Raw genomic sequence first — 286,108 nt, 5'->3', positions numbered from 1 at the left:
TTGCCTAATGAGCCTCATGTGTAGAATGGGGGCAGTGTGGTACCTTGTAACTTTGTTGTGAGAACTAGATGAGTTAATACCTGCAAAGCATTATTTTAAAAAGCCTGAAGCAGGGGTGCCTGGATGGTGAATTGGTTAAGTGTCCAGTTCTTGATCTCAGCTCAAGAGATCTTCACAGCTCAAGACGTTCTTCACAGGCTCTGCACTGATGGTGCAGAGCCTGCTTGGGATTCTGTCTCTCCTTCTCTCTGCCCCTCCCCTGCTTGTGTGAGCTCTCTCTCTTTCTCTCAAAATAAGTAAATAAGCTTTACAAAAAATCTAAAAAGCCTAAAGCATAGTTAATGGTCTCTAGGCTTTTATTTTACTTTATTTTATTCTATTCTATTATGTATTTATGAAAAGACTTTTATGTATCTGTCATAGGTGAATCCTGGGAACCTACCAGATTAAAAAACTCCTAGTCTGAGTTTCAAAATTTTGCAGGCTTTCTCTGAGAAAGACCCTCCCACACTTTGGAAGGAAGACATTAAGTTTTCTTTTCCACTTCTTGTTCATATGCATCAGGAATCCAAATCTGAGATGATGAGAATGTGCTAGGGATAGAAATGAGAGGAGCTGAACTACAAGGACTCTAGAGTACAGAGCTCAAGTTCTAGTCATCCCTCTGCTGTGAGCTATATGAATCCTTGGACAAGACAGGTAGGTCTTGTTCTTTTCTAGCCCTATTAGAGGAGGAGAGCTCTTTTTTACTACCGTGAATATTCTAGAAGTGTGTACTTCTACACGAGGTAGCCCACCACTTGAGGAAGACCACAGGGCTGCATACTGACATAAAATTAAGACGCCATAAGAATTAATACCATTTCGAGGAAAGCTGTGGGAGTTTCTGGGATAAAAGCAAAGAATTGTGCAACAGCTGAGGTATTTTCCAGGACAATATCTCTCCATAACATGTCTCTCCCAGGTGAGGCATCCTGGTTTAATCTCTCGGGGGGAAATATATATATATATATATATATATATATATATATACATATATATATATACATATACATATATATGTGTGTGTGTATATATAATGTAGAAATGATATGTAATCATATATATGTATATGAAATATACATGTATATAAAATACTATATATGTAGTACATATATATGTAGTATATATATATACTGTATATATATACATATATATGTGTGTATATATATATACAGCTCCTCTCATATATATATATATATATATATATGTATACATATATATGCAGAAAATTAAGAAAAACAAAGATAAAGGAAATCTGGTAAAGGATCTTATGATTGATTACACAAATAAATTTGAAATCTTTCTATTCTTCATATACACTGATTCAAAGTTTTCTAAGAAATTCCATATAAATTGCCTCTTTTGACTTCTACAGTCTTATGTAATAGGCAGAGCGAACATTATTAGTTATAGTTTACAGGTAAGAGCTGAGGCTCTGAGAGGTCACATCCATGTCCAAGTTCACAAAGCTAGGTAGGGGTAAAGCCAAGGGTTACACCAAGTCCTTCATTCCATTTCAGAGTAGTAGATGGTACTACTATCTCTAAATTAGCAAATAATTTTTCAGTGGATCACTCCTCTTGGGAGGAACACAAACACACATCCAGAAAGCAGATGCCTGTGGTCTTGTGCTAGGCAGTTCCAGAATCTGTCACCCCCCAGGCTATCTCCAATGCACCCAGATCCCTTAGTGGAGGGAGAACCCTTCAACTGCTGGCCATTGCTGATAAGATAAAGCCCATCTACAGTCCGCCACTCGTTCACTCTTCAAGTCTAATGTCATCCAACCAATTCTGCCTATACCACTTTCCCTGCTAGAATGTAATTTGACTAGACAGGCTTCTGTGTGTTGTTCACTGATGAACCTCAAAACACTAGTCACTTGAGAACTATAAAATGAAAAGACAATCTTTGAATTTTCATGCTTCTGTGCCTTGATACACTATTCTTTCCAATAGAATGCATTGACCTCACTCTCACTCATCTCCTTATCTATCTTTAAGATGACCCAGCTTTCAAGATTAACTCTTGAAACATCACCTCCACAACCAAGCTTCATTGATTATCCGCCATAGGTATGACTCTGTAGCCCTGGCTTATATTCCTGTTTCTGTGACACAGTTCAGACGACCTCTGCTATTCATTTTGATTTTTGGCAGGGGATTGTTTCTGACCACTAGAAAGCATTATAGTTGTTGTGATGTAGAACATAACACTTCTCTTACTCTCGGGGGAAAAAAAAGAGAAAGTAAAAAGTGAAATAGAAAACAAAACAAATAGAATAGATGGCTGCCAACTACACTGTCAAAAATGCCTTTAAAACCCAGATACTCCTTGATGCAAGAATGATCCTTCCTGCCTCAGAACAGTTAACATTAATTTTTTTAGGGCAGGCACCCATTCTCGGTCAGTGTGTACATTCTGAGAGGTCTGTGCACATTCGGTATGGCTGGATAAATGGTTTGAATATCACCCCTGCTTCTATGGGTGTTACCACAATGTGGTTGTGGTTGTTGTTGTTTGGGTTTTGGTGGCCATGTATCTCTTGAAAGTGTTTCCTGCACAGTGATCGTTTTATAGTTTTCTATCTCAACTTCTAAGTAAAGTGTTGAAAACATACTAAGTATTTGGGAAAGATTTGATGGATTTCTTTCAGTTATAATACACAGGAAAAACAGTTCTTATGTTGTTCTTTCCCTAAATGGCTTTCAGAAAAAGGAAGGAAAAAGGTGAAGAGATTCAAAGCTACATGGCATATTCAAAGTTTATCTTCATACACATATTGAAGGTTGTCTTTTCAAACACACTACACAATGCAATAGCTACTGTTTGGCTCCTGTCTATTATAGAAAGGAAAGAGCTGTGATGGTTGGGGGTTCCAATCCCCAGCTGGGGTATAACCCTCAGATTTCAGATCTCACCTGCTCTTTCCATCTTCCTCTGGATTTCTTCCCAGAGCTTGAAACTCCACTGACACCTACTCTAGCTTCTCCTTGATTGGCCACTGGCTTACCAGAGATATGCTTCCTATTAAGGAAAAAAAAAATACTTAGTATCAACAGAGAATACCTTAAGCCTTATGGTGTGCATAGAAGTGAGCTTTATTTTTCTTTTTTATCATACATAGTATTTGTACTTTTAAAAGTATGAAAAAATTTAAAAGTAGTGTGATACCTGTCCATGTAACTACACCACAGAAATTATGATTGTTAACATTTTTTTCATAATTGCTACAAACCACTGTGTGTGTATACTTATAAATCAAACATTTTAACAAAGTTAAGGCTCCCATGTTTACCTCTCATCTACAAACATCTTTCTCTGTGACATATTCTCATTACCTTGGGCCAGGAAAAAAAATCCGTATCACAAATTTAGATCCAATCCATTTTTATATCACTTTCCACAGTACAGATAGGTGCATTCCATAGAGACAAATAATAGTCATAAACATAATCATAACATCGGCTACTATTTCTTGAGGCTTATTTTTACAACAGATTTTTCTGCCCTCATGCAGTCCTGTCAAGTTAAGGGATGACATTGCCATGTTACGGGTTCAATTCAAATTTGTTACAGAGGTCTGAATATTTGAACTAATTTGAACAAGCCCATGCAGAGAGTAAGTAGAAGGACCAGGAGTGAAATACCACTTTCCCGACTCTAAAATCTTTGCTCTTTCCTCTGATTCGTGCTGCCTCTTCTGAAATGGTTGAATAAAACCGGTGTCAATGCTTGAAAGGCCATCATTTCTAATGTGTTCTGGGCTCAAGGATCAATATAGGTGTAAGACTTAGCCCTTGTCCTTCAGGTGCATATAGTCTAGAATTTAGGGAGAAGGTAGTAGAAGATGAAGAAACAAACAAATGTCAGTAAGGCCTTGCAGGGAGAGATTACGGTATGAATTACTTAGGAGAGTAGAGAGTAGAGAGATGCTTTTGATTAGAGAGACCTAAGGCATTGTTGGAGAAGCAGCATTTGGACTCTCTTGTGGGATACGTGTCACAAGCAAAATCGTAATAGCCTAATAATATAGGGAGACTGCCAATAAGTGGCTTTCATCAAGGGGTCCTGCATGAACGGGTCCTGCAATGTCACATTTATATATGACCAGGAAAGAGAGGCCACTACATCTACTTCAGGAAACTGTTGCCCCTGAAAGATAATAGAATTTTAAAAAAAGTCTGTTTTCCTGCTGCTCCATAGCTTAAACATTTAAAAACTGCTAATGGGAGAGCACCTGGCTGGCTCAGTCAGTAGAGCATGTGGCTCTTCATCCTGGGGTCATGAGTTTGAGCCCCACATTCAACGAAGAGCTTACTGTTTTAAATCTTTTTTTTTTATGTGTATTTATTTTTGAGAGAGAGAGTGAGAGACAGAGTTTGAGCAAGGGAGAGGCCAAGAGAGAGGGAGACACAGAATCTGAAGCGGGCTCCAGGCTCAGAGCTGTCAGCACAGGGCCCAACATGGGGCTCAAACCCACAAACGGTGAGTCACCCAGGCACCCCCAATGTAGAGCTTACTTTAAAAAAACATTGCCAGTGGGGTAGCCACCCTTCAGAACATTTGGACAGTTGCTCAGTGACTCTTGGATCAGCTTGCAGTCTTTCCACTTTCCAAGATACGGGGCAAGGAGCAGGAAAGCTCTATGCCCTGGGGAGAATGCCACGTGAGGAATCACCAGTCTTCTGCACCAAGGCTAGCCGATACAGGAAACACCCAATGTCTGTACTAACACTGAATACCGCTGAAAGAAAGACAAAATCATAGAAAACTGACAATGGTGAGCTGGTAGAGACCACCTCATTCTACAGTAGGGACACACCATTGCCCAGGTAACTTGAGTCAATCTCCCAAGGTGACACAACCAGTCAGTGATCAACCTAGAGCAACTTACCAGGGGTCTTCTTCATGTCCACTGCAGTACTCTTTCTATCACTCCATGGTAAGAACATTCCTAACTGCTTCTCTGACTTTCTTATGCAAAGCATGCCCCAGTTTGGCTTAAGCCAAACAATGGCACTCTATCAAGACCCTGAGAATTACAACGCAGGGTATTAGATGAGGGCAATCTTTCCTCAGTGTTCCTGTCTTCCATGGTAAAGAGGCAAGTTTGTTCTTTCCTAAACTTTCTTGATGTTTGGGAACCCTATCTGGGCAAGAGAGAAGGCCTGGCCCAGTTATCTGATGAAGTTAGCTTCTGTCACTGCATCCATATACTGCTGCTCCTATATTTCGGTTGCAGGCACAGAGATGACACAGGAGAAGGTCAGTTCTATGGACCCAACTGGAAAGACAGTTCACTCAGAACTAGAAAATATCTGCATTGTTCAAAGGCTTTAAGTATTCATGCTGTTCTAATACAGCCAAAGGCCTGCCTTGAAAGGAGACCCAGAATGCTTTTTTTGTAGCAAAGTTAATCCCACTGAATGTTTCTTCAATTAAAGTAAGCTCTAAGGGCAAAGAAATAGACAAGTGAATTAAGCCTCAGTGACTCAGCCCTTCTTTCCTCCCCTGTACTTGTCTACTAGCCAGGAACGTGGGGAGGAAATGAGTTAGGTCAAATCTATGCTTGAGCTCCAGGAAGCAAAGAACTAGGATCTATACACGCCCAAGGTGATTCTTCTATAAAATGCTATTTCTTTACAGTGGATCTTCCCTAGCATTTGGCTCCAATGAGTAAGAATCTCACCTTTACAAGTTTGGGAAGAACATGAGTGGTGAGAAAAGTATGGATGTCTAGGGAAAGGCAATTTAGGTGTGGCCAAAGTAGTCTCATTTGCACTAGGGGGGAATTGGGTGAATCACTATCTTAGGTTAGATTCTCTGCTATCAAAGCCAGAACCGAAAAAATTTTAACATACGAGTGATTTGTTGACAAAGTGCTCCGAGGGAAAATGGCAAGAGAGTGAGAGAAGCAGGAAAGGAAAGGGGAAAAAGCCAACCAGGCAAGGGTGCAGTATTAGGCAAAGTCTCGGGCAGAGCAGCTTTAGCTTGAACTTGGAGGTGAACTCTGGAATGTTAGGTTGTCTCAAAGAAGTCCCAACCTGAGGCCATAGATTTTGAGTTTCATAATCTTGTACTTATCAGTTACTGGTAAAGGGCAATCCAAGGAGTATATAAACTTCCAGGCCCTTCCAGCTACCCATGTTTTTTAATTAAGGGCCCCATAATCAGAGTAGTACTCCCAAAACGGCCACAGTTTCAGGCTGTTGGAAGTGAAATATTCCAAAGGCCAGGGCATACATTTAAGAAAATAGGAATCTTTTTTTGAGTTTATTTATTTTGAGAGACAGAGTGCAAGCGGGGAAGGGGCAAAGAGATGGGGGGAGAGAGAATCCCAAGAGGCTCCGTGCTGTCAGTGCAGGGCCCAGTGTGGGGCTCAAACCCACAAACCGTGAGATTGTAACCTGAGCTGAAATCAAGAGTTGGAGCTTAACCCCCTGAGCCACCCTGGTGCTCCAAGAAAAAGCGCCATTTTTTTAAGTCTGCAAACAAACGACGAACAATAATGCTATATGTTAACTAACTAGAATTTAAATAAAAACTTGAAGTATAAATGAAATAAAATACCATTGGTAATTCTGGGTGCCCAAAACAAAACAAAACAACAACAGCAAAACATTGTGCTTAGGGTATCGAGACCTTAAACCAATGGCATGCTGCCAGCTACATTCCCCGAAGTTTTCTTTTGACTTAGAGATTTTTGTCCAAGAGAGTTAGTTGCTTTCAGTTACTAATTTGCAGGCACTGAACTAATGCTCGCACACATACACTTGTACAGCATGGTGGTTCCCACATATAGCATATGATAAAACAAGACTACTGGAGCTTGGCAGTCCCGGGTTTAATTCTTGATTCATCCTTTTGCTAGCTGAGTAACTTTACAAAAGTTACCTCACTGCTAAGTGATTCAGGGACGAGGGAAGTGGTTATGAGGAATAACCAAGTACAACATTTAATCACCCAGTCATAGCACGTGGGTAAGATCTCAGTCAATATTGGTTCTTAAGAATGATAGCAATAGTATAGAATTGTTGAGTTGCCATATTATACAACTGAAACTAATATCACAATATATGGTAACTATACTGAAATTGGAATTTAAAAAAAACAGAATGATGATAGCAATAATGATATATTTTTCATTTATTTATTCATTTATACAACAAGTACCAACAGGCGTCAGAGCGTCTTCCAGGCCAGGACTTAACAGAGGTATTAGACAAAGGCTTTGACCTCACAGAGCTTACATTCTAGTAAGAGAAATTAATAATAAGCACACAAATAAGTTACTACTACAGTGTCAGTTACTAATCAATGCAATAAAAAATACTGAAGCTAGACAAAAATAAAGAGGAGTGGTGGGGTGGGAGATGGAGGTGATTATTTGATGCCGTGGTCAAGGAACATGTCTTGGGGAAGAACAATTGAGCAGGGACCTGAATGAGTCAAAGCGCTGAGACGAAGAAAGATCTGAGGACAGGTGTTTTGGGAAGAGACCACAATAAGAGCAAAGTCCATGGATGGGATATAGTTGTCTTGTTAAAGAAATAGGAAGAATCCAGTGTGGCTGCAGTGGGGTGAAGCAGGCCAGGAGTACTAGGAAATCAAATCAGACAGTGGCAAGGACCAGGCCAGATCATATAGAGCCAAGTAACCCATGGTAAGAAGTGTGATTTTTATTTATTCTGACTGTAATAAGAAATCAGTGTAGGGTCACAGTGACACAGACAGTGACAAATCTGAGTTACATTTCTATTATTTTTTAATACTTTTACATTTTTATTTATTTTAGAGAGAGGCAGAGCACAAGCAGGGAAGGGGCAGAGAGAGAGGGAGACACAGAATCCAGAGCAGGCTCCAGGCTGTGAGCTGTCAACACGTAGCCCCGACGCAGAGCTTGAACCCACGAACCGTGAGATCATGACCTGAGCTGAAGTGGGCAGCTTAACTGACTGAGCCACCCAGGCCCTCTCCTGATTTACATTTCTATAAGGGTACTCTTTTCTCCATATGCCCACATAGGGCACAGGAGCATCTATGCAAATCACTTCCTAGGGACAGCACTGGACCTCACACAATCCCCAAGATCAGTGAGTAAACTAAACTCTAATAGATGTAAACATGGGTCACTCATTCATTTGTGTGTTGCTATATTGCGTTTCAGACAATAATAGTAATGATGTGTAATATTTGCAAAGCAAGTCTACATAGACAATCTCTAACATCAAGATAAGGCTGCACCATCAGAGCATCTTTAATGTTTAGCTCCTCTTATGTTTCTGGTTTCCAGCTTGTACCTCTAGTTTCTCTGCCTTTTTGGAGTATAGTCTCTCCTATCCAACCGCTTTAGTTTGATCTTATGTAATAAGGCTGTTTGGTTTGCTACAAGGAAAATTGCACACTGTTGGAAATTAATTTTTTGATGCATTCCATTTGACAGAAATTCCCTCTATCCAGACACTTGTGATGGCTCCTCACTGATTACAGATTGAAGTTCAGTCTTTAGCTGAGTGTTCTACACCTGGACCAGATGGATGTCTCCAATGTGCCTTAGCTAGCTATGTTCTAACACACCTGCCATAATATAGCTATTCTCCAGTTTCTCAAACACAACACACATAGTTTTACTACCACATCATTGTTTGTATCTATTATTTGTCTCAGTCTTATGCTTCTCTCATGGCCAATTTCAAGTCCCACGCCTCTGTTGTATGGCCTTTCCTGACAACCAACCTTCACTAGTTATTCCCTCATCTGAATTTCTGCAGTGGCTACACTTAGCATATAATCCCTTGGATTACTTCTGATATTCTAAAGAACACATTTATCTCTACAGGCCATCTGTGATCTTCTTGAAGATGAGATCACATTTTACATGTCTTTGTACACCAAGCCCTCTGCGTATATCACTTGACTTTCCCACCAAACTCATCATTTTTCAGTCATGCTAATTTCACACCTCTTTCCACTGTCAGCACACCTGCACTTTTTTATTTCCCTTTTGTAGAATGTACGAATCTAAGCCCACAAACCTAAATGTGTAAGGAATTTATTTTCCTTTCTTGTTATTAAACTTTGACTTAATTTCTACTTCAAGCTCTACTTTTGCCAGTATAGAACAGTCTCAGAAAATTCAGGCTTTGTTCTTCCTTTACCTGGTGCTTAGTCTAAGTTGTAGTGGTGGGGACGGGAAGGTGTGGTACTCAGGTGCATTCAGTCAACTATCCAGTCAGATATTCACTAAGGATTCCATGATCCCATTTGGCCCTTACTCAACCATCCATGAGTTACTTATGAGAGGTTTCTTTCTGTCATGTCAGTGTCCACCCCTGACCCACAGCTGTCTCCATACCAGGCTTAGAAACATGGTAACCTTTCTCATGCTGTTTAGCGCTCCACCTACCAGACTCATGCACAGCATTCATACTGAAGTCTTGCTACTTTCCCAGGGCTCTGTTCTTAGAGCAGGAAGTACAGCTCCTTTCTTCAGTGCCCACCAACGCCTATATTCTCATCTCTTGCACCTCATTAAGTATGATTGGGGAAAGCCTCTCACAGAAGAACAATAGAATAGAGACTTGAATGAGTCGAAGGGCTGAGCCCCAGAGAGATCTGAGCAGTAGTGTTCTGGGAAGAAGCCATAGTCAGAGAAAAGGCTCTGGATGGGAATATATTCTTGATCTCTTGGTGAAGAAAACTGCTATGGTCTGAAGGAAGCCAAATCTTATTGTTTTTCAAATATTTTGTCCCTGTCCAAAATCTCTAAGTTACTCTTAGAGATTTATAACCCGAATCCAGGAAAACACTAACACATCATTTCTAATTCTACCTTGAAACTTCTCTATCTTAAGTCAGCAAGACTAGAAAACCTATTGTTTTGATTAGGTAGGTATGTGAACATATGGATGAACTGCTGGGAAAAAAAAATGATTGTGGGTATAAAATGTTATGTTATCACAATTATTTTAATAAGTACAACACATTTATCTTCCACTTAACCCATCAATTTGGGCGTTAAGTTAGACTTTTTCCTCTTACCCAACATTGGTCTTGTGCATAAATCCAATACCAAAGATAGCTCTGTGGCCTAAAATTAGGTCCAATATTGACACTAAGCCCCCAGAAGATTCTGCTTGAGAGAAAGGTGTGAATAATACATGTATTATACATGTACATAATTCAAAGTAGACGGAGATAAACTTTAAACAGAGAAGACATAGTATGATCTAGACATTCATATGAGGAAGAAATTAATCCCGTAGCATAGCTTCTTGTCTTCCATAAGGCAGACACAACTGCCTACATATTCAGTAGGCATTTGTTGTTCATGATGATAATGACCTTGGTGTCCATTTGAAGATGAACTTGTAATTTTCTATTTTTTCTTAAAGCAGGAATCTGGTGTTGTTTATAGTGCGGAGCATAGTATCTTTTCAAAAGCCCACTGCCTAGAGTTCTACAGATCTAGCACTGAACATGGGCACAGCATTCATATCCTTGTCTATAGATATCATACACCTGTATATTTTTCACAGCAATTGTAGACAGCGGGAAAAATAAAGTGCTTTTAAAAAAATGTTTTATTCTTATTTTTTATTTTAGAGAGAGAAAGAAAGACCACAAGCCGGGGAGGGAGAGAGAAAAAGAGAAAGAGAGAAGGAGAGAGAATCTTAAGCAGGCTCCACTCCACACTCAGCACAGGGCTTGATCCCATTATCCTGGGATCATGACCTGAGCCCAAACAAGAGTTGGGCGCTCAACTGAGTCACCCAGGCACCCCAAAAGGTCTTTGTTCTAACAAAACTCACATATAATAATTCTTCAACAGGTAGAAGTAAAGCGTCTTGAGAAAAGGACAGCATGTTATAATTTACACAGTTGCCGTATGGTCTGAGGGCTACTCTTCCTCCTAAGCATCAAAGCTCTCTAGTTTGACCCTCAAAATTTACTTTTAACAACCACCTGAGCTCTTGATTTTATTCCTACCAGCAGACATTAAGAATACACCATGAGCCATAATTTAGTTATAAATTAAAAACTAACAGAAACAGACACCAGGGACCCCTCATTTTTTCTCTCCTTCCACAATCATATATTAATCTATTTAAGGGGCGCCTGGGTGACTCAGAGGGTCAAGCGTCTGACTCTTGATTTCGGCTCAGGTCATCTCACAGTTTGTGAGTTTGAGCCCCACGTGGAGCTCTGCTCTGACAGTGTGGAGCCTACTTGGGATTGGATTCTCTCTCTCTCCCTCTTTCTCTGCCTATCCCCTGCTTGCACTCTATCTCTAAATAAATAAAAAAACAAAACAAAATAAAATAAAATAAATAAAATAAAATAGAATTATACAAAACATGGTATTAGGTAACTACCCAAAGGAGCCAAAGTGAGATTCTAGAACTGCATCAGACCTTGTATTCACCCCCAGAACATTCATAATCTGATTTACAAAATAACCAAAGACAAATAGAGCACTATGTGATGAAAGGAATAACTAGTGCAGTCTGCTTGGGAAGCACCGGGAAAGAAGTGACTAGCTCTGCCTGAGGAGGTGGGAGAAAGCTTTGGTAAGGAAGTCACATTTGCCCTAGATACTATGGAATGAGTGGGGACTTTCCAGGCAAAAAAGGGAGGGAATGCTTCCCAGAAGAAGAAAACAGAACCTGCCTCTCTCAGGGAAGTGAATGTTGCCGCGACAAACACTGAGGCTGGATCTTGGGGTGCGTGGGTGTGGACAAGAGTGACAGAAGGCAAATCTGGTGAAGCTGGTTGAAGGCCGCTAAGATCACAGAGGGGCCTGTCCGCCAGGCCCTCGAATTCGCTATGAATAGAGAGCAGCGGAATGTAAGCCTGTAAAGGAGAATCTTCGGAAGCTACTGGAAGGAGTGAGGCCCTCTTGGAGCCGAGTGTGAGAAATGTCTCTCTGACAGCCTTGTGGAGACAGAGTGGAGGAGAAGAGGGGACTGGTGAAGGTACTAGTCGAGGGGGGAGAAGAGGGACAAACCTAATTTCAGGAACCTCCTAAGAACCTCTGCCCTTGCAGGACGTGGTGGGAAAGCCCTAAGTGTCTTAACAAGAATCTCACTCTGACCCTCGTTCTATCCATAGCACCAAGCAGCTCAGGGTAACCGTTTCCTGTATGCCATCCACTTCTGATGTCCACAAACAGTAGAGATGTTTATGGACCATCTCTTCGTTACTGGCTTTTGTAGGATTGTGCTTTTTTTTTCTTTCCAGCATTTTCCTCATATTTGGAATTATTCTTTCACATGTGTGCTTATTTGACCACTGTCTAATGATCCTCCCTAGACTCTAATCTCAGCAAGATCAGCAGTTTATGCCTGTATTTGGTCATCACTGTCTGTGCAGGTGAACAGGAAGCCTGGCATGTAGTAGACACTCAATAAATGTTTGTTGATAGAATATTGACTGAAATATTGAGAAACGGTTGAACTGACAGCATTCTGCTTGGGAACATGTTTGGCTTTTCTTGTTTTTCAAAATGTTAAGCAAAACATTCAGTCTGTGATTTAATTACTTTTGAATCAATTTTTCCCCTTCAGATCCCAAATTTCCCTTCAACACTGCATGTGAGCACTAGTTCAGTACATTAAATTCTCACTCTGAGACTCACTTGAAATGAGAAGCAAATGTGACCAAATTATTTTATTCTCTGGACTTAAAATTCCCAAATAAAATTATACCAATGGCATAGCCTGCCTTTGATTATCAGTATTTCCTTTTCTTTCTTTCTTTTTTAATTTTATTTTCTTTTATAACTAAAGAGGACTTTTTTTTTAACCTAGGGCAAGCAATTTTTCAATCATGACTTTAAATTTGATGCAGTTCCATTAAGAAACTCCATGCATGTCCTACATCTAACAGGCATACACATAAAGAGACAGTCAAAGCACTTCATTAAAGGCAGAAAGATTAAGGCAAAGGATTACACAACAAAACCACCCACATTCAGTTTTGCAAATCTAACAGCTTGAATCATCACCCGACAGCAGCCTGCATTCCGTTCCAACTCGTGGCTTCAGCTTACCGCTCAAGACCCAAGAAAGTAAAATATTAGTATTGGTGACCAAAAAGGCAGGTGTGTTTCTCTTTCCTTGGTTATTCTTAGCGCTGGAGGCACCGATTATTTCTTGTTTTTGATTTAGTAACACATCTCTTGGGAGGTAATTAAAGAACTGGCACTAATCTTAAGATCACCAAAGAAGAACACTCGATCCTATCGCTGGCTTGAGTCTCAGAAATGAGGGTTTCAACCAGCCTTACCCGACCCCGCTGACTCAAATCAACAGTACCCTCCACGATGTTCATCTCATTCTTTACCAGACTCTTCTCTCAAATACATTTTTCTCCTCTTCTACCTTTATTCATGTTGTTGCCTTAGCAGTGGTGCTCTCCTGGAAATCTAACTCGTTCTTTACCTGCTCCCTCAAATACTACCTTCGTGTTCTCCAATATCATTCTAGGCAAACTGTGTTATTCCTTTGTCTTCTTTCCTATAGCACATGGTTTATGCACTGTTAGCCAGTCTTCCTACTCTCAAGCATTCCACTCATCTGTTCGTTATTTACCTGCTATTAGACTGCAAGCCTCTTTAAGTCAGAAAAAGTCCATATGCATGGCCCTACCTACAATCCAGTTAGTGCCCTAAATAATGTTGACAGGTGATACTAAGTGATGAATGAATGGATTCTAAAAGATATTTGAGGGGCACCTGTGTGGCTCAGTCGGTTGAGTGTCCGACTTCGGCTCAGGTCATGATCTCGCAGTTTGTGAGCTCGAGTCCTGCATCGGGCTCTTTGCTGACAGCTCAGAGTCTGGAGCCTGCTTCAGATTCTGTGTTTCCCTCTCTGTCCCTCCCCGCTCATGCTCTCTCTCTCTCAAAAATAAATAAACATGAAAAATTTTTTCTTAAAAAGTATTTGAGAATCTTTACAATACTAGATAAAGGTACAAGAAGATAATTAAATTAAAAACAAGAAATATTTGCTATAAGAAGAAATAAAATACAGAGCAAGGTCAATATAGTTATTGTACTTGAACATTAAGTGAACATGAACTTCCTGGTGACCAGTGGAAAAAGAGAACTAAGGATTACATTACTCACATGACTTGCTTAGGAGTCAGAGGAAATTGGAATTAGACCAGTCCTCACAAAGATTGAAATTGAGCCTCAAGTTATCACAATCCCTCAGAGACTTGAAATAATCTACCTAACATCTATCTATGAGCTAAAAGAAAATAAATATCCTTCAGAATAAAAAATATATATACAGAGACACAATAATTTTAACACACAATGTCAAGCAATCAATTCAAAATTACTAGTCAGTCCAGGAATATGGTAAAATAATGGGGAGAGGGGGAAAAAAACACTGTAAAAAAATTGCCAACAGGTGAATCACATTTAAAAAAAGTATTTTCTTAAAAAAATTAAACAGATTAAAAAAGGATTTTCCAAAACTGACAAAAGGAATTAGCCACAAACTCAAAAAGCTCTGTTTTTTTAGTCAGGATAAGTACAAAAAGCAATCACCCTCAATCACATTAGAGGAAAACAACTAAAGAAAAACAAATAAAAATCAGAAAGAAAATTTTAAGAGCTTCCAAACAGACACATTTCTTTCAAAGAAGTAAAAAACTGATAAGGTAGCTCTTCAAAGGAAATGAAGAAAGCCAGAAGACCAGAGAATGATTAGTACTGGAAACAAACTAACAGTCTAAAATTTTACACCAATGAAAGTACCTTTAAAAAGTACATTAAAAACAGAAAAACAAATTTCAAATAAATACTGCAAAAATTCACTGGCAGCAGACATGCACTAAAAGATACACTAACAGGCCTCCTGTGGGCAGAAGGAAAACAATCATAAACTCAAGTGCAGGAAGGAAATTATCCTAGAGAGAAATGTAAAGAAGAGAAAATAAAAACACTGGGAAAAGTAACTATGTAGGTACGTAGAAATGAATACCATCATATAAAACAATACTGGTAATATAAGGAGGGGTTTAAAATATATTAAAATACTTGACATGTATATTTAAAAAGGCTTAATGGGGAAAATAGAATGTTAGTGGCCTCAGTTTCTCACATTTTCTGGAAATGGACAAAACACAAATTTTGAGTAGGCACTAATAATTCAGAAGTTCATGTTGTAATCCCTAGGGTAGGCACTAAAAGAATAGAAAGATAATTTGTAACTCAGAAGTTAATGGAGGAGAAAATAAAATGATAACTTTAAAAACGATTAATCAGAAAGACGACAGGCAAAAAGAAAAAAAAGGAACAGATGGGGCAAACAAAAAAACAAATAGCAAGATGGTAGATTTAAACTTAAAAATATCAGTGATAAATTGTCTGTAAACAAACCACATATTTCAGATCTGATAAAAATAAAGATCCACATTCAATTTATGAGTCACACCTTACACATAAATATGTAGAGAGGTTAAAAATATAAAAAGTGGAAAAAGATATAGTATGCAAATATTAACCAAAATTTACCTAATCTTATTCTATTACTATCAGACAAATCAGGCTTTAAGGCAAAAAGCATTATTGGAAGTAATAAGACATAAAAATTGTAACAATTATACACCTGTCTATACCCAAGAGCAGTAAGACTACAAACTACAAACTATAAAACTACCATCAATGTGAAAGATTTAAAACCTTTTCTCAGTAACTGATAGATAAGCAGACAAAAGTCAGTCCAAATAGAGGTTTGAACCATATAATTAACAAACTTGACCTTAATATCTCAAAGTATTAAAATTATAATATAGGATATGTTCACTAAGAAAAGATACTGCATAGTATATGGTTCTATATTAATTGATGTCCTTCTCACACAACTCATGGACTAAATGAATAAATCATGATGTAAATTACAAAATTCTTTAATGGTGTACAAAAATTCAGCATATTACAACTTGTACGCAGCTAACACTGACAAAAGAAAAAAAATGGCTTTAAAGGCATGCACTAAAAAAGAAGAAAGGCTGTACATCATAATTTAAATTTTCATCTTAGGACACTAGGAATATAACAATATGTACAAATGCCAAGATGCCATATGAAAAGGGGTTTTCCGAGAAATACAAGTTTGGTTGAAGATATTTAATCAGTATAATTCATATTATACACAGAATAAATGAGAAAAGATTATCATTTAAACAGATTCAGAGGTAGCATTCAACAAATCCCACACCCATTCATGACAGACTCTTCTCAAATTAGCAATAGAAGACAATTTCTTTAATTTGATGAAGGGCGTCCAATGGAAATAGAAGATAATTTTATACTTTATGGTAAAGGAGAAACTGACAAAACTGTACTGGTTATAAAATATTTGAAGAAACCTTTTTTTAAATTTCTGCATATAAATTGGCAACAATGAGCTTCTGTTGTAGTTAAAGCCAAATGAACACTTTACTTCACTGGGAATATAAACTGATGTAAATCAATCAGGAAATCAGCTAACCAACATGTTCGAGGAGACTGAAAATGATCATTCCCCTTGACCTAGAATTTTCACATCCTAGAATCTACTAGAGGATCTTATCATAGTTATAGGCAAATATTTATGTGTAGGAAAGTTCACTGAATCATTTGTTTTTATTCATAGAACCATATATTGAACCTGAACTTTAAAACTGTGGTAATTAAGGTTCCTTTAAACTTCCCTTCAGAGAACACAATTTACCTCCAAAATTATTTAGAAACTCAGTTATTCCCTCCTCCTTCCACAGACAGAAAGGAAAGGTGTATAACAATTTTCTTACTTGTCATTTTGTTGTTGCTGTTGTTTATTTTTTTAAATTTATTTAATATCATTTAGTGTCAAATTGGTTTCCATACAACACCCAGTGCTCATCTTAACAAGTGCCCTCCGCCATGCCCATCACCCCCTTTCCACTCTCCCCCACCCCCCCATCAACCCTCAGTTAGTTCTTTGTATTTAAGAGTCTCTTAAGGTTTGCCTCCCTCCCTCTCTGTAACTTTTTTTTACCCCTTCCCTTCCTCCATGGTCTTCTGTTAAGTTTCTTAAGATCCACATATGAGTGAAAATATATGGTACCTGTCTTTCTCTGATTGACTTACTTCACTTAGCATAATACCCTCCAGTTCATCCTTATACTGACAAAGAAAGTTCCCTCTAGGTGGCAAGACTGGTCCAGGGAGGCTCACAGCTCCTAAGCAGAAGGACAAGTATGCTTCTCCAGGAGTTTCAAAGAGAACCATCTTCTATGAAAGTAGAAGTAGCTTGGAGTAGCTTGATCAAAGTTTTTGTCCATTCAGTTCAGTTAAAGCATTGATGTGACAAGTGCTAACCAGAAGCTAAGATCTAGATTTTACCAGTTGCACTTTCTTGGTTAACATGAGGGTCCTTTTCTCTCCATATGCTCTTGGGACCATTTTGTCTCACTTCTTTAAATTCTGGGCACTATCTCAACATAGTGGCTTACATTTTTAACTAATGATTTTCTTTCCATCATCTTAGGGTGTTTACAGATATGTATAGTCTATTGAATAAAATAACTTTATAATTTTATAATATCAAATAATATATCACATACATACGTTAATTTTATAGCATTGCTTATCACTTAATGTGAGCTGTAGGCTCAAAGGACTCAGTATCTATCCTCGGAGGTATTAAAATCTTTCTGGAAATCTTACTCTAAAATTATAGCAACAACAAATGCTAGTAATCAAAATAGTTACTAAGGAGATGTTGGTCAAATTGCAGTATTATTGTAGAATGGAATATTTTTCATACAACAGTTATGTTTATGAACAAAGACTGGGAGAAATTTTCGCTATTTTGTATGGTAGATGCTCAAAAATATTTGATTTTTTATTTCATGTATCTTCTAATATCGGCATAATACTACATACACAATTTGTATGCTGTTTTTTTCCGTTAATCGCCTTGAGTATATCTGTAAACATTCTTTGAAAACATGACTGTCAAGGGACTATATGATATTTCATTATATGTTAGTAAAGAAATTAAGACTAACTACAATAAAATATATCATGCTGGTCTCAGGTTAAATAGATAGCCAATGTTTTTCCAGATTCTACCATATTGTTAAAAAGTATCAAAAGGATTTTCTCTCAAAATTCACATCTGTCTTGAAAGAAAGAAAAAAAGAAAGAAAGAAAGAGAGAGAGAGAAAGGAAAAAAAACCCACTGGGAAGCAAATCTCTAACTCTCCAAGGCCACCAAAGAAGACTCCACTGTCTCTATTATAAAATAATCGTATTTGCACAGAATTAATTGTACAGAATGAATTTACAATGCCCTTTTCTACTGAGCATATTGTTAGAAACTTACAATAACCTTGTTTCATTGGTGTGATAGTAATTAATCCCACTTTAGAAATGAAAAACTGAGATCAGAGAAGTGACTTACCCAAAGTCACATGGATAATTAATGGTAGAAACATGGCTCCCTTCCTCTGACGATAAAATTCAATAGATGTTTTTTTTTTCACTATTATCTTGTGATTTGCTATGGTATTGTTCTATATTAAATAGAAAACACCAATAATGGTTTTGCATAAGAAGCATAGAGCATTTCTTGACTATACAGAACCAGTACTTGTATATCAACGTAAAGACTTATGGTTTTGAGGCAGTTCTGGTTTTTACCAAGTTTGTGTAGCTGATCCTCAGACATATTGAAATTCTAGGGGGAATATTTCTAATGCCTCAACTGCCATACTTTCAGGAGTGTTGTAGGTTCTTGCTTTACAACAGAACTGGTAGAAAAGCTTTAACAGATTGCTGAATCATATTCTAAGTCTCAGTGCAAGAAGTCACTACATTGCCAATCCGACGATGGACAGCACTTTGAAAATTACACTATGCGATGCTTCTCTAGCTTCAATGGGTATAAGAATCACCTTAAAGAGCTCTGAAATGCAGATTCAAATGTACCATCTCTGATTGACCATATCAGATTCTCTTCGGTTTGGGTTTAGAATCTGCATTTTAACAAGATCTCCAGATGGATTTAATGCAGGTAGTCATTAGAAACAGTTCTCTGCTAGATTTATTTTTAATACGGAATGTTTGACAAAGTAGGAAAAAGGCTTCAGAGTTCGAGCGTTCACCCACAAAGATTAACTTTCGCATAATCATGTCCTTTTAAGCATGGACACCACTGTCTAACTGCTGTCCATCATTCACCTCAGGGAGAGCATTAGCTTAAATAGAATAAGGTGTCCACTTAAAAAGAGGATGTTGGCTGCAGACTAGCTGTGTGACCTTGATACCTTCAGTAAAATGAAGGGAATCATCTACCTGGACCAGTGCACACAGCAGTTATGGCAATGAGATTGGATAATAGAAGTGAAAAAGCTTTGAAAACCAATTCCTACAATGAAAGCTTATTCATTGAATTAGTTCTCAAACTCTGCTTCAACCTGGGAAATCTTTCAGTTTCTGGCGTGTAGGCATTAGTAATTTTTAAAAAGTCCCTAGGTGGTTTCAAAGTGCAGCCAAGATCAAGGAGAGTAGATTAGATCAATCTTGCATTTTTACCTTCTTGCACGGTTCAAATTCATTAGAAATTATCAAGCATTGATAAATTACTGCTATAAAATCAATTCATTGGATTCGTGGGACCAACTCCATTCTTACCACAAATCAGCGATGTTTTATGATGGGCACGGGCACAGCTGCCAAACAGCCCATTTTCTCATTGTCTTTTCTCATAGTTTTAGGTACTGACTGAAGTTGGATTAAGGAAATTGGCAACCAAGTCAGTGGAGTCTTAGGAAAACAGCTGCCATACTGTATATTGCCACAGGGGAGAAGATCAACCCTTCATTTCTGGGAACGCTTAGTCACAAACCACATGTCATCAGCCTTACCAACCGCTCAGTTCCATTTCCCTTCAGGTGAGACTGAGTCACTTTTCTAGAATGATGACAGCAATAGAAGATGGCGGTAAGAAGAAATGTGTTACCAACACGAGGATAAGGATAGCTTATCTCACTTAATTTATTCAATGTACATGCCTCTGGGTACAATTAGTTCAGAAAACCATTAAATTATTCAGGCACCAGCCTAGATAAGGTCCTTTACCTCATAAAAGATTCATTTAAGTTTAAAGGAGGGAATGGTTTGTTTCTGATAGAGATCAACACATAATCCCCAGCCCTATCTTGAAATTAAAAAGAAGTACCATGTGACTGAAGGAGCGTGTCCAACCAGAATGACCTGGCAGGAGAATTTGGTCAGCCTTCTGAGAGTTTCAAAGACCAGTAGGACTTGCAGCATTGCTCCAACCTCCTTTGTGTTCACCCTCACCAGAGCATCAATTTTACAATCCACCACGCTTGCTGTTCTGGAAGCTTGCAAACATCCCCAACCCCTTCTATCACCACCACCACCACCATTAATTTTCATTGCAGCATCACAAAATGGCCACTTTCTTTTCCATATTCTTTTAAAATTTAATCCCTTACTAGGAATGTGAAGAGCTGACATTGAGTATAGTCTTAATCCAGCTACATAACTGTTAGTAGTTTACATACTGTCTCTGAGTCTCATTTTCCTCATCTGTAAAATGGACCCAGCAATTCTGATTCAGTAAGGTATTGGGAGCCTTGACTGTCATGCTAAAGTGAGGAAGCCACTTTCTAAACAATAAAACTTTCCAAATGAGCTGATTATTATCACTATCAAGACATCCAGATGCCCAAGGAGTTTCTCTCTCCATTTGGAATATTATCCTTTCATCTTGTCTCCTAAAGAGGCCCCGGTGTGTCAGGATCTGAAATAGAATGACACTTGTCTTCAGAACCCTATGGCTCCTTTCGTGCAAGGTGAAGTTAGTGCCCTGTAGAACAAGAACTCTGGATAATGTCAGAAGATCTGTGACTTACTCTTTGTTGTTATTACTAATTTAAGTTTTCTGACTTCCTATCTTCTCACCTGAGAAAATGGGGATTAAAAGATCTATCTGAACCACCTGTTTTAGGATTTACATGGGAAAATGTATATGAAAGTGCTCATAAATAATACTTTAAAACTATGCAAACATCAGATTACCATGCAGGATAATGGTTCTTAAGCATGATGGTTCTGCTTAAGGATGACCAGACCAATCTCTGAGATAATCATTTCAACTATTTGGATTTGGGTGATTATAATATTGAAATTTTAGGATCCAGATCTGGGGTGGTGTAGAATCAAAGTCAGTCACCCTTGAATAGTTCCAAACCCACCTTCATGGACTGACATGCATACCTTCTGTCTTCACCAAGTCTGGGTTTCTCCTTCTTCCCTTGCTTCTAAGACACACTCCTCATTCTCCATCATCTCTGTTAATCTCTTCTTCTCTGACATTATTTTTGTTTTTTCTCCATGAAAGTAATTTTTAACACAAGCTTTTGTCTTTAATCTTTTTATTCTTCTCTTTCTACACTTTTTAAAAAGAGATGCTTACTTAGTTTCATAGCTTTGACCAAATATGCATCTATTAGGAAGATAACAGCCCTTGTGCAATATACAAGTAACTTCTAATTCCCCGTCTTTAGTATTTTAATTTCTCCTTATTTCTACTCCCACAATTTAAACTCCCTGGTAGACATCTAGAATTTCTGTTAGCACTAAAATAAATAAGTAAATGAAAGCGTAAAACAACGCTCAGGATGCCTAACCCAAATCTTCTCCCACCCTGACTTTTTTCACCTCTTGCTCTTCTGTTAGTGCTCCTACAGTTTTCCAGGCTGTAAATGCATTTTTAATTTAAGTGGTTGCCAAATTTTGACAATGTCTCCTCCATGATATTTCCCAGACACATTCTTTCCTCTGTACTCCCCCTGGAAAAAACTTAATTATATCATCGCTACCTCTCCCTCAGATTACTGCATAGACACAGTTAGATCTCCCTGGCTCCAGAATCTTTCCATCTTATTCATCCTAGTCAGATGCTGTCAGAGCACTGTTCACAGCAAACTGGGGATAAAAGTATGATGATTTGATTTGCTGATATTATCTCGAAATTTTTTGCATCTTCGTTCATGAATTTTAACTACCTTTTGATACATAAATTTGAAACTGCAGTTGTAACTATACCACGAAATTATTTCAAGTAGTTTGCAACTCATTGTGGATGTGTTTATCCACTAGCCTGTGAATAACTCAGGAAATTAACTCTCATGCTTGTCTTGGATTACTCCAGAATGCAGCAAAATGTGTGACGTAGAGTAATACATTAATAGATATTCATTCAGTCAATTGACCAACTGAATGATTTATCATATTATAATTAAGTACATTTAGACCTCATTCTATGCCTAGAACTGGGTTAGCTAATGGGGACTCAAAGGTGAATAAATCTGGACTCTGTCCTAATGGACATCACCTGATATTGTATGAGTCACAATAACTTAGAATTATTATAAATGTGAAAAATATCCTAATTTCAGAGTATTATAAAAACGGGCCAATCAGCAAAATCCTTGTTTCAAAGCTAATCCTCTACAATAAAATAGCAAGTTTTCCAGTAGGTATTCAGGTTATTCAAATAGCACAAATTATAAGTGATTATATGTATCTACTCCAGAAATAAAAGGATTAGAGAGTGAAGTTAGTAGGGGAAATGAGTGTGGGATTTTTCTTTACATTTGTCATCACTCATTTCAATTTAGTTCTTTCCCAATCTCCCCACTTCATCACTGACTTTCCTCTGAACTCTATAGGAAACAATGACAGGGATACTCACAATATGGGTAAAGTTCTGATAAGTATTTGCAGCAACAAAGGTATGACAAATGTCCATTGTTGGTTTTTGTAATTCAAGGGCAATAAAGAGCCTTGTCACGGAAATCTGAAGAATAGAGGCAGAAAGAAAGTAGTTACTTAAGAATTAAAAAGATAATGGGTGGAGCTAGCTGGTTATAAAGATATGCCTTCATTCAGGATGTCATTTGCCGAACAAATGTTTACCAACTTCTTAGTGTGTGCTAGGCCTTATGCTAAGTACATCAGAGATGAATAAACCATGGCCTTCACGCCTTCATGGAACACACAGTCAGTGGAAAAGTGTAGGTATACACATAGACAGCTAGCAGTATCTAGCATCACAGAGGTGCTCTGTCAATACTTATTGATTGAGCATCCGTCACTTGCCAGATACTGTTCTAGGTGCTTGGGATATAGCATTAAAGCAAACAGACAAAAGTCCCAGCCTCCAAATTACTTCTCTTCTGACAGGGGAAAATTTTAATGGTACTGAGAGAGAGAAATTCTAATGCAGATAAAATGGGAAATACAGGTAAAATATTACTCGTGTCCTAGGAATGAGAGTGCAGTTACGTTGAATTAGGGAGAGTCAAGGAGGATGAGCCAACACTTACAGTCCCAATTTGTGTTGTTTTCTTTTCTTTCTTGGAGATTCAAAGGAAATGCAATTCAAGCAGAAAAGAACAGTGAGTCACAGCCTCCATGAGGCAGGCAGGTGCGTGTGTCGAGGATTGTCAAGCCTTTATTGTGGCTGGGTGGGTTGGGTATGTGGCTGGGAATATGGAGACACAAAGTTGCAGAGTTACCTGAGAACCTAGGGACATGAAGTGCATGACTATATAGCTTGGATTTTGTCTTAAAGGCAGAAGAAGGCTATCACTTCTCGGCCTTTTGACTAAGGCCAAGTGTAAAGGCAGAAGAAAGCTAATGGAGATTTTGAAACAGAAAAATAATGTTATCAGAATAGTGTTTTCAGAAAGATGGATATGCTATTGTCACTGAGAACAAGAGAAAGGAATTGGAAGCCAAGGTATCTGTCTGTTCATTTAAAACACCAAAGGGGTGCCTGGGGGGCTCAGTCAGTTAAGCGTCCGACTTTGGCTCAGGTCATGATCTCACAGTTCATGGGTTCGAGCCCCGCATCGGGCTCTGTGCTGACAGCTTAGAGCCTGGAGCCTGCTTCAGATTCTGTGTCTCCCTCTCTTTCTGTCCCTCCCCCACTCTCTCTCTCCAAAAATAAATAAACATTAAAAAAAATAAAACAGTGAATAAACGTGTATGTGGGCCTGTTCTAATCTAAGAACCAAAGTTGATGTTGGCCTCCATGGGCTATGCCTCAAAGCTTGTGATCTTGGAAAAGGCACCAAGATACTGGAGAAGAATATTCTGGAAAAGTATCAATGCCTACTTTGACCTTTATAAAGTTCTACTTTCTCTAGGCAATAAAGTAATCATTTAGGAAGATGACTTCAGAGTCCCCACCATTACTGAGTCATGGGCAGCAATGGGTCCATGCCCAGAAGAATGTGTTAATATGATGACTCTACCTCTCTGCTCATATCTGCCTCAGAGAAAAGGGAGGGCATTGTGATCTCCCAAGTATCTAGCTCCTTTTCATCTCAGCAGTTGTTTCTGCACCTTATTATTATTATTTTTTATCTCTTTAGGCTGAAAAAATAAGAGGGAAGCATGGGGAATGAGTAGAAGAGATCACAACTCTGCTCATGATGGTTATTCTCAGGAGAGAGAGAAATGGAATGGAGGGAATATAGACAAAGTAGTGACAAGCATTTAACTATCTCCCAAGATGGCAAACAGGAAAGTTTACACCTCCTTACATACGCAAGGCCAGAGTAAGTGGGGAAATAAGAAAAACAAAAACAAAAGATAAAACACAAAGAATAACAACATTAAAAAACACACAAACACACAGATGGCTGTTGAGTGGTTCCCAGCCAGCGTAGTGTAAAACTCTACCAAATAATTAAGTTGGCAGATGGAGTGGAAGAATCACCCAAAGCCAGCTTAGGCTAGGCTTCTGACAGCCTTGAAGAAAGAGCATTCTAGAGCCTTGACTGAAAGGATATGGATGGAGTTTTTTGGGGGGGTACCTCATATTGTTCAATTCCTACTTTTTCCCCCCTTTCTTTCTCTCAGTTCACTGGACTACTTTACGAATACCACTCTTCCGGTGGGGTTTAGGTGCAGAGAAACTTCCATGACAATTTTAGAGAATGAGATGGCCATGGAGTGCTATAGACTATTTAGGAAACAGTAGTAACTTTCAAAAGCTGGATCATGTACTCTGTCTTTGTTGTTCCTATCTATTTATGCACATTGTCTTTCTGGTATGCTTTTCAGTGTGTGGTGAACTTATAGTCATTCTGTTAAGACCCAATTCAGCTTTAACTCCCATGTGAAGTTTTCCTTTTTGCTCTCAGCCTAAACCTCCTCTGATGTTGTAATTCCTTGACTTTTGTATATATTTTCATTTCTAAAATTGTAAGGCATTTTACTATTTTATGGTCTATCTTTCCCTCTAACTAGACCTGAGGGCTAGGGCTATCTGATTCATCTCTGTTTTCCCCATAACAAATAACACAGCCCTTGATACATTAGAGGCAGACAATATACACTAATAAAATAAACAAATGAGTAAATGAGCTGATTGATCTCTTCCCTTCTCTTTCTGTCACTGTACATGTAACTAGTACTTTCTTGAGCGCTTTGAGGACCTGCCACTCCCGTGCACTATTTTTGTGGCTGGTCCCGTGGGAATTGGCCTGGCCTTTGCCAGATACATCTTCCCTTTATTTTTTTGGCTGGAGAGTGATCAGACCTGGGTGTTGGAAGTCAGCTCTACCACTGAGTCACAATGCCTCTGGGCACTGTGGTTCTACTCCGTGTGAAAGGTCTTTCTGCAGCATTCTTACAAGGTGAGTTTTCTAATTAGCTTTCCCTTATAAGGTGCCAGAGGGGACGATTGGTCAGCATTGGGGCCCACAGATGGAGAAACAGTGGCCAACAGACTTTGCCTGAGGCTAATGGGTGGGCTGAGGCCTCGCAGTTAACACGTGGTGAGAATGGAATGACTCAGTGCTCTGTTTCCCACCCTGGGTGTCCTCACCCAGGAGCTCTCTTCATTTGGCCAGGAATGAACCTCAGGAACATGGAACAGAGTGATGTGAGTCTATGACTGAGCTGTTGGCTACATTCTGCATTAGTACAGGGATATGCAGGCTAAATGACTTTGTCTTTAAATGGCTAGAAGGGTACACTATGCTTACTGAGTAGCCTCTGAGTCCCCTAGATTCTTTGCTTGGGACTACTCCCCAGGAAAAGGGTACCGCAAGGCCTAAGAATCTATAAAATGGTAGAGAAGCTGAGTAATAACTGAATAATCTAACTATTGTTATAGCACAACTCTTATGCATTATACAGCCTTATGAAATATGATGTTTAACTAATATCTCTTTAGCATAAAATTAATAAGTTGTTTGGAGTGTCTGGGTGGCTCAGTCAGTTAAGTGTCTGACTCTGGACTTCAGCTCAGGTCATGATCTCATGGTTGGTGAGTTCAAGCCTTGAGTCAGGCTCTGCACTGGCAGTGAGGAGCCTGCCTATGATTCTCTCTCCCTCTCTCTCTCTCTGTACCTCCCTTGCTCATGCTCTCTCTTTCTCTCTCTCTTTGTCAAAATAAATAAAGTTAAAAAAATACGTTGTTTTGTGCTAAAAACTGCAAAACATGAAAAAAAAAAACAAAAAATAAGTTTACTTATAATCCCACCATTTAAAAATAACTACTGATGGAAGCCGAGTTGGCCCAGTTGTTTCAGTATCTGACTCTTGATTTTGGCTCAGGTCATGATCCCAGGGTTGTAGGATTGAGCCTCGAGTCAGGCTCTGCACTGAGCATGGAACCTGCTTAAGATTCTCTCTCCCTTTGCCCCTTTCCCCTACTCTCTCTCTCTCTAAAGTAAAATAAAATAAAATAAAATAAAATAAAATAAAATAAAGTAAAATAAAAAAACTACTGTTGAATTTAGAGATTTCTACTTTAGATATTTTTGGCGTATTTCTTCATAGCCTAGAAAATGGATAATTATAATCTTCATTTTATGGGTGAGGAACTAAGCCTGTAAGGTCCCTGGAAGAGTAGTTTTAAGAATGGAAAGATTAAGTCATGTGATTATTTACTGTGATACTGGCTATATCTGAAAATTTCTTTTGATCCTCAGTTTTTCTCTCCAAAGAAGATAAGAGATTTCAAAGCCAATGTCAGTACTAGCTCAAAGCCCTAAGATGAAAGCTGATTTTTATTTTTTTAATGTTTATTTATTTTGAGAGAGAGAGAGGGAGGGAGGGAGGGGCAGAGAGAGAGAGGGAGAGAGAATCCTAAGCAGGCTCTGAGCTATCAGCACAGAGCCTGATGCAGGGCTTAATCTCATGAACCGTGAGGTCATGACCTGAGCTGATACCAAAAGTTGGACACTTCACCAATTAAGCCACCCAGGCATCCTGGAAAGTTGATCTTCAAATTCTGAATATTAGTGTGATGGAAAGTTCATATATATTCAATGGACAAAGACACAAGCTAAATTCACCTTTAACTTTAGACATGTTACCAGGGAAACTATGAATTAGGGGGTTGTTTTATGGATTAATTATTTACCTGATCCACGTCTTTTTTTCATTTGGTCCCAAATTTTTAGATCTAAAAAGAGGAGGCAGGAGGTACCTCAAAAGACAGTGAAAGGAGGGTATCGGCTATCATTTTGATCCAGGAAATAGCCAATGAATGGATCATGACATCATTAGCCCCGCACTAATACCTCTAGTGTTAAAGGTAGTTTTCTGCATTCAAATGACCTGACATCTCATGACTTGAACCCCTGTATTCTGTGGGGCTCACACCCTCTCCTCTGATGCCCAGACATCATTGCAAAGGAACACCCCCTGAAATAGGCAAAGTGTTAAGGAGATAGGAGGATGTCCACTCTCAATCAGAGGAATGACGCCCAACTTCAGTGCATAGGTCTCCAGACTGGGAAAGTGGCAGACGTAGGAAAAGAAGAGGATTCCCATTCTCTTCTTTTCATTGCTGGTCTGTGATCTCTTGAGATTTTTTTTTCTTTTACCAAGTATTTATTTTGGCTAGAAGTTGCATCCTATTTAGGAGGAGCTTTGATTCTGAGGTTGGGGTAGTGGTGGGGTGGGGGGCGCAGAAGAACCAGGGTAGGATGTGGAAGCAGAGGGCCAAGCCTGGCAGTGTTGGCTTAGTCCTGGGCTCTGGGCTCTGGGCCCAGGGAGAGAGAAAACTTTTCCATCTACTACTTGGTGTATATCCAAGTTTAAGGTGAAACGCAACAGGCTCTCAGGGCAGAAGTTCCATTCAGTAATAAAGGCCAGGCGTTAGCTGGGACGTTCCTCATGTTGTATCATATTGCGGATTGGTAGCAAAAGACCGAGAACACATCAAGTATATAATTTACAAAAATACCCAAACACCGTTGTTTTAAACCAAACTCTGTGTAGGAACAGTGATGATGATGATGGGGGTGATTATAATTACTACTATCCAGCGTGTTCTGTATGCACTTGACATGCACTATTCTGTCTACAGCCCTACAAGGATCAGTATCACTTATACTGTTGCACAGGCGAGGAAGATGATGTTCATAGAGAAGGTGAGCAACTCTTCCAAGATCACCCAGCCAGCAGGTAACTTGGCCAGAAGGTGGGGTTTTCATAGCCTGTGAACTTCCTTCCATTACTTGCCGTCCCTGGTTTTGTGTGTGAGCCTAGCGTTTTGGTCTGTTGTTGCTGGAGCCTCTCAGCAGAGAACACAGGGTGCAAAGGCTGGGGTCTCTGGAGGCTTCCACACCTAAAGCACCAGGGCTACTTATCTCCAAAGCCCTCAGGAGCAGATCCAGCTTCATCGGGTGGCAGAGATGGATGGCGTTTTGCAGCACAGGCTTGCAGCCTGAGGGAGAGCAGGAGCCCCAGTAAATTACAAATTATTTCCTAAGGTATCCAGGGAGGGAAGAAAGGCAGGGGCGGGGTCCCAGACTGAAGGGAAGCAGTTGGCGGGGGTGGGGGGATGGGGTGGGGGGGGGGACTGGGTTAAATGCTGGAGGCCCACAGCTATTTCCTGTATCTGTCAGGGCAGATCAGAACTCACTTATCTTCCTTCAGCCCAAAACAAGTACTTGTTCTATTATTATTTAGAAAAGAGATTATCTTTAGACAAAAGTGGCACCAATATCCTGCCACCCTGATTAAAAGCAGGATGAACATGAAATGATTTCTCGATCCCTTAGGTCCCATGAAGCCAGCGTCCCCAAGGGAAATGGCCCTCTCCCAGCTGTAGTCCAGCTCTCCGCTTTTGAAGCCGCCTCTAAACCTGTTTGCATTCAGAGCTCCGGCAAGATGCGTGCCCACGCCGCAGGCTGGCCCAGGGAGGCCGCTCAAGCTGAGACCGTGGCTGGCTTCCCAGGGGCACAACCGCGACAGTTAATTACATCAGCCCAATTAGCAGCGGCACCCACCTTGTGCAAGCAAGGCTCACCTGCAGTCCGATCCACGTCTGGAAAAGGGCCCTGGGGCCTTGGTGGGGAGGTAAATGTTTAGCAGTGACCTTCCCTCAGAACCCTCTTGTCTTGGAGATAAGTGAGGGAACTGGAAAAAGACCAATCTCTTACACCACAGTCGGCTAAGCAGCCTGCTGATCATAATGGTTTTCAGATCATTCCATTGGGTAGGAACACAGTCTTCCCTCAGAACCTACTGAATGATCAGAGGTGGAGCTTTATCAGATTTCTGCCTTCTGTAATGAGGCCATGTTTGCCCTGCCTCCGTGGAACACGGACCAAGGACAGGGCCCTGTCGGTGGAGGTGGGAGGTGGGCCAGGGAATAGCACAGCTGTTTTCCTTGGAGCCGAGCTTCCACTTTCCACCCTCACAGGGAATCAGAATCCTGGGCTCAAAGACAAAACCTAATCGCCCACTAGCTGCTCACTTTGAGTGAGTTGCTTCAATTCTCGGATTGTAAGCAAACTACAATGATGGAGAACACAGCCAGGCTTGGCAGGGAGCTGGATGGGGGTGCGGTGGGGAGGGCATGGCTACAAAAGGCAGCATGTGGAGGGCCGTGGAACAGTTCTGTATCGCAATCGAGGTGGCAGCGGTATAACCGGATGCATCTGTCAGGACCCATAGAACTGTACGCTGAAACGAGTGTGTAAATTGACAACATACATTAATTTCTTTTTTAAGTTTTTACTTACTTTTGAGAGAGAGTGAGACAGAGCGCGAGTGGGAGAGGGGCAGAGAGAGAAGGAGACACAGGATCTGAAGCAGGCTCCAGGCTCTGAGCTGTCAGCACAGATCCCAACGTGGGGCTCAAATTCAGGAACTGGGAGATCATGACCTGAACCAAAGTTGGATGCTTAACTGACTGCGCCCCCCAGGCGCCCCAACATAAATTTTTAAAATGTGATGAAGTCTTCACAGGTCAGGTACGAGGATAAAAATGATAAAAGTTTTGAGAGTACCTAGCACAATGAATGGCCCATATATATTCTAAATATATATAGTGTTTTTTTTTTCTCTTCTTTCAGAGGATTTTTTTTCCTCATCCATAAAATGGGAATTAAAATATTACTTCTTATAAACCTAACAAGTCTTTTCTTCTTCATAAGTCTGGTGCAATGATCATATTCATGAATGCAAATACTTTACCAGGGCTCAAGTTGTAGCAATTCATTCATTAATTCATTCCTTCCTTCACATTTTTTAAATTTATTTATTTATTTGAGAGATAGAGAGAAAGGGGGATGGTGCAGAGAAAAAGAATCCCAAGCAGGTTCTGTGTGGTCAGCACAGAACCCAATGCGGGGCTCAATCTCATGATCATGACACGAGTTGAAATCGAGTTGGATGCTTAACCGCCTGAGCCACCCAGGCGCCCCCATTCATATTTTGTAATGCCTTTGTTGTGCTAGGTCCTGTTGGAGGTACTGCTAGATCAGCATAATAGAGCCAATCCCTGCCCTCATGCAGTTCACAGTCTAGGGAGGGAGACAGAGATGAAAACATCCGTGTAGTGAGTGCGACATGTGTGAAATTCCAGTGGCTGTGGAAACATTTCTAAAGGACAGCTAATACAGACCTTACTTAAATATTTTCTGAAATGAGATTTAGAAGACAAGAAGGAGATGGGCCCAAGAAGCATCAGGGGAAGAGGAGGGGAAATGTAGGCTGAGGAGACTGTATGTAGAAAGATCTGGAAGTGAGGGAAACCAAGGCTCATTTAGGAAAAGCGCATCTTTCAGTCTGGCTGGGACTGGTCCAGTTTGAAGATTCAAGTCTGGGCCCAGGAATGGGGTGGGGGTGGGGAGCACTAGATGACTATTAAGGAGACTTCTAATCCCATGAGTATATGTTTCTATGACCATCTTTGGCTCCCTCTTTGCACCCACTTGTAGGCAACCAGGGCCTTCATCCCCTTTTCCCTTTAGGCGTCTGGATCAGAACCTAAGAGAAGTCTCTCCCTTGAGGAGTATGACATTGTAGTTTCCCTGCATCTGCCTTTGCATATCATGAGCTCCCAGCCGGAGGTTTTCACCACCAGGTGGGAGGTGGAAGGAGTCATGGGAGGGATTCAAATCCTCTAAGGCTGCAAGATGATGTCAACCCAATTACCAGAGATGGCACTATCTGCTTGGAGATGGCCCTCAGGTATCTGCACCTGTGTGGATCTGGGTGGAATGCTTTGATGTGACACTTGGCTGGCAGAAGTTCTGTTCCTCTCTGCCTCTTCTTTCCTCTCCTGGAAAGGAAGCAGCATCAGCACTGGGACAAAGTCACAGTTACCTTAATAGCAGCTGCAAGGAAATCGTGCAGCTTTGGGTATTCTTCTGAATTAATGCATGAAGGCAAGGACTGTTGTTCCGCTATATCGTACCATGATGGATAGACTAGTCGCTAAATAATTCTGGGTCATTTGTAAGAAGCCTCTTCCCCCAGCCCAGCCCCTAGACCATCTCAAACTTCGCTGCCCTGGTGCCCTCAATCCTTCCTCTAGAACCCCTGTGGCAGCCTCACAGTCTAACAATTGATGGGTTAAAAGCTGCCATGGTGGGCCTCCCTCAGCATGTTATTTGTTCTGATTGCTTAAGGGACACTAGTTGCCATATATTGTAAATGTCACCTCTCTAAAAGACAAGACAACTGGACAAGTGACTGACTGACTTCCCTGGGCAAATCATTTCTTCTTTCTAGGCTTCTTTCTGGGCTTTAAATAAAACAAAAAATTATTATCTTATTATTAGGTATGTGGGGTTTTTAGACTTGCTGATTTCTATGCTTTTCCCTCTATGACATTCTATGCTTTTGTAAACTTATGTAAACTCCTGAAGAAATTCAGCATCCTGTATCTGTGGTCTGGCTAGTTGCAGTAGTCATCCAGAGGAAGGAGTTGATAGTCTGCATCTGATCTGAGTAAGAACTTCTCAGAATCATAGATTCATAGCACTTTCAAGCTGGGAGCAACTTGGAGTTCACCCAGCAGGCTATTTGGAATGTGCCCCACACAGCTCTAGGGAGACCACAGAGAAGGATGAGGGGGGCAGGTGGACAGGGCTCCAAAGTCCAGACTCCTGCTTCAACCCAAGAAGCCTGATTTTTCCTGTTTTATACAGTCATGTTCCTCTTAAGATTTTATTTTTATTTTACTTCATACAATTTTAAACTGTATCAAGGCAGTCCTGGGTGGATCAGTCAGTTAAGCATCCAGCTCTTGATTTCAGCTCAGGTTGTGATCCCAGTTGTCGGGAGACTGAGCCCCGTGTCAGGCTCCATGCTCAGTATGAAGCCTGCTTAGGATTCTCTCTCTCTATCCCTCTGCCCTTCTCCCCTGCTGGTGTTCTCTATTTCTCTCTATCTCTCTCTCTCTCTCTCTCAAAAAAAAAAAAAAAAAATGTTTCCATGTCTAGGGAACAAATCCTAAAATCCTTAACTCCAGGCTTAGCAAACTGCTCTCACTATGGTTTTAACCTCTTTGAGCCTCAATTTCCTTGTCTGTAAAATGGAACCAAAGGTACTAGCTTAAAAAGTTTGAGAGCACAAGGAAACATTCAACACAATCTCTGGCATTATCTATCAGTTGGATATAAATCCAATCCACGGTTACTTCCTTGAGGTGGAATCCAAGTTCCCAGACTGCTCTGAGAAGACTGAGGAAAATGGTAGATACACACACACACACACACACAGACACACACACCACATAGAGGTACACCACCAGGAACTGCCAAGAGGGCATTTCAGAAGTAATAATTACACTTGCAACACTTGCTATCTCGGTGTTACCAAACAAGATGACAACAGCAAAATCTTATTCAACCACAACTTTAGAGGGCGATCCTGCTGATAAGCACCGCAACATGGTGGATTCGGTTACTGCAGAGTAACTGGCTGACCTTCCTGGGCTCAGGTTTGTATCCACAAGGTAGCTGTACAGGAGAAGCTGAATAACCGGTTTGGTCCCCCACACGCAGGGTGTGGTGGCTGTAGCACTCTAAGTGTCTCCTTTACATGAACTGCTCCAGCCCTTTCCACCGTCTTTCCAAGTGCCCTAAGATGGCGGCCGACTTGTTTGTCCCACCCGAGGCAGTGTAGCAATAGAGAGAAAATATGTGCATCTTGAATTACTTCCCATTTCTGAAGGGCTGATGCATTTGAAAATGGAACAGCCTAGAACCTCCTAGAATCCCTCTTCTGTTAAACCCTCTGTTCTCATATGACTAATTTGAGAATCCACCCACTCTGGGGGCCATTTGGTGGGTGTGAGGAAAGATTTGCAAGCAGTGCTCTAATCACAAATTGTATCAGTGCCGGGCTTGGTAATCTGATGGGGATTGGCCCGCCCTTGGTGTCATTTTCCAGGCTGCTAGGGCAATTTGTCCCTGGGGTGAGGTACAATGCTAGCCCCATAATAAATTGTCTGTGTCAGCTCAGCTCCATCACTCGTCTTCTTGACAATTTCCTCACGTATGGAATCCTCCTGTCTCTCGTATCTATATTTTTATCACTTGTAACGTGCACAACGCTTCTGTTTGCCTGTTAATGTTTCCTTGCTTTCAAGCCCAGGTTGATAACAACATTGGAGTCTGCTGCTTCCCTAGCACTGACTGGTAGGTTGGGAGAATACCACTATTTGTGGTGTCCTTAAAGAGCACCGAGTCCAAATCCTTCATTCCGCAGTTGGAGAAAATAAGAGCTAGAGGGAAAAAGTACCCAAACCAGTTGGAGAAAATAAGAGCTAGAGGGAAAAAGCACCCAAACCCAGAGTGGCTACACTAAAACTCTGAGGCTCCAGCAGCTGCCCTCTCCACTGTGTTCATTGATTCCTTCACTGAATCACGTATGCACGCTTTCAATAAATATTTCTCAAGTTCTGCTCTGTGCCACGTACTGTTTTAAAGTCTGGAAATACCATAACGAATACAGTTCCCGCCCTAGAAACTACATTTGGAGAGGAGGGAGATAGGCAGATAAATTAAATGAGGTGAAATGTAAATAGGTTGTAAGTGCTGTGAAAACAAACCAGAGAGGGGATTTCAGCTGTAGGAATTCAAGCATAAAGCAAGGTCATGTAACACCTCCCTAAGAACGTGAGCTTTGATCCTGATTGCTGGACATGAGGGATGAGCCCTGCGAACACCTGAAGGGAGGAAGGTACAAGCATCAACAATGTATGCAAAGGCCCTGAGGCAGGAGCATCCCGCTCAAGGTCTAGGACAGTAAGGGGGCCAGTGCCACTGAAGCTAAGTAAGCAGGGAGTGTAAAGGAGGTGAGGGCAGAGAGGTAACTGGCTCAGTCTTGTGGGCCATTGTAAAGGCTCAGCCAGTGAGATGGAAAACAAGTGAAAGATTTGGAGCAGAGGAGAGACACAATCTGGCTTACGTTTTGAAAGGATGACTGTATTTTTTCATGGCGAATACACTGACAGGGGGACAATGGTGGGAGTAGAGAAGTAGTGGGAGTTAGGAAGCTGCTGTATTCCTTCAGCAGAGAGACAAAGGTTGCTTGGACCAGCGCGGGGAGAGACGAGGTGGCACTTTGACAGCCGCTGTGGAAAGCAGGGAAGATGGCCACTTAGTAATTAGGAAAGTGAGAAGGCAACAAAGGTCAGAGCCGGACTCCTCAGCAGGGAGACTGAACTTAGCCCAGGGCTATGGCAGGTCAGAGGAGGCTTCCTGGAGGAAGAAGCATCCAACACTAGAGCAGACTGTCCAGGTTTGTCTGGGGCCATCCTGGTTTTAGCCTCAGCTTCTCCCCCAGGAACGGGTGACACTGGCCCACAATGAGAGTTTCCTGGTGAAGCTGGGGGAGTTGGGAGTTTGAGAGTGCTCCATGTAGAGAGAAAAGACGGCAAACATCTGAGAGGCAAAGGGGGGGACTGTGTTTGGGATGAGATAACCAGGAAGAGAGGGTGTAGACAGGGGCCCCGATGTGCACAGTTCTGTGAGCCCTAAGAATAAAAAGGCCATAGGCTTTGTTTTGATGTCAGCAGAAGGGTTTTGCACAAGGAGTGGTAACACTAATAACTTGGCAGTTCTATCCCTCATTTCCCTACTTGTAAAAGACTTTTTTAAAAAAATCATTTCTAAGTTTTTACTCAAAAGTGAAAAGCAATGGGGCGCCTGTGTGGCTCAGTTCGTTAAGCATCCGACTTCAGCTCAAATCACGATCTCACGGTTCATGAGTTCGAGCCCTGTGTTGGGCTCTGTGCTGACAGCTCAGAGCCTGGAGCCTGCTTCAGATTCTGTGTCTCGGCCTCTCTCTGCCCCTCCTCTGCCTGTGCTCTGTCTCTGTCTCAAAAATAAATAAACGTTAGAAAAATTTAAAAAAAAAAGTGAAAAGCAAGAAATCAATAAACAGAGTAGGAAATAAGTTTGTACTTAGCTGAGTGTCCAGCAGCTACTAGGAGTCCTCATGTCCAATAAGGTCATGCTCTCTATGGAACCAGTTTACTTTTCCCCCTCATCTCTCTATTTGCATCAATGGCATTCTTTTCCTAGGCTCGAGAGCTCAGACTCATGATTTTAATCTTCTTTCCTTGGTGACTCTGTTAGCCACCAAGTCCTTATTTCTTTTTTCTTCAATATGTTCTCCTTAGTCATTTTCCCTCTTGTCCCATGGTCCCCAGCCTGATTGGGGCTGTCCTCATGGTATGCCTTGGCAGGTGTGGGCTCAGGTGTGTGTGTGTGTGTGTGTGTGTGTGTGTGTGTGGTAGAGAGGAGTGGGATTAGACCTCTCTGGGTGCAGGAAGTAAGGGGACATGATGTCTATAGGGAATTCAAAACCACCATTTTAAAGTCAGTCTGCTTTGTTTTACTTCTACAAGAGAAGAATTAATGACAATAACAAAATCTCCCTGCTGGAACAGAGCACTCCCATTTACTCCCCAGCCCCAGCCTTGATTTCTGTAACAATTTCTTTGCTCGTCTCCCTGATTCCTGTCCTTTTTCTTCCATTGCCTCGTATGCAGCTGCAGCATGTAACATCCGTGTCTAGCTTCCCCAAACCTCAGAATCCTTCCTGAGGTTTACAGGATCAGCCCCACACCACACAGTCTAGTCTAGCTCTTGGTCAAGCCCTCAGTAACCCGAACCCAGACTGACAGCTGAAACTGATCTGCTCTGCGTCCCAAGCTCTCTCTGCTGTGATGGCCTGTGTCACAAGAGCCTTGGTTTTCTGCTTCATGAGCTGGGATGCAATCCAGTTTTGGATCCCAGCACTGCCAGAGGCTGCTGTGTGACTTTAAGCAAGTCACTTTCCCTCTGAGGGACTCAATTTTCTTATTAATCAAATTAGGATAACAATGTGGGTAAAGCTAAAGTCATAGGATTGCAGTAAGAGTCAAATGGCATCATGGTTGTGAGAGCGGCCACCCATGTGAGCCATGAGGATTTCATTTTTTCTTTTTTTCTTATATCTTTTTAATATTTTTATTTGAGAAGGGGGGGGGAGGAGAGGGGCAGAGGGAGAGAGAGAGAGGATCTCAGGCAGGCTCCGTGCTCAGCACAGAGTCTGACACAGGGTTCGATCCCACAACCCTGGGATCATGACCTGGACTGAAATCAAGAGTTGGTTCCTCAACTAACTGAGCCACCCAGGTGCCCCGAGCCATGAGGATTTCTGTAAGCCATAGGGGTCAGACTTGGGACAGCAGCTGCCAGGGATATAGTGCTGTTGATGGTCAGGACAGCGGGTAACTCTGCTTTGACAGTTTGTTTCACGTACCCCCTTTCATTTTTGCCATTCTATATTCTACTCATCCTTGAAGAAACAGCTCTAGACCAATTCCCTCAAAAAATTCTACCTTTGCTGTTTAAGCCTGCCGCCATCTTGTTCTCTTCAAAAACCACCAGAACATACATCCTCTGTGTTCACACAGGTTCCCCTGCGTATCCTCTCATATCACATCGTCTTCCCCCCGAACTTTAAGGGCCACCTCTTATGTTTGTTTAGCATCCCTCTCAATATTGAACACATATTCTATGTTAAATTGAGACTTGTCAAAATGAATGAATGAATGAATGAATGAAGGCATCCTACTTTTTTTTTCTTTTCTTTTTTTTTTTTTTTTTTTTTTTTTACCCCTTAATGCAAAGTATGCTGATAGTGCCATCTGCTGCTAAGCTTTGATTCTGTGTTTTCTACACCATGGAAATGAAAGTGAGAGAATGCTTAGTAAAAGGACTAGAAAAAAAATTGTGCCTCCCAACGAGCTGGAACAGGGACAACTAAGAAACGTTGCTGAAATATCCCAGTGCAGGAGGCTAGGGCATCAGAGGACCAGATGAGGTGGGCAGGGAAGCCAGGATCTCCTTCTAGACTGGGGGCTGACAACTAGTTTGGAATTAAAACAGCCTCTCAATATTGTATAACCAGTTTCTCCTCCCCTGTGCCCCTGCCCCCAGCAAGAAGTGTGCTGTTCATGGCCAGAGATAATTTTTAAATCTAACTGTATGAAAATTAACTTAGAAGATTTCGAGATGCTTCATGGGAGCATCATTAAAAACAAATCGTGAGATCTGAGAAAGCACTGCTAGCGAAATCATAATCATATTCATTTTTCTTCTTTTTACAAAACTGTTCTCCGGTAGTAAAAACAACGGTTACCTTCTAACGTTTGCCTGCTGTGTGTTTGACATTTTCCTTCTATTGTCCCAATTAAATCTGATCACTCAACAGATCATTATTACTACTTATTTTATGGATGAAGGCATCGAATATGAGGGGACAAGAAATGTGTCCATAATCAGAGAGCTGGTAAAAGGCTGCAAATATTCCAAGTCTGGGTGGCACAAAGCCTGCGTTCTTCCCAGCTATTCTCCCCTGACTCTGTTGAGAGTGCTCTGGATGGACCAGGAGTCAGGCGACCTGGGTTTAAGTCCAGTTTCTACCAGCAGCTTTTGGAGTAAAGTCAGATAAATCAATTTCTTCTCTAGGCCTCAGTTTCCCCAACTCTGAAAGAAGGGTTGTAGGACCAGATGCTCTCCAAACCCCTTCCAACCTGGAGCTGGCTATTTGCAGTGGCCTTTATTTGCTGAATTATAATTACAGAACTTTATTGTGTCTGTGATTCTCCCTTGAGTTTCCACCACAGGCTTGCTTGATCTTCCCAGTCTAAATAGCTCTGGACAGTTCAATGTGGACTTGAGAAAAACAATGACCCAAAGAACTCTGTGCTGACCTCTGCAGGCCACTCCAATCTCAGTCTCGTTTTCTGTAGTTTGTAAATCACACTGCATGTAAATGACACTTTTCTCCCCGCACAGAGTTCGAAGCATGATGTACATTCTATGCTTATTCTGAAGGCAGTGCGGTTTGAAGCTTTCAGTATGCCAATTTGTCACCTGTGACATATTTGACAACCGGTCTTTAGTTGTAAGTGCCTCAGTAGGCAATGTGTCCCAGGTTGATGGGCACACCTCGACAGAGCAGAGTCCCCAGGAACAGAATCTCCGCATGGTGCCGAGCCTTTGAAGTGTCTCGCTGGCACTTCAAAGCAAAGTTCATGGTACAGGGAGCAGCATCTGATGTACTTGTATTACCCGTAGAGACAAAAATCATTACACAGATGCCAAATGTCTGGAAGAGAAATCTGTACCCTGTGCTCAGCCCTGCGGCCTGGAAGTTCAGAGGAGGCTCAAAGAGCTCCCTGCGAGGAACCCAGAGCATGTCTGAGCAGAGCTTTCATCACACCTGGCACACTCAGAGTAGTCGTGGCAACCATCTGGCTGAGGACAGTAGCCTCCTTCCAGATTCCCACTGGGGTGTGAGGAGCGGTGAGTCCTGGGGTCAGATAGGCTCGTTACAATTCCGCCTCCCTCCCACCTCTTCAAAAGAATGGCCAGAACTGCAGCGTGTCCTTAGAGAATCCAACCACTTAGTTTTCACTCAGGAAGCTGACGTCTTTGTGACTTTGACTTAAGGCAAAGTATTCATCTATTCTGGGCTTCCTTTTCCCTGTATGTGAATAACGACCTTGTCTACTGGGATGTTGCAAAATAGTGACCACAATGCTATAAACGATGAAGGAAAATGGAACATTCCTCCAGGAATCCAGTCAAGGGAGGTCCAACAATGCCTTCACGCCCGTTTTTCACTTGTACAAAGTACCTAAAAGCAGAATACATTTCAAAAGAAGACCACTCAGAACCCAATTTGCTAAAACATATTGTCACATCTTTATCTTAGATGGGGGGGGGGGGCAAAATAGTTTTTATTTACTTACCAATATGAACTTTAAAGAAGTATAATTCTAATTCATATGATCTTGTGAGAATATCATGTCCTGAAACTCTCAACTTCAAATCCAGTAGAAATACTGGTGTCTGTTCAGTAAATGTGGCTAAACACTGGAGTATCAGGAGACCCCAGCATATTCCTCTGACCAGAAACCTTGAAGTTAGCTTCTAAGCCTCGGGGCTCTATAATTTATTTTAAATCTAAGCAGTATAATTACCTAAGACCTTCAAAGGCATTTGCAAAGGTGAATAAACCAAAAACAGGTACAGAGAACAAACACAGTAAGTATGATTGAACACTTATTGAAGAAGGTCCTATCGCAGCCCTTGGGTTTGAAATGAGGCAAATGGGTCCCATTAACTCCTGTTGGAAATGATTTGCTTCCAAGGATTCCCAAAGCCTCTGAAACCCTGTGCCCTGCTTGTCATTGGAAGAGATGTCCTTACTAAAGCATTGCACAGCTTTCTGGTTTTGCTAACACCTTGACTAATTTTACCAAATGCTTGAGGCTTTTCAGACAACACACCTGACTGTGCTCAGGTGGGCTGGGATATGCTCATTATTCCCATTTCTAAGATGAAAGGTTAAGAATTTGAGTGAGTGGATTGGCTCCAGGGCATGTGAGATCAGATGCATGGGAGTCCAGATTCGTGGACTCATGGGCAGAAGGAAAGGCCACTGGAAGAGCTCACTGAAGGAGGGGGTTTACTTCAGCTCCCCCTGACACTCACTGCTCCTCTGCTTTTCAGGAAGAGGCATGGTCCCAGGCGGCTTCACCCCACCCACTTAAATATACCTCCTCACAGGGTAATAAGAAACAACTTCCTTATAAAGTGGTATTTATTCGGATTTTCACAGCATTCATTAAAGTGCTTTCCCAGGGCAAACTGCAATAAAGATCCCATTCCGTGCCCCCTCCAGAACACCAGCTTTTACGTGAACTCTTTTTCTGACAGTTTAACATTTCAGAACCCAAGAAATCATCCAGGCGACACCCTGTGCTTTTTCAGTGGAGGATACTGTGCTGTGATGAGAGGTCACGTGGTTCATTTCTGCTTATCCGTGGCAGAGTCAGTGTCCTCTGAACTGGTGCCTTTATGGTGAAAAAAGGTCTCTGCAACCACTCCCTTCTCTCAACTCACATGGCCTTTTTTGTCCCTGTTTCTATTGAAACTTTTTATCTTATTTTCTGTTTTTAATGTTTATTTATTTTTGAGAGACAGAGAGAGACAGAGCACAAGCTGGGGAGGGGCAGAGAAAGAGAGGGAGACACAGAATCTGAAACAGGCTCCGAGCTATCAGCACAGAGCCCGACGCAGGGCTCAAACCCACGAACTGTGAGATCATGACCTGAGCCAAAGTTGGAGGCTCAACCAACTGAGCCACCCAGGTGTCCTCTATTGTAACTCTTTATCACAGCACTTCCTTCATTTGCATTGTTTCATTTGTTTACATCTTTTTTTTTTTCCACTTTGCTTTGAAATCCTTAAAGGAAGGGATGGGATCTTAGTAATTTTTTTTTTGAATAACTCCTTAAACCCACCATGGAGCAGCCACTCAAAACTGTCTGATTAATGAATTCAGGGGCGACCAGAGCTCTACTCCAACCCTCCCCCGCAACTGTTCATTTTCCCTGTTTACAAAATGAAGATTGCACTGATGTGTCTCTCAAGATAATTGTGTAGTTATGTATGATTGCCAAGTGCTTCGAGTCCATAAAAAAGCTTTATAAATGCCAGCCATGATTACAACCCTTTGAAACAATGGCATATGTGATTTACAAGTGGAAAAAGATGAGACATAGCAGGTAATGTGTCTTCCTTAGTCCTCTTTTCTACCCCCGCCCACCATGAGGTAGTAATTCCGAGGTCGAAGCACCAACTTGGGAGAAGAAGGGAAGGTTTAACTAGAAGCTGAATAGGGTTTCCAAAGCCTAGGCCATCACACTACCATCGAGAAAGGAGGCACCTAAATCTAACCAAAGGGGTCAAGGGCAAGAGTCCCCACATAGATGAATGACACCCAGTTCATTGTTGGAGACTGGAATGAAGAAAGCAGGTGGGTGGCCCTTCCAGAACAGACGCCTGAGGAGAAGGACAGATAGAGTGGAATGGCTGTTAAAGTCTGCTCTTGTTACCTTCGGTTCCCCTTCCTCTCAGGTGTATCCTATCAAGTGGCTAGAAAAGGTATGTTGTAGAGTGAATGAAAGGAGCATTCAGACGTTCCTCCTGGCAAATATGTGACAGGAAAAGAGAGGGCAGGGACATCTTGTTTGGTTATTTTTCTTGTGGGCCCTTAACAAGATTTTTGAGGGCAGAGGTGACTCCCATGCCAACTTTTCACATGGCTGATGCCATCCATTGCGAAGCAAGCCAAGATCCATGATCAGATTGTTCCAGACTTGACGTTGTTTGGCTTCAAAGGTCGGTAGGGGGCACAGAGAACGTGGTGATTTTCCGTGGATAGGCTGTAAGGGGAAGCTCTGACAGCATCAGTCTGCAGCTCCAACCCAGCAGTGAGCTCAAAGAGTGCTTGACGTTACCTGTCTCAGTGGGTCTGGGGAAATCAACCAGGTTGATCAACCAAACAAACAGCCCTATGTCTCATGCTGGAAACATCAAATTATCTGGGAGTAGGGAATTTGCGGGTGGGCTGTGGGACTAGGTGAGGAGGTCACTTCACATTGCAGGCTTCTTGGCAAGAGGAAGAGAGGGATCGTTACCATGGGCCCAATCTAACCTGTGGTCTGGAGTGTTTGCCAAATGGCTCCTGTTTCCCTGAAGAGTTCTGGATGTGGGAACAGTTCAACTTTCTCCCACTTCTCAGCCACACCACTGTCAGTCACCCCAGAATGTTTAATTATTTGGCAGAAGGGACTGGTGAGGTGGCCCCCATCATCTCCTTCCTTGACGTCAGTTCTTCCCTGTGGCAGTCTTATGTGAAATCATTCAGCATTTGTACTTCAATTAAAATTCACAGGTATATATTATTAAACGGTAGTGACTCATTCTGTGGCTTTTCCTCAGCTGAATAAGCGCCAAAAAGTGCTATGTACGCAGGAATGATGAAGACTGCGTTAACACTAAAATTTCTTGTCAAATAATTTTTATTCAGGGCTCTGAAGAAAGCACCTTGCACATCCAAGAATATCGCTCTGTCTCGTGTCAGTGTTTTCTCAAGAAGAAATTGACCTTCCAGGTTCTTTGTGCCTTGGAGGAAGAGGAAAATGACCCCTGACTGAAAGAACCCTCTCTGTGAGCTTCATGAAGGCAGTGCCTGGTACATAGTGTTTTTTTCAAAAGTGGGGCTGATCTAATCGAATTATGCAACGTGCATTCGATGTATCTCTGAGGAGAGAAGGGGAACATACATCACTCAGCAGGAAAATAGGAGAGGAGCAAAAGTTCAGATTTTCTAAACATTTTACTTTTCTCTTCACGCTAATGTATTATTTTATATTTAATACACCTGGAAGAATGGCCAAGGGAGCAAACAACCCCGTTAATTTTTCTCCCCTACTGTTAAATTTTTTTAATGTTTATTTATTTATTTTAAAATTTTTTTTGACTTATTTTTGAAGGAGAGAGAGAGAGGCAGGGGAGGAGCAGAGAGAGAGGGAGACACAGAATCTGAAGCAGGCTCCAGGCTGTAAGCTGTCAGCACAGAGCCCGATGCAGGGCTCGAACCCACGAACTGCGAGATCATGACCTGAGCTGAAGCCAGACGCTCAAGCGACTGAGCCACCCAGGCGCCCCAATGTTTATTTATATTTGTGTGAGAGAGAGACAGAGTGTGAGTGGGAGCAGGCAGAGAGAGAGGGAGACACAGAATCTGAAGCAGGCTCCAGGCTCCGAGCTGTCAGCACAGAGCCTGACACAGGGCTCGAGCTCACGAACAGCGAGATCGCGACCTGAGCCGAAGTAGGACACTTGCCCGACTGAGCCACCCAGGCGCCCCTCTCCCCTCCGGTTCAAAAGGCTGTGATTCTACCTGAGACACAGACATTCCAAGCTAAGTGATCACGGCCTCCAGTTTCCCTCCACTGCCGTCGATTTCCTCATCTGGGAAGTGGCATAATGATCTGTACCCAGAACACGTCCTGGGGTGCTAGTGTGTGAGCAAGCTCTGCTTAGAAGCATCCAATGCAATAATACGGTGAAAATAAAAGCTTTGTGAAACTGCAGGCTTTTCACCCAAAGGAGGGATGGTCATCAGACCAGTGGTAGTTCCCCAAGAGGTGTAGCCGCAGAGGCCCGGACATGAAGTCATAATAAGTGGGCGGGACTTCCAGCCGGGGCTGTCTCCAGCACATACAGCATTTCTGAGTGAATCAGAAAAAGGCACCGCTTCTGGATCGACACAGCCGTCCAGGTCCATAGACTGGGGAGTAAGTACCATCTCGGGCTAAATCGAAAAAGGCACCCCTCCCTGTAGTGGACGCCATCCAGCGCCAGCATTCAAGAGTCCGCACGCCCTGGCCGGGCATCCTCACATCACTCGACTCAGCAGCCCCGGCTCAGGTTTGTCTCCAGTCATCTGATGACACTCCCTAACTATCTGAAGAAAATCGTGTGTGGTTTGATGCGGAGCAGATTAAACAGTAAACGCTTTAGTGGATACATGATGTCCCAGGTGTAAAACGACATGGGCAACCTGAAAAACAGGAATCACTCCTCCGTGCAGTCAGCACATGGCTCGCGACGTGGATCCACACGACATCTATGGAGGCCATCACCCACTTTCTGCGGGGCGGCGTCTCAGCATCAGCGCCCAAGTCCCTGCCCCTCCTGGGGCTCCCGCAGCACCCAGGAAGTGGGAGCTACGAGGAGCCAAAGACTGTTTTCTTTGTTGATGCCTTGTTGCCAGAAAACAGAAATTAGATCTTGCCCAGATTCTCCTATCAGCAAATCAGAGTGCCAACACATGCTTCTCAGCGAGACAGCAAGCAAACAGAAATCTACCTTTTCAAAGCTCAGGACGTTTTAGCCCTAAAGTTGGGTTTAAAGTTTTTGAAATCAGATGTGTACATAATGAACCCATTCCCGATTCTCCGAGTGTTTGTCGAAGTGAATCTGATTGTATTTGCACACATTTCTAAGATCGTCTTGTTTTTGTCTTTTATCTGCTTTGTAGTTTGAGTGAGAGAGTGGAGGGCATTTGGAAACGATTAGAACCAATTATGTCGCTGTCAGAAAAGGCAACTGAGGCCCAGAAAGGGAAAGACAGTAGCTCCAGGTCACATAGGTATACTTGATCCAGCTGGGATTATAATCTAATGCTCCTTGGGCTCTCCCAACTGGAGCTTGGGTGGGAAACAGACGGCACATAACTCACTATGACTCAGTTTTTCAGTCTCAAAGGATGAATATGCTTATTGTCAACCACGATCATAAACGGCAAAAGAGTAAATGTGATTTTCAGAAAACGTTTTGATCTGCTGGCTCACTTAAGAACTACTCCTCTACCAGTGCCCATCACAGAGGCAGAGAATCTCCCACTGGTTAGCGGCACAGGCTCCCCCAGGCCGGAACCACCCAGGGCTCCACCCCAAACAGTGTCTCTGAAGAGCTTCCCAAGAATTCTGGCCGCGGACCAGTGGTTCTCTGGACTAACACCGCTGCTAACCATTTCTGTTCCTTCAAAAATAGTGCTTCCACTTTCCTTGTGGCCCCAAAGCACCTGCCAGCACAACTAGTCATGGCCCAATGGTGTCCCTGGGCTGTCCGCAAAGCCACAAAGCCATTCCCTGAAGACAAACCAAACATTTGGGAGAAGACAAATAAATGCCAGATGTTAGAATAAGGCTCCCTGTATTAAACAATCAGACACAAGCACAAATCTGTGAACTGGATAGCAGCAAAGATGAGGGGACACCGAAATACATGCAGGTGAATATTGGAATCAGTCAGAAATCCATCTTTCTTCGAAATGCCCCTTCTGGACAAAGGACCCCACACTCAGGCAATGTGTGGGCGGTGCCCTGATTCAGGCAGGATTGAAGATTTTCTTCCTAAGTCACCGGGGTGAAGAGTCCCTCTACTTCAACCCACTGAACCACCTTTTAAAAGACGCAAGTCTGAGGGCAGTCCTTTCTGGAGCACTGTGGAGGATGAATCGAAGCTTCCTGTGTCACTTTGTTCTCAGGTGAAAATACCAGAGCCAATTAACTCCACCAAGGCCCTGCGAAGGCTGGGGCCCTCCGTCTTCTGCCATGCTTTTCAGAGCCAGTCAGTGACGCATGAGGCAGTGCAGACCCCATTGGGGGCTCCTCAGACTCCAGCTCATGGCTGCCAGGACCGGGAGAGGGTGTTGCTCAAGGGCACAGGGCCAGAAAGGCTTCGCGTCCAAATCACACGCTAACTTTAGAACTGGAGCACGCATGAGAGGTGTAGTTTCGCCAAGAATGTGCTTATTCTTTCTGCTTCAGCTTTCGCATGTGCAACAAACGAGGTGCGTGTGTGTATGCACATGTGTGGGGGTTGGGGTGGGGGAGGGTTGATGACCCGATGAAAAACCAAGATACACAGACGGAGTGAGGCAAAGCAAGCATCCTCGAGAACAAAACGGGGCTCTGGTGACTCGGATTAACCTGTTAATTTATACCATGGCTCTGTACAAAAATAAAAAGGTTCTCATAAGATTAACAATTTAAATAAATATCTGATAGAACTTTTTCTTTCCTCATTTTTATAGCTCATCTTTGGGGTTGATATTCAGTTCATGCTTCCCTTGTTGTTCTTGATCCAGAATTGCGATCACTTCATCGGCCTGTATTCGCTCCTACAAAAAAAAGATAATTTACACATTTCTATTACAAGAATCAGAATCAGCCCCAGTGGCAGGTGCTTCCCAAACACTTCCAGGCATCCATCTGTGCATAGATTGGTGCTAGATCCAGCTAAAGACTAAACCTCATCTCCGTCCCTCGGCTGGTGCCTTCTGCTGACTGCCTCATGCCCTAAGCAATTACTTTCCAAGATTTCTCTTTGGCCAAGAAGTCTTGTGTATTCAACTGATCCATACCCTTTCTACTCTGTGGTTCCATAGATGTCTCCCACTCAGTTCTCAATCCAGTGTTCAGGCTGGAGTCAGCGTTTTCTGCCCCACACACCTATGCTGGTCCTCCACACAAGTTCTCTCTGTCAGTAAAGACTGCCCCTCCTCACCATTTGCCCTAAAAGCCCAGCCATGGTTCCTTGGATCTGATAAATCACCTACTCCCCTCTGTTCTACCTCCTGTTTCCACTCCTTTTCAGTGCACATTACTGCTGCCTTAGTTTAGAGCAGGATTTCTCAACTGTGGCACTCCTGACATTTTGGAGCAGATGATTCTTTGGTGGTGGTGGTAGGCTTGTGCCCTGTAGAATGTTTAGCAGCATCCCTGGCCTCTGCCCACTCCAGGTACCCAGCAGCACCTCCCTCCCATCTCTAGACATTGCTGAATGTGCCCTGGGAGGCAAACTTGCTCCCACCTCAGAACCACAGGTTTAGGCTCTCTTCATCGAACTCAGCTTCCAAATCATAGTCCCATTTCACACCCACTCACACATGCTTCTAATGGGCCTTCTGCACTTTAATTCGGACCCTGTCACTATCTGGTTCACAGCTCACAACCTTTACTTGGGTTCTTTTTACTTGAATTTTCAGGCCCAATCTTCTTGATGTGCTTATAAGGAGTTGCCCGAGTCAGAAGTTTCTCTCTTCATTGGTTCTCCTTGCCTTCTCTTTTCACCTCACCTTGTTCTGTAACTTCCTGAGTTACCTCAAAGTCCCCGAATGCAGCACTCTCCAAGAAATCCCTTGCCTTAGTCTAGGTTAAAGGTATTTCTGGATGCTTCCATCATATCCTAGGCATTCCCTTCCCCATCCATCAAACCGTCAACAGGCCCAGTTGGTATACTTCCAAATGGCACCTGCAGCCTTCCATGTTCATTCACCTTCTCTATCACTATTCTAGCCCACAACATGTAGGCCAGATGCTTCCTTTCCTGTACGTACTAGAGTATGACAATGTCTTTCCTATTCTGTAACTTCCTAGGTTGGGGGGTAAGTGGGGAGCAGAGGAGGGCACATGGCTTCCCCACCCCAGTTAGAATAGAATTCATGATTCTTAACTAGTTTGTCATGTCTGACTCCTCCTCCTCTGTGTCCCCTTTTCAGACCACTGTCCATCTTGCATTTGCCTACCATGTTCTGGCCACTCTGGATTTCTTGGTGTGTTAACCACTCCAAGCCACCTCTGATCTCTGGGCCTTTGCAACCTGGTCTCTACCTGGAATACTCTTCCCAGGACCTTTATCACAGTTGGCTTCTTCTTGTCACTCAGATGCCAACTCACGTGTCACTTGTCTGGAGCACCCTCATGATTTGTCACCTCCCCTTTAGTCTCAAACCAGTTACCTTGCTCCCTCTTCCACACATCATTTATCAACACCTGGACATCTCTCAATTATTTCCTCTTTTCCTTATTTTCTTTTTCCACTAGAAGCTAAGTGCCATGAAAGCAGGAGAGCTTGTCCTTTTGGTCATTCTTGTATTTCAGGTGCCCAGAAAACACACTGACATTTGGCAAGGGCTCCATTATGTTTGATGAGTAAACACATGAGTGGATGAAGGGTCCCTTCTCTGCTTCAAGTATGTCTCACTCAGCTGCATGCTAAATGCCATCTTTTCAACAAAGCTTTTCTCATTTCCTCTTTATGTCCCCTAACATGTGCAACTGCCCCTAATAATTCTTACTGAACTTTACCTGGTGTTTTAATTACTTTAGCTCTTGCACTCAATCTTCATTCTGACCTCCAGCTCCTTGAAAACAGGAGTATGTCTTATGTAGTCCACGTTGCCTATTGCTGGCCCCTAGCACAACGCCTTGCACAGTAAGTTACGGGAAAACTATTTGGTGGCTTGAAAACAAAGTCCTTTTTCCATTCAAGACCTCCGAATTGAAAATGACGCTTACATGAAATCAACCCAAAGGACCCAATGTACTAAATAACAGACACTAAACCGCTGTGATGCTAAGATGCCTGAGCGCTACTTTATGAACGTGGAAACAATAACTTGCTGCTTAAACTGATGTACAAAAATGGCACAGACTCTCAAATCTGACTGCCATGAGAGACATCTCAAATCATATCTCTCTTGAACGGAAAGAAGTTCGTGAGCTGGAACTGCGTGTGCAGGGAACTGAAGCTTCTGATATTGTACATCCTTAAGAATTTATGATGCTATCCACTCCTTGGGAATTGATACCTTCAAAACAATCTAGAGCACGTGCAGAGATCTGCAAGCTCTGACGACTCCTCCATAGGCTCTCCCTGCTCGGGGATTTAGTCTGAGAAGATGCACCGAACTCAGGACTCTCAAACTTTGTTGCATGTTAGAATTGCCCGGGGAGTTTTAAAGCTCCCCACACCCAGATCACATTCTGTATCAGTAAATGATCCCCAGATCCCCAGAATGTCTGAGGATGGAAGACAGATGCCAGTAGTTTGTAAAGCTTTCCGGGTGGTTCCAGTGCGGAGCAGAGCCTGAGAATCCCCTAGGCTAAATTTTCTAGTAGTTGCTCAAGAGGTTCTGGTCATTCCCTCCTGTGACCACTAGATGCCGCTACTGCCTGGGTTCTGGAGAAGTTTCCCAAAGCTCTCTGGATTAGGAAGGAGCCACAAGAATTTTCTTTGTATTAGTTTATTTTGATAGAAAATACCTTGGAAGAGAGGGCTGGGATACTCAGGAATGAAACAGACTGAATGTCTGTTCAATTGAACACTAAAGAAAGGAAGGAGTGTGATGATGTTCCAATAACATACGACCCTCCCTGTCTACTCATCTGTCTAGATTCCCTGGTGCAGGAGTCTAGTGGCGGTGGAGTGAAGGGAGGGGGAGGGCGGTGTTGGCATTTCGGAGTGGAGAAGCACGAGCAAAGAATCACACCTGAGGGAGACTGTTCGATGCCCCCTTGTAGTCTTCAGAACTAGGTGCTCTGCCTCCCAACCCTGTCAGGACCACTCTTTTTCCTTTCAGTGCCTGGCTGATGGCTATCATATCGGTCAGGAGTAAGCTTCTTGATGCTCCCTACAAAACCCACACTGCTGTCTTCGATCTACTTCCTCGTTGACTTCTCCAAGCTCCTCACGGTCACAGACTATGTTCTGTCACCCTTGCACCCCCAGGGCCCCTAACAGAGTTTCCCGGGCACAAAGTAGATCTTCTGTAAATGGAGTATGTGAAAGAACGCTTACAGAACGTGGCCTAAAAACCGTGTGAGTCAGACTTGATGGCAAAAAGTATGAGGCAGAGGAATTAATTTTAAACAGTTTCTGACTAAAGTGGATCCAAGCAAGGTCTCTAAAGAGAAAGTTGGACAGAATGCCATTTTAAAGACTAGAATTTCAGAGCCTGTCAGTACTCGGGGCTGGAGGGGATGGAAGACTACGAAGTTTCTGTTTCCATTTCAGCATCCCATGGCAAGCTATTGCCGAGGCTTGGGCTGGAGCCAGTTAGTGACAAGAAGCTTGGTGCTTCCGAAGCATGCGACTCCACCAAAAGGTCGTGACAATTTGAAAGTCATTCCTATGTTGAGCCAACATTTTCCTCTCGTGGGCTTTTACCCATTGGTCTCATTCCTCTGAAGCCTCACAGATAGAGACTATTACCTCTGGTCAGGGCATCCAGAAGGATGGGATCACGGTCCCTTATTCAGATTGTCTCCTTCCAATGTAATAATAATATTTTAATAGGTAATGTTTAAGTTAATAGTAAATAATAATAAACTTCCAGGTTCACTCATCATCTTCCACACGTGTCTCATAAATTGTTCAGTGCTCTTTTTAACGATTTGTTGAGAAAACAAATCAGTTTTCTGGTGCTCAGCAGAAAGCGGTTCCTTTCTCCTGAAGCCACAGTTTGTAACTAAGCTCAAGACTAACTAGAGACTGCCAGCTATCACTCTGATGTCTATTTCCACAAACATTCACTTATTAGAACCCATCTGATCAAGAAATGCCGCCTGAGCCCCTCATCTTTCTCTCAACCTCACACTACAGGCATCAGAGGTATAATTGCTTCGTCATGGATCTGAACAAGAAAATTTGAGCTTGCTTGGAAAACAGAGGCAGTGTTGGAAACCAGAAATAAAAGACTCTGTAATAACCTGGTTGGTTGATTGATTGATTTTTATGATCTCTAAGATCCCTAATGGGTATGGAACAATGAAAGAACTTTCCAGAGAAACCAATCCAGGAAGCAGGTCTTCGGGCATCTAGTTGGCCTTCTGAGTGGATCACATACTCACCAATTCTCTATAAAGTGGATCCAAGGTAAACCACAGAGCCACAGCGCACCTCTGGCCCTTGGTGACTGCCTTCACTCCATGCGGATTCTCTCCTCCGGAAGAGAAACTGATCATGCGCCCACACTTTGGTTTGATAGAGGCCTGAGTAGGAAAGTGAAAATTAGACTCTCAATTCCGGATCATGGGAATTCTACGACCCCTTTCTCTACCCTTCTATGGGATTATTTAGGTCAAGTTTTGCATCAAAGTAATGGGATCCTGGGGTTGAAATAGACATGGATTGGTTCAATTTCCTCATCTGTAAAGCAAAGATGAGTTCAAAATAATATCTAATTGAGTCACAAAATTATTCAGGGAGAATGGCTGGCATAGTCCATGGCACAGAGCAAGTGTTCAATACATGCTATCCGATGGCCGGCAAACTCCACGAAAACAAAGTCTCTTTTATTCCTCCCCACCCTTACCCCCACCCCGCACCCCCGCCTTGAGTGCTAGCACAGTATCTGGCATAACATAGATGTCTATTTCATATTTGTGGAATTGTGGGATGACAAAAACAAATCAAGGGGACATCTAGAGTGTGGTAGATTTTTATTATTGATCTAGGTAGGCTTTCCACGGGTGCGCTCCTCCTCTGTCCTTACTTGTACATTAATGGTTTGTGAACTTTTCACAATACAAAGATTTTTAAAAGGGAAGTCTAATTTCATATGATGCTTTAATTGTCATTACAATATGCCTGTCCAATGGTCCTCAGCACGTGCTTTAATTCTTCCAGTGATGAGAACACTCTGCCCCTTGAGGAGACCTAGTCCATGGCCTCCAGGGCTCTGAAATGATCGACATAGTCCTTCCAAGCTTGTGCGTCACTCAGGCGAAACTGTTCACTAATGTTTAAGTAGAAGAGGGTAGGGAGAAAAGGGACACTGCTAGGGGAGCCTAAATGTTAGATCAAATGAGCAGGCTCTCCAAATCGAGTGAACTTAACCAACAGAATATAAGGGGCCTTGCTTCTGTATTTTAAGAAGTGCCTGGGGGCGCCTGGGTGGCGCAGTCGGTTAAGCGTCCGACTTCAGCCAGGTCACGATCTCGCGGTCTGTGAGTTCGAGCCCCGCGTCGGGCTCTGGGCTGATGGCTCAGAGCCTGGAGCCTGTTTCTGATTCTGTGTCTCCCTCTCTCTCTGCCCCTCCCCCGTTCATGCTGTGTCTCTCTCTGTCCCAAAAATAAATAAACGTTGAAAAAAAAATTAAAAAAAAAAAAAAAAAAAGAAGTGCCTGATGTCAGTAGAATTCATTTTTCTTTTTTGAGAAACACAGAAATATTACTCATTCCATACTACAGCTTAGAAAAGTAAAGTAGGGGTGCCTGGGTGGCTCAGCAGTCAGTTAAGTGTCTGACATTGGCTCAGGTCATGATCTCATGATTCACAAGTTCGAGCCCCACATCAGCCTCTGTGCTGACAGCTCAGAGCCTGGAGCCTGCTTCAGATTCTGTCTCTCTCTCTCTCTCTCTCTCTCTCTGCCCCTCCTCCACTCTCTCTCTCTCTCAAAAATAAATTAATAAAAAACATTAAAAAAATTAAAGTAAAAGAAAAAAATGTTACCATTCTACTATTGGATAAGAGGGGCTCATTTTAACTAGTTATTTTCTGAATACATGCCCATTAGAAGAACTTTTGGTTTCCTTCACCTTAAAATGGGAGGCTATATTTTTTCACTGCCAGCTTCAGGAGGAATATTTGCAAAACTTCCTGAATCCCTTGGATACTACCTAACACAGGTACCCCTAGACTATAACCTACATATGAAAAGGTGGAGGGAGGTGTATTAAGGAGTCAGAAAGTCTGAGGTGTGTGTGTGTGTGTGTGTGTGTGTGTGTGTGTGTGTGTGTGTGTTAAAGGGGAGAGCAGAGAAAAGCAGTTGCTGGTTACTCTTCTATTCACAGTAATTGAGGAGTGATTTGTTTTTCCTGGAGAGAGCTGATTTCTTAAAATGCATTAAAAATTTTTTTTAATATTTATTTTGAGAGAGGAGAGAGAGAGAGGGAGAGGGAGAGGCGAGCAGAGGAGGGGCAGAGAGAGAGAGAGAGAGATACAGAATCCGAAGCAGGCTCCAGGCTCCAAGCTGTCAGCACAGAGCCCAGCCCGATATCAGGCTCAGACTCACAAACTGTGAGATCATGATCTGAGCCGAAGTTGGACACTCAACTGACTGAGCCACCCAGTCGCCCCGAGAGAGTTGATTCCTTATGCAGCTTCATCAAGGTGACTTTTCTGAGGTAAATCTAGAGAGTTTGCTAGGTATTGGTGCCCTTGGCATCAACCTGATTTCATTTTTCTGGAGAAAGAATGTGTTTTACACATAGAAACAGCAACATAAATGATACTTGGAACATATGAAGTCCAGTGGAAAGCCTTTGTAGACACACCGCTTTGAGATCTAGTTTCCAGTTTTCTGAGTGGCTTATGCCCTGGCGCTGGTAAGGATTCACTCAACCACACGTGGTTGCCAATGCTTCTGTGTGATTATCAAATGTCAGCAGTAACATTTTACAATATTGAAGAAAGTGTGTGGGGACAATTTAATGCTTTCTCCCTGATGTAATTGGGTGAATTGAAAGTACTTTTATACATGAAGAACTTGGGAAAGTGTAGGAAAAGAAGCTATCAGCTGCCTGAAGCATTTGGAATTGATTATAGGTGTGTAGGCTCACAGAAGTCTCTACAACTAATTTTCTCAAATGGAGAGCGTCACCTGCTATATATCAGCCACATAAAGGAATAAATAATCTTCATTTATGACATTACTTCTACAGGAAAATATGTTCAGAAATTTAGATGACTGTAAACATACTTTTGGCACATAGTTTTCTATTGAATTTAACTTTTCACAAAGCAAATAGAACTTATTAAATTTCATCTCTTTCAAACTTGCAGAGAAACCCAACATGCTGCTGTTGAAAATAATCCATGTATCTTCCAAGTATGATAAAAGAAAATTCCTTTTGCTTTCCATCTAACTGATGATTAAAAGTCAGAGAAGCCTTTGTGTCGTGCTTGTAGATGTAAACCTTTAGCCACCATTTAGTTATTCATGCAGTTCCCAGACTTTTCCAAAGTAAAAAACTTAGAAGACTTTTCTTCCTTATAAAGCCCTAAGTTGGGCCATTTCTCTGCTTCATTTTTCCCTTCAGAGTCAAAGAAACAAAAAGTAACACTATCCATTTCTCTTTATTTGGGCTGATTACCTAAGAATTTTAATTCCTCACAAAATGCCTTAAAAACTCCACCATATGTGTTCATCTGAAGTAGAGTTAATCTGTGAAAATGAATCTGTCAACTTGGAGCTTTTGAATCAAAACATTGTTTAAATCGATTTCTCTTCTTTTTTGGGGGGGGGTAGTGGTGGTTAGATTCAGTACTTTTTAAAATAGTTACAACTTTCTGTTAAAAGTATAGCTACATTAAACAGCAGTATTATCTGCTTTCACATCTTTAAAAGGCAGAATTACAGGGGCGCCTGGGTGGCTCAGTCAGTTGAGTGTCCAACTTCGGCTCAGGTCATGATCTTGCGGTCTGTGAGTTCGAGCCCCACGTCGGGCTCTGTGCTGACAGCTCAGAGCCTGGAGCCTGCTTCGGATTCTGTGTCTCCCTCTCTCTCTGCCCCTCCCCTGCTCATGCTCTGTCTCTCTCTCTGTCCAAAGTAAATAAACATTAATTTTTTTTTTAAATAAAGGGCAGAATTACAGTTAACCTTGCATTCGATAATTAATGAATGACTGATTCTCACATTGTAGTCCAGGCATCACTTACTTTCAAACATTGAGCATTTCCAAATATGGCCACTAGATGGAGGAGAAGTAAAGAAATCTTTTCAACCACCTGTCTGATGTTCTTTCCAACTGTGTGAGATGCAAGCATTTAAAAATTTGTTTTAGTGTTAGCAGAGCTCAGAAAACAAATGCTTTCTGCACAGAAGCTTTTCAAAAAAAAAAAAAGATAATTTTGTGTCAGGATTATAAACAACCCGGATCATCAATTTTGATTTAATTTCCCAGATCATGAAGCATTAAAATACTCTGTTGATACTTAAGCTGTTACAAAAAAGTGTGAGTCATGATAGCCTTTTAGATATACATCATTGCATGAAACAGTATGAAATAATTTTTCTTAATTATTCCAATGTTTCTGGACAACCTTAACCACAATTTCCATAGGGTTCCCCCTCATCTGCTTATACCCCAGTAGGTATGCCATGAATGATATATGGATGTTTCACTATGAGTAAAGGGTACAAAATAGGAAAGGAAAAACATAAAACTCAGAAAAAGTTGTGGGAATAGCTTGAATAATGCAAAATCCTTGAAGTTTGTCAGATACATGCCTCAACTATTTAGATTTTTGTATGGAAGAAAGATATCATTTACATAATCCATTTACAATTCAATTATCTCTTCCCTTGGAAAACATGTTTTCCTACCATGGTGTATGTGCTCTGGCTTAAAGTCCAAAGGATGCTGGCTATATGGCCTATTAACTCAGTAGACTGCTTTTCCAGAGGCATTGATTTGCTTAGGAAGACGGTGATGGAAATTAACTGTTGATTTTTACCTATGAAGGCGTATTTAGAATCTCATCCAAAGTGTGTGTGTATGAATGTATATATATATCAATTTTCAGGTATAGGTTTACTTACAGTCAATCATATATATACATATGTGAGTGTGTACACACATACACACACACACACACACACATTTTGATAACTAAAGGTCTAGAGCCCAATGCTCAATCCAAGCATATAGAACACCACGTTGCTTGAAAGCTATTCTGTAGAATCATTTGTCTAGCCCTAGGCATGGATGACTTAGAAATTGGTGTTTTTTGGGGCGCCTGGGTGGCTCAGTTGGTTAAGCGTCCGACTTTGGCTCAGGTCATGATCCCACCGCTTGTGAGTTCAAGCCCCATGTCGGGCTTTGTGCTGACAGGTCAGCCTGGAGCCTGCTTCAGATTCTGTGTCTCCCTCTCTCTTGGCCACTCCCTCACTCATGCTCCCTCTCTCTCTCTCTCTCTCAAGAATAAATAAAACATTAAAAAATTAAAAAAAAAAGAAATAGATGTTTTTATGCTTCCATCAGACTAATATATATAATATATATACTATCTATAATATATACATATATGTATATATAATATATATAGTATATATGTGTGTATATATAATATATATGATATATATATGTGTGTGTATATATATCTTCTAGTCCATTTTACAGATGGGCAATTTAAAGAATATATATGATTGGTGATTCCATTTCTTTTTTTTTTATTAAAAATTTTTTTAAATGTTTTTATTTATTTTTGAGACAGATGGAGACAAAGCATGAGCAGGGGAGGGGTAGAGAGAGAGGGAGACAAAGAATCTGAAGCAGGCTCCAGGCTCTGAGCTGTCAGCATGGAGCCTGACACGAGGCTCGAACTCATGAACTGTGAGATCATGACCTGAGCTGAAGTCAGATGCCCAAGTGACTGAGCCACCCAGGCACCCCAGATGGTGATTCCATTTCTAACATTTTATGATGTATACATTTATTGGGTCCCTTTATACCTCTTGAATTCTCAAGCTCAGATATTTGAAATCCAATAGTCTGTGAGTCCTCGGAAAATGGCAAGATTGAGATAAATACTACATAAATGTGACTGCATAGGTTTACTTACAGTCACAGTCTTGGCATCCATCTCAGTGAATATGAATTCTCCTCCTTCAAAGTCATCATTCATATATAGGAGAGCGCTATAAGAAAAAAAAAAAAGAAAAAATGTATACTATTATATGTTTACAAAAGCATCATCACAGAATACTGACAAATGGTTGTAAACTGACAAGCCTGATTGGTAAGTTTCTTTTGAACTAGACATTGGAATAACTGACTTTCCTAACCCTAAAAAGTAAGTAAGGACAGATATAGTTTGGGCCCTACCCCCGAAGTATTTATTTGTTTCACTTATGCTAAAATTTTAATTCTATTTTAAACTTCAACTCACATTTCACTTTTTCCCAAGAACACCTAACTAGATTTAATCTACCCCTTTGCACCTGCCCACACTACTTACAACTCTCTTCTTCCCTTTTATGCTTGTAACTCTAAAGGATGCATTTTTCCCCTAAGTAGCTACAGAACTCCAGGAGGTGTGGTCTTGCCTTGAAGATAGGGGGTGCTCAAGAAATGTTTTTGTCTGGAGCACGCTGCAGTTAATAATTAACACACTACTATATACATGAGGACTGTAACTCCTGACAATTCTCTTTACACACTTACATAACATCCCATTTCTTCCTCTGACTTTCCAGTTTCTTATGTATAAAAGGCTGACCTAGGTAAGTGGCATTGTAAGATCCCTTTGTGCATTGAGACAGCATATCCCTGTCTTCTCAGACTGAACTATACATACGACAAGGGATATGTTTCGGTGAAAGCCAAACGATCAAATAAACAAAACAAAACAAAACAAAACAAAAACCCTTTAGTTTTTACATTAAAACAAAATGGGCACGTTGTGGATTAAGATGAAACAAAACGTGCTTGGAATTTTGTGGCAAAAATATGAGATGATCACGTCGCTTCCTGGTTGTGGCAGCTGCTTCGGGAGCTTATTTGAGAATCTCTGCCTCACAGAGATGGATATGATGACAAGCAAAACAGATCAGTTTTCTAGTTTCCATGGGTTTTTGATAACTGTTGGGCAGAAGCTTGCTTTAGAAGTTTGTGCTGGTTGTACCTGTAGTCCCGGAATGTGTAGGCGGGAGGCTCCTTCCAGCATTCATTGGCCTCAGGATCCAACAGGCAATTGTCAGCATGGATGGGATGACTGAGGTCAGTTCTTCTCTCCTGCTGACCTGCCAGAAAATGGAAGGAGAGAATGGCAGGAGAGCAGTAACCTCTAACAGCAGAGCTGACAACCAGACTGTCTTCTCCTATCGCTGGCACCTTTTGGAAATTTTTGGAGACATAAGTAGACCCAGATAGATTTAAGAACCAGACAGGGAGTCAAGAGACTGGTCTTGGTTTGGTGCAAACTTGATGTAAAACCTTGGGAAAGTCACATCTGCCTGTTCTGCTATAAAAGTTTCCTGACATAAACATACATAATTGAATTGCCCTGCATTCCATGGGTTGTACTTCATGTAGGGCAGAAAAAGGGGAGGGGTGAAATGAAAATGTAAAAAAAAAAAAAAAAAAAAGATTCAGCTGAAAGTTCACATGTGAAAGTCTTAAAGTCTTCTCCCATGACACTGTCCCTTCCCTCCTACTCAGGAGGGTGTGGAAGAGAAGATCTAGGGACGAAATAATGACAGCAGGGAGTGAGGCAGTCTCTGCCTTTTTAAGAACATATCTTTCAACAGTCCCTTCATCTTCCATGCTTCTACTTAATGCTTTTGGATGCGAAGGGGGACCGTGATTTCCAGGTTCCTGATTCCCTGGAAGGTAAAGCCTAAAGCAGAAAAGTATTTCTCTGTGTGACTTTAAGCTACTTGCTTAAATGGACTTGAAAGGAAAGATAGGCAGAGCAATGGTCGTTTGGAACTTTAGGTGACCAAAAAGGAGTAAAAGAAGGAAGGGAAAAATAAGGATTAGCAAGCTTCTTCTGTTTTAGGAATCTGGAACTTTGCTAAACCATTAGTCTAAAATGTAATAGAGCTTTGTGTTACATTGTTTTCTTTCTCATGTCACTGTGGGTGGAAGAGAACAAGTTCACACTCTGGAATCTTACCAGACAGGGCTGTTCGGCAGACCATGTGTGTATAGGAAAAATACAGGGTTGAGTTCAGCATGAAATAGGATTCTACAATCTTTCGAGCCTTCTCGCTGATGTCATAAAACAGACGGGCACTCTTCAGTGGGACTCGGCCTTCATAACCAAACTGAAGAAAAATAAGAACACTAAATAGCACTGGGTTGATTGGAAGACTTGAGAAAAACAGACACCAGGTTTCAGTAAGGCAACAGAGGGATGGCATGTCTGCGTTGACTAGTGGGAATACGATTACATGCTTGTGGATTTGGGTTAGTAAAATGAACCACTGAAAGTCACCCTTCCTAGTCACAGAGGGAACACTGAAAGCTAATCTCTTCATCCTCTCTCCTTTAGAGAACTTTCCTATTTCTCCCCAGTGATGCCTGTTGAGGTACAGGATAATCATGTGGTTCAGTATGATTTCACCATTGGACCAGGAGCTCCCTGAAGACAGGGGGGGTTGTATAATATCTGTCAGTTGCAAGTTGATGAGATATAAAGTTTGATAAATTGGTGACTACATGAAGGCATCTAACACAGAAGGCTCCGGGTTGACACTTAGGAACCGAAGCCCAAAAGAAGCTATGACTGTACCTTGAGTGCTTTCAGGACAGTGGCACCTTCAAACTTTTCATTGGGTGTATGGGGTGAAGTTTTCCCTCTGTATCCATCACCAACGAGCATGATTCCCTGGAAGCAATACACAAGAAGATGCTTTATTAATAACAACTATGAGTTAATCAGGTCTCCATTTTTTTCCTTGACTGCCAGGAAGCTAAGGACCAAAGTCAATACTCAGAACCATCCCTATTTTGTATCACAATGCTGGTATCATTAATTCTTCCAATCAAAAGAGATATCTTTATTTAAACTTAACTCTACATTTTCCTTACAAAATATCACTTTTTGTAGAAATGGGTAGAATATAAAGGATTAATATATTTGTTTATTGTCGATTAAAATAAAGAGATTCTCCCAGTGACTTTATATGGTAGCCAGGGCATGTGCTGAATGGCTCTTGTTCTAGGTATGAAGCCACTAACTACCCCAGATCCATTCTGTGTCCAGATCTAGACAAAAGTAAGATAATTCCAAACAAGGCTATGAAAATGCTCCCACAGTCAATGTCCCTGTCCTAAAGAAAGTGGTATTTCAGATCTGGTTCCTGACTCCAAGTGAGCCCAGGACCAGACAACTCCAGGGTTCATGCCAGGCCAGCCCAATATCAGGCTCCCCTCCCTCTCTGGTCCTCACACTGGCCACGCTGTGGAGCTCCCGGCACTGTTCTTCCGACAGGACGTTATCCAGGAGAACCCGCTGGGTCCCGTTCAGCTGCTCTGAGTTATAGACAAACGTGATGTTCTCGTAGAGCAGAGGACCACCTGAAGGGACAGAACACATTGTCTTCTCTGTTACCTCTGTTCCCAAGGGGGTGAGCACACAGCACCCAACAGTTTTCAATGTGAAATTCATGAGACTCCATTGTCCATGAATGCTTAAGAAGGCAAAGACAAATTGGAAGCCTGATAAATTCAATATGGATTCAGGAAAAAAGACAGATGTCCGACTGTCAGGCTTCTCCATGGCATCACAATAATATTAACACATTTGTTAGTATTTGGGGTTTGATAAGCCATCTTTTCACCTGATTCCAGTGATGAGCCTGTAAAGTAGACTCTGAATCTCACAGGATTCTCTGTGATGACTCTGAGAAGACCTTCCAGAATTCTCTGGGCAACAGCACCCACCCTTCTCCACAACCCTTGGTCCATAATTCTGTTACAACATCACATGCAATTACTTGATTACATGTTTGTGCACCCACACATGAGATACACACCTCAGTCTCACTTGTTTGTAGAGAAATGTCTTCACTCCACAACTCAGCTGGTAAATCCATCACCAGAACAGTCACACCCAAGCCAGCCAACTCCTTCCCCGTCTTCTTCCACCACTTAACTGACTCTAGATGGTCTTATTTTTGGAATATTTGCTTTTCTCTGTTCTCTGGGAAAATCTTTATATCATTTTCTTTGCACAGGAAGGTTTCCTATAGCCACCTGCTCTCTCCATGAATAGAGCCCACATCTTTATGAAATTAGCCCATATAGGCTTTTCAGAAGGTGATGCTCTGGGGTCATGTTTTAGGTGGTAACTTACAAAATCTAGACCTGACAAAGCCCTTTCCTCACAGACATTACGACTGAAGGACAAAGCCTCTGCTGGTGAGGAAATCTTCAGATGTAACAGAGTACAACCCTCTTGACCAGAAAACCGAACAGAAAAGAAAAACAGGTTTTTGCTCTTTATAGTACTCCAAAGGGACCTGACGCAGGTGCTGTCAGTAACAACAGTTTGGCCTGGATGGAGGCACTGGGGGGTGGGGGAGCGGGGGCACAGCTTCTCCCTTCTTCCCCCAGTCAAGCAACAGTCACCAACACACTGGCCTAAAACACATCAGTTGAAGAAGGAAGAAACCAGTCGAAGTTTCTGTCTATTCTATTTCTTGAAAACAAAACCAGTCGAAGTTGGGAAAACAACAAATTCATTAGTCTAGTTAGGATGAAAGAGTCCCCACAGCCCACAATTAGTGAAGAGACAGTGTTTCTCAATCTTCGGTAATACACAGTTATCTGTTAAGGAAACGTCCCCTAAGGAGGGGCAGGGCTGACACATTAGTTTGCCACAATTTTGCTTCCGTGCTTACAATATGATAGAACTATGAATGGTATATTTATCCTCAGAGTTTCCAATAACTATAATTCCAAAACTGATTCACAACATTAAATAAAAGCAAGACCATAAAACCAACTACATTCAAGTTAATGATCTTAATGAAACAGTTAATGTTATTTTGCAGAAACAAGAAAGCTACCTTCCATGTGAATATTCTACTAACTGATCTGGCCCAGGTTCTTTTCAGCCAGCATTCTTCAGAGTATTTTTGGTGTGTAATGACTCATTCCACTGCAACTTTTCTCTGTTGAAATTACTATGAAATTGTAGTGTTCCATGATGAATTTGGGCCTTTATCTGGTCCTAATACATTACTTACCAGTTTGTTCTACTTCATTTCTTGTCAGTCTTCAACCTCTGAAGTATTACGAACTGGTGTTGATGTAACAGTAACTGCACCCAATGCGGTATGAAATCTCACGGTAGTACTTGGCTATAAGGTCGTTATTTACATGACCCACTAGGGGCCACATCAAACCTTATAAATACAGAATTTCTTGGATTCCAGGAATATAACCACAAGTTATAATTTCAATACCAATTTTTTGGATGAGTTAAAAAAATACGCATACATACACAATTCAGTGCCTTTGTTTCGCAGGAAGTTTTTGATGAAAAAAGAGTTTCTTGATCAAATGTGTTTGGGAGCACTAGGTTACATAAGATTTAAGAGAGGTTCTTAGAACTTTTAGTATCTACACAGGCATTATGAATATCCTGAGTATCAAAACAATGTGAAGCAGTTCTCACCATTAATCTTACCCTGCCTTCCTTCCCTCCCTCCCTCCCTACTTTTCTTTCTCCCTTCCTCCCTCCCTCCTTTTCTTCCTTCCTTCCTTCCTCCCTCCCTCCCTCCCTCCCTCCCTCCTTCCTTCCTTCCTTCCTTCCTTCCTTCCTTCCTTCCTTCCTTCCTTCCTTCCTTCCTTCTTTCCTTCCTTCCTTCCTTCCTTCCTTCAGGCAGAAAGGCTCTAAGATGGACCCCTAATGATGACTGCCTCCTGGAATTCATGGGTTTGCATAATTTGCTTTCCTCAAGTGTGGGTGGGGCCTTGAACTTGCCTCTAAGCAACAGAATATAGAAAAAGTGATGGGATGTCACTTCTGTGACTGCATTGCATGAGAATGCAACTTCTATCCTGCTAGCAGACTCAGTTTATTGCCTTCTCCACTTGCAGTTTGATGAGGCATGTGGCTGCATTAGACAGACTCACGTGGCAAGGAATGAGGCAACCCCCAGTCAACAATCAACTAGGAACTGCACACCTCCATCCACTAAGACTTTTAGAACCAAATTCTATCATCTGAGCTTGGAAGATCATTCCCTAGTCAAGCCTTAAAGAGACCCCAGCCCTGATCAACTACTTGACAGACCCTATGACAGACCCTGAAGCAAGGGACCCAACTAGGCTATCCCCATATTCCTGACCTCAGAAACGGTGGGAACTATGGCATAGTTAATGCATGTTATTGTAAGCTGCTACATTTGTGTTATTTTTTTGTAGCAATAAAAAAACAGTAGACCCCCCACACTCCCCGGCAGAACCTCTTAACATAAAACACAGGTTGTTTGAGAAAGGCTGCTCCAATCTCTACAGCTGATTAACATTTGTTGCCAAATTGAGGCAGTTTCTCAAATATCTGGGAAAGTAAACTGGGTATTCCACTCCCATTTAGAAATGTAAAAGAGATGTTCTGTCAACAAGCAAGACAAGATACTTGTAGGTTTGCTGAAAAGCATTTTCTGATATAAAACCCAAATAAAAATGGATGACTGAATACGGGTTTAGTGAGCTCAGTTGCTTTGTACTTTGTCCTATTTTTTTTTCCTTTTCTATGCTGAGAGTGTATTACTTTAAATATAATTACCTTATTTTCAAATATGGCTTTAACAGTTACTAAAACTAAAACATTTAGAAAAATGTCCACCATTATCAAGTGCTCTATAAGTATTTGGTATAATTATGTTGATTATTATAGTATTATCATCAAATATGTCTGGTATATTGTATTATGTTTTGACTGAGGCATCTTAATAAGCATAAAAGAGTATATTTTAAAAAGTGCTACTGGGATATCGACAATTCCCCCAGTCCTGCCACATGGAACACACAAAAATCAGGTGAAGAGACAAAATGCAGCATAGAGTCTTAACTCCCTACACACCAATAGGTTCAGGCAGAATCTGTTCTAGATATCTGCTTTTCATGTAGTTAACAGAATCACCACTAAGCAGAGAGTTTTATACAGAGCTTTCCTACACATGCATGTAACAGAAAAACAACCAACTACCCAACTATTAACCAAAAGGAAAAAAAAATAGGCAAAACAAACCCTGCTATCCAAAAATGCATCTAGCAGCCTACAAATGACTAGTAGCACACCAGACAGAGGAAAACATTGAAATAAAAATAAAAATGTGGTCCAATAAGTTGTGGTTCCTGGGGCCTGATTTGATGGCTTCAGCCAACTCTTAACCACAGCTCAAGGAGATTTAGTTAAACAACTTAATTCTTCTCTCATTCATAAAGTATGTGCCTGGCTCTGACTCTCTGGTTGCAATAAAGAGGGATCGTCTAGGAAAATATTCCTTTGTGCTCACTGCCTGTGGCTCACATGGCAGGAAGAAGCATTTGACCGTAAATATTACAACATCATACAAGTCACAACAGGGATGTGCTGAGTAACAAGCCCTTATATGAGCATAGCCCTTTACGGTTTACAAAAGACTTTTCACACTGGTCTTCTGCAAAAAGTTGCAAGGCTTCTTTCACAGCCAAGGGTCATACAGCCCAGAGACACCAAGTCTTTAGTCATCCATCACAGCACAGCACATCAGACTAGTCGATCCTGGAAAGTGGGACTCCTGATTCCAAGTTCAGTGTTATTTCTACTATACTGACTGGGATTATTATGGAGCAAGACCTTTGGAGACTGGTATTGAAAGGAGAATGGGTAAGTGACAGATGGTTTTAGTGAGAGGAGAGGCACGTTCCATGGAGTGGTGTCACTCTCGGATGTCGTCCTGGGTCACTCCTGCAGTGTTTAAGAGCCATCCAGTTGGAATACTACTAAAAACTGTTAGGTAACCAGAGTAGATGATGATGGCTTTGTGGACGATGAGAAAAGCTGAAACGTATTCTACACGGTGAAGCATGCATCCTTTCTCGCCTCCCTGACATCTTTCAGCCAGACTAAGATATGTAAGTGTTTTCTGGTTGGGAACTTTGCCTCTGTCTACCACTACCACTGATTTAGAAACTATTTAGATCTCCAGTGATTACACAGAAGGCTTTCCAGTGGTTTCCCAGAGAACATCGTAAGAAGCGGTAGCCCGTTCAACTAAGCAAATTCTAGAGAAAGGACAGAATTTGGTAGCCCAGCCAATCACGGTCTCTCTCCATCCTGTACAGTCTCCCGCTCTACTCTTTATACAAGCCTTCCTAGTCAGGTTCTGGACATCAGAGTCCCTGGTAGCCAGAAAAAAAATGCTTTGAAGTTTGGCAACTATCCTGGAGGTTCCCAAACATCCACAGAAAAGTGCTGGCTTATTGGCATGTACTTCCTGGGTGATTTCTCAGCTTAAAAAGCAATGTGAACTCTGGCTGACCATGAAATTCTCTGGCATTTGTAAAACAGCTCGGGCTTTGTGGCTGCAAACTGAGGTCCAGGTCAGATTAGATGAGCATATTATCCTGTTTACTGCCTCAAACTGACTTGGAAGCTAAGGAAGGAAAGGGCTGGGAAATATGAGAGCTAGAGAGAGCCAGAAATTTTCAAATCAGCTAGAGGAATGTGCTGACATACTCTCTGGTTGGGGAAAGGAGAACTGTACTTCTCAATGCAGGTTTTTAAAGCCTTCTTATCGTGCATGCATTTAATCAATAAAGGATACACTTTGGATATCTAGACACTTCTATGTTCCATCTCCAGGTAAGGAAGAGAAAACGGGCTTTGGATTCAAATGCCTGGGTTCAAATGCCTCCTCAACCTGTTAAGAGCTGTTGAGACACCAGGTGAGTCACTGTATCTCTGTGAGCCTCACTTTTCTTGCCTGTGAAGTGAGGACACTTGTCTCACATGAGATGCTTTCAGTATTCAAACAAATGGTGGGTAAATTTGCTTGAAAAATTCTAAAATAGATAGCTATCCTAATAATTGTTAAGGGTCACAACTGAGTACCACCACTGGGGCCAATAACTTATTATTATAACAGTGTTTAGCTCCATTTATAAACTACTTTTGACAACACTCTATATATGTTTGCACTAATTTTGAACTGATATAAATAGGCATATGATGTTCTGCTCTATCTCTGTGCCTTTGTTCTACTTGTTTTCTCCAGCAGAATGGCCCCCTCCACACCTCTGTCAATTCACTAGAATCTACTTATCACTCAGAGCCCTGCTCAGGCATATGTGCCTCAGGCATCTTAGGTTAACTCTTGTATATCCATATGACCTGCCTCTTCAAGTTCCCCTGATGCAGTCTATTCTGCACTATCTAGCACTCACTCCCTGCACAACAGAAGGAAGCCCTGGGAACAGTCCAAGCCTCACGTACTTAACCGAGGGTCCCAATGATCATTCAATCCCTGCCTAGCTCACAGGATTCCTGCGGGAAACAGATGAGGGAGTGACCTTGGAAGCACTTATATTGAAAACCAAAGGCAATGATACACAAATCTGAGACAGTCTTGTTTTTGAGGCTTGCTTTCAGAATTTTATAAATGTCCTAGCGTAGTCCTAACTTGTTACTTTCCAGAGAAAGTGGGCTCTTCCTTAATTTTAGTAAGAACTAGCCAAGTCTCATCTCCTTTCCCTCCTGCTGTAAGTAAAAGTGCACAGATACTTACCCTCTCTTAAGTCTCGATCTATCTTGGGTGATGATTTTTTCCCCATTGACAATCCATGAACTTCTGCCCCCTCCACGTTCACTCCTGAAGGGACCCTGCCATTAAAAACAGTTGGAATTGAATTTCTCACTGCATAAAGATGCTCAAAGACAAAAGCCACCTTACTCAGGTAGTCTGTGACTCCAGATTGTGTATTTTTGTTTTGCACAAGTCCACCTGTTTTTCAGGATCAAATTAACTGCCACTGCCTCCATGAAGACCTCTATTTCCTCAAAGACTGTGCTCTATTTCATGTCTCTAAATCTCCTTAGCACCTTTTTTTTTTTTTTTTAACAGTTAATTGTATCCATAACTTTATCCCCTTGGGATTAGACATTAAGTCTCAACAGAGAGAAAAGAATTATCGTGTGAATCTTTGTAATGTTCAGAGTGTTTTATTTTTGTCTGGAGCAGAGTGCATCACTGGACAATGACTGAATAGAAATAAACCGAGACCTAGTGTAGTGATTCTCGACTATTCCAAGAAAGAAGACACAAGTTTTAAACTTGGCAAACATCCAGATCATAGCAATGATGTCCTTTCAATATCCATGGATTGAATAAACCCAAATACGCAGGTGCACTCTTAGGTATCTTCTGATAATTTTAGGCCACCCAGAGGTTAAGGCCTTGAAGTCTAGTGAAAGACCACAGAATTTTGAATAGGAAGATCTCAATCTGCCAGTCCCTTGCAGTGACACTCTGAGAGAGTCCTTTGCCTTGTCAGAACCTCAGTTTCTGAATTTGAAAATGAATAGGATAGACCATGTCATCTCAAACACGTAACTCCAACGTTCTAGGATTCCTTGAACTGTTCATAACATATACATTGACTTTTCACTTCTATCACTTAGAAAAATGAGGTCCCTTCACTTCTGGTTAGATTAGCTCCACCTAATATTTTAGCTTGCAGTGAAACTTTTTGAGCTTCTTGCTTTCAAATGCAGTAAGACAATTCAGCACTAACAAGAAAAAAAATTAAGCTCAATTCTGTTAATAAATCACAAATAGCATCCAATTTTCTCTGATTTAGAATCACAGAATATTTCGCCTTCAGGGATCACCTGCTCCATCCCCTTAAACTGGAGGAAAAACACAAGACTGGGAAGGAAGATAAATCACTCAAGGTCACACAGAAGTATAGGAAGAGCTGGGACCAGAAGGCTGAGGAACTAATTCCCAGTGTGGAATCTTTTAATTATGTATTTTTGCCTATTTCATAGAGACAAGGTCCTTATAATGAGTATGAATCTAAGTATTTCTCCTCATTAAAAATAAACAGATTGTGTTCTGAATGAAGAACCCACCGATTCTCATCCTGTCGTCCTCCATATCGGATCCAATAATTCTGTTTTAAATTAAAAACAAAGAAACAAACATAAAAACCACTTCAGTAGTTTTATCACTAAAACATAACTCACAAAAATAAAATACACACTTAAAACACTCAAAAGACCTAAATCATTGGGAAACTTGCACACTGTATAAAGATCCAGTAAATAACTTAAACAGATTAATAATAATAAAAAAAAAACAGCTAAAGTTGATGCTATTTTGGCAAAGACAATATGCTGCACAAATGGATTTTTCAAAGTAGCATGGAATTAGCCTAAGCATTTATATTTTTTGTCCAAGAAATTATTTGGAATTTGGTGTCAGGAAGACAATTACATAATCATTTAGTCCAACTCCCTTATGTTTTTTGAACAAAACAAACACACAAAAATGTACAGCTTGATTAATCATCTGTGTAGGATCATAAAGTGACTTTTTCTGAAGTCTCTTGGGAGAATGAAATTTTAAGAAAATAGTAAGTAGGGCTGGTTACAAGCATGTTAAAAATGTTTATTAGAGGGGTGCCTGAGTGGCTCAGTCGGTTAAGTGCTGGGCTATTGAAGTCGGCTCAGGTCATGATCTCACGGCTCCTGAGATCGGGTCCCATGTCGGGCTCTGCACTGACAGCGTGCAGAACCTGCTTGAGATTGTCTCTTTCTCTCTCTCCCTCTCGCTCTGCCCTTCTCTGACTTGTTCTTACTCTCTTACTCTCTCAAAATAAGAAAAATGTTTATTATATACCTTAAATTATCCTAATTTTTTTAATGTGCCAGTAAAAACTGACATAACAAAGACAGAAATGAAAAAAATATGTTACAAATAGGACATATTACTAATAGTGCTTTAAAATTTTTTTAACGTTTATTTATTTTTGAGACAATGCAAGAGACAGAGTGTGAGTGGGGGAGGGGCAGACAGAGGGGCACACAGAATCTGAAGTGGGCTCCAGGCTCTGATCTGTCAGCACAGAGCCCATAATAGTGCTTTTTATAAACATATGATAATGTACATTATATAAAGAACTTATACGTAGTTAACCAACAGGTAAGCAAATAAAAAACAGGTATGCCCAGATAATTCAAATCAGAGGAAAAGTAATTAATAATAATATGTGAAAAATTTATTTTTGCCAGTCATCAAAGGAATACAAGTTAAAACAACAATGATATACCATTTTGTACCTAAGAAATATGAATGATTTTAAAATGTTATTTCCCATTGCTGAGATGTTTGTAGTAAACTAGTACTTAAAAAAAAAATTGAGAGAGATAGAACACAAGAGGGAGAGAGAGGCAGAGGGAGAGAAAGAGAGAGAATGAGGAAGAGAGAGAGAAAGAGAGAGAGGGAGAATCTTAAGCAGGCTACATGTTCAGTGTGGAGCCCAACAAGGGGATTGATCCCACAACCCTGGGATCATTACCTGAGCCAAAATCAAGAGTCGATGCTCAACTGACTGAGCCACCTATGCACCACAGTAAACTGGTACTTTTATGAATTGCTAGGACCAATGAAGGTATGAGAAAACTCTCTTAGAAAAGCAATTTCAACAACTTTCAAACTTCTCATATCCTTTGATGGCAGAATAATCCCACTCCTGGGAATTTATTCATAGTTCAATACAGAGAAAAATGCTTCCTGCGTTAAATATGGTAGGAAAAAAGTCAGAAACAAAACAAACGCTCAGTCTCAAGAAAATAGTCATTCATTGCATGTCAATTCCACATATGCAGCTAAAAATGATTTAAAAAGGTATAAACATGTAGAAATTGCTTATGAAACCTTAAATAGAAATCAGAACAGAGATCTCTCTGTACCACAGTGCCGGTTCTGCAAAAAGCGTGTCTTCACATGCAGAATGACCGGAAGCGAAAACGGACAAGTGGAGGAAAGTCAGCACAATGAATAGTACAATGGAGATCGATTTTGTTCTTCAGCAGGGATTGAAGTCTTTTAATGGTTAAAATGTATAAGAGAAATACAAAATGTTGCATCCAGAGTTCAATAAATAAAACCATCAGGTACAAAACACTTCTCCCCAGAAAAGTTTGCTTTTGACTTTGAGTCTCAGTGCTATGGAGATCTATTAAAGTCTTTTAACATTTAGCATACACATTGAATAAACATCCCCCCCAACTCCCTGGGTTTTGTTAATGTAAGGCAAAAGATTAGAATTTTCAGTAATTGAAGCTGGGAAATAAAATCATAAATAAGAAGTCCATCAAATAGTTCTCTAAAGAAAACATTTTCTTTTTCCTCTTTGCTCTTACTGGCTCTGTGTATGAAAATCCCAGACCCTCTGCAGCTGATTTTATTAGTTCCGATTCCAGTTTATGACGCTTCACGAACATTGCCAAATCCTAGAGGGAAAAAAAAAGTGAAAGAAAAGTTTATATTTAAATAACAGTTAAGAAATATGATAAATGTTCAAGTGGAAATATTTTTCATTAGACAGTGACATATGAGCTAAAAAAATATGCACAGCTACAAAAAAAAAAAGTCTCCATCTCAACAGATTTTCACAAGCTATCACATATGAGAAAAATATGCTCCTGGCATTAATAAGCAAAGTACAAAAGAACTGGATTCTACAACATTTACTGAATTGCTAGATAGCTTTAAGAGCGGTGCTACATTTTTACCAGTTCTGCCCAGTGCCTCTCACAGAATGCAGTTTCCTCTCAGGACATTGGTCTCACCTCTCTGGCCTCAATGGATGCTGGGTCACTGCTGTCATCTAGCAGGCTCTCATAGTAATCCACATTGTCTAGTACATCCTCATCATCCGGATGGAGGAGAAGATAAGCTTTAGCACACTCCAAGGCTTTCACATATTCGCCAACTGAAACGCCAGAGAGCTGCAGCATTAGAGTTAGCCTACGTCCATCTAGAGGATTTTTAAGAAATCTAGAAACTGCTAGAGGTCAGCATTCAACATGAATAAGAGGGAAGACAAGGTAAGGCTGGAGAGCACACACAAAAATAGTCACCAATTAAAGCAGATTTTCAAATACAGAGAACAAACTGATGGTTGTCAGAGGGGAGGTGAGGAGGGGGATGGGAGGAATAAATAAAGAGGATTAAAAGGTACAAACTTCCAGGTATACGATAAATAAATCACAGACTTGAAACGTACAGCACAGCAAATACAGTCAATAAGATTGTAATAATGTTGTTTGGTGACAGATGGTGACTACACTTATCATGATGAGCCCTGAGTAATGCACAGAATCGTTGTATGCCTGAAACTAATGTAACACCATATGTTAATTATATTTCAAAAAAAAAAAAAAATAGCCACAGACAAAAGGAAAGACATGATTTCAGGTGTTTAAAAGGTACTATCTTTGGTCTGCTTTGGTGCTAGATGTTTTGCATCAATTATTAAAAGTTTCCACCTGAAGATGTTTGCTACAACTTATATCATTTAATAGAGATAAACAGAGAAGAATTTTTGGGAGTCAATTCTGTGTTTGTACTGAGTTTGACAACATGATATCTAAAACCAATTTCAGCAACCACAAGCCTATTGATTGCTTTTAAACATAAAGAAAGATGCTCTGTCTCTCTTTCTCAATTAGATACATAGAAATTAAAACTAATTTGAGATAAAAAAAAATTTCACCTAATGGATTGGTGAAATATCTAAAATTTCCCCAGTATATTCTATTGATGGGCAATGAAAAATGTACTCCATATGGAAGAAAATGTGGCAACATCTATCAAAATTTTAAATGAATAAACCATTCAACACAGCAATTATACTGCTAGAAATTTGTCCTATATATATATATATTTATGTGTGAATGTGAAACAACTTACATAAAATGTTATTCATTTGATCCTTGATTGAAAAAGAAAGCTGTAACAAACAACACAACGCCCATGAATAAGGAGACACATAAAATAAATTATAGGACAATGATATGCTGCTATAAAGAAAAATGAGTGAGGAAGATCTCCATGTACTGACACAATTAGGTCAAACCATATAACATTGCCAAAATTTGACCATTTTTGACTTAAGCAAATGGTAATTTCATAGGCCCAACTTACTAAAAAGCTTTAAAATCTGGCATATATATATATATATATATATATATATATATATATATATATTTTAATTTTATGTTTAAATAATCTCTACAGCCAATGTAGAGGGCTAAGACCTACAACCCCAAGATCAAAAGTCACATGTTCCACTGACTGAGCCGGCCAGACACCGCCAATATATATTATTCAGTGAAGAAAACATCGTAAATAACAGTATAAATAATGTGCTACCTCCTATGTATAAGAGGGGGAAATAAGTTGGTGTGTGTGTGTGTGTATTTCAAAGAGATAAATCAGAAACTGGGTCGTAGGGCATGAAAAAGGAAGTTACATGGGTTACAGGAAAAAGGAAGAGAAGGAGGCTTTTATGATATTTAGTCTTTGGACCTATGAATATATGACTTTTTTTAAGTTTATTTATTTATTTTGAGAGAAGTGCAAGTGGGGGAGGGTCAGAGAGAATCCCGAGCAGGCTCCACACTGTCAGAGCAGGGCCCAATGCAGGGCCTGATCTCAAGAACTGTGAGATCATGACTTGCAAGGAAATCAAGAGTTGGATGCTTAACTGACTGAGCCACCCAGGCGCTCCAATATATGACCTTTTAAAATTAAGTAGAAAAATTCAATTTAAAAATCATGTAAAGTGTCAGCCTAGTATAACTTGCAGGGCATTATCACAGCATTTGCCCACTTGTGGTTTCACCTGCTCTCATTGGCCTGAGCTGCAGTGATGTGAGTTGAGAGCAAAAACATATTAATCCCCGCTGCCTCAATGGTAAACTGAGAAATACAGAAGAAAATGCAATGTCTGTAATGATGAGCAACACCCCTCCCTCAAAGGTCTTCAGGATAGTCCATGCTTTACCTCGATAGTAGGCAAACTGTAGGTAGTCATAATGCAGGGGAAGAAAGTTCTCAATTGGTGAGAGGCGGCCAGGGCGGGTGGCAAGCTCCCTGATGCATTCGTGCTGACAAACCAGCACCTGCATATAGTGATCTGGAAGACAAGAGTAAGAGGTGGGTCCCTCCTGTCTGCCAGAGTGTCCAGACTTCAAGGTCAGAGCCACAGTTAATAATAGGGCATTCCTCACCTCACCACACTGCTAGAGTGACCTCATTATTATCTTCATTTTATGAGCAGAAATCGTTTTCACCAAGGAAGTAAGTGACTTGCCAAGGCCTCCTGATCAGTGACCACTAAAGTAACTAATAGTAGATTCCAAATCTTCTGGACCCTGATCTTTTCTCTGTACTGCACTCTCCCCTTCTGTGTATCTTTTTTCTACATCTCCTGAGAGTGACACAGGCCATCTCACCCCACCCATGCCCTGCTGCTGACGTATCTTTCCTGTTTAATAACTCTGAGGCCTCTCTTTGGATACTGGGTGGCCTGAAGTGTTCTGGGTGGAGATCGGATGTTCAGATCCTGGTCATGCTAAGGAACAGTTGAGAGGAAGTAATTGCCACACAGTTTGTGTACAGAAGAGAAGCAAAGATGCTTTTTCTCCTTAACATTTCCAAGAACTTTTCCTAAAGGGGAAATAGAATATATATATATATATATATTATATATATATAATTTACATCTATTAGTCAGGAACCTATTCCACTCACTTACAAAAGGCTCTATTACTTGAACATTGGAAATTCTAATACTATAGGGACTGGTAAAATAGGATAAGGAGGAAAACTAAAGAATTTGGATACACACTCTGACTCTTTGTTCCCCTTTATTTGCTCCCATCCTTCTCACTTACAAATAGGATTCTCCAGTGTAGAGGTTGTCACACTCCCTCTAGCTCTGGGCTCTATCTCATCCAAGCATGAGCTGAGGAAACACAAGTGGCTAATGTCCCAGAGAAGCAAACATTTCCTACATTTTGCCCCAATTATTTTTGCAATGAAGATGGAGACAATCTTTTCCAGATAGAAGAGAGTTTATTCATGCTTGTGCAGAGCAGATTCTCATGAGAATGACGATAAAAACCTTCTGGCATTATGACTTTATATTTTATTACCACAAATATCTCCTTTCAAAAAGGTTCTCTGTTGGGCGGAGTTTGGCTTGTATCTTGATGACTTGAAGAGGGACCTCAGAACACAACAAAAAGGGTGTTTTCTGATCTGTAGGAAAATGCACCAGTTTTTGCACAGTCTGGCTAACTCAACCCAACGTGGCACAGCAAACAGAATCCCTACAGCCCACTGGTTCTTAACTACAGTTGGAGGCTGGGAGGGGAAGAATGAGTTCTATTTGTTTAGCATCTTATAAATAAATAGCTATATAAAAATCCAATAAATAGTTGTTTTATTTCTTAGGAAAACAACAAACAACCTTCAACTGTTTTCTTCTTAGTTACTTGGCCATTGGCATGTCTCTTACCTTTTAATACCCACTCCTCCTAATTCCAAATGACAAGCAAAAGGGAGAGGTGGAAAACACACCCAACAAGAACGCCAAATCTGAATGGAGGTATTTTTCAATGTAAGATATAAATAGCAACAAAATGAGAGTGACGCAAGGATATTCTTTAGAGTTTCAACAAGCACAGTCATAAACAACTGCATTGAGAAGCCATTTGTATTTTTCTCCAATTTTTAAAGTTCTTCTAACTCTAAAAATTCAAATATTCTGACTTCCTAAATACATTCTGTATTTTAAAAGCCAGTTTCAGTCTTAATTTAGAACAGTTTTGAAGCAGACAAGAATTTACATACAGCTATGCTGTATTTTATTAGTTGTATTTCTTTTCTCCTTTTTATATCACGTTATTATACAATTATTATGTTTTAATAAGTTTGAGATCTAAGTCACTTGTGTGGGAATACTTTTTAAAACTTCCTTCTCATAATAAATTGGATATGCATCGAATTCTCTAAAAGACTTACCATATTTCTGTAATATACAATATTTGATTGAGTTTTAGCAACCATGCCTTTTTAAATCACTTGTCTTTACTGCAAGTGGGGGTAATGTTGGTGATAGGTGTAGTAAGCATTAAGAGCCTACATTAGGAGATCTCTATTTTTTTCCAGCAACCAACATATTATGATGACCTCGAGCAAATCATTAAATGTTTTTCTGTAAGTATCAGTTAGTTAATTTTCCTAAATCAGATGTAGGACATTTGTGAGAGCTCTTCAGTAGCTATTAATGGAGGCAGGTGTAGAGGAGATTGTGGGGGTGGAGACAGGATACATATCCTCCTTACACTACTGTAATAAACTATAATAAAGGAAAAGGATTTCCAAATAAAAGATTAAGTGTAAAGAAATACTCAACAATTGAAATGTGAAACACATATAAAACTGACATTCAAATGAACAGTGCTCACAAAAATGTAGGCAGATGACTCTGCCAGAGGCCTAGCAAAACAAAACCTTTGGGGAAAAAAATCCTCAATAATTCAGATATTTTTACTGATTTTAGGTGAATTGAGTAGGGTTTTGAGTAACTGATAATGAGGCAAAGAGTTCATCCAACAAATTGATTTCCAGTGTACTTCTTTTTTTCTTTCACTTTTTTTAATGTTTACTTATTTTTGAGAGACAGAGAGAGAGAGACAGAGAGCGCACAAGTGTGGAGGGCAGAGAGAGAGGGAGACACAGAATCTGAAGCAGACTCCAGGGTCTGGGCTGTCAGCACAGAGCTAGATACATGGCTTGAACTCAGGAATCAGGAGATCACAACCTGAGCTGAAGTCAGACGCTTAACCAACTGAGCCACCCAGGCACCCCGATTTTCAGTCTACTTCTTAATCTGAATTTTAAAAGATGTTTCCTAAATGTCCCTCTCAAAGACCTTAACAATTTATGACCTACATGTTCAAACATAGAGTATGAATAACCCTTTTAATCTGCACTGTGAAGATGGAAAGGTCATTTCCTTCTTTTCTCCCTCCCTTCCTTTTTCCCTCCCTTCCTTCCTTCCTTCCTTCCTTCCTTCCTTCCTTCCTTCCTTCCTTCCCTCCCTCCCTCCCTCCTTCCTTCCTTCCTTCCTTCCTTCCTTCCTTCCTTCCTTCCTTCCCTCCTTCCCCTCTTTTTTCCTTCCACTCATTGGTTTAAAAATATTTACTAAGCACCTACTATCTGCCAGTCAGTATACTTAGGTGCTGAGGACCAAGCAATTAACAATACAGAACATTAGGCAAGTAATAGAGGAAAACAACAAGTTCCAAAGTCTGTGAGTGAAAATGAACCTAGGAGTGGATCAAAGACAGAAAAAGAGAAAGGATGAAAATATACACAAGTGCACAACAATAAGGATGAATGTCCTTATTAAAGGTTTCGGATTTTATTTCAAGCGCAATGGGAGTCTTTGGCAGGGGGGTTCTGTGAACATACTTTCATTTTTTTTTTTAATTTTTTTTCAACGTTTATTTATTTTTGGGACAGAGAGAGACAGAGCATGAACGGGGGAGGGGCAGAGAGCGAGGGAGACACAGAATAGGAAACAGGCTCCAGGCTCTGAGCCATCAGCCCAGAGCCCGACGCAGGGCTCGAACTCCCGGACCGCGAGATCGTGACCTGGCTGAAGTCGGACGCTTAACCGACTGCGCCACCCAGGTGCCCCCATACTTTCATTTTTTAAGAAGACTGTTCCCTCTGCCTACAGAGTAAAACCTCATCAGGACATGAGGGCCAGAAAGGAGGCTATCACAGTGGCTTTGTTAAAACATACTGTTGATTTGAACCAGAGTGGTAACAAAAGGGGTGGAGAGAATTAGGGAATCTTACATTCTATTAGGAGGTAGTGTAGTTTAGTAACTATGCTAGCAATCATAGTTTGGTAACAAATCAGAAGAGAATAGCAATTAAGGGAAATGTTGGATTGGAAGGTAACATTTGGGATTTGGTTTGAACTCCTTAGGTGAGTGGTACTTTTCGTGGAGACCGAAAACCGTTGGCACTTAGGGAGAACAGACTCACTTCCATAATTTGTCTTTCTACAAGTATTGGTGAAGTGGAGCATTGTTTTTTATATATTTATAACTTGGAACACAATATGCACTCAACAGATATTTGTTAAATACGTATTATTGAATAAGTTATCCTTTGCCCATTTTTCAATTATGTAGACCTAAAACATATGAGCTCTAGAGTGAGATAAGCCTAGGTTTGATTCCCAACTTCACCTTTTTTTGTTGTTAACATTTATTTATTTATTTTGAGAGAGAGAGAGAAAGGGAGAGAGAGAGAGCATGCACAAGCAAGGGAGAGGCAGAGAGAGAGAGAGAGAGAGAGAGAGAATCCCAAGCAGGCTCCATATTGTCAGTGCAGAGCCTGACTTAGGGCTTGATCCCATGAACCATGACATCATGACCTGAGCAGAAATCAAGGTCAGACGCTTAACCTGCTGAACCACCCGCTGAACCCAGCCATCCCAGATTTCTAGCTTCACCCTAATCACATTGCTATGAGGCATAAATTCCTCAGACACCTACAAGAAGTTGTTTAGAGGATTAAAAGATATATAAATATGTAAAATGCTTTCTACATTGTAACTGCTATATAAATGTTGCTTATTATTATGACTATCAATAAATCAGAAATAAATTACCACTACTACTAATAATTTACAGGTTCTATTCAAATATTATGAATATTAACTATTTGCCTCTAAATATTTTGCAACTTTTTCCCCTTGTCATTTGTAATTCAGCTTAATTTATTGTATCTCTTGTATTATAAACCTTATGTAAAGTCTGTCTTTTTCTTCATATTTCTTGTCTTTTGTCATGCTGAGAAGTGGTTTTCTTCTCCTTCCATTATAAAAATATTCTTTCGCATTTTGTTCAAATAGCTTTATTTTCATACTTACATTAACATAAAGAGAATTTATTTTTGTGTTTTTGCATATGCTTCCCACCATAAATGGTTAACTAGCCAATCTCCCCAATTATAATTCATATTACCTACTTTAAAAGCCACTTGGTAATATATTAAATTTTCATATATAATGAAATGCCCTTTTAATTAATTGAAGAAAACTACACAAAAATATTCACTAATACACTGTTTACAATAATGAAAACCTTCAACGTCCTTAATATTCATCAGTAAATGAACCAGTCAATTATGCTTTCCACATATATTGGAACGTTAAACAACCATTAAATACAATAAGGTAGATCTACATGTACTTACATGAGAAGAAGTCCACCTACATTGTTAAGCATAAAATAAAACAAAAAAACAAATATGCTGAAAATCAGTACCCATAGTATTGTCTTATTTTTATAAAAAATGAACTAATAATTATCGATAAATACATAAACATTTACATATGCATCTGAAAAAGTTTGGGACCACAGTCAACAACATTTAAACTAGGTAGATTTATTTATTGGAGATAGGATGGGCTAAATATATCTTCCATTTTTTGCAACATATACTTCTGTATTATCAGAATAGTTTACAGATTGCATGAAGTATTTCTATAATCAGGAAATAAATAAAGGGAAAAGTAAGCTTTACCTGCAATGGCTTCATAGAGGCCAGCTTTGTACCCTAAGTAGTCATACTCTTCGAATCTCTGAGGCCCCTCACACAGGGCTCTGCACTCCGTATCTTCACTGAAATATTCTCTTAAAGCTTGTTCAAAGTACTTGATAGCTAGCTCAAAGTCATCAGCCTCATAATGTTTAACTCCTGCACTGTAACTCTCCTGCAAAGAAGCAGAAAAATATTGGGGTGCTTGAATAGCAGGATTTAGACAGATTCAGGATCATTTGGGCAGGGGGCACTGCGCTCTTGTGCTGTGGAAGAATAATGAAGGGTTGTACTGGAAGACAAAAGGTAACTTCCGTGGCTTCAAGTAATTGTAAATGAGATGGGAGTTACCAGCAAGCTGAATGCTGTGGCACCAGTCAATTTCATATTCTTCCTGAGCACGTGCAAGACAATATTTTCTAACCCCATCTGCATGTAGCTATGGCCATGCACCAAAGGCCAGGGAGATTGATGTGGGTGGCTGTGACGCATCCACTTTCCAGGGCTGGACAAATTTAATAATAATAATGATGATGATGATGATGGTGATAATAGGCTTCTGAAAATCTTCTTCTCTTACACTATTCTTCAATTATCTTGGAGGTCACATGTTGAGAATGGTGACATCTCCGGTTGAAAAAAAAAAAGCCTTCAACTTACTGTGATTTTAAGTAAGCTTTCATTTAAATGAATAATTACATAGCTTTAAAATAATCAGAATTTTAAAAGTATAGGTATGATGGAAAAGCACCTGGACTGGGAGCTGGGAAACCACAGTATGACCTGAACAATTCACACTGGCTTCAACTCCCATATGTAAAATCAAAGGGTGGTGGGGGCACTGACGTTCAGAGAGGGTGACAGATGTTTATATCACATTCTACTTTTCATCATATCTTACTTATTTTCTAAAGGTATTTTCATTTTCTCTTAATTTTTTCAGCCCTGATAATGACAATATTTCATCTGAGAACTCTGAAAATATAAAACTATCACTGTATTGGAAACCGAGACTCAACATGAAACCCCCATGCACAGGAATCTGCTTTGAGTCAAATGCAACTCAGGAGCACCTTCTGATTAGGGCAATGGTCCCCAGCACTCACCAGATGTGGTTTGGCTTCTCGGTCTACCAACTGGAGTACTTCAACACCGGCCATTGTTCTATAATTCTCGATGTTCTGCTGCATTTCCATGTGCTCAGGGTTGGCCATGAAAAACGTGTGGGCTGCTTCCACTGCCTTTTCCAGCTGGTTAAGCTACAGAAGGGAAAAAAAAAAAAAAAAAAAGAACCAAATGAAGACAAACATTTCTAACCCAGCTCGGTACTAGCCCAAGGACTAACAGCTAAAGTGGCAGGGCCAAGTTCTAGTTCATATTCACTATACACAACCCCCCCCTACTGAAAAGTGGGAGGGTAATAAACAGGGCTCCTAAAATGATATGTGGCAATCTGGGCTTTGGTGAAAATTGATACACATGCTCTATTCTAAGTTCATTCTTTTCCTGCTCTTTGCTGAGCCATCTGCATTTTCAGGGAAATTGAATCTTTATGCTTCTGTTTATTTCATGATTGATCAAAACAGAAAGCTGCTGAGGCACCTGGATGGCTCAGTCAGTTGAACATCTGACTTCAGCTCAGGTCATGATCTCACGGTTTTTGAGTTCGAGCCCCACGTAGGGCTCTGGGGTGACAGCTCAGAACCTAGAATCTGCCTTGATTCTGTGTCTCCGTCTCTCTCTGCCCCTCCCCCTTTCATACTCTGTCTCTCTCTGTTTCACAAATAAATAAAAAAGTTAAAAAAAAAAAAAACCACGCAGAAAGCTGCCAATGTGGTGCTACCTCTAATTCATATTTTTGACATTTTTATCTTGTATTTTTCTCTTCTTTTCTTTTTGTTCCTTTTGCCTTTCATCCTGACAATGCGAGTATAAACAAACCTATGACTTTCCAGAGGATGGGAATGAATATACCTCTCACTCCACCAAATTTGTTACCCTGCTCTAGAATGTGAAGAATACAAAACTAAGAGTAGTAGAAACCAATCATAAGAAATGTTGAATACAGCACATAAAACTTTCTACCACACTCCTTTTTGATTGAAATATTTCATTCCAGACATATAACTTTGATTCTCATTAATATAAAAGAAGAATTTTTAATAACCACTCCACAGACACCACAAAATCCTCTCCTAAACCACACAATACATTGCTCTCCATGAAACGCAATGATGCATTTTTTTCCAAGAAAATAGGATTAAATTTACTCAACGTGAGACATTTTGCCCTATGCTCTGGACACAGAGAATGTCTAGAGACAGATCTGTTTGTTCCATAACAGAAAAGTGAATATTCACATTAGCAGTCTTTATCATGGCAAAATTCAAATTATGTTTGATCTGTTTTGGAGTATGGTGACATGAAAATGCATTGTTATTAAAAAGTACACAAAAAATCACAGAACAACATGTAAGATTCAATTGAGTCTGCTTTTGACAGTCTTGCTACACAGATATTACTAAAAAAGAAGTACTGAGCTCCCAAGTCCCCAGCTACTGCCGTTCCATGATAGATAATCTTAGTCCTAACCACAGAAAACATAAACTGCCTTATTTTAAGACCTAAGGTCCTTAATTTTGTCTAATAATAGTAAAATCTCTTTTCCTCTTGAATGTGCCTACTCTTAGCTATTGGCCTTCCTTCCATCAAATCTTGTCTTGTCTGCTTTCCCTGTCCCCTTTACCTTTGTCCTCAATTCTGTACTCACAGAATGATTTCGCTTGTCACTAATTTGGGATGTGGTTTCTTTCTTAATTTACATTTTCTCAACTTCTCACATACCAACACAGATAAATATGAATTGTATGGACATCTACACAGTGATGAGGATATAGATATAGAGGAAAAACAGTGGGTTCTAAATTGGGTGTGGCTACACTTATTGGTCAAGTAAACCTGGAAAAAGTCATTTTAAACATTTGTGCCTTAGTTCTCCTTTAAGACAAACAAAGTTCTCCTTTAAGACAAAAACCCCATACCACCATCTACTGCATAGGATTTTGGAAGGATTTAATTGTGTAATGTATATAAATGTGCTTCATAAATCACAAAAATCCTTAAAAAAAAAAAAAAAAACAGGGGCGCCTGGGTGGCTCAGTCGGTTAAGCATCCGACTTTGGCTCAGGTCATGATCTTGCGGTCTGTGAGTTCAAGCCCCGCGTCGGGCTCTGTGCTGACAGCTCAGAGCCTGGAGCCTGTTTCAGATTCTGTGTCTCCCTCTCTCTCTGACCCTCCCCTGTTCATGCTGTCTCTCCCTGTCTCAAAAATAAATAAACGTTTAAAAAAAATTAAAAAAAAAAAAAGAAAAACAAACCAATAACAGAGAGGGAGGCAAACCATAACAGACTCTTAAATACAGAGAACAAACTGAGAGTTGCTGGAGGGGAGGTGAGTGGGGGGAAGGACTAGATGGGTGATGTGATTAAGGAGGGCACTGGTTGGAATGAGCACTGGGTGTTATATATAAGTGATGAATCCCTGGGTTCGACTCCTGAAACCAATACAACACTGTATGTTAACTAACTTGAATTTAAATAAATAAATTTAAAACAAAAATACATATTTTAAAACAAAAATTAAAAAAATAAATAAACAAAAATACAATTTATAGATGATCTGTTTCAAAGATATAAGTATGTATTCAATAATGATGGTATAATCTATAGCTCCCATGGACACATAATTTACGAGAATATAGTAAGGTCTTCGTGGTTCGTGGAAACTGTCTTTAGTCAAGAGCCAAACTATAAATTATGAACAAAACAGAATATCACTGACACATTCTGATTCTATATAGCACAAGCCATTAAAGTTGACAGAACATAAATAAATATTTATGATTTCTACTTTCCTACCTTCATCTTCAGCTCAGGCTATTCCACTGACTTAGAGAGTCTTCGTCCTTGGTCTTTTCTTACTGAAATCTAACAAATCCCATAAGGCCAAGCCTAAATCCTGTCTTCTCTAAGAGATCCTTTCTCAACATTCCAGCAACAGGCAAGTACAACAATATCATCTTATCCCTATTCCTCTACAAGCACTTATCAGACTCTTCTGTGCTTTGTGCCTACCTGAGTATATTCATTTTTTTCTGGTAGAGCTCTTTGAGAATAGGGGTCATATGACTTCTTTTTGTTTGTTTGTTTTCCACCTACTTTACATATAGAGGATGTCTATGATATGTCTAAAAAAAAAGAGGAAAAAAAGAACTTCTAACAAGTCAATCTTTTACACACACATCAAAAAGTGTATTACATGTGAGTGTGCTTCCTAAGCTCTACTGTATTAAAAGGATGTCAGTTTAATAACATTTCTGAAGTCATCATTCACACTGAAAGCTTCAATACTGATTAACAACACTGAATATGATTCAGTAGCTCTCAAAAACTGATGCTGACAAATTGGTTCTTTTTCTTAAATTTTGCCACATTGTTGTTGTTTTTTCCTATTTGATGCTTTCCCCATTTATAAGCCAGTATTGAGCATAATTATCATCTTCACCAATATAAATATTAAGAAGATCTGGGCACCTGGGTGGCTCAAGTCGGTTGAGCGTCCGACTTCGGCTCAGGTCATGATCTTGTGGTCCATGAGTTCGAGCCCCTCATCGGGCTCTGTGCTGACAGCTCAGAGCCTGGAGCCTGCTTCAGATTCTGTGTCTCGCTCTCTCTGCCCCTCCCCTGCTCACGCTTTGTCTCTCTCTGTCTCAAAAATAAGTAAAACATTAAAAAAGTTTATTTTTGAGACAGAGCATGAATGGGGATGGGTCAGAGAGAGAGGGAGACACAGAATCTGAAGCAGGCTCCAGGCTCTGAGCTGTCAGCACAGAGCCCGACGCAGGGCTTGAACTCATGAACTCACAAACTGTGAGATCATGACCTGGGCCAAAGTCGGACGCTCAACTGACTGAGCCACCCGGGTGCCCCTAAAAGAAAACTTTTAAAAAGACTTGATAACTTAAGGTTAAACCATAAAACTTATTCATGAACTGGCCATGACTTTTAAATCATTGTGAACCAGTTCAGGAAACTGGAATTGGCTTCCAAAGTCTATAAAACAAGACATTATTTTAACTGGAAGCTTGATATCTTTGTACTCAATTTTAGAAATTAGATATACACATCTGAAATGGTAGGAAAAGTCCAAGTGAACATGTGTGTGCTGCATATAATGCTGTATTTTGGGATGGAGATTATTATAAGGCCTTGTAAGTACTAGGTTTCAACTAAGGCATGATCATCGAAACAAAGAAAAAGCAAACTGCCCTTAAAGGCTCCACATTGGACCTCCTTTAAGACCAAAATAAAATAAGCCACAGGAGAGGGTAACTCTGTACATTAGGAAGAAAAAAAAAAAAACAAACCTGCAGAATAAAGAGCAACTGAGGAAAGGGGAATGATGTGACAACAAGATGGTACTTTTCAGGGAGCCGACCGCCCCACTGAGATATGAGAAATTCTGGCCAGAAATGCGTTCAGGACACACTGGGCCATTTCAGCTCAGGCTGTGAAGTGAACATTTTCTCCTGCCAGACCAGAAGCATGACTGTACGTGGCAGTCATTCTGTATGGAAAAAAAAATGAGTGCTGATTAAATCAATGCCCTGCTGACATTCAGAAGTTACTCTGTCCACTGGTGAGTGAATGAAACTCTTTTGACTCACTAATGGTTTTCCATAGCTAGTAATAAAGAAGCATTTCAAAAGTACGCATTGACTATTTAGAAACCTTCAGTAGCTATCCATTGACCACAAAAGAGATTCCAGAAACTATGTACTATGACATTCAAAACCTCCAGGATTTGGCCCTAACTAAACTCCTAATATAACTTCCTCATCTCTGCCATATGTAAACTTTTCCCACCAAAGTTCTAGAGGAACTTCTAGATGTTTTATAATTTACCATCTTTCTATTCAAGAAAATACACAAAGGCAAAGCACTCCGGTCATTGCCAAATTCTTCATTTCATTCATTCACTTATTCAGCAAATATATGTTTTGTATTGAATCAGTGCTAGATGCTGTGATAGTTGATGAGAGTATCTAACAGGGTGAAAACAAAGACTCTGCTTTCTCTACGTACTTACAGCCTCATCCCAGGGGACGAGGCTAAAGTAAGTAAGTCATTAATGAACTTAATTTCACATTGTGCTGAATGCTATAAAGAAATAAATGAACAAACCATACTATAAGAGCTGCCTGGGGTTGGGATGGAAGCAGGACTCTATTAGATAAATTAGTCAAAGAAGGTCACTCTGCAATGGTATTTTTCAGCTGAGATCTAAGTGTTGAGAAGCCAATCATGCGTAGAACAGGAGGAAGAACATTCCAGGCAAAAGGAAGTGAACTGAAAGGGCCCTTTCCTGGCAAAAGAAAGTCAAGTGGAAAAGGTATTGACATGTTTTTAAAGCAGAGCAAAGACTAAAGAGAGACACTGGAAGAGCTGGAGAAAGAGAGATTGTGGGAGAGTTTATTCAAAGTGCAAAAGGGAACCATTAAATAATTTTAAACAATATCTGAAACACATTTTAATATAACAATTCAGACTGATGTGTGGAGAATAGATCTTTGGTAATGAGCAAGAGAACATGCCAGTAATTCAGGTGAGAGATAATGCTTTTACTTTTAAAATAAAAAGAGGACAAGCATGGGTCAGTGCCCTGTCTTTTCCCCTTCCATTCCTTTCTCTCCCTCTCCATTTTGCCTATTCTTTCTATAGTGATGTTTTTCAATTCAGACACATAGAACAAAGCAAACCATTCTAAACTTCCCAAACATAGTTTAGGGGTCATATGTAAGCCCCCTGTCTTCTGAATTAGGAGATATATGAAGCTCAAATAGCTTGAATATGAAATTTAGGACAGCTTGTAAGACATATGCAAGAAAGGCAATTCTAAAGCACATTTTAAAAATGTAAGAATACTGTACTTCTGAGATAGACTATTTAGAATCGCTTTCTATCTTCTGAAGCCTTTTTATGCAACCGGGATAAATCAGCAAGCCCAAAATAAGTAATTTCCATTCTTCTACTCAAACATTCATATTTCAATAAAGAAGGGAACTCTCTCTCTGCTTTCACCACCCTAACTTTGGGAATGCATCCAACATCATGCATTTCATTCTGATGAAGTGCTATATTTTTTGCCTTGGCTCTTTACTTAAATTTCACAATATAGCAACTTTAGAGAATTTTTAACCCACTAGGAGGTTTCTTACCGAACGACAAGCAAGTAAGTTGACACTGAAGACATTTCTGTTTCTAGGTCACAGCAGAATTTTTAAATTTTAGTTAGCAGCAGAAACACACTGGCTGGAGGGAAAGGAAGTCACTCGATAATAGCATGCACATCATGCTAAACACTGAAAATTCATTGGCTAAAAGGCATAAACATCCTTTTACAAAACAATAAGATGTCTTGTTTTGTTTTGTTTGTTTCATAATGGTGACACCAGACATTTTTGTAGCATTTGCTAATATCTCCAAATTTACCTCAAATTTTTGCCAACTCAAAGTTAATTTTTCTTTACAAAACCAACTAAGCAAACAAATAATTTTAAAAATTGAACAACATATTAAGAGAATAGTCTTAAAGATCCATTAAGTTTTGAAACAAAATTCAAAAGCATTTTTTTTAAGTACTGGATTAAACTAAATCCTATGGATTATAGTATTTCAAGTGTAAAGGCCAGGCTGTTTAATAAGAATTCAATTTTATTTTAGAAAATTCCTAAACATTTCCATATAATGTGGTCAGAATTTGAGAGATTCAAAAAACAGCTAGATGAAAAACCACTTTGGGGGCCCCTGGGTGGCTCAGTCAGTTGTCAGTTAAGCGTCTGACTTCTGCTCAGGTCATGATCTCAAGGTTTATGGATTGGACCCCCACACTGGGTTCTGTGCTGACAGCTCAAAGCCTGGAGCCTGCTTCAGATTCTGTGTCTCCCTCTCTCTGCCCTTCCGCTGCTCATGCTCTCTCTCTCTCTCTCAAAATAAGTAAACATTAAAAAAAAAAAAAAAAAAGAAAACCACTTTGCATTCTTATTTCACAGTTTCTGATGGTGTTACTATCCTTTATGTTGTTAATATAACTTGTAAAAATACCAATGTGTTGAATTATTTTTATACTTTAGTTTTTTATACTTCAGGAAGTAATTGCTTGCTTCTCTTGACAAATTTATAAAATTGATTTTACCGAGGTGCCTGGATGGCTCAGTCAGTTAAGCATCCGACTCTTGATTTCAGCTCAAGTCATCATCTCACTGTTCATGAGATCGAGCCCCGTGTCAGGCTCTGCACTGAACACAGAGCCCACTTGGGATTCTCTTTCTCCCTCTCTCTCTGCCCCTCCCCTGCTCATGCACACATCCCCCCCCCCGCCTTTCTCAAAATAAGTAAACATTTAAAATGAAAATAAAATAAATTTTACCAGATATTGAAGACTGTATAATATAGTGCATTGCCTTTTTGTTCTGACTACTAAGAAGCTCTGAGCTTAATTTTATTCTCATATACAGTAACTGTATTATAGTGGGTTTCTAGTATATTAGACTGAAACTGGTATACTTCCCTTTTATCTTTGATTTTTTTTTTGTTTTTATTCCATTTCCAAAATCTAATGATATAAATAATTACCTTAGGTAATTCAAAGTCCTTTTGTACACAGGAGAGGTATAAAAGATAAACCCCTATGGTAAGGGAAATTTCTAGTAATTAATTCTTTCCTACATCTTAATGTAGAAAATTTAGAAATTTCTAGCTTTAAAAAATACATATTAATTCACAGGTTAGGTGTTCATGCTAATGTAGAAAATGAACTTATCTTTGCATTTACAGAATGTGAGTTTAAAATGCAGTCATGGTTATAAGTAAATATTTATAGCTTTCAAAATGCTATTTGGTAAGGATTAGATGGGAAATGGCGTTTCCAAAGAGTAACGTTTTCTCTGTGGAGTAAGTTGGAAAGGAAGAATATGCATTTTTAAAGCATTTTCTTTTGCCAAACTGCTTATACTCTTTCCTTCAATTACTTATGGTCCTGGGCCTGATTAATAGACTCCAGCTCTTTCTGAACTCTGGTAAGTTTCAAGCTGATGTTTACAACTTAATGTTAAACACTGACTCTTGAGTAGCTACAGTCAAATGAGGCCCTCATGAGCCCAGGGCAACAACAGATCCTATCAGCTAAGTTTGCTAGAAGGTTTCTTATCTAAATAAAAACCATCTTTCAGGGTAAGGAAAACACTGAAGTGAAGAAGCAGCACTTTTAAACGTCCCATTTCCGATTAGAAACTTTTTAAAACAAAAAGCCCTCGAAGCTTTTGAAAAAGAAGAAAACCTCAAAATATTAGCCAAAAAATATGTGTGTGCTTAATTGGACAAAATCCCTCAAGCCATCTGTGTACTGTATTGTCTAACTCCCTAACAAGAGGATAGCCAAAGCTTGGATGCTCTCTGGGTAAGGAGAGAGTGCTGTCTTAGGGATGGAATGTGTCAGAGATCCAATGAAACTAGTGTGTGTGGCTTACTGGTATGTGCCTGTTGTTTTTTGTTCTAAACATTAGGACAGGGTAAGATTGAATAACTGGGCAGGATCTTAACCTCTGAAGTATTGTCCAGAAGTCTCCCTTGAGGTGTCAGAGGATGACTAATGGTTACCGAAAAGAAGGTTTTGGGCCAAGACCTCTCTGACATTTGCTTCCTGCTACTGTTTTTGGAATCACAGCTTTATTCCTCTTTAGAAATTTCTTTGGAAGGCAGATGTCACTCATTTCCTGTTCCAGTTTTGCCAACGTCTCATGGCTATTGCAGAAGTCATCATTTTAACTGGTAAATAATCGTATTTGTGTCTTGATTATAAAAAAAAATAAAATAAACAGAAATCCAGTGTCCCCATTTGTGAGCTCAGAACTGGATTCCGTTCCTCGGGGATCCCCATGTTGACGAGCACAATCTTGTTCACAAGGTTGTTAATAAGAATTTACCCTGTGTATTGTTGTGTAGTTTACAAGGCACTTCACAATACTACCAATAAAAATAAAAGTAATAAAAATGATCATTTACTGTCTACCCAATTCCTATTGTGACATTCTTCAAAAAGCTAGAAGAGAAGCCTCCTACCTCACGTCGGGCCCAGGGCAGAAGTACCTGATCATTATTTACAAGTGCACATTATAATACAAACAATGAGCTGTAGCACCACATAGAAGCCAGTGCTGGGATAGACTGAGTTGCCCTTAATGAACTTCCTGGTACCAAAACAAATTTTGTTGTTCTAACAGTTCACTCATGCTTTGCTTCTGCCTGGTTTTCATTATGATAAATGGAGATGAATGTTGTCTTTCCCTAGTGACCCATTAAAAAAGCTCTCGCTGGCCATCACTTCCCTGGAGCCAACAGCCAGCTCCCTAATTGCTTACTACCAGAGTTATGTCTCTGCAACCAGCAGCAGCCAGAGCACATTCCCCCTCCCCAAACTGTACAAAGTTGCAAAACTTTGACTTTATTTGTCAAATACGATTGCAAACTGGCAATTAACTATGGATGTGGGCTTTGCGCTTGGAAGATAGGCTTTAAAGATCAGCAATAAAATAGCTTCATGTAGACTTGCCGCTGACCTTTCTGTTTTTGAGACTATGAAAAAAAAAAAAAGAATTTCAAAACTTTTTGTGTGCCTGCAACATTGTTTTGTGGAATAACAAAGTGGGTATAAAATGCTTGTCATGGGCAAGGAGGGATGGGAGCCCCTAGGACTGAGAATCAAAACCCAGGTTTACTTCCTATTTCTCTCATAAGCAACTGCCTTTCCTGAGTGGATTGCAGGTGGAGGCGTACAGTCAGGGAAAGGAAGTAATAAATTGGGCCTTGCCTTGTTAAAAAGTGTAACAGTGCTAGGATAACATCGGAGATAGCCTGGCAAAACTGATGACTTGGGGAGAGCTTTAGCGTTTAGCGACCTTATAGGAAAATGCTGGCATTGTAATTCCCAACATCTCCCTTCTACTTTGTGTTTATGAAACAAATTTAACATTCCACCCAAGCCACTCCACTGTAAGAAATATAAGAAAAGCAAACAAGCAAATCAAAAGCTTTTCCACTTGTACGTTTTTGGTATAACTATGCCACATTCCTCTTTGAAATACAAACTCTCTCTAGCCCCTATAAGGGTGGGGAGATTTACTTCAAAATGTATTTCAAAACCTTTACTTCACCTCATGTTAAGGAATGCACCATGGCTGAAAGCCAAAGGGAGTTTCACTCCAAAGACCCCTCTTGGAGGGTTCTTCAAGGGGAGACTAAGGTCCCTTCAGGTATTCAACCCATCAAGCTGACTAATGGGTGTTCCTAACCTGACAGGCCACATGTTCTTATTAAAGAGGTGGTTTTGATGATAGAGTTCTTTCAGTGTTCCATAAGTTCCTCTGGCATCACACCTGCACTTTTTAAAGCATTCAGCCACAGCAGTAACCTTCAGGCTCTATTGTAAATTAAATATCCCGGCCACATACACAAGCTAAATTATAAACACAAGCATTTTCTCTGTACCTCAGCCAACAGACTATACTGGAAAGAAGTTCCAGTCCATCTGAATGTCTGAGGAGGTTAAAGCTTGGAGAAGTTCACTTACTGACTGAACTTATCAGGTAGCACCGTTTCTTCAGTTACTTTTGTGGTACTTGCATTGGTCTGTGGATATGAAGTTCCATTAGCAATAGGTAAGCAGGGCTAGAAAGGCCCTTTAAATTATTTAGTACCACTGCCTCAAGTAGAAAAAGGTTGTGAATGGAAAACGAATGGCAAGACTGTGGTTAGAATCTCTTTTATTAAGATGTTCATAAACATGTGTTTGGGATTTTAATCCCTGTTATTTCAAAGTAGAGGCAAATTCATATATATCTGGTCCATGTAACAAGAGTTTGCTGATCACCCCTGCCATAGAAAGAACATGATAGGTGTTCTGTGAGGATATAAAATATTTTCAGTATGGTCCTTGATCTTTTATTAAATACGGCCCAGTAGGTTAAGAAGACATACACAGACTATTAATATCAAGAACTAAGTTTCTACAGGATTAGAGGGCAGAGTAAGTGGTAACTGGCAACACAGCACTAGAGAAATTGAGAGGCATTTGAAATCATAGTTGCCTGGGAGGTTCAGGGAAGGCCTCATTGAGAAAGTGGGAATAAGGCTGGGTGATGAAGAATGAAAATCATGTGGATGTCTCAGATGCATGGCTAAACTGGCTCATGTGTAAGGTCTAGATTACCGAGTAATGGGGAAGAAAGGTGAACAGGGCTGTATTATGGGGCTTTCTGAACACTAAAGTGAGGTGTTTCGATTTTTACTGTTGGAAAAAGAGAAACAGATACACCTATGTGTGTATGTATGTGAGTGTAGCTGTGAACATCTCCCCTGCCTCATTCCAAAAAGGATTTGAAAAATAAAAACCATATTTGAGGTAGCAATGGAAAACTTTTTCTTCAGATTTTATTTTATTTTATTTTTTTAGAGTAAGTTGAGGTTCACAGCAAAATTGGAAGGAAAGAATGGAGATTTCCAGTATCTCCCTTACCCCCACATGAAGATAGTCTCTCCCATTATCAACACCCCCGACCAGAGTGGTATATTCGTTACAACCAAGAAAACTACACTGACACATCATAATCACCCAAAGTCCACAGGATTCACTCTTGGTACTGTATACTCTGTGGAATTTGGAGAAATGTATAATGACAGGTATATATCATTACAGTACCATACAGAGCAATTTTGTGCCCTAAAATCCTGTTCTCCATCTATTCATTTTCCCTGCCCCAACCCCTGATTTATCTACTTTCTCCACGTAGCCTTGCCTTTTCCAGAATGTCATATAGTTGCAATCATATAGTAGCATGCTTTTTCAGATTGACTTCTTTCACTTAGTAATACACGTTTAAGGTTTCTCCATGTCTTTTCATAGTTTGACGGTTTATTTATTTTTACATTAAGTAATATTCCATCATCTGGATGCACCACAGCTGATTTATCCATTCACCTACTGGAAAATATCTTGGTTGCTTCAAGATTTCATAATTGTGAATAAAGCTCCTAGAAACATCCACATGTAGCTTTTTGTGTGAACCCAAGTTTTCAACTCCTTTGGGCAAATACTAAAGAGCAACACTGCTAGATGAGTATACTAAGAACAGTGTAATTTTGCAAGACACTGCCAAACTTCTTCTGGAGTGGTCTCCCCATTTTGTATTCTCACCAGAAATGAATGAAAACTCTTGTTGCTCCATATCCTCACCAGCACTGATGTCAGTATTCTGGAACTGGGTCATTAACAAGGTGTATGGTGGTAGAGCACGGTTGCTTTTCTTATTTCCATTCCCCTGATGACATATGATTCTATGTACTCATTTATCATCTGCACATTTTCTTCGGTGATATGTCTGCTAAGGTCTTTGGATCATTTTTAAATTGGGCTTTTTCTTATTTTTGAATTTTAATAGTTCTTTCTATTTTGGATAACAACTGTTTATCTCAAATGTGCCTTTTGTGAATATTTTTTCCTAGTCTGTTGCTTGTCTTCTAATTTTCTTGACATTGTCTTTTGCAGAACAGAAGTTTTTTTTTTTTTTGTTTCTGTTTTGAATGAAGCTCAGCCCTCAATTATTTCTTTCATGGATGGTGCCTTTAATGTTGTATCCAAAACTTACTGTCATACCCAAGGTCATGCAAGCTATCTTCTATAAGTTTTACTGTTTTGCATTTTACATTTAAGTCTATGATCAATTTTGAGTTAATATTTGTGAAAGACATAAATTCTGCATGTAGGGTCATTTTCCTTTTTTTTTTTTTTTTTTTTTTTTTTTTGCATGTGAATGTCCAGTTGTTCCTGCACCACTTGTAGGAGACATTGTTCTATTGTACTGCCTTTGGTTCTCTGTCAAAAACCAGTGGGCTATTTATATATGGGTCTATTTCTAGGCTCTTTATTCTGTTCTATTGAGCTATTTTTCTATTCTTTTGCCATACCACACTATTTTGGATATTGCAACTTTATAATAGATCTTGAGGTTTGGTAATGTCAGTCTTTCACTTTTGGTCTTCTCCATAAATATCGTGTTGGCTCTTCTGAGTCTTTTCCCCCTCCATATAAACTTTAGAATAAGTTTGTGGGTAATTGTAAAATAAACTAGGATTTTGACTGGGATTATATTGAATCTATAGAACTGACATCTTCTCCACTGACTGTCAATAGTGAATCTTCCTTTTCTATGGACCACGGAATCTCTGTTTAGTTCTTTGATTTCATTCATCAGAATTTTGTAGTTCTCATATATTTCTTGTACATATTTTGTTATAATTACACCAAAGTATTTCATTTTGTGGGGTGCTAATGTAAATGTTTTTGTGGTTTTTCTTAAAGTTCAAATACTACTTTATTCATTGGGGTATATAGGAAAGTGATTGACTTCTGTACATTAACTTTGTATCCTGTAACCTTGCTATAATCATTTATTAGTTCCAGGAGATTTTTTGTCAATGTTTTCATATTTTCCACTAAGATGATCATATCATCTGTGAATAGTTTTATCTCTTTCTTCCCAATCATATATCTTTTATTTCCTTTCCTTGCCTTATTGCATTATCAAGTACTTCCAATTAGAAGCTGAAAATAAGTGGTGAGAGGGGGCATCCTGTTTACTTGTTCTTAGAGGGAAAGCTTCAAGTTTCTAACGGTAAAAATGATGTTAGTTGTAGGTTTTTGTTAGATTGACTTTATTAAGTTGCAGAAGTTCCTCTCTCTTCCTAATTTACTGAGAATTTTTATCATCAATGGGTGTTGGATTTTGTCAAATGTTTTTCCATATCTATTATATATGATCATGTGATTTTTTTTTCTTTTTTAGCTTAATGTAATAGATTATATTAATTGATTTTTGATTGTTGAGCCAGTGTTGCATACCTGAAATAAATTCCACCTGGTTAAATGATTAAGGTATCTTTATGTCCTGGAATGTGGTCTATTCTGGTGAATCATCTAAAGAGCTTGAGAAGAATTCTCCTGTTTTTGGATGAAGTAACATATGCATGCCTATTATATTTAGTGCACTGATAGTGGTATTGGGTTCTACTATGCCCTCACTGATTTTTCTACCTGACGCATCCGTCTGTTTCTATTAGAGGGGTGTTGAAGTCTCAAATATAATAGTAGATTCATCTATTTCTCTTTGCAGTTCTATCAACTTTTGGCTCATGAGTTAGATGCTCTGTTGTTAGGTACATACATGTTAAGGATTTTTATGTTTTCTTAGAGAATTAACCCCTTTAGCATTAGGTAATCTCCCTTTATTATCCATAACGTCTTACTTTGAGGTCTGCTCCTCTTTTAAAAATTTTTTTAATGTTAATTTATTGTTGAGAGAGAGAGAGAGAGAGAGCGAGCACGAGCGGGGCAGGGACAGACGGAGATGGAAACACAGAATCCAAAGTAGGCTCCAGGCTCTGAGCTGTCGGCCCAGAGCCCGATGCAGGGCTAGAACCCACAAACTTTGAGATCATGACCTGAGCCCAAGTCAGACGCTTAACCGACTGAACCACCTAGGTGCCCCAAGGTCTGCTCTTCTTGAAATTAATATGGCTACTCTTACTTTCTTTTAATTAATGCTAGCATTAATCCAGACATTTACTTTTAATTTATATGTGTCTCTAAATTTAAAGTGGATTTCTTGTAGACAACATGTATTTGGGTCCTGCTTTTTTATTCATTCTGTCAGTCTCTGTCTTTTAATTGGTGCATTTGGACCATTAAAGTTGAAAGTGACTATTGATACAGGTTGATGAATATCCACAATATTTCTTGCCCTTTTGCTTTGCTCCTATTGTTCTCACAATACTGAGGGGGCTTCTATGACTAGGTCCCCCTGGACATTTTAACTCTCAGAATTGTCCACACTGAGCTTACAGCAATTGGTCAATTAGAGTTCAAGTTTCCCTACCCCAGCACTTGTTCCCACAGTGATTTCTACTTGTGAGCCATTGCTCTGTAAGCCATAACAACTTGTATTCACCTATCTCTTCAATCCTGAGGGCAGTGATTTGCCTTATGTCCCCACCTCTTTTTTGGATCCTAGAATAGTTGTTGATTTCTCAGTCCGTTCAGCTTTTTACTTGTTGCTAGGATGTGATAGCAACATCCAAGCTCCTTCCTTACAGAACAAGAAGCTGTAAGTCTGAAATACTTTAAATTTCTCAGAAGGAAGAAGGGTATGAGAATAGGAGTATATTATCAACTTGATATCTTCTCTCCTTGAAAAGATTGGTCTGGTTGTTGCAGGATAAACTGGGAGTAAGGGAAAACTGGAAAAGAGGAAAAATTTTGGGGCAACATTATAATACTCTCTCACATAAAAAGAAGTAAGTTTAGGGGCACCTGGGTGGCGCAGTCGGTTAAGCGTCCGACTTCAGCCAGGTCACGATCTCGCGGTCCGTGAGTTCAAGCCCCGCGTCGGGCTCTGGGCTGATGGCTCAGAGCCTGGAGCCTGTTTCCGATTCTGTGTCTCCCTCTCTCTCTGCCCCACCCCCGTTTATGCTCTGTCTCTCTCTGTCCCAAAAATAAATAAACGTTGAAAAAAAAAATTAAAAAAAAAAAAAAAAAAAGAAGTAAGTTTATTATCCTAGTCAGCATGGGCTACCATAGTGAAATACCATAGAATGGGTACCATAGACTACCATATTTGTTTTCTCACAGTTCTGGAGGCTAGAAAACAGATCAGTGTGCCAGCATGGTCAGGTTTTATCAAGAGCGCTCTTATGGTCTGCAGATGGCTGCCTTTTCATTATGTCTTAACATGGCAGAGAGAGTGTGAAAACTCTCTTGTGTCTCTTCTATAAAGGCACTAATCCTACCATGACAGCCCCACTCTCATGGCCTCATCTAAACCTAATTATTTCCCAAAGGCCCTATCTCCAAATACCATCACACTGAGAGTTAAGGGTTCAACACATTAACTTGGGGGGACACAATTCAGTCTATGTATTAATCAAGAAAATATAAAAGTTAAGGATATCTTTAAAATTTCAAAGCCAGTCAATTAAGAACATGATAGAATAATAATGGAAATCACTATTTTTTAAAGGTGGTTCCAAAGTTTGATTATGGGATAGAGAAAATAATCATTTCATTTTGAACTAGGTTACGTGTGATATAATGCAAAAGAGTACATCTTAGCACTGAAGAAACTTGACTGGAGAACTGATGACTAGAGAGCAGTTGGAGTGAGCATTGGGCAAAGTCTACACTTGAGGCACACTGGAGGTCTTTGGCCCACATAAAGTGAGACTTCCAGACTTCCAAAAATGAGAGCATGAACAATTATTATAAGTGGCTCATAACAACCTAGAAAGACAGGGGAAAATGTCTGTGGGTTTGTAATTAATCTTATCTTGTTAAGAAGTATATTATCCTCAATGGCCATAAGACTTATTTAAAAAAAAAAAGCTTTTATAATTAACTAAGTGTAAGATAAACTATATTAAAAGCTAAACGTATTTATTTAGGGTAAGGCTTTTTAGACTTTCAACTACTATGATAGATAATTTCCATGAGTCAGATATTGTCCTACATTTTTCTAACTTTTTTGACCAAAGAACCATCCTTCTGCTTCAGTGTCTCAAAAGACTAATCAGCTCTCTGAGACTCTACTTTGTTGTATACATACACATGCATATGCCCACACACACACTCTGGGCAAACTTTGTTAACTTTGATGAAAGAATGGCTTTAGTTGTAAAGTCATCATGTAAGTGATCCCACAATCTCAAAGTGCTAAGACTGAAATTGTCTTTAGACATAATTTTGTATAAGACTCCCCATTTTGTTATACTTATGTAAATAAGATAACTAAAATACAGAGTGAGATATTTTTCCTTTTTTAAAAAAAATGTTTATTTATTTATTTTGAGGGCAGGAAGGAGCAGGGAGAGAGAGAGAGAGAGACTGAGCAAGAGCAAGAACCCCAAGCAGGCTCCGCACTGTAAGCACAGAACCCCACATGGGGCTCAGTCCCACCAACCATGAGATCATGACCTGAGCCAAAATTAAGAGTCAGATGCTTAACCAACTGAGTCACCCAGGTGTCCCAAGTAAGAAATTTTTGTTAGGGCCACATGGATCCTAATAGAAGTGTTGAGCCCCACAACCTGGTCTTCTAAGTTACTGATTTTTCTAGTAAATTTCATTGTGTCTGAGACTAAGTGGCCAATCCTCCTCATTCAGCAGGAAAATAAAGAGTGTACCATTTTTGACAAGTGCATATAAAAAACTCACACCCAAAATATATCTCTCCAAAAATCATAAAAGGAATACCTTTCTCTATGCCACCCAGAATAAACTAAATTAATGCTGCAAAGTAGGTACTAATAAGTACAGAAGAGAACTATGAGACTGTGTTCAAATGAAGAGACTGGTTTGAATTGAACCACAGCCTAGAAAAATCATATCAAATAGACTGTAAAATTACATTCAGTGGTTTAAAAAACTCAGGCTTTCTGATTTTTACTTTACACATACTGTGGATTTACATTGGCTTCCTTCCCCTGGAAATGTTATATTGTAGTTTAGCAGCTGGATGTTTGGTCTGTACTAGAAATAGAGGGCCACTATTATCTTCTATAAATGGAGTCCAATGTTCCCATTTTGTCTGCAGAGGGTACTATAAGCTTTGTATTTCTAGGAACTGTGAGGCTCAGGATACTCTACTTTGTCTTTCAGTTCAACCTGACCAACATTCAATGAGGGTCCTGTGCTCGGTATTGGGTAGGTGGAAATGGTGGACAGAAAACTGTGATAATTCTTGCTTTTTAGCAGCTAATCTGGGAGAAGGGGTGAGAAATCAGAGGGAAAAAATACCTATAATTTGGGGTCGAGTAAGGGACCATAAAAAAAGTAAAAACAAACACTGTAAAGGTTCAAACTAGGAAAAAGCACCTCTAAATAGATGGTTTTGGATCTAGGAAGTCTTTATGGAAATCTTACAAATATGGCTTTTGTAATAGACCCTGAAGGATGGATGGCATTTCAATAGGCATAGATGCCAGGAATGGCATACCAAAAAAAAAAAAAAAAAAAAAAAAAAGAAAAGAAAAGAAAGAAAGTGTTATTTGCATGTGAGGATTAATTTGTTGGGAGTGCAAGTGTTCAAAGTGGGATTTGGAGTAGTCAAGAATACTTAAAAAGTAGGCTGGGGCCAAAGTGATGTGGGTTTGGAGCTAAGAACATATTGTGTCCCATTTGGGGGAGATTTGAAAACCTCAGAGCATTGGAATAGTCTGAATCTTTTGAAACAATCTTCCAGAAACATCACTATGTCACTGTAGAGGAGTAAGTCTACTTTACTAAGTTATATTAGTAACACAGGATGGTCTGCAGCCAGACAGATAGAGTTAATCAATCCTTCTGAGCCACAGGTGCCAGTACACCTGACTCCCTGCAATCCGATTTCCAGCTGGTCCTGAATCGTGAACATTATGGAACCAGACCACGTACTCACATGTCCAGAGTAGTTGTCAAGCATGCCAATAAAGTGCGAAACTGCCACATTTCCCATTTCTGGAAGACCCACTTTCTGTTAACCTAAAGCCTTTTATGTTTTACAGACTCCATAGCAAGTCCAGTTTTCAACCAGAAAGAAATCTCAGCCAAGTCATGACAAGGAACATATCTTCCATCCGTGAGTTGTCACCTCTGCAATCTGATTTCCACCTCTGCTCTTTCAACCCCGAAGAACATATGGACCTATTAGAAAATAATCTAAGCAGCTTTCATTCTTTTCATTTAAAAACATTCCCATGATGGAATTCTCACTTGCCTAGTGGAATTCTCACTTGCCTCTACCTGTAGACAGCAAGGCAGAGAGAGTCTGTCACTTTCATTCCTCTTTGCCACCTCCCTCATGTCAGCAGAAGTCTCTATGGGAATAGCTATATGAACTGACAATTATTAACCTTGTGCTTTCCTCTTCAGGAGGAAAAGAGATCAATAAGAGATCAATCCTGCTGAGATCAATAAGAGTAAAAGGGAGACCAATGGGAGCCTAACCTTTCCTACTGCCAGCTCTCATGGAAAAGAAGCTAAGAGCAAATGCCTGGATGTGACGTGCATATTCTCAGAGGGAAGAAAGTATGTATGGATGTGTGTACCTAAAATAAACAACAGCCACCTACCGGTTATTTTACAAAGAAAGTTAACATAATTTATCTCAAGTCATTGTCATATATAGATTGGGCAGATATTAATATCCCATGAGAAAAAGGAAGCTCAGGGAAGCTAAATAATAATAGTTGAGCATACAGTATGCCAGAGACCTGAAATAAACATATATTACTACATGCTATAGACTGAATTGTACTCTCTAAAATTCATATGCCAAAACCCTAACCCCAAGTACCTCAGAATGTGACTGTATTTAGAGATCAGAACTCTAAAGAGGTAATTAAGTTAAACTGAGGCCTTTAGTGTGGACCCCTAATCCAGTTTGACTGATGTCTTTATAAGAAAAGGAGACTAGGACATAGAGACATCAGTGTAACTGGCACACAGAGGAAAAGACCATGTGAGGACACAACCAGGTGGCAACCATCTGCAAGCCAAGGAGAGAGGCCTCAGAAAAAAACAATCCTGCAGACAACGCTGATCTTGAACTTCTAGCCTCCAGAACCATGAAAAAATAAATGTCTGTTGTTCAAGACACCCAGTCTGTGGTATTTTTTTTATAGCAGCCTTAGCAAACAAACACAGCACATTTTAAACATAAAAATAACAGTGAGGAAGAAGTCAATAACTTCATTTACAATTGAGAAAACTAAAAGCCATAAGGAATTGAATCTGACTCTAAACCCAGTGATGGCTTATACCAGAACTCAGGCCCATAATCTCTCAGCTATATTCTCCCAAGTGATAAACTGATCAAGACAACACTAGCAACCTAACTAGGGCACTCTAACTTTTAATTCAGGTTCTCTCCACAAAAGTATCATGAAATTACCTCGGTAGACCCATTGGACATTAAAACAAGATGGGAAACAAGATTAAGAAAAATCAGAGTTCCAAATGAGAATTAAAATACATGGTTTCTTTTATTATTTCTCAGGATAAAACTAAAAATTTCAGGGCAAATTAATCTTCTCTCCTCGGCATTCTGGAGCGGTACATCTGTTTTTATTTATAGTACTTAAACCTCCACTTCTTTCGGCTTATTCCAAAAAGGAGTTTGATCAAGACTCTCTTCCTCTAAGCATCTCCTTTCATTTTATTGTTAGGTAAAAAGTTTCCTAACATAGAAAACTCCCAAAGGGAAGATACTTTCCTGGTATTATTTTAATGAGCTGGTAAAGTTCCTGAAAAATGCTGAAAACCCATAATACCAGAGAAGTCTGCCTGGGAAATGTCATCTTCATTTTGTGAAGCAGAATTTCTAAGATTCCATATAAACTGATCTGATCAAATTAACAGTGACGTTTGTAACAACAGGGATGGACTAAATTACAGCACAATCATATGGTAGAATATTATATGCCCACTGAGGATAATAAGACACGCAAAGATGTTCATAATATACCCTTGAAAGAAAAAAGCAGACTGCATAGTAGTGTGTATGGTATGAATCCATTTATGTAACAGAAATTCACTAGAAAAATTTTATGGACCAAGTGTTCATATTAGCTGTGTTCAAGCAGAGTCAGGGAACTTCATTTAGGGCTTAACAATTGTTATTTTTTATTTTGTTTTCTAATTTTCCAAAACAGATATATGGCATATGGGTGTTTTGAAGGAAAAGAAATGAAAGTAGAATGAGAAGTAAGCAAAAGCCTAGGTTGATCATGATTTTCTGAATAAAGAAATATTTCCTTCAAGGAAGGGTTTAATCTTGGAAGAAGGTGTGTTATTGTCACCACTGAATTTGATTTATATAATTTAAATAACTGAAATTCTGAAAAAGCTCTGTGTGTGTGCATGTACACGTGCGTGTGAGCGCATGCGTGCACATGTGCATAAAGGGCATAATGTCTAAATACACAAAGAACCATTAGCTGTGGGAAACATTCTTGTAAACTTCTAATCCCCTTAGTCTATTTACTACATTGAAGCCAGAATGATCCTTTCTAAATTCCAAATCTGATCTTATCTTTCTCTGATTTAAATTTTCAAAGGCTCCTCCACTGGTATGAGGAGAAAGTTCAAATTCCTTAAGTGACTCATAAACTCCTGCCTGACTGGTCCTGGTTTACCTGCCCAGACTCACCTCACACTATTCTCTGTTACTTTCTAAACATGGGCCTGTTAACTTTTGTGTCAGTTCCATTCATCTCTCCTCTTTCTGTTTACAGTGCTCCTTTTCTTGGGAAATTCTTCTTCCAAATCTTTTTCTGATTAGTTCTTATTTATCTTTAGTGGTTTACTTAGACATTGTTTCCTCTGCTATGTCTTCCATGAATAACCAAATCTCACATGCCAGATAGATCCGTGAACTTGTCATAGTACTTCCCTCGTATAATCATAATTACCCATTGACATATTTGAGCAGCCCATTGGTTCTCTGGAGACAGAATTCTGAAGACTTTTTTTTTTTTTTAACCAGCATACAGAAGATTAAGAAATATTGCAAGTGAAAGAAAGAAAGAAAGAAAGAAAGAAAGAAAGAAAGAAAGAAAAGAGAAGAGGAGGGAGGGAGAGAGAGAAAAGAGAAAGAGGGAGGGAGGAAGAAAGAATAAACTCACTTGTAGAAAAACAAAACAGAACCATCTTCTCTTTTTTAATTTGAAGGGATGTTCAACTCACAAAAAGTTATGTTTCTGTCTCTCTGACTGGTTGTTGTATTCCTAGTGATTAAGCCTCCTTAGCACAGCTTAGGTTGTCAATAAGAACTTTATCAGAAACTGTTCATGTAGTTTTCCACTCTTCAAACACTTATTGTCATTGTGGGCTAGCACTGATTACACCTTAGGCACATAGGGCACGAGTGTGTCTCTGCATATACATGTATATAATAAGAGACTATAGCATTGTGAGGGCTACAACCAGTAAATAAGCAGACAATAATCAGACATTGAGTTAAGTGCAAAAAAGAGTGATGTGGTAACACACAGAAAGAACACTTAACTCAAAATGGTGGCATTTATTAGGTCGACAAGTTTCTAAAATTATGGTAGCCTGTTAAAATTATAGCACTCTCCAGATAACTATTTTTCAAAAAGAGTTTGGTTATAAATTGGAACTAGTAGGTCGTTCTAAAGAATTTAAAAAAAAATAAAAATAAACTAATGGTAACATTGAGGATCTGTTAGCAAACCTTGATTAACTGAAAGACATCTACTTAAGTAGGCATAGACTTACAACCAGCTACGGAACGATGAATTCATCAGTGGGAAGACAAGCAGATCTGTCTTCTAGCCACGTGGGATGGGGCAAGGGTGAGACATGTTATAAGAAAAAAATAGACAAATAAAATCTGCAAATTCCAAAGGGAAAACAGATTCTCCTTGTAAATATTTCCCCTTAGGACTTCTGACATCCTTTAGGGAAATGATAGTTTTAACAACCCTGGCTTTCATGCTGTTGCGTTTTCAAATATCTTTTCCAGAACCAGAGGGTAAATGGAATGGTCTTGGCTGCCAAATGCTGATGGCTTGAAATCTTTCATAGAGAAAAAAAAAAGAGTCAATTAAATCATCACCTCATAATTTTTGCATATGAAATATTACACCGAGAGACCAAGAATTTAGTGTGAGTAGGATATCAGCAAATCTGATTTGATCTTATTAAGAAAGGAAAAAAAATATGTGCTATCTTTTCTTCATATTTTTCTCCAAGAAAAATACTCTTCTGGGGATTTACTCTCTACTGGGGGGATGGGGGAATGTTTGGTGGCAAAATATAGACAAAGCATAGCTGATTTATGAGAAGCATTTATTACTTACAGGTCAGGAATTAGGGAGAGATTCAGGAAGACTATAATAGTTGTGCTGGTCTTTGGAAAAAAAAGATGTGATTTGGAAATGAGGAGTGGGTGCTCACATAATCAAAGGTTTATTAAACTAAAAGAATGAATGAATAAAATAAGTCTAATATTATATAAAATGAAATAAAAAATGAATACCTATTTCATACTTTCATGAAGTTAGTGAATTCCTTGTATTTTCTTGTCATTGGAATTTCTCTAATTTTTATCCAAATAATTTTTATTATTTCTGAGAGAAAAGTAGACAGGGCACTAACAAGTATGGCTACGTGAGAAAGCATATCATTGGGGAAGGGGAAGTAAGACTGCATAAAGGAGGGGACATTTGGTTTTACTCTTGACAGACGGATAAGATTGACAGCTGAGGTTGGATAGAAAAAGGCATTGTAGGTGAAGTAACCATGACTGAAAATAGCATGCTATGTATTGGGAAAGGAATTTCAGTTGGCTGTAACTGAGGCTGACCATGGGAAAATGGGAAATTGGGCTAGAGAAGAGGTTTACATTGTGAACATACTTGAATGAACATAGACACCAACCCTGACCTGCAACATCTTTTGTGGCTTGAGTCAAAACGAGGGGCTCACTGTCTTCTCTGCCATTTTGGAAGGTCTTGTGGCATTTCCAAGGCCTTGGCCTTCTTTATATATCATTCTGACCTGCATCACTCTTTCCAATAGACAGCATCATGCCCTGAAGCTGATGCCTTCAGAGGTACAGAATATTCTTTACTAGACATATGAGGAAGGAGCTACCCATGTAATGAGGGAAATGTGAGACAAAAGCCATAGATTCTAGTTCTGGTTCTGCTGGCATCTTGCTGACCAATCAATATCTCTGAATCTGCTACTTCCTCTGCTGGGTGACTTCTGGCTTGCTATGTTTACATATCTGATTATATAAATTCCAAGAATGATATAATCAAGTCAACCCATTTTAGATGCTAAATTAAAAAATTTTTAGGGGTGCCTGGGTGGCGCAGTCGGTTAAGCGTCCGACTTCAGCCAGGTCACGATCTCGCGGTCCGTGAGTTCGAGCCCCGCGTCAGGCTCTGGGCTGATGGCTCAGAGCCTGGAGCCTGTTTCCGATTCTGTGTCTCCCTCTCTCTCTGCCCCTCCCCCGTTCATGCTCTGTCTCTCTCTGTCCCAAAAATAAATAAACGTTGAAAAAAAAAATTAAAAAAAAATTTTTTTAAAGGGTGCTTCAGTATATAACAAGCCTTACCCAGACATCCTTTGGCTATCCCTACCTTGCTTCATTCACTGAAGAATAATTCATTCCTGTTCCAGGATCCTCCTCACATGTCAAAAAGAGATTGTATCCTACAGCAGAAATAGCACTGATCTAGAAGTCAATACTTCAATCTTTTGGATATTACTGGAATGAGCTAGGGTACAACCAGTACCTTTGGAAAACCCTTTGGTTAAGATTATGATTGCTATATTCTTGCCGGGCCTGAAACTCTGCCCCAAGGTTAAGTCTACAGATAAAAAGTCCACTGGAAGTAAGCAATTAGAAAAATTTGAATAGAGAAGTTTGTGTGTGTGTGTGTGTGTGTGTGTGTGTGTGGTGAGGGGAGGTGGGGTATTTGCATTCTGCTTCTTGATCGAATATTTTCCCTTAGAGTTCAGGCGTGATGGTAGGTCTCTACAATATGCTCCTGCTCTCTACTTTGCTGGTCTTTCAATCCTCTGCCTCAATCGCTGGTCACTACATGTATGGCTCATTTATCCTGAAGGGAGAAGAAATTCACAACATAGATCATTGATGGGATTTCATATTCTGTTGGATTCAGTATATGATAAATCCTAATCTGTCTTAATGTAATTGTCTCATGTGTACAAGGGGAATAATAGCAATGCTTATTTTGTTATTATTTTATTTTAATTTTTAAATCCAGAATGTAATTTGTAGAAAAAATGACAAGTTTGTAAATTACAAATCTAATATATATTTACTACATTCCCACTGCTTTTTCCATTGAATCTCAGAGCTCAAAAAGATCTTAAGAGTCACCTGGCCAAATCTCCATCCTCTGTTCTGTTGCTTAAATCCTCTTCAAAGTTCCATCAATGGTCATGCAACTTCTGACTGAATACCTCAGTGACAGGAAATTCACTATCTTCCTGAGCAGCCCATTCTAGCTTTAGAAAGCTCTGGCCTTTCCAATGCCCTTGATTGTGCTAACTAGAATGTGTCTTAGAACTTCTAGCAACTGGTCTTCAATCCACTGGTCATGACCATTCCAAATAGGCGTAAGGTAACCCTTCAAACATAGGCACATTGAATCAATGAGCCTTTTCAGTAGAAAATGTTGTTCCTTTAAGAATAGTTTCATCATGGGCTTCAGATGTCTTAGCTCTGAAGGCAGATAGGTGGCAGCACTCTCTCTCATGGAATCTGCCCCCATCTTCTCTCTGTGTGTCCCTTGCTTTGTTCTTTAGATCCTTTCCAGCTGTCCTGTCAGTCAGTAGTGGTCCCTCCATAGTCTAAAGGATTTTGTTCAAGGAAGTAGTGTATCATATGGCAATGTCATTTCTTGTTCCTTCATAAATCAGACAGCCATGACTGCAGCAGTGAAATTCTACTTAGTAGTATAAATTTAAGCCACCTCAGCTGCTCTCTCAGGAAAGAAAAAAAAATTTTTTTACTGTTGCTTCTTTAGTTACAGAAGCTTGGGGATCATCCCAAAAAATATTTCAAAAAGAGGCATTATTTCCAAAGGCTAAATAGCACACACATGGGATGCGAAAGATTTGTTGATTCTGTAGAGCCAGCAACAGCATGGTAAATATATCTGATTCCTGACAATAACCAAAACAAGTCCCTAAGACAGCTTAGATAATGGGAAATAGATTTTAAAAGAAATTATCCTCTGGATTTCTCCTTAGCACATTCATTGCCAGCAGTACACAGTTATGTGTTTGTCATGGAGCCACATCTCTAAGCCATGATGCATTGTGCAGGTGGTATGAGATATTGTATGCTGAGGGTGCTATGGCCCTTGTTATTCTGGAATAGAAGGCACGTTTTGTTTGTGGATTCACAACCAAAAATTTAACATTATATCTCTCTACAGCCTATTTCCTGAAAGGTTTCTCTCTTTGACTTGAATGATCTTGTCTTTGTGATTAAAGCCAAATGACTCAGGACATCGAAATGGTGCAAATTGGCCCTAAGAGAGCAGAAAAGTGCTTTAATGCCAGAGAAAACTTGCAAATGCCATAGACATGCAACCTCATTTATACACATACACATTAACCTAAGCACAACAGATTTGAACAAATCAGTGAAAATAAATGTGTTTAGCTTATCTTTCCTATGAATTGTCAGGGTGTGACAATACAGTGGTCAATTCTACAGATATTTATGGACTGACCCTCTTATTATTTCACATGTAGTTGTTCAATAATTATATGAAACTTTATCAGAAAATTTTCTACTCAGCAAAGAGAATTTCTAAAAAGAGGGAAGCTACTTTAAGCAAGTTATGCCCTTAGACATTGTGGCCTGTCATACTGAACTATTCACATTTTCTCAGTTCAATATCACTTGCACACCGATGCAGATTTCTGCAATGTAATAACGATCATAAAATGGTTACCATGTATTGTACCACTGTGCTAAGCACTTTAAATAAATTGTCATGTTTAGCCTTCTTAATATCACTCTAGGGCAGGTGCTAATAATCTCATTTTGGGTGAGAAAACCCAAGCTTCGATAAGGATTTCAGGCCTTTCTAACACTACTCCTTCCCACTGCTAGTTTATTTTTATGTAAGCATAAGGAGGGAAAGAACTATAAATGGTTGTGGATATATGTCTTCATGTATCACTTGAGGTTGTTGCATTCCTCTCTGTAAATTGTTCATTGTTTTAGGACAGGGTAAATATTTTTAACTTTTCCTCTAATACAGACATCTGCAAACTTCTTATGTGGTAATGGGCCAGACTATTATAAAAATAGATGCAGAAACCTTAGTGCCACTGTGACTTATGTAGGAAGAAACTACTGGATTCTATACCACTCATCCCTATCCAAAACACACATGGGAGACTTGGAATACAGTTTGACCAAGTCCTCGCTTAAGAAAGCCAAGATAACTGTCATTCATTTCAATAACTGGGAAGATTCAACACAGTCACTTCTTTGACCTCACATTTAAGGAAAGGCTAGTTAGACAAACAGAGGAGAGGAAAACCCAAGGGGCCTGGTCCTTCCAGTGCCTATGAACACAGACTCCTCTAAAACAACAGAGATCAATGGTACTGATGTTACTTTTAACCACACGTTCCCCTGGAATAAATACCAATTTTTAATCCAAAATACTTAAGCCCAGAAGTACAATGTGAGTATTCCATATTCAGAATACTTGGAGAGGTTAAGCTTAGTTTCTAGAACTGAAAAATTGTCAAAATACTCAACAGTATTGGTTCAATGATTTATTGATTTATTCTTACATGAAAATGTTCCTCTATCCCTACATCCATACATATCGTGATGCTTACAGTCATTTACAATACTTTTAATTTGACACTTTGCAATAGTAAGCAGACAAATGACCTGAGTCCACCTTCTACTGGCAGAACCTCAGTCAAGTAGCTGTACTGCCCTCTTAGTTTTAATAACCCCATTGATGAAATAGCAATGATGATCTCTGCATGGTCTACCTCAAGGATTTCTGTAAGGAACAAATGGAAGATATTACTGAGAATGAACACACACACACACACACACGCACGCGCATATCCACAAACCCACAACTAATGTTGCTATCATTATTTCTATTTAAGTATGTCTTCTCTCCTCCATGATGACAAGAACCTGTCATATCTTTCTTATTACCTTGAGTGTTTAGGAAGGGATGCATTCCCTGGATGTTAATGACAGTGACGAAAATGGAATTTAACATGCCTTGTCCAGTAGACACAATTCTGCGAGTAGTCACCATCACTGGCAGCAGGAGGTGGCAGAAACCTGCTGATTAGGAAAGGTTCACAGTTGGTCTACTTCCATAAAACAAGTAAGAATCTACCAAGTCAGTTCAAAGTCTTTTCCATTAGCTGCCACCTCCAGAAAAGCTATGGCATTCAATACCAGGTTGCTGGTGAAAACAAAGGGAGTGATTTAAGAAGCCCGCATCAAGTATCTTGATAGCATTGGACATGAAATCAGCACACAAATGTGTCATCTTGATAATGAGAACGTCAAAGAGATTTAGGAAAAATTAAAATTAATTAAAATATTATATGGGGGGAAGACTTGGAAAACTTTCTTAATAACTAACTAAGTTTGCCTCTTCTTTTTTCTAACTCATCCAAACCCTTCTTTAAAGCAACTTACTGGATTCCCAAATATAGCATGAGCAATAACTCTAAAGAAGCTGTGATGAGTCCATCAAGGACTTTCTCTCATAAGCATCATTTTTTAGGGCTGAGTAGGCCTGACCTCAGGTCTCATCTTAAAAGTCAGAGCTTTCCCCTTTCATGAAAGCCTGCTATGTCTGATCAGTCCCAGATACATAGCAAAGATAAATAAGGTCATAGTTAAGTATGGGTCTCTAGTGTGAAGTCCATCCAGGGGTGGGGTGATTTTTCCTGTGCGTGGTCTGGCTGGGCGGCTGCTACAAACACATGTTGATTATTTTAAGACTGCTGAAGTGCCTGAAGCCTAACTGGCCTTTCAGAAAAGTGTTCTAAGGAATCATTTTCCAAGGAAGAGTGGACTGCGTCAAAAATGCAAGACAAAAGAAAGCAATGTCTACAAAATCCCAGTTAAAATGCTAGAGCAAAGATTGGCTGGTTATAAAACTGGAAGGAGTTTTAGGCATCATTTAGTCCAAATCCCTCAATTCTATAAAAGAAGAGACTGAGACCCAGAATGGGAGAATGATTTTCCTAAAGTCACTTGGAAACCTCAGTCCTCAAGACCCTAACTAGGGATCTTTGCCTTACACCAGGCTAGAATCCTCCAGATGGTTAGCCTAAACAATGCCAAACTACAGGCATCTGGAAACTGATGCTTACACAACACCCAACATGAAATGTTTCCAAATAATCAAAAGTTGCAGTTAAAAAGTTAACAACAACAACAACAACAAAACACTTGGGTGATTTCAGAGATTTCATACCATTTTTGTAAATGCTTTAATCTGGTGGAGAAATAATCAGAAAAAAACAAGATTGATTTCCTTTCTTATGCATCTTTGCAGCTTATAAAATAATAATAATTTGCCTCTGGCTCTGTTTATTTTTTTGGCATGTCTTAAGCCTGGAAAAGTAAAATTAAATTGGCCTATTTCACTTTGTTTTTAAAGTCTTCCTTTTTTGAATTTTTTTGTTATTGTTTTATAACAATTAGATTTTCAACACTGTTTTAATGCCTGAATCCAAAGAAAACACATTTTTTCTTTTATAATTTCCTTTTTTTAAAAAAGTGGCTTTCTCTTCTTTGTAAAAATTTTATTCCTGCATTATGTATAAATCTTTCCCATCCACAGTTTTTAAAAATGAAGTCCATACTTAAAGCTCAAATTGTACAAATCTGTAATATTCATTCCAACAAATGTCTATCCCCTAGCTCTCCATCTGCTGCTTGTCCGTCTATCTCTCCATGCAGCCATTCATACACCCAACTGTTCATTAACTTTCTCTTAGCCTGTTTACTTAAAAATGAGATTCTTGAGAATTCTTGCCATTCTTTTCTCATAGTATTGTTATAACGAACTGAAATGAGAATAGCTCTGTAAACTGAACAGATCATATAGACATTAATTGTTCTATTATCTGGGTCTGGTTTCTCTTTTTCTTTCTCTCTTTTTTTTTTTTTTTGTTTTAATGTTTTTATTTATTTTTGACAGAGAGAGACAGAGCATGAGCAGGGGAGGGGCAGAGAGAGGGTGACACAGGATCCGAAGCAGGCTCCAGGCTCTGAGCTGTCAGCACAGAGACCAACTGTGGGGCTCGAACTCACAGACCGTGAGATCATGACCTGAGCCGAAGTTGGACACTCAATTGATTGAGCCACCCAGGTGCCCCTGGGTCTGGTTTTTCAATCAGTGAAATGCATGTCCTTAGGAAAAGCTGAATGAATATTTGCCGGGTGTTTTAAACTGCAAAATGAAAAATGTCAGTGAGAAGAGAATCTCTAAATTTTTATTTCAAACATCAGTACTTTCCATAAGTCAAGCAGTGTTTTAGGTGATTTACAAGCACTAACTCATTTAATCCACATAACAATCTTATAAACTAGGGACTATTGTCAGTAGGTAATATTATCAATGAATCGTCATACCTATTTGGGGAAACTGAGGTGCCGAGCACTAAAAAGAAATTGCCCAAGTTAATGGGGTTACAAACAACAGAGTATAATTCAAATGCAGGCATTCTGGCTCAGAGGCATGTGATTTTTAAGCTATGATGCCTAACTAAACTCCTGCTACTTAGCTCTGGAGAGAGAAATGACCAAATAGGTAATACTTTACTAGAAGTAGGGATGAAATATTTTCACTAAAATAAAATAGATCTCCATAGTAGGTACTGATAATATTTAGTGAATCTTAAATGCACAATAGACTATACTACTAATTTCATCCATCATTCCTCTCAGGATTTGACTTTGCTGCTTTTCCCCCTCTCACTCTTATCCTTCTCCCCATGTTGGTACATGTGTTCTGCGCACAAGACATTCTCTGTGTTGGGTCTAAGCATCCACCCTCCAATCTGACATCACATAATACAGTTCTCAGACCAGGTTTCTTCCAACTTCTCTACCCACATTGTTCCCTGAGGCCCCTGTACTCTATTCCTTGCCTTTCATTTGAGGTGGCTTTTCTATTCCTGTCAGCAGGTTCCCTCTATTTGCATACATTTCTAGAAGAGTGAGTCAGATTTCTCACAATTCCCATCATCTGGAACCCAAATTTACAGTACCATACCCAATAAGAGAGAAATGTTACCCCTATCCTCAGAGGGATAATTATATTTAGCAAGAAGAATTGGAAAACCATCTCACCCAAGATACCCCAAAGCAAAAACAGGTGACTGGTATTCCCTTTGACCCCTATTCTTACAGAATGAAAAGTCAGAGTGAAGGACTTAATGCAAAGTCAGGATTTGGAAGAATGGAGATTCATATTTGAAGAGCTTTTCCAGCCAAGCTCTGGAATTCAGAAACCTCCATTTCTTCTTTCCAGTTGACACACCCAAAGGGGAATTTTCATTGCTCCATGTTTCCATGTTGAGACGTCCTCACAGTGAGTGGCGTACCCAAATGAGCAGTCACAGCTCAGACCAATGGTATTTTTGACCTAATCTTTGTAGGGCCCTGCATAAGGTTTGGTACTCAGTGAATACCTCCAGAATTCATTGAAATTCTATGATTCTTAGAATGGGGACCCTGTGTTCTGTTGCAATTTTATGGTGATTTTTATTTTTGTTTGGTTTTATTTAGTTTCCTTACAAAGTCTATTCTTTAAAAGCCCAAATGTATCTCTGCTGATATGAGAGAAGAAAATGATGATGTATCTGGACCTTGGCTAAGAATGTCTAGGGAGAGGAGGGAGGAAGCAAGAGAGAAATTTCCAGGAAGCAAAGATGAAGGTAGAAAGCTTGAAATTACCACTTACTCGCAAAGTCATTTACAGGCCTTTTAAATTTTTTAGGTTTTTGCACTAAAGTGCTGGCCTGTGTTTCATAAGTAAATATTTGATTATCTCTTAAGAGCCGGAGTGGGGGGCAGTTAATATTTATTGAATGTCCATGGTAAATGTGGCATCCTACAGGTATCTCACGTATATTATCTGACTTCATTGAGCTCTCAATATCTGAATAGGAGTTCATGATCCCCATAGCTGGGATTCAATTCACTATGAAGTCCTTATACCAGAAGTAGACCTGTTATTTAATCTCTTACCGATAATTACAGAAAATAAAGTCAGATCATTGTCTACAATTAGATTAATTGTCACCAGATTACAGAGGGCACCTAATTACTAAGACAGACTATTAAGTTTTCACTTTTTTTTGTAGATGTGATTTAACTGAGCTAGCAATATTGTGATATTTGCCTTTTATTAATTAAAATAATTAAAATATAAATCTTCATTAAAAATTAATATTAAATGTGTAAAGGCATACAGAAGAATTCATTAAAGAAAGTAAATATCTAGTCCAGTTTGGTAATTTTCTCATACTTCTTTATAGCAAATCACTTGGGTTTTTGTTTTGTTTTGTTTTGTTTTGGTTTGGTTTGGTTTGGTTTGGTTTTGGTTTTGTTTTGGTTTTGGTCTTTTAAAATCTTTTTTTCTGTTGGGGCTCCTGGGTGGCTCAGTAGGTTGAGGGTCTGACTTTGGCTCAGGTCATGATCTCACAGTCAGTGGGTTCGAGCCTGGCTTTGGACAGCTCGGAGCCTGGAGCCTGCTTTGGATTCTGTGTCTCCCTCTCTCTCTCTGTCTCTCTCTCTCTCTCTCTCTCTCTCTCTCTCTGCCTCTCTCTCTCTCTCAAAAATAAACATGAAAAATAATTTAAAATCTTTTTGCTATTTATGCAGAGAAAACCTAAGATGCTTTATCTCACTAGTTGCTGTGGTGCTTTTCAGTGCATGCTTTCTGGATCACCTGCATCCATTCTGTCTGTTTCTGGAAGGAACATTTCAATTTTCATCTGCAAACCATCTCTCAATCCATGTTATTGGGATGTGGCACTTGGCTCTAACTCTGAAAGTTCCTGAGGAAGAAAAACTATTCTTATCAAGTTACCTACACCTGGTTTTCCTGCCTTTTAATTCCCATGGTTTAAGCAATTTACAAAAGACTGCAAAAGCCATCTAGTCTGAAATCCCATGTTTTTGATGATTTTTCCAAGCAGAAGGGAGCAATATTACTATTCTATCACTCAAGATAAATAGGTCCTCTCCCTTTCAATAGTGTTCTTAGTTTGTAGTCAAACATTCAGTAAACATGAATTTGAATACAATGCCTTAGCAACCAGAGAAGCTAGTATTTTCTGCCTTTGGATATATATTTACTTTCCTGACATAGGTCTCCCTAATTTCAGGCTGTTTAAAAACACTTTCTGTAACAATATTCAAACTGAACACAATGTTCAAAAAAGTTTTAATATGGTCTCCTATCAAATGCCAGCCAACACAAGATTCAGCATGATGTAAAGGTATCTAAAAATTTTTCATGGACCTCTTCTATAAATAAAATTGTGCAGAAGTCTGATTAAGGAGGTAGTTGGTATGCCAAATTACATGTCAGTCATTATCCTCATAATTTCAATTTCAAGTCGGGTTTAGTAATGTTGGAGACACTCAAAGAAAGTGAGAGCCAAACTAACATTTTCAGTGCTGGTATTCCTTTAGGTATGTTAGGTACAGCCTATAAGTGATGTAATTTGAATACTGATTTGCTTCAGAAATTGGACATCAGGTTTCACAATAAACATAGGAATTCAGCAGTTTCTACAAGACTGCACAGTTCCAGATATAAATGTTAAAAATAGGGAAATAATCACATATTCTCCATGTGATTCCAATCACACATATAAAATATTTGAAAACAGAAAGAAGCCAGACTCAAAAACCTTCACACTCTTTGATTCCATTTATAGACATTCTGGAGTTGGCAAAACTTCAGGAACAAAGAGGAGATCAATGGTGATCAAGGGCTGGGGGCAAGAGAGGTGTAGACTATATAAAAGGGCAGCATTAAGAAATTTTGAGGGGATGATGGAACTGCTCTGTCTCTTAATTCTGGTGGTGGTTACATGACCCTTTGCATTTGTTAAAAGTAACAGAACTCTACACCACAAGGTGCAATTTACTGCATGCAATTAACAATAAATAAATACACTCGGTGTTATATGTAAGTGATGAATCACTGGGTTCTACTCCTGAAACCGATACTACACTGTATGTTAACTATCTTGAATTTAAACAAATACAAAAAAAAAAAAAAAAGATAAATAAATAAATAAATAAATATATTTTAAAGATTTGGAAATATCTGCCAGAATGACTATTTTTCCCTTGTTTTTAACGTGGTTCGTTGGCAATTAAGAATAGTTGGTAAAACAAAGCGCTTGGCATCAGAAGACAAACATTTGAGCCTTGGCTCCTGCATAATTTGTTGAATGACTTTAAGAAAATGTATTAACTCCTCTGGGTCATTATATATAAAACAGGTATCAGGATAATTGACACCCTACTCACCCCATTATACTTGGGAATTGGGTGAGTTACCCTATATAACATCCAATCATAGATAACATTAAAATTATCAAATGCTATATGAATATAAAGTTTATTGAAGATATATAAAAAGTTTTAACTTTCTAAAGACTACAGAATCTTAAATTCTTAAAGAACTTATTTTCTGTTTTGAACACTTGATTCAATTTGCAGGATATCGTTTGTGTCATTCTGTTTTGATCTACCAGTTACAATCTATGTTATCAATTTTTTGTCACCCACCAAGGATCCTATACATTTTCTTTTTATTTCTGCTATCTTACTGATGCTGTTTTCATGCCCTTTGCCTTAATTTACACTAAAAGACAGCAGGGTGGGAGTACTGAGCTATTGATAGCTCAAAGTTATCCCCATTTGAACAAAAGGCAAATGACCAAGAACCATCTGTTGAGCTTGAGGGGATTTGGGGAATTGAAGCAAACCCGAATCTCACATTGGAATGTCTTATTGGACTTTTTCCCTTAACATGTGCTGCTAATTAGCAGTGAGATTTGACGTGGGGGCAGGGAATGAAAGTTACAAACAGGATATGTGCCCAACTGTTAGGTACTTTAGTTTAAGTAATATATAGTAAGCTGCAGTAAAGAGTCCCTGAAACTATCAGTGCTGTGACTATTTCCTGTTAATTATTTTATTCTTTTGCAATCACTGTCTGTCCTCTTCTATCTCTGAATCGGTTGGCTTCCTAATTTTCTACCTCCAGAACAAAATTTACTTCTGAAAGTCCTGGTTGTTGTCACCACCTCCCTTTTGCTGTTCTCAAATATTCACTGGTAGGTAGTTTCTGTTTTTTTTACTCCATGACTCTCCCTTTTCTTCCAAACTCTTTCTCATTTTTTATTTTGTCTCTGATTTCTCATTTGAGAAGTTTGCTCTTAACTAATGATGCATCCTGCATATTTAATGGATCCCCAAACAACAAATAGTAAATGATGTATATATATATGTGTGTGTGTATATATACATATATGTAAGTACTATATATATTTATAGTACTTACACATATATATATACACATATGTTTATACTATATATTTACATGTAAATACTAGTGAAATCCCATCAGAACAAACTCCAAGGGAATGATCCAATTATTTTGCACTTTGGAATTGTGTTGAATGATTATTCTTTAAGGACTAATAACATTTAAAGTGGCATATCATTTTGTAGTTGAGAAGTTGCATCCTACAGATATAATTATTTCATGCTTAGTATATTCTATGAGATTATTCTTTTTTATCTCCACTTAAAAAACAGCAACATTGAGTCTCAGAAACAATTCTAGCAGTTTCTAGCAAATCTGCATGATTGCATGGAGACAAGGCAGAGAATTCAACTCATAACCTCATGTCAAATCACATTCATTTATTTTTTACTTCTTCCTCAGTCTCATTCTCTAAACCTATCTTTGATCTTTATTCAAAGAAAACAAAATTAGTTCTCCCAAATTCCCTTAGTAGCCTCTGCCACAGGTCAGGGATACCCTTTGCTCTGCCCTAGAGTTGTGGTCGACCTGACCCCACTGTCCCCACTATGATGTAGACCAGGCAATGACCATGGTATATTAGATACTTATATTGATTCATTTAAAGACAAAGGCCTCCAGATACATGGAAAACCTATGAGCTGAATAACAATCGTTGAAAAACTACATTGACAACATTGGCAAGATAGGAAGGATATATTTACTTGGTAATATAATGAAATTTTCAACTAACAAACAAAAGTTATCATGGATTAGCAGTTGTAGAAGCCCAAACAATTTAAGACAATAATAATTATCTTTGTGTTGCATATTATTAATTATTTACTTCAGCCAACCATATACCCCACATCTTTTGACTCTCAGAAAGGGAGTATCCACAATTTTAGAGATAAAAATATTGTAGGTCACACACATGAGAGGTCACACTGCTAGAATGGAAAGAATTAAGGACTATAATTTACACTTTTCCATCCCAGTTCTAGGATCCTTCCACCAAACACAATCTTCCCTAAAATGGAAGCTAATTATAAGCCAAAATTCGCATTAGCGATTCTTAATATTACTGGATTATTACTTTTAGAATCTATTGTAAACTTTAGATTCTTCCCCATAAAAATGATCATGTATATACAAATTTGCATATAATTTGGGGGACTTCATAGATCCCTGAGCCTCAACAAAAATACTGACTCCAAGGAAGAATCACTACTCTGAATAGAGATTGCAGAAAATAATAAGATACTGAGATCTCAGCTTTTAGCAAATGGACTTTTTTACTCTCTCTTAATTTTTATCCCTCAGTCTCAATACCTCAGTCTCCCACACCTATGGATCCTATTTGCATGATACTGCTTTCTTCATATAGTTATTAATCAGCATGGTTTTAAAGTTATTTTGGATGGCTGATGCGCATTAATCATTTGAAATATGAATGCTGATTCTATGGTAAGACATTTTGTTAAGATCAAGTCATAGCAATTGAAATATGGATACTGTGTCTACTCTTTTTTTTTTTTTTTTGCATCTGTTTTAGTGTCACATGTTGCACTCAATGTTTGTTCAATGGAATATGATTCTTCTTAAAAATTAAGACAATGGACTATTCCCACAGTAGTGTGAGGATCAATATCTGGGTTTAAATAATATCTATAAGTTGTTATCATTTATTTTCATAACGAAGCCATCTTCCAGTCTGTGCTAAGTTTATACGTCTCCACAGATCTCAAAGACCTCCAAATCTAAGAACACGCCTGAGAATAGTTAGTTCACACTGATGATAGAAACTATCCTTTTGGGAAATAGGAAAAATAAAACTGAATTAGAGTCGGTATTGAGATATGTCTAAACCCAAGAGCAAACTAGAGCAAATATTTGTTGACAACACTCCACAGTATGAATTTTATTCTTTTTGAATGTTTACTTATTTTGAGAGAGAGAGAAAGAGAGAGAGAGACAGCATGAGCACATAGCAGGGGAGGGGAAGAGGGAGAGGCAGACAGAGAATCCCAAGCAGGCTCCACACCCAATGCCGAACCCAACATGGAGTCCAATGCAGAATCCAACCTGGGGTTCAATCCCATGACTGCGAGATCACGACCTGAGCCGATATCACAAGCCAGGCACTTAACCAACTGAGCCACCCAAGCACCCCTTCACATTATGAATTTTAAAACTTCAAATACTCCTGCTGTTTCAACAAAACCACAAAGAGGATATGAACACTTTCCCAGGTGGCCAGGTATACCAGTGTGATAAGACTCCCCTTGCCAAAAATGTCCCTTCTTGCCCTCCCCTGATTATGATATGGTGACATTCAAATACACCAATGAAATCCTTTGCTGCCTTCTGTTTATGTACTCCACCCTGACACCCAATAAAAGCACTTGCCCATGGGCCCTCGCTCTCTCCCTCCCTCTTCCCAACTACTTAATACAGTCAGCTTCCTTGGTGCTCCCCTCTCATTACAGGCAGTTAGTCTCTCTCTCTAGGATCTGTGAATACAACACTTTAGTTTTCTGAACCTCATCCTTGTCCCTTCTTATGATTTTACTGGACTGTCTCCTACAAGAATACAAAACACACCCAAAGAGTTTCATAAGGTGCTCATCCCTATACTAATGACAAGACCCAGCACTAACGTGGAATCCTGACTGGTTCCAAGTCTCTTAGAGGCTATGATGAGCAACATGGTATAAGACAGACAGAACCTGTTGGCACTAGAGCTGCTGAGACTTCTCCTGACCCCCTGAACATCCACTCCACCCCCAAACCCTAGTTATGGCGCTGCAGTATTTCAATGCCCTCTGGTGTCTTCTGGATACAAATCTAGATATAAACAAGAAGAACTCACTCCAGAATGAGGAAAAGAAAAAGAAAAACGTGAAAGACACAAGCAGGAATAGAAGAAAAAAAAGTCATCCAAAATAAAAGCTAAATGTTTTCCAGTTTACATTCCATCTAAAACTCCAGGGATGAAATAAGGATAGTACCTGGCATTGTAGCCTAAAGAAAGTTGTTCCTCTAGGATGCGTTAATCACTGAAACCAGAATTGGAAGTAACTGAAAAGTCATTTATTTTTTCCTTAAGACAAGCCAGAAACATACCGTATAGTTTCCTTCCCAAAGTACATACAGTATTTATCATACTTTGAATAGAACCATATGCCACAATAATTCACATTATATAGACAAGACAGAGGTTAAAAATTTAGAAAAATAAACTAGACTTAGTATGCTTCATTATAACCTTTTTTTTTTCCTTTTTTTTTTAACAAATGAGCATTATAAGGAAGGAAAATTTTATGGTACATATGATGGTTGAATTCTCCACTAATTATAAGGCCTATCAGATTCCTTCAAACATCACTGCCAATTATACGTCAGTGGCAACTCGCAGTTAAATGAAAGCACATATTTAATTTTATTAGGAGTGATCCTTCACATGAGTATAGTGCTTCACAGTTTGCAACATTTAATGCACCTAAATCTGATATTATAACTTTATAAGATATAGCATATATTATCCTCACTTCCTTACTTACAGATGAGGAAAAGGGACCCAGAGATACGAGATTACTAGCTAAAAGTCTTACAAATTTAGTGGAAGATACCCATTGGATCACTCCACTCATTCAGTTTAGAAATACGTTAATCTCATAGTATGTCCCAAGAACTACAGTGGAAATCACGGATACAAAGATAAGAAGACACAGTTTTGCCTTCCAGATGTTCTGAGTCTACCAAAGAGCATAAAAGTAACACACATAAGACTCTCATGTAAAGTAGACTGTGGTAAACCACCCCCCCCCCCACCAAAGACTTCCAAAATAGCATGGGAGTTACAGGACAGAGGAATTGATATAAGAAATTATTTGAGGGGTGCCTGGGTGGCTCAGTAGGTTAAGCATCTGACTCTTTGGATTTCAGCTCAGATCACAATCTTATGGTTCGTGAGATGGAGCCCCACATCGTTCTGAGCTGACAGTATGGAGCCTGATTGAGATTTTCTCCTTCTCTCTCTCTCTCTCTCTCTCTCTCTCTCAAAATAAGTAAAAAAGAAATTATTTTGGTTGATTTTCTATTGAATTGGAACTTGTCAAGTATACAAAATGAGACTTATTCATTCTTATTCCCCCAGAGTCTAGAACACTCTGTAGGTATTCAGCATAGGTTGGTTGGAAGGAGTAAATACAGTGAAGGCATGAAAGTTGTCTGCTTCCTGTATTTCATTCATATGATATAGCTAAAATGATTACTATGTGTTCTAGGAATAAGGAACAGGAACAAAACTCACTGAACTACTGACAAATGAGAAGAGTGACCACGGTTGCATTAGATATTTTGTGAAGGGATATTCAGCCTTTTAATTCTTTCTACCTAATGATTCAATATGTGTGTCATAACTGTAACTGGCACTGCAGAAATTTGTCTTGCAAAAGTGCATGTGACAGCATGTTTGGAGACTGCCAACTACAGAACAATTGCATGTTTGGCAGCATAGATTTCAGGGAGAGTTGAAAGTTCTGGGATGGGGCTATTTGCAAAGAATTGCCAGAACATTTAAGTAGTTTTCATTGGGTCTATAAATGATTATGTTGTTCAACCTCGTACGCATAAAGGAGTTACTTCAGGCTTGTAAAAGAGAATGGCAACTAATGTTAGTGAATCTGTCCCTTGCAGAATAATTTTGGAAAAGTAGAGCTAAGATTCAATGTGGACCGTGGTCTCATAAGACATGGTAACGATTCTGATTCCAGTTCCACTATGTGTGGTGGGGGAGAGAAGGTGTTTCCCTGCACCAGCAAGCGTTGCTGTGACACCAGCTGGGTGTCTTACAGTTCAAATGAATCCCACAGGTTAAGGGATCAGCCCCACAAGACTGACCTCATTGTCCCCCATGTCAGACATCAGTTGTAAGCCCAGGTTATCACCTGTGCTTCTGACTTACAGTCTACATATCGGAGGTCCCAAAGACCACCTCCTCAGGTTAGATTATTTTGCTAGAGTGGCTCTCAGAACTCAGAAGACAATTTTACTTACTAGAGTACTGGGTTATTACAAAAGGATATAACTCAGGAACAGCCAGATGGAAGAGATGTATGAGGCAAAGTGTGGCACTTTCATGCTCTCTTGGACTGTTCCACTCTCCCCAAATCTCCATGTGTGCATCAACCTGGAAGATCCCCAAACTCTATTCGTTGGGTTTTAATGGAGGCTTTATCTTATAAAGTTATAATATTTAATATGATTGATTCAGTGACTGGCCACTAATGACTGGTTCAACCTCTAGCCCCTTTCTCTTCCCAGAAATCAGGGGTGTAGGACTAAAAGTTCCAGTCCTCTAACTAAGGTTGCTTCTCCTGGCAATCAGCCCCTGTCTTTAGGTGCTTTCCAGAAGTCATTTCATTAACATAAACTCAGTTTTGGTGGAAAGGGGCTTGTTATGAAAAGCAAGACACCCATTTCACCTTTATGGCTCTGAAGTGATTATAGGAACTGAGGAAAAGAGACCAACTATTATAACAAAAGATGCTCCCCTTGATCTCATCAATCAGGAAATTCCAAGGGTTTTGGAGCCATGAGACAGGAACCATAGACTAAGACCAAATATTTGAGAAATATATATTTGGTCATCTAGATAACCAAATATATATTTCTCATAAATCATAATATCACCAGTAGAATCTGATCTGAATGGTCATCTAAGGACACTCAATGTATGGAATAAACAAATTCATATTTATCCCTTATGAAGAGTCAATGCTTTCATCTTCCTGATCACGATAGGTAAAGTAGCATTTTTCCAGGAGTGGTGATGGTTTTGACTTAAGTCATCCACATTGTTTAGTTTGTTGTCCTTACATAAAGTGGCCCTGAGTTAGGACAAACTGAATTATTATCTGCAGAAAAGCTACTGGTCTTGTAGATAGATTGGATACATTTCCATTATACCACACACAAAAAGTGGGCTGACCAACATGTGACCCATTCAACAAATATTTATTGAGCATATACTACAAAGCTAATATGTCACAGTCATAAATTAAGTTCCATATGGTGGGTTATGTGACCTTTAGGTAAGCACTAAAATCTGTGCTCAACACAAGTTCTTCATTTGTTATTTTCATATCCTGTTTCCTTTAAGCTTTTTAAGAGTACATTTTCACAAAGAGGGTGGGAGTGAAGCGAAGAAAATTCTACTGCCTAATCAGCAAAATGTTTAAAATCTCAGTCCAATAACAGGTCCTAAGAGGTTCACAGCTGGCTTCAACTTAGTGCAATTACAGAATTAAAACCAGTACTTTTGTCAGAGCCTGCTCAAAACTTTCCATGCCTGACTTGCAAATGCTGAAAGCCACTAATAGCTATTCTGCAACCTGAAAGGCCCAAAGACCTAGGTCAACAGCTCAGCATCTGGTCTGGCCATTGTTTGCCCTCCATTAACATTTTAAAACTTAAATAATTTCTCTCAATTGCTTTTATGTGACTTTAGATGTCCCCAAGGACAGGGAGAGGGACAAACTGCCTTTATTGGCCACAAGGACAATTTTTAATTGTTAAGTGGAAAGCAGTACTGTAAACAGAACTTAAAAAATTCATGGTCATGGGAAGTTCAACTTTGTGATATTTCTCAACATGTAAGAAAGTAATTACCCCATTTTTCTTACCTAGTTTGGAATCTCCCTCTTTCTCTCTCTCTCTCTTTCTCTCTCTCTCTCTCTCTCTCTCTCTCTCTCTCTCACACACACACACACACACACACACACACACACACACACGCACACACACAAATACATTCCCCAAAGGGAAATACCTTAATGATTAAAGTCTATAATTGCCTGTATCTTATCTGGCAATTAGCTGTTTTAAATACCTCAAACTGGCCCCTATTGTCTGAATGCAATGGTAGAGGAGTAGAGATGGGGGGGAAGAATTTTTTTTTATTTTGTTTAAGACCTAGCTGGAATAGGATCCCCTGATGTCCTGCTAACCTGACAGGAATAGGAATCTCAGATTCTGCACTGTGTTGGTGGTTGTGCGTCATCAGTATATTGAATGCTTTTTTTTTTTAATTGATCCAGTCCAGAGTTTGTTGCAAGTTTCCATGAAATTGCAGTGTAGACAACAGAAAGAGCATGGTATTAGAAATCAGATGATGCGATTACAAAAATTTGTACTTGTTCACTCTGTATGTCCATGGTCAGGATGCCCTGCAAATGTCATTTTATTACATTGTATCATTGTTGCAATAATATTGTAATATTATGTTGTAATATTATTTTTATTATTATCATTATTATTATAAAAATGTAGTAAGAAATTATTAGATTTGTGAGAGAAGATTTTAAAGATTAATTTAACCTGTTCCTTCAGAACAACAGTATGGACAAAAATGCCATATTTTCTATTCTGCACCATTTGCAGTCCCTAAACTAAATCTTTTGGCCTGAATTCAAAGGAATGGTTTTTATTTTACACTGGTGCAGTTACTGTTCCCTTTTAAGGGTAAGTGGGATTCCAGTACGCTGACTGTCTTAGTAACAAGAAGCTGTGAAAATGTGTCCCCAGAGCTCCACATTTTGGAGAGTACTGGTGAACCCTTGTATTTGTTTTTCACTCAAATAAAATAACACTTTGGTAGGAAGCCAGAGTAGGAAAGAAGGCTGATCGATTCTAACACTGAAAATGAAGGCAGATAGATATTTTCATTTGAAATGTATCCATTAGAGATGGTCGTTATATTTTCCTTCCTAAAATAATCTCTAGTAATAGAATAGAGCTGGATACATAGCATATTAGCAAAAGGTTGTGCGAAAGTAAGCATAGGAAAGTGCTTGAAAATATACAAAATGAAACAATTTCAAAACCATTCCTATATCATCACTATTATAAGAGAATAAACGTGTGTGTGTGTATATGTGTGTATGTGTATGTGTGTGGGTTAAGATGCAGCATTACATTGATCACATTTCTATTAACGATAGTAAAACCTCATCTGAGTCCTACTGCAGATAATGGAAATGCAGGAAGTTTTCTTCCTCTAAGAACTAAAGCAGCAAATCAAAATTAAGGCACCAGCTCTCTATCATCCAGAAGGCCTGTGGAACTCACTGATGCCTGAGGTGATGAAACCATAGTGATGAGTAAAATGGTGCTAGTTTGCTCTGGGTAATTCACAGGTCTCAGCATCATCTCAACTCTCCTTGAATGAGTTACTGTTTGATGTTGGTGGAAGGGAAGAAACCAGGATATAGGAAGCCTGGGAGAGCTTGGCCCAATTTAATTATGCAGGAATTTCCTATTGATTTTTAATAGGAAGGTACTATGCTTCTATCAAGCCCTTCTACTGTTCTTGATACTAAGCAGGTGCACGTCCACCATGATTCCGAACGATAATGAGAATAATGGTAATCAATCTGGACAGGCTTCCACAAATCCTCAGTCAGCAGTGTCTCCCCAAGTCAAGCCGAGAATCCTGGACTTGGCAGGAGGCACAGTGCCTGGGCTGAAAAGCAGCATAGAGGCCACAGAAGCCCATTCTTCTCATGGGGAACTACAGCTCAAAGATGAATGGCATGAGGGTGGGAGGTTTCTACAAGGTTCTTGAGGGTCAGTAGCAGAATCAGAGCTAAAACTCAGATTTTCTGACCCTTAGTGAAATGTTCTTTCCACTACACTCACAGTCCTCCTTTAGATCTCCAGCAAATGCAGAAGAGGAAGGAGTTAAGAATGTGACTGCTAATTAATCTAATTTGACTGCCAAGTCAGCAAGTTCATTTTAAAGAAAGAGGAAACAATAAAAGGAAATTAAAACAAACTAAGCTTTGAAGCCAACGAGACCTCGCACGGATTCCCAGTTCTATCAACTATTGGGCAAAATACTAAGCCTTTATAATCCTTACTTGCTTATCTAAAGTTTAACTAAAATATACATATCTGTTCCCTTTCTAGTTTCTTGGACATTTGCTTTTGGTAAATAGTAAATAGCAGTGCCTGGGGAAGATGTGAAGCCTTAAAACAAATCTATGGCCTTGCAAATACTCCAGGCAATTTCCTCATGTCGGTTTGTACCTCCACTGCCACTGGACTGTCGAGGCTTTATGGGAACACCTCCGGGGATAAGGCGCTCAATGGAGTAGATGTGGCTGTGTTGCATTGCAACCCTGTAAAATCCTCTCACAGGTACTGGTTCTGACTTCTCCAGCTATTTCTAAGATGCCCCATCTCATTTCTACCTTACAGTCATTCCAGAACTCAAAGACAGTTCTCAAACCATATCATCATTCCTCCAAGTTGAACTTGTCCATTCCTTATAGCAAAATGAATTCTGTCTTTTTTCCCCCCTTTGGCAACTATTATGGTCTATGCTTAGTGTACAGTGTAGGTCCAGGATAAGCCACTGATAACACAAAGTCAACTCGGCATCCCACCTAACCATTGAGATGGGACACTTGGAGGGTAGTCAATAGATGGCAATTTGTTTACCCATCTGCCCAAATGCCCAGATGGCATTTGATTACCCAAAGGTAATCCAAATATTTGTATAAATAACCTGCTTGAATTTGCGCCTCCATTTGCAACAGCCCTCTCATTTACTATGTTAGGTTTACATTTACTAAACCAACTTCAGCTAGAGAAGATATTCCCTCTGTAATTTATGAGCATTAGCAAAGCTACTGACTGTGGGTCAAGGTCAATCAGTTAAATAGTAAGCATATGTAAATAAATGAGTTGTCTGCTTTTATCTAAGTGATATCTGGTGATATTTCCAGAAAGAAACAAAATCCAGTCAACTAAATTATTTCATAATTCAAATAATACTGACAATGTAGGTGGTCTTAATGCATTGAGATACAGACAGAAAACTAAATTCTTACAAGTGACTTCATAAAAGCAAATGACATTTGGGGAAACTTTCTCCTCTGAAACTAGAACATGCACATCTGAAGAAGGGAAATCATAAATCATAAGTATTTATTTTTTGATAATCATGGAAGTATCATGCTCTTTTTTGAGTTCTAATTTGCTTGGTATCCACTCCCTGGCTTGTTGTACATCCTTTTATGTCTATCATAATAAGAGCTGGTGAAGTCTTCTGCAGTGTATTTCCAATTCAGAAATATTCTTAAGACATAATTATTAATCCATTACCCAAAACTGCCCTAACGATATCCTGATAATGAACATAAGTTCATATCCTCCTAGCTGAGAACCATGTAAACAACAGGGAAAACAGAGTACAAAGTTATTCCCTGCATGCTATGATATTCAAAGTTTGAAATTATAATCTGCCCATAAAATAGTGCTATATTTTGAACGCACACATGGTAGAGTAAAAAACATACCTTAATTTTTTTTTCCTAGCAAATCTTCCTTAAAATCAGGTCTTTGTTATTAAAATAAGACTTTTGGAATGTTATCTGGCTGAATTCCAGGCAGAAATCCAATGAGAACAATAGAAATATCTTGCTTTACTGGACTTCCCAGGTAATAGTAAACACTGTGCAAACAAGTAGAAAATTAAAAAGAAAATTGTGTTTTATTTTAATTTAGTTAGGTTTTGCGCATCTGTTAAATAATACACAGGGTCAATCAAGTGTTTTCAAAATAAAAGCAGAACAAAAGTACCAATAAGGGAATGAATAGGTGTCCAACTCCATTCTCAAGATTTTGATAATTATCAGTTAATACTTCTACAGAATTAGGCAGAAGTAGAAGTTACCCCCCAGATACTCACTGCTTTCTCACCACACTTCATAATCCTAACATATGACATATTAGTTTCGGCTGAACCAGATGCCAAAAGGGAGAGATTTTACAGTACAGAAAAGTCAGTGCGGTGGAAAGATACAGAAAATCTCAGCCAAGGCACATTCTCTCGGCTCCCAATTCCCTTACAGCTGCCACACCTCTTCTTAGAATTCGTCACACACAGAATACAGTTCTGACATTTGTCTCCCTTGTGGTCCCTATAAGAATTCTAAGACATTGATACATTCTACTCAGGATTGGAGCATCAGACACCTCACCAGGGACAATTGATTAATTCTGCAAAGCCACACATTTATCAACAGAATATATACATACAACTTCCAAAAATAATATTATAAACTAGCTTAAAATAAAAATATATATAATGAGAAAATACAGTGTTAGGAGAAAGGTCAAAGAAAAGAATATACAGGGATGAGTAAATAATTGTATCTGAAAAGTAAATTGGGGTGCATCCATTCATTCAATAAGAATGGTGTGCAGCTGGGGTGCCTAGGTGACTCAGTCGGCTAAGTGTCTGACTTTGGCTCAGGTCATCAGGTCATGATCTCTCTGCTCATGAGTTCGAGCCCCAAGTTGGGCTCTGGACTGACAGCTCAGAGCCTGTAGCCTGCTTTGGATTCGGTTCCCATCTCTCTCTGCCCCTCCCTCAGTCACACTCTGTCTCTCTCTCTTTCTCTTTCTCTCTCTAAAAAAAAAAAAAAAAGTTAAAAAAATTAAAAAAAAAAAAAGAAAGAAAGAATGGTGTAAAGCCTTACTAAATGTCAGATGAGGCTCCTGTCACTGTGCTATAGTGGAAAACAAAAAGGGAGTCTCGGGGCACCTGGGTGGCTCAGTCAGTTAAGTGCCTGACTTCGGCTCAGGTCATGACCTTGTGGTCTGTGAGTTTGAGCCCCACATCAGGCTCTGTGCTGAAAGCTTGGAGCCTGGAGCCTGCTTCAGATTCTATGTCTCTCTCGCTCTCTGCCCCTCCTCAACTCATGCTCTGTCTCTCCCTCTCTCTGTCAAAAATAAACATTAAAAAAATTTTAAAAAGGGGTCTCTGTTTTCAAAAAGATCCAGATAGAGTTACATAACTAAGAAAACTGTTAAATCACTAAGATTATTACAGATATAACTCTTCAAAATAAAAATTAAAATTGGATAGTGAGATAGAGTAATTTGGGGAAGAGGGGATTCCTTAGGGTCCTTACTCCTCTCTGAGGAGGTAATAACTGAGATCGGACCTTAGTAACAAAGCCTGGAGACAGAAGACTTGGGAGAAAATATTCAAGGCAAAAGAAAAAGGATGCCTTTGACATCTTTGAGGAATACAAAAACTTTTCTGGCTTTTCCAGAACCTGATAATATATGGTTAAGCCTTGAAAATCAAGCAAGGTCCAGAGCAGCAAAGGCATGTAGGCCACGGTAAGAAACTTGGATTTACTTCTAAATGATAGGAAAATTAACACAATTGGGCATCACAATTAGGTCTGAGCCTCCTGGGAGCCAAAACCTCTAAACTTGCTTCTTCCTCAACAAGGGAAAATAAGACTGTCATTGTAAGAAAAGACATCTGGAGAAAAAAAAAAATCAACTCAAATTTTCTTCTTCCCATTATCTTGTTTTCCTGTTTACTGGATTTTATCCTTCCCCCACCCCACCCCCAAATTCCTTCATACATTCTAGTTCTAATCACAGTGGAGAGAAAGAGAGACAGGGAGACAGTGACAGAGAGAGCTAATGTAAACTAAATACCGAAGTGTCATGGCCAGTTTCATATGTCAACTTAGCTAGGCTACAGTCCCCACTCCAACCTGGACGTTTGTGAAGGTGTTTTGTAGATGTAATTAAAGTCCACAACAGTTTAAGTAGATTATCCTAGATAACAAGTGAACCTGATTCAATAATTTGAAAGGCCTTAAGAAAATAATTCCTTATTCCTTAAGGAAAAATAAGTTCCTTCTGTAGACAGCAGCTTCAGCTCATGGCCAAGAGTTCAAGTCTGCCCTTCCTGATGGTCTGTCCTAAAGATTTCAGACTTGTCAGAATAGCACCCCCAATCATGTAAGCCATTTATTTGCAATAAACATCTCTTAATATACATCTGCTTCCATTTTTCTGGTTGAACCTGACCATACAAGATCACACTTATTTTAAAGTAATATCTTAAAGATAATCTGTGCCAAACACCAAAAGACATAATGATAAACATACTCCTTCACTTCTGAGATCACAAAATATGGATTCAATTTTGTGGAAGATGGGCAAAGGAAGGCTAAACCCATGCCAACCATATACTTTCTCATACTATTCATCCCTTCCTTCCTTTTCTTCTTTCCCCTCTCTCCCTCCTTCCCTTCCTTTATTTCCTTCCTTCCTTCCTTCCTTCCTTCCTTCCTTCCTTCCTTCCTTTTCTTCTTTCCCTCTCTCCCTCCCTCGCTTCCTTCTTTCCTTCTCTCTTTCTCTTTCCTAAAATCACGATCACTCAAGAGTTTTCATTTGAAAAATGGATTCAGTTAAGAAAAATGGTTTGAAAATAACACTAGATTTTGCTTCCTTTCATTAGAGATCCTTTTTACCTAGTAGATATGGGCTCTGACATTCATAACTAAATACATTAAAAAGAGAGAGAGACAGGAAAAGCTAAAATTTAAGCTTGGTACCAAGTCGTTGGCCTATTTTAAAGCTAGTACTTTTCATATCTTTGGCTAGCTGTACTGAGGTTTCTATATGTAATATTTACATAAAATATTCACACCAATATTCTCTTAGAGCAGCTTATTAGATTTGAAGACTTATAGTATCTGATTGGACTACAGGGACAAGAGCCGAAGATCAGCTACAATGTATTCTATATTCCAGAAGTGTTGTTGTTGTGTTGTTGTTGTTGTTGTTGTTGTTGTTTTGATCAGCATAACATTCACAAGTTAAAAAAAAAAAAGTTCTGTAAGAGACAGGAAGGGGATTCTCCTTGCTGCTTCCCAACTACATGTCGTCCCATAGAAGCTTCCAGAGGAATAGGAAAAACAGCTTTGCAGGTGTGTGCATATGTGTGTGGATAGCATTTCAAGAGCTGAAAGGCTGCCTGTCACAGCTGTATTAGAATTTGCTTCAGATTCTGGTTTCAAATTACAGAAGACGTGAGTAAGGGCACGTCCATGACTCAGTCCTCAACCCTTGCCAAAGTAGTAGTTTTCTAGAAAGAAAACTACAGGAAAAAAAAAAAAACAGAAAGTCAGAAAACAGAAGAGGAAAAGAGAGTGCTATACACGTTCATAACTCCTGCTCATAACTAAATCCTGACGGTGTGATAATGGGCACAGGGTCAGAGCGCTTAGGAAAGAGAAGCACACGTATACAAGGTCTACCCAATGTTTCAACAGACACACGGTTATTTTCAGTCACATTAATTAAGTTCTGTGGATGGTGCTTGCACAAAAATAAAACCAGATGTTTAAGATATGATTCAACCCTGTATTCTCTCACATCCCTCCCTGCCCTCCCTCACCACTTTCAAGAAATTGGCTTTTTGCCTAAATGGCAGAGAAGGGAAGGGGAGGAGAAAAAAATAATTCTGGGGTTACGGCCTTACTTTTCTGTTGATGAGCAGTTGATGATGTGTGGTGAATATATTTGGCTTTCATGACCTCTCTGAGGGAGAGTTAAGAATTGTAGCTTTCTTGAGGAAGTTGGGATCCTTAAAGCATTATTTATTCATCATGCCATTAATTTATCAACCTTGACGAAAACTATGTTTCAAAATTGTCAGTTATATATAAACATGCCTTAAAACCCACCCTCTGATACACACACACATACACACACACACACACACACACACACACTGATCAACACATGAATGTGTTAATAAATATGTAGAGAATAGTTTTCATGGAATCAAAGCCATCAGATCTACCTGCTTTAATTGTATTTCTCAATGTGTGTTCTGAGGATATCTGTTTCACAACATGTGGACATTTTTAGGACTTAAATAAATTTGAAACATGCTGGGTTAAACCAAGTAAATAGGTGTCTTCGTTGTGGGAATTTCAGAACCACTAATATGCTGACATCCATTGTGAATATCCATGGGAGCAATATTCTGTGTACTATCTCTCAAAGCTAGTTGACTAGCTGTGAGAAATGCTTATCTAAATGAACCCAAAGTGTTTGTACAGTCTCTGGTTGAACTTTTGTGTGTGAAGAAAATCACTACTTTCCAAAAAAGTCTACTCTATTCTACAAAAGATCTAAGTCAAAACATAATTTTTCTAAGGTTGAACCATAATCTCCCTCCTTATCACTACCACCACTGCCTCTGATTTTGCACTTTGGAAGAATGAAAAAAGAGTAATGTAATCCCTTTTTCCTGTGATAGCTCTTCAGACATATGAAGGCAGCAATTATATTCCCACACAGTCTTCTATTCTGCAGGAAGAAAAATCTCCAGTTCTTAAATGAATGTGTCAAATTACACATTCTAATCCTCTCTATTTGTATGTCTTCTTTAAGAGAAGCTACCCAGAAGTGAGCATGGAAATTCTAATATGCTTCTTCAGATCCAGTCCTAGATCTCATTAGTTTTTGTCTGGAGGACATGTCTTATCATTGATTCCCATTACTTTACTACAACTTTTGAGTCTTTCTCCTAAGCTTTGTAGCTAAGTGTGGTGTATATGTGAGTTTTTTGGAAAATGTTAGAAAAAGTTGGCTGGATTCCAATTGCCCTCCATCGCAGAGACTCTGGTGTACAATAAGTGGGCTCTCTTTTCTGTTATCTTACCAAGTGATTTCAGTTTTAGGCAAATGTTATCACTCTAGGCTACCCCAAAGCTTACTACTAGCTAGAGTCCTTCTTCTGGTTTAATACTGATGCATTATTTGACACCCTTCAAGCAGTTACAAACCCACATGTAATACCAATCAGAAAACATTTCTCTAGCTGGTCATGAATATTAGAATATAATGAAGGACACTGTCAAATGTCTTTTGAAATTAAGATATTAATCGGTAGCAATTTCCTGACCTGCAAGCCCAAGTAAGCAGTTCATAGTTGTAGATAATGTCATTTATATTAATCCACATCTATGACATCAGTAATCATACCTTCATGTGACATGATATGCTATGAATGTTGCGGGTACAGGATGAAGATAATCAAAACTGATGTAGGTGCAGATTGGGATCTGAAGGAAGCAGGCTGTCAGTAGCTGAGTGGTCACTTTGAATGACAGAAGAGCAAGGATGCAACGGAAGAAAATCACCTTAGTCACGATGATAGGCAATCAGTACATAGCAAGGTTTCTGTTTTCGTTCTCTATAATAAAATGGGAAACGGGGGCGGGGGGAATGACATAGAATTTTACGGCATTAAAATAAACAATGCCATTTCACTCTTTGCTCAACTAATGCAATTTAATATGAAATAGGTTGCATAATTTGCTTAACCTTCTTTACTACTAGACACACTTAAAAAAATGGATACAAACTGTGGGTGTTCAGTAGCTGCACTAATGAGATGTTACCTAAAGAAGAGCTGATTTTGAAAAATTATAGTTTGGACTATATTCTTTTCAAAAATTACAAGAAGCAAAAGAAATCTGCCATTTGGCAAATTCAAGTGTCTAATTGCCGCTGATAGGCAAAATCCCCAACAATTCAACTGAAACACAGAAAATAATAAAAATGTGCAATACTGGTTTGCCATTTTAAGAACAAATATTACTTTCAAATCATTTTCCCTCCCCAAGATTTAATCTGCCAGGTTTCAGCCCACAGAGAATTCTTGCAGCTGGGTTAGGATCCCTCAAGAAAGGGTGTTCAAAGCAGAAATGCTGAGGGAAGCATTTCAGCCAAGGGAGGCATTTCAGCTGTGGAGGAGGATGGAAAGTTTCTGAGCACAAGATTTTCCTTTCTCAGGCCTGGGAATGCCATCTGAAAGTCTTCTGCACCCATTTGTTCTATTCAGTCTTCCACAAGAGTCCGATCTTGCAACCAACCAACACACCACACAAACAAAAAACAAACGAGAAGTTCCAAAAAAAAAATAGTTTATGAAGGAACACCGTTGTGTTCCTGGTAGTACAGATGCTCATAAAGATAAAGGAAAAAAATGAGAGGTAGAATAAAATCAATAGACTCAAAATGATCACCACAGAGTAAAAATTCTGGCTAATGTTTATTGAGCTCTTGCTCTGTGCTCAGCACTGTTGTTCTCCCCAGGAGGGAAGTAATATTATATCACTATTTTACACAAAATTAAACTGAGGGCAGAGAGGCTATTAACTGGACTAAGAATATATGGTTATGTATGTGTGAGTGTATGTAACTAAATTATCTGTGTGTATACACGCTTATATGAGTGTGTGTATCTACATATGTGTGTGGATGTGTGCATATGCAAGCATACATATAAATCTTTACTAAGATATGACTGATGACTGATACATTGTACAAATTAAAGAATGCAATTTGATGAGTTTTGATATATGTATTCATTCATGAAAGAATACCGCAATTGTGATAATGAATATATCCGTTACCACTACAAGTTTCCTTGCACCTCTTTGTAAAATCCATCTCTCTCCCTTTGCTCATTCAGAGGCAACCACTGATCTGCTTCCTACATTTTTATGTGTTTTGAGGTTTCTTTTAATTCTATAAAATGAATTAAACAGTGTACACTTTTTTTTAGAGAAAGAGAGAGAGTGCAAGCAAAGGGGAGTGGGAGAAAAAGAGAGAGAGAGAGAGATAGAGAGAGAGAGTCTCAAGCAGGCTCCATGCTGTCAGCACAGAGCCCGATGTGGGGCACGATCCCACAACCTTAGAATCATGATCTGACCTGAAATCAAGAGTTGGATGCTCAACCGACTGAGCCACCCAGGCGCACCCCAGCATATACGTTTTTATCTGTCTTCTTTCACTAAGCAAAAATAGCTTGAGATTCAACCATGTTGTTGCACATCTCAGTAATTTATTTCTCTGTATTGCTGAGTAGTATCCCATTGTATGTCAATACTGTAATTTGTTTCACCATATACTTATTAATGGATATGTGTTTCTAATTTTTAGCAATTACAAATAATGCTGCTAAAAACATTAGATAAAAGTCTTTAATTTCTCTGATGATAGTAAGCAACATTTCATATACTTATTTGTTAACTATACATCATCTTTGGTGAAGTGTCAGTTTAAACCTTCTCCTGTTTTTTAAACTTGGTTTTCTTTTTACTGAGTTATAAGTGTTCTTTATATGTTGTAGATACATGTCCTTTGTCAGATAATATTTTGCAAATACCTTCCTCCAGTCCATGGCTGCCTTTTCATTTTTTTTTATAAGTGTCTTTTGGAGAGAAATCCTTTGAAATTTGATGGGGTCAAATTTCTTGCTTTTTTTTTTTTCCTTTTACATTTTGTGCATTTCATTCCCTATTTAAGAAATAATCACCAAATCTAAAATTACTAAGATTTTTCTACTATATTTTCTTACAGAAATTTTATATTTTCAATTCTTAATACTTTACTCTGTAATCCATTTCAGTTATTTTTTTTTTTTTTTTGAGACAGAGAGAGACAGAGCATGAGCAGGGGAGAGTCAGAGAGGGAGACACAGAATCTGAAGCAGGCTCCAGACTCTGAGCTGTCAGCACAGAGCCTGATGTAGGGCTTGAACTCACAGACCGTGAGATCATGACCTGAGCTGAAGTCGGACGCTTAACCGACTCAGCCACCCAGGTGCCCCAGTTTCAGTTAATTTTTGTATATGATGTGAGATAAAAGATTGAGTCTTTTTTTTTTTTTTTTTTTTTTTTTTTGGCCATACGGCTATCTAATCTTTCTGTCACCATTTGCTACAAAAAAAAAAAAAAAAAAAAAAAAATCCTTTTTCCACTGAATTGCCTTGATACCTTAATTGAAAATCAATTGACCATGTATGCAGAGGGCTATAAATGGACTTCATTCTCTTATGTTCTCAACCACTAACACTACATTACACTCTGAAACCACTTATGCAAAAGTGAGTTCACTGAAATAATGCTTAATCGGAGTCCCTCATCCACACTTTAATTTCTAAATGTTTACTTTATTATCAAGAAAGCTATTTAGGTAATGAAAGAATCTGGCTTATATAATTATGGTGGTCTAAAGAAGATCAGAGTCAGAGGAACTACATTATGAATAATCTAAAAGTAGGCGCCTGTTCTCTGAGGATCTGGTGAGGTCATCACCTGCTACTCAGAATGACTTGAGAGCTCATCTCAGAAGGGACATCTAGCTGGCTTTGTCTTATCTTTGGGGTGTGTGTTTAAGGGTGGAGGAAAAATCATAGAATTGCAGCCCTGGGAGAGATGCTACTGACTCACAGTCAGCTGTTTGCACTAGGATCCTCTTTATCATGTATAATATCTTTACTCTTCATCAAGCTTGGATTGGATCCCTACAGTGAGGCCAACATCACTCCCTCCTCTACCCAAAGCAGCCCATTCATCTATGAGCCCTGCTTCAAAACTGGTTCTCACATTGTACAATTTCTATGATCCTGAAATTTTCACCTATCAATCCAAGTTTTGTAGTCCCACAAGGATTCTTCTTGGCCACCAGAGATGTGGAGATACGCTCAGGTACTGCCCTAATTCCCCCATCTCACCCAGTATGATGGGTAAGAACCAAGAGAACTAAACTTAATAGTCTTCTCTCTGCACATGATAGAGCTATATCTCCCATACTATCTCATTCTCTAACTTGAATAGTTTTCCTTCTTCAATATCTACCTTAAATGGTTAGCCCAAAACTGAACACATTTCTCTAAGAGTGGTCCTACAAGCAGTACAGCAGGAAAGTCAAATATTAATGGTCTTTAGACTTCCCCAAGCCCTCTCCCCTTCCTCAGCAGTGGGGGGCATGGGGAATACACACCTTCCTTGCTTTCCGAAAGAGGGACCTCAATCAGTCAGGGGATTCCATATGTTCCCCAGTAGAAACAGGATGTGCGACAGGAACATTACATGGTAAAGAGAACATTGACCTCTGTGCTTGTAAACAAGCCTTAATAGTGCATTTTAGAGTTAGGAATAATAACAAGGTGCACATAATATACAGTCTCATTTTTAGTAGTCTTCTTACTCATCCAAGTTTGTTTTGGTTTGGATAAAAACTAGAAATTTCTCAACTTGATTTTTCTTCAGCCAAAGAGCGACGTTATATTTAATTTTATAAAACCAAGTCTGAAAAACTGAAATTCACATTCATGTGTTTTGTTTCTTTTTTTTAAGTCTTATTTTAGAGAGAGAGAGAGAGAATGAGAGAGAGAGAGAGAGAGAGAGAGAGAGAGAGCATGAGTGGAGAGCAGGAGCATGAGTGGAGAGCAGGGTAAAGGAAAGAGAGAATCTCAAGCAGGTTCCATGCTTAGTGCAGAGCCCAACCTGGGGCTCAATCCCACAACCCTGGGATCATTACTTGAGCCGAAATCAAGAATTGAACATTCAACTGACTGAGCCACTGAAGCACCCCCATATTAATGTGTTTTAAATTACACCCTTTTATTTGAATAAGAACCATGATAACAAAAAGGTTTTCAATTCATGTAAGGAAGACTTTAGATGATAAGCAAAATGTAAGTAAAATTTTGGGATAGGCACTCTTGCCAGATAGAAAATGTTATTTTTCCCATTCCTTAGTTTCACTAAAAACCAAAATGCCCAGTATTTACATATGTAAGGTATCTGTTAATTACATTTCAAGAGTCAGGCAATAGTCATATTTCACAAACCAGTCACATTCTCTTGAAGGAAGCTGAAGATTACTATGTGGACACTGGAGCAAGTATGAATAAAATAAACCCTGGTTTCCAAAAAGACACACAGAATATACTATTATTCTCAATTTTATGTTCCTAGTTTTACTGATTTATATTCTGATGGATAAAATAACCTTTATAAACCAATTACATAGAATACAGCTCTAAAAAAAGAGCCTCTATCTTGTTCCTTCTTGTATGTACCATAGTTTGTAATTAGGTCTAATTTGTTTGTTTATATTGTAGACTAAAAGTTGGTGTTCTCCCCAAACTTCTTACATTGAAGCCCTAACCCCAAGGTGGCTGTATCTGGAGATAGGGCCTCTAAGGAAATAATTACAGTTAAATGAGATCTATAGGATTAGTGTCCTTATAAGAAGAGACATCAGAGAGTGTTCTCTCCCTCTCTGCCTCTCTCTTTCTCCTATCTCTAGCTCTATTCCTATCCCTATCTCTATCTATCTCTATCTCTATCATCTCTATCTCTATCTCTATCTCTCCCTTTGTGTATGCACTGAGGAAAGACCATTTGAGAACTGAAAGAAGGTAGCTGTGGGCAAGCCAGGAAGAGGGTTCTCAGCAGAAATGGAATGAGATGAAGCTTTGATCTTTGACTTCTGGCATCTATAACTATAAGAAAACAAATGTCTGTTGTTTAAGCCACCAGTCTATGGTATTTTGCTATGCAGCCCCCTACCCCCCCCAATAGACCAATATGAATTGTTAAGTGGCTGTCTCCCCAACTAAAGTATAGGCAGTCCCATCAGGGCAGCTACCACCTCCCTTTGGTTATCAACTATATTCCCAAGTACTCAACACAAAGACTCCATATAGCAGTTGCTCAATAAATATCTACAAAAAAATTATGTAACTTTAACTAGATTCTTCTCAAATGAAATTTGGAAATTTAAAAAATATTCTCATTCTATTTGATATTGGGACTCTATAAAATGGTTCTGCAACCAATTCTGACATTGGGATGGGGGGCTCCCCCATACCAACACGTAATTCTTTAGACACCAACTTGGTGTCCTATAGTTCAACTCAATTCTGCCAGCATCTACCCAAAGACAGCATCAGATTCCACAGGTTAAGGGCTTAGTCCCTCAAGATTCCACCACCACCACCGTGCCCCCCACCCTGACCACCACCCCATTTCGGACACTAATCTCAAATTCAGGTGTTTACCTGTGCTTCTGCCCTACTGCCTATAGATTGGAGGTACCAATAATCCCCTCCTTGAGTACAATTATCTTGCTTGAGTGGCTCACAGAATTCAGGCAACCTGTTTACTTGCTAGATTACCAATTTATTATAAAGGATACAACTCAAGTATAGCCAGATGGAAGAGGGACATAGGGAAAAGTATGTAAGAATGGATATAGAGCTCTTATGCTCTCCCTAGGTATACCCACTCACCCCACACATCCATGCATTCACCAACCCAGAAGCTCTAGAAACCCAGTCCTTTTTGGATTTTTTATAGGAGGCTTTAATACATAGACATAACTGATTAAATCATTGTCTATTGGCAATTGAACTCTTCTCAATTGACTTGAGACTCAATTATAGCGCCTCTCCCCCTCCCAAGGAGGTGAAATTAATTATTCCAACCCTCTACTCACAGGGTGGATTCTCCAGGCAACCAGTCCCCATCCTTAGGTTACCAAAGGGCTTCTAAAAGTCATCGCATTAACATAACAGAAGACCATTTTGGCTTTTATCACAGGAAATTCCAAGGTTTTAGGAGCTATCAGCCAGGATCCTTGGACAAAGACCAAATATGTATGAGAAATATATTTTGGTCATCTGAATGACCAAATATATATTGCTTATAAATCACAATATTGGACACTGAAAGGTCAAATCTATAGGGAGCATAATTTCAAGAAGGCATGGATTAATTCATCTGGGTTAATTCATTCCTCTTTAAGAGACTTAAACTCTAACTAAACTTGTAGGTACCAACAGAAATGACAGAGACTTTTCTCTAGCAGCAGGCAACTGGGATGCCTGAAACATGCCAGAACAGAGTCTATTTCCACAAGTCCAGGAGACTGGATTAAAGAAACCCACACAGCTGCTCAGGCCCCCCCACTTCCCCTGCCCGGGGAATGTCCTCAAATCTGAGCTCTGCCCAGACTCTGCTCTATCTTACACAGGCTACACTTCCCAGGCCTCAACTGCTCAGACAGACCGCCCCCCCCCCACCCCCATCCTTCACCACAGACTAGAAACATGTCTTTGGAAAATGTGACCTCATCCCGGGTAACTTGGGTTCATTTATAGCAGAGAGGCCTGATGGAGCTGCCAACCTTCAGACAAGGGAGGAGGGGGAGAGGGGAACTGGAGCAGAAAGAGATGGAATTCAGCACCACCTATAAATCAATTTTGAAAAGTTCGGACAATTTGACTTTATTAAACATCTTCTTATCCTGCTTCCTTTTACACGCTGATGGGTGGGTTAGAGTCTTGTTCCACAAGGAGTGTGATCCTCAGACCAGAAGCAAAAGCATCACCTGGGAACTTGGTAGAAATGCTAATCTCTGGCTCCACTCCAGAGCTCCTGAATTGAAACCACATCTGAACACAATCACCCAAGTGATGTGTATGCACAAGAGAGTCTGAGAAGCACTGGTTCTCAAGGTTCAGAGAGAGGCAGAGGAGGCTAGGTCCCTGGGGAAATATCTAAAACCCACAATTCAGGCCTTGCTGAGGCCTTTGCTCTCCCTCATAGTTCTCTCCAAGGGCCCCCTTCCTCAGAACTGCCCCTTTTCTTTCCCCTGGGGGCAGAATCCTGTATCCTGCCTCCATCTGAAGCAAATGCTTGTTCTTTTAGGGGTTTCCTACAGGTGTCCTATAGTGGCCATAGTGATGTGGACACTGAAGAGGAAGAAAGAAGCTGCCACACTTTACCTCACAGGTCTCTCCCGTAGGAGACAAAGTTGTTGAAAGGTGGGCCAACCAGACACCGTGTGGCGTGAGGTGTTTGTTTTAGGCAGAATTTTTCATTCATCTACATTTCAGTACAAAACCAAACTTCAGCTATTCAGATCACCTCAGCAGTTGCTGACTTAGAATCACTTAGGAGAGTGCATATTCTCCTACATGTACCCTTAAGGGGCCTGCACAACTCCTTGGACAAAGAAAATTTTAGCTCATGTCTGTCAATCGGCTTGTTGAACACCTAGTCCTTTTCCAATAAGATGATGGTAAGTGATATTCTGTGCACAAGTAGCATTTATCAAATTTCTTACGGATTTTTTTTATTTTAACCTGAGAGTAAAGATCATGGATATTAATAATCCCCTAGAAGGTAAAAGTATGCCTTGAACACAGGCCAAAACTGTCAGGACCCACAGGAACTGCAAGAGACAGACTCTTGGAGTTTCAAACATGGGTCAAAGTTCTGAGATGGAATGGGTGGTAAACGATCCCACGAATGCTAGAAACAAGTTGGTAACGCAGTTGGAGTGAGGAGAAGAAGGGGTGTGGCAGGAATAGAAAGGGTGACATGTTTATATCAACTTAAAAGAGCAAAAGAGACATAATTGCCTCGACAGCTTCAACAACATGCTTGAAGCTGGGAGAAGACCCCTCCTCCTCCATATCCCCGCTTTACTGATACGGACAGCAAGTTATAGGGAGGATTTAAAGGGTCAGCAAAATCCAACCTTCATTTGAGCTGCTTCTGTTATTTTAACCTTGTGCAAAGGGTCAGAGTGGTCTTCCCCAATAATAAAAGGATGTTGAGAAAAGACCAGAGAGGGCACACATGCAAAGAAAACTCACCAAAGGTGAGATCTCTTTCAGGGAGAAATCTGGGTTTTACCAGAGAGTCTTTGTAGTGACATTCTGTGGCTTTCTCCTTCTCCTGCTGTGTTACTAGCTTAATGGATTTGGAAGGAGAGCATTTTTATTAGCTACCAACGAGGAACATCCAGTTGTGGAAGTTCTGTGTTGATAACCACCTCTCCGGATTGCTTGCTGGTACCCACCATTTCCCTGGGACAAAGGCTGAGCCAGAGAGGAAGCAGGCCCAGGCAGGTAGCACCTGCTTCCTGGCAGCTGGTGAGGCTGAAGTGGCTTCCTACCCTGTGCTTCTGTAGTCTTGTGGGCATGCCTCTCTCACCACCACCCCACCCCCCCCCCCCCCCCCGCCGCCAACATGCCACATTAGCATATTAACTGTCTTCATGGCTGCCTCTCCCCACTGACTGTGTGCCTTTGAACAGCAGGTCTATGCCCTCTGCACGTTTATAAAGTTAATGCACACAGTAAGTGCTCAGTATGCGCTTGGCCAATGTATCAGGTAAAGACAATTTCCAGGAGTAAGGGACTCTCAGCCCAGCTGCACCAGGCAACACCAAAAGCATATACTGTCATCCAACACTAGAGAATGGAAAAGTGGAAAGGTCACTGTTCTCAGTCATGGAGGCCGTGTCCTCCCCTGTATCTCCAGCCATGGTGTCATCATGAAAGAAACAAAGACCAAGGGACTGAGAGAGCCATTAACTGCCAGAAATGGAAAAAGTGACATTTTGTTATTCATCATTATGTCCTTATTTCACTGCTCTACTGCACTCCCAAGACCATTCACGTACACTGTATCACACCCTCCAACAACCCTGGCCACCTTCCATTAATGCTGATGTCCTTGTCCTTCTAGCACTGTAGGATGTGGAAAACAAACTGATGCCAACTACAAAACCAGGACAAATATATTCTTGAACTTCCTTTAGTATCCTGCTAGAGCCCTAACCACACTCCCTTTATCACATATTCTTGTTTGTAAGCCTAACTGACTTCTTTTCATACCATGAAAGTGCAGGTTTCTGCTCATCAACAGATTTTGTAAGGCCAAGGAATGCCATCATGATTCTAAGTAAGTTACATTGGTAAATTCTACAAGGCATGGTTCCATTTTTAAGAGCAAAGGTAAAGGTTTTTTTTTTCACCAGTTATGACAGATCAATGAAGAAAAAAATCAAAGTAATAATCTTGGATTACTCAGATAGTAAGGCTTTGGACAAAATCGAGAAACTTCTTTTAAAAACTGGGTATATATAAAATCTGTTTAGCTTCAGAGTTTTGAACATTTTGATGTGACCATTTTGCTTAAATAGAATCCAATGCCTGAAACAATGCCTGAGAAAACTACATGGGTTTTGTAAAAAAAAAAAAAGAAAGAAAAAAAAAAAGCTGGAAATTTTTGCTCTTAAGCAGCTTTTGGAGGGAGGCATCAAATTCACTGAAATTCACTGCTTTTGAGGTTCGCCAAATGCCTGAAGGTTAAGGGAAAGAAGCAGCTATTCAAAAACTACAGTAACACTACCACTAATAAACTATAAAGCTAAATCCTAACCCAAGGCATCTATTTTTAAATTAGGCTTAAGATGTGTAAGGAAGTTCATATCTAACTTGTAAGTCATTCAACAACCAAAGCTGCCAAGTTTCTGAAAGTTACAAGTGAACACAAAATCTATTCAAGCTCACATATTAATTTTGTGGGAATTAGAGGTACCATGAATGCCAAATCAGAAAAATTTCCTGGATATTTTAAACAGTCAGTGAGTCATGGAAGTATTTCCCTCTCACTTGCTCTAATTCCAGCTAGTATTTTTTTTTTTTTTTCGGTAGTTGTGCGTGCTTTTGGTCAAGACATCATTTCTCTGTTGTTAAGTAACTGAATGATACGTTGTACCTTAGTCACAATAGCCTAATTTAGACTATGATCTCTATTTCCTGAGATGTAGTATATCCCCAAGGGACAAAGCAAAGATTTCACACCAAACTATAATTTGTGCCATTTTGTCCCTCTGTCTCACAAATGGGTGAATCTGATTATAAAAACTTGGGAGTTTTTTCAGAGTGGATCATAAGCCAAAATCCACCTATTAATATGTTAGCAATGTAGGGAACAGGAGAGAGGGATGGCAGGAATGATTACCTGAACATCTTGATTTTCCTATGCTATACTGAGTTCCTGCTTCATTCCTAATGGTAGGACTCTTAGCACATCCAGTGCCAGTGTTTCTTTTTTTTTAATTTTTTTAAGTTTATTTATTTTATTTTGAGAGAGAGAGAGAAAAAGAGAGAAAGAGCACAAACAGGGGAGAGCCAGAGAGAGGGAAGGAGAGAGAGAATCCAAAGCAGGCTCTGCACCATCAGTGCAGAGCCTAATGCAGGGCTCAAACACATGAACCATAAGATCATGACCTGAGCTGAAACCAAGAGTCAGATGCCCAATGGACTGAGCCACCCAGGTGCCCCAGTGTCATTGTTTCTGACCATGAGGGATTCATAAAGGCATTGGGCTGGAATCAAAAACAAAACTAAAAAAGCTTCTTTCACTGCTTGCCTTTCTTCTTACTTCCCCAACAATTGCCTGACAATCCCTTATCCATTTTATTTCCTTAGGCCTTAGGACGGCACTCACATAGTACGCCCTGTTTGAGAATTTACTGTGTACAAATTTCAACTGAGGGAGATGTGATGTTTCAAAAGAACACATATTTCATTGAAAGGCTGATGAAAGGAGCTTATGGGTAGATTTCATTTAATGCAATATGGTTCTATGTCCTTAATGAAACACTCTGGTGATGAGGTGGGCGGGCAGGCAATGGCTCAAGGAAAGGTCAGGAATTACAAAGACCAGCAGCAGGATGATAGGAATGTAGATCTAACCACAAAATTCAAAGACAGAAATAGATCACCCAGTTTATGTTTACCAACCCCTCCTACTGTACGTAAACAATACTAAGCCTTGCAAAGTCTAATTCCACAATGTCCTACAAACCATTTCTTGTTCTCCCATCTTCTACTCGAGGCCACCAGTACATCTTACTCTTGTCTCCTTCCTAATCATTGGGCAAAATAGTGCCTAATGAGTAAATATACTCATGTATTCTTACCTTGAGAAATCTTTAAGGATTTCTTATTGCCTTTGGAAGAAACAGAGTATGATGGAATGAAAACAACATGTGTTAAGATTCATGCAAGTATGGATTTGAATCCTAGCATATCACCAATTGACCTTGGGCAAGATTCTTAGTCTGATAGGCTTCAATGTTTTTTTTCCTTTGGTAGAACAGAAAACAACAACTATTCATGGTTGTGAGAATTACATGACAAAAAAAAAAAAAAAAGAAAAAAAAAGAAAAATGTCAAAATGTCTGGTGTACTCAATAAATGGCAGACAGACTTTCTTTTTCCTCAAGGTCCTCCATAATATGCCAATTTTCTTTTCCAATCTCAGCATACTTTTACTTCTCAATGTGCACTAAGAACGAAATGATGCTCTTTTCCGCAAAATTCTCCACCCCACCCACCCACCCCCTCCCTCTCCCCCTTCCCAACCCCTCCCTCTCCCCCTCCCCCACCCCCTGCCTGGAATGTCCTCCAATCCCTCATCACAGGGATCCTGTCAGTTGTATTCAAATGCTTCTATCCTTCAAAGTTCAACTGAAATACTATCTTTTTATTCTGGAATCCTTCCTTATTTCCTTGAACCTTAACCTTTCCCTGTGAAGCTCATAGCTTCTTAGGTTTATCTGTCTTTTGGCACTTCCTAATTCTGTGTCCTATGCCATAAACATATGCACATGACATATCATATCTCCTCATGCCTTAATCCTTGATACAAACGTCGCCTTATTTAACTCTCTAGTCATCAAGTTTTACAGGCCATAACCCATTTAACAAATTCAAATGAATAAATAAAATAATTTCTCACTCCCAATAACTAGCTCTAATAACTGAAACCCCACAAGCCATATATCACCCATTGTTCTATCACATTATGCAGAATAGCTATATTTGTATGCCATGGACTTGATAGGTTTCCAATAATACTTACTGATTAATGGTACAAGTATCATGTGTGAGCATTAAATTTTATTTTATTATTTTTAAAAATTTTTTTAATGTTTATTCATTTTTGAGAGAGAGAGAAACAGAGACTGGTTGGGGGAGGCGCAGAGAGAGAAGGAGACAGAATCCGAAGCAGGCTCCAGGCTCTGAGCTGTCAGCACGGAGCCCAACGCGGGGCTTGAACCCATGAACCCTGAAATCATGACCTGAGTCAAAATCGGATGCTTAACCAACTGAGCCACCCAGGTACCTCATGGGAATTGCATATTAAAGCAAAGCTAGACTATCTGTGTTGAAATCCCAGCCCTTCTGCTTACTATGTGGCTTTGGGCAAGTTACTTAATCACTCTGTACTTTGTAATTTGTAAATTGGGGCTAATAATAGTATCTTGCTCCCAGTTGAGTCCTTATTTCCATTATTAATACCAACATCTCTTATATCTGTAAACCCTACCTTCCACCCCAACCATAAGCAATGACTTCAGTAGGGAGCAAGACCCAGAAGGAATGTACTAGTGAGAAGAGAATACCAGCATGAGAGAATACCAGAATAGGTACGTGAAGGCAGGCATAGTTGGAACCATGTGCAAATCCTATTGCATAATTTTATGTTTAGTTGTGAGCTTCCATGAAGAAGATCCTTTATTTGTTTAAGGAAGTTACGTCAAGCTATTCTGTTAGGGTAATATATTGGTACTAAACCACATTCTCCAATGGATAGTTTGTGAAATGGCTTATTTTAAAGTTAAGAGAACTACCTTTACATATTGCTTCATAACCCATGAAAAATGTGCCATGTATGGAATGTAGCTACTGGTAAAGGACGGGCTGCTTTTAATTAGTCAGTGAGAGACAGTCTGCAGATAGCATGAGATGGGGAGTAGTCAAATGTAAAACATTAATTCTGACATGAGAGACTCAGAATTAATCATTTCCATGTCTGAGCCTAGAATCCTACTTCGCGGGATGCCAAAGGCAAAAGCAAATGTTTTGGGGACAAAGGTATTTTGCTAAACTCTTGCTCTGGTCCATGCATTTGACTAGTATATTGTAGTACTAACAGCTGTCCTCTAGCAGACACTGCTTGACGGAAAAAAAAAAAAAAAAAAAAAGTTATTTTTAGAAGTCATATTTGCAGTTGCTTCCAGGCTTCTGTTTTGCATTTTTAAACTTGAAAAGTTCTGATGGCATGTTTAATGTTCTATTAAATACCAGGTATATGTTTTATTAGAGATTCAAATAATAACGTTCCATTAAAGTTTCCAACCTTGATGTTCAGTGACATACAAATGTGCCCAAGTCTCCTCCCATCCATTGTCATGATTGTTTTATTATAATTAGTATTACTCGTGGAGTGAATGAAGCTTGTGTGGCGACCAGCAGACACTCTCTGAGCTGCCTCTAAAACTCAAGCCCCGTCACCCAAGGAGTGTAGGGAAAGAGACTGAGGAGAGAAAAGCAGAGACCTTAAAGAAGACTTAACTATTTTCTGCAAGGAAGGAAACTGAGGCGCCTCCATTCTTTTTTTGTGATGAGTTGGATTTGAGACTGCTTATATTCAACTACACAGTTGACTTTAAATTTACACAATTAAGTTTAAACTGACCCTAAATAAACATTAAAACAAAATAAACTTAGAATAAACATTCTCCATAAGAAAATTCTAGGACACAATTAGGTCATTTGGTTTCTGATCCTTTCTGAGGCATGAGTCACGAGACAAATCAATGCTAGATGAGCTGGATATGGATATTCAGAGAGGGGAACAGACAATTTTAAACAGGCACATATTTTGTAGCTTGATATAAATACAATTAACAGCTCGTGTATATTTCTAGTCTTTGTGCATTCCCATATGTATATATTTATTTGACCTCTCTTTATTGAGATTCAGAGTGTGTGTGGCTCTCTGATAGGCACGAGGAATAGGTACAGGGCAAGCACATTCCCAGACTTCACTGAAGTAACCATCTAAATGTATATATTTTAAAAACACAAAGATTGTCCACATTTTATTTTTCAAAAATTTTTTTTAACGTTTATTTATTTTTGAGACAGAGAGAGACAGAGCATGAACAGGGGAGGGTCAGAGAGAGAGGGAGACACAGAATCTGAAACAGGCTCCAGGCTCTGAGCTGTCAGCACAGAGCCCGACGCGGGGCTTGAACTCACGGACCGCGAGATCATGACCTGAGCCAAAGTCGGATGCTCAACCGACTGAGCCACCCAGGCACCCCTGTCCACATTTTAAAAAGATAAAATTCTGTACAGTTTTGTAAATCCCCATCCCCCTAAATTAACACAGTATCTTGAGCATTTTCTTGGCAGAGGGAAGTAATAGGATGCCCATGCCTAAAAACCTCTTGTCCCAGAATGCAAGATGTCCAAGGTTTCCAGAAGAGTATTATGGCCTCCATTACAGAATCCAATTTCTCCCAGGGTCAGCACAGATGTCAGTATTTCAGAGTTTGTCTAGTTGTTCACTAAACCTACATCCTTTTTACCCTGGGCACAAAGATAGAGTATATTTCTCAGCCCCTTTGAATTAATTGTGGCCACAAGACTGACTTAGACAATGAAATATGGATGCAGATGTTTTATGCCATTTCCAGCCCTGACCCAGAAAAGCCTCCCATGTAATCGTGGACTCTTTCTCCTCTCTTTACTGGCTGACAGATGTCAATACCCAGAATGACCTTGAAAGCCATTTGTTGAAGATGGCCGAGGAAAGTACTCCCCACGACCACCCACCACCACTTGAATTTTATGTGAGAATAATTCTTGTTGTTTTAAGCCACTGATATTTAGGAGTTTCTCTTTTATAACAGCCAGAGTTATATCAATAAAGACACAGAGATTATTTTTTCTGTACCTACGCCATTCTAACTGATGGCTTGCTCGTTCTTGCTCTCCCTCTCTTCAGCCAAAACCTTGGTCAACACAGCATTTGAAAAGAAATATTTTTTTTTTATAATGCTATGCCCTTAATTTTATATAAAATGCCCACACAATATTTGATTGTCATATCTGCCTTTGTCACCAAAGGCAAAAGCCTTTTTGGGTTATTACAATAGCTTCCATCCATCTTCCATCAGTCTGTCCTCCTGCGATCAGTTTCACAAATCTGACAGTCAAATTCCTTTGCTTAAAATCATTTAAGACCTACCATCTATAATATAAAATTCTTAATATGCCGTTCAAACTCATTCACAATTTGGCTCCAACCTATATCTCTGGCTTTGTCTATTCAGAGCTTCCAAAAAACAAAAAACAAAAAACAAAAAAACCATAGAGCCCCTCATCTGTGCTTTCGCTTATGGCATTCCACCTGTCTAGAATGTCTTCCAAATGCCTCCCCTTCTTACTTTTCAAGATCCAGTTCAAATGTCACTCTGGATAATGTTTTCTTTGACAGTCACTAACTGAAGAGTAATTCTCTCCACTATATTTTCAAGTAGTTTATCTTTACATTTAACTATAAAGTGTGTGAGTGTGTGTGTGTGTGTGTGTGTGTGTGTGTGTGTGTGTTGGGTTTTTTTTGTAGATGTCTCCATTATCAGATCCTTGGCTCTTAGTAGACATGATTGGAGTCTGAGCCATCTTTTCACCCAGCACAATGCCTAATATATGGCATTCAAGAAGTATTTATTGAACAAAAAGTAAAGGAAGAGAAAAGAGAAAGAAGAGAAGGAGGAAGAAGAAATACAAATTATTTTGAGGTTCTCTCTATATTCTAGAAACTTGAGGTCCATGTTTCTTCCATAGAAGCAAAGACACAAATACTTGTGTGACTCTATATCCTTTCACTAGTTATTTCCCTCACTACCCAAATAAATGAAAAAAGAAAGAATTAATGACACAAAAACTCCTAATGACAAAACCTCAATATCCTTTCCATCATTCTGTCATTTCAATCTCTAGGGTTTTTCTTTTGGATAAGTAATGGCTTTGCATTACTCTCTGATATTTAATGTTAGTCTACATGTGGGATGGACACATTTACCTACCATAAGTATATACTTATGATTCTTCCCACCCATAAGTATCTGATAAAAAGGTTTCTTTTTAACTATTTGTGAAAGATGTCTAAGATAAATTTTATAAATCACTTATAAAATCCTTTCTCAGAACTTGAAAGAGAATATACTGTGAGCAAACATTCTGAAAGATCTTTAAGAAGGAAATTAACCTAGTTGAACTGCAACAAGCAATTAAAAGTAAATCAACAGCTAAATAACAAGAATTGGGAAAAAAAAAAAAAAACCCAGCTAAATCACAAGAATTGACAACGTTGTCCCATCCTCTGAAACATTATAAAACTCCAGATACCATAACCAACCCTACTGGTCACTCTGTGGGTCCCCTGGTGTTCTGCCCACACTGGGGTATACTCTTCCCTGCTTGTCACTCTGTTGGTCCTCCGGTATTCTAGCCACACTGGGACCCTGCTGGACACACACAGATGTTGATGGGAAGTTAGCTTCATCTTTTCCTCACACAAAAGTTGTTGGGTCTTAGACATACCAGATTTGGTAAACTGGGCTCACTCTAAACCCTAACTGATGTAAAAACTGAACTAGTTCCTATTTTTTAGCATTTCTCAAGACCTGGCAAAGCCACATAGAGTAATACTATGTACGAGATTAGTTTTCTTTGGAAATCTATTGCTTGATCAATACAATATTCCTGGAAGGAAGATGCACAGACAGGGCTGTTTTATAATGGCCAGAGTTGCAATTTCCTGAATGAGAAGTCTCATCACTTAAAAAGATCACCTATGTCTGCAAAATAAATAGAAAAATAAATAAATAAATAAATAAATAAATAAATAAATAAATAAAGGGTCTGATCTGAAATTTGCTGATCTGAACAATACATTTTTTTTTTCTTTAGCAACAATTTTCAGTTCTCCTACTTACTGATGCTTTCACATGCAAAAAATTGAAATTAAAGTATAATTTCTAAGACTTTTATCAGAAAAAGTTCCAAATATTTTTTTAAAAATCAACTGATTTAATCCCTTATCATGACTTTCTAAACCCTTGCTATATATGCCATCCCATGCCCAATGGTATCCTGAGAAACTATGGAAAGAAGGTACTTCATGGTGGAGAGGTCAGTGGCACCTTAATTATTAGTTCCAACAAAAACTCCATTCTCTGGTATATTGTCTAAGACAGCTTAACCCATCAGTGCCTTCAACATAATAAAAGCTCAAAAAATATTTGGGTGAATTAAGGAATGAATATCAGCTTCAATGTGGTTTGGCCCCAGACCCTCTAGAGAAAATACACCAAGAAGAACAAGAAAGTCTACTCTTGGCTTCTCTTCTGGCACATTGCTAAGACTTTGGTTTCCAATGAAAGGAAACCTTCAAAATGGGGTTTAATTAGATCACCAACCTCACGGAGTTAGCACCTTTTGACTTTCACTAATGTCAAGGCTAGAGAGAATTGAGGATACACAGTCCCTAGAAATCTGTTCCTACTCTCAAAGTAGCTATTACATACTTGATGGGACATTTTAAACTCCTTCCATAAATAAACGTCCCCTTCACTTACCCTAAGCTCCAACCCGACAGAACTTCTTCCCTGTAAAATTTGCAACAAGTTCTTTCCTGCTTTGCCAGTCTTTATCCCTTTATGTTAAAATTCTGCCTCTCTTGAAGTGCTGGGTGGCTCAGTTGGTTAAGCATCCGACTTCGGTTCAGGTCATGATCTCACGGGTCTGTGAGTTCGAGCCCCACATCAGGCTCTGTGCTGGCAGCTCAGAGCCTGGACCCTGCTTCAGATTCTGTGTCTCCCTCTCTCTCTGACCCATTCCCCACTCATGCTCTGTGTGTGTGTGTGTGTGTGTGTGTGTGTGTGTGTGTGTGTCTCAGAAATAAACAAACATTAAACAAAATTTCTAAATTAAAATAAAATTTAAAAATCTGCCTCTCTCTCAATGACTGAAATGGTCTGGCACTTGCAACCCTCAGAGATCTAGCAAAAAAGAAGAGCCAACAAAGGAGATAGAAAACAGTCTGTCAAAAGAAGGAAATCTAGCAAGAATAAGAGAAGGGAAGCCTAGAGAAGTTAGGGTTCCAGATGCAAGATCATGAAAGTGAAACACTGCTGACAGGTCAAGAATGCTGGAGGCAGATAACCTCCATTGGCTTTAGCAAGATGTGGACCACTGAGGACATTTATGAGCACCATTGCAGTGTGGTGGTGTAGCCAGAAACCCAATTAGGATGAGTTGTGGAGAAAAAGGGGGAAGGGGCAGAAGAGACAGCAAGACCAGACAAGTTTTGAAAGTTGTGATATTGGAGAAAAAAGTGAAGCCAAAGGAGGTTTATTGTTTCAAGATGGGTGCTTTAATGTAGGTGTATGAACTGATAGCAATCACCTTGTAGCTATAAATATACTGATGATGCAGAAGTAAATAAATAAATAAATAAATAAATAAATAAATAAATAAAATTGTAAGCATGAACTCCTTTGGAAAGCAACAGGGACGAAGCTAGATCCAAGGTGCTAGTCAAAATTTTAACCTATTAATCTTTATAGAGATTTATTTTACTTTATTGTCTTTTTTTCATATTACTATTACTACTACTACTATTATTATTATTATTGAGATAGAAAAGAAAGCAGCATGTCTATATACCTTCAGAAGCTAGTGGGCTGGAGGAATTGATGGTGAGAATATGAGATTTCTCTCATCTGATGACATCTATCTCATTTTCTTAAAGGTCATCGTATATTACAAGCTGTAGAAGAGGTTCTGGAAGGTATCTGGTTCAATTTTTGTCTTGCATTTGGAATAACTAAGTCCTAGGAATATCAAGTTCCTAAAGTTACAAAAATTGAATGTGTCCTCTGAAGGAATATGCATGATTTGCCTTAGTCATGCTGCCTCCCCTATTCTTCTCCAGCATAATCAAGAGCTGTAACCAAGAGCACCCAATCCAAGGAGGGAGTACTAACAGTTACAGCAAGGAGGCAAAAGTTTACAAGATAAAAAATCCTGATTATCTACATAGCCATTTCTCCTCGCCACATTAAACACTCTTATTTCTAACAAGCCATATTAATAGCCAGTCTTCTCAAAAAAGTTATCTGTAGTAAAAACACATTGTCTGCCTGAAGCAGGAATTTCCATCACCTCAAACTAGCCTCGAATTCCATGCTTTTGCTATAGCTTTATGTTTCACACTTGTATGTTGCCCTCACTTCTTTAACTTCTGTTAATCGAGTCTAAAATGCTCATTGTTAATCTGGCCAGAGCAGAACATCACAATCAAATTATGTATACACTGCTCAAGGTCTTTTTAAATTATTTAAAAGCAGAGTAAATTATATCAAGGAAAATAATTTATTGGACAAACTTTAGAAAGTAAAATCATCTTGGCTCTAATTCTGGATTCTAGAACATTTTTTCCACTAGCTTCCAAGAGATACATCAAATCTAAGTACCTAATTTCCTCAGTAAATTCCAACATGTTCCACAATGACATATTTGCACTGAAATTCATGAACTAAGCAAAATCCCATGACACTGGCTTTAGCTATCGTGATTTGTTTTAGGCATCTAGACGGTATCCAAATGTTTACAAAGTAAATGCTGAAATAAGTGTCCTCTGAAGGGCTTATACTAATTTCTAAATCCTTCTATTATAAACCACAATAAACAGGCTTTTTTCGTACCAGTCCCTAAAAGGAATCTTACATCTAGAAATACTGAATTAAAATATTCAATAATTTTTTTTCCTGGCAAATCAGTTAAATCTACTTACAGTTCTAGGGACATATAAATCCAGTCTACTTCTATAATTCCTAACTAATCCTAATCAATGGGCAAATGTTGGTTGACAGCTACTATGAATTTTTATTAGAAAAGTCAAAAATAGAATAATTTGATTTATTCCAAATTATCCCAATGAGAATTTTAAAAGCACTACTGGGCTATTTCACTACTTTCCATTCCAGGAAAGATTATGGTTATCATCTTCTTGTAGTATTCATGGGTCTTTCTAGGCACATAAATGTTGCAACAAACAGTTGCAAACCTGAAAAAGTTATCTGAGTGATTAAAAAGGTAATTTATTTTTCTAGTATTTAAAATTTATTTCAAATTAGTACTGGGTAAATCTTCTCATCTCAGATCTGAGTTTGGGTGATAATTTAAGAAACAATGGGGAATTAGGAAAAGTATGTGCAAGGTTAATATCCTTAGCCATAAAATAAATCCTATCATATAGCAATGAGAAAAATAATCAGGGGTTCCTGGGTGGCTCAGTCAGTTAAGCGTCCAACTCTTTGTTTTGGCTCAGGTCATGATCTCACGGTTTGTAAGTTTGAGCCCCACATCAGGCTCCTTGCTGACAACGCAGTGCGGAACCTGCTTGAGATTTTGTCTCTCCCTCTCTCTCCCTCTGCCCCTTCCCCTCTCACTCTCTCTGTCTCTCTCTCAAAAATAAATAAACTGAAACAACTGAAAAAATCAATACCTCAATAAAATGGACAAAAGACAGGAACAATGATCAATAAACATATTTAAACATTTTTTTTAACGTTTATTTATTTTTGAGACAGAGAGAGACAGAGCATGAATGGGGGAGGGTCAGAGAGACGGAGACACAGAATCTGAAACAGGCTCCAGGCTCTGAGCTGTCAGCACAGAGCCTGACGCGGGGCTCGAACTCACAGACCGTGAGATCATGACCTGAGCCGAAGTCAGCCGCTTAACTGACTGAGCCACCCAGGCACCCCAATTTTTAAAGATTTTTCATATTGATAATCAAAAATGCATATTATGACAAGATGAATTTTTTTATCCATCAAATTATCCCAGTTTCTTTTACTTAAATATAATCTAGAAAGCTGGTAGTAATTCTAGGAAACATGTCTCAGCTGTTGCTGTTTAGAGTATTAAGTGGTACCAACTTTCTCAACAATGATTTGGCAATGTGTTTCAAATGCCTTAAAGTGTGTGTATTATTGATTTAGTAAGTCTACTCCTAGGAATGTACTTTAAGGAAATGATGAGAAATGAATATTTATTTAAAAAAAATTTTTTAACGTTTATTTATTTTTGAGACAGAGAGAGACAAAGCATGAACAGGGGAGGGTCAGAGAGAGGGAGACACAGAATCTGAAACAGGCTCCAGGCTCTGAGCTGTCAGCACAGAGCCTGACGCGGGGCTCGAACTCACGGACCGCGAGATCATACCCTGAGCCAAAGTCGGCTGCTTAACCGACTGAGCCACCCAGGCGCCCTGAGAAATGAATATTTAAATAAACCAGTGAGCATTAAGCAATATTTACGAGTGCAAAACTGTACACAGCTCAAAGTAGAGGAAGTGTTTGTTAAACAGATTATAATATAGTCATATGATAGTTACATTACAGCCATTTAAAAACATAAAGGTTTCATTTTATACATTTTTAATTAATAAAAGTTAGAAAGAAAACAGGCACCATATGATTCAAATTTTGTTTAAATGTACATATGTATTGGGGCGCCTGGGTGGCGCAGTCGGTTAAGCGTCCGACTTCAGCCAGGTCACGATCTCGCGGTCCGTGAGTTCGAGCCCCGCGTCGGGCTCTGGGCTGATGGCTCGGAGCCTGGAGCCTGTTTCAGATTCTGTGTCTCCCTCTCTCTCTGCCCCTCCCCCGTTCATACTCTGTCTCTCTCTGTCCCAAAAATAAATAAACGTTGAAAAAAAAAATTAAAAAAAAAAAAAATAAATGTACATATGTATTTAGCAGAAGTGTACCTAAAATGGTACATATTGAAGTGTTACGAATGGTTAGGTATGGGAGATGATGTTGAGTGAGCATTGATTGCTTAATTTCTTATTTGTACTTTGCTTCTCTGTATTTTGCAGATTATCTGCAATGAACATGTATTATTCCAGAAAAAGTAAATATTATTCTTAAGCCACTATTGTAACAGTCTCATATCAGAGTGTCTTCCTGTACTATTTTTAAGCTGCACTTATATCACTCTGCAAATAGCAAGAACAAAATCACATCATATATACAGAGACAATATAAACAGTAGCTTATAATCAACCCTGTGGAAGGCTGATTATCAGAATTTCCATTAACACTACTGGAAAGAGAGATCTAGAGTTCTGAATGGAGCGTGGGTGATGGTAAATGGTCTTTGTTAAAAGGATGCATACGTTGCAACTTATGAGCTGTGCACTTTTCTGTGTGTACGTTATCCTTCAATGAAAAAGATTAAAAATATTTCCAGCCATTGAATGCTGGCTATTTCCATGCAGGCTCACAGAGAGTTAGAAGAAAGCCCACGAGGTCACTCACCCTAACCTCTCAGCCCACTTCTTCAGAGCTACAGAGAAGAGATGCCGCAAAGGCTTGGATGTCATTCCACTGTCAGATAGGTTTGATAAAACCTTATTTTTCACAATGAACCACAAACAATATACCTTTTTTCAACTTCCAGTCAAGTCTGAGCTAATCAACTACAGACATGCTTGACTGTAGATGCTAAGAGGATCATCAAGCGCTGAGGCCCGGCATGCACTCCTTCATCTGGCCTGAGAACTGTCGCTGCCCCCACAGCTCTGGTGGCCATGAATGAAGGACGATGACAGCAGCATGGCCAGAAACTGTGGTGCGGTCAAGAAAAGTAGGACACACGCAGAGTGGGGCCAGAATGCCTACAGCTTCGCTGATGGCAAACTGAATTTCTGTTTCAAAGCCAGTGGTGCAGTGGCATATGGATGCCCCACAAATGGGAGCTGAAGGAAGAGGTGCTTGTGATAGTGGAAACATACCTCACATGAGCTACAAATAAGACTGTTTGGTGAATCGTATCTGCAGATGTAGGAACCTTGCCTGAACTTTTAAATTGACAAACAAAACTTACAGGGAATATTGTTGAGCACAGTTTACTCTTTGTGGATGGATCAGTTATTGAAACAGATCATAAAATGAATGTTTATCATTAAGTTAAGAAATACTACTGCACAGACAAAAGACAGGACACTTAACCTACAAGTTCGGACACTTGGGTTACTCTCGAATCTCCACAGAAAAGCTATGTGACTCGAACTAAAACATTCCATCTTCTACTGTTTCAATTTATTCATTAAAGTATAATTGGACCACTTCATCTTAAAATCTCACTCATTCCAGGGAGTCCAAATCTAAATTTAAGCACTATGATTCTAAATTTATAAATCTCACACTTATGGCTTCCCTGTAAAGAGAAAGAGATGTCCCACTTTTCCAAACACAATTTAACTCTCACATTTACAAGAGGTCTATCTGTATGAGTATTCTAGAACAATCGCATCTCATTACAGTGACTGGGGAAAGATGAAAAGAGACAGTGGTGCACAACTGAAGGCAAGCTAGTGTCTCCCTAACCAGCATCTCTTTTGTCAACTCCTGTTCCATGTCTTTTTCTCTCCCTTCCTCACACATAGTCTTAGGACCCTTCTAAAATAAAGAAAGGAAAGATGTGAAAGTAAACAGAGAGAGAAACGTACACAGAGCATCAAACTCTTAGACAAGTAGAATGACTCTGATCACAATCACTTCTTTCTAAAACCTCCTCTCCTCTAATTTTGCACAAGCTACTCTCCACTCACACTGAATGAGGACACCAGACAAACAGCACTTCCTCCAGATACCACTCATCCACTCCGCTATCACTTGTTAGTCCATAATGTGGGCGATCCTTTGACACATACAGAGGTAAAACAGAGAGGGACTCTGTACCCAAGGACCTCACAACCTAGCAGTGAATACCAGAACGTGAAACAAGTTACTGTCATGCAAAGCAGAAAAAGAATCAATGCACTAAGAGGAGGACACAAAGGAAAGCACTCTTCCAACTTCAGGGGTCAGAGAAAGCTTCCTGAAGGGCCTTAAAGAAAAGGTAGGTAATTGAACAGATTTACCCATGTAGAGATGGAAGGGAGAGGCACCAGGAAGAGACAAGTAGGAGAGAGACTGGGCTGGTACTTAGGGTACGTGAAAAGAAGTAATAGAAGATCAGGCTGAATGATAGGATGGGTCAGACAAACTCGAGAGCCTTGAATCCCAGGCTAAGGCAGGCAGACTGTTTATGCTGTAGAGGGATTATTACAGATTTCGTATTAGAGGAAAAATATGACTGAATATGCACTTTGCAATGATTCATAGTTCAACGTCTCCAAACTACTTTTCAGCCACGTTTCAGAGAAAATCCCCCAAGGATATTTAAACCCAGCTTAGTCTTATACTGCTTGTGGTAGCATCAACTGTTGCTCTGCATGGTATTAGATGTGAATTAAACAGATTTTATTTCATCTATTCAGTTCATATTTCTTGGACAACTTTCTTCCTGGGCTTAACCTTTAATGTCAGCAGTGGTATCTTCCAACCATTTTAAGACATGAATTATATATATGTGTGTGTGTGTGTGTGTGTGTGTGTGTGTGTGTGTGTGTGTATATATATATATATACACACACACATATATATGTGTGTGTGTGTATATATATGTATACATGTATATATACATATATACACACACACATATATACACACACATACACACACATATATATGTATATATACACATATATACACACACATGTATATACACATACATATATATATATGTTAAAATTGAAGCAACTAAGGACAAGTGTCCTTAATTTTGAGATATTTATGTTCTTTGGAAGGAGCACACTCTGGATGTCAACAGCCAAGTTCTCCCTGCTTCCTGGAATCTTGACAAGAAAGAGGATGTGTTTGACCACAAAGTATCAAAAGCCAGAACATTCCCTGAAGTTCTTTCCTGGCTCTAGAAAATGGAATGCTGGGCAATTCTAAAATATCGTGACGTGCTACATTAATCGTGCAAAGATGAGGTAGCTAACATAGCTCCAGCAACATCCACTAGAGCATGAAATAAGTTACTGCCATGCAAGGTAGAAAAGAATAAATTCACCAAGAGGGGTACACTCTTACAAAGTGACAGTGTCTGCTTACGGATCCACATAGTCTCCCATTTCAAGTTTACTTTGTGACCCACGTAGGTGGAATAAACAGAAGTTGTTCCAGGTTGCTGTCACCTGTCTGTGGTCCTGGAATCAAATAAAGCTGAATAATCCAAAAGGTGTTATAATCCACAATTTCTGTCCTCATGTGTCTGAGGAGAAAGGAAATTCATATAAAAAAGATGACAAGCTCAAGGCTACACCAGCTGCTTGGTGCAAACACAGAAATCAGCAATGAGGTCTTTCGACTACAGGTAAGGACACACCATCCTGTCTTCTCTTGTAAACAGTGTGAGGAAACTTGACTTTGACTCAGCAGTGATGATTAATTTGATCAATAATTTCAACTACCTCAAAGGAACTCCAAAGACAAGCAAGCTAAAACTCCCCTTGGGCTTAGTATTTTTTTTTTTCTCATTCTGAATGGTGGTTTAAAACACAGTACCATCTACATCCAAGAGGCACTAAAATTTTCGAAGCATCCCATACCTACTGTGGAATCTTTAACCAGGAGTCCATATCTGAAAAATATAAAAATTAAAGAGAGAGAGAGAGAGAGAAACAAAAAAAGAGGTAGGAAAACTTTCCTGACTGTTTTTAGCTCTGGTTGATTCTGACTCAGCCCCACTGGCATGCGTGATTGAACGTTTTGTGTATAACACAAATTCCAGCCCAGTGCCCTCCATCCGACATGTTCTCATTCCTGAGCCTGACAGCACAACTGGTCTCCTAGCAACTCTCAACATTTTCTTTGCCTAGTCATCTGTAGCAATTGGCTCTTTTTCATGGTTGTCCTTCTCTCATCTCCTGTCCAGACATAGGAAAAACTTTCTATGCCAGCAAAGGGGTCTTGAGGTCTGGATCCTGATCTGGAAAATCAGTTGAGATTGAATTTCTTCTCTCCCATCCTAGGTTTCTCTCTCTCTCCCCCTTTCTCCTTTCTCTCTTCTGTCATGCACATACACACACACACACACACACACACACACACACACACACACACACCAGCAAACAGAATGGTCTTGCAATCTTCCTGAGTGATGGCGATATTGTCTAGTACAAAAACAAACAAACAAACAAACAAACAAACAAAAAACAAGAAATATGGAATCCTCCTTGCCTAATGGGGAACTTAGGAATGCTGCCTCACTCTTTGGTTAGTTCATCATGTAAAAGGGGATGTTATATACCCACCTCAGCTCGTTATTGTGAGGCTCAAAAGACATAAGGAATGATAAACGGTTTGAAACGATAGAGGTTTCAGTTATTACATTAATGGTATTAATTTTAACACTAAGAAGAGGAAATACCCTTTAGACACACATTTAGAAAGAAAAATAGAGGGGGCCAGTAATTACTGGAAAACCAGTAATTGTTCACTTAAGGTTTGACTCCAGTCATAACATGATTAGAATTTATCCCTTCTTCATCATCCAAATTTCAAGTACTGATTGCATCTTACAGAAATAGGAGACCAGAAAAAACAAAATGTCATTCAATCTAACAATTTTCAAATGACTCAAAACTGCTCCTGTTGGCCCAAGGCAAATCAATCAAGGGTCCTTCCGATTGCCTCCAACATGGCTTAAAACCTCATGTGAGAACTGACGGAGAGATACTCTAAGTCCTCTCAATCCTCTTAAGATACAATAAAGTAGGGGAGCGTGGGTGGCTCAGTCAATTAATGTCTAACTCTTCATTTCAGTCCAGGTCATGATCTCAAGGTTTGTGGGCTCAAACCCCACACTGGGCTCTATGGTGACAGCACAGAGCATGCTTGGGATTCTCTCTCTCTACGTCTCTCTCTGCCCCTCCCTTGCTCTCTCTCTTTCAAAATAAATAAATAAACATTAAAAGAAGACATAATAAAGTATAACCGGAGTTTGTAGGTAGACAGAGTAGAGAAATACCTAAGGGGGAAAAGAACTTAGCAACTGTAACCTAGCTCCATGAATCCAGAGATCAAGGGTTCTTTTCTTTGTTTACATATATATATTTTTTTAATTATCACTTTGTTTTCATTGCTTAGAACAGGCTCTACTACTTGGGAACCTTTCAATAAACATTTACTGAAAGACGAAAAAATTCTGTAGTCAGGGAAGTCAAACTGCTCATTTTAGCAGTTTTGATTATATTTATGATGAGTTTGACAAAAACTAATGATTACTACTAGTAAACTAGAAAATACATGTCTATTATTTGGCACTTACAAGATCTCAGTAAATGGAAGATGCTGTTGTTCCTCTTCTACTACTCTCCAGTGCAACCATCATTCATTATCACCTACTTAAAGGCAAGTGGTTAGGGGGAATTATGTACAAGGAACTTTGTAATCTAGCAAAGGAGAATGGCAAACAATAATAGCTCCATTCGACAGGGAAACTTATTTTAAGACCAGATGACATATGTTTTCACAGACTAGAAAGGGCTATAGTAATTCCAAGTGTTACTCTCCTCACTCTTAATTTCACAGCGAGGAAAAATTAGGCTCAGTTCCTTCAGCTGTTGAGAGTATGCCCAAACTTCTCTGTTTTTATTTACTCTCGATAAGATCATCATTTTCTTCCTGCAAACTAAGACTCTGCTCTTTCAGACAAGCTGCAAAGAAAGCTGTAGGTACACATTAATGTTTATAGTCACAAGGTGCAAGAGTGGTCAGCCAGCTCTCGTGGGCCCTTTGCTGGGGGTTCAAGTGGGTGGGAGCACTGTTTGCATGGAGGCTGTTTGCACAGTGCTGGGGGGCATGGGCACTGGAGCCCGAATGTCCACCATTCTCCAGCCCTAGCTCAGTCACCCACAACCTATGGAACCACTGACATCAACCTAACCTTTCTGTGCCTCAATACTCCACACCTGTGCGGTGGGACATACTAGTATCTACCACAAGGGATTATTTTGAGAATTGAGTTAATACATAAATAATATACCATAAGTTAATGAACAATAAATGAGCAACTAATGAGCAATAAATATATTTAAATTTTGTTTTTAGTAGAATATGATTTGGCAGCATCCCTTTAGATGCCCACAGCTCATAATACCTTTCCTTGATAACTGATCTTCCTGAGATTGAGAGTCTACTAGTGTCTCAAAGACACAGAAACACTGCCCCAGTTTGCATTACACTTTCTACCTGCTTAACTGACTATCAATACCATACACGGGGCTGGGAACTGGTACACAGAAGTCAATAAGGCACTGAACTTCTTTTTTAATTCACTGACTTGAGGCAGTATGTTTTAATGGCAAAAAGCTTTGGCTTTAAAGCAGATAGATCTGAACTCAAAATACTGTCTGTCATTTACTAATTGTGTGACCTAGAGAATCAACCTACCAGGGTCTACTTTTCTTTCTTATCCATGGGGAAAGGGTGTTAATAGCAATTTTGGAGATTTATGAAAAACCATTAAATAATGCATGAAAAGTAATTAGGACAGTGCTTAGACCATAAAACCATTCACTTAACAACTTCACAGTTATTACAATAGGGTAGGGAAAGGCAGGTTATATATTATGCTCAAAGTAAAGGCAGAAGAAACAAATAATAAGAGAATTCACAGCCATGGACAAATTAGGGAGGTGATTACACAATCTGGAAAATCAACTCAGGGGATGGCATTAGGGCCTGCCAGGCAAAAAAAAAAAAAAAAAAAAAGGACCATAAGTATAATCACAGATAAATAAGCGGGCAGAATGAATTCACGCAATGCCAATATTTTGATTAAGAGCATAAGGAGTAGGCAATGAGGCTACCAGTAAGCAAGGCTGCATTGTATGAAGGACCTTAGGTATCATAATAAGAGTTTTAGTCTTTATCTCATTGTCTCCAGATGATCTTGTTAGCAAAGGTGAAAGGGAATGAGATTTGGGCAAATTTTCTAACCCCTCCTTATGTGGTCTCTGTAAAACTTGAGGGGAAAATAATTGAAAAAAAAAAAAAAAAGAACACTTCTCCAGGAGACTTCTGTGATGGAAAAATAAGAGAGAATGGAATAAAAATAATGGCTTTCCCCTCTGTTGAATTCACCAACACCTTCTAGAACCTCTTAATTAAAACAAAAAGAAACATGCTGATGTTTCATCCCCACACAAACAATAATTTGTTTCAAAAGAAGTTCAGGATTTACATTACCAACCTTACAGCTATGGCTAACATTAACACCCAGTTAAGACATCTAATGCTTACGGTGTCTCCAAGCAAACAGTTGGCGCTTATGTGCCTCTGTTTCCCCTTCTCCATAATAGGCAAAGCATAAGTATTCCTGTCTTTTCCATAAAGCTACAGAAGTTGTCAAATAATATGATGAATAAAAATCAATCTGCAAATTATAAAACTTTTACATGTTTTATGGCATCATTTATTATTATTGTAAGTTCATGTATGTAAATTACTTTGACACATAATAGACTAGGAATAGAGATTATAGTAATATCCATTTAAACGAAGTCTTTAAGATTTTCTTACCTATTTTTCTTACTTTAGTATATAATTAATATGTAAAAAAATACAGCTTCATGTTACCATCGACGTCAAAATAAGTGGCTATAATGTGAGGGCTTCCTATATTAAGTTGTATGTTGTATCTTTACAAAACTGAAACTGAATACAAATGGAATGAAAAAGAGTAATTTGGAGAAAGGGAAAGGGCCTCAAATTTTTTCAGGAAAATGAGTCTGATTGCTAAAGTAAACTATCATCTACTTTGACCATTTTCTCCTCTTCAGGTCTCAGAGATCAAGGGACCCTTTCTCAGTCCATGAGTCTAATCTAGAGGAGAGGCACTATTATACATCCGCCATATACCTGCCTGAGGTACCATCACCTTGCACTGTGTTATTTTTCTCAAGATCTTAAAATAACAAATTTACTTTAAGCCAACGCTATTTTAGAACATAAACTAAGTTTATAACATGAAATGCAGAAAAGCTGAAGTGATTCAAAGAGGCAATGATAGAACCAGCGCAGTAGGAGGAATAATGTGACGATACTCAGGCCACTCACTCATGCCAACAGAATTACAGTTCATAGGGAACAAAAATGTTCTGAATTGCTAGGGCTTTGGCGACATCCAATTTAAGGCATTTAGCTGAAAGGCTAAACAACTAATGGCTGACACATTGACCTTGTGAGAGGAACCTGGATGCAAATCTTGAATTTGCTTTTTCTTAATTACATGACTATGCAGAAGGTAGTCTTGGTTTCCTCATCTATAAAAAGATGATAGTAAGAAGAAGAAGAATGGCTACATCAGGGTTCTTATGAGGAATAAATGAGTTTATACAGGAGATGTGCCTAGCAGAGTGCCTTACATAGAACAAATGCTCAATAACAACTAATTATCATTACTAATATCAATACATCATACAGGAAGATAGAGAATCACTTTTGAGAATAGGTCATATACTCACACATTTTAAAAACACAAATCGAAGTTTCACTGTAATCGTATTTTAGTTAAAGAACATAACATTCCAAGTTTAAGTAAGTGAATATGTATATTTAACCAGAATCCCATAGTGCAGAGAATCATGGTACTTACCTGCATTCACCTGAAGTCATAAAAACCAACCAGTGAGTAAAGATGTCCAGGTCTTCCTCTTATGAAAAAAATGGACTTTCTAAAAATGTGAAAATCCAGTTATGAAAATAATTTATGGCCTTGCTTCTTCAGCATAACCCATCCAAGATCGTATTTGGCATGAGTAGGCACAAAACATCTTGTGTATTTTAAGGGAAAGACAGGGAGAAAAGATGGGACGCTCAGGGTAAAGTCCTAACAGCAGGAAACACTAAAATCATCAGAAGTGTTAGGGAGGAGGTGTGCCTCATCCACATCAAAGGAAGAAAACCCACACCCATTCGTTCTAACTTGGATGAGGAAAGGATTCAATTCCCTTGTGTGTCCTTTTCGACTAAAAACTACAGCCTACATAAATCTCCTCAAGAGTGAAAAAAAAAATCTCAATGTGCAAAAAGGATCAAACCCTTTTTCAAAGGATTTTTAAATGGTAATCTTTCAACTGGGGAAAAATGAGGGGGTAGAAATTATATCTGTCATCAAAGGATCCACCCATCTAAAAATGTGTAATTGTGGTGTGGCCTGCCCCATCACAGACATAAAAGAAGCTTTAAATAAAAGTTCTTTCTAAAATTAACTGAGTATAAAAATTCCCGAGGCACCCCTAGAGATCTAATCCATTCTCAAATCATGTATAGCCTTTCAGAAACATTTTGGATTAACATCAAACCTTTCTTCCCCTTTGCCAATTGCACCCAAGAGCAATCCTGGGCTCCACACAAGAGAACCCTGCCTTCTGGCTTCCACTGGGCCTGTAGCAATGTTCAGACAAAACAGCTAATTAAACTTGTTTAAAGATGAACAAATAATAACTACAAACTTGGTTGGATTTTTACAACGAAAATTTGGATGTTTTTGTTATAGGAACAATTAATAGGTTAAGGGCCTATGTAGTGCCCCATGCTCATTATTTTGAAAAAAAGAATTTCTCTCAAATTCAATAGGCATTCGTCAAAGCAACTTGAGTTGTTAATGAAAAGGAGATATAAAGAGTGTTGTATTCTCTCAAAGACTTAGCCCAGGTCAAACAGCTATTAAAGAGCAGAGTTGGCATTTGAATCAACCCATGATAGGTTAGGACTCAAGTGAGTTGATTGTGTATACTATGCATTCGGTGTATATGGCTAGAATTCCTGAATATCCCCTCACCACTCACCTCCTTTATCCTACACCAAGACCTCTTCCATGTCTTTGCAGCTGACAAGCTAGAGAATAGGAAGAGAACAAAAATAAGAAGTCTCTTGCTACCAAAAAGGAATATGGATGGCAATTAATCTCATGAGCTTTTAACCAAACGTTCCCATCATTTAAGACAGAGTTGCAGTTACATTTCACATATTTTGTGTCTAAATTATTTTGCGTCAAAATCATTTTATGTCTAAATTATTCAGAAAGCTGTCTTAATTTTCTCTATCTTTTGGCCAGAATGCCTAAGACTATAGTCTTAGTCACAGGATTTCCAAGTCCTGAAAGCATACTGGAAGAAGGAAGCCCTACTGTGATGACCCTATAAAATCCAAATGTCAACTGAGTAAATGAATAGCCACAGATGCTAAAAGTAAAACTGTTATTCTGACCAGTGGTCTTGTAGTTTCAAAACTACATTAAATATTTTAAAAAATGTTAATATATAAAAATACGCCAACTCTATGAAATGCCTTTATTCCATTTCTTTATTTTTCTTTCCAGGAGACAATAGGAAACAATGCAAAGTACATAAAGTTTGGGGGTCAGACAGACCTCAGCTCTAATCTTCTCTCAATTGGACTTTTTGAGTCACAGTCTCCTCAATCCTAGAGCAGAAGTGAGATCACTCACAGCTTTAATTGAGATTAAAACAACAACAACAACAATGTAGCTTTTGGAGAAAACAATTAGGATTGCATTAACCACGAATGTTGCCTCAGACAGTATATGTGGGCTTGGCTTAAAGACGTTTTTGGAGTAGATGCTGGATTATTCTCATGATGCTCCTCATGAAATTCTCTCATTTCACAGAAGTCATGACTGAGGCCCAGAGAGAAATGGTGACTTTTTCTGGGTCACAGGGAGTCACGGGGAAGAGAAAGACCTGGAACCCAGTGCTCTTTCCGCTGCACAGCACTATCTACTGGTGCAGTCACCTGTGATGTCTGCTGTTTTGACTGAGAGTTTTTAGTAGAAGCATGGTCTCAACCAAGAAGGCCATAATGAGGAAACACCTATGTTTGTCCATACAGACACACGTAAAGATAACTAAGCCCCTGAGATGCTACAAGTCTCTGGATATACGGGGTTAAATACACAGACTCTGAATTGAGAACAGAAGTGTTGCCACAGCAGAAACATGACTGATTTCCCAATTGTTACACAGGTGCCTAAGCACATTATCCGATCCTTTGCAGCTCCACACAGTCTAACAGATTCAACACGCTCCTTCCAAATGAATGACACTTTAGAATTACTCTTATTAGAGCTGACTACATTTTTCCTCATCGCAGAATATTTTTCATTGTTTAATAGTAATTACTTTTAACTCTTTGTTTGAAACAGGTTAGAAAACCTCGGTGGAGGAAATAAGAATGTTTACATACAAAATTAACTTTTGAATTATTGGCATATTCGATATGTTTGGGAATGTCCTCCTTGCATTCGTTAACATAGATTATAGAAATGCAGTGCACTTTTACTTTGTTGATAACTTCCTCTTTACCTTACTTTCGTCTTAAATTTAAAAGTCCACACGTTAATATATTCCCAGTAATTTTACAAAATCAATAACATGTAATGGCCTGATCTTTAATGTTTATTTTATTTTTGGGACAGAGAGAGACAGAGCATGAACGGGGGAGGGGCAGAGAGAGAGGGAGACACAGAATCGGAAACAGGCTCCAGGCTCTGAGCCATCAGCCCAGAGCCTGACGCGGGGCTCGAACTCACGGACCGCGAGATCGTGACCTGGCTGAAGTCGGACGCTTAACCGACTGCGCCACCCAGGCGCCCCAATGGCCTGATCTTTAAATGTCCAGGGTAATACTTTCCACTGGACAGGTAAAGACAGATGAAAATTGTTCTGTCGAGGAAAGCAAAGTATACTGAAAAGATTTAATCAAACAAAATGTGTTATTCACTACAGCTTATTCTGATTGTTTGTGCCCCTCCCTGCCAAAAAAATTCCTATGGTGGAACCTGATTCATAATATGATGGTAAATGGAGGTGGTGCCTTTGGAGGGTGATTAGGTCACAAGGGTGGAGCCCTCATGAATGGTATTCTTGGTTCAGAAAAGAGACCCCAGAAAGCTCCCTTGCTGCTTCTACCACATGAGGACATAGCAAGAAGTGGGCTCTCACCAGATTCAGAATACTTCAGTGCCTCCACCTTGGGCTTACACACCCTCTAGACCTATGAGAAATAAATTTCTTTTCTTAAAAGCTATCCAGTCTATAGTACTGTTTTAGAAACCTGGACAGACTAAGACAACTAACCAAAACTAGCCTCACTAAGTTAACTCCCACACTCATCAGTCTACACTGTTTATTTTGACCAATGGAATCACTAACGACACCATCACCCAAGCAACAAATGTTGAGGTCATCTTCAACGACTCATCCCCCAAATTCAGACTAAATCTGTTTGACTCTGACCTTCATACATCTTGGACCCACTGTCTCCTCTTGTTCCTCAAAATCACTGTCTCATTTTCGTACTTCATTATCTATGACATGGTGCTACTGAATATTCTCTCCCTGGAAGAGCAAAGCTCAGAGTGGAAATTTTGAAGAAAGAACCACAATATGAGGTGTTGGTGTCACTGGGTGCCCTTCTGGCTTCCGGATACCTGACTCTCCTTTCTACTTCCCAGCCTGCAGTGGTGCTCTGGGTTTCCTGAGCCTGCACACAGCCTGAGGGGATCCACTACTCCTGCTTCACGGTAGAAACTTCAGAATTGACCCAGTCATTGACACAGAGACCTGGGGATGCAATGAGGTTGCAGTGGGTAAAGACTCCACAGTTTTATAAAAGGTTAGGATGAGGAAAATCATGAATCCAAACTCTTTTCTGCACAAAATCAAATGGGACCAAAGTACCTCAGTGAATGCCAGTCCAGGGGCTGGATCTGGAGAACTCCATGAGGATCTGGACAAAACTTCCCTGCTACCAAGAAGTCACATAAGCTCTCTCAAATATCCAGAAAGAAATTCTCTTGTCATGGAAAGGAGCATGGGGAAGAGACAGGAAATCCGAAAAACTGAGTATTTTCCCAAAGAGATTGAGCCATTCAAAACAGAAAAAAAAAAAAAAAAAAAGAAACCAGGAAGGAATGAAATATAATTAACTGACAAATTAAAGTCCTGCTCCATAGTCCAGCCCCTGGCCCATCCATTTAGTAGGGCGGATATTTATGAAGGTTAAATCTGTAGAACATAAGCTTTAACTTATTCATGCATTTGAGTAGCAGTAAGTAAATCTGTAACCCTTATATGATAACCAGTGCTATTGACTCTATCTTGAAAACTTGAATGCACACTCTTACCCATCTATCCAGACTCAGTTAAAGTCACTTCTTATGAGGTCACAGATTTACAAATGCCACCAGGTAAAACAAATTCTTTCCTATGCATATTCTACAGCACTTTTTATTTACCTCTATACAAATACTTTTCAAATTCTATCACTGTTTAAACATTTGTATCACCTGCTTTAATGTAAGATCCTTCAGGGAAAGGTCAATGTGTTATCTATCAATTTAAACTCTTATTTAATGTAAATTAAAGATATTAGTACACACTGTAGGAACTCAATATTTGATTAAAAATAGATTAGTTATTCCAAATGCAGATCTATGAACTTCTATAATGCCCCCAATTTTCATGGATTTTGTTTTATTTTTGATGACAATTTGTGGGTAGGGAATAAGGAGAAAGAAAGGGCAGGTAGGTAAAAGAAAGAAGACAAAGACAAACTTTGCTGGATTAATGTAAATTAAAGGCAAAGGTGACTACCTCACAGTTTCACTGATAACTAAGCTGAACGATGCCTTATTATATTTCACACATTTAACAAATATTAGAAATAAAAGTATCAGTCCAAGTGTTTAACAAGCTCTTCAAGTGAATGTCTGCTGACTCCTCAACACATGAATTATACAATGAAAGTTTCACTTATCAAAACTTACATGCTAGGTTTCCAATTTGACTTTATGCAAGGCAAGTTTAACAGAGACCAAACATAAAATTTCCTGTGGAACACATGGAAATAATCCTCATTTCAATAGATCTGAACTCTCACTTGATGAACATAAAATTTAATGCCATTTTTAAAGGAGTTCTTTCTTAGATCCTTAAAATTAACATTTCCTTCAAAACCTTTTGGAATCACAAAAAATATTATTTCCTCAGATATAAAGATACTTAAAATTGCATCTGGATAATCATGCAGTGGGGTAAAATCCTTTGGCAATACAGAGTGAAATGACTGTCCTGAACCACACCGAAAACTTTTGAGATGTCTTGGGAGGAAGGGAAAGATGGAAGATTATTCATTAAGCTCAAAAGGTCCATATTTCTTTGTTGATCTGAAAAGTGGTATGAACTAAGTCTGTGTTTCTTTGTACACTGCTGATGTCTAGAAAAAAAAAAACAAAAAAACGAAAAAAATGTGGGTCTCCCTTGTGACTGAATTGTAAACAAAATGAGTCAGAATTGGCAATGGAAGGATAAAAATTGTGTCTAATAACACATCTTTATCTTGGCTCTTACCTGATACCTGCAGTTTTAGGGTAAAACTCAGCACACCCCAAGAGACCAGATCAGAAGAGAGGTATAGGGAAGATTGGGTTTTCTTCCCTGAGTAATAACTATGGACCTGTAAGAACGTTAAACATTGATCCAAAGAAAAATCCCTGGACTTGAATATTTTCTCACTTTTAGAAAAATAAGAAACTAAAAAAATATATATAGTAATGAGATTCATTTTTATTAAAATGATAAATTTTACTTAGCATTTTTACATATGTGACTGGCATGAAAACAGTCCCTGTAATACTTGAAAATGTTCAGGAATGAACCTCCTTCCACCCATGGAATATATTTTTTAAGTTTATTTATTTATTTTGGGAAAGAGAGAGAGAAAAAGAGAGTGTACGAGCCGGGGAGGGGCAGAGAGAGAGAGAGAGAGAGAGAGAGAGAGAGAGACAGAGAGAGAGAAAGACAGAGAGAAAGACAGAGAGAGAACCACAAACAGGCTCCAAGTTGTGACTGCAGAGCTTGATGTGGGGCTCGATCTCACGAACCGCAAGATCATACCTGAGCCAAAATCCCGAGTCAGACACTTAACCGACTGAACTACCCAGGCACCCCATATTTTTTGCTTTTGTTTTTGTTTTGAAATGTACAATATTTGACTCTCACCTATACCACCCTTTAGTTCCCCTACACTTAAAACACCCTGAGTACTCAGCATGCGGGAGAGCCAGAGGGAGCAAGAACTAGACCTATTTTAGTTAGAAGTCTTCCTCACACCCCCTACGGTGCCTCTAGGCAGATGTTAGGAGCCCCACAGTCACACAATGTGCTCTACCCCTTTATCTTCCAGGACCCCTGCCACCACCATTCATACAAAATGACTGAAGAAGCTTCCAACGGAGTGACTCAGATGTTGAGGTTAATTAAAAAATTCCAACGTAGCCATTTGAAACAAGAGCAATAGAGGATGGGCCTCCATGTCCTGAGGCCAGATTATTAAGAACTGCCTAATTTCTCCTTCCTTGTGACTTTCTGCTTCTGCCCTGCCAACCACAGGCAGGACAAAGTAAATGGTCTCTCCCAATTCTAGGAGGCAGTCACAAGTGCTCCCCTTAGGCCCTATCCTCTACTGGCCTTGTTTCTGTATCTTATCAGGGCAAGGATGCAGTATTTACAGGAATAAGCCATGGAGGGCTTTGAGAGTGTGAGGAGAAGCACGTCAGAAACTAGGAGACAAGTGCTGGCTTTCAGGCTGGGCCTTACCAGCCCATGGCGTCATAATCATCTGGGCAGGACATGATGGGTGTCCAATTTGTGAGGTCTGTTAAAAAAGACTTGGAAACCACAAAGCTACCACCCTAGTGCAATTTGGGTTTTCAATCCCATATTTAGCTCTAGTATTGCCTGATACCACATCACATTTCAATCACAGAGTGAAGAAATGATGAATGGGGGCCTTTGTGGGGAAGGCTTTCTGGGCCTGGCAAAGTCTCAGTGGTCGGTGAGGTAAAGCCTGTGGTCAGTGTCTGTGCCATAAAGTGGAAAGAATGTCAAGTCAATGAATCCTCTCTGTAGGTAGATGATCCGGGACCCTGTGGGTGAGTCTTCAGAGCTGCTCCCTCCTCTGTGCCCCAACAGCATTTTTTCATTCCTCATTATGCATCAGGTCAAACCAGTTTCTTACTTAAATAAACATGGTTGTGTCCTCAAATCATTGGTCATTTCTTTAGAAGAGAGCATTTATTTCCTTTTCATTTCTTTTTCCTTCTGGGGTCGATTAGATCATAGGCACTAAAAAAATGTCTTGAGTAAAGTGCTTCTTAAAAACAAAATATTAATCTGGTAAAAAGACAAACATTTTACAGATCTACTTCTGCAATTCTCACTGGGCAGATTATGGACTTAAAAAATCTTTTCCACTATTACCTTAGAATAGGGACTACCCAGTAGAATTCTTTCCAAGCACTTCACCACCACCAAGTCTTTAACCAGGTTTCTCTTCCAATTTGGAAAGCCCCACCCTGTTTCCTCTGTCTGGGGGACTCTCATTCATTTGAAAGGCACAACTTCAATGTCAACTTCCCAGAGAAGTTTTTCTTGACTTAACCCAAGTTGTCCTTTCCCTGATCCACGTTTTCATGGTCCTTTTCACAGACGATTTTTAAAACTTGACATATATGCCTGCCTACACGCCCCCAAAACTATGAACCTTTAAAACTGGGATTCTGTCATGTTTAGTATATGATGTTTGTTCTATACATGAATTAAATAATGAAGCTAGTTTTTATGATACAAATGAAGAGGAATGTTGGCCACAAAGAAATTTAAAAACAGGTAATCCAAAAATTATGCCTGTTGGCTTTCATAGTAATTCTGATGTGAAGACACAAATTTACCTTCCAGGTAAATTAGAGACAACATTAAGTTTAATCTGTCGAATGCCTTCTGGTCTGAAGTAGCTTTCAAGCTGATGGAACTAGTTCTAGGAGTCACATTTTCCAAGTGGAAACAAAAAATACACATAACAGTGACTTAACTTACTGAAGGCATACTCTCAGCTTCCTGCTTCTCCTTAATTCACAGTTAATGAAATAATATAATGGGCTGCCCAGGCTGATTCCTACTTTAAGAAAAGAAAGGAAATGTTATTATAACGTGTGCAGCACGACTGACAACTTGGTTAGGAAAAGATACACGTTAAACAGGTATCTGGCAGTAGTTAGTATATGTGCCTTATGTACCTATGCCAGAAAGTTCTTTTCTTTTTTTTTTTTTTTTTTAATGACAATCTATAAAAGTTTAAAAGGAAATATGGCAGATGCCAGACCCCTAGTATATATACTACTTGGATAATACTAAAAACATTTATACCAAATGAAGTGAAATGAAGTGTTTTTTTTTATTTATTTATTTTGAGACACACACACACACACACACACACACACACACACACACACACACAGTGTGAATGGGGAGGGGCAGAGAGAGGAAGAGAGAGAATTTCAAGCAGGTTCCACACTGTTAGTGCAGAGCCCGATGTGGCATGATGTGAGTGAAGCTTGAACTCACAAACCGTGAGATCATGACCACTGCTAAAATCAAGAGCTGGGAGGCCTAACCACCTGATGGCCACCCTGGCACCCCTACCAAATGAAGTTTTTAAAGAATCTATAGGCTGGCAGAGGAAAACAGCATTCTGACAGGATGAAAGCAAAGAGATGTTAGAAACTCAGTGTCTATTTCTTATGTTTTGACATTCTCTGTGAAGTGGAGAAGATGAGACACAGAGAGGCTAGAACATTAAGGAAAACACTGGAGAAAGGGGAGAGAGAACCTAACTTGAACTGTATGGTAGGAACCACCTGGATCCCTGGTGGTGCTAACATATCACTAAGGACGTACAGTCATGGTTTCCAGTAGGTCTTAGCCACACCATATTTCTATCAAAGAGGAAATGTTTCAGCTGAAATAGCATACAAGGGCCATGTAGATATTCCAGCCAAGCTCCTACTAGAATAACCCCAGTGCCATGTGTCACTTCCTCACCAATTCTGTCAATCTTTGACTTGCTAAAAAACAAAACCCTCGGAGCAAACAGTCAGCTTAGCAAAGGAGCTGGTGCTTAAGACAAGACATAAAATCTAGAAAATAGTCCCATTAAGAGCTGCATCTCACTTACATGGCTATTACAAAAAAAAAAAAAAAAAAAAAAAAAAGTAAGGGCAAAGGACTTATGGCATTTTCCCAAAGGCAGGATACTGTCCTAGTTATCTAACATTAGAGGGCTTAAAACGGACTTATTAAGAGGATTATTCTTTCTGGAAGCCAGGGCCTGAACCCTATTTGGTCTCTGGTATGTGCCCTTTTATTTTGAAAGCTCATTCATCTTAAGCAGTATTTTTTTTTCTGTTTTATTTAAGGTAATTAAGCACAAATTAATTAAACTTTTAAAAGGGCAAAGAGGAACAGAAAGGCAAGGAAAATCACATCCTTCCCCTACTCTACTTTCTTTCCTATATTTCTTATTTTTGTTCATGAATCACAATCCATCAGTCACCTAGGCTCCAAACTGCTGGGTCAATTCTGATATTTCTCTTTTACCTTTACTTTATTAAAAAAAAAGATACAAATGCCTATTAATTTCACCTTCTTAGGGACTCATATACATGGCCTCTCTTCTCCTTTCCCAACATACCATCCTAAATTCCATCCCTTATTAAAACATGACTTAGTAATGTAAGAAATAAAGTCATGCAGAGAATGAAGAATTACAGATCTGGGGACTCTAAAAGATTCTGAACATCAACTCTGACAAAAAAATATTGAGGAACAGCAGGAAACTCCCAAAAAACACTAAAACCCTAGCTGTGAGCCTGTGGTGACAATAAGTGGTAGATCCCAAAGGCATGGCTGTGTGACTTTCATCTTGCAATGTTCAAGGCTTAAATACTGCAAAGCTTGACAAGAGGGAAAGTTAAGGAAAAGAGAGAGAGTCAATCTTTATTGTAATGCAAATGTCCATCTGCCTCTATACAAGTGAATAAAGAGGCCAGCCTTGGAGATGATTTGGACAGAATGGTAAATAAATATAGGAGGGAGGGCATCAAGGGAATTTCTGAAATACTAGATAACTAGTCAGGGCAAAATCAGATACAGAAATTTGAGCAGATTAAAGGGAAGCTGTCAAACCAATGTCCTCGTGGTTGTTGAATTCGCAGAGGTTGGTAGTTGGAGAGCGAACAAAAAGCCAGGACCATGCCAAAGCTTCATGAACTGGAAGCTGAAGTCTTCAAAGAAGATGTCCAGGAGCCAGGAGGGGGATCAGTAGTGGCATTGGTTAGAATGTGACAGAGTATGGAAGTTAAAGTAAGCAGCTGTACAAAAGGAGTGTCTGTCTTCGTTTTGGTTTAGTTTAACACCATATCACCAGAATAAATAGTAGATACACAGAAAATAATTGAAAAGCTCATGGCTTCTGTTTAAGTTTGGCAAAACTCACCATAATCATCTTTAATGATAATTCCAGGACAACTGAAGATTAAATATTATAAGTTTATATATGATTAAATATTATAAGTATACATATATATATAAGTATATATGTATATATACTTATATATGTGTGTGTGTGTATATATATATATATATATATATATATATATATATATATACTTCACTGAAAGATCCCAATGTTATTTATGTTTCCTTTTACATGATAAAAAATCTCATATTCTTTCTCCATTATCATCTCTACTTAAGAAGAAACATGGTGCTACGTAGCATAAACCAAAGTAGTTTAGGTTAATTCTGAGAGTTTCACAAACATTGATACAGAGCAATGGCTAACAATCCAGTATACTGTATAACCAGAATTGAGAAGGAGCTGATCTGGAAGATTAATTTCTGTTCTATTGCCTGCAACTCTGGGACTACATACATTACCAAAAATGCTAATCAACAATCTAATACTGATGCTATTCCTTCCACCCAGCAAAGCAAAATCATGGACCACATCCTCATGTCTATATCCACATCCGCTTTGAGTTAAAAGCAGGAAATCTCAAGCCTCAAGCTACATTTCCTATTTAGCTTTCTTCAGCACTGCCACTCGCCTTGGGATTCTTGCAGAAAACATTACTTTGGGAACTTATTTTCCGTTTCTCTTGCATATCTGATGTCCTTCAATTCTGTGACCCTGGTTACTGGTGGCAACAAGAACCATTCTAGACAGATATGTCCTAATTTATGAAACAGTAAGCCAAATTTAGCAGCCAAGCAAAACAGTCCACTGATTCACATTTTCCCTGCAATTTCCACGGGACCCAGGCACGGTTCCATAAACACTGGGACAACGGTGGCCTTGGAAAGGTTGACTCAAGGTCAACATCCAGGATATTACAAATATTTTGGTTGCACTTGGGTGCACAATATATCCACCACGATTGTTTGGTTATATCAAGCCAATTCTACCACCCAGGCCAAACCTAATCAATATTACAAGTGTGAAAACTTACTAAAAGAATAGAATCAGTATTTCTCAAAGTGTAATCCATTAGTTTTAACAGAAAAGCTAACATGTGCTTCATGCTTATGACTTGCTGGGCATATTTAAGCACTTTATATGAATTAGCTCACTTAATACTCATTATACTTCTAGAAGTTGTTCATTCAGACCAAAAAACCCAGATTTATTATTATGCTCATTTGCCAGATGATAAAACTGATTCATAAATACAGTAAATAAATTGCCCAAAGCTACAAAGATATACACAGGAGCTAGAAGTTGAACTGTGTCACAGCCACCTGGCTGGCTCACTCAGTAGAGCATGCAGCTCTGGATCTCAGGGTCATGAGTTCAAACCCTATGCTGGATGTAGAGATTACGTAAATAAATAAATAGTTGTGTCTCAAAGACAAACTCTCTCAAAGTCTATAAAATAAAATAGTAAGAATTACTCCACAGAATGATACAGTGTTCAACATACTGTTTATAATTTCCCAATATGAAAGAACAAATCCCACCCAAAAGTTTAAGAGCTGAGATTTCAGTTGAAATTTCTCTTGGGACACATAGTGGCAACAATAAGAGAGGGCTAAGTCCATGAAGATATGTCAACTTAGAGAAAACTGAAAAACAAAAACAAGTTATAATCCTCACTCTACAAGTCAAGGGAAAGACATGTAAATATAGAATAAAGAGCAAAAGAAAAAACAAAACGACAACAATAAAAACACATGTAATTGTAAACCATCTCTTTCAATGTACCATCTTAGATTCCAAAAATCCTATAGCCCTATCGCTGATCAGAGAATGGGATCTAACACTGTATATCAGTGCTTATATGAAGCACAAATAGGATGTTCAGAAATGGAACAAAAATATACACCAAGAACTGGCCAATTAATTTAGTTCTATATAACTATGATTTCATTTATATGAAATGGACAATTGGGAGTATTACCCACAGGGCTCAAGAAACAGGGAGGGTGGTGTGGATTCCATCTCTGATGGGAAAAACTTTTGGTGATCTGACATTCATTTGTGCCATCGTGCTAGCTGCTGGCTGGAAAGAGCATTCTCACACCCAGCCCCTCTCATGTTGTCATAGATCAGTGAGTACAGACACCCAACAGGGGCCAAAAGCTCCCATATATTAAAGAGAGAGGCAAATGACTGAATTATAGTCTTTTTAGCTTGGAAATACTACATATCAGAAAAGATAAAGACACAGAAGAATGGCATCATGAGAGCCTTGGAATGGAAACTTTAATTAGAGTTTATAGCTTTGTGGCTACAAAGAATGCTTCAAATCTGAACAGACAGCAGCTGTGATATGCTGGCACAAGAACACTGGCCTTGGAGTGAGACAGCCTCTACTGAGTCACGCTGCCATTCTCTCAGCGTCTGACTGGACAGACCAGAGAATCTGGGCTTTCTCACATGGCTCCCACGAAAAAGTGAAGACATGTGTGTGAATGTACTTCACCAATTTCCAGGCATGATGCAAACAGGAGAGGCAATTCTCTTCATTTCCCTGGTAGTCCTCACCACTCAAAAGCAATGACAACCAGATCAGGAAGTTAAGCACTGCAAACTACCTATCACGCGTGTCCTGACTCTGTCACTGATATTTTGCATGACTTCAAGGAAGGAATTGCTCTGATAATGATGCTGGTTTCTCACACACAGTTCAAGAAAAAAGCCAAGAAGGGAACGACTCATAAAACAAACAAGCTATTGATAAAAACAAACAAACAAACAAACAAAAAACCCTAAGAAGGCACAGCACTGAAATAACTTCAGGTCTAGGATCATGACAGTTATTGACCTGATAATTAATGACCCCCCCAACACACACACACACACACACACACACACACACACACACACACACACTTACTATACTATGGGGTCAAGGAGACCACACTCACAAGCTCACATTCTTTCATTTCTTTCTACCTCATGTATCACATCTAGAAGTCTCACTTGAAGGCCCAGTTCTTATTGCTGCTAGATCTCCCACACATTGCCAGATAATCTTTGGGAGCTAATGTTATCATAAGAATTCAAAATAAGAAGCTGTAAATATTCTAGCCACTGACCTTATCAAACTATTCCTGCTCCAAGTATTGTTTTAAGCAAAATCTTCCACTCTCCACTCCCCACCCCCCAGGGGTAAAGGCGTGCATGGGTCTGGAATGTATTAAAGGAAGTCAGAGATCCTAATAATTGCAAGGACGAAAAGAAATCTCTACATATGTTCTCTTATGTCCACACTATCCACATTTGATTTATATAAGCTTGAAAGCATTTGGAAAAATACTTTTAGGCCATATTATTGAGCTTTATGACCAGTATGATACTGCCATTGTCCAAGTAAAAATGGGCAATTCAATGTGGTTAATTATATTTATATAATTATATAAATATATATTATATAATTATATTTATATAATATGTATATATTAAAACAATTTTATAAACTGTATATATTCTTTTATGAATAAATAATGACCTTGCTGGTACATTTGTATAGAACTTGAACATTTTCAAAATACTTTACTCAACCATAAAAGTAAATCTGTTCCACAAATAGAATAATATTAGTGATATCCCCATTTCCCATTTTACACAAAGGGAAACTGAGTTTCAAAGATGTTAAAGTCTTTCTCAGGGATCTGTGGAATCTGTCTGCTGCTTTATAGTCAGACTGTGTGCCATTTAAGGTTTTAAATGACACTAGGGTAGAGTTAATATCGTGCTACTAATCAACTGAAAATTATACATAAAATTGAATCTTAACTATTAGCGTACAAAATTTCAGAGGGAAGTCTATAGAACTGAGTAGCAAATACAACGTTTTTTGTTGTTTGTTTGTTTGTTTGTTTGTTTCTAACACTGAAGTTACAATTGAACTGAGTGATAAGGTCAAAGTATTTTTTCAGGACCCACAAAGGCCTATTTCTAGGATGCCAGAGGGCTTACACATTTGACTTTCCTTTCTAATATATTCAGCATTTTATGTTGCCAAAACCTACCATTTTAGTGACTAAACATCAAAATTTTTCATCCTGAGGGTAAAATGTTAGGATTTATAATGACCAAATCAAGGAGCAAACAACTTAATTGCTAAAAGTTTCACAATTTAATAACAGTTAATGACTTTTTTAATAGGAGGAAATATTCTGCCTTTTTATTTTATTTTATTTTATTTTATTTTGAGAGAGTGTGTGAGCACCAGAGAGGGGCAGAGGGAAGGAGAGAGAGAGAGAGAGAGAGAGAGAGAGAGAGAGAATATCTCAAGTAGCTTCCACACTCATCACGGAGCCTGATGTGGGGCTCGATCCCACAACCCTGGGATCATGACCTGAGCTCAAACCAAGAGTCACTGACTGAGCCACTAGGCATGCCACCTCATTTTATAAATGAAGAAACTGAGACCAAGACAAGGGAAGTACATCATCATATAGCCACACAGAGTTAGTGGCATATTATGATTAGAGCCACAATATTCTAACACCTTCCTCTAGTATTATTTCCAAAGTATCACACCCAATAACTAATATCTAGTATCTAGTATTTCCAAAGTATCACACCCAATAACCAATAACTAGTATCACACCTAATAACTTTCATGTTATTAATCTTTTTTTTTTTCATGTTATTAATCTTAAAATGACTTATAAGGTTGAACCAAGTACAAAGAATCAAGTAGTGATATCAGCTATGTATCAATGTCAGGTCAAAGACTCACATGTAATAATCTGTAGAATGAAAGAGGTATTAATTATGGTAATGTAATATTTATTCTAGGACAATAGGAAAGAGAAAAGGGAATCATCATTTAGGAACATTTTTTTTTTTCTTAAGTCCTATGTACATTGGTTTCCCATGTATAACCTAGTAGGCAAATCTTTATTATGTGTCCTATTGGAAAGATGAACCAGGATTATCAAATATTTATGTATCTGTGAAGAGTTACATCATGGTGTTCCAGAGGGGTCTCCTCTATGGGTCCATAAACAAATGAAAGGGCAGGCTAGTGGCAACTCAGCAAAAGTGCTGGGACTTTTTTATAAGCAGGACTTTTTAAATCAGGAGTAGGAAAGAATACTGTTAACAATGAACAGTGGCAAAATCCAGTTGATTTACGTAGGTTTGGTTTAGTGTTGGAGAGAGAAGTGTGACTGAGACTTTTGTTAGAGATCAGAAGGACTTTTCTGTAGCTTCTTGCAGTAAAGCATTGGTAATAGCTCTGCCAGAGTTTTGAAATTAGGTCCACTCCAAATTGTATTCATCATCATCATCATCATAATTTAAAGATAATTTAAAGAGTCTGCATGGAGACTTCTAGTCCTGAACAAGATAGAATAAACTCATTTCTCCCTAGACCTCCTTTGAAGTACACCTAAAAACTCTGGACATACTACAACAGACAAAGACAGGAAGACTGAAAGGTGGCATGAAGGAGGTGGACTGGCTAGGTGGATTCCAACATAATAGTGAATGTTCTGGATTTTCTTTTTGTCTCCCAGATATCTCAGATAGGACTCTGGAGAAGCCTACAATATGGTAATACCAATGGTGGTATACAAAAAAGGCCCCCCAAAGCATGTTCTCTCTAATTAAAGGACCAGACAACTTAGTCATAACAGAATAGAAAGGATTGTGACAGTAAGTGTCCTGCTCCAGCCAAACACAAGGGAAAAAACCATGCTCAGCTGGTTGAGCAGAAGGCCTGGACCTCCACTCCCGTCTTCCCCAGGAGAAGCAGCCATGACTCTTCTTCCCATCTAGAAAGTAAGGCAGAAATTTCAGGGAGGAGGGAGGCAGATAAAGGGATTCTATAAATATTTATGAATTCTATAAATATAAAATCTATAAAATATAAAATTCTATAAATATAAAATCCTTTAAAGGATGTTAAATATTCTTAAATATGAAGTCCTGGGCAAACCCCCTAAAAACCTCCATAGGAAACTGACCAGGAATAACACTGGCAAAGGTTTAAGAACTGAAACTATAGTGTGGAATAAGGCCAGGTTTTCAGACTGGTCTCTGGATAGCACAGAAGTGACACAAATAAGAATAGCAGTGCAGGGGCTCCTGGGGTTGAGCTTCTGACTTTGGCTCAGGTTATGATCTCATGGGCTTGTGAGTTTGGGCCACACATCAGGCTTGCTGCTGTCAGCGCAGAGCCTGCTTAGAATCCTTTCTCCCTCCCCTGCTTGCGTTGTCTCTCAAAAATAAATAGACATTAAGAAAAAAAAGAGCAGTGCAAAGACTGTGTAAATGAAATTGGGTTTTCTGAGTATATGGTGATGCACTTGCTAAGAGAGATATACCCCACCTTCCATTCTTAAGCATGGATGTTTTGATCCGTTGTTATTACATCCAACTTAAAATGTTCAGTGGTACTCTGTAACCGCGACTCAATCCTTTTCAGATGTTACCTCGGAGACACAGTCCTCAGAAACCAGAGGACTGATGTGGATTATACATGTGGATATTGTTACTGCTAAATATTCCATGAGTGTGTGTTCCCGTGAGGGTTTTAAGGCTTGGTACTGTGTTTTGGGTTTTTTGTTTTTTGTTTTTTGTTTTTTGTTTTTTTTTTCTCTCTCTCTTTTTACTTTTTCACATTTCTGTAAACTATTTACAGAGAATGTGCTGGTGACCCTGGTCTAAGATTATTTTAACCAGAATGAAGAAGCAGGACAGAGAGAGAGAGCTGTAGGACTTTTCTAATAAAAAAGTACTTAATGATTCCCCCATCTGAGGGTACAAGACAGATTTTCATTTCATAAGATCATGGAGTCTTATTAACTCTGGATTATAAAAAAAATGTTAAATCTTATCTATCTCAATATCACTTTTGTGCTTGAAATTTAAATGCAGCCTCCTTGTGAAGCATTTGTCAGACTCATTTTCAAACACCTTCTTCTGGGGTTCCCAATTATATCTAAGTACCTCTTAGTATTAGGAAAAGTCTTCTGTGTTTGAGACGAGATCTTTGTTCTCTGTAACTTCTGTTAGTTGGTCTAAATTGTTCGGTTCCTCAATGCCATAAAGATCAAGAATAATTGTCTCAGCTAATGATCTTTTTAAAACCTTGTTTCTTTAGTCTCTTCATCCCTATTTCAACTTTTATAAAACATAGTTTTGAGTCATCTATCTCTTTGTCTTTCCTGCACATGCCCAAGTTTATCTAATACCTCTTAAGTTACCACCAAATGAATATTAGTGCAACCTTCTTTCAAGTTCTCCTTCGCAATGATTGACTATCCAAATGTGAGGACCAGCATCAGACACACTGGAAGTACTTCCTTTCTTGTGACCTTTCAAATGCCTTTTATCTCATTCTACTTTTTATTCCATTACAATCTCATCACTTTTTTCTTTTCCACAGGTAGATGGTTGAATCACTGTACCAGTCCACTAAAGTATTTTAGAATCTCTGGCTGGCAGAGATAAATGGGCTCTTATAAACCCTCTGGTCCAGTGTTTCCCTTGTCCAAAAGGACACCTTAAGGCCTAGAGAGAAACATTAGTGATAAAACCAGGGACAGAGCCTGAATTATTTGATCCTAGACTAATTACCCTCTACTTTGTTATTTGAGCTACTTGCCCATTTACCTGACTGTTATATAAGAAGCAGTCTAAATCACTGGTGTCTATGATAAAGAGATGTTTCTTGATTCCCAAACCTAGGCCATCCCCCAGGGATACTCAAGACCAGGGTGGGGAAGAGGCTTAAAGGGGTTTAAAATTCCCAAGATGTGTTGGTCTGTGGGAAGAGATTTTATCTACTAATAGGAAACAGAGAAAGTTTGGAATGTGTTTGAACAGAGTCCATTTTTTTTGGAAAATACAAAGAAGAGGCCACAATCTCAAGGAAATTGTGAAATCAGAGAGTCAGAAAACATAGTGGGGAAGAGAGCAAAAGGACTTTTTGCAACACAATCCCAAGTGCCCAGTAAGAAGATGTTTTTTGTTTTAGCCCAATGGTGAAAGGAGGCTGGTAAGTCTGTGCTCCATTGTACAGAGAATTGAACTTGAAGCCAGTAGCTCAAATTGAGCATGTCAGGTTCTGTTTTTTTTGCGTCTCTAAGCTTTTCTCTATCTTCTGCACATGTAATTATCTTCTCAGTTGATCATGATATGTTGGTTTAACTTTCCCTTTGCCTTTCACCTTCCTTCACAAGTTTGTCCTCTGCCCAGACACTCAAAGACAAAGAATGAGTACTTTTTCCCCCCTCTCTCTTTTTTCTTTTCTTTTCTTTTCTTTTCTTTTCTCTTCTCTTTTCTTTTCTTTTCTTTCTTTCTTTTTTTTTTTTTTTTTTTTTTCCCTGAGAGAGAGAGCGCATGATTAGGGGAGAGAGCAGAAGGAAAGAGAGAGAGAATCTGAAGCAGCCTCTCTGCTCAGCACAGAGCCCAAGGCAGCGCTCCATCCCACAAACCTGGGATCACAACCTAAGCCAAAATCAAGTATCAGACGCTCAACCAACTGAGCCATCCAGGCACCCCAAATAAGTACTTTTCTGTCAGTGCCAACCTAAGTGAGCCCACAAACTTTTCTTTAAAAACTTCTCACAAGAACCCAGTAGAGTAGGTATGACTACTCCCATTTGTCAGACAGAACTCGGGTTCAGGGGTGCCTGGGTGGTTTAATTGGTTGAGCAACCAACTCTTGATTTTGGCTCAGGTAATGATCTTGATGGAATTTTGGAAGAGTGGTGGTGGTTCGAAGATGACGGCCAAGAAAGAATTCTTAAAGACGTCTTTTGTGCAAAAAGGTGATTTTATTAAAGCCTGGGGAAAGGACCCATTGGCTGGAAGAGCTGCACTGGGGTTGTGAAGAGTGACTGGTTATGTACTATGGAGTTGGGGGGAGGGAGGTAAAGTCAAGAGGGAGTTTCTTAAAGGGATTTCCATATGCTAAAGAAGACTCACAGATTACTGGAGGCCTGGCTATTGTCAAACTAAGGTTGTTTTCCCCTCTAGCAAACCATTATCATTAAGACAGTAGGGAGTTCCTGGAGATTAAGCTATTGATAATAAAGCCCTTTTCTTGTAATATTACTAAAATATGTGTAAACTGATGGAGACTTTCACTTTAACCATTTATTCTCTGTCCTTTTGTTCTTGGCAGCCAAGAGTGCCTGAGGAATGTCACACATATCCCACCTTGGAAGGGGGAGAGGCAGGTGAAGCATTGTGCTAATTTGTCTTTGGCTCTCAACTTGCCTTCTGGTCCCTCATCAATCTCACAGTTCATGAGTTTGAGCCTTGCATCAGCATGGAGCCCACCTGGGATTCTCTCTCTCTGCCTCTCCCCACTTTGTTCTCTCTCTCAAAATCAATAAATAAACTTAAAAAAGAAAAGACGAAAAGAGAAAGGAAAGGAAAGGAAAGGAAAGGAAAGGAAAGGAAAGGAAAGGAAGGCAAGGAAAGGCAAGGAAAGGCAAGGAAAGTAAAAGAAAAGAGAAAAGAAAAAAAGAAAAGAAAAGAAAAGAAAAGGGAAAAGAAAAGAAACTCAGGTTCATACAGGTGAGCTTTGAGAAGGTCCTACAATGCATAAAAGAGAGGACTTTTTGAATACAGGTCTGTTTGATGCCAAAATGTAAGCCATGAGAAGTAATTGAGAACTCTGGCTTTGTCATCAGAAAAACCTGTGTTCAGATTTTGCCTCTGTTATGTCATACTAGCTGTATGATCTCAGACATATTTTTTATGGTTTTTTTGTTGTTTTTTTTTTTTATTTTTGTTTGTTTTGTTTTTGTATTTATTTTTGAGACAGAGAGAAAGCATGAGTCAGGGAGGGGCACAAAGAGAAGGAGACAGAATCCGAAGCAGGCTCCAGGCTCTGAGCCATCAGCACATAGTCTGATGCGGGGCTCGAACTCACAAACCAAACCGTGAGATCATGACCTGAGTCAAAGTCAGATGCTTAGCCGACTGAGTCACCCAGGCGCCCCAATCTCAGACATATTATTTAACCTTTTAAGCTTCAGTGTCCCTATAGCAAAATGACAATTAAATTACCAATTAAATGACAATTAAATGATCAATGATCAACATTGGTTTGAGCTGCATGGGTCCACTTACACACAGTTTTTGTTTTTGTTTTTTTGTTTTTTTTTTTCAGGAAATACAGCACAGACTGTAAATGTATTTCCTCTTCCTTCTAATTTCCTTACTAACATTTCCTTTCCTCTAGCTCCCTTTACATAAGAATACAGTAGATGACACATGTAAACATACAAAATATGTGTTGATGGACTGTTTATGCTATCAGTGATGCTTCAGGTCAAGTGTAAATTATTAACAGTTACATTGTTGAGGGATCAAAAGTTGTATGTGGAGTTTCAACTGTGTGGGGATTGGTGCCCTTAACCCCTGTGTTGTTCAAGGGTCAGCTGTACTAAGATCTGTATCTTACGGTTGTTATGAGAATTTGATGGGAAAATTTTTTAAGGCTTTTAGCATAATACCTGAATCATAGTAATAGTAAATCAATAATATTTATAATTACTAAGAATTATAAAATATACTGCTTCAAAGCTCAGTCCAAATGTGTGATTTCTGTGGAGTTTTTTTTTTTTTTTTAAGGTAATTTTATTATCTTTTCACAGAGATGGACACGGAGTCACAGAGATGGTGAGTAACCAGGCATGCCATAAAAGGAAAGATTGAGCTACTCCACGATTTCAAAGAAACCTGAAGTAGCAAAATGGCATTTCCCTCAACAAACTGAAAGTCACTGAAACCACAATTCACTTGTACTGAGCTTTGAGGCAGTATATTTTATAACTCTAATTATCAGTAAAATTTCCTAAAAGGTAGCATTTCATATCTTACCATATATTGATTTTTTTTAAGCCTCAAACATATGATAGAGCAAATGTACTCTTAAAACAACCTGCACTCTTGATTAATTCTTCAGCTTTTCCACCATCTCTGCTTCCAAAAGTTTTTCTTTTTTAGTCCTGTTTTCCTATCTCAAAGTTTAAAATTACCAGCATTTTCTAAAGGGCATTCCACATATACTACAAATCTTTAAGACATGTCTTTTTTTTCATACTTAATTCCATCACATGGATACAGAACATCCCTGAACAGGGTCCACATAATCTCATAGGAGTTTCCTTCAATGAACCTATTTGAAGGTAGAAGAAATGCTTTATTCATCTTCACATTCCCAAAAGAGAATGTTACCCCTAAAAGTGCTCAGAAAATTCTTTAATTGCTGATTGGGAAAGCAGTGTAGTTTAATTTTTTTTTTTTCAATGTTTATTTATTTTTTTTGGGACAGAGAGAGACAGAGCATGAACGGGGGAGGGGCAGAGAGAGAGGGAGACACAGAATCAGAAACAGGCTCCAGGCTCTGAGCCATCAGCCCAGAGCCTGACGCGGGGCTCGAACTCACGGACCGCGAGATCGTGACCTGGCTGAGGTCGGACGCTTAACCGACTGCGCCACCCAGGCGCCCCGGAAAGCAGTGTAGTTTAATATAAATTAAAAGGGAACATTTTTACTAAGAATCTCTTTTTTGTTTGGTTTCCTGTGGCATTTATTTATTTATTGGAGGGGGATCATATCACTTGGTGGATATTCAGTGCTGTGCATATACAATCTCTCCCAAAAGGATTCCTTCCTTCTCTGTTTCACAGAGGAAACTGAGTGGCTCTCCTACCCCAGGCATTCTCAAAGCAGAAACATCTCTACTGAGAACAGGCCTGTGGCATTGGAGGGCTTTCAGAATGACCAACATCTGCTTCTGAATGATTGGCTTTATGACAGACATGGATGTCAGAGTGTGACACCCACGTGTTGCTTCACGAAACCTCCTTATACACATCGGACCTTGCCTGGCCTTTGATTTCATTGCCTTCGCTTTCCTTGTTTCTATCATCTCTCCATCGTTCTCCCTCTATTTCTGTATCTCTCTTTGGTAGGGTCAGAATGTTTGTGTCTCCCTGATATTCATATGCTGAAACCTAGTCCCCTAGGTGATAGTATTGGGAGGTGGGCATCTAGGAGGTGATTAGGTTGTGAAGGCAAAGCTCTCATGTATGGGAATGGAGACCTTATAAAAGAGGCCCTAGAAAGCTTCCTGGCCCCTTCTGCCATGTGAGGTTACAGCAAAGCAGGACTCTCACCAGACCCTGAAATCTACAGGTGCCATAATCTTGGCTTCACAGCCTCCAGAACTACGAGGGATAAATGTTTGCTGTTTATAAGCCACCCAGCCTGTGGGTTCTGTGATAGCACCCAAATAGACTGAGATACCCTCTGACTATCTCTTTGTAATTTTTTCTTTCCTCTGAAACCCTTTTATTTATATTCCCTACTTTTAGGCTTCTATAAGTGGGTGTTTAAGGTTTGAGTCAAGCTGTTTTCTAAGATTACATATGACACAGAGCTAACCCCAAGAAAACTAACAGTTGCAGTGGGTAACTTTTACATGATTGAGTTTGGATACATTCCAAGTTGAAAGAGATGTAAGTTGGTTCTGGAGTCTGAAGTTTAGAACCAAGAGTGTTAGTTTGTATTGCTAAAGTAACCTGCCCTATCACATTCAGTTGACAAGTGGAAGTAGAGAGAAGCCAGATCCCCCAGGCTTTCATACAAGCTAACTTAGCGCACCCACAAAGGAGGACCACCTATAGGACATGAGCCCAGGGATCAGCATCTTGGAGAATGAAGCTCTACTTCCAACTTCCAATGGGTTTCCCCTTATAAAAGGTGTCACATTACAGCCAAACATTTGCATAAATATCATGGTTCATCAGTAAGCACATTGCTATCTAGAATATATTGTAAAAAACTTGATTTATACTTGTCTAAATGTGATGTCCAGTTATCTTAAATATGCCTAAATATTTAAATCACTGATTCTCATGTGCGGTGATTTTGACACCCAAGAAACATTTTGAAATGTCTGAAGACGTTTTTTGTTGTCACAGCTTGGAGTGGGGCTGAAGGTGTGGCTACTGCTATAAAGTGGGTATAGACCAGGCATGCTGGTAACCATCATAACATGTACAGGACAGCCCATCACAACAGAGAATAATTCATCCCAAAATATCAATAAGCAAAAATTTGGACACTCCAGCTTAAGGCCTACTGACCTGAAAGCATGTGGACTTCACCGTATAATTGAGTCCTCGGTAATCCTATGGAAACAATGATTGACTATGAAAGTCTCTGTCCCTGGTGACTTTTCTAAATGCCATATTCTAGAATCAAATTCTGATTGTTGATCCTGGATTCAATCTAAAAACTATTATTAAGAAACAGCTCTTGCTTCAGTGGGGAAATAATTAGTAAGGTCTTCCGGATTAGTCTTTGATACTATAATTTGAGGTCATTCTTTTAAAAACAGCCAAATCTGGTTTTAAGGTAATTCACTGTGTCTGGAGTCCTAATTATGTGTTGATTTCTTCATGCAAGCCTCTTGATCTTGGCAGAGTAAAAGCTAAAAATTTAGCAGTGAAGCAGGAAAAATAAATCAAAATTGGCTCATTTAACATTTCTGTGATTGAGGGTTTATTAACAGTTCCTCTGTTTTGCTTTGGATTTGTTTATTTCATTCTATCTCTTGCTTTTCTCCAGTCCCTTCCTGAGTTCCAGTATAATTACGCTGCAGTCCTCAGGAGTATCCCATTACTCGTCCAAAAACTGAAATCCACTATTTGCAGATAATGAATTCCAGTAGGATCATTCTGATACCCCTAAACTTCTGGAAAATCTGACATCTTGGATCTCCCTCTCTCTGGCTCTACTCTTTCATTTCTCTTCCAAAGAAGATTCTTCGCCTCATTCATTTTCATCAGGCTTACTGGGGAACAGCAATAACCCAGGTTCCTATTCCTGAGTTTTTCCCAAAGTGGGCAGAATAGTAGCTCAGGGAATAGCATCGTATAAGGTAGCTTTTATCTTCAGGGTTTATTCCATTTAGCAAATAATGTGTTTCATTTAAATTGGGTTGAGTTTGTGTTTTTAGGGTGAGCCTTATAAACAAAGTGGTCATCTGCAATGTCACAAAGGTGGGACTCAGGGTTCTTGAATTCTAACCCTGGATTTTCCATTAAATTGCTGGATGAGTTTGGACAACTTGATTCTCCTTCAGGCTTTATTTTCCCATCTGTGAAATGAGATGGTCGGAACACTGATGTTCCATGAATGTGGTAGTTAGCAGCTGCATAAAGATGGGGAGCTGGGAGGGGAGGCGAACATCTTCCCAACATATGCCCAAGTCTTGCACAAGGCATATGGGGAAAAGGGACATTAAAAGAAGTCTCACAGAAGTAGATACCTATGTCTGTATACGAAATTAAACAAGAAGCTCTTATGGCCTTCATTTCATGAGAGCCAGAAATCTGACATTGCTTCTACCACTACCTGCTTTTCTCTCTCCTGTGTCGACCCCCTCAGCCCTCTCCTTTTCACATGTCATTGCACTGTGTGGATCACCAGTGGGACCAGGAATCAGGGAGGAGAGGAAGAAAGGGAGAAGTGAGTATAGAAAGCAAAGTAAAGCAGAAAGGGGTGTGGTCAAGTGAGACCAGCTTCTTCTGACAATGGTCTGCAACCTTCTTCCGTCCTGAAAACCAAAAATCTTACACTCCAGCACGAAAGCATACCAAATCATTTTTTAAAGATGTGTTTGGGCCATTTGGCAAATGAGGGCTAGGCCTCATGGAAATTACATAGCTAGGAAGTCAGACGGCAGGAAAGGAGGGATGGATAAAAAGACAGAACAAGAATTATAGGAGAAAAGCTGAATGGAAAAAAAGACAGGAGAAATTATTTTTCCTAATGAGAAATGCAAAATTTTCCACCAGACAACTATGACTCTTGGCTGAGTGGCTTATGCATCATGTGAATGAAAATGCAGGGTGGGCAGGGCAGTTCAGGAAGCTCTGCCTTGTGTCTGCTCTGTCTCCGAAGGCAACAGGTCCCCTGCAGACCTCCGCCACACCACTGATTCACCAGACAGTCCTTCAGAAGGTAGCCATGGCCACTGCATAGAATCTGGGAAAAGCACTGGCCAGAAAGTAGAACACCTACATTTTGAACTCAGCTTCACCTAGTGACCCTCCTCGAATTGTCATGGAAACTCTGAGGCCAATGTCTTCAGCTAGTAAGTGACAGGGACGGACTTCACGATCACTGAGGATCCTTTAAGCTGTAGCATTGTTATAGTTGCAACCATTTTCACTTGTCGCCCTTGCTAGACCATATTTCATGAGCAAAATACTTATCTCTCTCTCTCTCTCTCTCTCTCTCTCTCTCTCTCTCTCTCTCCCAGCTCTGATCTGTATGTGATTCTAAGAAATCCTGTTTACTCAATTCCTCGGCAATACAGAAGAACCATTATTACAGCGAATACCAGGACTTTTTGTTTTAGGTGAACCCAGCCATCTTTCAGAATGTATCAAGCCTCATCCATGAAGCAAGCTGACATTTTATTAAACATTCCCAGAGGAATTCCACACCGCTATCCCTCTGGAAATTATCAGGGAGCTAATGATATTAGTGACAGAATACATTTATTTGATTCTCAGAGATGGAATCTGTGAAGAGAGACGAGCAGTGTATTGCTTTCCTTTATTAAAACCTGTAAAGGAATCCCTGATTCACCAGACTAGGAGAGGAGAAAAGCTTATAAGCAGTTCCTGCTCTCATCAAACTGAATTTTAAAGCCTCTGTGGCACTTCCTATTTGTAATCGCAATGGATGACTAATAAAGACTTGAGCTCCATTTGGGAGGCCCCAAATGGACAAGCCCCCAATGGAGACAACTGAGATTCTGATTCCTTGGCTCATAGGACTGAAAACCTCCTAGACAAAGAATCTCCAAGGTTTCCTCCCTAAGAAGTGGGACACAAAGATTCTACTAGTGGATTTTGATGATTCAGGCACAAAAAAGGCCCAGTTGTAACCAAAAAAAAAAAAAAAAAAGCCATATCCCTGAGGAAATAATCACTAGGGCAATTTCAGAACAGCTATTTCAAGAAGACATAAAGTTAACTTCCTAGTTGAAATAATTTGGGGGGGGAAATGTGCACTGTCTACATAGAGCTAAAAAGGTTTTGAAAAAGGGACACAAAAAAGGTTTCTATTCCGAAGTAACAGTTCAGAAATAACTAGCAGTCATGACCTAGGCTTTCCATTTTTTGTTTGTTTTGTTTTGTTAAGGCATTCATCTAGAAAGAGAAAGAAGTTGATAAAGCAGATTAAGAGTGAGAAAGTTCCTTGGGTTTACTTTTTTTTCTTTTCTAGAAACCCCTAATAAAATAGATTATGGTCAAGAGATGACTCCAGGAGGGAGATAGGATTGCCTAACTTAACTGCTATTTCCGTTTCCCCCCCACCCCCCTTTAATCCTGAGAAGAAAAACAAAGGTCAAATGGCCCAAAGCACCAACTAAGAAACAAAACATGCAGGGGCAAGCTTTTTTTAAGTTAAAAAAATAAATAAGCAGCACTGGTCTTTTGCTTTTTGTTTTTGTTTTTTATTCAAAGGCTGGGAACAGTGGGAGAAAAACAGCTACTGTCAAAGTATTCCTGAATATAAAGCACAGAGATAAGGGGAAAAGAGTATCTCTCTTACGTTTGTTTACATTCAACAAATATACATAAAGCAGGCACAATGTGTCAAAGATTTTCTGAAGCATAGCTTTAAGTAATAATTAAATTAGGGGACAAAAAAAAAAAAAGATGGAGGAAAAAGAGACTGAGGTTTGCAACACTAGCCAGAACTCACAAGCAGAAAAGAGTGAGAAGTCAAGGAATCTGCAGTCTTTCTGTAAGTTTCTGCTGCAACTGACCAGCCAAGAAACCAAATAACTAGTTTGAGGATACCTCCGGCTGCCATACAAAGATCTTTCTCAACAGTATCTCTACACAAGAAACCAAGCTATTATCATTCAACAAACATACACTGAGGGTTTATTGCTACTGCACTCTGTTTTTGATATTTGAGGGGGATACAGAAGCTGAGGACTCAACTGAGATCTATTATACCTAAATTTCTAATTTTAAATCATATTTTAATGCCTGTATGATTAATAACCATCCACCTAATAATCATCCAGATCTAGAAACTCCCACTTTAGGAGATGCAAAAATGACTAAGACAGTTCTTGATGTCAAGAAGCTCACATAAGTGACAGGCAAATAAAGGAATTTCTCAGAAAACAAAGCTAAAAATAAAACATGCTATGAGAGGGAGAAATTCTTTGCTGTGGACATTCAAAGGAAGGGGAAACTGTGTTCTCTTGGGAGCTCCAGACAGAAGGAAGGAGGGCCTCAGAGAAAGAGGTATATTTGTGTTAGGATAATTACCATTCGAACATGTACAGAAGAAGGAAAAATCTACTATTAAACTAGTAAGAAGAAGAAGTATGTTTATTTCTTCCATGTTTATATGTTTATTCTTATTATGTTATATCTCCAGTGTTTAGTGAGAAATAGGACACTTTACCTAAATCTTCTCTTAAACCTAGCCTAAACCAATCAGATAAGTCCTATTATTTCCCCATGTTGCAGATGGGAAAAGCAAAGCTCAGAAAGTTTACATAATTTTCTCACAGTCAAGCAGCCAAAGACTGAGGAACTAAAAGTTCAATTCCAGATCTATCCCATTCTAGAACCTACCCACCACCTAGAGAATAAACAAAGCCCAGATGTGCAAAGGTGTCAAATACACAAAGCAAATACACAAAACATGCATTGCCCCCTCTAGCTGGAAGGAGGCAGAGAGAGGGGAATATAGGGCCAGGAAGGTTAGGGGGGAGCCGGGCTATGGATACTGGATTCAACTATGTGGGCTTTATAAAGCAGCAAGGGGAAGCCACTAAAGGTTTCTGAGCAGGGAATACTATAATGAAAGTTCTATGTTAGGCTTTGGGCTATGACTGATGAGTCTTATCTAACAATCTGAAATGATAAAAATCAAAGTTTGAAGAGTCTCACCCTGCATTTAAACAAAAAGGTGTGGCTAGACACCAAGTGGGACTACTGCCTCGTAGCTGTCCAGACAAATTCCCAACATGCCAGTTCTTAAGAAACATTCTACAGAGCAGCGCTTAAGATAAATGCAGTGAGTGTCTGTTATACCACAGGACAAGGACCTACTCATCCCTGGAGCTGTCCAAATCTGGCAGAAGGATAGCCCTGGGGACTGTAGGATGCCGGGGGACCTAAGGCGACCCCAGCGGGCAGCAGGCACAGCACAGGCATGGGCATTAGTTATCCACAAAGCCCAGACTCCTGATTCTCAGTCCTGTGCTCATTTCATCAAATCCTATTGCCTCTGCCATTAAGTATGTAACACTTATGTGGGCCCCTTTCCCTCTCGGGTTCTCCCTTTCCCCAGCTGTGAAATGAGAAATTGGACTTCATGGGACTCAGATTTTGCAATTCTCAACCCATCTTCCTCTCCAACATACTGGTATAAAAAAATCTGCTTCCATCAGTGGCTCACCAGCTGGGATATGGTAGAGGAACAGCAGCTCCTGAGAGCTTCTATAGTTGGTAAATCCTGACCTGAGAAGAACGGTACTTCCTTATCCCTAGGAAGCCCACTAGTTCTGACCATATTATAGGCTTCATGGTTCTCAAATTCTGGTTGTGAACTTGCCATTGAATTCAGTCTGGCCCAGGACTCTCCTTTTCAAGTGCAGCCTGGTTCACTGAATACAAAAATAATTCACCAACACGAAGGGCCATGCTCATATCCAGGCACATGCAGAGAACTCCTCATGCTATCATCAGCGAGTAAGCACTTCTGGACCCACACTTGTCAGAGCCTGAGCATACTTTGTTATTATTTGAGAGTTTTGTTTTACTCTCAAAGGATGGCGTCTGCATGCATGGGTGCGTGCGTGTGTGCGTGCATGTGTTTATGATTAAAATTCCCAGGAAGCCAAGCAGAGACTGAACTTGTGGAGTTCTTGGGAGAAGGGAGGGAGGAACCATGTTACACCTTATTACACATTCACAGAGACACCCCTACAAACTCCAGCCATCAAAAATGAATCTCCAAAGAAACACAAATATCTCCCCAAGAGATTATCTGTTATGTAGATCCAAGAAACTTTGCTTATTAGAGTAGAGGTGAATAGGGAGAAGATACGTGTTCCGTTCTCAGAAACACTATTGATAAAACAGAAATTAGCACACGGGTTCATCTTCTTGAGAGAACGTCTTAAACTTCGTTGGTTGATCCGTCACACCCAACAGTTCACCCACAGAGGTGCCCAGGAGTAGCTGATTCCTATGATCAATTCACCGCCAAAATGTGAGGCGTGTCAAACCTATAGCTTCACCATTTTGACCCTCCAGCCAAGGGACTGAAGCAGAATGACTGCTAAGTGTGACATTAACAGCGATGCAGGCTTCATTGGAGAACCAAAGAAACCGACATTTCAAAAGTTACCTCATGGTTATTTATTTTTATAGGACTGGAGACGAGTACGCGTTCCTTCTCCAGACATGAGAAAGGAAAATCTCCCCAAGGTGTGTGACAGAAGTATCTCCCCAAGGTGTGGGACTGCCAACCTCACATCTGAGATTCCTGGGAAGACTGTGCTATGGGGACCAAACTGGACCACCCACACATTCTATTCTGGGAACTGGCTCAGTTTATCTTCAGCTGTCAGGTACTTAAGGTCTCTTCCCTCTCTGCTATTGACTGATTTCTCTAAGACCACCAAAAATCATGCCATTCATCCGAAAGAAAGCAGATTTATACTTCATGCATGCTTTAGCAAATTCTTCAAGAAGCACAAGCAAGCAGAAGACAAATCTTGGAAAGGATTCAGGCTGTATCCTTATTTCTTACGCAAGATATTAGTCTAGTGGACTCCAGCCCCTTAGCCATAGCACTGGTAGTCTCAGTTGTGATTTCCTGAACTCCACAAACAACTGCAAATCTCCAGAGAGCCCTTCCCACAAGAGCACAGACCTTGTGGGATGGTGTTCACATGGATGTACATGGTGTCTATTTTTGCCACCCTAGAAATTCAGCCTGGTCTACCGGCTAACAGTCAGGGCCAACCCACAAAGCTGTCACTTCAACAGGTGTAGAAGAGACACTGACACCTTGACATAAAAAGCCAGAAAGTGGGGGACGGAGGAGAAAAGTATAAGTTCAGAGTGTCATGGATGGTGTCCAGAAATAGACTAAATTCTCTGCTGAAGCGTCCAGATAGATCGTCAAAATTGCGGATGTGGATAAAATGCCCACATACACCGTATACTGCCCACACTAACTTCAGGCAGGTTGAATACACACAAATAAAACCCAAAGGAGAGTACTGGGCATCTGACGTCAAATAACTCACTCTAGTGCTTACCTCCAGAAATCAGAAGCCCTCTGTAAAAGGAGAGTAAGTCAGCACTTTAGGTAGATACTTTTAGTCAGATTGCCTCACACAGATTCACCTCTTCAGTACCTGCTCTTTAACTTTTGATCTTTACTGCTTTGTAGGTGCAGGGGGAAATAGAAGAAAAGAAATTTGTTTCAGAGCAAGGCAACTTTTAACTCTTGTTCTGAGGTTGTTTTCTTTTAAACTTCAGAGAAAAGCTGCAGACTGGGTGTACACGAGGGATGAGTGAGTGGAGACGGAAGAGAAATGGGGGTGAGGTTGGATCAAGAAACGAAGGGAGGGAAGACCTTATACTAGACCCAGCTGTGCCAAAGTCTCAAAAACTAGCGTGGGATGGGTCCTTTAAACCTCATCGTATCAATGGTGTCCTCTTTTGGAGAGACAAGTTGATGCCAGTGGAGCTAATGGCTTGCGCCCGGTTCATCCATCTAGTGTTGGTTACACACCCTCGGCCACCAGATACCTAGATGCACGGACAGAAGACAGACAGGCAAAAGGAGACGCGGGCAGAAAGGTTAAGGAGCAGAGAGCGCCGGCCAAGGGACAGGGGCCGTGGGGGAGGGCTCGAGAGAGCGTTCCGGAGCCGCAGGGGGCGTTAGGTGCGCGCTCTGGGTACCTTGATGTAGGCCCGCTGCAGGTAGTTGTAGGGCACTCTGCGCTGGAAGTCGCTGCGCACATCCTCGCTTACGCGGTGGCGGGACGCGGGGCCCCCGAGGCGCTGAGTCTGGCAGCTGCGGTAGCAGCGCGCCCGCTCCAGCAGCGCGCGGAAGAAGGGCAGCTCGGCCGCAGGGCCGGCCCCGGGGGACGCGAGCGGGCGGCGCGCAGCGCAGTGGCGGGCGCAGCGCGCGCGGACCTCCCGCAGGCGCCGGTGGCTGCGCAGCGCCGCTTCCAAGTCGCGCACCGCTTGCTCGTAGTCCTCGCTGTAGTAGGCGGCCACGCCGCTGGCGTAGAGCAGGTCGAAGGGCTGCAGAGGCCCGGGATCGCGCTGCGCCTCCGGCCGCGGGCTGTCCGGGGGGCCGCCCCACAGTGGCGGCGGGAGCAGCAGCAGCAGCGGCAGAAGCGGCAGCGGCGCCCAGATGCGCTCCCGCATCCTCCGGCGCGGAGAGGCGCGGGACGGCCACGCTCACAGACGGCTCCGGCACCTGGCGTCAGGGCCCCGTCTCCCACCTCCGCGGTGAGAGCGCCGGCCCCGCCGCGATCCGGCTGCCCCAAGAGCCCCAGGTGGCCGCCGGCGCTCCGCCGACTGAGAGGCGGAGGCCGGGTCGGCCGGCCGCTCTTAAAGGGACGCCCACAGCTCACACGCTCCTCCTGCTGCCCGAGCCTCCGCGAGCCGCTCGCCGGCGCTCAGCGCGCGCCCTGCAGGCCCCGGCCGCCGCCGTCCGCAGGCCAGGTGCCGCACCTCCCAGTGCCAGCCGGGGAGCGGGCTCCGCTAGGGGCCGGTCCGAGACCGGTGCTTTCCACGTGGGCTCCCTTCTGCGTTGCAGAATGGATGGGAATGCTCCCTTTTTAGAGTGGAGGAAACCCCGGCTTAGGTTAGGACTCCAATCCTCTTCTGGAATTGGTGCATGGCCTCGCAGTTGGCAGAGCCCGTCACATTCAGGGGAAGCACTGAAGCTCCATCTCAGGCTGGGAGGAAAGCACCAGGGGACCAACTGGCCCAGGTGCGGAGGCTTGAGGAGAAAGGCAATGAGTTCAAGTTTACAGAAGTGTGAAAAGGCAAAGGAAGGACTCAACCTTGGGCCAATGGAATCCGAGTTTCCTGCGCCTTCCCTTAGGGAGGGTCCGTCCCTTGCCTTTTCATCCCACTTTGCGTGGGTGTGTGTGTCTGCCTTGGAGCGGGGGTGGGGGCAAGGGAGGAGCCAAATAGCCCACCTTTCTGTGCTCAGGTGGTATCACGGGACCTAGAGGACCACTGGAAAGGCGAAGCCGTCCTTAACATTCTGCCTGTTGGTGTACCACCCATGTATCTTGTGCAATCAAGCCTCAGCTTCCTCATCTTCTGCAACAGGCAAATGTCCCAACACAGCCAATGGTTTTCAAATAGAAATTCTTACTGTAGGAGTTGAACAAAGAGGCAGTTTAAACTTCCAGTACCCCCAGGACTTAAGCCATGAGCATCCATCTAGGAATGAGAAAGCTGAAAGAAAGGGCTGGCTGCCAGACTCCAATACACTTTAGCTGGGGGCTTTCCTGTTCCTCTGCTTCTCCTCTCTCATAAATACCTTCTGAGTCAAGGTGTTCCCCTCTTTCCTGTTTGTTGGCTCCAAACTCTCCAAAGATTCCAGAGAGCTTACTCACTGGACCCTTGACTCCAACCTGCCTCCTGAAGGCATTCCTGTGTTCTCCTAGTGCCTGTGGCAATTTCTCCAAAGTCTCCTCCGCCACTGAGATGGTGAGCAAGAGGGAAGGGTGATGGGAAAGAACCACATGTATCATCTAGTTAATGAATCTTCAAAAAAAAAAAGTCTTGTGTGTGGAATCCCCACTCTGCTGAGGAGGTTGCCAGAATTTTATGGTCCTTCCTTCATTCATCTTGCTGGGTTTGACCACTCTGACCATGAACAGCCTTGCCTTTGTAATTCCGAGGTGCCCCAAAGAATCATGCTGTTAGTATTTTTCTCCACCAAACCTCTCTCATTCTGGCTCATTCCACTGATGGAAAAGCTCCAGTTTGGAGCTGAGTGTGTACTGAATGCTTTAAATGTTCAGTATGCCAGAATTTGCACTTGGGTCACCCGCCCAGACTTTTTCTCTAGGGATTGACTCTCTTTTCAGATAAGACTCAGAGTCCAGAGTTAATCAATGCACTTGTGGCAGGTTTTGAAGCACACTAGGCCAGGCAGTCCTGCTGTGTGGCTGGGGACAAGGTGCCAGGAGGCTTTGCTATAGATCATCCTTAGGTCCCATGTCATTCCCACGTCATTTTATAAATGCCCATTAAACTCCTGTGTTTGGATGCCTGCTCTCAATTCGGTATTCTGGGGAAAACGGCAGATGGATAAGCCAGGGTTCTTATTCCTGAAAGCTCACAATGTTGTACAGGACACAAACTTAATATATGGCACTATAATACAAGGTAGAATGTGGTACATGTTAGATTCTAGTCAAAGTAGTGTAGAAATGAAGAGCCTGCAAAGGTGGCTTCTGGTAGAAGAATCTTGGAAAACCGTAGAGAAGAACTGGCACAGAGTCAAAAGCTTAGAGTCTGTAGCCATACCAAACTTCCTCCTGATCCCCAAATCTGAGCAAGTGCTTTCCAATCTTCTGCATATCCTTCTGCTTTTATCTCCCTCTGTGTCTTTATAGAAAGCATTAATTGACATCTCAGAGGTGCTTGAACGTTGGAATCAACTGAAAAGGCAAAAAAGCTGATAATTGGCTCTCACTCAGAGAGATTCTGATTTAATTGGTCTGGGGTATGGCCTCAGCATTGAGATTTTTTTTTTTTTTTTTAAGTTTCCCAAGTGATTCTAAGATGAATCCAAGATTGAGAACTACCAGCCTAGTGTCAATGCCATAGCCCAAAGAGTAAGCCCATGGGTCAGGACTCCAGGTGCCATGGAGGATTCATGAGTCTGAGATGTGCCAGTCCTCATATCCTCAGATATCTGTTCCCCCAGAAGGACATTCTAATCTCCCCTTTAAGGCTGGATCAGAACAAATGTTCACGACCATATTGGGATAAGAGCCATGTAAGATGGAGAAATTGATACCAGGCAAGGCTTTAACTGATGGCATCAACGTGTGTTGAGGAAGGCAGTCCTCTCTGGGTCTCTCACACTCTGGAATGTCTTGGGTGTGCCAAGAATGCACTTTCTCTTTACCTGCATCATATCTTTGACAACTGGGTCCCATGTCAGAGTTTTGGATTCACTAAGACTGGGATGGGGCTCCAAACTGTGTGTTTCTAACAAGTCCCTTGGTGATTGGTTCTTTCCTTCCTTCCTTGAACCCTAATAAGTTCCTGAGGCTTTTTGTGCAAGGATCATACTTTGAGAATCACTTCGTTGATACAATTTCTTATGGAGAGTGATTCTCAAATTTCGTTGTGTATCCAAAAACTAGTAAAAGACACAGAGGCCCTGGCTTTTTGAAGTGGAATCATGTATGGACCTTAATGTTTCTACCAGGTCCCCCAGGGGTTCTAGACCCACCAAAGTTTGAGAACCTCCAGTTTAGTTAGTGCTGTTCCCCCCATCCCCAAGGAGACATTGTTGTCACAACTAAGGAAGAGTACAATTGTACACCCGGCTTCTAATGGGTAGAGGCAGGGTGCGGTGCTAACTATTTCATGATGACCAGGAGAGCCTCCTACAACAAGAATTACCCACCCTAGTGTATCAACAGTGCACAAGTTGAGAAACCCTGGGCTAGAACATGGCTGAAGCATAGCAAATCTTATTCAGTTTCCTTACATTATGAATGAGGAAACTTAGGCCCATGGGTCACGTACCTAGGCAGTGGTGGGAACAGCAGGATTCATTTGATATATTGACAGAGTAAAACATGCCTGCTGCATGTCTGGGACACTGGATGATAGTAGCTTTGTGAATTTTTTAAAAAGGGAAAAGAAACAAAAATGCATGAAAGAAAAAATGAAGAGGTGGAAAAGGGACCCATTGGATGTGACAGATGTTGGAGTTTCTGCTAAGATGGGCACTGGTAGAGTGCAATTTTGCTTTTGTTCCCCATTCCTTACAATTCAGAGGACAGCCAGAGCACAAGAGAATCCATCCAAAAGCCTTAAAAGGGATTCCATCACTTCCTTTTTTATTATATTTGGAATGAATCTTGACAGAAGCTTGAATTTCCTTTTGACTTCTGTTTACAAGTTGACAGTATTATCATACCCACTTGCTTTAGGAAACCCCCAGCAGGAAGGAATTCAGGAAAAAAGGAGATCTTCAAATGCTTCTTATTTTCCCCAAATCAGCTCAATTTTTCAAAGCTGACTTCTCTCTTTCCTGCAAAATCCTTATGGTACAATGAAAAGTGTACTCAGACTTCAGCAGCAGACTTAATCAACACTTTCCGTAAGCAAATCTCATAGTAGTTTGTTTTGATCATGTGTAACCGGGGCTCTCGCTTGCCCCAAACATTTCTGATTCCTTTAAAATGAAAGGAATAATTCTCACTATGCAACAACCCAACCCTGTTCAGCTGCTGTTGATGCTGGCGACAAGGGAGCTGTTTGGAATACTTTTTTTATTACACAAATAGGATCATCTGAAGACTTTTTTCTTTCCTCCAAATAAGTTAATGTGAAAGGCAAACCACCAACAATCTATCACCATAAGAAAAAAAAAAAGTCCTCCATGGATGGAGAGGTGTTTTTTGTTTTTTTTTTTTTTTTTAGAAAAATTAATATTTAACTTATATTTAAAACCGAGCAGGAGTTGCCACATTCCAGGACTCTCTGTTCCCTTCCAATTTCCTTAATAGCTCTGTTCCTGTGCTTACCTTAATTCCTAATCGAGCTCTACAATTCCAAATCAAACAAAACACTGCAAACTCTCAGTCCCCACTCTCCTGTCATGGAGGCATTCTAAATTCATTCCTCCTGAGACTTGCATTTTAGTTGAATGAGAAAAAAGTGACATAAGAATGCTAATTATCCCCCAAATAATTTAAGCTAAAAACAGTTCAGAACAAGATCAAGAGAACTGGGTATATCCTCTGTGTTGGTTATTGTGCCAGAAACATGTAGCCATTTCACTTTCGAGTTCCTTTTTGGGAAAGACATTAGTCCTGTCATTTTACCAGTGAGAAAAACGAGACTTCTAAAAGAGGAACAATTTGCAAAGGCTGCCAGTTTACAAGTTGCAGGCCCAGGGCTGAAGTCTGTTTACTGTTTCTCTTGCTGTACTTAATGGCCACTCCCTACTCCTCAAATATCTTCAAAGCTCCTGTCAAAATTCTGCTTTGGTTAAATTTGTACGAAGCACATTTTTTTCTTCAGTCACCAACTTTGTTTTATGTACCTCATTCAGCTAGAGTCACAGACTCACGATTTTTTTTTTTTTTCAAAATAAATACGGACAAGTGTGTGTAAAACTATATGTATTAGCCAGAAGCTGAATATGACCCTGAACTCAACTTGATAGGTGACACAATGCATATAGCAAGAATCATGACCATAAGTAAATAGGTCATAATTCATTCCTACATAAGATCTGCCAGATCACTGTGCATGGATGCAGAGAAAAACCTTACTCTTGAGAAACGCTGGGAGAGATTACTCTGTACATATGGGTGATCCATTATTCTGAGATTACCCTCATGCTCTGCCTATCTTTGAGACCCCCTTTCCATCTCCCTCTCTGAGTTCTCCATAGCAGCGACTCCCTGACCTCACATTTCAGGCTCAGCCCTGCTGCAAGCTCTTGAGACCAAATCTGGGCCCAGTCACCTATTGGTTCAAGAAGGTTTCCTCCCACAGCAAACTCAGCTTCACTTTCTCCTACTGGCCTACTGCACCCTTGAAATCTGGTTTAGAAACTGAACCCATCTCTTCTCCTATTAGAGTATTACGGTTGATAATTCATCAATTCTCCTTTCCAACTTTAATTTTAGAACCACTTGAGTGGATGCAGAAATTGAAACAATGAATATCCAAGTATTACCTTTATTGTTAAAAAGCAGGTTTGGAAGCTGTGGTTTTGTTTTGTTTTAATGTTTATTTATTTTTGACGGAGAGAGAGACAGAGCATGAGTAGGGGAGGAGTAGAGAGAGAGGGAGACACAGAATCGGAAGCAGGCTCCAGGCTTCAAGCTCTCAGCACAGAGCCTGACACAGGGCTCGAACTCACAACTGTGAGATCATGACCTGAGCCGAAGTTGGACGCTCAACTGACTGAGCCACCCAGACGCCCCAGCTGTGGGTTTTTATATGTAATAAATGGTTTTTCTATCGCTTTGCCACTCACACCCTGAAATCAAACTTACCTGCCTACTCTCAGGCCAAGGTAGGGAACTTCTGAAGAACTACTCAAGAAGTTCCCACAGCAAGACATATAAGGAAAATGGGGACTTACCTCCAACATTCTACTTATCTAAATAGAATAATGATCATCCCACTTACTCTGGAAGGGGGCCCCACCTTGCTCCTTCTCTCTGTAACTGAGATTCTTCTTAAACCAAGCCCCTGTTTTCAGTTGTCTGACATCCCTAATGCCAGACAGTAAACTACCTAAATCAGCACCTAATTCTTGTTGGCAGAAACTGGGGACCGAGCTTCATTTTCCTGCTGTGGCACCCTCTGTCTCATCTTACAGCCACCCCTGATGGTGACTACTAGATGGAAAGCTGAATACAGAACACTTTGGAAGAAATGTAAAGATACTACTTGGCTGGGGTTCCCGGGTGGCTCAGTCAGTTAAGGATCCTACTTTTAACTACAGCTCAGGTCAGGATGTCACGATTCATGAGTTTGAGTTCCACGTTAGGCTATGCACTGACAGTGTGGAGCCTGCTTGGGATTCCCTCTTTCCCTCTCTCTCTTCCCCTCCCCTGCTTGCTCTCTTGCTCTCTCAAAATAAATAAGTAAACTTTAAAAAAAAATAGTAAAAAAAAAAAGATATTACTTGGCAGGTAAAGAACTTACACTAAATTCCCTCACAGCATTGGACTTTTACCATTGTTCAAGTTCAAATAATACCAATTGAGGATTCTGAGCTGGGTACATTTTGTGGTTTTACTTGATCTATGGCATTAGGAAATGGGGAAAAACTAAGGACATAATATTGTAAAAACTGTACAAATAAAGTAATTTGGGTAGAAGAAGTTGACTTTTGGTTGTTTTTGCTTGTTTAAAAGAAAAAAAAAAAAAAGTCCACAGAGGAAATAACTTATGGAGGCAGGATTTGAATATGAGTCCAGAGCCCATTTTCCTCATGATCCCTGATCATGGGGACCCTCATTAGGAATTCCAGACGTGATTTCCTTTCAGCACCTGCCACCAGATGCTTTGTTCTATCCAATTTCTCCAACCTTCTCCTGGCCTCCAGATCATCCTCTGTTGGGATCACAGGGAAATAAAAAGAGCCAAATATTAGGGCAGTAAAGCCTAAGCTACGAAGAACCCCTCAATTCTAGAACTAGGTGCCTGTCTCTTATTATTCTAGTCTGTTTTGCCCACACTTATCACCGTATCCTTCTTTTAGGATATTTCTAACGTTTCCATCATGGATGGTCAAACCTGTGGTACCCTACATGCTAGCATCCCTGCTTCTCCAGATAGCATCTAGATGTCCCTCCACCAGGACTTTTGAGCCTCTTATGTTCTGTTCTCTAGTGCCTGATAAGTACTAGCAGCCCATCCAACCTGCTGTAGGGTGAGGTCTCTCCAAGTCTCAAGAAGATACATAGTTCTTCCCCTTCTTAGCCCCAGAAAACTCAGCATCTCATTAAGAGCCTTGCCTTGGCACATCTTTGACAAAATTGCTCTTGAGGTAAGAAAATTATAAATATAAATATATATATATAGTTTAAATATATATATATATATAGTTTAAATATATATATGTATATAAATTAGTGCTTCGTCTTTTACCAAAATCTCACTTGTAGACACAGAGATTAACAACTCATATGATTTACTATCAGCTACAAAGTATGTGTGTGTGTGTGTGTGTGTGTGTGTGTGTGAGGAAAAGGTTGGAAAGAAAGAAAAATAATTTTGCTTCACTTTTGAATCAAAAAAAGTGTTCTCCACAGAAATTTTCAAACTCTTCAAAAAAACTTGGTGATCCAAATAAAACTATCAAAACTAAAATACCAAAAATATCTCTTTAAAATTGATTATTTTGCTTACCATCGCAATTTTAAGGAATTCATTCCAACAAATACATTGGCAGTACTCTTACAAAACCCAACAATGTGCTGCTGCTGGAGAACTTGTCACTCATCATCCCTGAGTACTTTAGATTCTGACTTCACTACTCATTTTAACTCCCCTGAAAATAGATTCCAGCTTCCTGATTACCTGGCCACCTGTTCCTCCTCACCAACCTGGCTGGGGGCCTGTCCGCAGTTTTTTTTTAACCATGCTGTACCATGTCCAGCCCACTTCTGCTGTGTTCACTTCCAAATTACCTTTCATTTGCCCTACCTGACCGTGTTCAGATCATCCAAATGGAAACTTACTCAAGGAGATATCTCATGATCATCATCCTCTTAGCCTCTTGGGAAGAAAGAGACTTACTAGATCTCAACACCATGTCTGTGTTCTAGAAAATGCTATTTGGATGAGTGAACAAAATGAACCTGTATTTCAATTTTTTTTTTCAACGTTTTATTTATTTTTGGGACAGAGAGAGACAGAGCATGAACGGGGGAGGGGCAGAGAGAGAGGGAGACACAGAATCGGAAACAGGCTCCAGGCTCTGAGCCATCAGCCCAGAGCCTGACGCGGGGCTCGAACTCACGGACCACGAGATCGTGAGCTGGCTGAAGTTGGACGCTTAACCGACTGCGCCACCCAGGCGCCCCATGAACCTGTATTTCAAAAGAGACATGCACATAAAATAACCCTGCACAGGAAATCAGAATACTCCCAATCTCGTTCTGCCTCTGCCATGGACTAATTGTGATATCCCAGGCCTCTTTTACCCCCATCAGTGAAGGAAAGTGTAGAACAAAACTTCTGAAATCCCTCTCAGCTCTAAGTATGCTTGGATTCTTTCATGTTAAAAATACGATGTCATCACATTTTTTCATAGTCCCCTAAAGCATTACTTCCCCTCACCCACATCTATTTCTGGGATAAAGTTAAACTTTGGTTCCCAAGCAAATTTCCAAGCTCCCTGGGGGTCATTAAAAGTCTCAGCTTACTGAGAGCTTGTTGATTTTGCCTAGAAATATCAGCCAGCCTCAGCCAGTAGAGCGGGAGACTGGCGTTATTGTTTTGAGACAACCCGTAGCGTAGTAACGATTCCAGACACTGCAGAGTTGATCCATATGCCCCAGATCCCTGGGGAACCTCCTGCTCACTCTGTCCAGCATGTGTATTCTTCTGCCCTCTGTCTTTACCCACAGGAAGGAATCATGTAGAGAATCCAGGATCTAGGGAAAATAAGGAGTAGGTGTTTAGCTACCCTACTCTCCCACCCCACTTGATAAATGGAGAAGATAAGACACATGCAGTGATGAAATAACTCAACAGAGAAAACAAAATAAATAAATAATTAGCCAAACTGATATCGTAACTCCTCTTTCTGCTGAATCTGTCTCCTTTGCCACCATGTACTTGGAAGAGTTCAGAATGTAAGTAGTAAACTGACCTGGACTTATTTACTTCTGGAGGATGGAACACTTTATATTTAAAAATTAACATTATCATCAAACCACATTCAAATTTTTAATAATTACTTTTAAAGTACTGCAAAAATATGCATGTATATCTTTCAAAACTTTTTAGGCAACTCCTTCCTCTTACTTGATGATGCAAATTGTATAAATAAAATCTCCATTTTTCCCCCACTTCAATCTTTACGTATCCACAAGAATACATGGACTGTTAACTTGACATTTGGCATCTGAAAGACTGCCAGACCTCAGGCTCTACCACACAAAGTATAATCACATGATGATTTGTTAAAATAAACATAAAAGAAATTGTATAGTCAGCTTCCTTCAAAGGAAACACCCTGGGATGCCACATGCTGATCCCATTTAGGACACCAATGCTTTGGGAAGGATTTGCAGAGATATTTTGCATATCATTTTATAATCAAAACTGAATTTTTACCAAAAAAAGAGCCTTCCTAGACTTATTTCCCAGGATCAACTTCAGGTGGCATAGATGTTTCCTGAAGTCAAAAAGATAACGAATCTCCCTTCTCAAAAATATTGCAGGTACTGAAGCCAGTCTTTGAAGCAGTCAGAGGTGTTCCTTTTGATTCACGAATGGTGAATTATTTCATAGACAATAATAGTCATTGTTTTTCAGAATATAACATCACTTTGGGGCGCCTGGGTGGTTGAGTCAGTTAAGCTTCTGACTCTTGGTTTGGGGTCAGGTCTTGATCTCATGGTTTGTGGGTTTGAACCCCACAATGGGCTCTGCACTGACAGCATGGAGACTTGGGATTCTCTTTCTCCCTCTCTCTCTGCCCCTCCCCTGCTAGCTCTTTCTGTCTAAATAAATAAAAACTTTTATTAAAAAAATAACATCATTTTAATTTTTGTAGCACTTCATCATTTTGAAAGCCCTTCCATACATGTAAGATAATAGATGTTGTCTCCACACCTGGTCTGGACTCCTGGGCATTCCCTGTACAAAGGGTTAAAGTTATACTGCAAAATGGAAGAGTCAAGATCTCACCACTAGCAAACCATAGACAATTTGCTCATCCATACCCAGGGACGAGATATTTCAAGCTAATTGGTCCCTCCTCTTGTTCAACAATCCCATCTGATATCCCTTAGGATGGAAGACTTTAGCGAGGCAGGAAACAATTTTATTAAAGCAATATACTTAACTTTCCAGAAGTATGGCTGCACTTTGAGAGATAAGCTATACCAAAATCCTTCTCAAAGTTGGGGATATATGAAAGAGTTTCTGTCGACTGCCCCTTTCTTCTATGTTTCCCCCCACCTCATTCCTCATACACCCACAAAGAAACAAGATCAACAAACTTCTACGTGCTCCCTCAGAAAGACTGCCAGACCTCATATCCTATCGCACAAAATTTGAAATTCTCTAGAGATCTGTTTCTGTATTATTGTAGGCTAACAGAAAAGAACTCGTGAAAACAGGAGTTTATCCTTGTATTACATTTGCCGCCTCATTTTTATTGGCAAAACTTATATCCCTTTCCATGGAAAATTATACTATAATACTAAGGCTTTTTGACAAGGCTCAAGGATATTAAGGGCCAGATATAGATGTTTTCATTCATTCATTTTTCTTCAGTGACATTGTTTTTAAGAGGGCTTCTCATCTGACATTCTAAAAACAGAACAATGAAGACAAATTATGTATTTATTCATAATCTCCACTCTTTTTCCCATGAATGTAGATCAAAACTTCTCAAATTTTTCTGATAAGGAAACAGATCAAGACCCAAGGATTTGTGCTATTGTCAATCCCACGGTAAACCTGGAACTAAGTCAGTGAATGAGATTCGTAACTAGCTTTCTGATGTGGTGAGCCAAATCGCGTATCTTCCTACTACCACGCATATCCAAACTTCCCACTACCTACAATCATATACTGACTTACCACTCAAAGGGAAGGCTGAAGAGGACACCATGAGCATGAATCAGAGACAACCTTGCATAGTTAAACTCATGGGATGTTTTAGGATGAGAGAACACTTTAAAATTCTCTAGTGCAGATCCCCAATTCAGCTGAAGACTTCCAGGCCTAGATTGGAAAGTGACTTGTCAGCATACAAGCATACAGTGATTTGGTAACTTAACTAGCATGTAAACCACACTTTTGTAATAAAATTCTTTTTCTGGGGAGAATGACCTTATCAAGTTTTAAACTCTTCCTTGCTGATTCCTTAATTGAAATGCAATCTGTGAAATCCTTGCAGGTGCTTTACAAACCCTGAGACCTTTTAGAAATCCTGCTTCCACATCAGCCAAAGTTCTTGGATTTTATTTGCATGTAATGCATTAGAAAAAAACAATGCATCTCTGAAATTTTGAAAAACCCTAACTTCAAATATACCACAGTTCCAGCAAACATATCTTCATGAAAGTCCAGCAAAGACCTGGGGAGAAGACATTCTTGAGAACAAAGAAAACATACAAAATCTCTCAAGGTTCAAAGTTGAAAATATCAATATTGTTAAATTGCACAAGATATTATAAGTGGCTTTGCTTTTATTTTCCATTTTATTTATGCTCAGATTTCTGTAGAAGAGGATATTGTTTACTCTTAGGCTACATGTCAAGATGAGCAAAGGAAACAAACAGAGCTACTGTAATCAGGTCTGAATCTGAATCCAGCAGGTCTGTAGAGTCTGAGATGGATCTAAACACAGTGAAAATTCAACAAAGGGTCAGAGAGAAACTCTGAAGAATAGTTTTATATGCAGAGGGCAAATTGGAGAAACTTGAGACAGCAAAGACAGAGCCATTGGGTAGATCCAACCAAATTGCTTTGGGGACCCCAGAAACATGAGGAAGTGTCTCTTTATCTCAAGCCTGCCCCCTCAATCTCATTTGGCTTTTCTAGTCTTCCCCATATCATGAAATCCAACATTCACCTGGTTGCTCAAACCAAAAACCTTAAAATTATTCTTGAGATCTGTTTTCCTTATACTAATAGCTAATCACTTACCCTTTTGCATTAAAAATTAAAAATATATCTCTAATTCACTTTTTTTCTCTTTAGTACAGGCCACCACGCTAAAGCAAAACATCATAATCTCTCAGTTGGTAAATTGCAATAGCCTTCTTTCTGCTCTCCCAGCTTTCATGACTGTTTTCCTCCAATTTGTTCTCCATACAACAGTTAAAATAATCTATATTAAAATTATGTAAGTGTGATCATATCATTCCCCAGCCAAATATTCTTCAATGATTTCCCACTGTAGTTGAGATAAAATACAAAATTTTTGGCTTTTCTGCAAGGTAATGCATGATCTAGCCAATGCCAAACTCAGCCTTACCTCTTGCAAATTTCCTCCTACTTACTATTCTATTTTTACAGGACAACTTTTACTTTCTTAAACTTGTCCAGATCTCAGATGCTTTCCCCATAATTCTCTCTCTCTCTCTCTCTCATTGGAATTCTACCTCATCCCTCAGTTATCAACTTAAATGTTACTTTCTCACATGGATTTTTGTTGCCTTTTTAATATCAAATCCATGTCATAATCTATGGTACAGTGCATTGTCATTTTTCTTCATGACACTGACCACAATAAATATGTATATGTTTGGATTTCATCTTTATTCTTTAGCAAAAAGGGATTCCTTTAGGAATCAGATATTTTGTTTACCACTGTATACCTAGAAACCAGAACAGTCTTTGATATATATCAATACTGTCAATTGACTAATTAATTGGAAGAACCAATAAATCAAACAATAAATAAAAATGTAACAAACATTCAGCTGATATATCCCTGAAAAACTCATGGAAAGCCCCTTCATCAATCTCCATGGCCCATGTAACTTACATCAATTTGTTCTCATCATCCCCTATGACAAGAGGATAAAGTTAAATCCATTTACTTGACATCTCTGACAATATTTGAAAACAACTCTTGTTGTTTCTCAGTTCTTTCATCTTTAGCAAGATTCATAATTGCATGGATTTAATAGATTTCTTTTGTGTGTCTGCTATGTGTAAAGTACTTGTTTGATTTAATGGAGAATGGAAGAATGAATAATGGACCCTGTGCCCCCAAAAGACAACCTAGGAGTTATATAACCAAACACAGTTCAAAGCAAAAGACGGCTTGTGTTTTAAGAAATTTCAAAAGACCATGTTATTTGTAGCTTAGGAGTTACAGAGAACTTCTTGAAAGAGAGAATAGTTGAGCTGCACTTTGTACAACAGACAGGATTTCAGTAGAGTGATATGAGGGAAAGATAACCTCATTCTAGGGAGATAAAAGAATGTAACAAGATGTACATGTTTAGCAAACATGGCATATTTTTTTAGAAATAGAAAGGAGCCCAGTTTTCTTGGACCATATGTTAAGAAAAGCAGTAAGGTATAGCTAAAAAGGAGATATGATAGCAATTTTTGAGGCCACTGATTCTCAGAGTTTATATTCTATTCATAGAGAATGGCCATCTATTGAACCTCTTGTGCATGGCAATTGTGCATTTAAAAGATAAGACTTGGGGAATACTGGGGTTCTCAGTCAGTTAAGCATCTAACTTTGGCTCAGGTCATGATCTCATGGTTGGTGGGTTCAAGCCCCCCATTGGGGCTCTGTGCTGACAGCTCAGATCCTGGGGCCTGCTTCAGATTCTGTGTCTCCCTCTCTCTCTCTCTGCCCTTTCCCTGCTTATTCTCTCTCTCTCTCTCTCTCTCTCTCTCTCTCCAAGATAAATAAACATTAAAAAATTAAAAAAAAATATATTAGACTAGGGCATAAAAAAGCAATTGTATTAAGAACCCTGGGCCCCTGGAAGAGGGGATATTAGTGAGATAGTTACTGCAGTTGCTTAGGAAATGGTACTTCAGACCAAAAGATGTGGTGAAGGAAAGGAAAGAGCAAAACTAGCTCTTGATTGTGATAAAGCTCAGGTATGTTCTCCATTTGTGAGATGTCCCCAGAAAAATTGAGCCTCCTCTGGCCACTGCAGCAATATGCTCCCTAACATGTCCTTCACTGGCTTCCTTCCCTTTTCTGTTTCCCTTCCCTACTTCCCTTCCAGCTCTTCCTGGAATCACCTCTCAAATATGCTACTTGCATTCACATCTTTGATTCAGAGACTATTTCTGGGAAAACTCAGCCTAAGTCAGATGATATTAATAATAATAATAGAAAACATAAAAATTAGAGCAAACAGAAGGAAAGGATCAAAATTTATTTTTGATATTTTGAGTGGCATTGGAATTTTTATTATTATCCATACTTAATTGAATCAAATCCATGCAAAACATAAAGTATAATTTGAGTTGATATGATAAACAAAGGCTTGTAACTGATGCCAAATTATGAGAATTTAACAACTGCAAATAATTTACATCTGTGCATTCAAGTTTTGTTGTTGATCACGCTTTTGTCCCCATTAAAGCTCAAACATCTGAGGGCTCTGGTTTACACACATACCAATACAGCCTAAAGTTGAATACCAAAGATCTTCTGAAATAGCTCCATTTTTAACAGCAAAAACAAGATTGTAAAATCCCTTCCTTTTATTAAACATACGCCAAGTAAAATTCCAACAGAATCACAGTTAAATATAAAACCTGTAGTCATCAGGAGAACAAGAAAAAATAAAGGTGAGTATTTGATCAATAAGTAAGGAGGAATTTCAGAAACATAAAAGTAACTATGTTACAAAGTAAAATATTAGTGGATTTAACTATATACTTTTAAATATTAAAATTAAATATTAAAATTATAATCAACTGTGAAAAATTTCAACATATATTAAAGTGTTATCTTTAATATCAAGATCTCTTGTATTAATATATTAATAATTAATATAAATATTAATTTAACAGAAAGTTTATCAATACAATGAATTCAACTGTAAAAGACTAAAAGACACTATAACAATACCAAAAGAAAGACAATGAAATAAATAGCATATAAGAAAAGTGTTGAAATTTTTAAAATATTCTATTTTTGTTCATCAAATTGTTAAATTTAAAAATAATACTGGCTAAAAATTCTATGAATTACTATACTCATTCACACTGTAAATGCATATCAATTGATACAGATCTGTAATCCTTTGTCTACACTTCCAAAGTTTAAAAGTTTTTCATAGCTTATTTCGTAGCAAAACAGACTTAAACTGATGAGAGGCTACTTATAGTTTTTATTTATTCTTTTTAATAACAACAAATGCATTTTGCTAAGGAAATATTGTGTTTGATTGTGTTTGGTTGGATGTGCTTCCTTATACCTGATTAAGGATTTTACCTGCTGTCTGGTTTATACAACCTATTTTTATTCCAAAATCCCTACATTTCTAAATTCCAACCTGGACTTTAATTTTGGGGAGGAAAAAAATTTGTCAGTATCTAGTATCTTAGAAAAAGTTTACATTCCCTTAATAGTAATACACTTAGGGACTTACTCTAAGGAAAGCTAGCCAGTAACATGTAACAATATTTATAAGTAAGGACATTCATTGAAGTGTTAAACCTAATATTAAGAAACTGAAAATAACTTGTATATTCATCAGGAGAAGAATGTAACATAAATGATGGATGTTAACATATGCTGGAATATCATGGTAAGAGCATGCTTTCGAGGAAATTGAATGACAGCTTCCAGAATTGAGGTAAAAGCAAAACACATAAGCATATTTGGAACAATAATACCAACTCTATATTTATAGAAAAACTACTTAAAGGAAATTATTATCTCTGAAAAATGAATTATGGGTTGTTTTAATTTTTCAAAACTTCGTTCCTGCGTTTCATGGATCTTCCTCAAATCGTGTGTTACCCTTACAAACAGAAGAAAGGGCATGCTATTTAGCCACAAAATTTGAAATCTTTTTAATGATTTGAGTTCAGAAAAGAGCTTTTGAAAACAGAGGCCCACGCTTAGACATTTGGACAAATATTTGCATGGCACAGACTTGATTAAGTCACAAATGGTATATTAGTCTTTGCAATTAAATGAAAATACTTTTCATTCAGACATTGTTGACTGGTCACTCAAGCATATATTTCAAGGTTTTTGCTGTCATTTGTTATTTGTTATAATGGAATGTAAAAAGAGCCTTAGACAACATTTAAATCTCAAAATTAAAGGGGCGCCTGGGTGGCGCAGTCAGTTAAGCGTCCGACTTCAGCCAGGTCACGATCTCGCGGCCCGTGAGTTCGAGCCCCGCGTCGGGCTCTGGGCTGATGGCTCGGAGCCTGGAGCCTGTTTCCGATTCTGTGTCTCCCTCTCTCTCTGCACCTCCCCCATTCATGCTCTGTCTCTCTCTGTCCCAAAAATAAATAAACGTTAAAAAAAAAAATTAAAAAAAAAAAATCTCAAAATTAAAACTCACAATATAAAACTCACAATATGGGGATGAAAAATACAGCATAGGGAATATAGTCAATAATGTTGTAATAATGTTGTGTGGTGACATATGGCGACTACATTCATCCCGGTGAGCCCTGTGTACCCTACAGAATTATCGGATCACTATATCGTGCACCTGAAACTAATATAACATTGTATGTCAACTATACTTATATAGTAAAAATGTTTTTTTTAAGTTACAATATATTTGGAACTTGCTGTACATTTTTAAAGCCTTTTGCAGTTTTCCCACAACTGTCACATCTGTTTTCTAATTCATTCTTCGTGTATATTTCTTGTGATTCTGGATTTTATAAAAAAAAGTTCCCCCAAAATCAAAAAAGTACAAAGAATAACAAACTTCTGAGTTCCCACAACCTGGTATTAATAACTGTTAACATTTTGTCATTTTTATAAAAAAAAGAATGAACACCCTCTGGCTAAACTTAAGTCTTCTTTGACTATATTCCTCGTCTACATTCACACATGTATCTTGAATGTATGCACATTTCTGTATATACACAGATTTCTCCATTAACAATACATAGTGTTCTTTTGTGTGTGTGGGGGGGGGGGATATTTTAATTTATACATAATTTTATATTATGTATATTTCCTTTTATTTTTATTTCAAATTATATTTAAAATTTTATCCATATTTGAACACATACACACACACGTTTGCACAGTGTAAACTACCAAATTTTATTCTCATTTGCTCTTCAAAATAATCCTATAAGGTGGGCAAAACAGTGATTTGTTTTCCTACCTTACAGATAAGATGTTGAGTTACCAAGAAGTACAACACAAGGCTTAACTGAAATTGCTCTAATCCTAGTTCAGTGTTCAGTATTCCTTCTCTGATGAAAAGCATTTTTAGATAGAAAAGCCAGAACTTACAGAAACATGGAAATTCATCAATAGTTATCATTTGATGTTGCCCTTGTGAACATCTGGAGATTTGCCTCTTTTCCAGGGACCAGGAGAGTTGGAAACAATGACTTTAACTTTTACTAGTATCTCTTGCTTGTTGAACTCATGACGTAATGAGATATAACTGTATGTGTGTCTCCCACTATTCTCTGAATTTTAATCAGCGAAGTAAGTCTTCCTAGGCCCTGGAAGACACAGCTATAGACCCCATGGCTTCGGTTCTTAGTTTATAATTTTATGGTTACTTTCAGTGTAAACAGTATGAATTCAGACACTGTAATGTCTGTCCAAGATACTAGCCAAATTCCTGCACCTGATACAGCAGCTAATTGTTCTCCTGGCCAAGTGTGGTTCTACTTCAAGTTGCAGGCCTGCAGTGGGGAAGGGGATGAACTAAGGGTGCTAAGGTCCTTCTGCTCTGTCTCCTTCACTTACTAGCTGTTTTCATGTTTCTTTTTCTACTGGAGTCTAAGAAAGAAAAAGAGAAAAGAAAGAAAGAAAGGATGAGTAAGACATTTTTTACTTGATTGGGTGGCTTTCTGCTCCATGGATTTGCATGTTAAGAGTCAAATCTTTCTCTTGGTGATGTTTTTGTGAATTCTGTGGAGATTTTTTGCCGAATCACTCTCTTAAATTCCCTGGATACCTTTATTCCAGGTGGTTATCTGTAATCCTTTTTCCTGCACCTGGTTATCCAGGGTTACACATATAGTTTCTTGCCTCTCCCTTGTCCAGGCAACCCTTTTGGAGAGGACCAAGAAGACTCTTTGCTGGCTTTGTCTCATGTGGCCCTTAATCTGACCCTTAGAAACATTCAAGCATCCCTTAGCCATTGGGCAGTGATGGATCACAGTGCAGAAGCCTCTCCAGTCTCGATCCCAAACCCAGGCCTGCTTTTGTTCTTTAGAATTCCTAATTTACAGCCTGAAAAAGCTTTCTCAGGACAGAGACAGCCAGTGTTCTGTAATGCTCCATTTTTGAGAACACATGCTAAAGCTCTTTTAGTTATATTTTCTTGAAACCCCTCCTGCTGTGTTTGCAGTTAGAAGTTAACAGCCTCCCTACACCAAATGGATGGGATAAAGATTTAGAGCATAACAACATGTTTCCAAAGAAAAGTCCCTGCAAATCCCATGATCACACCTTCTCTTCCAGTGTTTTTATTTTTGCTCTGTCCCAGAGATTCCATAGCCCAGGTATCATTTCATGTTTAAAAAAAAAAAAAAAGAAAAAAGAAAAGAAAAGAAAAAAAAAGTTGGTAGGAAGGGTTTGTTTTATACTTTGGTAACTAATATTTATCTTATTGGCCTCTCAGTCAAAATGAAGCCAGGAAAATCCCATTCTAATTTCCTGTGGTACCTGACCAAGTGACCCAGGGCTGATTGTTTACCCACTCTGCCATCTCCCCACATTAAGATAAAGATTGAATGAGGTAATGAGTTAGCACTACTACTGAAATTATAGGGTTGTTGAGATGATTCAATGAGTTAGTACATGCAGAGACTTAAAACATATCTGGATTGTCTTAAGAATTCAGTAAATTTCAGCTGTTATTATTCCTCTTTCCAACTTCAGCTATAAAATAAATCAATAAGCCATGAGGATATAACGTATAGCATGTCGACTATAGTTCATAATACTGTATTGCATACTTGAAAGTTGCTTAGAGAGATCTTAAAAATTCTAGCCACAAGAAAATAAAAAGTTTTAACTATATGTTGTGATGGTTGTTTACTAGACTTTGGTGATCATTTTGCAATATATACAAACATCAAATCATTTATGTTATAGACATGAAACTAATATAATGTTCCATGTTAATGACACCTCAACAAAAAAACAAGAAACTACATAAAAGAAAAATTCAACTAGACTAACATTTCTCCAACAAGTTTTTCTTAATTTATCCTGTCAGTATTAAGCATGCCTTCCTCAGTATTTCCAATATACTGTAGGTAAATTCTGTCTCTTTGTATTTTCAAATTCATGTATCACGATCTTACAAATAGATGTTTATATGCATTTCTTCCCCTTTAACTCTTCAAGCCAGGGACTTTGATCATTTATTTTTGTTTCCTAAGCATGTTTGATGGATGAACAAATGGACAAGACTGAGAGGATGGTTAAACACTCAAAAATAAATAATGTCAGTAGATGATCAACTTTGCTGAGGTAGATGAATGAACGGATAAAACCTGAATAGCAAACAAGTCTCTGAAAGCTCGAAAAGAGCACAGAAATATGCACAGTTTACACATGACTGCGCCAATATTTTCCTATTAAAGCCATAAGAATTTGTAACAAAAACAGACTAAGGAAACATTGGATTCTAGTAGACGTTTAATGATACCAGGCTGTGTTCAGAAAGAAAAGCAAATATCTTTATAACCTTTCCACGTAGGCAATTTATTGAAAGAATATCAGTCTAAATTTTTGTTTGTTTGTTTGTTTATTTTCGGCAGAACGAGAGAGAGACAGAGCATGAGCTGGGGAGGGGCAGCAAGAGAGAGAGAGAGACATAGAATTTGAAGCAGGCTCCAGGCTCTGAGCTTTCAGCATAGAGCCCGATGTGGATCTCAGACTCATGAGATCATGACCTAAGTGGAAGTCAAGCACTCAACCAACTGAGCCACCCAGGTGCCCTGAAAGAATATAAGTCTAAAAAATAGAGATAACCATTGCTCCCTATTGCTATTAGATTATTCTAGCTGATCATTATGCTCTAAACCCCAAAGAGAGGAAATAGAAATTCACAATTGATCATAGCAGCTAGATGATGAAACTGTTGAGTATTAACACTGAAAGGTATGATAAAATTAGAAATAATCTTCTATAATCACCTTATAGTACTTACAATGTCTATGGATAACAGGCTACAATAGAGTTAAACATAGTGCAATGACATTATTTTTTCTTTTGATTCATAAAGAAGTTTTAGTATTAAATTAATTCTTTAAAAATAATATAACTATATATAACTATATATTATTATATATTATTATATATTATATATATTAATTAATTATTATATTAATATATTTTATTACATATATAAATGTATATTATTAATATATATTATATATATATATTAATATAGTTAATTTGGGACTGAAAGGCACCCTAACAGAAAAAGAACTGATTTCCTTGACATTCAAAATCAACTCAATTATTTTTTCAAATGGATACTTTCTGCAGTTGTAAAGGCAGCTGCTAAAAACATTAGGAATCATTAAGAGAAAGTCATAGTGATGACGTTTTTCGCTTTTTTATTTGTTTTTACTATTTAAGCCAAAATATTCCATTTATTTAGTTGCATCAGATCTGAGACTTCGGGGATGTTTCGAGCCATGAAAAATAAACATGTTAACCCTCATAATTCCCCACGAATTCCTCTTTATAACATGGCTTTACAAACTGCCATAGGAGCCATGCTGGAACTTTGGATATATCCTTTTGTGAAGAAACTGCTATCCTGTCTACTTCAATCCTTGTAAGATAAGCAGTCTTGAGAAGGTCTGGTTGATAACATGAGGACTGGGGAATTGGTTAAACTCATTCTGCCTTCACCTTGCTATCTGACTTTGGGCAAGTTATTTAAGCTAAGCTTTAGTAATAAAATGGGGCATCTGTTTAATTATTGGTAAATTGGAGATGAGTATACTTACTTCCTAGGGTTAATTTTTTTTATGTTTACTTATTTATTTTGAGAGAAAGGTACAGAGAGAGAGGGAGAAAGAGAAGTCCAAGCCGGGGCTCGATACCAAGAGCTGTGAGATCATATCCTGAGCCAAAATCAAGAGTCTGATGCTTAACCAAGTGAGCTGCCCAGGTGACCCCACTTCCTAGGGTTATTTTAAAGCTTAAGGCCAATCTTTACTAAGGGCCTGAGAAATTTCTGCATATTCTATAACTATACAAGTAGTCTTCTAGTAATAGATTTTGATTGCAAGGAACAAAAACTAGTTTAAATAAAGGGGTAGGTGGGCAACAGTCTTCATGGTGGAAAGTAGTCATTCCACTCTCCGTTTTCTCAGCTTGGGATATACTAATGCATTCTAGTCCAGCTCAGAGGTACTTACCCCTTGACTGAGCAAATATAGGCACACTTACTTGATATATGAAAACTTGAAGCTCTTTAATTCACTCACACTTTGGATGTTTGAATCAGAATTATAGGTGAGAAGCTGTTCCTCTTTATACAAGGGCAAGTTTTCCTAAGTGATCAACAGCTGGTCAAGATGTGGAATTAGTTTGGTTGAAAACAGCCCTGATCAGTTAAAGGTTCCTTCTCCAGATCCTCAGGCCCTGATAGTTTATAAGCCACAGACCACCTATGGACCACTCGAAAGGCTGGAGGCCACAAAGCATCCAACCCCTTTTTCTGTTCCCGTGACCCATTTTCTTTAGGCTTTCTCTTTTAGAAACTCTCCTCCAATTTCTTGTCCTGCATGGGCTTAACAACTAATCAGAATTTGCTTAATGGCCAACCAGGTGAAGCCTCATGATTTAGCAACACAAAATATGCTTTACATTCTCATTGAATGTATGGGGTCAAATCATTAGAGACACAACTGCTGTTCTTGGTCATCTGTGAGGAAGGAAGAGTGTTTTGTTTTGTTTTTTCCTTCTTGATACATCAATAGTTGACAATGAGAGCTTCGTGATAAAGAAGCAAAAATCAGTAAATACATAAACAGGCAGTTACCTGCCCTGCCATAATACCTCAAGCACTTAACCAGATTTCCAAGTGAGGAAATAAAGTGTGCACACAGGCCTCACTCACAGCAGAATGGCATATACTGAGAAGACCATCTCTCAGAGGCCACACTCTTTTCCCCCATTGCTTTATCTCTCCGCATAATTTTGCTTATCAGCTTTATCTATTTATTCTTTAGTATCAGCTTTTTATCAGATCTCTTTATTACCAGCTTCTTCAACATATTCATCTTGCACACAATCTGCTAAAAACATGATTCTTGGCTATCCATCATCAGGTCTTAGGTCTGTCACCTACCTTCAGCTGACAATAGTCTCTGGGTGTCTAAGATTAGAGAGACAATTAGATTGCCCCAGATAGTGATCTGTCTACAGTCAACTTCTTGGAACTATCACCAAGATAACCTGTTGACCACCAAAATAACCTCCTGGAAAAAGAAAGCAGTGTTTATTACTCAACACAACAAGAGTAAGGAGGATATTTTGATGCCTCAGTAGCATCTCAAAGACAGAGAGGGCAAGGGTGGGATCTATATGAGGATTTGGGGGTATAGTTTAGGGTAAATGTTTCAATGCTGGAGCTAACTTGAGATTGAATAAGTTTGTGACATAACAGTTTAGGGTTGGTGGATATAGAGGAGCAAGGATTTCTAAGAGTCTTGAATAAACAATCTTCTGATGAACTTATTAAAATTACCTATTGTCCTAAGAAGGAGTAAGAAGAGCTAATTGAGTAGTCTGCTATTCATATAAACGGATTTGGGGGATAGTTATTGAAACAAACAATAAAGGCATTTGGAACTTCATCTTCCTGGCCTGGGTTTTCCTAAAATTATGTTAATTTAGACAATAAACTGTATGTTATAGATGGCTTTCTGTTCTCAGTTCTCAGTGCTGGTTGTCATTAGAGTCACTTGGTGGAGGAGCTTATTAAAAATATAAACTTTCGGGGCGCCTGGGTGGCGCAGTCGGTTAAGCGACCAACTTCAGCCAGGTCACGATCTCGCGGTCCGTGAGTTCGAGTCCCGCGTCAGGCTCTGGGCTGATGGCTCAGAGCCTGGAGCCTGTTTCCGATTCTGTGTCTCCCTCTCTCTCTGCCCCTCCCCCATTCATGCTCTGTCTCTCTCTGTCCCAAAAATAAATAAACATTGAAAAAAAAAATTTAAAAAAAAAAATATAAACTTTATCCCACATTGGGACATTAAATGTTTATCTTGAAGAAAGGTACTTGGGCACTGACAAATTTATAAAAAGTTTCCTAGGTGATTCTAATGTTCAGCCAGGGCAGTAAACCAATGACCTAGATGACCTTTTGAAACCAGGCCACAGAAGTCTTATATATCTGTCCATCCAGTGGTTTTGCACGTTTGAGCAGATATCCATCTGTGATGGTGGGGGAGGAGAAGAAGAAGCAGGGAAATGTGAAATATAACATTGTTCCTTCTGGGGACTTTGGGTGGGGCAGGTAACTGGAGTCTCCTAGAGGTATTTGTCATGGGGAGTGCCTGATCAAAGACAAACCACAGTATGTGCACTCCACCCACATTTTTTTATCCAGGTGTTAAAAAGCCAACACCCCTGGAAGTCATAGGAGTTTAAACTGCCAGGACGTGAGTGTGTCAGGAGCCTGTGTAGACTGGATATACCAAGAATCATGGTTGATATTGATGACTAAAAGTGGGTGGAGGCAGCAGAGGGAATTTTGTTGTGCCTGGGCCATGGCCCAGAGGTTCCAAAGAAAAGACACACTGAAAATATTATGAATAAACTAATCAGTGATGGAGTGCAAGATTATGGTCAGAAAAATCTATGGGAAACATCGGGGGACTGGAGAAGTGGGAGACTGGCTAGGAACCTGATAGGGCACAGAAGAAGTGTGATAAGAATGGAGACAGGTACCCCATGGTTCTCTTCGTGAGGAAAACAAGCAGAGCAGGATCTGGAGATGAGGCCCTAGGGAGAGCATCAGAAAAAAAAAAAAAAAAATTCGGTCACATTTTAGCAGAGAAAAAAAATAATCCAGTCCAGGGATAGATGCCGGTGGTATTTGATCTCAGGCTACTTGACAAAAGTAGAACTATAAAGATTATATATGATGACAATCACGGCTAGCCTGAAATAGAGGATTAGTAGCAGAAAATGCAAAGGGATAATCTTTCAGTGTTACCAAGACAAAAAATAAAAACAAAACTTGCTGAGGCCAAATGAATAAAGAATACCTCAGAGAGTCATTATTCTCAGGGAGGGATCTGATGGCATCAGATCCATGGAGTTATTACTTATGGGCCAGGAAAGTTAGAAGGGAAGATATGCCATAATACTGACCAAAAATAAATAAAATAACAATAAAACAAATACTGATGTGGCAAGATTATAGAGACACAACTGTCACGTACTGCTAGTTTATAAAAATCCCCTTGAAGAGCAATTTGGCCTCAGAAAATGACCTGAAAATTCCACTTCTAGGGATAACCCCTAGAGAAATTCTTGCATATATATACAGGAAGAAATTTACATGGATGCTCATTAAAATGTTGATTGTAAAAGCAAAAAGTTAGAAATAGTCCCAGTGTTTGAAGAATTACCAAATTAATTATGATACATTCATGTGAGGGAATACCATATGTCAAAATAAAAAAATTAGACTCTAAGAATTGGTATTTACAGATAGTAAGTGAAAAAGCAAGTTGAAAGAGGATACATGCAATATGGTACTATTTATATTTACTTTTAAAAACATATAAAAGAGTCATAGATTTCATTTATTGATGCATATATGTATTTAGAAAAGATATGAAAACATAAATTGCATATGCACCAAATCCATAAGAACAATTGCCTCTGGAGAGAGAATTGAGGTTTGGGATGGCATTACAATTTGATGTGTAGTATATATTTTTTTTAATCTTAAGCATAGGGGCACCTGGCCAGTTCAGTCAGTTAAGCATCCAACTCTTGATTTCAGCTCAAGTCTTGATCTCAGGGCTGCATTGGGCTCTTCACTGGGCATGGAGCCTGCTTAAGATCCTCCCTCTCTCCTTCTAATGCTCATGCTTGCTCTGTCTCTAAAAAAGAAAAATTTGAAGCATACATGATAATTTATTATGAGTTTTGTAGGCTCATGTGTGCTGTTAATACATATATTTTTGCTTCACTGATATTAAACCAACCAAAAAATAAATATGCAAACAAAAAAGTTTAATCACAAGATGTTCTTCACAATACTTGGTGAATTTTATTAACTCAATTTATCAAATATCATATACAACATTGAGAATGTCAAAGACAACAAGACTTGGTTCATAGTCCCAAGGAGTACACAATATCTAAAGAACACACACACACACACACACACACACACACACTTATTAAGGTAAGTATAAACTCTTATGGAAATACATGTAAAGGAGATACAAAGGAAGATTGCTAAGGAAGGGGGGCAAAAAAACAAAACAAAACAAAAACAACCCCCCCCCAAAAAAAACATACAGTGTAGATAGGACCTTTTAGATTGGCCATTAAGAAGAGTAGTTTTTATAGCAGGCAAAGGAAGAAATAGTATTCAGGAAGGTAGAACAGCATGAATAAAAAGGCATAAAGAACAAAAACCTGAGGGTAGTTTTAATAACAATGCTTAGTATTGTGTTATTGGGCCCTATGGATTGTAGAGGTAAATAGCAGTAAATGGACCTATAAATTGGGGCTACTTCATAAAGAGTTTAGAATTCCTTATTAAGAAGTTTGATGTACAAGGGTACATTTCAGTAAAATAATATTGATGCTATGGAAGATAGATTGAATTGACATTAATCTGGAGGAAGGATTGTAAGAATCCAAATAATAGATACTCACCATACATTACTGGATGATCGAGAGTATTTAGATAGACTCACTTCCAGGTCAGTCACTATAAATATAGCTTCAAAATTTCAGAGGTGAACTGAAAGTCAGAGATGGAAAGATTAGTCTGCTCATGGCAACCCTAGCAAGAAGTCAACAGTGAGGCTCAAAATAACCAGAAAAGTAGAGCACAAAGTTGCTCTTCACCCAGGAGAGAAAGCTTTCTGTTGACTATTCCTCATTTATAATGAGTAAATAAAAAATATTTAATCCACACTCTCTAGGCAAAAAGTTTTATTTGTTTGTGAAGCAAAACCAGATTTCTTGAATGGTTCTACTGTAAACAGGAGCCCTTTGTAACTGCACCCTTAAGATTCTGGTGAACCTGCCAAAGGGTGGGTCACCTTGGCTGGAGTAGAAACAAGATTGGCTCCTCCACAGGAAAACTGAGGATTTGAAATAAACAATCAAGGACCCTGAGAGCACTTGTTGAGTGGTATTGGTACTTGTTGGAGTGACATTTTGGCTGAGACAGATTTTTTTTTTCTTCAGCCCCCACCCTCCTCTCCCTCCCCACACTGTAGAAAGAGCACCGCTCTGGGTGTCAGAGGCCTTTGAGCTTGCCTTAGTTACATTTTTTTATCCCATGAATTATTTATAAACCTGCTTCGCCTTTCTGGGTTCTGGGGCCTTCATCTAGAAATAGATTTTACCTCTCTAATTGTAACTTGGTCTGGGAGCATGGAATATGATATCCATAGTACTTAGTAGCTTGGTTTAACTTGCTGATTCGGTGTCCTTCTTCAAATCCCTTCTGCTGATTCAAGCAAAGGGAGCGCAATGTTTTTGAGGGATCTCAAAAACACTCCTATATGCCTTCTAGCCTTGGAGGGGAGTGATGATCCAAATGCGGTCTCTGATCTTCACAGGATTTGGCAGAGGGCAGCAGGTCAGGGTCCATTTAGACGAAGATGAGTGTAACTCAACTGATTCCAAAGGATCTGAGAACATGGCACCCGGTGACTCTCCCATCAGTCTATAGTGGACTCTCTGGCTTTTTCAGGCTTCCTGGAGAACTCCAGGGACAAGTTACATGCTCAGCTGCCCCCTGTTCTAACATCTGTTTGAACACATCTCTACAATAAGAATGTACACGCTACCTGCAAGCAATGGTTAGTAACGTCATCGTTAATCACAAAAACAGACCACTTTTCTGGCATTTTTATTTTGGGCTTCACCATTTAGAAAGAATTAAAAATAGAACGATTAAGCTACTTTTGTTGTTATTGTATTAACTACTCATTTTCTAATAGCACATGGGTAAATTGCTTGTTATTGCCTAATAAAAAAATGAGAAACAGAAAATGATTTGGGGACACCAATTATTAGAAATGGAAGTAGATTTATCTGCTTAATTCCCTCACTTAACTTATGTTTCCTCCATATCTTGGAGAGGTAGATGATTATCATGGACAGAAATGGAGCTAGAGTTGTTTTTAATTTCAGTCTGGTGATTTTTCTGTTCAGTAATACCTATGCCAACTAGAAATCTACAGACTATTTACACAGTAAAATAAGATTATTTTATATGTATTTCAGAGAAGACACCATAAAGGCATAAGTATCCATACATTTTTGATTTCTTGAATGCTAGAGTATGTGAGCAACTTGGTCTCTTGCATTTAGTCAAGAGTATCTTTCCACTATTTCTGCATTAAACACTAATGAGCAGATCCCTTCGGAAATTTGGCATTGCTTCCTGAACTAGAATTAAAGAAAGTTTTCTCCTGAAATAACTGGAAACGTAGCACGTGTTCTATTCATTGCTTCGTACCAAAGCCAGCCTCATAATTCCTTTTCTGATTTTGTCTGGACAGGTCCAAATTAGCTACTACATGACTAGCCTAGACAGCCTTTCATAATCAAAATTGGTTGGCAAACGGCAAAAACTTTGGCGAAAGATGTGTTTTCCTGTGCTCTTATAAATTGCTTAGTTTAGAGGGAAGTGAGAGTTAGACAATTGCTGTTTTTATAAAGAAGTGTCTTAGAATCATAAAGTGGTAGAGTGTATTAGAATAAAAATGCCTCTTTGGGGTCCATTTGGCCCTGTGTTTCTGTGGAAAGGACCAAGTTTTTGGTGTTTTCAACTCACTGCCCATTTGTCAAATACTGATACTCAGAAAAACAAAATCAAAATGAATTTCTGGAAACAGGGCCTACAAAATACAGGCACCACGTTTTATCATACTTCCAGAAGAGATGAAATCACTCTGCCAAAACATTGTGCAATGTCTTTAAGCACTTGTTCTCAGTTTCTGTATTCATCACACAGCATTTTGACAGAGTGACAATGGCAATACCACTATCACCTTGAAGGCTGTAGAGGGCAGAGTGTGCTCATCTTAGCCGGGTACCTCAGGCCTTGAACTACTTACTTCCAATTAGCTGTAGTTATTTAACAATTGTTCAAAGGCCTGTTTGGCCTCAAACCCTGAGCTCTTGTCGCCATAAATTTCATAAAAACATATTTTCACATGATGGAGTTGATAGGAAAAAAATTCAAGTTACGTATCTTCTCTTAGTAATTTTGAACATGCCAGAGTCAATAGAATACTGGATGAAAAGTGATCCATTGGGAAAAGACAAGCTGGTGAACAGTAAAAAGCTCCTGAAGAGCTTAAAGAAGTCCACAAGTATGGAATAAAATTTTTTTCACAAAACTCTATTGGCTAATCTAGTTTTATTTATTTTTCAAGCCTTCTTGTTCTTGACACCTTCCTTCCCTACATAATAAAGGGTGAAATCAACTTTTCAGCAGATCAAGGCAGACTTACCAAAAAGCTAATGAACAAGGTAAACTTTCTGTAGACTCTTCTTGAGGCTCGCGAGGAGCCCTGGCCCTGTAACCCTATGGTCTTCCATTGCTATAAAGTTTCTAAAAATTTTATTTTCTCTCCAATTCCTTCTGTTACATTTCCATTCATGAAGTGTGTCCTTGGAGTTGTCACAGGGAATTTGAGTTGGGAGGGAACGCATCTAATTTGGGTTCAGTGGAATATATTTATGTGGCATGCAATTACTTAAGTTAAAAGGGTTCAAGTGATATACACTATTAGCACTGAGCACACCCAGCACACAGATCTTGGCCTTTAATACCATCTCCACTGACAGGAATCAAGGATGCCAAAGTCATGGATGGACCAGTGTTGGAGCAGGTCAAAATGAGCTGGATGAACGATTTGTTAGTCCTGAGAGTAAAGTGCTAAAAAAAGTATAAAGTCATGTACAAGGACACATAAGAATGTGGGTTCAAGAAATTCATGAGTTCACATGATGATAAATAAGTAAATGATTGGAGAAAAAGAGAGAAAGGCTGAAAAACAATAAAGCAAAAGGGATAAAACATTAACAATGAGGGAATTAGGGCATAGGTTATATGCAATTTTTCTTTTACAAGTTTCATTTTTGAAACTTCTCTGTAAATTTAGTTATTTCCAAATTCAAAGCTTTAAAGGAAAAAGTAGTCTAGTGATAATATTTTCCTAGGAATAATTTTCAGGCATACTCCTACAGCCATTGTGTCCATCCATCTCGCAATGGAGAATATAGATGCAGGACCAGAGCTCATATTGTCATAAAAATAGGTCCTGTGAAGCCAGCAAATGGCCTAAAGGTAATGGAAAGCAAAACAAGGTTTGAAATGCATTGATTCAGAAGATAGTGTGGAGGAAATTCTTCTAGACATCAAACATATAAACTATGACAGCCATTCAAGTTCTCATCAATACCTGAACAAAAGGAAACCTCTCCTTGCAGAAATAAACCTAATCTTAAAAAAAAGAAATATATCTAATATTATAGGATATGCAATTATAAACATCATCTTTCTTTAAAAATTCAGTTCAGAACTATGCAAAACAGAATGTGTCATATAATATCTGGATATTGTAGAATAAATCTGTAGCACTACTACAATAGTAAGTACATCTGTGAATGAATATTCATGTCACATATCCCAACATATGGGAGCATGTCTTAGCATTTCTGTTTCACTTTGACCTCACAAGTCTGGAGCTTCCAGATGAAATAGCATGCAAAATTGCCTTTGACCCAGTGAAATGGACTGAAGCAAAAAGTATTCCTGTGACAAATCCCCTGAATTTTTCCATCAATAAGTCAATATATGCAATATGGTAATTATGCGATCATACAATTATGTAACCCAGTATAACACATCAGGCAATTTCCAAAGCATTTGAATTTTTAATATGTGTTCACATATCCAATACTGAGTTGTAAGGTTGAAAAACATTTCTTAGAACTCAATAAAGAAGACAAAGTTTGATCAATCATGCTAGAAAAATGATTGGATTCTGCTTCTGGCCAGTATAGTTACAAAGTTTAAATTTACTTTTCCTCCCTCTACCATATACATCTGAGATAACTAAACATCTGTACAAAATGACAAAAAAAATATTGAAACAATTGTTTTCAACACACTGGACCTCAGGCAACAAGGAGCAGCAATCACTTAGGGAGAAGCAAATGAGCATTACTATTGCTCTGGCTTACTGCCTTGAGAGAGTTTCTGGCCTATGACACAGAAGGAGCCTTCAGACTCCATGACTGACAGACCCAACTGAAAGTCTGGGAAGACGTTGGCAGTACAGCCATGTTGCTGACAGCTATACACAGAGAGAACTCCAGAAATCTGCAGTCTCCCTCAAGTATTCAGGAGAGTACAAATAAATGAATGGTTATGAGAAAATGGCTTGAGGCCAGGGAAACAACCACCTGAAAGGATTAGCAATAATTGTACTTGAAGCTCACAGGAGGCAAGAAGAATGTATCTTTCTACACAGCCAGACTAGGAAAACTCCTAATTTAAGGGGGCATTGGGTGGAATGCTCAGAAGACAGGTCTTGTCTCAGTAGCAAGGTAAAATTAGCTCTAGAGTAAGTACTGCTCTACTCTCTTAGAAGAGCTTAAAAGCAAGACTCAAAAGGATCAAACTGCTTCCAAGTCACTTAGCATTCCATACCAAAGCTCAAGAATCTTTACATGAATACAAAACACTGAGCACTATATTCATTTCCTAGAGCTTCCATAACAAAGTGCCAAAATGTGTGGCTTAAAACAATATTGTCTTATAGTTCCGGAGGCTAGAAGTCTGAAATCAAATCAGCAGGGTTGTGCTTTCTCTGAAGGTGATAGAGAAGAAATTATTCCATGACTCTTTCTTCAATTCTGGTAGTCTTGAGTGTTCTTTGGCTTGTAGATGCATCACTTCAATCTGTCTTCATTTGGTGTTCTCCCTGTGTGTCTTCACATTGTCTTTCCTCTGTGCATTTTTATCTCTGTGCTCAAATTTCTTCTTTTTATAAGGACATCAGTCACATAACATTAGGGCTCACTCTAAAGACCTCATTTTAACTTGATTGCTTCTGTAAATATTTTTCTAATAAGGTCACATTCTAAGGTACTAAGGATTAGAACTTCAACATATCCTTTTTGGGGAAGACAAACTCATAACATGCACTCAATGGTGTAAAATTTACAATGTCTGGCATCCAGTTAAAAATTGCCTGGCATGCAAAACAAAACAAAGCAGGAATATGTGACCTGTAATGAAGAGAAAAATTCACCAGTCAATACCAACCCAGAAAAGAAACAGGTTTTAAAATTTTTAAAAAGTGCATTAAAATAATTATAATTGTGTTTTATATGTTCAAAAGTTAGAGGAAATCCTGGTTATATTAGTTAGAGTCAAAGAAGATATTTTTTAAAAACCAAATTGAATTTCTAATGATTAAATTACAGTGTCTGAGATTTAAAAATAATACATTGTGTAGATTAATGACAGATCAGATATGGCAGAGGAAAATATTAGTGAATTTAAGGCTTAAGAATAGACACTATCAAAATAAAATGTAAAGAGGAAAAAAAGTAAAAAAAAAAAAATTAAAAGGACACAGCATCAGTGGGCTGTAGGAGAATGTCAGGCTACTTAGTTGACATATAACTCAAAGCCCTAGAAGAGAAGAAAGGCAGGACAAACAAGAATATTTGCAGGGGTGCCTGCATGGTGCAGTCAGTTGGGCATCTGACTCTTGATTTTGGCTCAGGTCATGACCTCATGGTTTGTGAGATCAAGCCCTGAGTCAGGCTTTGTGCTGACAGTGTGGAGCCTGCTTGGGATTCTCTCTCTTCTTCTCTCTCTGCCCCTCCCCTGCTCATCCTCACACTCTTTCTCTCTCTCCCAAAATAAATTTTAAGAAATATTTAAAAAAGAATATTTGCAAATATAACCAAAATTTTTCAAATTTGATGAGAACTATGAATTGACAAATTTAATAAGCTCAGTGTACTTCAAACATAAGAATCATGAAGACAGCTACACTGAGATACATAAAAATCAAATTGCACCAAACCAATCAAAAAGAGAGAATTTTCATAAAATACAGAGGAAAACGACAGTTTATGTACAGAGGAACAAAGAAGGATAACAGAAAATTTCTTGTAGGGAGCAATGCAAAAAGCGCAACAATGATGTAGCATCTTGAATGTCTTCAAAAAAATTTTTTTATTATTATGTTTATTTACTTTTTAATTTTTTTTTAATTTTTTTTTAAAGTTTATTTTTGAGACAGAGAGAGACAGAGCATGAATGGGGGAGGGTCAGAGAGAGGGAGACACAGAATCCGAAACAGGCTTCAGGCTCTGAGCTGTCAGCACAGAGCCTGACATGGGGCTCGAACTCACAGACCGAGAGATCATGACCTGAGCTGAAGTCGGCCGCTCAACCGACCGAGCCACCCAGGCGCCCCTATGTTTATTTATTTTGAGAGAGAGAGAGACAGAGTACAAGTGAGGGAGGGGCAGAGAGGGAGGAAGACACAGAATCTGAAGGGAGGCTCCAGGCTCTGAGCTGTCAGCACAGAGCCCGATGCGGGGCTCGAACCCATGAGTATGAGACCATGACCTGAGTCGAAGTCAGATGCTCAACCGAACAGCCACCCGGGTGCCCCACATCTTGAATGTATTTAGAGAAAAATGTCAACCTAAAATTTTATATTTATGAAAGTATCTTTCAAAATGAAGACAAATTAAAGCTTTTTGAAACATATAAAATCCTAAGGAATTCATTGCTAGTAGACTTGAACAAGAAGTGGTAAAGTAAGTTCTTCCAGAAGAAAAAAATGATACTAGATTAAAAGAGAAGAATCAAGAAGCCTGGAAATCATAACTGTATGAGTTAAATACATGTGATTTTGTGAAATTATTTCTTAATTCTAGTTAAAAGATAATTAGCTGTTTAAACAAAAACATCACCAATGTAGGTTGGTGTTTATAATATGTATATAAGTAATGTGTATAGCAGCAATAACATAAATGCCAGGAGAGGAGAAATGAAAGTAATACTTTTATAAAGTTCTCACATATGAAATAGTATAACATCACTGAGAGGTGTAGATTGTGATAAGGTAAAGAAACTACTGTCATAACCAAAGTGTTGTAGTTAATAAGACAACAAATGAGAGAAAATGGAATCATAACAAATAAAAGAAGGTAGAAAAATAAAGGGAAAGAAATAAAGAACAGATGAGAAAACAGGGAACAAAAAGCAAGATGGAAAAAAGCCTGAAAATATCAACAATCTCGTTAAATGTAAATAGTCTAAACACACAAATTAAAAGGCAAGATTTTCAAGTTGGATTAAAAAAAATACATGCCAGGGCGCCTGGGTGGCTCAGTCAGTTAAGCGTCCGACTTCAGCTAAGGTCACGATCTCACAGTTCATGAGTTTGAGCCCCGCATTGGGCTCTGTGCTAACAGCTTGGAGCCTACTTCAAATTCTGTATCTCTCTCTATCTCTGCTCCTCCCCCACTCATGCTCTGTCTCTCTTTCTCCTTCAAAAATAAATAAAAACATTAAATTTTTTTTAAATAAAAAAAAATACATACCAATTATATGCTGCCAAAAAAAAAAAAAAAAGCTTTTAAGTATAAAAACAGAGGTTATCTTTGACCTCGGCCCGAGCAACTTCTTACTAGACACATCACTGAAGGCAAGGAAATAAAAACAAACATGAAGTATTGGGACTTCATCAAGATGAAAAACTTCTGCACAGCAAAGGAAACAATCAACAAAACTAAAAGGCAGCCTACAGAATGGGAGAGGTAATTTCAAATCACATATCTGATAAAGTGTTAGTATCCAAAATGTATAAAGAACTCATCAAACTCAACAGCCAAAACACAAACAACTCAGTTAAAAAATGGGCAGAAGACATGAATAGACACTTTTCCAAAGAAGACATCCATATGGCTAATAGACACATGAAAAGATGCTCAACATCACTCATCATTAGAGAAATACAAATCAAAATCACAATGAGATACCACCTTATGCCTATTGGAATGACTAAAATTAACAACACAAGAAACAGCAGGTGTTGGCGAGAATGCAGAGAAAGAGGAACTCTTGCACTACTCATGCAGCTTCTCTTGAGAACAGTAATGAGGTTCTTCAAAAAACTAAAAATAGTACAATGCTACAATCAAGCAATTGCACTGTTAGGTATTCGCCCAAAGGACACATAAACACAGATTCAAAGGGGTACATGCACCCCAATGTTTATAGTAGCATTATCAACAATAGCCAATCTATGGAGAAAGCCCAAATGTTCATCGACCGATGAATAGATAAAGAAGATGTGGTATATATTTACAATGGAATATTACTCAGTGATCAAAAAATGAAATCTTGCAATTTACAACAACATGGATGGAGCTACAATGTATTTTGCTAAATAAAATAAGTCAGTCAGAAAAAGACAAATATCATATGATTTTACTCATCTGTGGAATTTAAGAAACAAAACAGATGAATATATTGAAAAGGAGCAGGAAAGAGAAAAATAAACCACAAGAGATTTTTAATGGTAGATAACAAACTGAAAGTTGTTGGAGAGAGAAATGGGTGGGACATGGGCTAGATGGGTGATGGGTATTAAGAAGGACACTTGTGATGAAAACTGGATGTTGCATGTAAGTGATGAATCACTTAATTCTACTTCTGAAACCAATATTGCACTGTATATTAGCTAAAATAAAATAATAATAATATTTTTTTTAAAAAAGGTTAAAAACAAAATGATAGAAAAATATGTAACAAGCTAATACCAAATCTGAAGAAAGTTGTAATGGCTATATCAATACCAGACAAAGTAGATTTCAAAACAGAGAATATTATCAGGAAAAATGAAGGCCATTTCACAATGATAAAGCATTGAACTAATCAAGAGGACATAACAATCCTATACATTTATGTACCTAATAACATAGCTTCAAAATGAAAGAAAAAAAAGAAAGGTAAAGGGAAATCAGCAAATTTACATTTAGTTGAAGATTTTAATTTTAATTCCCCTCTTTCAATAACCGATAGAATAGACACAAAGTGAGTAAACGTATATAAGACTTCAACAACAGTATCAACCAACTTGATCTAACTGACATTTGTTTTTGTTTTGTTTTGTTTATTTATTTTTGAGAGAGGGAGAGAGAGAGAGAAAGAGTGCAAGCAGGAGAGAGGCAGAGAGAGAGAGGGACAGAGGATCCAAAGTGGGCTCTGCACTGACAGAAGTGAGCCTGATGCAGGGCTTAAACTCACAAACTGAGATCATGGCCTGAGTCAATGTCAGATGCTCAACCAACTGAGCCACCAAGGTGCCCCTGAAACGACATTTGTAGAATACTCTACTTAAAAAGGACAGAATGTGTTATTTGTTGTACACAAATATTTTCCAAAATAGACTATATTCTGGGTCATAAAACAAATATGAACAAATTTAAAAGGATGCAAGCCTAACAGTATATGTTAATATGTTAATAGGTTTAATAAAATTAAACCTAATGTGGAATTAAATTAGATATGAAAGAGTTTTGAAAGATATCTGCAAAAGTCCTTCGTATTTGGAAACCAAATAATGCATTTCTAAATAGCCTGAGTCAAAGGTTTCAAAAAGGAATTAGAAAGTATTTTGAATTGAATAAAAACAAAAACATCCTCAAATTTTACAAGATGTCACGAAAGCAATATTTAAAGGCAATTTTATAGCACTAAACACTCATGTTAGAAGGAAATATAAACATATAAGCTGGTGATGTTAGAAAGCCTTGGACACATTACTACTAACAAAGATCATTCACCTTCACACTCTACAATTAATGATAAGACCACATAGAAATGATCCAGGTGGTCTTAGTAAATGTTTAAACACATGACTATAGGGGCGCCTGGGTGGCTCAGTCGGTTAAGCGTCCGACTTCAGCTCAGGTCATGATCTAGCGGTTTGTGAGTTCGAGCCCTGCATTGGGCTCTGTGCTAACAGCTCAGAGCCTAGAGCCTGCTTCAGATTCCGTGTCTCCTCCTATCTCTACCCCTCCCATGCTCATGCTCTGTCTCTCTCTGTCTCTCAAACAAATAAACGTTAAAAAAATAATAATAATAAATAAAATAAAATAAACGCATGACTGTTACTGTCAGATACATTTTCTTCCTAAATGCTCTTTCTGAATCAGTGAGAGATTACGGTTTCGAAAAATTTAACGCAAAGAGTTCAAGTGGATTTAAGGCCACACACTCTGTGAGTAGTGACCAACATCTATGACTTTGGAATTATAACCCAGTGTTTTGTTCTTATCTTAGACACAAGAAGCTCTGTATTACTCTGAAGCACGTATATGGCCATGACATTGCACAGATGGTGGACTGCAAATGGTAGGAACCTGGCCAATTTCCCCCTGGGAGTTCTAGTACCACTACTCCCTTCCTCTTTATTATCTCCAGAACACACACTGTGGGGGAGGACAATGTGTTTATTGAAGAGCTTTAGCGGGGACATGGCAAGGGACATTCGCAACAGAGACTTTTTACAAGGTTTGGCCAAAAGACTCCAGCGCATTTTCCATGTGATACTTTTTTTTCACCGAAGATGTGGTTTGAGAATTTAATATCTCTCTGCAGTTCTTGCTTGTTAAACCACTTTATTTTCTCTATTTGAAAGACTTGTGGAATTAAGTCGCAATGGCTTCTGGTGAAATACAGAGTAGAGAAAAACAAACCGCTCCAAGTGGTTTAATACAGATTGGAGAAAAACACATTTTATTGTTTTAGTCAAGAATGCCATTGGCTGGAAGCAGATGACTTAAATGGATTGCTGTCTGCCAGACCACAGCATGTGGCAGACAAACAGAAAACAATGAGGTCATGCAGGAGTAACTCATTATCCCTAACACAATATCAGTTTTAATAGAAGCCTGATTGGTGCTTGGTGTGATGTTTAAAGGCACTGGACTAGAAATCAAGACATGTTGATTCTAGTCCTGGTTTTACTGGTAACCAGATGTATGATTTTAGTCAATTCCTCTTTTTTGGTCTCTGGTTTCACTGTTTATGAACAAATAATAAATGGATAAGTTTAGATAACAGAGCTTTTCCATCTTGGCAATCAATCCATATTTATTTAGCACCAGTATGTACCAGGAACTTTATCATGTGCCGGGAATACATTAATAAACAAAATAAATTTGATTTCTCCCTTTATTTCAGCATGAAGAAAGAGCCAACAAATTGGTTTATAAGGCCTTCACGGGGCCTGAAATATTCTTGAGGAACAGGAAAGCCCCAGGACTTCTCTCACTGTGCTTCAAGGGGGCTATATATTTGTATTCAAATTGAGATTTTACTCCCATTCCCCACTTTGTTTTCATTACTTATTGCTGGAACAAGACCAATCCTCACTAGTCTCTTTGTCTCTACCCTCAGTCCATCCATATAGCCATGCAAAATGCTATTAGAAATTACTGTCAGTGTTCCAAGAAAATATTAATATTATTCTCCTTCTTAAAAAAAAATTGTTTTCCCAATGGCAAACATAAACATGAACAGGTTCCTTAAGATGAGATTCAAAGCCCTTCTCCTCTGGTCTGAAATTCCCTTTCTATTTTTGCCCAGCATATACATCAGCCAAACTACTTATTTCAACAACCTCAGTCTGCATCAGAATCTCGGTTACCAGTGTCAGCTTCTGTCACTACAGCGGGAGCCCCCAGGTGTATGCCAGTACTTGGTGGCACAGTAGACACTCCATACATATTTGTGGAAGTGATTGGATACCCTTTGGGTAGGATCTTGCCCTAATTTTTGTGTCTCTCACACTGTGAGCCCTTAATAAATAACTGTTGATTGTTGCCTAACCTGTTCTAGGCAATGCTCTGTGAACTCCTAGCATCAGCTTCACTTGAGAGCTTGCTAGAAATAAAAATTCACGAGACATAGCCCAAGTATCTTTTAGTGTGCAGACTAGAGGATGTCCAGACTTCTCCAGAATTCTTATGCATGCTAAAGTTTGAGAAGCATGTCGCTAAACCATTACCAGAAACTACTTTATAGACTCTGACTCACTTTTCATTTAATAAAAATGTGGTTATTTAACCAGTGCCAAAACACTTTGGCCAGGGGTTCCACAGGTTGATAACATCTAAAGACAAAGTCAGAGTAAAACCTGAGCATTGATGAAGTTGAGAGAAATGCCAAGAATTGCTTTTGAGCTGCTTTGTTCATCACAGCTCCAGTGTGATCTTCAGCTCCACTCCCAATAAAAAACACAAAAAATAAACATTTGCAAAGGTTCCATTATGTGATCAAATTCCCCTATACTGTGATATTGATACGTAGTCAGCAAGGGCTAGGGAGGTGTCAATCCTCCTAGATATGTTAATCCTACTAGATTATATATATATAACCAGTATAGTTTTAATTTACTGAGATCTCCATGATAGCAGCCCTTTATTTTTTCAACTAATATTTGTCGAAGGCCTACTATGTGCGATTATGCTATTGTGGAGTCACACAAAGAATTAAAATGCAGTCTTTGGACTCAAATTGCTGATAGTGTAATAGGAGAAACAATGTGCAATTTTAAAACTATGCCATTTGTATTAACTAGGAGTAAACACCAGTTGTCAACCAGGCCAGCATATGAGCCCTAACTCAGCTAACAGGGTTTAGCAGGCTTTCTGAAGGAAATGGTATGTTGGCTGAGGCCAGAAGTACAAGAGTTATTCAGGCTAAAAGTGCAAAGAGAAGGAATTGAGTGGGGAATAGGATAAGAGGATATTCCAAGTAAAGGAGATTGCATTTCCATGAGCCAGGGAACAGGGCAGGACAGTAGCAAGGTGCTTGCATGGGACTCTAAGTTGTTCAGTCTGGAAGGAGCACAGAATACAAAAGGAGTGAGAAAGATAAAGGTGATGAGAGACAGGGACAAATCACAAAGGCCTCCTGAGCCATATTAAGATGTCTGAAATTTATCCTAGAAAACGGGTGAACGAAATTAGGGTGAAAAGGAGGATAGGAGGTGGGTGTCAGCCAGAAAGAGCTGAAGAGGTTTAAAGCATCAAAATGGCCACAGTCTTATTTCTGTTAGTCTGGCTGGCCTGTGGATCACTGATTGGAATAGGACAAGGCTGGAGGCAGGAAGGGCCAACAGAAGCACTGTGTCCCGAACCAAATCACGGAGGGGAATGAAGGAAGGATGGCTTCAAGGGGCTAAGTGCTGAGAAGCGGCAGGATTGATATAATATTGGCTGTAGGATGGAAAAAAAAAAAGTCTAAGATGGTACCTAAGTTGGGTTTTGGAACAACCTGTGGGTGTGGGTTCTCTTAGAGGAAATGTAAGAGATGCCGTGTAATGGGGGTGGGGAGACAAAGAATGGGCAGCGGTGGGTGAAAGATATCAGTGATGGAGTTTTAGCTTCAATGTGGGGATTTGGTTTGAAGGCCGGGGGTCTGTTGCTCTTCAAAGGCATGCTGTGAGAGCACCAGCTCTGCTTGAATGTTGCACAGACATTTCTGTATGAACATGCTCCATTGCATAGCACAAAAGCCTGCAAGGCACAGTGGATTGAAGAGGAAGCATAGTCATAAAACAGCCCTTTGTCCCGTTATCCAGCTCAGTGAACCAAGGAAAGCTCTGAACACGAAGACTCTGCCCCTGAGTTGCTCTATAACCTCTGCATGTTTTTCTGAATTTGTGAAGTGGGAAAAATATTATGTTTTTTGTACAGCTTCTTTGTACAGCTTCCCTAAAGAATTTCCATTTAAAATATACATAATACATCATACAGATTGAACATAACCATGAATGCATAACAACAGACTTACAAAACATAAAAAAAGAAAAAATTCCTAATCTGTGAAACTTCTCACCCGTTTGGAACTTCTTTGAAGCCGCAAGTCCTGAGTTTTACAAACTGAGTGTTTCCTACCTTATCCCTCAGCATAAGCTCAGGGAGAATATAATATTTTTTCTTACGTAATTAAAAGCAAGTAAAATGTTAACCTTAGAAGGAACTAGAAACGAAACACAGAGCACTTTTCATGTCCTGATGAGCATGTCTAAGCTTTTGGCCACCTGGTCCTCAGGACTACTCTGTTTAGGTGTTCTAATGTCTCACTTCAATTTAAAAACAGTATTTTGAGGGGAAAAAACTTCCCAAGATTGGTATCAGAGAATTTGGACTTGAGCTGCTGATTTGATGTTTCCTAGCTGTTTAGCTGACCCTTGGGTAGGCCTCTGTGTCTGTTACAGCTCAATTACTTCATCCATTCTATGGAATGAAGATGGCACTTCTTGTTTTGCTTTCATCACTGGCATCACCAAACATTTATTTAGAAGGATTTACCTAGGGCTTACGACAGACAGGGCAGTTTGCTAGGTTTGGTGAAGCAGAAGGAGTTTGTAGTATTGCTGTGGAGATCCTTGTTTAATTGGAAACATTACTAAATAACACTGCATTTACTATTCATTTCTGTAAACAACTGTAAAAGGGCAAAGAAGAGAAAATCGAACATCTTCGGTGAATCAAGGAAGGCTGCATAAAGGAGGTCATTTTCGAGCTACATCTTAAAGATCTGGTTGAGTAAATGGGTGTTTGAAGGCCTTTGTTTTCATTTGGAAACATCTTTCATTTCATCTTCATCATTTCATGTGATGAAGGTACAGAGTCATGCTGGGGGATTGTGAGACGTAATTACTACTATTAAGAGTCATTGCTATCTATAGGCACAAGCACAAATGAAGAAAAGATTCAAGTCTTAGGTAATCGTTTCCATCAACAACACCTATACCTTTACCTATCACTACCTTCTTTACCCAAACTATCCAGATATACCCTTGCAGTACCCCAGTGTGAGTGCTGCATTTGAACGTTGTGGTCAGAAATAAGGGCAAAGTTATTACCCAAAGAATATTACCCAAGGAATCCGAGAGCGTTGAATTGGAAAGGTGGGTATGAGTCAAAGTCTGCAGAGTTCAACCAAGGACAAAGCCAAGGAATCCGAGTCCCCATGCCAGGTCCAAAGGGCAGGAGAGAGGTCACAAGATGGAAACAAAATCAAGGGTTAAGTGCAGAATGGAAAGTGGCCTAGCACCAGATCATGAAAGAAGAAAAGGTTCTGGAAACTGCTATTGGAATATTGTACCTTTCCTTTATTGGTAATCGGGCACATGGAATAAATTGTAGATGGTCAGTTTTATTATTTTTCCTAATTCTGCTTTTGTATTTCCTCAATTCTGCTTCTTGCATTATTATATGATCTGTACTTGGTTTAAAAAGTTCTGGCTTTTATTCATTTTTAAGTTTATTTCTTTATTTTGAGAGAGAGGCAGACAGAGAGGGGGAGAGAGAGAGAGAGAGAGAGAGGGAGAGAAAGAAAGAAAGAGAGAGGATCCCAAGCAGGCTCTGTGCTGTCAGTGCAAACCCCAAGGTGGAGCTTGATCTCACGAACCACGAGATGGTGATATGAGCCCAAATCAAGCGTGAGATGCTCAACTGACAGAGGGCTGAGCCACCCAGGTGCCCCACAAAAGTGCTGGCTTTTAAATTCACCTTGAAATTCCTATCTATATTTACTTTCATTCTACCCACCCCATAAATTCATTCTGAAGATAGTCTAATCCTGTCCCTTTTTATTTCTCATAAGTTAACTGTTAGAGATATTTATCCAATTTCCTTCAAATACCTACTAATGAAAGAAATTAAACCATTTTTTCTTGTCAGATTCTCTTATAATATTTGAGGTACAGATTGAAAAACATAATACTCAGGATACGTGAAAACAGACACTTTCCCACTATTTGCAAAAGGGTGAGGAAAGATTTGTAAATATCTTATGAATGAAGGGTGTGAATATCCACTGACCAAATAGTTTTATTCACAACATTGAGCAAAATTCTTCAGGCTAAAAATCTATTTATTTTCAAAGAAATTCACAATACAATAGTAAGATTCTGTTCATATTCTAGTAGAATGTTAAAATTTAAAGAAAGCTTTTTAATGTCCCATGTTGGCGAGGCAGTGAGGAAATGGACATACTCTAGGACTAGTGAGACTTTAAAATAGTCAAAGCTTCCTAGTAATCAGTTTGACTATGTACGTAAAACTCTAGTAAGTGTCTCATACCTTTTGTCTCAGATTCACTTCCAGACATTTAGTTTCTAGATGGAAAATATTATGGCCCCATGTTCTGACTGTCCCAGGAACTCATTTCACAGTGAAGGAGGTGCAGCACTAAACGTACATCCCTGGAATGGAAAGGTCTTTTAAAGTTGATTTTAAACACTTTCTGAACTTTAGGCTCTTCCTCTCTCTCTCATTAGAAAGAGAATTCTAGGGGCGCCTGGGTGGTTCAGTTGGTTGAGTGTCCGACTTCGTCTCAGGTCATGATCTCATGATTTCATGGTTCATGGGTTTGAGCCCTGCATTGGGCTCTGTGCTGACAGCTCAGAGCTCGGAACCTGCTTCAGATTCTACGTCTCCCTCTCTGCCCCTCCCCTGCTTGCATGCTGTCTCTCTCTCTCAAAAATAAATAAACAAAAAAAAAATTTTTTTTTAAAAGAAAGAATTCTAAATTCTAAACCACACTTTGTGCAAAGACTATATGTTGGGCATATCTAACCCTATGTTTGGCTCATGATGTACTGTGAGCCCTCAAATCATGCTCCTCTTTTTTTTAATTACTAAATTATATTTTTATTTGAGATTTAGCATACCTTTCAAAGGGGAATTTTCTTTTTGTTTTATTAGAAACTATAGGTGTTTACAATAAAATTTAGGTAGCCTAGAGCTTAAAAAACAAAGGTATTCCAAATACCAAAAAAAAACCATATATACTATTAAAAAGTTCAAACAAAATTAATCATTTACTGGTTTTAATAACATTGTTTATTGAGTTCCCTTGTCTGCAACTTATATTTTATGTATTATATTTTGTATACTACCTCATACGCATAGAACTTTTTACAGATGTAACATTTTTTTTTTCCTTTCTCAAAACAACCTTATGAATAAGGTTCTAGTTCTGTTCCATTTTACAGATGGTGAAACTAAGTCTCAGCTTGGTGAAGTGACCTGTGGAAGATTCTGGCTTATAGTTACCAGCTGGGCCTGAGAAGCATGTGTTCTGCCTCCAGGACTCAAGCTCTTTACACAACATAAGGTGCATTCCTGGTCTCTTGGAGACTTCCCAGAACCACCCTGGAACTTTTGGCAATGGCAATGTCTCCCTCTGTACTAGACATTTTTTTAAGTGTTTCGTTGTTGTTGTTGTTGTTGTTTCCCCAATGAGATCCTTTCTGTGTCTGAGACCAGTACATTCTGTGGCCTCTAGGTGTCCTCTCTCCTGGACTCTTGATTCCAGGTCTTCCCCGCCCTTGCTCGCCTCAGTGTCCTATGTTACATCGTTCAACTTCACCAAGGCCACTTCTTGGTCCCTGTAGCTCTGGTTGCTGTGACCCTCTCACCCCCCTACGCACACACAAGCTGCTTGGCTGGACATCTACATAGCACAGTTTGGAAAATCCCAAAACATTTCTAAATTTAGTCTACTATTTATATTTCTTTTTGCACCCTAGAAATGTTATTCATCTACTAGACAGTTTTCTGGAGCCCAATTTCAAATCAAGCATACTTGGAAATTGAAGAAATATTTACACTGCTTCTGAATCAGTTGTGAAAATGACAGCATATAAATATATTGTTATTTATAAAAGCTTTATAGATACTGCCAGATGCAATAAAGTTTCTCAGAGAATATTGGCTCTTGCTCTGGTGTCAAAGCAATAAAGAGTGATAATCTACATGGGATAGATCATCTATTAAATTTAGTAAGCCCTCTGATATTTAAGACCCACAACCAGACTGATTAAACTTGCTTTTTGGTCTTTTGCATCAAATCTCAAGGCTCCAGCTAATATGAATTATTTGTTTTTTCTCAAACATGACTTTCAGGCCATGACTTTCCTTATGTTGATCCTTTGACCTGGCAGAATAATAGTCCAGTTATTAACAAAAGCCTACATTTGCAAAAGCATCTCCATATATATTATTTTATATGGCTTTTACAATAGCCCATTGCCATTTTACAAGTGAAAACCAGTGGAAATTCCAGAGGGAAATGCCTTACTGAATGTCTCACCCCTGGAATGTTATAGATCTGAGATTTGAATCTAGGCTTCAAAGCTTCACTGTGCTGTACTGCTGCTCCTGCTGTAATTTAATTGAAATTCAAAAAAAGGTGCTTTCAATAAATACAACCACATATTTATGTTATATATTAGCCAAATGCTATTAATGTCATTGGGCATAAAGATGAAAGAAAATAGAAGAATTTAGACTTATAAACAGCAAAAAAAAAAAAAAAAAAAAAAATAGAGAGGCATCCTTCACACATTCAAATCTTCATTCCCCTCCTTTTTTTCTAATTCTTACTCATCATTAAGATTTTATCTTAAACATCACTTCCTGTAGGGAGCCTTTTCTGACTGTTCCCCCTTTGGAGACTAGAATAGATGATCTTGCCATGGGATCCTATGGCACTGTGATTTCTCGCCAAGGCAATTAATGCAGTTTAGTATCTCTTGTTTAGTTTTTTTATCTTTGCTGTTAGAAGGAAAGCTCCATAGGAGGAAAAGACTATATGTTTCCATTACCCTAGTGTATACCAGAACCATACATATCCCCTGGAACATGGTGGCCATTTGTATTTGATGAAAAAAAGAAAGAAGAGAGAGAGGAAGGAGAGAAAGGGGTTATAAAAAGCCCTTAGATTCTGGATTCAGACCAAACTAAGCCATTGTGTGTTTTTTACTTTGCATAGTTACTTGACTTCTCTCAATCACAGCGTCTCATCAGTAAAAGGGCCCCTCTAGAGAGAATAACAGCTATTTATAAGAGATCTTATGAGGTTCCTGGAACATAATAAACAAATGAAAAAAAAATTTTTTTTAATCAAATCACCCAACATGTTCTGAAAGTTACATTGTGACTGGAGAACCTCTGCTTTCAGTCTTTTGGTGGCAGTTCGTCTGATGACTCTATCCGCATTCTAACCATGAAGAGAGAGCCCTTAGATATTTCAAAGTCAACATCACAAACTTGAATTTGTTGTGTTTCCTCTCAAGACTTCTCTTCCCCCTTTATTCCCTTATTCTAAAGGCTTCCCTATCCACACAGAAGACAAAACCAAAGCCAAAACTCTTGTCTCCTACCCTCACCCCCTCCCATTGGTTTTCTTGGTCTATGTAGTGCTTCTCAGGTCGGTGTAATTTTGTCTTTCAGGGGACATTTGGTGATGTCTGGAGACATTTTTGGTTGTCACATTAGCGAGAAGGTGGTGGTATCTAGTGATCGAGGCCAAGGATGCTGCTAAACATTCTACAATACATAGTACAACCACCCCGCCCCCCACAGCAAATAATTATTCGACTGAAAATCTCAACAGCGCTAAGGTTGAAAAAATGTGTGTACAGTGAGGGGTTAGTAGACTTGGAAAACTGACATTCTAATTGTAGGTCTTTGAAACTCCTGGCAGTACTGTGCAATTTGCTGGTGGAAAAAGGGGCTGGCTTCCTCTAGAAAGTGCTGTAATTGTCCCAGATTTCAGTAGAATTGTGGCAAGTTTTCAGATGGAATCCAAGGGTGACTGTTCTGGAAGGAGTTGTATAGATTCTCTAGATTGTCTCCACAACAACAATCTCACAGTGTCTTCCAGGGAACCCTGGAAGCCCCGGAGACATTTTGAGGGAGTATTCAAGATTAAAACCATTTTTATGATAATATTAAGGTATTAGTTGCCTTTTTTCACTCGTTACTTTATGGGAATACAGTAAAGTTCTCTGGAGTCTACATGATGTACAATACTGCCACATATTAAATTCACAAGCAAGTATCCAGTACAAGAATCCAGCTGCTTTCTATTAAAGCAGACATTAAAGAGTTTTGCAAAAATGTATAACAATGCTACTTTACTTACAAGTCTTTGTTTTTTAAAAAAAAAATGTGCTTACTTTTTCATTAAAATGTGTTATTTATGTTAACATAGAGTAAGTTGTTATTTCAAACTAATAAATAATTTCAAAAATACTCAGTTTTCATTTGTAATATAGGAAATATCAACAGATAAAACCATAGAGACAAAAGTACTTTGGGATCCATAATATTTTAAGAGCGTAAAGGAGTCAACAGACCAAAAGATTGAGAATTGTCATTGTAGTACATTATTTCTCATACTCACATTTGTGTATTAAATGTATGCATATTCATTATATGTTAAAAGATATACTCTGGGTAAGTAGATGTGATGGTTAATTTTATGTGTCAACTTGATGGGGCCCAGTAGTGGACAGGTATCTGGTCAAATACCCAATAATTCTGGCTGTATCTGTGAGGTTTTTCCAGATGTGATTAGCATTTGAATTCCTAGACTAGGCAAATCAGAGTGCCCTCCTTAATGTGAGTGGCCCTTATCCAAACACTTGAAAGTCTGAGTAGAACAAAAAGGCTGATGCTCCCTAGAGTAAGGGTGAACTCTTCCAGTCTTGACTGCCTTGAGCTGGGACATTGGTTTTTCCCGCCTTTTAACTCAGGGAAACATTGGTTCTTCCAAGCCTCAGCTTGTTGGCTTTTAGACTAGAACTGCACCATTGGGTAAGTGTCAGACTTCAGCTCAGGTCATATCTCATGGTTCATGAGTTCAAGCCCTGTGTCGGGCTCTGTGTTGACAGGCCAGAGCCTGAAGTCAGCGTCAGATTCTGTGTCTCCCTCTCTGTCTGTCCCTCCCCTGTTGATGCCCTGTCTCTTTCTCTCTCTCTCTCTAAAATAAATAAACATTAAAAAAGAATTTTAAAAATATGCAAAACAAAACAAAACAAAACCAAAAACAAAAAAAACTGCACCATTAGCTCTCTTGGTTCTCAGGCCTTTGGATTCATACTGGAACTATACCATTGACTCTCCTAGGTCTCCAGTTGGCTCACTGCGTGTCTTGGAATCTGTCAGCCTCCAAAGTCACATGAGCTAATTACTTATAAATGAATCTATTTATCTGTATATTTCTCCTGTTGGTTCTGCTTCTCTGGCTAACTGTAATATAGTAGGTCAGGGTGGGGTCTGAGATTCTGCATCCTAACATCCTTCTAGATGATTCTAATGCTACTGGTCCATGGACCACACTTCTAGTGGCAAGGGTCAAAGCATCAGCATCACCTGGGAATTTATTAGAAATATAGAATCCCAGGCACTGCCTCAGATCTATAGAATCAGAATCATCATTTGAACAAGATTCCCAGGTGATTCATTTGCACATTCATATTTAAGAGACACTGCTCTAGTATAGTATTTCTCGACCCTGACCACATAGTAGAATCACTTGAATAGCTTAAAAAAAAAAAAGGTCTGGACTCCACCCTGCTTAAATCAGACCAATTAAATCAAAATCTCAGTGAATATACCCTGAATCCTTCTGTTTTAAAAGTTACATGGAAAGGCACCTGGGTGGCTCAGTCAGTTGAGTGTCCATTTCTTGATTTTGGCTCAGGTCATGATCTCAAGGTTCCCGAGTTTGAACCCCATGTCAGGTCCTGCGGTGACAATGTGGAGTCTCCTTAGGATTCTCTCTGCCTCTCTGCCCCTCCCCCACCTGCACTGTCTTTCTAAAATAAATAAACTTTCAAAAAATAAAAGCTGCATAGTTAACATTAATATGCAATGATGAATGAAAGCCATTGGTCTAGAGAAAAGCCTGAAGATCAACAATTGCAGTCTTTGAGTCTTTTAATACAATTTAATAATTAATTATCTGTCAATAATAATTAATAGTTGATTAATTATTAATACTAAATAATAAAAATTAATTGTTGTGAGAGCAAAAGATGTCAATTTACTACCTAGCCTTTCTGAATATGGAGTCGATAGCTAATCAGGCAGCCAAATGCTTGAATAAGACACCAAAAGAAACCATGGTACTTCTGTCTGTCAGAAGAGACTATACAACTTCTGGTGTGTTTGAGATCTCTTCTGAGAATGGAGATTTAGCTTTGAGGGTTTACTGAGTATTCTAGGTCTAGGGTTGAATCGTTATGACTTGTACGGTCGAAGTAGATTCACAGAGCCAGAAGTGATCTTCCAGAACTGGATGTAGCCTAGATTACCTAGATTCATTTATACATGGGGAAATCGAGGCTCAGAGAGGGCAATTCACTCACCATAGGAGGTAGTACAGTATAGTGGAGACAAAAGACGGGAGTTCACCTCAAAGCGCTTACCCCTTCTCTCTGGAGACATCCTCTGAAAAACAAGTCATACACTACAGCCAGCACTGTCAGAAGTCTAGAAGTACAGTGACCAGAATGCTTCCAATGAAATTTTGCTCACTGATTACTACCTATTTTATATATATTATTATATATATATATATATATTTTTTTTTTTCCATCATTCAACAACTGTTTCTTACGCCTCTGCCAAGTGGTGTCAGGAACTCAGTAGACCTCATTAAAAGCAGTGATTTTGTCATACTACAATCATTGGTAGAATAGCCAAGCCAGCAGTCCTGATTTCCACCTCAGTATTTACTTAATGGCATGTCATACTGACCTCCTTGGCAGATGCCGATGGCTGAAAAACTGAACTATTCACCCAGCTGGGAAAGTGGGCCTGAGACCTTGATTCTGGACCCACAACACTGTTCTCTCTGCAAACAGACTGGGGCCTTAAGAGCAGGCACTGACATTGGAAATCACTAACCTCCTCCCAGCTTTTCCTCCATTCTCTGAAAATAGTACTTAAAGAGAGAGAGAGAAATAAAGGAAAGAAAAGAAAAGGCACACTGTTTGATGTACTGTATGTTGGAGGGTTCTGGAAAAATTTATAATGTGTTCTGAGCTCAGAGACAAAATTTTCCAAAAGGACATTTATACTATTTTCTTCCAAGAGTCTGCATCCTGTTATACTCTGGAAGAAGTGACCTCATGGTGTTTGTATTTGTCTCTCTCACAAAACCTCTTTTATAGTATTAATGCATGTGCAGATCTTAGGATACGTAATACATGAGGCTCTGAGTTGGGCAGGTCATTCAAAGAACAGGCTGTTGTTTTTATAATGGCGTCATCTTGTTTTATAGTGGCAGAGAGGCTGGGAGGAGGAGAATTGGATAGGAGGAAGTTCTATGCCAAGTTACTTGGAAAATATATGCCACAGCAATCGAAGGAACCTAATAAAAGTGAGGGAATATTAACTAGTGATACATGTTATTAGTCTCAGAGGAACTGACAGTAATCACTATAATCCCTTACAGACTATTAGAATTATAAGGTGATTGCTTGCACATTACTTCATTTGTATAATACTTTACGGCTTATAAAAGTACTTCCTCATAGATCATCTTCATTGTTTCTTCTAACATCCATGTGAGATATGTAGCACCGCTATTATTCCAAATTTGTAGGTAAGAAAACTGAGGCTTTGCAAGAAATACTAATGGATAAATTCTTTTACACAGGATTTCACAACATCAAAAGCCCTTTTACAGACATGAATTCAATCGAATTCCACAAGTATCTGTAGCAAATAAAATCATTATTAATCCCATTTTGCATCTAAGGACACCAAGAGACAGAGTAAACGGCTTAACCCAGATTTCACAGTAATTTAAGTGGCAGAGTGAGAAGCTAGATCCAAAATGACTCCTTAAAAAGTGCTCTTTCCACTATGTAAAACTGCCTCTTTACATATAGAGCATGGGCTTTTGGAGTCAGCCAGACCTGAGTGTAAATCTTGGCTCTTACACAGGCAAACTGTAAGATGAAGTCTGAGAAACCACTTAACCTCTCAAAGCACAGCTTTCTAATCAACAAACTAGGGAAAGTAATCCCCACCTTGTGGAATTACTGTGAGGAAAAAAATGACCTCATATTTGTAAAATGTTTAGCATAGTGCTTGACACACAGAAAGGGCTGTTACTGCAATAAATTTTAATCTCTGGCCCCCACTGCCGCACAAGCCCAATGCTCTCCCAACTTTAGTCCCACTGGTGCGGCTCAAAAGCTTTGGAAAATGTTATTTTTCCCAACTGAAGCTGGGGACTCCTCTTGGAGCAGTGCAGGAAGATTCGCACTAGTCTCTGGAACAGAAGTCAAGATTTGAAGAGCCAATGCTTTCATCTTCCTCCTTTCGCAGCTCCTAGAACTCCTGCAAGCCCCCCCCCACCCTTTTCCAGCCCCTGTTCTCAGATAAAGTGAGAACCACATTCAGAAGGAAAACAAACTGGAGCTCTGTCTGAACATCTGGTTAACATTCCAGAGCCCAGGACCCCACACTAAGAGGACCCTGCCCACCCCCCACCCCCCACCCCCCGCCCCCCCGCCTCTCTCGCTCTCTCTCTCTCTCTCTCTCTCTCTCTCTCGGGCGTCTCGTCAACCTCAGCTGTCTATGCTGCACCTCCAGGAAATCAAGCACCTGAAACTCAAGGCAGGTTTGAGGCAAAGCAGTGCTTACAGTCAGGGAATAATGAAGACTTGTACAGATCAGCCCTGACCACTTGTTTGATAAACACATGGCTAATTCTCATGGGAAATGGATATTTCTCAAAGCTTTTCCCTCTTCTGGAAACTCGGCACTATATTAAGGTGGAGTGACCGGTATGACCGCCCCTGCCTGGCTTTACAGCCTCACGTGCATCTTGCACCCACTCGTCCTGCACTGTGTTCAGGTCTCCAAACACACCTTGCCGCTCGCTTTTAGTGCCTTTGCACAAGTTGTTCTTTTTACCGAGACTTCGCACCCATTGCCGGAACTGTTGTTGCAAGGTGAGTTGCTATGCTTCACAAAGCTGTAGCTCAAGGAACTCTTCTTTGAAGAAATGCCTCCTGGTGGCCTCTGTCCCTGAGGAGCTGTCTGGGGTGAAGTTGGTGATTTTATCTTTCTCCGACCATCTTCATTTACCACCTAAGCCCTTTATATATGCTTAACGTTCACACGCCTATTTCCTTCACAAATCTCTGAGCTCACTGGGCTAAGTTCTTCTGTTGACCCATGAAGCCCAGCGCTGGACATATGGTAGGCATTTAATGACTTTTTTGAAAGCCAGTATGGGAGTTTTTGAATCTTAATCATTTTTACATGCTGGATACCTTCGGCTACCTTGAACTCCAGGACTACTATGATTTTTTTTTTTTTTTTTTGTCATCACTCATAGTTGATGACAGTGTTAAATTTTATTAAAGATTAGTATGAAAATGATTACTTTTTTCCCATCCAGGTTGATGGACGTTTTGAATTCTATCTCACATCCTTGACAACTCCTAGAAAAATGTGGAGTATTGAGAATCAGACTGAGAATCAAATTATCAACATCTCTCTAGGGAAAGTAAATTTGATCTTTTTGAGATTCTGTTTCAGATTGGTGTAATGGTTAGCTGTGTGTGAGGTGGCAGGAGAGAAACAGACAATACCTAGGATGGCATCTGACACATGGCCACTGCTCAATAAATGCTGAATGTTTTGAGTTGACTGACACTTCACAGGACAATGAAAGAAGCCCCAAACACACTGCATTTGAATCTTACCCTGCCTCTCACGCGATTGGGCCTCTTTACATGTCCATTTACTCATCTGGAATATGGAACCAATAATACCTTTTTGTGAAGCCTTTCACAAAAGGCTTGATGAAGCCTTTTTGTGACAAGGGATACAATAGGAGATATGGTTGCAGGGGCCTGAAAAATAAGAAATGCTCAATAAATGATAGATTGAGGGGCGCCTGGGTGGCTCCGTCAGTTAAGCATCTGACTTCAGCTCAGGTCATGATCTCACTGTCCGTGAGTTCGAGCCCCACGTCGGGCTCTGTGCTGACAGCTTGGAGCCTGGAGCCTGTCTCAGATTCTGTGTCTCCCTCTCTCTCTGCTCCTCCCCCACTCATTCTCTGTCTCTGTCAGTCTCAAAAATAAATAAAAACACTAAAAAAATTTTTTTTAATAATAAACAATAGATTGAATAAATGATTTATATTTGAAGATATAATTAATTCTGCTTTTTTAGATCCAATTTCGGTTCCTAATGAGGTTAAAAATTCTCAAAATGATGGTACTGATTTTATCGACTTATTCAAAATCAGTTAAAGGTAATAATTTATTGATTTTTTAAACAGAAAAGTTAAAACTTAAAGATGATGTGAACTATACTTTTTGTTTACAGACACCTTTATTTGGGGTGCCTGGGTGGCTCAGTCGGTTAAGCGCCCAACTTCGGCTCAGGTCATGATCTTGCAGTTCGTGAGTTTGAGCCCACATCGGGTTCTGTGCTGACAGCTCCGAGCCTGGAGCTTGCCTCAGATTCCGTGTCTCCCTCTGTCTCTTCCCCTACCCTGTTCATGCTCTCTCTCTCTCAAAAATAAATAAACATTAAAACAATTTTACAGACACTTTTTTTTATAGATGTCAACATTTTTTTGAAAATCTGAAGAAGCGAAATGGTTAAATAAGCAAAACATATTTCAGTTGACACATCAATGCAATTCTAAGAAGATAATTTTTTTTTAATTTTTTTAATGTTTATTTATTTTTGAAAGAGAGAGAGACAGAGCACAAATGGGGGAGGAACAGAGAGACAGAGAGGGAGACACAGAATCCGAAGCAGGCTCCAGGCTCTGACCTGTCTGTCAGCACAGAGCCCCAAGCAGGGCTCGAACTCACAAACTCTGAGAACATGACCTGCCTGAGATGAAGTCGGACGCTCAACCGACTGAACCACCCAGGCGCTCCTAAGAAGATAAATTTTTAATAATTTTATTAAATAATTACTTATTTCTTAGAAACTATTTTTATAAATAAAGACATATTTTCACCTGTAATATAGGAATATATTGTTAAAATACTGGACATAAATACAAGTAAATCAGAAAGAGTTGGAAAAACAGCTAACGAAATATCTAAGTACTTAACAAATGTAAGGACTAAAGATTTATTGAACACAGGTGCCAGCCACATATGGAGAAGTCCTTTGACTAACTGCTCACTATTGCATTTCCTCATAGCTTCCCATCACTTCTCCAGAGTCTCAAAGGCCATGGCGGATGGCGGATGTGCACGTGAGCTGGCCACCCCAGAGAGCTCTGCCTAAGTTTCTAGCTGATGTTTTACATGAGAATAAAACATTAACAGATGCTGTGTCTTAACGTTGCCTGCTGTCTCACTGGCTTTTCTGGTGGCTCCCTCTTGGCCGATAATCATCTGACGCCAATCCTGGAAAGCTGCCTGGGAAAGGGAAGGAGGTGGACATGGGTGGCTCAGTCAATTGAGTGTCCAAATTCGGCTCAGGTCATGAACTCGTGGTTCGTGGGTTCGAACCCCGTTTGGGGCTCTGTGCTGACAGCTCAGAGACTGGAGCCTGCTTCGGATTCTGTGCCTCCCTCTCTCTCCTCCCTGCTCATGCTCTGACTCTCTCTGTCTCTCAAAAATGAATAAATGTTAAAATAAGTAAATAAATATAGGGAAGGAGGGGGAAATGAAAGACAGTGAGAAAGAGAAAGAAGAGATTGTGTTGTGTGCTACTGGGAATTAAGATATCTGAATGCAGTTTCACTAAAGCCATTAACTTACTGAGGGAATTTGGGAAAGAGATATCTCCACCTCTCTGTGCCTTCCTTTCCTCATCTATAAAATGAAGTAATAAGATTAGATGGCCTAAAATCTTTTCTAGGGCTAGCTGTGGTATTCAGTGCTTAAATTGCAGTCTTTAATTACAATTGATCCTATGCATTTATAGCCTTACCAAAACAATAAAACCTCTATTAATAAGACCAACGTGGCCATTTGAGTAGGTAAGTTTTATCATTCCATCAATAAAAGGGGGAGGAAACTAACGATACGTTTACTATCTATCATGCACTTTCATACAGTTCTCCTTGCACATGATGCTAGTCCTGTAAGCTAGTCCTTCTCCATTTTAGGAAGAGTAAAATTAAGTCCTAAAGATTAGTAGCTTAACTACTATCAGTATATTATTTAGCAAGTTCAGAATGTGACTGCTTCTATTTATTTATGCATTCCTTCAATAAATACAGTTGAGCAACATGCTCGGTACTGGATTAGATGTAGGGGTGTCATAGTGAACAAAGTGTCTCCAAACATCTTATCTCTTTTTCTGCTACACTGAAGGCATATTCTTTCCAGAATATCTTGGGAATTTCAAGGAGCCAGATCATTTAAATGTTTCAAAATACATCAAATATTTGGGGGAAGACCTCAAAGTCATTTGAGAGTAGCTTTCCAATATTTAGGCTCTGATTCTTATTTTACATTTAAAACATGAACTTCATAGGTGCACCTGGGTGGCTCAGTCAGTTAAGTGTCTGACTTTGCCTCAGGTCATGATCTCACTATTTGTGAGTTCGAGCCCCACGTTGGGTTCTGTGCTGACAGCTCAGAGCCTAGAGCCTGCTTCAAATTGTGTTTTCCTTTCTCTTTTCCCCTCCCTGCCCATGCTCATGCTCTGTCTCTCTCTCTCTCTCTCTCTCTCTCAAAAATAAATAAACATTAATTTTTTTTTAAACATGAAGTTCATAATGAGGAAAAATGTATTTTATTAGTCTCGTCTCTATAAACACAAAGCATACATATATTTCTCTTTTTTTTTTAAGGGAGTGACACTAATACCTCACAATTTTCACTACAAAATTGTAGAGTATTAACAGCACTTTTAGAAAATATTAATTCTCCAATATAAAAGGCAAATATAAGTACTTGAGGAACGTACTATTAAAAGATTAGTTAAATATAATGAATAATTAGAGAATAATAAGATAAAAAAGATTTCTCATAGGCATCCCTTATTACCAAGTGCATTCCACATAGTAGACATTAAGCTAGGTACTATGCAGGATCAAAAACTCAAAAGAACTCAGCTTTTAAAAAAAGGGGGAATTCAGATCATACCAAAGTGAATGAAACATTCTGCTGAGTTTTTTCAGGATTGCTGCTGCTGCTATCTCTACTACTACCAGCAAAAACAATAATTCACCTTTACTGTGTTCTCACTTTTTGCCAAACACAGTGTTAAAGAGCTTTGAAAGCATCACATTAGTCTTCTCAATGCCTTTGTAACATGGGCACCATTCCTAGTGCATAGATAAGGAAGACAAAGAATTAGGGATGCTAAGTAACTTGCATAAAGACATAAGGAGAAAAAGTGGTAAAGCTGATATTCAAAGGCAGATTCTTTTAAGTTCAAAGGTAATGCTATTAACATCTATTCTAATAGTCATTTTAAGATCTCAAGCCTAAGTAATTACCAGAGAGATGAAACCATTAATATCGTAAAACTCAAGGAGCGTCTGAGTGGCTCAGTCAGCTGAGTGTCTGGCTCTTGATTTTGGCTCAGGTTACGATCTCCTGGTGGTTCCTGGGTTTGGGCCTTGCATCTGGCTCTGTGCTGGCAGTGCAGAGCCTGCTTGTGATTCTTTCTCTCTCTCTCTCTTTCTCTCTCTGCCACTTTCACACACTGTCTCAGGATAAATAAATACACTTAAAAAAATTAAAAATACCGAAAAAATCAAGATATTCATTGGGACAAATACAATGAGTTAAGATTCAAACGTGTTCACTTTTCAGTGCCAGTAAGACATATAAGTGAATGTGAATGTCCAATGGGATTCGATCATGAGTAGGTTTTAAACCTGCCCTTGCAAACAAGCCAGGCAAAGAGATAGCAGATGCTTAGAGGACAGCCTGCAGGAACGCTGAAGCTGATTATGGCAAAAGAGTGGAAGGAACCCGATGCCTGAGCACCTATGGACAGGCTGGGACTTTAGAAAGACTTTAGAAAGACTTCTAGGTAGATTTCATGGTCCCATGCACTGGAGATATAGTACAGGGGTTTAATATTTGTGCAAAGACTGAGGGTCTAGACACGAAGTGACCTGTTAAATTTCAGAAGGGGTAGCCTTGGGTTTCTCTATTATATTAGGTAAGGTAAAGTCTGAGAGATTCTAGTAGGATTTTTTTTCTTCTTCAAACTTTTTGGACTGTGACTCACAGTAAAAAATACATTTTAATCACAATCCAGTACTCATGTTCCTATAGATGCATATACTTAGCTAGCACAAATATCTGATAGAAAGAATATTTTCATTTACTATGTCATTATGTTTTGATAGTTTTCTTTTTTATTTTTGTTTAAAATTTTTATTGGTTTTTATTTATTTTTTGAGGAAGAAATAGAGAGAGAGTGAGCTGGGGAGGGACATTTCTTTCTTTTGAGGAAGAAATAGAGAGAGAGAGGGAGACACAGAATTTGAAGCAGGCTCCAGGCTCTGATCTATTAGCGTGAGCCACCCAGGTCCCCATTATTTTTCTATTATATTTCATTTTTTATATTGCTAGATGCAATTAACTACATTAATTTCCCGACCCACTAATGGGCCACAACCTGCTGTTTGAAAAATATTTGCCAAGAGTCACTGAGGGAAGGTAAGTACTAGCAACTTATCTTCCTTAGCCTATGAGACATGCTGGTCCATTATTAAGAATATGAGACCTGAGGGGCACCTGGGTAGCTCAGTCGGTTGAGCATCTGACTTTGGCTCAGGTCCTGATCTCACCGTTGGTGGGTTCGAGCCCTGCATCGGGCTCTGTGCTGACAGCTCAGAGCCTGGAGCCTGCTTCAAATTGTATGTCTCCCTCTCTCTCTCTGCCCCTCTCCCACTTGCGCTCTCTCTCTCTCAAAAATAAATAAACATTTAAAAAAAGAATATGAGACCTGAGGATGAAAGCGAGTTCAGAGTCAAGAATGCAGTTTGGAGGCTTTGGGCACAGGGTGATGGTTGAAACAATTTGGTAGTTATCTGGAGGGAGAAAAAATTGAATTAAGGAGAAAGTAAAAAATTGACCTGTATAGAATACCCACAGTTCTGCACTGGATGCAGAAAGCTGAATGAAAGACCAAAAAAACACAATGTTGATTTGAGGACTTTAATAAAGTATAATTTATGGCAATTGTTTGGAGTCAGAGATTATTGATCTATTTTATGTTGTTTTTTTAAAATAACTCACCAGTGTATGCTGTTGCACTGTGGGCTAAAAATAATTTATTCTCAGTGGGGTTGTGAATCAAGTTTCTTGTCGGAAAAGGTTTACAAGAGTACAGGAAAGACGGTTTGTTCTGCCATCTAGTGGACTGTTTTATTACACTGTCAGCTATAAATTGACAAGTACTGGATTGGAAAACCCAAAACATTTTAGCAAACACACTTTTTTTTTGTTTGTTTTTTTGGAGATAGAGTGTGGGCTGGGGAGAAGGTGAGGGCAAGAGAATCTTAGGCAGGCTCCACACTCAGCACAGAGCCCAACAAGGGCTCTTTCTCACAACCATGACATCATGACCTGAGCCAAAATCAAGACTTGGATGCCTAACTGACTGAGACACCCAGGCACCCCATAAAGACACAATTTAATTACTTAGAATGCTAGGTAATTGTATTGACTGAAAGCGAATCAATAGGGCTACGAATATGAAAATCTGAGGTAGACTCTTTTTTTTTTCACCGTTTTTATTTATTTTTGGGACAGAGAGAGACAGAGCATGAACGGGGGAGGGGCAGAGAGAGAGAGGGAGACACAGAATCGGAAACAGGCTCCAGGCTCCGAGCCATCAGCCCAGAGCCCGACGCGGGGCTCGAACTCACGGACCGCGAGATCGTGACCTGGCTGAAGTCGGATTAACCGACTGCCCCACCCAGGCGCCCCTGAGGTAGACTCTTAATGTTGAGATTGGCCACCTTTTCAAAATATCCCTTCTCACAAAATTCTAGGAAAAACCATACATTAACTAGGAATAAGCCTAACATAAAATAAGTAACACTTTCATTAAAATAATTCTAGAACCCTGTCAAGGAATACAGAAGAATGGGAAAGTATGCTGTGCTTATTGAAGGAAGATTCATTATTAGAAATATGCACACTTTTTTCAGATCAGGTATAAGTCAAATAAAATCCCAGGAAAATCCACCCATTGGTATTAATGTTTAAATGAAAGGGAAAATGTGAAACAGTAACCTCCCAAAAGATAAGATAAAAAACTTGTTTAAAATGTAAAAAGGTATCATAAAATAATAGTTATTAAAATATGTAAAATTATGCAGAAAGAGACATATAGGCCAATTGAATAGGACACAGAGTCCAGAAACAGAATTATGAAAATATTGAAATTAAGCTGATGATTAAAATGACATTTCAAATTGGTGGGAAAAAAGAGCAAGTATTCAATGAATGGTGTTGCCAAAATGTGTTAAGCATTTGGAAAGAAATAGTTATTTCCAAGCCACATATCAGTATAAATTCCTTATGGCTTAGAGAGGTAAATTAAAAAAAAAAAAAAAAACAGAATTATAAAAGTGTTAAGGAGAAAATGCAGGGTAATTTTTCTAACCATATGGTGGGGAAAGTCTAAGCAAAACACAACCCCAGAGCCAGAAAGAAAAGGTTTGACACACTTAACTACATAAAATTTTTTAATTTGTCTGTGCTGACAGACACTGTAAACAAAGTTGAACAACAAATGACAGACAGGAAATTATATTCAGAATATAAAACTGCTTCTACATCTACACATCAATAAAAAAAACAGGTCAATAAAAACTGGGCCATTGGTGTGGACCAGGATTCACTGAAGAAATACAAATGGCCAATAAAGTGATAAAAATATGCTCACACTAACACTAATCAGAAAAATGCAAATCACAATCAAAATCAGATATTTTTACTTATTTTTAAAGTTTGGAAATACTAAGAATGTGTAATAATGTGAGGAAGTGAGCACTCTCAAACACTCTGGAAGGGTAATCAACTGTTGAAGCAGCTTTGGAAGGCAGTTTGGCAGAGTCTATAAAATTTCGAAATGTACATATTTTTGACATAGCAATTCTACTTCTGGAATGAATCCTCAGGAAATATTCACATATGTTCACAAACATGTATCTTCATTGCTTCATTTTTTAAAATAATAGCGAAAAATAGGAAGCACTTTAAAGCAAAATAATTTCTCTCGCTTTCCAAAACATCGTGCTCTCCTGGCTTTCTCCCTTCTTCCATGGCCACTCAGATTGGGTCTCCTTTCTTTATTCCTCTTCATCTCCTGTCAGTTCTCCTGTTTTAGGTCCCCAGGACTCAATCCTAAGACTTCTTTCCATCTATCCTCATTTCTTTGGTGACCTCCTCTGGCCTCTTGGATCTGGCCTCTTGGTTCTGATTTAACATCTGCTGCTCTCCACTCCACACTTTCTTCCTCATACATTCCTCCTCTGACTTCCAGATGCCTGCTGGTGTCTCCTTTTCTGTATCTTGTATGTATCCCACACATAACATGCAAAAAAACCAAACCAAACAAAACAAAAACCCCAAAAACAAAACAAAACAAAAAACAAAAAACAAACCTCTCGATCAATCTCTTCCAAATCTGTTCCTGTCTCAATTTTCTAGATCTCAGTAAGTTGAAATTTCATCATTCCAGAAGCTCAGGCCAAAATTCTAGAAGGCATATTTGAAACCCCTTATCTCTATTTAATTTGCCAGAAATTTGTACAGCCCTATTTTGTCTATTTAGACAAAGTTTAGAGACATATGAAAATTGTACTCATTGTTCACCTCCTCCATTCTAACTACTCTGGTTTAAGCCACCACCATCTCCTACCTGAATGATTGGAACAGCCTCCTAACTGGTCTTCAGACTTCCATCCCTCCCGTGGTCTACTTTTAATAGGCCAGATAGAGTGATTCTTTGAAAATGAAAATCAGATCCTGTCTGTCTCCTGCTTAGAATTCTTCACCGGCTTCCCCTCTCCCTCACAGCAAAAGCCAGTATTTTTACAATGTCATATAAACCTTACCTCAATATAATTTCCTCTCCTCCCAGTGCTCCCTCTCCTTGCCTTTCTCCCCTCCCCACCCACCGCCAACCAACCCTCTCTCTTGGCTCACCCTACTCGAGACATTTTGCCATCCTTTCAAATCTTCTAACTCCAGACATAACGTTGGCATAGGGCCCATTCACTTCCTGTTCCCTCTGCCTGTAATTTATCACTTGTTCCCTGACCTACTTCAAGCCTTCACTCAAATGTCATTAAGCCTCTCCTGACTACCCTATATAAAAGGGCACACTTCATCATTATCATTTAACATAGTGTGTATTTTATTTTTTTATGAATTTGTGTATTTATTTCCTGCCTCCTCCAACATTGGTGTTTAAGTGTTTTTTTGTTTGGTTAGTTGGATAATTTTGTTAATTTATTATTCACTAATGTACCTCCAGCTCTTAAAATAAATTGTTGGGCACACAGTAGGTGTTCAGTAAGGATCTGCTGATTGAAGGAATGATAGAAGTCTATCAACAGGAGATATCATTAGACAATGATCTTTAAAATTTTGTTTACCTATTCTTCAAAAAGACTTTGAGAAACTATGACTTCAACTTTATTTTAATCACAATGTTTTATTGCAAAATATATGATTTCTGATGTTTCTAATATTGTGCACATGATTTAAATATATTTTCATCCAAATCTAGGTGTTATAAATTCACTCATTCAATTTATGGAAAATGTCTGCCATATAATCCAAATAGCAAAGATAGTTCTTGCATTTGTGTCAAAAACATCTGACTTCATTTTCAGTTTAAACAGCATACAAATAGCTGGGACAACCATGTCATTTCCAATTCTATGCTATTCCAATTGCCTGAATAAAATCAATGTTATCTCTCAATATGTTAAAACTTTCTGTCCCTTGTTCTTCCAGTCCCTTTGCTCAAGAAGCTATGCATTTTCCAACTGTCTTTTGATTTGCACCCCAAAATCATTTCTATCTTGAGGCAATTGCATCATAGTGAAAGATAAGGATTGGTGAGAGGTGTACTTCTCTGCTGTTAAATGGGTGAATGGTGATTGATCTGATTGATTGACTGATTATTTGATTGCAAATGTGGAGGGAGGAAAGGAGAACTTTCAGTCAATAGGATCATTCTCAGGCAAATCAATTTTAGGTAAAAGTTCATTTGAAAGTTGAAGATCTGGAAATCATTTCTTTTTGCCATTCCCATACATTCTTGGAAAGTCTAGGTATGAACAACCATGGGCACTCAGACGCCCATGCCCAATTCTAAAGATAAATCTATTTTTGTGGAATTCTATTGTGGAATTCTATTACAATAGTGATTTAAAAAGATGATGAAAGAATGCAGATTTCTTCAAGAAATAATTGTAACTGAAAACAACCCACAAGCTGCTTAACAATGCTTCTTATGTATCTCTGAAATATGTATTGAATATATTTGCATATGTGCATCAATTCGTAGAAAGGGGCTATAAGAATTTGTACAAAGTCATCAATAGTGGGTACCTTTGAGGTGGGGTGGAGGAGTGGTGGCTGGGAGACATGGAATAAGGGATTCACAGTCTGCTCAGTTAATTTTGTATACTTAAATTCCTGGTTAAATTTTATACGTTAGTTAAGAAAAATTATTGAGGTAAGAAAAATTAATTAAGAGAAGTACTAGCAGACTCTGATATTATAGTGCTGATATCATCTTTTGTGTTTTTTTCTTAGAGCAGTTTGTAAATATAGAATATTGCCAATAGCTTTACATAATGAAAGTCAGTTGAAGCAAACTTGCCTCTTCCCTTTATACAATTGCTATTTTCTTATCCCATTCTGTTGATAGTCACTTTCAACCTCATCACGTCACGTGTTCTGTTACAGCTTTTTGTACCTATATCTGTTCCTCTCCCTAGATGGTATTTTCCTTAAAGGGCTATACCATTTCAACTTAGCAGTCCTCATACAATGCCTCGGATAGAGTAGGCTCTCAATGACATTTTGAGTGAATAAATAAATGAATAAATGGATGGAAGTAAATGCTCTGTACCCTTGTCCTCCTCTTTATCTCAATGATTAAAAAACAAATAATTTTTAAAAAAAAATTTATCTTGCATGCCTAATGATCTATACGTATTGCACAGTGAGTTCTAGAATTTTAACACACTTACGACATTATCTCATTTTTCTTCCCCATTTTGTTGTGAAGAACCATGGGTAGACCTAGACTCAGCTTACACATAGAGAAGTAGGACCCACAGATAGAAAGTGTCTTTCTAAATACACAGCCACAAACACTGTGACGTTAGGTTGTAAGTGTTGATCTAGCAACATGAAGAGCCATGGATGAGTTTAGTACTTGGCCAATAGATCTTCTAACAGAACATCATGATATTTGCGATTTAGTAGATGTTTGAAAAGAAGTCTGAAACTGGGCTTCTTTCCTTAGTACCTTAGATATAATTTATTAAAATATATTTTAGGAAGTTTCTTTAAGAGTATATAAAGTAGCCCTTAGCTGTACTTGAAATCTTTTTTAAAAATGCCCGAAAGAGGCATCACAATATATTTGCCAAAGGAAAAAGGAGAATGGCTGTTTTTATGACATGGGTATGTGTTCATGCATGCACATTTATCAAAACGGAAATTTACAAAAGCAGAGAAAATTTTTATTTGTGTTTGAATTCTGTCGTGCTTTTGATATTGAATATTAGTAGCAGCAGTAGTGAAAACGATGTCAACAAAAACAAAATAACAAAGTGAAGTAAGATAATCGGTCAGAGAAATCAGTACCCTTCTCCCTGCCTCCCTGGAGATAGAAAATTTCCTCTGCGTAGAAGCAATAAAGCCATTTCTAGGTTAGAAAGAAATTACTACAAAGTTTTATGAGGTGCAGAGTTAAGACAATATTCTACTTCTCTAATTGGTACGGTATTTTCCACATTTTTTAAAAGTTAATACAGAAAGAAATGTAATAATTTCCGAGATAGGAATGAATAGAAGGTGAACTATTATACCTTCAGTATAGAACCCTTAGACTAACAGGTGTGGTCCAGTTCAAAAACAATATTATAGTTTTTCTTTAAAAAAAAAAGACTGCATTACTCATTTGAAATATAATAATCAATTCCAAATTTTCTAGGAATACATCCTCCTATTCTAATAGAAAAGACCCAACAGGAGAAGCCAGAAAATTTAGGGGAAAAAATCTTGATAAATGGCAACTAAATACCAGAAATTTAACTGCTTTATACACCAATCAGATCTTCATATTAAGGACTGAGTGAAATGTTAAGGTCTTATAAAAATTTCACACTATTCTAATTACTGCAAATTTAAAATATGTCTTAAAAATTGTATTTACTCATCTTTTGCAATTACTTTTGTCTTTACCCTTACAGGATAAAGGAGGCTCTACTAAATCTGAAAGTAATAAATTAAATTAGCAAGTAAAAATATCACTCAATTTGGACAGACAATTGAAATATTGGTACCAAAACTTCATAGATAGTATTAAAAAGAAGACACAGCCTAGGAATGAATATTTGCATTGTATCTAACAGGTGAAATGTTCATATAATCAACACATAAAAGTCTCATTTATATCAATGAAAAATACTTTTTCTCTCCAAATGAATAATAAGCAAAAGATACAAACTCACAAAAAAAGAAATATGACATATCAATTCCCACGTGAAATAAAATTTCAATCTCTCTAATAATCAAAATTCAATAAAAATATCAAGATATTTTTTAACATAAAACATTGGAAACAATTTAAACTACTGAAGAAAATTACTTTGTAAATGTGATCAAAATTTAAACAATGGAGTTTATTTATTATCAATTATATGACTTAAAATGATAAATATTTAAATGGCTTAAAGACCTTGTGAAACATTGGTATAATATAACATTGAATCCTCAGTAAAATAATATATTTGAGGAATACTTAATGGCATAATTTTCAATACAGAATATTAAATGAAAAAGGCAAGATTTAAGTTGAAAATATTATTTTAATTTTATTTTTAAAATATAATGACAGTAATTCCTTGAGACAGTCATTACTTTATGCTCTTGTACATGTAGCTCCCTTCCCCCCTCACACACACACACACACACACACACACACACACACACACTAACTTCCTGTCCCATACCATTCTATCCTCTATCTTTACTTTAAAGGAAGTCACAAAGAAAGCTTTAAATAAAAAGCAACCATTCTGAAGTCCTCAGAATGCTATGTTCTTGATCTAATACCTTATTTTCTGAAAAACAATCTCGGTTAATTTCAATATATCTCACATTCCTATTTATCTCAACACTAAAATGTTGTCTCAGTACATGTTCTAAGAAGCTCAGGTGAAGACAGGTGTTTTGCTTGCCTCCTCTTAACTGTAACTTAAAGATTTCTTCTTCCTTCTTCAAAAGCTCAGCTCTTCCCAAATTTAAACCATCTGTCTGTGTCATTCACAAGGCTTCCACAAAACTATCACCTCCTGGCCTTATTCATGGAAATCTTTATCTTCTGGATCACTCTTTACCTTTCCATCTTTCCTGTGCTAGTAATTATCAACATCACCATCACCATCATCACATCATGCTCATTCTCATTATTATTGTCACAGATAATACCTGTAGCACTTAGTATGTAACAGACACTGCCCTAAGCATTTTATAGGTTTTAATGCAGTTCCCACAAAATCCAAAGAGGCAGAAATCATTATTATTCTCATTTTGAAAAGAAAAAATCAGACTGAGGTTAACCACTTGCTTCAAGTCTCATAGCTTGTAAGTGGCAAAATTGGCTCTTGAACTCCTGTGGTCTAGCTCCAGAGCCTATGTTCTAAACTATTTACTTATCTTGTCTTTCAGTATAAAGACTTATTTTTGATGTCTTCAGTATCCAAGTAGACATTCAAAGCTCTCATCTGCCAGCTCCTTGACCACCTGTTGCTGGAGAAAAATCACAGAACCAAAGATAATGGGTTTCTTTTTAAATTAATTACTACATTCTGAGCCTGGGTTCTTCTAAAACCAGAGCCTGAGAAAAGGTAGATATGATGGCTAATTTTATGTGTCAGTTAGGGTAGGCTACAGTGCCAATTATTTGGTCAAGCACCAGTCTAGATATTGCTGTTAAGGTATTTTGTAGATGGTGGTTAACTTTTTTATGGTCAGTTGACTTTAAGGGAGATTATCCTTGATAATGTGTGTGGGCTTCACCCAATTAGTCAAAGGCCTTGAGCGAGCATAAGCTGAGATTTCCCAAAGAAGAAATTCTGCCTCAATGAGACCTTAACAGGAACCCAGCTTGGGTCTCCATGCTTCTGGCCTGTTCTACATTATACAAACTTGCCAACTCCCACAATTACAAAAGCAAATCTTTTAAATCTCTACTCTTCTTTCTCCCCTCTCCTTCTCCCCTCTCCTCTAGTATGTATGTCTACACACACACACACACACACACATTTTATTGGCTATGTTTCTCTAGAGAACACTGACTGATACAGTAGGTAGGAAAGAAATGTAAAACAAGAGTTTATTACCAAGTTGGTTAACCATGTAACAAACACTTGAAAGATGAAAATGAGAAGAAACAGCTATGCAATGCTCTGTAGGGAATACTTAAGGTAAATGAAGTAACTAACCTATAGTTAGTTAATGATACTCCTTTTCAACCTAGTGAAAATTTGGGCCAGTCAAAAAATAAGAATATGTGGCTCTTGCCTACAAGGAGATGAGTGTACAGATATAAATTCAATAATTCTCACATGTAAATACTAAATGGATTATAAAATAGGTACAAGTAAAATGTGATGGGAATATAAGAATTGAAAAACAAATGTTACTTCCTGAGTCTGACAATCAGGGAAAGGCTGTAATATATCAGAGCCTTGATGTATCATCATAATTTTCAGAAGCAGAAATGGGAGGAAAACATTTCAACCACTTTCAAGAAACTAAGGGGATTGATTCTTCAACAGGAAATTCTTCAACTCTGTGTTGAAGTGTTGTGATACCTGAATCTCAGCTACTAATTTGCATTCAAATTAGTATAATGGTCTTTCTTTGTGTTTTGGTTTTGACATTTATTCATTTGAAAGGATGGCAATCTTTTAATTCTGCTCTATTCAAAGGATTAACTAATAAAAAATGGCTTCATAAAATCTTCATTCTATAGAAGATGTTATTTTGTTATAAATATTTATGGTTATTGGTTATTTCCAGCATAGCTGAAAATGGACTCCAAAGAAATCATAACAAAAATTGTATTTTAATATGGCCTCTAGAGCATGTGGTCTTGTTAAAATTTTATTACAGTGTCTCAATAATACAAGGCCTTTTAATGTAGCTCTTAAAACTAAAATCAGTAATGATTTCACAGATCTCCAATATTTATAAGCTAAGTAGCTCATCTCATTATTCAGGGCAGTGTGTAACACATTTTCCTAGAAGACTATAACCCTCTCAGCTCTGCTCCAAGGTTTAAACTGTCAGAATTCAACTGTCACTTGAAAGTCCTCAATGACTGAGGATCTGAAAAACAATCTTTATGCCTATAGGTGGAGCCACATGAACATAATTTTTAGAATTACTTCATTTAATTATTTATTTAACCTTAAATCATGCCTCAGGCAAATACACCTCTCTCTCTCTTCCTCTCTCTCTCTCTCCCCTTCCTCTCTCTCTCTCTCTTTTTTTCTCTTTAACAGAGAAGTCAATTCCTCTTTACCATTCTTTGGTTATTTCTTTTTCTTTCTGTTTTGTCTTTCCTTGTTTCTTTCTCCATATGTCCCTTTCTTCTTTCTCTCTCCCTTCTCCTTCAGAGTATTAAATGTATTGCTGAAATATATTTTTTATGCTAAAATATGAGTCTGACTTTTATACTTGAAAGGATCCTTGTGATGCTCTACTCTAGTCCCTTCTGCCTGGATTTCTGAAACTAAAGTTTTGGTGATTTCAGGGTTCATCAGAAATTTTTCTTTCCCAATTGACTAGATATGTCACAGGATCCTAAGGGGGAAAAAAGTTTTATTTCTTTCCTTTATAAGCTGTACTGCTTCTTGCCCTCTCAAGAGAGTATTTTTCTTTTCATATTCAATATACTAAACACAACTTTACTTCTCAGTGCCATTACAGAAGACTCACCTTTTTGCAAAGGGGCAAAAAAAAAATAGGGGATGGGGTGATGGTGATGGCAATTCAATTCTTTGCTCAGCAAATACCTCCTAAGCACCTTCAAGGTACTATCATTGTATGTTAAATGTTTCTCTCCTTTTCTCCACTAACAGCTATTAAGTCAGTGGGAAGGGGGGACAAAAGTAACAAAAGATGACTAGAGTAATGAGATAGGATAAAAAACAAATGTGCACATTTAAAGTAAAAGGAAAGATGAGGTCAAAAAATGGCCTTTCTCATGTAAGCTATCCAGATATCAGACCCCCAACATCACTTCTACTCTGGTTTTCATTCTATGAAATTTGTCACTTTGATTCCCTGGAGAAGTCATAGCTTTCTTTAGATCTCTCAACAGGAAAACAAAAACTTGAGTTTACATGTCCTGAGGGCTCTCATTGCAAAGGATACTGCATTCGATTTTGTGGCAAATTATTAAGGAAGTAGAAAACATCCGTTTTGTTCTTGAGGAACTTAAAACCAAAGTGAAGGTGGAACTCACCCCTTTGGAAAAAGAAGACAGAGGTTGTCATAGAAACATCGCACACATCCTTTTACATTGTGACCACAGAGAGATAGACTCAGTCCATAGGACGAAGTCGAAAACCTTCATGGAAGAAGCCATTAGCAGTATTCAGAAGAAAAGTGGTTCAATCCATTGTCCAGGAATGTGGGCAGCAGGCCATGCAAAGGAGAAAGGATACGTATGAGCTCCCTAGACAATTCCACTGCTTCATTTACATAGGAAGGTGAATAAGTCTGCTGGTCAGAATAAACAATAGGAGTTGGGGCAAAGCAAAGTATTTTGGAGATATTTTGAGGGAAGTGGTAGGAGAAACACCTGTAGTTTTAGATTGATTCAAGTAGAAATTTAGAAACTTATGAAAAAGAATCATTCTTTTACATTTTACTAGGGACATTTTCAAACCTACATCAGAGTCAAGTGGTACCACGAACCTCCATGTGCCCATCATATGCCGGCCGATAAACATCAACATTTTGCCAAATATTTGAGTGGGTATTTGTTATTGCTACGGAACATGTGAATTATTTTGTCTCTTGTGAGTGGTAGTGTGTACTTGGATAGATTATCAGAAAGGAATTACGGATTTTCAAGCCAGAAAAGGTTTAAACATTCATGGTAAGTCAAATCAGGTCTGCTTTTAAACTAGCTTGCCATAGGCCAGAAACAGAAACAAAATGGCAAGTCCTTCAGAAGTCAGATTTCTGGTATGAAGGTCTTCCCCAGGGAGCTGACATAAGGTAGAGAGACCTTAATGGGGCCAGTGCCTCTCACTGGGCATAGAAAGAAGTATTGTCTAAGTGTAACTAAAGAAGACAATTTTCTTGCAGAGTGGAACCAGCAATAACAGCCAGATAGTAACTTTGTTTCAGATACTGGAAGGAGAAAGGATGTTTGATAAGAATTCTACAAATGCTATGTTAGGCATTTACCCATGTTATTCCATTTAAATATCACCAAAAAACCTTACAACACTTTAAAAAATGTCCCCAGGTTACATATAAATAACTGGGGCATAGAGCTGCTAAATCACTTAATTGCTGACACAGGACTGGCTGGAAAAGCAACCGGTTCAGTCTGATCCCCAACTGTGTTTGTTCCCCAACCAAGCAACCAGAAAGAGAAAATGAGGTCTTGTTCAACATTGTGCTGCTCAGGGACCCAAGGCCAGAATGAGCAGTGTAGAATGTTCTGATATCTAGAAGAATATGCAGTACAGAAAAGAAAGTACCTACTTCAAACAGACTGTGGACTGGGCACAACCAAAACCCCATGCTTTTTAAAGTCTTTCCTTAATGTGTGTGTGTGTGTGTGTGTGTGTGTGTGTGCGTGCATGTGTGTGTTTTATCTTGCATGTGTTTGGACATGAAAGGGAATTGTCCACATATAGCACACAGAAAAGGGCTTTGAAAGATGATGGTGGTGGGAAATTCCAGAATGGAGTAGATGGGTAGACCTGGTGAGTTGGGCGGGTGTTGAAGAGAAACTGGGAGGTGGAAAGTGAGGGCAGACACAGTGCTGGCTTCGTTCTCCCCTGGAATTTCCCTCACAGGCTGCCTTTGTCTTCTCTGTTATGGGGACAGGTTTGCTTGTAGAGCACCAGTAGCCTTTGGAAAACTTGTTTCCCAAAGTTTGATTGGGGTACAGGGTACAGGGATAGACACTTTTAAGTTATGCTGTAAGTTTTGTGAGTATTAGGGGAAAAACTGGTCTTAAATTTGTGAACTGGTGGATGTGGTGAGTTAGAACATGGACAATGTATCATAGAGATCCAGTTTGAACTCTGGCCCCACCTGATCCACAAAGGACTATAAGCAACATACTTGATAATTGAGATCTTGATTTCTACAACATTGGAACAATGAAAAACTTATTGCCAGGTATATTTGAAGATTTCAAATAATGAAGATCATCCGTGTAGCTCCTGACACCTAGTAGGTATTAAATATGTGGCAACTGTCATTACATGAGTGGTGGGGTAAGAGAGGACAAGGGAATGTTATGGAATGGTCTCAGGACCAGAAACAGGAAGCATTTTGATGTGGTACCAACAGAAAGTGGTTAAGTAGGAAGGGAAGGGTGGGTTTGGGTTTTTAGAATCACTTTTGGAGAAGCTAGTAGGTATATGTTATGCTTATGTTAGCATCCCCATTCTGGAAAGTGAATCATTTTCCTCCCCATCATGCCATTTCTCTTAACATTCCCACCAAATACTGGGAATTTAAAAGATAATTTCCTAAGTGAAAGCTGAACTTCTAGGATCTGGGTTCCATGAAACTACAATGTTGACAGCTGTTAATGAACATTTTTGGCATCTGGATCATATCAGCTTTCCTTGAATCATAGATCTTTTATCTTTCCCACTTTTGCAAAAGCAAATTAATAATATCGTTTCCATGTGGCTATATTTCTTTGCATAGCAGGACATAAAAATGTGAACTGCCCCTGGGAGGAAGCTAATGCATTGTATATGACTGGTGGTGCCAGCTGACTCCTCCCTTTAGTGTACATTATCCTGAAAGTAAGTACAAACACATTCTTTACATTTGTACAGCTCTTATGAGTTTGTAAGTTACTTTCACACAGATTATTTCATGTACTTTTTATGACAATAGTATGAGATAAGTACTAATAGTCTCATTTTCTACAAGAGGCGGCCAAAGTTCAGAGTTCCAGCATCTTTCTCAGCATTGCATAGCTAATGGAAAGTTGATCCACATGATCTGAATTCAAATTCAATATAGGCTTCACCTTGAATCTCCATTTCTTATTTTCAGCATTCAATATAAGATAAAATGTAAAAAAAAAAAAGTTTGTCCCTGCCCTCAAAGAAACCCCAGTTTCATTTGGCAAGGAAATAACACACACACACACACACACACACACACACACACACACATCCCTGAGTAAGACATCCCTACAGGCAAAATATCAGTATATGGTGTCAAGTGCCTTACAAGTGTTACTCACAACAGAGTTAATAATGAACAGGAAAAAGGAGTTTGAGATCACTAGGAGTTGGAGTGGTCAGGGGCATATCATAGAGAAGGTAAGAAGGATATTTTTGAAGAGTAGAAAGCCAAGCACCATTTGAGATGACTGTAATGATCAAGTTGTCCTCCACCCCAGCACTTACAACTCTCATCTGTAAGCATTCCAAAATGAATAGGACATTGCATTCTTGGCTGGAAATGAAACAAGCAAATGAATCATCTGAAAATGCAGGGTTGGAGTAAGTTCTCATGCGATTAGTATGAGAGATACCCATGTTCCCGGGCTCCCTGCTGACAGTGTACCCACAGTAGCCAAATCCACGATGTCCAACACCTTTCACGTTCTGCTATCCAGAGCCTCACTCATAAGCAGAGTTCAACAAACCAAACCATAACTTTTTTGAGTCAGGGTGGTAAGCTCTGTGGACGGGGACAAAAAGGAAAGAGCACTACACTAGGAATCAGAAGAAAGGGACTGTGTCTTAGTGCTGTAGCAACTGGCTGAGTATATCCTTGAGCAACTCGCTTCATCTCTCTGAGTTCTAGTTTCATCATCCGTAAAATAGGCCTAATGGTGTCTACCATCCTACCATTTTCTGAAGCATAAATGAAGCCATATATGTGAAAGTGTCCTGAAAATGGTAAAATATTATATAAAATATTACACAAGTGTATAGATTATACAAATATACATGGTATACAAATATTATAGGATTTACAAGGGATCTTTTCTATAAAATCCACTCCAAGTCTTTTTGTCAACTTTTCAAGCAGTTGTGAAAAACATTTTTTATCCTTATCATAATTCCCAAATATCTGCTGTCTATGAAGATAACTGTGAATAATTCTACATAAATACTCTGTGAAAAACCAGTTTTCCCCTAATCCTACTTTTCAGTGAAACTGTTGGTTATCATTCTGAGCAGGAATGGTATTAAGTGAGCATTTGTACAATTACTAGAGTGTAGGCTGATATGTAGGGTTGGGATAGGAGTTGGTGAAGATGGGGAAAAAATTAAAGTATAAAAACTAGAAATTATCCTTTTCAGAAAACTTGCTAAAATGGGCTAAAAACAACCCATTACCATCTGATGCTTTACTCTCTACCACCATGCTGTTCAAAGTGTGCTCTATGGACCAGCCTCACGGAACATCACCTGAGAACTTGGTAGAAACCCAGATTCCCCAGCCCTGCCTCAGAGCTACTAAATCAGAATCTGCATTTTAACAAGATTCTGGGTGATCTGTGTACATATTTAAGTTTGATACTCACTGGCCTATGGGGCATTTTCAGATCCATTTGATTCTTGAGACTGTACTGTTACAAACAGTGTTAATCAATACCTTTCCCTCCCACACGCCATTTTCCAATGAAACTCAGAGAAGTTAAGCCCGAGTAACATGGCTAGGTGTGGTGGCTGAGGAGTTTCAATGTCAGCTTTCTGATTCTAAAGTCTGCTTCTTCCATCACAAACCTCTTCTGTTCCATCCTCACACTCCCAAGTATATTGTAGGAGGACCCATGTTGAAACCAGCTCTGATCTCCAGGAATCCTTTCTGACTGACTTATATATCCAAGGTTCCACACTCACATGGCCCTGCCTGATGAAGGAAATATCACAGTATTAAAGGAAGAACTGCTTCCTTTTGTGGCACATTCAGACCCTTTGGGTCTGTGCCAAGGAGATGACGGGAAATTCCCATTTTACATTCTTCTTCTTTTACTTAGATAATTGAGATCTTTAATGACATCAGACTTTCTGAGATCTTTCTGGGAGTTCATTCTTCACTGATTCCATCATCAGAATACCACTGTTATAAGGGAGTCTCCCTGGAATTACTCAAACCCAGTGGCTGACTGGGCTTCTTTCGGTTGCCTCAGGGTGGCTACTTGGACCATAGAGTCTGCTTACATCGTAAGGTGAAGGCCTAATTCAATTGCTTACTAGAAGTTCTTGAAATACGTGACTGGATGTCCTCCAGCTTTCTCTTTCTTAAAAGATTCCCATCCTTGTCATAGAAAGTATGTTTGGGATAGAAGTCAACAGGCAGTGGTTTGAAAAGTTTCATAAGCAGTGATTTATTTACAGCTGGGAACTGGAAAATTAGCTACATTTCATATAATGTAATATGCATATGTAGGCAAAACATTTAAAAAAGAAAACAACTCCCAAATGAAAAATCCAACAAATAATGAAGATAACAAGGGTGTGCTTTGAAGCTTCTTGGCATACCAATGGTGCAAACTGTAGTCTAACCCAGAGGGGAGGCTTTTATTGTGTTCCTTAAGAGTGAGCTCAATTGGATTTCCAGGGTGGGTAGACCTGGGCCTACAATATCTCACTCCCTTCCTATCTACCCTATGGAGGCAGCACAGAAAATAACAACAGTTTCTAGAGACCTTTAAACCAAGGTACCCTCCCCCCAAATCCTTACTGCATAGCTGGACTCAAAGTCATTCTTAAAATGAGAATTAATGGCCAGATGGTTGTTTCTCTTTAGTTCAGGTCAATGAGAAATTCCATTTTAATCTCCACTAGGTCTTTCTATTCATCACTGGAGCCCCAGCAGCTCTAAAAGATGCATTTAACTCTTGCACTATTGCATTGTCTAGCTACAGATACACAAAGATCTTTGCTTATAGTGTTCTTTTAGCCTGAAATGTTCTTTACCAGTTCTACTTTTCAAATCCCAGGCACCAATTCAAGACAATTCCTTTGTGAAGCCTCCTGTGATTATTCAAATCAAATGTAACCACAGCTCATAGCTTGTGTCTACTAGAACCCTTGGGTTTTCTGTCTGTTTCAGAGTTATTGGTGTACTGGTCAATCTTTCTTACTGGGCACATATCAGTCTGCTTTACTAGATTGTGTTTTTCTTTGGGTGATTTCACAAGCTCTTATAATACCTGTTTCTTACGCACTGTGAGAAGTGTGGGTACAATAATAAACCAGCATTAACACTAAATCAGAACAATAACAAATCATAATGGGAATATCTCACTCAAGGTGAAACAAGAAATGTCAGGCCTTGCTCCTGCATTTTGGAGTACCCAGGTCATGATTATGACCCTCAAACCCTGTGCTCCTTTGAGGCTGTCTGTGCACCCTCTGGGCTGTCTTCAAACCTGTAGGACTTGTTCTCCTGTCTCTGTGAAAAGAGCTCTTGACTTCAAAAAGAGGTTCCACCCTTTCTTATTTTATGAAACCTCATATCATGCTCTAACATAAAATAGATACGTGCATTAGACTTTTAAGAAGATGTTTTTTATCTTTAAGAAATCACTATTGTGGCACAGGTGGCATAAGAAAAAAAATAAAAATTAAAAGAATAAATATGATTATAAATACTATTATTGTCTCTAAATAATTTTGTCTTAAGTTCTTTTTTATATGAAAGCATTCCAAACAGTTCTGAACAAAACTAGCAGTTATTCCAGGATCAGGACTTACGAGAGAGTTGGCTTCTGAGAGGAAGTACAGAAAACACAAACCTCTTCTACATAAAGGTTCTGTAAAGGATTCTCAAAAGGGAGAAATGGAGGCATGTTCCTTGAAGAGGTCTCCAATACCCTGAGATTCAAAAAGTAGATGAAAAAAATTAGAAGGAGGAGCTTGAAATGACAAAATATTGCTGGTGGAGTAGCTGATCATAGGGGAGGTGATGCATGTGTGGGGCACAGGTGTGTGAAAACATCTCTGTACCTTCCACTTAGTTTTGCTGTGAATAAAAGTGCTCTAAAAAATTAAGTCTTAAAAAAAGAAATGTCTCTGGATACTGCCAAATGTCCCCTGGAAGGCAAAATCTCCCTGGTTGAGAACCACTTCCTTAAATTTGTTAGAAATGCAAACTGTGGGCTCCACCCCAAACCTACTGAGTCAGAAACTAGGAGGTAGGTGAGTTTCAACATGCCTTGTAATTCATTCTGATGTAGTTAAGTTTGAGAACAACACTGGTCTTCTCTACTCCTCAGGGCAAGTGTATCCCAGAAGTTACAGACTGGTATTCCTTAGTGCAGGGACCATGGATTACCTGCATCAGAATCACCTTTGTTGTTTGCTACCATAGCATCTGGGGGTCCACCCTAGAGTTCTTTAATCAGAATCTGAATGTGGATGGAGAAGATGAGAGTGAAGTGGGAAGCAGAGATCTAGTTTTCCCTTTTTTCTTTCTTTCTTTCTTCCTCTTTTTTTTTTTTTTTTTTTTTTTTTTTTTTTTTAATGTAAGCATATTCCAATGACTCTTATGTTTTCAGATGTTTGGATACAACTGACTGGTATTGTCTCTTTGTTTTTTGGTTTTTTTTTTTTTTTTTCAACGTTTATTTATTTTTGGGACAGAGAGAGACAGAGCATGAATGGGGGAGGGGCAGAGAGAGAGGGAGACACAGAATCGGAAACAGGCTCCAGGCTCTGAGCCATCAGCCCAGAGCCTGACGCGGGGCTCGAACTCACGGAGTGTGAGATCGTGACCTGGCTGAAGTCGGACGCTCAACCGACTGTGCCACCCAGGCGCCCCTGGTTTTTTTTTTTTTAATATTTATTTATTTTTGAGGGGGGAAGGGGCAGAGAGAGAAAGAGGGAGACACAGAAACCAAAGAAGACTCCAGGCTCTGAGCTGTCAGCACAGAACCCAAAGTGGGGCTCAAACTCACAAGCCATGAGATCATGACCCCAGGGGAAGTGGGATGCTTAACCCACTGAGCCACCCAGGTGCCCCTGGTATTGTCACTTCCAACTCTCTTTATTCATATCATTAACATCCCAAATTCTAATTTTATGTTTCCAAAACAACTTTCTGATAACAATTTGGCTTCTGGTTTGGACTTACCTACAGCAGTGTTTCCCAACCCTAGTAGCATTTTTGAACCACCTTGGGAGGTTTTAAAAAGTATCAGTGCCCAGTTTTACCCAAGTCCAATTAAATCAGAATATATGGGGTAGTATTTTTTTTAAGAGTACTAGATAATTCTAATATGTAAGTAGTCCCCAAAACCACTGCCTATAGGGGGAAATGTACCACTCTTACCAATGGTAATATTCTAGTAGGTTTAATGCTTACATATCTCATTACAAATAATAAAGGTAACATTCTGGTTTGTATTTCATTCCCTTTGTGTGTCTCTTTAAATCCTTTCAAGTTCTGAGGACCATAGCTAAATACCAGATCCTGGAATGCAGTGATGTAATTGGGATATTCTTCCTTCTTCCCACACCACCACCTGCTAGCCTTTTCTGTTACTCTTTGTAAGTCAATTTCAAGGGTTTGTTCAATTACTTATAATAGAGAAATGGCGGAAAATTGATATCTTCAAAAATAGAGGCACTTTGATGTTAATGTAATCAAATCTTTAGCTCTTACTTTCAATTCATAAGAAATATGGAGGACAGAGGAAGAAAATCAAACACCAATAATGAAGGATTTGCATCAACATACAGGGTGGACTTTTAGAGAATAATTTGCCTGTATTTTCAACAGGTCAATATTTTGAAAATTAAAATAATAAGTAAACAGAAATAATATGTTATGACATTAAAAGAGGGAATATTTTAATCTAAAAGAGAGTTAAGAAACAACTCTCAAGAGGCAATGTCTTGATTGGATCCCAGTTAGACAAACCAGCTATAAATGAAATTATTGCAGCCCTTGGAAGAATTGCAATATGATTTGGGTATTAGATGATGTTAAGGAATTATTCTAAATTTTGTTAGGTATGACAATAATATTGTGGTTACATAAGGGAATACACTTTTTCGTTTTTATAAATGTATCACAGAGACAAAAATGCTGTGCTATGAATGATTTACTTTAAACTAAAGTCAAAAAATTCATGATGTAAATGTAGCAAAATATTAACAAGTGACCAGTCTAGATTATATGGACATAAAAGTATCCATTATAGGGGCGCCTGGGTGGCTCAGTCGGTGAAGCGGCCAACTTCGCTCAGGTCACGATCTCGCGGTCTGTGAGTTCGAGCCCCGCGTCGGGCTCTGTGCTGACAGCTCAGAGCCTGGAGCCTTCTTCAGATTCTGTGTCTCCCTCTCTCTCTGACCCTCCCCCGTTCATGCTCTGTCTCTCTCGGTCTCAAAAATAAATAAAGGTTAAAAAAAAAAAAGTATCCATTATACTGTAGTTTCCTTTTTTTTTTCATTTGTTTGAAATTTTTTTTAGCAAAAAATGGGGTGGCAAAAACGAAGAAAATAAGAGAATATATAAAGTCAGTTACATAGTGGAGAAACTTCTGGAATGGCAACAAAACCACCTGAATCTGCTCTTGACTTTGAGAAGTGCCCTCTCTGCCTCATTTGCTCCTACGCTAAATGAGGGGGTTAGACCAATTTCTTTCCTGCTGCAATCCTGTGCTGAATGTCCTCCTACACAATTTTATTAGAATCAGATACAGTAACTGGACCCTTTAAAAGCAAGATACTGCCCTCAAATACAACTTAGAACATCTCTGGGTAATAGCAATTGTGGATGGAGAGGTTTTATTTGACAAAGATTTTCTATTAACATTTTAATATGAATAGTTTAGCATTTCTCTTTGAAGTGTATGGAAAACTGGAGTCCTATACCTATGATGGGAAAGCCTAAGAACAAATTTCTTATATGGAATTCTTTGTAGCTGAGAATCCTGTCTAAAGTGCAATCCTGTGTAAAGTGTGAATAGGATTAGCATTTTGTTTTGTTCCAGACTTGACTATTGAAAGAAGAACATGATTCTAATGGGATGATGGTGCTTTATTAGGGAATCAGGAACAGGCTGTTCTTAAGATGCCTGGGTGGCTCAGTCAGTTAAGCACCCAGCTTAGGCTCAGGTTATGATCTCACAGTTCATGAGTTTGAGCCCTGCGTTGGGCTCTGTGCTGACAGCTCAGAGCCTGGAGCCTCCTTCAGATTCTGTGTCTCCCTCTCTCTCTGCTCCTCTCCCACTTGCACTCTGTCGCTCAAAAATAAACATTAAAATGACAACAACAAAAGAACAGGCAGTTCTAAAGTCCTCAAGTGGGAAACCATGCTAAAAAGGATTTCAGTCATTTGAGCACATCCTTGCTAAGCACCCCTGTGTGTATGTCAGTGCTGTTGGGGGGGACACACACAACAAATATTTGTGGGGCTCCCACCATGTGTCAGGCACTCTTGTTAGTCTGGGGGCATTTTGAATTCAGCCTTTCAGGTGCTTATCAAAATGGAATCCCTAGACACCTGGCTGACTCAGTCTCTTGATGTGACTCTTAATCTCAGGATTCAGAGTTTGAGTCCCACATTGGGTATAGAGAGTACTTAAAAATAAAACCTTTAAAAAAAAACTGAATCCCTGTCTTCTTGCAACATTTGTACATTCAAATGGTGGGATATGTTCTATAAACATGTAGATAAGTAAATAAGAAAATGTCAGCTACTGAGATGTGTTGTTAGAAAAATAGAGTAATATGTAAGAGACTGAGGAGGGAGGTCTTTTAGGAGGCAGTAAGGGCTTCTTTGAGGAGGTGCTATTTTAAAAGTTTAAAATTTAAACTTAAAAATGTTTTTAATTTAGAAAATTGAGACCTGAATAAGAGGAAGTCAGTGAGTGATACACAGATAATGTCTGAAGATAAACTACCTACTGTGTGCAAAGACTGTGAGCTCTCTACTTTTAACTAAGTTAAGCTTAATGGCAACCCTTAAGAAGGAGGGACTATTACTTATTACCTCCATATTAAAGGTGAGCCTACTGAAGCACAGAGACATGAAACCACTTGCCTGATGTGACAGATCTGAAATTTAAACGAGGAAGCCCATGACCAGAGCCTGTACTTTCATGCCATGGCGTCACTCAGTAAGCTGGGGCAGGAGTTTATTTCAGGAAGAAGAGATAGAAATTGCAAAGCTCTCAGCAGACAATGAGTGTGGTGTGTTTGAGAGACGAAAAGAAGGTCAATGTGGCTATTGCCAAGCAACCACAAGGGAGAAAAGAGGCAGGAGAGCTAGAGCAGACCTGATCATTTAGGGCCATGTGGGACTTTTTTTTCTGCTCGCAATGGGAAGCTTCAAAGATGTTGTAGTCAACAGTGTGACATAATCTGCCTTTTACTTTTATTTTTTTTTATTAAAAATTTTTTTTAACGTTTATTTATTTTTGAGACAGAGAGAGACAGAGCATGAACGGGGGAGGGTCACAGAGAGAGGGAGACACAGAATCTGAAACAGGCTCCAGGCTCTGAGCTGTCAGCACAGAGCCCGGCGCGGGGCTCGAACCTACAGACCGTGAGATCATGACCTGAGCCGAAGTCGGACGCTTAACCAACCGAGCCACCCAGGCGCCCCTGCTTTTTATTTTTTAATGGTCACGCTGCCATGCAGAGAATGGACGCTTGGGAGCAAAAGTGACACATAGTTGGACTAGGGTTTAATTTCAGGGACAGATACCACAACGTTCTTATATGTTGCATGTGGGATGCGAGAGTAGGACAGAAATCAAGGTTGACTCTTGGGGTCCCTGAGAAACCAGATGGATGATAGTATGATTTAGACGACTGGGGGGGAGTGCTATGTCAAGTTTGAGTTGGTCGTTAGGATCCGAGTCTAGGTTTTGAGTTTAGAAAAAGTTGACTTGGCTTATCGTAGCCTGAGAGAAAAAGAAACATTTTGATAAGCAGAGTCTCTTCTGAAATAAATTCAGTCTCGGCAGTAGAAAGAGGCATATGTGGCCAAGAATTTATCAGTCTAGATCAAAAATTGCATACAGGTGGCCCAAGGATATGTTTTACTTGGAATTCAGAACGTTTTAAAACTTGGATCTCACATAAAAAATGCTTCTGGCTTCTCTTTAAAAATAGGAAGTCTAGGGAATACTGAGCCAACATTTCCATGTTTGGAGCTCTCTACTTTTCCACAGACTTTACTCTTCCTTGTTCTAGTGCTCCTGTTCAGACTTTATAGGAATTGGAAATCATGGCACTTGAACTAGATTCTAGTCTTCACTCTGCCACTTATGACTGTTTGCTACCTTGTGGTTATTTAACTTCTCTGGGCCTCAGGTCCTCAACCATAAAATGTATGCTGTGACTAGCTCACAGAGTTCTTCTAAAAATCACATTAAATAATGGGGATGAAGGCATCTTATACCGATAATGAACTCTAAAACTGTGAAGTATTTTTTCCTTGGAAAAACAAGAGTTCTGGGGCACCTGGGTGGATCAGTCAGTTACGTGCCCAACTCTTGATTTTGGCTTAGGTCATGGCCTCACAGTTTGTGTGATTGAGCCTGTGTCAGGCTCTGCGCTGACAGTGAGGAGCCTTCTTGGGATTCTCTCTCTCTCCCTCTCTCTCTGCCCCTTGCCTACACTCATGCATGATGCTCTCCCTCTCTCTTGAAATAAACTTAAAAAAGTAAAAACTAAGAGTTCAGATTATCAATTCATATTGGTAAATTGACACTTATCAACTCATATTGATAAGTTCTCAATTTAATGACTTAGGTATTTTAAAAGTTTAAATTACGTCTATAATAAAGTCAAATTTAAAATAAAACAGAAATGGGGAGGAATTCATTTCCCAAATTGAGGAGAAGAAATTCTTTCAGGGAAGATATATGCATAAACTACTGAGAATGGTAGACATTTCGATGGGACAAGGAGTAAAAGGGAAAGCAGAAGAATGAAAGGTCAGAGAAACAGGAGTCAGAAACCACAGATTCTTGTTTTAGCTTCATAACTTCTCTGTGTCAACTTAACATGTAGTTATGAAAGGAGTTCATCCTTCAGGAGTGCTTTACATACATTATTTCACGTAGCACAACAATCCTATGAGACAGGTAGAACTATTGTCCCCATTTTATACAGGAGGAAATTAAGGCACAGATTAGTTCAGGAATCTGCCCATAGTTATGCAGCAAACAAGTGTGAGAACTGGATGAGTCACATCACTTCTCAGTGTCTCAGAATAAAATGTGAAGAGATGAAACTTTATTTTGTAAAGATTTTCCTAAAGTGCTATAGAGATGTATTCTGTAGACGCATGGATACGTATACATGCCTACATACATCAGTATGTACATACACACATGCATCAATACATACGATGCATACATACATCAAGAAGCTGTTATTAATTCCAGTAAGGTATTGCAGTTCTATATAATTCATTTAGAATGCCTATGATATCTTAGAGGCTGTTCTCGTGTGATTTATCAAATCTTAGTTACAAACTAAGTCATGAGGTGGCAGTTTATGAAAATAGATGCACCACTAATGAGTTGTTTAATATTTTATTTTAAACTTATTAATGTATGCATCTACTGAAATATATATTCAAAATGTTTCCACAAATACATTTGGCTAACACAACCTATAATTTCTTTTTTTTAATTAATTTATTTTAAGAAAGGGAGAGGGCACAAGCGTGCATGTGGGGGAGGGATACATGCCCATCTTTATTTTAAGAGAGAGAGAGACAGAGAGAGAGTCAAGCAGGTTCCACACTGTCAGCTTGGAGTCCCAGGCAGGTCTTGAACTCACGAACCATGAGATCACAACCTAAGCAAAAATCAAGAGTTGGAGGTTCAACCGACTGAGCCACCCAGGCACCCCCAACCTACAATTTCTATGCCCAGCACAGAGCTATGTAATTAGGCAATTTATGTGTCTTTGTTTTTGATGTTGAGGCTCCAAGCACGTTGTACGAATGAGATCTCACCTACTCAACCTCCCTGGCTTCCCCTTTAATGCTAATATGCCAATTCCTTTGGTAGTCCATAAATAAAACATGAGGCTGGGAGATATTGATCTGAGTTCTAAAACTTGCTTTCCTGCTTACCTACTAAGTGGACTTTGAAAAGTCAATATCTCTTTTGGGATCTTAGTTTGGCCACCTATAAAATGAGAGTTGGGCTAAGTGATGTCTACGTCCCTTTCCTCTTAAATTCTGGAATTTTTGAAAACTAGGTATAGAGTGAAATGGTGCCCTTTCATTGTTTTTGGCTAAGTATTGGTTGGATTCCTCATTAAAAATAAATGAGTCTCCAAGAGTTTCCAACAGGACTAGAAGAACAAAAATGAACCATAGGTTAGTCGTTCTTATTCCTGAAGTCCATGGCTTATGCTTGACTGCAGGTCTTACACATTTTAATAGCCCTGTAGTTCTTCACTTGAATTGCTAGACTGAATGCAGACCAGGGACTCTGGCTGTGCAGGGTGAACCTTGTCTGATTGCATCAGCAGGGTGGACTGGGATGCTCGATTCAGTTCAGAGTAGTCATTCAGCAGTTCAGTGACACATAGAAGGTCATGGACTTCAAAGAGAATGCTGAACGCAGAGATGAAGGCCTGTGCAGAATGGTCCAGTTAATGATCACACTTCATAATTTCACGGTGTGCTGACTCTCCCAGACATTGGTGTTCAGCCTAACTTGTACTACTTTGGCTTGGGAATCAGGAGCCTTCACCTCCACATCCCTCACTGATTCCTCTGCATGTTTAACTAAGTATTTCCTTTACATAATTTTTTTTTATGCTTAGCGAATTCAGCAAAAGAATGATCCACATTATGTTGGGGAACTTTGCTCCATGATTTGCAAGGTTCTTTTCACATCATTGGTCATTTCTCTGAGCCTGTGAGGTGCACAGGTCATACACAATGACTTAGACCTTACAAGTAGGGAAACAGAGTCAGAGAGGAAAGAACTTGCCCTGTATCACATGGCTGGTAAGTGGCACATTTACTTTACATCTTTTATGCACTATGGAGGAACGGGTATAATGTCTGCTTTTATAAGATACATTTCATGTCATTTAATAATGACCATTTCTTGCTCCCTTGTAGTATGACTGATGATATTATGATTAGTGTCCATCTGGTCTCCCTTTGTATACAGTGGTTTTCAAGCCATGTTCTCCTACAGTGGGTTTCAATAGGTCTCTTAGGGACCATCAGAGTGTGGTGATGGGGAAAGGGATAAATAGGTCAGTCATAAACACCATCCCCACTCCAACTGAAGCATCTTTGCCATTATTTTCTTTACATGGTGAACTGTCTACTCACAGAAAGCCAACCTCAAATTAGGTTAGTAAACACCTTATTTGTTGTCTTACTGAGGATGATAGCCTGGGAGACAGTCTTTCAGATTGCTGTAAAGAACTTCTCTGAAGCTTGTTAGCTACAGGGGATTATATGTATGAAAAGGGAAAGGTGTAAATACTTGCACATCACATGATCTCATTTATTATGGTTGTAATCATTGTTCCATATAGACACAAGAAAGACCCTTAGGTCAGCTGAACACATTATGTTTCTATCACTTCTGATTGTTTAAAAATATTGTTTGTGCCTCTGTCTAACTGGTTTTCCAGTTCTTCCCTTTTTTTACTTCTCCTTGAGATCACTTGAGACAGTCACAGGAGGGTGACATCATCATCCACTGCAATTTTAGTGCACAGAACTTCTTCACTACATTGTGAACAAAGGCATCTCTAGACAAAATGTTTCAAAACCACAGAGTAATCATGTTCTTTTCAAAGGAGGCCATATTTTATTACAGCAACAAGCTCTAATTGGGTACCAGGAAAAAGCACTGGACTTTGGCTTCAGGAAGAGCTGTATTCAAGCTTCAACTCACTTGTTATAAATAAACCTGAAGAACCTCTTCAAGCCTTAGTTTCCTCTTGTGTGAAATGATAACAGGGAGGAAAAGAGGAAGAATTATCTCTGCACTTCCAGATCTTCTAGTTGGACTAAGAATCAAATTGACAGGAGACAGATTAACAGGAGAAAATCAAATTTAATTTTGTACATACAGGGAATCAATCCATATAGACATGGAATTTCAAAGACAGTCAAGAAAAATGACAGGTCCTCTCTCTAAGTTCTTTTTAGACAGTTGTGGGGGCTGTAAAGAGCGTTTCCTGAATCTACTGTTTTTATTTTTATTTTTATTTTTTATTTTTTAACGTTTATTCATTTTTGAGGCGGGGGGGCAGAGAGAGAAGGAGACACAGAATATGAAGCAGGCTCTAGGCTCTGAGCTGTCAGCCCAGAGCCTGACGCGGGGCTCAAACTCACCGGCTGTGAGATCATGACCTGAGCTGACATTGGACACTTAATCGACTGAGCCACCTAGGAACCCCATGTATCTGCTGGGTTTTGATTGCTTTTAACTTAAAATGATCTTCATGCCACAGTGGCTCAACTTGGGGTGTTCTGCCCTTGTCCTCTACACCTTCTGTATTAGTTTGCTAGGACTGCAATAGCAAAGTACCACAAATAGTGGCTTTAACAACAGAGATTTACTACCTCACAGTTCTGGAGGCACGAAGTCAAAAATCAAGGTGTCAGGAGGGCTGGTTCCTTCCAAGGGCTGTGAGAGAAGGCTCTGTTCCAAGTCTCTCTCCTTAGCTTAAAGATGGCTGTCCTCCCCCTGTGTCACCTCACATTGTCTTCCCTCTAAGAGTGTCTGGGACCAAATTTCTCCTTTTTATAAGAACACCAGTCGTATTGGATTAGGGTCCACTCAAAGGACCTCATCATAACTAATCACGTCTTCAACAACCCTATTTCCAAGTAAGATTCTATTCTGAACTACTGGGGTTAGGACCTCAACATGTGAATTTGGGAGGTTCAAAAACAACTCAATCTTCCTTATAAGAGTTAGATGAGATGCTACATTTAAAGTGCTTTCCCAAGGACCTAAGCCATAATACCTATTTAACAGGCATAAGTTTCCTTCCTTTTGTACAATGCTACCCCCATTGCTAACTTTTCTTCCAAACACTCCCTTCTGTTCCTCTTTGCTATAATCTTTTCTATCCTTACCTTTCCCCTTAGCCTCTATTATGACCTTTTAAGGCTACTCACCTCTACTCCTCATTTCTAGGAGAATTTCTGAATCCTAGGTTGAAGTTATATAGGTCCCAAGCTGCACCTTTCATGGGAGAGTATCCTAGGAATGAGCCCGAGACTAATTTTTCAAGATCATTATTGTTCCTCCATTTTTCTTTTTAAAAGGTGGAGATTGACCACCTTGACCCCGATCACTGCAGCATCTGAGGGAGGCCCTGGGCAGCTAGAAGAGTTGTTGAGAATTCATTAAAATTTGGCTCATGGAAACACTTCTGACAAAACTTCCCAGAGAGGTAACGTCAGAACTTTCTGAGAAAAGTTCATAAACATGTCTGAGCATGAGGGGGTGGTTTGAACAGCAGATGCCAGATTCTGAAGAAAGAACAGTGCTAATGGAACAAAAGTTCACTGGGGCAAACAAAGGAAGGGAAAATACAACTGCATTTTTTCAGTTCAAGTTTGTCTAAAACCAACATGTCAGAGGTACCTTCCACCAGTCTTTGGTTAGCTATGCCTCTCTTAGAATGTTGAAATATGGCTAACCCCCACAGCAACCTGGCATTCCCTCTGGCACCTGCACAGTGTTATTGACCAAGAAGATTGCTTTAAAGTGACACACTTTAAAAATTCTGTGGGTACTCATGGGTAGAACTTCTCTCCAAAGAGCTGCACACACAACAAATTGAAACACGAAAATTAGAGTGCAGTGGTTGGGCAGATTGCGGGCCTGCTTCTGGTTTGCTGAATCCACCTGACACATGTCAAATAGCTAGACAGAAGCATATCATTAAGAGTGGAGGAATTTTTTTGTGTGCTCAATGCAAGCAAGGAGTCCCAGGACAGAAAGGCAGAAGTTGATTCTGGGGTAGGTGCATTTTCAAGGTGACTGAACTAACTACACTGACAAATGTAAGTCTCCTATTCCTCAGGCTGCTATTTGAGAAAACTGGGTCACTGGATTAGGGGTTCCTTTTGTAAACCTGTCCCTGGTGTCTTGATATCAGTGCATACATTTCTAGATGTCTGTGGATGGGATTGGGAGCTTTGGAATGTCAAGGGGAGCTCCTTTTGATGAAGGGATTGGGTGGGTGGAGTTGAAGCTGGAGGCTAATCTCTTTATGCAGGTGTGTGTGTTTATGTCTTGTGTGTGTATGTGTGTGCGTGTGTGTGTGTGTGTGTGTGTGTGTGTGCATGCTGACCTGGGCTTGGCTAGCTCAGCTGTTGTTTTAGAAGAGAAAACAACAGTTCTTAATTCCCTAGAGCACCATCAACCATCAGCTAATGTTCCAGCTCCGCGATAGAGGTGGTCTTGGGAATCACAGTAGACCACCCACACAGAAAAGAAATGAAAACAATACCTATCCCTCAAGCAGGTTTGGCACTTTTAATCTCAAAACATTCAGAAGCAGGAAATCTTTTGCAGTTTATGATCCTGAAGTCCCTGGCACAGGCATCAGCAGTTGAGAAGGAGTGAAGCTAGGTCAACATGAGGCTTAATAATATCAATAGTGTACAGCAATAACAATGGTAATGTATACTTTCCATCTCTCTTTGAAGAATTCTGTTTTCCCATGGAACTTTCTTGAAGACAAAAATGCCCTCAGTTTGGAGTGACTTAAATTACTGTTTTGACTCTGGCATTAGCTCTATCACTTTGTGCAGTTACCTTTACTTCTCACAGCCATGTTTTCTCATCAGTAAAAATGAGGCTACACGGACACCTGGGTGGCTCAGTCAGTTAAGTGTCCTACTTTAGCTCAGGTCATGGTCTCACAGCTCATGAGTTTTGAGCCCTGCATTGGGCTCTGTGCTGACAGCTCGGAGCCTGGAGCCTGCTTTGGATTCTGTCCTTCTCTCTCTGACCCTCCCCCACTCACACTCTGTCTCTCTCTCTCTCTCTCAAAAATAGGTAAACATTAAAAAAAAAAATGAGGCTACACAAGGAAGCCATCCTCACTGGCTAATTACACAGATGTATGGATGGGTAGATGGATAGAGAGATGATAGATAGATGACAGATAGATAGATATAGATAGATGATAGATACAGAAGAGTAATATCTCCCTTTTGCTTCAACTTTTGAAAATCAAGATTCTCCACTTTAATTTAATTTACAGGGTACTTTAGTCAAATTACAATTGGGTCTTCATAATCAGCATTAACAAAACAACCACATTGGTGTATTTCACTGCACTAGGGCTTGGGGTAGTCACAAAGACATATGCAGATGGGCTCGCTAGAGAAGCAAGACCCACACCCAAGAGTCAGGCAGGAAGGAGCAATATTAATGTGAAAACTCACACTGATAATTTAAATATGAAAGTTCCTCACATATGTTATTGGACTCATTTCTAAACCCCCGAAGACACTATGCCCTCTTATGTCTCACTCCATAGACATCTCCTTTTGTGCATTTCATAAAAGTTTTTGAGGAGTTGTGGTCTCTATATTACAGTACCTTCCTGACAAATCCAAATGATGATTTTTCTTCCTGGCATCTCTCTTTTCAGTAAACACTCCTCAATGGTTCAGTGAGGTTTATTCATTCATTTCTTCATATTTTGGAGAAAGCACTATGGCAGGAATAGCCCAGGAGGACGGTAACAACATACTTGTAGAGAATTTGGAACAGGAAGAAGAGTTGCTATTTAAACATTTGTACAGCCTTCCTACAAAACAGAAAGTTCTGAGATTTTAAGTCTTCATGGATCCTCACTGTCTCTAAACATAAGGGATGGAAAATAGCAAAAACTCTCCAGTTTCCAATTCCAAATACTTTATTCATGCCATCCTGTGCAGTATCAAAATAGCCAACGACAAACCCTTTGATGGCTATAAACCAAGTAAACACTGATTACAATCATAACTATGTGGCAGCACCCACATGTACGATGAAGCCAAAGTTTCTCCACACCCTTCCTTCACCTTTATAAAAGTGTTTGAGAAAGAAGATTGCAGAATGTAATTGTTTTCAAACCTTAGTGTTCCAAATGAAAACTTGTTCCAAATTTGGATGCCTGGGCCATATCTCCGGGAATTCCCATTCAGTAACTTTGGGAAAAGGCCCACGAAACTGATTTATGGACAGGTATCTCAGGTAGTCTCATGTACGTGGTCTGGACAGCACACTTAAAGAAATACCAACACAGCATCTAAGAGCTTAGGATTTCAAGTAAGAAAAGTGTAGATTTAAATCCCAGAGCCTGTTTTCCAGAGTGGCTGCACCAATTTGCCGTCCCACCAACAGTCCAAGAGGGTTGCCGTTTCTCCACATCCTCTCCAGCATCTATAGTCTCCTGATTTGTTCCTTTTGGCCACTCTGACTGGTGTGAGGTGATATCTGAGTGTGGTTTTGATTTGTATTTCCTTGATGAGGAGTGACGTTAAGCATCTTTTCACGTGCCTGTTAGACATCCGGATGTCTTCTTTAGAGAAGTGTCTATTCATGTTTTCTGCCCGTTTCTTCACTGGGTTATTTGATGGGGGGTGGGAGGGAGGGGAGGGTGGGTGATGGGTATTGAGGAGGGCACCTTTTGGGATGAGCACTGGGTGTTGTATGGAAACGAATTTGACAATAAACTTCATATATTGAAAAAAATAATAAAAGCAATTTAGCATCTAAAAAAAAAAAATCCCAGAGCCTGAAGTTCCTACACATCATTGGGAGTTGTTCAAACTGTTAAAGTTTTAGTTTTCTCAATGATAGAATAGAAATAATAACACTTAACTGAGAGTGGTCATTAACTCACCTTGAAGGGAGGTGATGTGTGCAGAGAACTTGGCTCAGTGACTGCCACATAGTAGGCACGAAATCAACGGTGGCTATTATTTGATATGACTCCTGGCCTAAACTCTGGCCACTTTTTAAAAAGTTTTGACTTCTTGAAGGATAACAAATTTATCCCCGAGTTGAAAACTAATAGTGTTGGGGTGCCCTGATAGCTCAGTTAGTTAAGCATCTGACCTCAGCTCAGGTCATGATCTCCTGGTTCATGGGTTCAAGTCCCTTGATGGGACTTAGGATCCTCTCTCTCTCTCTCTCTCTCTCTCTCTCCCTCTCTCTCTGCCCCTCATCCACTCATGCTTGCTCTCTCTGTCTCTCAAAATAAATAAAGTTAAAAAAAAAAGAAAATTCATAGTGTTATTTTTTTTACTAAGATGGCAAAGTACAATAGCATGAGTTTATAATTTATTTTTAATGTTTATTTATTTATTTTTGAGAGAGAGAAAGCACAAGCACTAGTGGGGGAGGTTCAGAAAGCGAGAATCCCAAACAGGCTCCACACTGTCAGTGCAGAGTCCAGTGCAGGGCTTGAACTCAGGAATCATGAGATCATCACGACCTGAGCTGAGATCAAAAGTCAGACACTTAATTGACTGGGCCACTCAGGTGCCCAGTTCTTCCCGCCCCGGTCAACTCTATACAACCACATTAAAGAATATCAAGTTAATTTGAACATAAAGACATGATACATTTGTCCCTGAGGGATCTGTAATAGAAGCTGAGTGCTGACAAATGTCCTTTACACAGTCATCTGGGGGTATGTTGAAAAAGATTTTGACAGTCATCATAGTATGAGGTAGTAAACATAACGTAGAACTGGGGACCTGGGTGGCTGTTCTCCTGGGGACATGGTGATAATACCAGTCTGTCTTCCTCACAGTAATGTAAGAATCATATGAAGAAATGTAAATGAAAGCAATTTAAAAATTATGCAACATTAAGGTAATAGGATTGTTATGATGAGGCGTCTGCTCTAAAATCCAGAAAACATAACACACAGAATAAATAATGGACCATTTCATAAAGAGAGCCCAGTATTAAGGACTGATCATAAGTCTAGCCACATGCCACCCACTGTTGACTGACTGGAAGACCAGATGTCCACATGGTAGAAATGAAGAAGAGCTGATTCAAGAATCAGATAGGAGGCCCAGATTAGCTCATTTTAAAGTCGAGTGCAGATATCACAAGATTCTAAGAAACACCGCATCTAATTAGACATTTAAGAAAATACAGAAGGAAAATTTATTCCAAATTTTGTAGTTAAGCTGGCAGACTTTCTAGAAATAAATTTATAGTGAAATATGTATTTTTTTAAAGGCTGTAGTTTTAGGCAACAGCTCAATCAAGTGAGAAAACAAAACCAAAATTACAGACCACGTTGTTTACTAAATGAAAATTCTAGCCTTTATTATGGCTGTGGGACTTGGATCTCTCAGAGCTATCACACCTGGCTTGTTGAGCAATAGATACCTGTGGCACCATGAGTCAGATGGTACTTTAACTGGCAAGTCAGGAAAATCAGGAACATACTCCTAAAATGACGTCTTTCCACCTGTATAGGAACCCTTGCTACCCAGGAACTACTGCAGCTTAATGTAGATAGGAAAGGGGAGGGAGGAGGGGGTAAGGGGCCCAGGACTGGGAGCTTCTCTGAAGAAAATGTAATTTCTATTGACAAACGTTCAGGCAATTTATCTCCACCTTCTGTGTTCCCTCAATACTTTATATTCATCTGTACAAACTCATTGGGTACTTGTTGTGATTCCCCTACGAGTCAGGGATATACCTGATTAATACAGTGGCATTGGGCCTAACACACAGAGCCCAGCATAAGACTAATTGGGTACAATAGCATAGATTAAGAAGTATCCCAGGTCCAGAAAATACCACCAGTTAGTGGTAGAACATATGGGGTTCAGTGGAAACCTCCAGAACAAAAATACACATTAAATTTAGGTACAAAAATTAGGGATCTTTTACAATAAAGGGCCATGCAATCTGATAGCAGAGACAGCATCAAGGTCTATAAAATCTGAAGGTCTCCCTGTGAGGTAAAGAGGAGTCATTCTGTGCTGGCAGAAGGTCAAGGACACTGCTCCGGTCTTCCCAGTAACCCTACCCAAAAAGATAAGTGATAACACTTGCTAATACAAAAGGCAAGCCTCAGTCCCCAATTTAGCACCTTGAATTCTGGCATCTGCAGGCACTGCTCTTTTAAGATGACTTCCAAATGTTTTTAGGGACCTCATTTGGTCAATTCTCAGTCAGGAATTTCCTCGACCTATCTAGACAATTGGATTGTCGACTATTCATTTCTTTCTGAAACCCAGCACTATGATATTTATGATGTTCTATGGCAGCATTCTCTTCCAGTCTTCTTCTACTTACAGGCAAATTTGTTTGCAAGTTTTCTTCCTTCCTTCACCAACCCGTGATTATTTACCACAAAACTCAGCCTTTGGCCCTCATCTTCTCTCTCTAAACAATTACCTTGTAAAGATTTAATTCACTGGCAGAACTTTAGCTACATCAGTGCTCAAGAGACTCCTTCACAATCTCTATCTCTGGCCCTGACTTGTACTCTAGTTGCAGATTTCCAAATGTTTGCAACACGTCTTTTCACAGATGCCCCATCGTCGACTCATTACCTCTCATTACCTCACACAAATTTGGGTGAGTCTCTCCGTTGGTTTTGGTTTCAACTTTCTCATGAGTTAAATAAAATGGTAGAAGAAATGTTTTTAGGTATTCAATACAGCTTTCAAATTCATGGTGAATGTTTCTCCAAATGAAACCCACAAGTTTTCTAATGTCATTGCATTTTCTATCATTTTTATAATTGTATTCCTAATGCTCCGAGCTAAAAACCACAATGGATATTCTTGCCAATATTGAAATTCTCAGACAAATCTTATTATTTTTACCCATTTCAGAATTTGAGTGGCTATGGTTGGACTAAACCAAGAGACGTGAACATCAAGAGTCTCAGAAGGGAAAGTCTAGAGCCTGTTATTACCAAATTGACTTAAAACTCTACCTGACATATTATTTCTTCATAGGAGTCCCCAACAAGAGTTGAGTTCCAAGAAGAAAAGATTGACATTTGATTTAATTCTAGTCTCATCTTCTAACTCAGTGTTCAATAAGTATTTGTCGAATTATTTCAGTTATCAAGTTCTAGGATGTTTACCTATTCATCCCCAATTAGTACAGCAGGAGATTGCTTAATTAGACAAGGATATGGAAGTTTATACTTTTCATAGGATTGTGATAGAAGGCAAAAGATCAAACTCAATGTCCAAGAGGCCACCACAGAGAAAAGGAAAGAAAAGATCCTTTCGGCCTCTAATGAAGCACAGACTAAAGAAAATAGGGCTGCAACTATTGCTGGAAGGGCAGGGTCCTTTTGTGGTCTCCCTTGTTTTATGATCCCTAATGAGAGTAACTGGGCAATGAGTCAGGGTTATTAGCCAGAAGCCAGAGAGTGGTTGAGACAGAGAGAAAATCTTACCCTGGAGTTTTGACACATTCCATGAAATGTCTTTCTGACCTCCTTGCTATCGGAATTGTTCAAGCAGAAGCTAGACAAGTGTGGGGCAAGGATACTGTAAGGGGAGTCTCAGATGCAGAGTCTCAGATGGAATTGAACTAGTGGCCTTTAAATCCTCATCTATTATACTTT

General features: G+C 39.2%; 1 protein-coding gene and 3 long non-coding RNA genes across 4 annotated transcripts; 2 read left to right on the top strand and 2 right to left on the bottom strand.

Annotated features, from left to right (window-relative positions):
* Window positions 1-4,565: 4,565 nt before the first annotated feature.
* Window positions 4,566-29,899, bottom strand: LOC123611093. The gene is made up of 3 exons (XR_006718428.1): window positions 29,403-29,899; window positions 18,489-18,600; window positions 4,566-4,789 (listed from the first exon to the last, which is right to left on the bottom strand). It is a non-coding gene; the product is annotated as an uncharacterized LOC123611093 (long non-coding RNA).
* Window positions 25,892-29,404, top strand: LOC123611094. The gene is made up of 3 exons (XR_006718429.1): window positions 25,892-26,018; window positions 28,458-28,521; window positions 29,155-29,404. It is a non-coding gene; the product is annotated as an uncharacterized LOC123611094 (long non-coding RNA).
* Window positions 29,900-45,451: 15,552 nt separating the features above from the next.
* Window positions 45,452-194,107, bottom strand: P3H2 (prolyl 3-hydroxylase 2). The gene is made up of 15 exons (XM_045502597.1): window positions 193,308-194,107; window positions 79,357-79,509; window positions 78,236-78,425; window positions 72,624-72,755; window positions 70,405-70,547; window positions 69,976-70,065; window positions 67,681-67,721; window positions 66,335-66,429; window positions 60,001-60,128; window positions 59,341-59,436; window positions 58,723-58,873; window positions 57,730-57,847; window positions 56,668-56,743; window positions 50,952-51,092; window positions 45,452-46,438 (listed from the first exon to the last, which is right to left on the bottom strand). The coding sequence occupies exons 1-15, from the start codon at window positions 193,779-193,781 to the stop codon at window positions 46,346-46,348; spliced, it is 2,121 nt and encodes a 706-aa protein (XP_045358553.1). The 5' UTR covers window positions 193,782-194,107; the 3' UTR covers window positions 45,452-46,345.
* Window positions 70,589-79,464, top strand: LOC123611092. Its single transcript, XR_006718427.1, has 2 exons — window positions 70,589-70,662; window positions 79,194-79,464. It is a non-coding gene; the product is annotated as an uncharacterized LOC123611092 (long non-coding RNA).
* Window positions 194,108-286,108: the final 92,001 nt, after the last annotated feature.

This window comes from Leopardus geoffroyi, chromosome C2, assembly GCF_018350155.1.
Source record: "Leopardus geoffroyi isolate Oge1 chromosome C2, O.geoffroyi_Oge1_pat1.0, whole genome shotgun sequence".
In the NCBI taxonomy this organism is placed as follows: domain Eukaryota; kingdom Metazoa; phylum Chordata; class Mammalia; order Carnivora; family Felidae; genus Leopardus; species Leopardus geoffroyi.
Note: the sequence above shows the minus strand (reverse complement) of the source record. Positions and strands in the feature narration are given on the sequence as shown.

Bases quoted from the DNA above. Each gene is read 5' to 3' on its own strand.
- P3H2 (XM_045502597.1), bottom strand. From the start codon at position 193,781: ATGCGGGAGCGCATCTGGGCGCCGCTGCCGCTTCTGCCGCTGCTGCTG. The intron at 67,722-69,975 runs GTAAGAGCAAAG...AATTTAAAACAG, and splicing joins GATTTTCATACACAGAGCCA to AATTATTGGATCCGATATGG. The intron at 46,439-50,951 runs GTGAGTATGTGA...TTTTTTTTGTAG, and splicing joins ATCCACTTTATAGAGAATTG to GAGCGAATACAGGCCGATGA.